The 280,322-nt window shown below is 43.1% G+C and overlaps 2 protein-coding genes across 13 annotated transcripts; one reads left to right on the top strand and one right to left on the bottom strand.

The window, feature by feature from the left end:
* The first annotated feature begins 70,695 nt into the window (after positions 1-70,695).
* On the top strand, positions 70,696-191,967 carry TSPAN18 (tetraspanin 18). 10 transcript variants are annotated; one of them, XM_071558613.1, is made up of 12 exons: positions 71,028-71,219; positions 95,301-95,403; positions 129,732-129,827; positions 131,279-131,410; positions 166,303-166,392; positions 171,986-172,077; positions 172,820-173,014; positions 178,205-178,279; positions 183,936-184,034; positions 185,281-185,460; positions 187,459-187,542; positions 188,511-191,967. In XM_071558613.1, exons 6-12 carry the CDS (start codon positions 172,015-172,017, stop codon positions 188,556-188,558), a joined length of 744 nt encoding a protein of 247 aa, XP_071414714.1. In that variant the 5' UTR covers positions 71,028-71,219; positions 95,301-95,403; positions 129,732-129,827; positions 131,279-131,410; positions 166,303-166,392; positions 171,986-172,014; the 3' UTR covers positions 188,559-191,967. The 10 variants fall into 10 exon arrangements, with proteins under 10 accessions (XP_071414718.1, XP_071414714.1, XP_071414715.1 ...); XM_071558614.1 differs by lacking the exon at positions 95,301-95,403; XM_071558612.1 differs by lacking the exon at positions 129,732-129,827.
* A 59-nt stretch (positions 191,968-192,026) lies between these two features.
* Positions 192,027-216,729, bottom strand: TP53I11 (tumor protein p53 inducible protein 11). 3 transcript variants are annotated; one of them, XM_071558622.1, is made up of 7 exons: positions 216,592-216,729; positions 199,514-199,884; positions 198,362-198,420; positions 197,751-197,799; positions 197,213-197,309; positions 196,555-196,656; positions 192,027-195,700 (listed from the first exon to the last, which is right to left on the bottom strand). In XM_071558622.1, the coding sequence occupies exons 2-7, from the start codon at positions 199,640-199,642 to the stop codon at positions 195,567-195,569; spliced, it is 570 nt and encodes a 189-aa protein (XP_071414723.1). In that variant the 5' UTR covers positions 199,643-199,884; positions 216,592-216,729; the 3' UTR covers positions 192,027-195,566. The 3 variants fall into 3 exon arrangements, with proteins under 3 accessions (XP_071414723.1, XP_071414724.1, XP_071414725.1); XM_071558623.1 differs by lacking the exon at positions 216,592-216,729 and adding an exon at positions 216,072-216,143; XM_071558624.1 differs by lacking the exon at positions 216,592-216,729 and adding an exon at positions 214,857-214,874.
* Positions 216,730-280,322: the final 63,593 nt, after the last annotated feature.

The raw sequence follows: 280,322 nt of genomic DNA, 5'->3' as shown, positions 1-280,322 counted from the left end.
TAGTCACACTACTAAGGCTATAAATTTCTAAATCCAGTTGCCAAAACTAATGCATCATTTTAACATAGGCGTCAACTCTGATAAGATATGGACCTGCAGCATTCAGCCAATTCCACAAATTTTTATTTAGTTACTGCACTTATTCCACTGGGAAAAAATTTCTACTTGAGCTGAAAATTGATGGGTCATTTCCCAGATAACAATTCCATAGTGATATCAGATGTGGTACCTACCAGGCCCCCATGTGACAGAGCTGTGGCTGTTTGGGAACACTGTTCTGTTGCTCTGTGTTTAGTTCAAGTCTCAGTACTGGGTATATAAAATTTAAAAGTGTTTCTCCTTTCTGTTCCCTTTTCATTTATAGCTCTATAAAAATCCACAGCCTTTATCCTAGGTCCCAGTAAATATTTAGCTGTCTTTTAAATCTAGTACACAAACATCTGCAATAAATAACACAACATATTTATATAAACAATCTCATTCCCTTAATAGGTGCTCCCTAAATTAACTTTTATTACTGAAGTGTCATGTGAAAGGTGGGAGTTTAGATTTTTGCCTGTCTGTGCACCCAGGAAAGTAGAGACCCTGGTGTCCAACAGTCTGTCAGCGTCTGTAATGAGACCCTTCACCGACAGATTCACACGATCAGAGGGTACTTCAGCTAGCCTTGTTAGAGAGGATTTGACAGAGTGAAGACCCCTCAGTGGCCCCTGCCTAGATGTTTTTCACTGCCAGCAACCGGAAGGACTCACTTTAACAGTTCACCAAATGACACTATTTATTAATACAAATTGTGACAGATTAATAAGGTTCAAAGGTCATTGATGATAGTGTCCACTGCAAAAAAATGTTTTAAAGTAATCTACTGGTATATTAAGCAAGCACAAGCTCTAATATAAAGCAGCCTACTGCTATATAGAGGGCAAGCAGAAGCACAAGTTCTAATCCTAAAAGCAGCATTTAGCACACGTAGAGTATGATTCATACCCAAGGTGTCCATGTGGGGAGAGAAGATAGGCTCAGCCCATTGACTGAACCCAGCAGTTTTGGTGGAGTCTTCTCCAACTATCCCTCTATCTCCAATTTACTTTTATACTATTTAGCTGGAGCTTGAGTGGCTTTAGTCATAAATACCTTTTATTTCTGATTGGTGTAGAATTCTCTCAGCATACCTGATGGGAGTGGGGTGGTCATGGCTTGTCACCTGTGGAGGGGATTTTGACATGGTTGCTGGCTGGGCAGTGGAAAACCTTGACTCTCCCTTGGCTGATAGGTTCTGTATAGTCTCACAATCTTCACAGTACCACATTTTTCCCCCTTTCTGCTGGGATTTGAGTGGAGAGAGGCCATGTATTTTCCACTTGGTTCCATTCTCCATTCCATTCCTCTGAACATATGATTATTGTTGAATGGGGAGCATGTCAACCGCATTCCACCCATGGAGATACAGCTACTTTCTTACCCTGGAATCATCCCACACCAGATTAATACATATATTTGTATTCCTGATTTTCTGTAATATCTTTTCAGGATATTTAGAGGAAATATAAGTGTCCAAGTCTATCAAATTTACAAAATTATTTTTGCCCAATCTCTACATTAAATATACATAATAAGGTAAATTTTTAGAAGAATTTTATTAGTATGAACATTCTGTGTAGTATGAACATTCTGTGGTAACCCTCTTGCTGTATTTAATTTCATTTTTTGCTAGTAACATTTAACTTCCTTACTTCTGTTCTGACATGGCCTTATGTGGTGGTCACTCTTCAGCAACTGTTTGTCCTGGCATACTTTGGATTTAGCTAAGTGAAGAGGCATTTTCTTTTATGCTCAGGAAGCTTCTGTGAAAATTGGTAAACTAATTCAGTGGTAGCGGGGAGAGAGGTGGAGGTAGATGCAAGAAAGGAATGAGCCATAAAATTCAAAGAACCTATTTTCAAAAGTCAAGAGCTCCCCACAGCGAGCTTCATCTCTCAAACTTTGGGAACACCTCTGAGTTGCCTCAACTGATAGCCTAGTCACAGTTGAAAACCTAATTTGAACTAGGAGGTGAGCCCTTTAGTAGCTGCAGAAGAAAGTCTCGGACTACAGATTAGAGGAACTGCTACGGGGCCATTCGTATCTCTCTGCCCCTTTGCTTGTGGAATCTAAGCATAGGCGACTCAGTACTCACAATGACCCTGCCCTTCGATTAATCTCAAACTTGGCTGATTCTTTCAAGTTTCAACTCTTGAGTAAGATTTGGAATATCTCTTGGGCTACACTCATTGCAAACATATGTTGGGGTGTAGACTACATCTGTGGTGGTAATGGGGGAGAAAAAAATCCTGTGTGGAAACTACTCTCTCCTCTCCACCCTCTTTGTCACCAATCCATCTCCATGGTTTAACATATATGATCTAAAGAATCTGTTCCACAGGCTGTGTTTCTGTCTCACTCTGCAAGTTACTCCTTTTAACAAGCCTTGCCAAAAATGGTTGATGATAGCATGAGGGAGAAGTCTAATGGCTTTTGGCTGCAGTATTCACATTAAACCCCTGCTATAGAGCTGGCATTAAGTGAAATTACTGCTGAACTTGAGTGTTCTCATCTCAATCAGTAGAACCTGCTCTTACTGAGGTGTCACATTGTTCCCAGGGTGGCAATGCATGCCATGAAAATTGTAGAAGACCTCCAGATCTTCCCTGTATACAAGATTATTTGGAAAATGTTTTTGATTTGCCATCTATTCTTGAGTTGTGCTCTTTCCACTTCACTCAGACTAGTGGATCTCAGACTACTAAATTGGGGATTTTGTTTTTTGGTCTGTTTTATTGAGCACTATATGTGGTTTGGATCTAGGAACCTCAGGTGAAATACCACTCATGTTGTCTGTAATGCCCGACATCAGGCAGGAAAGGCTATTTCCAGCACTGTGAAGAAATGGTTGTTAGGAGACTGCAGAATTTCTTGCTAAAACACATTGTTGGTAGTGTTGGTTAAAACTGGATGAATCTGTTAGAAGATCATGAGAATTCATTGCTGGGAAGTGGAGAGATAAGGATGGGGATGAAATCACAGCTCCCTAATTCCTTAAGGTTTAGGCAGTTATAGTGGAACTTCAAGGGCCAGTTTTAGAGATAATACATGAGATGGGAGTGGTGGGTGGTTCTGCCATGCCACTGCTTTTGCACTACAGCGAGCACAGAGTCAGCATGTGATGAGGAAAGAGGGGTGGATATTACATCCAGTTTTGTAGGTTCTATAAATATAACTAGTTCATGAATACTTCATAAGCACATGGCTAGTTCTTACCTAAATCATCAATTAATCCCATTTGTTCAGCTCCTTCCCCACTATGCATTGCAGTAGCTTTCTGAGCATATGAGTTCTGGAAACTACACTTTTCCTGGCAACCCTGTAAACAAGAAAAGCAATACTGCTGCTCTGGTAGGGTCTAGATCTTATCTCCTAGATGTTGGTCCATGAAAGGGCAGAAAACTCAAAATTTCTTTCTTAGATCCTTAGCTGACTACAATTCTGATTAGTTGTGGCTGGACAAGAATGCCAGGCTTCATTAGAAATTTCATCCTTTTGAAATTCCCCAGGAGTTAAGCAAGGATAAAAAGAGCATCTACCAAACAGGGACAATAATCAACATGTAGGCTACTGGCAACAACATGCAGAATGAGGTACATCCTGGTTCTGCTCCCTCATATTCTCCATTAACAGCCCACAGGCATCCTGGGGAAGGAAATACAGCAGACCAAAGGCTGGGGAACAGACAAAACAGGAAAGGTACAAGCATTCAAGACCCCTTGCAAATGAATCTGATTTATTAAAATGTATCCCACCTTCAGTCAGAAACTTTATCAGGTGCTCTCCTGACCCTTTGTCCCTCTGCCTCTCTGCTTTAAGCCTGTTTGCCCTGTATGTTGTCTAGCTGTAAGTGCTGCTTCAGCATTTGTAAACATCCTATTCTATCAAAATTGCTTGTTCTTCAACTAGATGTTTTTCTCATGCCCTTCAGTTGAGACGGCTGAATTTTGCTTGGTCTCCTACAATTACTTCCTTTTCTGCTTGCAGTGAGTTAGGGAATGAGGAGCTTGGCTTCTTTTTGTCATTTCTGTAACTCCTTCCAAGCAGCTGGAATTTGTTTTAATAAAGTTCATTTCAGTGGAGCCTGGAGCCATAATACATGAGGCTGTGATCTCAGACAAGCTCATAAATTAAGTAGGGTCAGCTCTGGTCGATGCATGCATAGGAAACCTCCAAGGACACCCTGTGTGCTGATCAGCCTGTGCCAAGTATGCAGCAACTGCCAGACTGTGTCTGCCCAGTAAGCTGTCTCATTTGGTATGCTACCTTCAGCCACTGCCAAGTGCTTCAGAGGAAGACACATGATCCCTCCATTGGGCAAGTTATTCTTAACTGATTTTAAGATCCTCCTAGACCTTTGTGGCATGAAACTGCTGATCTGCTGTCTCACACGTACAAGGGTAGTTGGGGCACTGAACCACGGCAGCTTACACAATCCCTTAACCACTCACTGGTAGTTGTACCAAAGGCTCTCTTGCCATCAGCCCCATTTCAAACTTCACTGTCTGTCCTGAAAGATGAATGTGCCACAGAGGTATCTTGACTTCACAAGGGAAGTAGACAGCTTGAACACACCCTTTGCAATTTTTCCTCTGCAGCTAGATAGTAAGTATGAAATCTTAAAAGATACACAATCTTGTCATAAAGACTCCAAAAGATGGCTACCTTCACTGTTAGGCTGTTATAGTTCTAACTGCTCAGAAATTGCATCTTGTTTAAATACGAAAGAATTTTTCTTGTTGAATTTCCAACTATTGGTTCACATTACTTCTCCGGGGACACCCCCTTGTCGCGGGGGAGAAGCTTGCGTGCCCTCATGAGGTTGAGAGCTATGCTGGAGGTGGTTTGTGCTGCCGGTAGAGTCTCCCATGCCAGACAGGTCTCAGCTGAAGGGTCAGACAAAGTGTGTCCACGGGCAGGATGGGCTCACTAGCCATCTGGCAGCCATCCTAGGAGAAGGACAACTCCAACCCCAAACCCGGGCAGATGGAGCTCGCTTAGCCCTGTAAGGCCATCCATCTAAGAGAAGGATACTCTAACCAAACCTACGTCCTGAGGTATTCGCTGTCACCGTCCAAGCTCGCTCAGCCGTGGCAGATGAACCTTAGGAGTAAAGGGTGGGGCCAGTTCTGCGCACGCTGTGCCTCACCTAAAAAATCCACTGCGCAGGCTTGAAGGGTTCACCCACATTGCAAAGCCCTTTAGCAACAGGCAAGGGTCGAAAGGGGATGGGAAGCAGCTGGAAGCCGCAGACCCAACCCTGCATGCAGACGGTTCAGAATATGGATCATTAGAGACTTGACCCCAGAGATGACAGTCTCTTGCGGCAGCATCCTGAATGACCAAGCAGCCTTTTCTAGGGACAGCACTGCTTGCTCCACACGGAGAGGAGCCTAGCAAAGGTGGCCTAAACAAAGCTCATCTCCACACCCGGTTGGATAACCGCGGTCAACCAGCATCTTCCATGTGGTCAAACAAAAACAAAGAGATTTCAAAGGCATACACCTGCCTGCAAAGGTGTGCTCAAACTAACACTCGCATGTTGGAACATCAGAACCATGCTTGATACTGGGGATAGTGGATGTCCTAAGCATCGTTCTGCTCTAATTGCCCACGAACTGTCACGGCTCAACATTGACATTGCTGCTCTCACTGAAGTTCGTCTTCATGAGGAAGGCAACCTTAAAGAACATGGTGCTGGCTACACACTCTACTGGTCAGGCAAACCCAAAACCAAAAGACACCTTTCAGGAGTTGGCTTCATGATTAAAAACTCCATTGCCTCCAAACTCGAAAATCTGCCCACAGGTCATTCCGGTCGCATTATGTCCTTACGCCTCCCTCTACACAACAAGCAACATGTTGTTCTTTTTAGCGGATATGCCCCAACTCTCCAAGCTGACCCAGCGGATAAAGACAAATTCTACACAGACCTGCGCTGCCTCACCCAAAATGTTCCTGCAGATGATAAGATCATATTCCTTGGTGACTTCAACGCCAGAGTAGGTAAGAATTCTGAAGCCTGGAAAGGAGTCCTGGGCAAGCATGGCGTTGGAAACTGCAACGACAATGGACACCTCCTGCTAGAGTTTTGTGCAGAACAGCAGCTCACCATCACCAACACTGTCTTTCAACAGAAAGACAGCCTGAAGACAACCTGGATGCATCCTCGATCCAAGCACTGGCACCTCATTGACTATATCTTAGTGCAACAGAGAAATGTCAGTGATGTCCATCATACTCGAGTGATGCCGAGTGCAGAATGTCAAACAGACCACCGCCTTGTGCGCTGCAAACTTAACCTCCACTTCAAGCCCAAACCTAAGAGAGGCAGCATTCCAAGGAGGAGGCTCCAAGTCAGCAATCTTCAAACAGCCACAGTGAGAGACAGCTTCCAGGGAAACCTTCAAACTAGACTTAAAGATAATCCCATAGATCCGTCTCCTGAAGCGCTTTGGCAACATATTAAAAGTTGCATCCTGCAGTCCTCTGAAGAGTCCCTAGGGTTCTCCTCCAAGAAAAACAAAGACTGGTTTGATGAAAACAATCAAGAGATCCAGGAATTGTTGAAGAAGAAGAGAACTGCTCACCAAGCACACCTTGCTCAGCCATCTTGCCATATAAAAAAAGCAGCCTTTCGTCTTGCATGCAGCAAGCTCCAACAGAAACTTCGAGAGGTCCAGAACAAATGGTGGCTCGACCTAGCAGAAAAGACACAACTATGCACAGATTTGGGTGACCAAAGAGGATTCTATGAAGCCCTGAAAGCAATGTACGGACCCACACACCAGGTTCAAAGCCCCTTACTCAGTGCAGATGGTCAACTGCTTCTAACAGATAAAACCTCCATCCTGAACCAATGGTCTGAGCACTTTCAGACTCTCTTCAGTGTCAACTGTGTAGTCCAAGGCTCAGCAATTCAGCACATTACACAACAACCGGTGAAACATGAATTGGATGCAGCCCCTACTATGAGAGAGATACTCAAGGCCATACAACAGGTGAAAACTGGCAAGGCAGCTGGGGTTGATGGAATTCGACCTAAAATCTGGAAGCATGGAGGTCAAGCACTCCATGCCAAATTCCACGAGCTCGCTGTTCGTTGCTGGGAACAAGGGGAACTACCACCAGATCTCCGTGGTGCAGTCATCATCACCCTGTACAAGAAGAAAGGAGAAAAATCAGACTGCTCAAATTACCGAGGTATTACTTTGCTCTCCATTGCTGGTAAAATCCTTGCAAGAATACTTCTGAACAGATTAGTACCCACTATTGCAGAAGATCTTCTACCTGAAAGCCAGTGTGGTTTCAGAGCCAATAGGAGCACCACAGACATGGTGTTTGTTCTCAGACAACTGCAAGAGAAATGTAGGGAACAGAACAAAGGTCTCTATGTAACCTTCGTTGACCTCACCAAAGCTTTCGACACTGTGAGCAGAAAAGGCATGTGGCAGATCTTGGAACGTTTAGGATGTCCCCCGAAGTTCCTCAAAATGATCATCCTGCTACATGAGGATCAGCATGGACAAGTCAGATATGGCGATGCACTCTCTGAGCCCTTTCCAATAACCAATGGTGTGAAACAAGGTTGCGTTCTTGCACCAACTCTATTCACAGTCTTCTTCAGCATGATGCTCCAAAGAGCCACAGCAGACCTTGATGAAGAAAACGGCATCTACATCCGATATCGTACCAATGGAAGCCTCTTCAACTTAAGGCGACTGAAGGCCCTCACTAAGACCCTGAATCACCTTGTCCGTGAGCTGCTTTTTGCTGATGATGCCGCCCTCGTTGCTCACACAGAAGCAGCTCTGCAGCGCTTCACATCCTGCTTTGCAGAGGCTGCTGAGCTTTTTGGGCTGGAAGTCAGCCTGAAGAAGACGGAAGTTCTCTACCAACCTGCACCTCAAGGAGTCTTCCATCATCCTCACATCACCATAGGCAGTTCAGAGCTTAAGTCAGTCCAGCAGTTCACCTATCTGGGAAGTATCATTTCCTCAGACGGTAAGATCGACAAAGAGATAGACAACAGGCTAGCAAAGGCATACAGAGCCTTCGGAAAACTCCATAAAAGAGTCTGGTCCAATAAACACCTGAAGAAAAGTACAAAGATTAGTGTCTACAGAGCCATTGTACTGTCTACTCTTTTATATGGGTCTGAATCCTGGGTCATCTACCGCCACCACCTGCGGCTTCTCGAACGCTTCCATCAGCGCTGCCTCCGTTCAATCCTAAACATCCACTGGTCTGATTACGTGACCAATGTGTCTGTTCTTGAACAGGCAGGGGTCAGTAGTATCGAGGCCATGCTGATGAGAATGCAGCTGCGCTGGGCAGGGTGCATCTCCAGGATGGAGGATCACCGCCTTCCGAAGATTGTGCTCTATGGTGAACTTGCCACCGGCTGCCGCAAGAGAGGAGCCCTGAAGAAGAGATACAAGGACTCCCTGAAACAACACCTCAGCCTTGGCCATATTGACTGCCACCAATGGTCCACTCTGGCCTCCAATCGGGATTCATGGAGACACACCATTCACGACACTGCTGCTTCCTTTGAGAATGCACGGAGAGTCAGTCTTGAGGAGAAAAGACAATGCAGAAAGAACCATTCCTTGCCAATGTCACCTAGGGAAACGTTCCGCTGTGCCTTTTGTGACCGGACCTGCCTATCCCGTATCGGCCTTTTTAGCCACCAGCACGCTTGCAGCAAGCGTGGGTAGTGCCCTTCTCAAATCTTCGTTCGCGAAGCCTAGCCATGACATGACAGGTTCACATTATGACTTTGACAAAAAGACTGAAATGCCTTTCTGGGTGCCTCCTTCTTCTATTAAATGCTTTTCTATGTGTAAATCCCTATATTCAGCAATTATGTAACCTCTAAGACTTCTCTTCTGTAAGCTGAATTAATTGAATAGAATAAGCCTTACATTCAAAGTCTTGTTTTCCAGTTCCTGTGGTCCTAATACAGACAGCCCCACTCAGCAATAAAGTCTATGTGCTTTGATATCCAGAAATGTGTTTTTAATTCTGATTACAATAAAATCCACTGATTAGCAGTAAAAAATCCTTTAGGCTATGTTTTCTTTATCAGTGAACCTACTAATTTAACCTTCTCTCTCCCGTGTCAGGGAAACTCCTGAAAATGCTGAGCATTTTTTCCTAGTAATTGTTAACTGCTTTCCTAATACCTTGACCTTGACTTAGTGTTTGAAGTCAACTATGAGACACTATGAAAACTCTGTTTTCTGGAATAACACTATGTGGGAAGAGAGGCCCTCAGAGAGCAGGAAGGCCTTCAGGTCAGGAACTTTCAAAAGCTGTCCTGTGACCTTCCCACTGTAGAGGGATGTACCAAGCTCAGGAGAACCCTCTTCCCTTCTTTTATAGTCCCTGGTGGTGAGTGAGATAGAACTATTTGTTTTCCTTCTCTTGTTTTTCTAGTCCCTTTTCCTCTTGTCATAGTTTGCTACTTCACCAGCCATGGAAACAGATTTTATACAGAGTTTATTCACCAAAAGATTGGTCTGCTTCCCATTTCTCTTCTTGATGCCTTATAGTTTCAAGATTATCTCAGTGATTCAGAAGCAACAAACTAGAGTCAACTGTTGTTAGAACACAGGCAGTAATTGGGCTTTTTCTGTCAGAAAACTGCTAACATTTCTTATTTCTGATCCAGAAGCTCTTTTTGTGACTCCCTTTGGTTTTTTTTCTCAGCCTAGGGTGAAAAATCCACTATGTGGCTGGAGTGCTGAGTGTTTCAGTTTTTATTAGTTTGAATGTGAAACACATCAAAAGCAGCTTCTACATAACAAACAGGCAGATGCTAATCTTCAAGTCTCGATTGGCTTTGAGTTTGTTGTATATTTGAATCTGAGTCTGCAAAAGGACTGTGACAAAACACAGCATTAACTGGTGCTGCTGATTAGCTTCCTCATCTCAGTGTCTGTACCATCACCTGAGTAATACCACTTGCACAGTGTCATAGGAGTGGCAAATATTCTGGGTGTGGATACCAGTGCTGATGTAGGCTTCTGAAGTTTTGTCTGGGCAATGACAGTGATTCAGTCCATTGATTTGGCTTGCAGCTGACTGGATTAACTCTATAAGGCTGTTTTTTATTTTCTTCCTGAAGCAAAGAAGTTACTCTTCAGCATACAGCCTGTGTTTCAGTTATAATTTTTCCCAGGTTCAGTTTCCCAGGTTCAGTGCAGGGTGTACTGCACATTCCTGTATATCCATTATCTCCTTTATTTTGTGCTGTTGGTATCAAAAGGCTGTCCCTTAGATTTCCAAGGGAGCCTTATCCGATTTCAGGAATGCTACGATAGCCTTCTTAGTAACTATTAGGTGCCATGGATGACTGGGCTGAAGTGTCAGAGACTGTTATGCTACTTAAATGGTTGATATAGGAAAAAGGTGTACTGAGTTGAGTCAAATCAAATGGAGAGTGGGAGAAAATTGAATCAGAGGTTCTAAACATGTTTCAAGAAAGAAACATCAAACATTGTTTTATTTCTCTTTTGCAGAAACAAACAGAATTCTATAATGACCTCTTACGTGTTGTGTGAATGGATGCGGATGTGGGTGTCTATGTTTCTGAGTGTGTCTCCATAACATGCTACAGATGTTTTTCTATTTGGTTTCTTGTTCTGGACATTTTGTTCAGTTCTTCTGCTGTGTATGGTTTTCCAAACCATGATAAAATAGCTCATACTCCAGGACACTGCTTGATGGAGGCATAGCATGCATTTCAGATTTACCACCTTTCAGGATTAGGAGGAGCTGAAAAAGCAAGAACAAATATGGGATCAATGCTAATACATGTATAATAGAGCCATTGGCATGAACTAGATTTGGGGACCTTCCCTGTGCCATAGCCAGAGGGCACCAACAGGCTCTGCAACATTCCCCCACTCCCTGGCAAGGGCTTTGGCTGACTGTTCCCATGACCAGGTTTGCCATGAGCAGCTATAACCTGGGATAAGTCACTGTGAAACAAGATGTATGAGACCTGTGTAAAGCCCAGTCAGAGTCTTCCCTGCAAAGAAACCTGGGAGAGTGCTTGGGAGCTACTTTTTAAGCTCAGGCCCTTTGTCCTTAGTGGACCTATAATGCATATATGTCTGACCATGTATGTACTCTCTGGTCCCTGACCCAGTGACTGGAATTCATAGCCTGACTTCAGAGTTGTCTTGCCTTTGTGGACTTGTCTGGCAACCGCTGGACTGAGTCCAGCTGTGATTAAAGTCACTGAACTTTCTCTGCTTCCTTGCTCATGCACTATGGGCCTGCACTTTTGTTAGTGGGAGCATACTTAAGGGATGTGGGGAGACATTTAAAAGACAAGATAGGCTTTTCATACATAATATCACAACTTCAAAGTCCACTAGCTAGCATGACTAGCACATGATTTATTCCAAAATAGTTCTATGTGATAATGTATTCTGAGAGGTCATATGTGCCTTAAGTGGAATTGTTTAAATATATTTGGTTTATGGAAAATTAGTTAACAGCAGTCCCAGGCTCAGTGGATTAATGAAGAATAGAGTGCACTTATACCAATCCAAACTGTACGATAGGTACAGTGTCTCACAATGCTCTGCACTTGTATCATAGAGTTCTGCACTACAGAGTATTTTAAAATAGGATCTCTTTACAGTTTTTATTTCCAAATGACACTGACAACACTTTAAAGGTCTTACAGTTCATGTGAGAGAAGTCTTCCAGCAAGAAATAGGAATTACTCTGGTCCTCTTTCATGTGTCCTGGGCTAAGCTTATTTTACCACAGCCCTTAGGAAAGTATTTTCCAGCTGCTCCCTTTTTTGTCTCACCAAAGAGTCTGAAAACAGAGGCTGAAATAAGAGCCTCTTATAGGTCACTGATACAGATAGTGTGAGGCCATGAGGGGAGGGATTTTCTGACTGTGATTTCCTTTCTTGCTTCCAAAGCCCTTGCCACATTCTACATTTTGCCTAATCCTCCAGATTCAGATGATAGCACCACTGTGGCATCTGTGGGTCCTTTTCCAATCAACAAATAGAGTAGCTTGCAAGTTGGGGATTACTGACTCCTCGTTGCCCAGAGATTCTCTTGACTGCCAAGAGTTCCTACCACACTGACTGAACAAACTTTGCTTAGATGAACAGTTCCTGACTTTTAAGATGAAGCAGATAAGGGAGGAAGACTATACCTGCTGAACTTTCCAACACCATAGTTTTCCTAAACTGTGGGAAATACTCATCCATGCTTCTTGAAGTTTATACAATCTCTTCTTTGTGTCCTATTCCAGGGCAGAACTGACAGGAACTAAATGAGACAACAATCAGCCTGTATACTTAATTAGTGCAATTGCCCTTGAGTGACCTGTTGCTTTTAGGCATATATGTAATCTGCTCTGCATGATATACATACCACAGATATTAGGAACAAAGGGTGGGAAAATATCTCCTGTTCCTGTATGTTATCTCATCTATTCCTCTTTAGTCATTGGGGGTGTCCTGTCCAGTCAAAACTGGACTGGGGATAAGTTCTAATGGGATCTCAAAGGAACATCCTAATATATCTTGCCAAAATAAAGGAGGGTTTAAATACCCAGAATGTGAGTTTCAAAGAAGCTTTATGTTCCATACAGAAGCAGCAAAACTAGCAACTCAAAAAGCAGTTAGAAATGCATCATTGAAGTAAGTTTACTTGCAGTGTGTATTGAACTAGTCCAACTTTACAACCAGAGCCACAATATGACATCTGGGCACTTAAGATACTTCCCAGTTCATCAAACTCACTTGTCTTATTGTATGTGCACTGCTACAGGACCTCAGCTGTTCCTCTGGGCAGCAGTAGAACTCATCAGAGCATGAACATGTATGTTTCCTATGTGGTGCCTCCTTGCTCTGGCCTTGTAACATAGGCCTACATGGCAAAGGTCTTTGTTTTCCCCGTTCCTCTTGAAAAGCTGGCACCCACTGAACTTTGCCCAATGCCTGCAGTAGGTACACAGCTAAAATTTAGCTTGTTTTCTGATAATCTCCCTCATAGCCATTGGGAACATTTAAGAGTGGAGTCCACTATTCCACATGTCTTAAAAAAACCTTGTATCATCAAAATTATTCTACCATGCCCTATTCTGGTCCCCATGTGGACAATCACACCAAGCTTTTTTGTCTTCAAGTCTAATGATCTGGGATCAAAGCAGCTCAGATTGATTCTGCTCCTATACATGCTCAGGAGAGACTAGTTCATACAGTCAAACTGCATTTGGACATGGGGAGGTAGTGTCACACACCCTGGCCCAAATATAACTATACTCTATTATGGTTTACATATTCAGCTACTACTATCAGCAATGGCTAATCCTATAATACAGTATAAATTGCTCCTCTTCTTATCTAGTTCCTTTGTTCCTAGTCACATTACAAAAACAAGGTTTCTTCAACTCTGATCTCACTTCTCAATTATTGCCATTCCTGTTTCAGGGAGTGAGTAACCTGCATTTTCATAAAGAGTTGTTGAAAACTCCAGGGGAAGCTTAATCAGAACTTTAATCAGAATCCAGTAAATTATGAGTGATAAACTTGCTTCCCTGGGGAATGAGGAAGAGTTAACAATTTGAAGACAGCAAAGCACTGCTTCTAAACGAGACTGCAGTCCTTTCAAATTTTGTCTTGATAGGTATTTGTATGGAGGGACTTAAAGAGGATTCTAAGAAGCAATTTGAAAGGTAAGTATTAGATAGTGGTTAATACTTTATTACAGTGCTAGAGGGCACTGTACCGTTGAAGGTACTGTTTATGGATGAAACATAATGGCTAGGAGCTAGACAGTTTAATGGCTTGACATTCCTTTGCACGTTTTTTAAAGAGACATGTTAATCCTGACAGTGTTGTAACTCATAATAATTGCACTCTCCCTGTCTCAGACATGCTGTGTTTAATTCTTTGTTGTCCTGACCCTTTGGACTCCTATCTTCTGAAGATGTGCAAGAAAATGTAAACTGCTGCCATTCTGGATAGAAAAACATTTTTCCTGCAGTTTGTGCTAGTACAAATGTCTGTATGTGGTTCAGGCCACATCAAGTCTGTAGTGTCTGGAAGACCATTAGCATTTGCTTGTCCAACTACAACTGTGAGCAGCAGTGCTTCATATAAAAGGTCTTCTATCCAGTTAGATCAGCTTTACAGTTGATAGATAAGGATGAAATGTGCTTCTAGCTGCTGTCAGTTCAGATAAACAGAACTTAAAGCCCTTTTCACAGAATGCCACCAGTTGTCTCATAACACTATCACAAAGCTGATGTCCATCACTGTGACTTTCAACAGATCTCACCTTGTGCACTTCAGTGTAACATGTTTCTCTGTGAAAAATTGCTTGTTTTATCTCTGCTGCTAGACTTTTAAATTGAAAATAAGGAATAGTGACAATATCTGAAAAAAATTGTACCTTTTCTACAAAGTTCTTTTTGAATGCTTTGTTCACAGGGTTTTTTCACTAAAATATTGTTTCATAAAAAACATTCATACATTTGCCTAAAATATTAAGACAGTTTTGTTTTTGAATCAGTATTCATTTTCAAGGTTAAACATGAATATTCATTTTTTAAAGTTTGTGTCCTAGTTCAGCAGGAGGGACCAGCTAACCCTGTGTGTGGGTGATCAAAGCTGTGTATTCTACCCCCTCTATTCATTCCCCAAGGTCAATGGGCCATTAGCAGCAGCTGCCCAGGGAGCCATTATCACTTCACACCCAGCCTGAGGGGGGCGGAGCTGCTAATGGGCCATCAACAGCTCAACACCCCCTGGCTCCCAGAGTTAATCACCCATTGTGTGAGTCCCCGCCCAGGGGGAGGGACTGGGTGCTCCCTGAGGGTACATAAGTGGTGGGTAAGAAGACCTCGGGAACCTCTCGTCGGATCCAGAGCAGCAGCAGGACCTTGACAGGAGGAGATCCCCGCTCTCGCCCAGACCACAGCCCTCGCCTGCACCAACAGGTTTTTCTTTTCCTTTTGCTCTGGACTTGGGGGAACCACAGGGGTCTCAGCACAAGGGCAAACAAACCCCCTTGGGTTTGTGCCCCAGGACACTGGGTTATACCGCTGGGGTTTTGTGAGTTGAAAGCAATTTCCCTTGTGTGTCAGTGTTGCTATTGTAATATTATTATTAAATTTTAGGTCTGACTTATAATCTCTCTCATGGTGAGTTCATTTCCCCTGCTGGTTCACCTTTAAACCAGCACAGTTTGTCAGGGGTTTCTTATTCTCACTTCAATTTTTTTCTTAAAAGAAAGGGGGGAAAAGGAAGTTGAGGACTTTACCTGCTTTTAAGAAATATTTTTAAATATCAAATTTCCTACAAGTATTTCTTATCTTCTTAAAGTTTTGAAAACCTGTGGTTTTGCTTAGAATTTACATTTAAATAACTTGACTAGTTCTCTTTCTGAACTTCAATCAGTGTTACCATGTAAGTTCTTCCTGTATATTCAAAACATGAGGAAAAGTAAGTTATTGCTGTTTCTGGACATCACTTAAAATGTCTGTCCCAGACAGATATTATGACATGATATCATGACAGCAAGCAAGTCTTGAATGATGAACACTGTGTTTTAACATGGTCCTAATTAGAAACCTACACAGTTAACAGCTCTATGAAATCTACTGTCCAGAAGATCTATTGCAATCAGTGAAAACATCTTGGGAAAGTGTTTTCTGGCAGTAAGTATGTTGTGGATTTGGACTTGGGTCACTACCTCTCTGAAGGTACAGCATGCAACTGAAGGACAGGGAAACTTGAAACTGTGAGGGTAGACACCAACAGAGTAGATGCTACTATAAAAACAATAAATTTTATTGCGATTTTCTTGGTTTTTTTCTTTTTTAAGTTGTGGAAATTAACTCTGAAGAGAGATCATACTGGACAACAGAATATGACTTTTTTGTCCACCTTGCATGGCCCTGCCTGCAAATCCCATCTTGCATGTTCCCAGGCGCCTGTTTGCAATGCAATTTCTGTTTGGCAGTGAACTGCTGTTTTTCCTGTTTCCCCTACCATCCCCCAGCTCACACTCTAAGCAGCTGTGAGGTGGGCTCATCCTTCATGGAAAAAAATCTGTTGGTCTATCATAGGAAGAGAATTATCTCTCTACACTGCTCTGCATCCCATCCTCCTTTCTTCTTCCTTTTCGTTCACTTTTCATCTCAGCTTCCCTCTTTATTTCCCTGCTGCTACCCTATAAAATATGGTTCTCTCTCATTTGAATCTCATTTGAACCTCCCCCCCGCTATCTTAATGGATTGAAGACATCAGAATCATGAAGAAAATTTTTCAAAGTCCTAAGAATTCTTTTGAGAAATGTCTGGTTATTTCCAGGGAGATATTTTACAAGTATGCTGGATTTGATTAAAATGACATTTCATATCAGGAAAGCAAGAAAGACACCAGAATTGTCTGACAGTCACCTGTAAGGCAGAAAATCCAAACTTAAGGCTGGATTTGCAGCATTTCAGGACCTTTCTTCCATGTGGTATATATCTCCCTGTCCAAAAAATAAGAAATTTCAAAGATTTCCACATACTAGAAAATTGTTTCCTTATTAGCTGTTGCACATCTGTGATTAGGTTAAAGGGTTTATTTTTTATCTTTGCTCCTTATCCTACAGCACGCTGAAGTATTTGACTTAGGTTTTTTGTTTTGTGACACTGCCAGGGGCTATGATCTTCATGCACAAAATCTTTTTTGTAGGAGTTCTCATCATTGTTTTGCAGTGGATGGCACAGTGTTGGGTGCTACAAAACTATTGGATTAAGACAACAAAGATTGCTGCACATAAGAAAGCCTCAGGTAGCAGTGACTGCAAATGCTCCTTGTTAAGGGATATGTGCTCCTGCTTTTCAGGCTTACTCTGCGCCCTTACAGCACAGTTCCGTGCTCCTGAGGGCCAGTTCAGGCCTATGCTTCACCCTTTTCTCAACATGTAGATTAATCATGGGATGCTGGCCAGCACACAAGGTGAGAGAGGGAAATAGCCAATCAAAAGTTCAAAGTCAGGGAAATTAAGCCTTGAGAGGAAAGGGTACAAATAGGGTGGGGTTGGGAAGGGCAGGGTAATAGCAGCCCTCGGGGGAGACACCGAAGTAGGAAATGGAACCAGAATCAAAGCAGCTGAGGGCAAAACGCAACCGCTATCCCTTGCCAGAATTGTCTAAGAAGGGAGAAAAGCAGCACAGGAAGACAGAAAATGAAAAACTTTGTGATATATACACTGATTTTGAAAGTTGTTTAGCTACTGCAGTCTTATGAGGGCCTGCCTGTGAGCTGGGCTGTGCAAACAGAACTTCCTGCTCATTTCAGCAGCTGCATTAGCTGCCAAAGAGCTCCAACTCTGCTTCTCGGCAGCTTCCTTGCACCACTGCACTGCCACTCGCTCTCCTTTCCTGCTGCCAGTGCCTGGGTCCCTCCTACCCACAGTTCTTCCCAAGTCCCTATCATATCACCTCTACTCTGAAGTAATGTTACTAATATTCCCTGACAGGTTAGATCCTTGGTTTTAATGCCTTGAGTATATGTAATTTGTGACTCCACTTATTTAAGTGTCCTTCCTGCTTGGGCTTTACTGAACCCTTTTTTTTCTTTTTTGGAGGAATGTGCTCATATTGTGCATAGACTAAAGTTGCCCAAGAGACACTTCTGTTGTGAAAGGTTTTTCACAGAAAATTAGATGTTTACAAAACAGATAATAATGAAATATTTGTTTGGGTTTATTTCCCCCCCTGAATAATTTTAAATGGCAATATGCAAAGCAAAGGAATTTTTCTTGTATGTCACACTGTTTCATTAAGGCACTAACAGAAGACACTTGATCTAGAAATTAAGATAAATTGCTTCAATCAGTACTGAGTAGCAGGTGCCCTTAGTGATTAAATGTAATAGAGTATTTCCATTATTCTATTAAGCTTTATGTCAGCAGTTGTCATAGTTCCTCTCATTTTCCGAAATACAGTGAAAACATCCTCAAAACAATGTTTCAGCATGTTGGAATGAATGCCCTTTGAAAGTGTGGACTATAACGATTTTCACTTCCTAGAATATTTGTAAAATTTGTGTTTGGTCTGTAACAGATTAAAAAACAGGAATTGAAATATTTTCTTTTCTTGATGCAGTATTAGGTTTGATAATACAGTATATTTCTGACACAGTCAAGGTGCTATTCTGCTTCTTTATTTACTATATTATTTGTGAAGAGCACAGGAGTACCTTTCTCCTCAGTACTGTGCTCTTCTCCTGCCATTTGGTGATACTCACATGTATTGGGGTTTTGGGGATAAAACTTAATACCGTAAATCTGTTAAATCATTTAGGTTGAAAAAGACATTTCAGATAATCAAGTCCAACTGTTAATCCAGCACTGCCAAGTCCACTACTAAACCATGTCCCTAAGTGCCACATCTTTTAAATACCTCCAGGGATGGAGACTCAACCCATTCCCTGCACAGCCTAGCCTATTCCAAGGCTTGATAACCCATCAGGGAGGAAATTTGTCCTATTATCCAATGTAATCCTCCTCTGGCACAACTCGAGGCCATTTCCTGTTGTCCTGTCACTTATTACATGGGAGAAGAGACTGACCCCCTGTGCTTGTTTAAAAATGAACCAGTGGAAGGAATTAACCCAACTCAAGAGAGGTTACAAGTCAGAGTTGCAATATACTAAAAAGATTGCAATAAATACAATGATACAGAGAAAAATTTGTTTTAACCCACAAGAAACAGAGGTATAAACCAGCACCCTGGGACTCAAACAGAATGGTGTTCATTAGCCCCCGTGCTGAGCACCACGTGGTCTCCATGCATACAAAGTAAAAGGAAAGGAAAACCTGTTGGTGAGGATGATGGTCACAGTCTGATCGAGTGGGAATCCTGCTGAGGTCATCCTCTGGATCCAACAGGTGGTACCAGAAGTCCCCAAAGACCAAGATATATATGCTCAGGTTCAGGTGGAAATGCCCAGTACCTTCCCCAGGGCGAGGAGTTTCACAATGGGTGATTTAACTCTGTGAGTCACAGGATGTTTTTGGAATCTTTGATGGTCTAGGTAATTGCAGCTGCCTATTATGCCAGTCCCTAATGGCCCATTAGTAGACATGACCCCTCAAGCTGGGTGTGAAGGTACTAATGCCTTCCTGGAGAGAAGTCACTGGTGTGAAGACAGAAACACTCCACTGCCTCTCAGGGTTCTTTAACACGCAGCTTGTAGCCTGAGGTGTCAGGTGTGCCCTATGCAGCGGCTACAAACAATCCATTATTAACAGTTCATGAGAAATGATGCAAAGGGTGTAGAATACACAGTTCTGGTTACACCCACATAGTGATAAACTGGCCCTAGATGCTGTAATTAGGACACCCCCACCCCACTGCATGCTGCTGGCTCATGTTCAGTCTGCTGTGGACCAGCACCCCCAGGTCCTTTTCCACCAAGGGGCTTTTCAGCCACTCGTCCCTCAGCCTATAGTGCTGCCTGCGGTTGTTGTAATCTAAGTGCAGGACCTGGCACTTTGCCTTGTTGAGCCTCATACAAATGGCCTCAGCCCATGGATCTAACCTGTCCAGGTCCCTGTGCAGAACCTTCTTACCCTCCAGCTGAGCAATATTCCCACCCAGCCTCGTGTCATCTGTGAACTGACTAAGTGTGCACTCAATCTCCTGGTCCCAAACATAAATAAAGTTATTAAACAAGACTGGCCTCAAAACTGAGCCCCAGGGAACACCATTTGTAACCAGCCACCAGCTGGATGTAACCCCATTCACCACCACTCTCTGGGCCTAGCCATCCAGACTGATTTTTATCCAGTGAACAATACACTGATCCAAGTCATGCACAGCCAGTTTCGCCATGAGAATGTTGCGGGAAATGGTGTCAAAGGCTTTACTGAAGTCCAGGTGGACAACGTCCACAGCCCTTGCCTCTCCCCTAAGCAGGTCATCTTAGAAAACCAAGATCTGCCTTAGAGCAGCAAATAAAGAAAAAGACTGGAAAAAATAATTGAATAATGATTAGTCACTACCCTGGGCTTTTAGGTGCCATTTAAATTTAAATATGCACTCATGAGGTAAATAGGCCAAATGAGTCTACAGAGTGCCCTGGTGATGTGCAGTCTGACACATTCATTGCAACGCATCTTTGCAAATGACTGTGGTCTGGCTTCTTGTGGTCAGCTACTGAGAGTGACAAGCCTGTATCACACTCTTGTATAATGCATTTTGTGTGACTAAATAAAACTGCAGAGTCTGATAAAACTGTAAACATTACCTTGAGGCAGGTTGTTGAGGCAACATCAAGGGACCTCATACTTTGTGTACTGAGCTCTCTCAGCTGTCTTATTCACATCATGTCTACATTTAGTTTGACAATATCTTTTGCATTCTAGAACCTGACAACTGTAGAATTCCAAGTCTGACAATCTTGTAAGTTAACAACAGAGTTTTTTTCTCAAAGTAACCAGGATGGAAGCATAGACAGTGACTTATCTACTTAATTGAAATCTGAGGAGTTAAGTTCTGGTTTTATTTCTGTCAGCACAATCCCAGGGAAGTAAATCATATGGAACCAAGTGTGCAATTTAATTCTAAATTGTTTATTATAATCAAGATGCCTGTTTCCACATGGGGTGGGATCCTACCAATTCAAATTGAAACAATTTAATTTCTTTCTCAGCTGAACTTCCACTGATTTAAAAAAAGACCCATGTATTTTTCCTGACAACTGGTGCAAGACAGGTGAGGTAGCAATTGTGTTGGAAACAGAAGTGGGACATGTACACTCTGACATAACCTAGGCTCTTGCAAAGTGGGAGAGAAATCAGGAAGGCTTGCGATAAGACATGGAACTCCTTTTGATACATCTGCTATCAAAGTAGTAATGTGATTCTGTTAATTTAGATAAAGGTCTAAGGTTCTACTCTGGCTTACATCAACTGTTTATTGTTCTAATGTGTAATATGTATATGTTGCCAATTCTCAGATAACAGCTGTAGTTTAGTGTCCATTCTGGATACACTACTCTTTAGAGATACATACTATTTTCACAGAAATGTTACTGAAAGAAAGAAACCCACAGGAAAGGAAAAATGGGATTTTTTGAAAAGGTTTCTCTTATCGTCTCAGAGAAACACAGGACTTTTGTAAATAAATCTTAACCCCTGCTCTTCCAAGCTATTCTAGAGAGCAGGTCTTATGCATTCCAAGGTTTATCTCTGAGTCCTTTCCTCTGACTCCCTAGCCTTCTCAGTTAGGACTCAATACCATGAATCTCCATGCTATACATACCATAATTGTCCGCTGGTCTCAGGAGAAATTGATACTGAAAATCTCCAGTTCCCAGCCTTTGGCATGCCAAATTTTCTTCCATTACCTGCAGAAGAATGACTTCTCTTGATCTTGCAAGTACCTTTTTCTTCCCTTCCAAAATTTAAATTACTATATTCTACCAAAATTTCCTTCAAGAAAAATTGAAAATGTTCCTGGCACAATGTGATTAATCACTAGTACTTTTGCTAAGGTGCGCACTCTGGACATCTTTCTGTTTTCCCCGCAGAATCACCCTGGATGGGGCAATAAATGCAGCCTGCATTCAGCCACTGAATCAGTGCCTGTGAAATCCTGAGTAAGGGGAGTTGGAGTGTTGATGCTGTATGTTTACTCCAAGTTGTGGGTTTGGCTTCTGTAGAACGTGAAGGTGGACCCTGGCTGGAGAAAACACAACCCAAGAACATGCCTCTGGTGCTACCACAACCCTAAGGGGCAGGGGAAAAAAAGCAAACAGGAGCCTGGGCTGGCCTTGAAGTGCTGAGTGGGGCTTTTGGAAGGAAAGGAGAGGATGAGGTGCTTGGATTGTTTAAACAGCTGCAATAAATCAGCAGCTCTCTTCTCCCTGCCTTCCCTTTGCTGCACAGCAGCCCCCACTATGCCAAGGAAAACAAAGTAATCCCAAAAAGTGCAATCTACCACAGTGCAGCCGAAACACACTGCAGGACAGAACCAGCCCACAAACTCAAGAGTAAGGAAAGAGCTGTTTTCAGATGAGGCATAACAAGAACTGCAAAGATGTGTACCAGCAGCAAAGCAGAGCAGGAGGAAAACAGTGAAAAGGGAGAGGCCAAACTTAATTTTGCTGTGAGCTGAGCCAGATGGGCTGACCACAGTGAAAGTTCCTTTCAGTTGCATCAAGATGGGATGTGCTACTGCTGTCACCTGTAACCTCTGGTTCCTACATTAGCTGGTTAGCCCAATCAGCTAATGAAGCTGCTGCTAACCAACGTGGTAGCTTCTTTAGCCAGAGTCAGTACAGCTCTCTGGGAACTTACAGCCTATGGAACTGTACACAGGCTATAGTTGAAAAGTTTGGAAGCTTTTAAGAATTGCATAGGTTGTAGAGGGAGCTTGGGGGTTGCTGTTACATGAGGATCAAAGCAGTGTTTTGAGGACAACCCCAGATATGAGGATCCATAGGAAATCAGCACAAGAAATAGATGAGTGAAAATTGCTAACACTTAATATACAGTAGAACTTAGTTTATTGCTACAAGTCATCTAATTTTCACCCTGCCCCCCTTCCCAACCACTCAGCTCAGCTTTTTGCCTGGCTGCTGTGCAATCTGTTTGGCCAGTGCCCACTTAAGGATAGTTATTGCAGGGAGTGCAGTTAGAGACTTTGTAATTGCTCAGCTAATGGTGTAATGATCTTTCTGAGGATTCAGCCCAGCAACAGTAGTGATACAGCTAGCCTGCCTTGCCTGATGGGATCATTTCCACTTTATTATAACTGTGTTTTTCAGCTCAGTAATTCTGGAGTATTTTTAGACCTTTGAGATGAAAAAATGCGCTGAATTTGCAGTGTTGGCTATTTTGTTTTGGTTTTGTTTCCTCTTAACTGGTGACCAAGAGAAAAATAAATTTCCAAGGAAAGACAGGGATCCCCCAGTGCAGTTTTTTTTCCTGCACCCTTTCAAGAAGAAAAGGAAACTCTCAGAAAGCTGTGGAAAGAGGTCAGTATGTTTCTGGGGATGAACTGGGAGCCCAGGCATAAAATAAAGTGAAGAGGAATTTCAGCTGAGACCACTTTCCATTCTGACATCTTATGGTAAAAATCTTCCACAGAGAGGTGGGAGGTGAACTTCACTTGCCTGTTTAAAACCAGATCATAAAAAAGCCTGACCACAAAACCACAGGACATAAGAGTCCTAATTGTCACCACCATCCTTGTCAGCCTCCAGTTGCTAGAATCACCTCAATAGCTGTGTCCTTCCTCCAGGCCATTTTTCTCCCAAAAGAGAAATGATTTTATGAAAACCATAAAACAGGATTTTATAAACCACTTCTTTGTGTGCTCTGGGGCTGGCCTGAGGACCAAACAGCTCAGTGGATCTCTTCCTGATAGATGACTCCTCTGGTAATCAGGGAACCTCCCAGATGTTGTCTCTTGGCATCTCCCAGGCGACATCTCTTCCTTTTTCTGGTACATATTAGAGAACCACAGCTCTAAATTGTTTCTCGTGCACCTGCTTGACACAGGATAAAACCATGCCTTGTTACATCTCAGGGAGGGGAATGTAACTGTGAAAGCTACTTCTCTTTTGCTATGTATAGATCATCAAGGGATATCCTGTCAATTGTAATTTCTGTCTATGTTTTCTGGTATGAAAGCCCAGAGCCTCAGGTATCTATTGGATTTTGTTCAAATGCTTTATTGGATTTTATGAACCTCAGATACACCAGACAGACCATAGGAGACATGTCGTGGTGATATCCACAATAACCAATTAAAATCCCAGCCATGTTTCAACTTCATTTTCAATGAACTATGGAGACACAGCTCTCTTTGCTATAGGGTGAACAGAGATCTCATTAACTACATTTAATTGAGAGTGGCAGCTAGTGGATTTTATACATTAGGGAGCACTTCTGTAGACATTGCATCTTTCAAATGGATGCACTGAAAAATTATAATGAATCCCATGATCGATACAGAATCATTTTTCTTGTTTCCAGTGTTGTTTCTGTTACAATGTTACTTGAATATGATGAGTTTCAGTTAATAAAATTCACATTTTCTTCACCTTACAATAAATTTTACAAACTGACTCTTATTCCTTTCTTTTGGCATCATCTTTATCTATTGGCCTTTCAACATGACTGAGGAAAAAATTTCCTTTTTCCTCTGCTTAATTTTGAGGATTTCAAAGCTCTCATGAGCAGCAGACAAGACTCTTTTAGGTGTTTGATATTGTTTCTATTTGAGGGAAAGAGATTAAGGGAAAGTGAGGTTAGGTGTTTCTCACATGGTGTGGCACTAACAGAGGCAGTGATTAAGCTGTAAACTGAGCTTTGAAGCCGCAGGACACGGAGTATAGCACTAATAGCAAAGCATCTTTCCTTTACCATTCATTAGAGATTCCAGAGAAAGTGTGTGAAGTCCTTCATATTATGGAGAAAGAGGACACACAAAAATGTCATTTGAGATAAATAATCCACTGAATGCAATGAAAAGGTAGCGACAAGAGCAGCCATATGGCATGTGAGCTCATATGCATACACATACACAAACCCACATGCATACCCATATATGCTTTCCCATGCCTTCCTCCTATTCAGTCACAGTAATTCCTTATATCACCTTCCCTTCTAAACTATATGAATGGGAAAGTATGTAAGAAGGAGTATATTAGAGACTATTTAAGATGGTGGCAGCCTTTCTTCAATGAACTGTGCTAACCCAGTTAATTTTATGAGAGTCAATCATTGCATTGGTCAATTTGTACAGTCTTTAGAGAATCATATTCATCATAGTAGGTCAGCTTCACCCTGTGGATTATCTCTTCTTTCTGGATGTTAATTCCCTTTTGAGTGCTTTGTAAGGTAGTTACACACTTCCTTCAGGACTTTCTAAGCCCCATTTTGATATATGTGTAGAGCTCTTTAAACATCTGCTTTTTGAGAGAAATGCTTCAGACTTGGTCTTTGTTTGAAGTTTAATTGTTTTGGAAAGTTTGAAGAATTTCCTTTCTTCTGGTGTTTGTTTTTTTTTTTTTATTTTGATTTGTTTTGGTTTGTTTGTTTGTTGGTTTTGTGTGTGTGTGGCGTGGGGTGTGTGGGTGTGTCTCTTTTTTTGGTCATAAGAAAGTGGGTGTCTGCTTCAGAGTCTAGTAATAGTAATAACAGTACCCTACTGGGCATGTACAGGTAGCAGATTCCCCTGGCAGCAGAAGACTGTGAACAGGAGTGCCAAGTTGCCTCTTCTGCCTCTTGCCCTGGTCCTCTGTGTCCTCAGTGACTTGTTGCCTGGGAGTAGTGAGAGGAGGTGCAGTTCGTGTCTTGGAAAGCTGGCGACAGGGTGGCTCCCTGCCAGGAGAGAGGTGTAAGGTAGCTGGCAGGATTTCATGCCATCAGCTCCGTGGTTAATTGTTTGCATAGCTTTGCTTTTCCTAGTGATCTTCCCCTGTGTTCTGTGTTCCTCATGTGGCTTCCATTAAGGTCAGGATGGGGGAAGGGAAGCATGTGAATAAATGCAGTATTTACTCTCACTGACAATGCCAAAGCTCAGAGTGCTCTGTGGTACAGAGGCTGCAGGAAGCTACAAGCCATGCACAAAGGTGGTGTTTGGGTGTTGTTAACTACACTGATTGAAAGGCAGGAATATCTCACTCCCATCCCTTCACAAGACCCTGACCACCTCCTTTTCTTACTGCCATCTGCACAATAAGGAACACAGTGTTGACTCAGAAGTTCATGAGAACTAGAACCTCCATGGAGCAGAAAACAAAGTGATAATCCTTTAAGAATTGCTACTGTTTCCAGGTGGGTGGGATTGGGACTGCCAGCAGAACCAGCACGAGCTCATCTACCACAGGGCAAGGGATTGACCTCTCTGTCTTCATTTCTTTATATGTACTCTGGGGCTGGCCTAAGGACCAAACTGCTCAGTGGATCTCTTCCTGATAGATGACATCTCTGGGAGACAGGAAACCTCCCAGAGTATCTCAGTTGTCATTTCTCCCCTTCTTTTGCATAATCTTGGCAAGGTCTTTCAACCCTTCACATGTGAAATTATTTTCAGCTAGTCCAAGTAGATTTTCTTTCCCCTCATTTTCCTTTTCTCCTTTCTGTGAGTAAATATTCCTTGCCATTAATGCCAGTGGCATGAATAACTGGCAAAGCAAGTTGACTCTTGGCACTCTGGGCCTGCTGATTGGTCACTGCCTTTTTACTGGAGATGCTGTAATTGCTGGAGATGGGAGGATAGTCCTCTCAGAATGGGGTCTGACCCTTCCAAGTGTGCACCTCTCTGGATGTTTTGAATACTCTTTAGCTATGTAGAGCTCAGATTAGAAAGAATACTGGATACAGGTCAGAGACACAGAGCAGGTTGATGTTGATAGATGTTAAGAACACAGAAGTTGAAAGGAAAATGGTTTATGTGACAACTCCTGTCTGGGTTTCCCCATACAAACTTCCCATCCTTCTCATGTTTAGCCTTTCCATTGATGGATGAAAGGGCAGCATTACCTGTATGGAGTAATTTTCTTTCTGTAATGTGGGTAAACTTCTGTTGGGGGGAGGTTCAACAACTTGTATGGAAGAAAGAGCTGCCCAGAGTAAAGATGGAAAGATAGACCAAGTGAAAGCTCTTTCCTTTGACAAGGACACCTGAAGAAGTAGTCCTGCACAGTGTTTGTCTGTTTTACAAAGCCCTGTAATACAGGGGTTGTTCCTAAGAGGAGACAGCCTTCTTGGATGATCGTTTACAAGGTGGCCATACATAAAGTGTCCTATCTCTGCACAGGACAGGAAGAAGAGGGAAGGAAAATCAAGGAGTGGAAGGCAGAAAGTTCACTTCTACTATCTGTACAGACCAGAAATGAATCATGAGGCAGACACAGCTCCAGCAGTAGCTTTTGTATTGACTATACAGAATCATAAAATCATAGAATATGCTGAACTGGAAGGGACCCATCAGGATTATTAAGTCTAACCCCTGGCCCTGAGTAGAAAACTCAAAGAATCACACCATGTGCCTGAGACTGTTGCCCAAATGCTTCTTGAAGTCAGACAGGCTTCTTGCTGTGACCCTTTCCCTGTGACAAAGCTTCTTGCTGGGAGCCCTTCAGGGAAAAGATTTCTGGATGAAAAGATTTTTTCTGATGTCTGACCTAAACCTCCCCCAACTCAGTTTCATGTCATTTCTTTGGGTCCTCTCACCAGAGCAAAGAGACCAGTGCCTGCCCCTCTGCTTCCCCTCATGAGGATGTTGAAGACCATAATGATATATCACAAACTTCTTGTGGTGACAAGCATATTGTGACATTTACTTTGGAGGCTGAGCAGTTATGCAAGTCTTCAGGTTCTAAAACTAGAGCAATGCAGTGCTTTCTACAGAGATTAACATAGAAGGTACTCACAAAAACGGCAGCAAGCCCAGAGCAAATTGATGCTATAGGTCTGGAGTGCCTCTGGGACTTGGCACATCAGTGCTTGTATCTGTGCAAGGGTATGAGTACAGGTGGGGCACACATGGGTGAACTGTTGGGCTAGATTTTATACCTCCAGGTGTTAAAGACAGCTGGAGCTGAAACTAAGTATCAGCACTTTCAGCCTATTTATGGTGTTGGTTTCCAGATGGACTGATTTCACTTTCTTAACATTCTCCCCAGAACTATGACCCTCAAAGCAATAGCACCCTTATGCCCTTTTATGCTCTGTGAAAATTATTGTGCATGTAAAAAACATGTAAACAGCTTTGCCTGTAAAGGAGTGCAAGTGGGACAGAAGGCAGAAGGGACAGTACAGAGCTATAGAAGCCAGGGTGCCTAGGTCCCAGTCTCAGATCTGATTGTGTGATAGTGCTCTGTTTTTTAAAATAAAGATGCCTACCTGCTTTCCTAATCATCATCATGGCCAGGCTTCGCGAACGAAGATTTGAGAAGGGCACTACCCACGCTTGCTGCAAGCGTGCTGGTGGCTAAAAAGGCCGATACGGGATAGGCAGGTCCGGTCACAAAAGGCACAGCGGAACGTTTCCCTAGGTGATATTGGCAAGGAACGGTCTTTCTGCATTGTCTTTTCTCCTCAAGACTGACTCTCCGTGCATTCTCAAAGGAAGCAGCAGCGTCGTGAGTGGTGTGTCTCCATGAATCCCGATTGGAGGCCAGAGTGGACCATTGGTGGCAGTCAATATGGCCAAGGCTGAGGTGTTGTTTCAGGGAGTCCTTGTATCTCTTCTTCGGGGCTCCTCTCTTGCGGCAGCCGGTGGCAAGTTCACCATAGAGCACAATCTTCGGAAGGCGGTGATCCTCCATCCTGGAGATGTGCCCTGCCCAGCGCAGCTGCATTCTCATCAGCATGGCCTCAATACTGCTGACCCCTGCCTGTTCAAGAACAGACACATTGGTCACGTAATCAGACCAGTGGATGTTTAGGATTGAACGGAGGCAGCGCTGATGGAAGCGTTCGAGAAGCCGCAGGTGGTGGCGGTAGATGACCCAGGATTCAGACCCATATAAAAGAGTAGACAGTACAATGGCTCTGTAGACACTAATCTTTGTACTTTTCTTCAGGTGTTTATTGGACCAGACTCTTTTATGGAGTTTTCCGAAGGCTCTGTATGCCTTTGCTAGCCTGTTGTCTATCTCTTTGTCGATCTTACCGTCTGAGGAAATGATACTTCCCAGATAGGTGAACTGCTGGACAGACTTAAGCTCTGAATTGCCTATGGTGATGTGAGGATGATGGAAGACTTCTTGAGGTGCAGGTTGGTAGAGAACTTCCGTCTTCTTCAGGCTGACTTCCAGCCCAAAAAGCTCAGCAGCCTCTGCAAAGCAGGATGTGAAGCGCTGCAGAGCTGCTTCTGTGTGAGCAACGAGGGCGGCATCATCAGCAAAAAGCAGTTCACAGGCAAGGTGATTCAGGGTCTTGGTGTGGGCCTTCAGTTGCCTTAGGTTGAATAGGCTTCCATTGGTACGATATCGGATATAGATGCCGTTTTCTTCATCGAGGTCTGCTGTGGCTCTTTGGAGCATCACGCTGAAGAAGATTGTGAATAGAGTTGGTGCAAGAACGCAACCTTGTTTCACACCACTGGTTATTGGAAAGGGCACAGAGAGTGCATCGCCATATCTGACTCGTCCACGCTGATCCTCATGTAGCAGGATGATCATTTTGAGGAACTTCGGGGGACATCCTAAACGTTCCAAGATCTGCCACAGGCCTTTTCTGCTCACAGTGTCGAAAGCTTTGGTGAGGTCAACGAAGGTTACATAGAGACCTTTGTTCTGTTCCCTACATTTCTCTTGCAGTTGTCTGAGAACAAACACCATGTCTGTGGTGCTCCTATTGGCTCTGAAACCACACTGGCTTTCAGGTAGAAGATCTTCTGCAATAGTGGGTACTAATCTGTTCAGAAGTATTCTTGCAAGGATTTTACCAGCAGTGGAGAGCAAAGTAATACCTCGGTAATTTGAGCAGTCTGATTTTTCTCCTTTCTTCTTGTACAGGGTGATGATGACTGCATCACGGAGATCTGGTGGTAGTTCCCCTTGTTCCCAGCAATGCACAACAAGCTTGTGGAATTTGGCATGGAGTGCTTGACCTCCATGCTTCCAGATTTCAGGTGGAATTCCATCAACCCCAGCTGCCTTGCCAGTTTTCACCTGTTGTATGGCCTTGAGTATCTCTCCCATAGTAGGGGCTGCATCCAATTCATGTTTCACTGGTTGTTGTGTAATGTGCTGAATTGCTGAGCCTTGGACTACACGGTTGACACTGAAGAGAGTCTGAAAGTGCTCAGACCATTGGTTCAGGATGGAGGTTTTATCTGTTAGAAGCAGTTGACCATCTGCACTGAGTAGGGGGCTTTGAACCTGGTGTGTACATTGTTTCAGGGCCTCATAGAATCCTCTTTGGTCACCCAAATCTGTGCATAGTTGTGTCTTTTCTGCTAGGTCGAGCCACCATTTGTTCTGGATGTCTCGAAGTTTCTGTTGGAGCTTGCTGCATGCAAGACGAAAGGCGGCTTTTTTTATATGGCAAGATGGCTGAGCAAGGTGTGCTTGGTGAGCAGTTCTCTTCTTCTTCAACAATTCCTGGATCTCTTGATTGTTTTCATCAAACCAGTCTTTGTTTTTCTTGGAGGAGAACCCTAGGGACTCTTCAGAGGACTGCAGGATGCAACTTTTAATATGTTGCCAAAGAGCTTTAGGAGACGGATCTATTGGATTATCTTTAAGTCTAGTTTGAAGGTTTCCCTGGAAGCTGTCTCTCACTGTGACTGTTTGAAGATTGCTGATTTGGAGCCTTCTCCTTGGAATGCCGCCTCGCTTAGGTTTGGGCTTGAAGTGGAGGTTAAGTTTGCAGCGCACAAGGCGGTGGTCTGTTTGACATTCTGCACTCGGCATCACTTGAGTATGACGGACATCACTGACATTTCTCTGTTGTACTAAGATATAGTCAATGAGGTGCCAGTGCTTGGATCGAGGATGCATCCAGGTTGTCTTCAGGCTGTCTTTCTGTTGAAAGACAGTGTTGGTGATGGTGAGCTGCCGTTCTGCGCAAAACTCTAGCAGGAGGCGTCCATTGTCGTTGCAGTTTCCAGCGCCATGCTTGCCCAGGACTCCTTTCCAGGCTTCAGAATTCTTACCTACTCTGGCGTTGAAGTCACCAAGGATTATGATCTTATCATCTGCAGGAACATTTTGGGTGAGGCAGCGCAGGTCTGTGTAGAATTTGTCTTTATCCGCTGGGTCAGCTTGGAGAGTTGGGGCATATCCGCTAAAAAGAACAACATGTTGCTTGTTGTGTAGAGGGAGGCGTAAGGACATAATGCAATCGGAATGACCTGTGGGCAGATTTTCAAGTTTGGAGGCAATGGAGTTTTTAATCATGAAGCCAACTCCTGAAAGGTGTCTTTTGGTTTTGGGTTTGCCTGACCAGTAGAGTGTGTAGCCAGCACCATGTTCTTTAACCATGTTCTCCTTCCTCATGAAGACGAACTTCACTGAGAGCAGCAATGTCAATGTTGAGCCGTGACAGTTCGTGGGCAATTAGAACAGAACGACGCTTAGGACGTCCACTATCCCCAGTATCAAGCATGGTTCTGATGTTCCAACATGCGAGTGTTAGTTTGAGCACACCTTTGCAGGCAGGTGTGTTCCTTTGAAATCTCTTTGTTTTTGTTTGACCCCATGGAAGATGCCGGTTGACCGCAGTTATCCAACCGGGTGTGGAGATGAGCTTTGTTTAGGCCACCTTTGGTAGGCCCCTCTCTGTGTGGAGCAAGCAGTGCTGTCCCTAGAAAAGGCTGCTTGGTCATTCAGGATGCTGCCGCAAGAGACTGTCATCTCCGGGGTCAAGTCTCTAATGACCCATAGCCTGAACCGCCTGCATGCAGGGTTGGGTCTGCGGCTTCCAGCTGCTTCCTATCACCTTTCGACCCTCACCTGTCGCTACAGGGCTTTGCAATGTGGGTGAACCCTTCAAGCCTGCGCAATGGATTTTTTAGGTGAGGCACAGCGTGCGCAGAACTGGCCCCACCCTTTACTCCTGAGGTTCATCTGCCACGGCCTAGCGAGCTTGGACGGTGACAGCGAATACCTCAGGACGTAGGTTTGGTTAGAGTATCCTTCTCTTAGATGGATGGCCTTACAGGGCTAAGCGAGCTCCATCTGCCCGGGTTTGGGGTTGGAGTTGTCCTTCTCCTAGGATGGTTGCCAGACGGCTAGCGAGCCCATCCTGCCCATGGACACACTTTGTCTGACCCTTCAGCTGAGACCTGTCTGGCATGGGAGACTCTACCGGCGGCACAAACCACCTCCAGCATAGCTCTCAACCTCATGAGGGCACGCAGGCTTCTCTCCCGCGACAAGGGGGTGTCCCCGGAGAAGACCTGCTTTCCTAATAGCCTAATAACATCAGTCATGCAACATAAAAAAAAAAATTACTAAAAATACATAGTTCTGTGAAAATCTGTTTTTAAATAACATTACAGCTCTGAAAAACTAATAGTCCCACTTAGCTGCTGACCCTGGCTTTCTGCAGTTTTGTTAAGATTGACAGAGTTCTCTGAGCTGTGATAAGATGTAAGTAGCTTTCAAAAATGTTCTCACGGTGGGAGCACTTATAACAATGTCCTCTCCTGTAGAGTCTCTGGTATCTGCTAAGTCCCAAGCTCACACTGCAGTTTTAATTCAACACAGGATGGATGCACTTGGCAGGGTTTCTCTCCTATACCCACCCACTGAGTTTTCTTCTAACTTTTACAAGCTGCATAGTTTGGGGCCAAAACCTCTGCTTCAATTTGGTTTAATCTGGCCAGCAGAATCACAGTTCTGCTGGGATGGTAAATGGACAAAAGGAGAACTGTGTTTCTTAGTTCTTTTTTCCCTAGTAAATCAGACTAAAACCAACTCTGAATGAATAATTCCAACCAGCTCCAGTCACTATATGGCATACCTTCACAAATTGCTCCCCTGGTGTAGAGAAACAGGACTTCAAGGCTTCATGAAGCTTTAAGAATAGGCTGTAGCCACTACTGTTGCATAGCCTATGTTGTCTCAGATTTATATTTGTCAGAGTCACCAACAGTAGAGTAAAAGGGCAATAGCTGAAAATAGGATTTTCTGGAAATATTTTTGGGTCTGTATGAATGTTCTAAGGTGAATTGGATAGAGTATGCAGGGTTCGACTTTATGGATTTTAATCTTCCCAGATACACAGAAAAACACCTGCAGTTAGCAAGTCAGTAAAGGTAGACTAGAAGTTTTGACATTTCCAGGAAGGTTAGGAATGAAACCCATAAGTAACCACAGTTTGTGGGGAGGATGTGGTGGTGGTTTGTCATGGAATTGGCCTGTGCCTTTCAGTATGAGATTCTGCAGCAACCCCAAGTTCCAGCAGCAAAGCCCTGCATGTGTCTCACACATGATGCATTTTTCTCTCACATCTTCTGATGAAGATTTGCTTGGTAAAGGAGAAACATAGAGATGAAACATTAGCTTGCAGGTTCAAGCTTTCATACAAAAGAACTGTCTGCATGTCATTAGTTTGCTGTGAGCTGAGTGAGCTAAGCCTGATGGTATCCCAATCCTTTTTCCACTAACCACTTGATACATAGATGGGATCATTTTGTCATTCACCAAAGTTTTTTATATGTCTTCTTGCAAGTGGAAGCAGACTTGGTGTGTTTTAAGGGGAGTCTGACACTCTCGCAAGAACAGGCGCCTTGATCAAATACTGATTCTACCAGGAGGGACCCTGGTGCAGAGGTGGCTGTTCTTGAGAGCACATTGCAGCCTCTTCCCAGTACCTTCAAGGAGCACCAGACAGGCAGAGTGCAGGTGGATAGGGGATGTAACAAGGGCTGGCTTGCTGTGAATCAATGACACGTATTTAGAGCTACTATTTGTAGGTGGTAGGCATGCTTGGAGAGATACTACATTATACTACTGAAGAAGAATAAAAAGGCTTTATAATTAGATGAGAGGGGTTTGATTCAGTGATAAAGCATTAATTTCTGAGGAACACATTTCAATTGTTTCTCACTAAATCTTCTGCCCTTTGTGGGTTTTGGAATTTTCAAGGATAGTGAGACTTTCAGTGAATTTAGAGATCATCATTATAAAGCATAGATATGTATAGCATATTTTGCCCAAGCAGATGTAAGGCAAATTTCTCACATCTGGACCTTCAACACTACATGCTGCACAGGATTTTGTGTGTCTCCTGCTTGAAAGTTGAATCAGCTATTCTGGGTCACTCAAAGTTTGTGAGATTGTCAGTAATTTTAGTGGGATTTTTTTAAGCTTTAAGGTTTTTTAAAGTTTTTTTTAAAGAATTAAGAAATCTATCCACATTTTTGTTTAAGGGACTCCTCCCCCTTTGTTTCATCCAGTAGGACTCAGATTCCCATTACCCTCAGGAAAGGCTGACTGTTTATTCTTCCCTTTTGGAGCAATGCACTCTCACCAGAATTCAGTCTATATGCAATTTCTCTCAGTCATGATTTAGGAATTTTCATCTTCAAGGTTCCTGTATTATAAGTTGTTTTCAAAAAGAAATGTTAAATAAATATTAAAACAAAAATTATTTAAACATCTTATAGCCAGGAAGAATTAAAATAGTTTGGACAGAAAAAAATATTATCTTTCTCCGAATCTCCAAAGCCTTCCTGAAAGCATTTCAAGCCATTCAAATGCCACTTTAATCTGTCAGTCCTGGAGAAATACAGTAATTTAGCACACAAGCTGTCTTATAAATTGTTCAAAGCAAAGGAGACTGTGTCTTTCTCTGTGGTTTAGAGACCTTGGTGTCACCTCTCTTGTTACAGCTGCATATGGGCTGAAGCAGAGTTTGTGAATTTACCAAGCATCAGAAACAGAAGTTTTAAGCCTTCTGCAGCCAAACCAAAGATGTCATGGAAATTCAGCTACCAGGGAGGCAGTGGAAGTGCAAAATAACATTTCACCTCTGCAGCTTTGGAATTAGGCTTTGACAAGGTTGTGGCAAGAGAATTTTTTTTATCTGATCCTCTCAAAATATCCTGCTGGTGTAGACTTCTCCACAGACATATTCACACTATTTGCTGCAGTCAGTAGCTTTTACTCCACTGAGGTTTGGGACCAGGACAGAAACAAAAGAGTTCAGGACTGAATCTCAAAGATGACAACTCAGGCCTGGAGTAGCAGGAAGACCAGTCCAAGAACAGGGTCAGTCTGTGTGCATTAGCTGAGCTGAGCCACTGGACTAGACCAGTGAAAGTTGTAAGGACCTTAAATCCTAAATTGAGCTGCTGAACAGAATCAGTCTCTGATTCAGCTGGACACCACATTGAAACCATCCTTCTCTTTCATTAATTTGCAGTAATGAAATGTTATAAATGAGAAGGCAGGATGTCCCAGCTCCTGGATTGACTTACAGCAGACACTGGCTCAACCTCTGCATGAAATTTACAGGATACTGGACCAAGAAACACATCTATTTTGATGTTTGGATGCTAATTTGATGTCTTGGCCATTCAAGTGCTTCATGGGCAGTCACCTGCATGGCTTACAGTTTTTAATCTATGAGTGCAACCTGTGCAGCCACTGCCATCTTTCCTTGGTTCAGTTCCCTGCTGCTTCCTTCAAGGCTTCCTCAGCAACCCTATGGTGGATATCACAGGCAATCTCCTTGCTCCCAACCTGTTTTATTCCATTAAAATAAATGTACTTCTAAAGGCATTTCCTTCAGAGGACTCTTCTCCTCTCCAGTTGCCCTCAGCACTTGCAGTCTCCTTACCTCACACATACTCACAGGACTTCCTTTTCATTCATTTCCTTTATTTGGAGAACCAGCTGGACAACTCCAGCTGTTTCCCCCCATGAACACTTTCAGAAACAAGGTGATAACCTTAGCCCTTCTTGAGTGGCCAAACTGGGGGAGAGTTGCAGATTAAATTAACAGTCTGCAAGATATTTGAGGTTAAGGGCAGAGAAGTTGAGAACCAGAGGAATTTTCCATTTTGCCTGGGCTGTATCCCTTTCACCCTGTGCTGCTTGTCAAGCCTCAAGGGTGCACAGCTTGCCTACTTTTTTCCAATTATTTGAATCCTTTGGTAGTGTTAAAATGGGAAGCTTCTAATTAAAACTGAAGCCTTGCACATGAATTATCCTTTAGTGGCTAGCAGGATGCACTATCAGAGTTGCAGCACATTTCGGGGTGGAAAACATTACCAAGATTCTACTCAAGTACAACCAGCCTGAAATTCTCTCACAGCACCTGTACTAAGGAAACGATTTGCAGGGCTACTTGCACAGGAGGATATGCAGGCTAAAAGAAGTTTCTTTCCCTGTGCATGTCCAAAGGGGAAATACAACTCGCAGATAGTTGGAGATAGCCAACCTGCATCTGATCCACGCTCAAAAAAGATAGAGCACTGAGCAGCCCATATTAAAGCACTGGACTGTTGTTTGGACTCTTCTTTTGTATGTTAAGAGGTGGTGATTAACAAAGTTCAAAGAAAACCATGAAGGTGAAATAAATAGATTAGGAAGACATCTTTTATATTTATGTCACTCAAAACAGAGGAAGAAGGTAGTTTCTGTGTTTTATGCTTTCTGTCAATGGTCACAAAAGTATTTCATCTTCCAGAAGTGTAAGAACATCATCTGTTAGGTGACACCCTGCAGCTCTTCAATATGAACTGTTATTTCTGCAGCATGTGAGGTCTGAAAATGGTTTTGTATGACATAATGCTCTCCCCCATGTCAAGGCTATGACACTACCGTTGCTGTCAGAGGTCAGACACAGAGACAGCAGTTTATTTTCCTTGATGCCTTCAGCAGAAGCCACTCCATCTGTTCAGGCCTTTGGGAGCCAGCTTTCAGATGACTAGTAATGACAAGAATCTGCCTGGAGCAACTTCAGACAGGCTGGAAGTAGCCTGCTTTTTCCATGACTTGGGAGATGTATGAGGAAGAACTACTTTGGTTGTCAAAGAAGGTGTAACAGGTGGCAGCATCAAGTGTCCTTCATGAGAGTGAATGACAAGACAGTGGATTTTTTGCAGTCTGTCCATCACTGGACTGTTACTTTTAAGTGCTCAGTGAAAGGTAACTGAGAAAGCAAACCCCATTACTTTTGCTACTGAGGGAAATTAGATAGCAGGCTGCAAATTAAAATATCATTTTCTTAGGCTTTCTGGAATGTTCCTCTATAAACATTGTGGCAAACAGGTCTGTTTGTCATGTCATCCCTGTTATTTCATTTTTGGAGAATTTGGGAAAAGTATTTGTATTCGTACAACAGGAGAGTGGAGTTCAGGAGTGGTGTCTGTTAAATGCCCTCAAAGAGAGTTTGAGACAGCATATTGAGAGAATGAGTTGTTAAATGCCCTGTGATTAGGAACCTGACTTTGAGCTCAAGCACCAGTTGTTTATTTTCAGCTGGAAGTTGTGAAGGTGTTGACTGCCACAGTTGTGGGAGAAGAAAGACACAGGCCAATGAATCCAGACCCACAAAGAAAGAGGGGGGAAGGTTTGCCAAGTCACTGAGAAAGATCCTGTATTAATTGATGACTGTGTATTTTGGGCTAGTGTTATCATTACGTAAGTGCAGTCTGATTTATATTTTTGCCACTGATATAAGAATTTATTAATGAGGGTGATCAGCAGGAGACAGGACAGCAAAGTAGATTAGGAAGGTTTTATCTGTAATTTGCTGTTTCAAATCCAGTTCAGCTAAACAGTGACTAGTGGTTATTAATGTCTGATATTTCTTGGTAGGCCCTGGATGAAATAAAGTAGCAAATCTTTAGCTCAGTTCCCCCTCAGAAAAACCTGAACCATACCTGACATTCATTAGATGACTTATTGGCAGTACTGCAGGGAGAGGAAAAACTTCTCTCATTTTCACCTGAGTCATCAACACATTCAGAGATAGGGTCCTTACAGGTCCTACAGAGCAGGTGTAGAATGGTGACCTAAGCAGTAGACTGGAAGAGCTTATCCTGATATAGATTTAAATGTGATTTTGATATCCTGTACTCCAGGGAGACTAGTGTTACTTGTAATACACCATAGGTTTTGTTTGGCTGGAGAGCTGGCAAGATACCCCTACTCCTGGTGCCAACTCTCTGGGAGTCTGGAGTGTTATTCCTAAAGTGTATTAATGGTGAGCATCTGTTTCTTCTGCAGGAATGCAGCTGGCTCACAGTCTCAACCAGATCAAGGGACCACTGAGTACTTGTTCCATGGATGACAGTCATGATGTTTCCAAATTAGATGAGGATTTCCTATCAGGGAACATGAGTACAGACCCAGAGGCTGATAAGAATGTTGCTGGGTTTTGGTTCTTGAAGTGATTACTGGATGAAGTATTGGGAGAGTTCTTCACCTCATAGTTGAAAACATGGAAGTTTAGAATTAGCTACCTGCAAGTGAAGACCACACTTTTTTTAACTTAACGGCACATTACCGCTTCCACACCAACATGGTGGTTTGCTTATTCTTTAGCACCTTTTTAGTGCAACTGTAGGATCCCTTGGAAAGCATCCCACTTACACACCTTTTCCCTAGGACATGAGTCCCTGGGGGAGGCTTCTTGTAGACTCTTTGCTTAGCCACCTGTGCACTGTAATGTATGTCTAACTGAAATTGCATTAATGGTATGATTCCATTACAGGCAAGCAAGATGCTTGTTGCAAGAACACTCCCAGTGGGCCTTGAATCAGCTGCAATAGATAATTTATAAAGTGCTGTGGATCTGCTCAAAGCTCCAATGTTAAGTACAGGAGACACAGGGCTATTCATTATTAACATGGCATTATGCTTTTTGCTCAGCAAATAGTGTGAGTCTGGGATGAGCTAAGCTCTATTAAAGGAGAGATTTGAGAATGTCAGTTTGACTGAGCTATTCCTCAGACACTGCCTCGAAGTCTGTACCAGATTTTGAAATGTCTTTGAAAGATAAACTTCACATATTTGTACTGTCATGGTATTCCAAGAGTTTGACGGTGGTCTTTAGATTTTCTTGCTTTGCATTGTACTTTTTATGAGCAGACCCGGGTGAAAATCACTAACAGCTGCTTTGAGGTAGGGCTGCTGCAAGGCAGCAAGTGAGGCTGTTCCAGGCCCAGTCTTCAGTCATCACAAATCCGACTTTGTCTTCTCACTTCCACATTTCTGCGTGTATTTCCTAGTCTGCACATTCAAGAAGCTTTTGCTGTTTCAAACATGGACTAGCATTGTTCTGACAGCAAGGAAAAGGAATGTTGTTTTGGTATGACGGTAGGGTAGTCAAAGGGTGTTTGTCTTAGAACTGGCTATCAAGACTAAATTACAGTTCCACACCATCAAAGGGCCCGAGTGAGAGAAGGGGGGAAAGAAGAAGTGAAAGAAAGAGGGTTCCATCTCCTTCTGAATCTTTTTGTTTCCCTTGCTGTCATTGTCTCTCCCCGAAGCCTATTGTCATACCTGCCTGGAAAGCACTGCTCTCTTTGGCAGCTCTCCTCTCTGAAGCAAAGCCCCAGCTTCTACCTTTGGGTTGCACTTACTGAGAAATCAAAGGGCATGAAATTAAGACATATGCAAGGAAAAAACAGAGGCAAATTTGTTTTCTCTGAGTCTTGTATCTCTTCTCTCCAGAACTCTGCAAGTACCTGTTACCCTGCATTTTCTATTATTATTTGTGCTAGTGTCCTGTTCTCCTGCAAGACAGCACTGGCAGGAGCTCCTGCCACCAGCTCCACCTCACACGAGTGTATTTTACTGAAATATAAAAAGGTATAATAGCATCCAGAACTGGTTTAATTTGGAAATTAAAGCAAAAATTTGTGAAAGGTGAAGGCTATCCAGAAAAACTTTGCATGCCTTTGTGAAGATGTTCCACGTTAGTTATACTCTTCTTGATAGACTGTAGGAAACATTACCTGTTTTAATCTTCTAAAGAGAGAGAATATTCTTTGCAAAATTCCCACCCTCTTGACCTCTTTGTAATCAGCTCTATTAGCAAGTCATTAACGACTGTTATTACCACAAAATTTTAAGTCAGAAGTGAAGAATTAGTAGACCTTATTCTTCACTCATCTCCCTCCACTTCAATACATGTGTAGTCAGAGCTACAACCAATGATTTTAGTAATACTAATTTTAACTGTGCTTTTATGAGAAAAGGAGGGGAGATTCTTTTGGCACAGAATCTTCCAAATCTGTGCAGGGCTTTGGACATCTTGGCAGGAAGATGTGCATTTTAAGGGGTCACACACTGAAATTGTCAGTAGGCAATTTGCCCTCTAAATAAAGAAACTTAAAAAAGTTTTGAGGGTTTTTAAATGTTTTTTTTCTTTATAAATAGAAGGAAAGTCCAGGATTCAGAGCTTGAGAACTGAGGTCAGACACACACCAGGAAACATGGCCTTTTCAGTTATTTATTGAGTCACATTTTTAATTCGTAGTGCTTGACAGTTGATCTTTATGAACTCCTTCCTCTCCTTCCACTGCCTTTTCTTCATCTGTCCTTTACACATCTTGAATACTTGTGGGAGCAGCTGGATTAACAGCTCTGGAGACTTGTAGGGAGAAATAAACATGTACATTTGATGGTTTCAGCAGTTGAGAGTCTGATGAAACTCCACTGAAAGTCATGGAAGAGAAGAAAGAATCAAAGTAAGAACATAGGATGTGCCATTGAGCAGAGGGCATATCAGGTCTATCAGGACATACAGCTGCACCTGCAGAAACCTCTCTTCTGGCCTCCTGACTCCCTAGAGAGATCACTGGGGAATGTGGTGCTATTATATTGTCTGTCTAATGTATGCTGCTCAGCTGGCCAGTTGGCTGCTTATAATTCTGGATGTTTTTTAAGTAATTGGTGACTTTGGACTTTCTCCTTTTGTTCTTCACATAATCTATCAACACTAGCAGACTGAACAATGGAAAATCTCACAAAAACATGTTCAGAGTCACTTTCTCTCTCCTCCTGCTGAATTGATCTTGTTTCCTCTCTCCCCTTCATGTGTGAACAGAACAAACAGGGAAAGACTGTAAGCTTGACTGCAGGTCTGCCTGCAGCCTAGAATCCCACCCTGGCAAAAAGTCAAACAGCAAAACAGTCTTGCATGAAACTCAAAGCTGTAACATCCAGTGGTTCCATTTGAAAAATGTAATCTGAATGCCTTTTTTTGAGTTTGTGTTTGGTTTCAGTTTGTTTGGTTTTTTTTAATGAAGTAGGCTTGCCCAAGATGCTTAAAATTGCCGTCACTTTCCTTTCAGGCTTGCTGCCAAATAGCCAGGACTCTAGCAATCCTGGTTACCCTAGCTCAAACAGGGGTCCTTGGCTTCCAGGCTTCCTGCCTGGAAAATCTGTAGTAATATCCCAGCTGGAGCTAGGTTTGCAAGGCTCTCAGTTCTGCCCACTAATCAGGTACACAGGAGAACCTATGAAGAAATGGGCAGATTTCTGCCAGAAAATTCAATTAAATTAGTACATTCCCATGAAATAGTTTGATTCTGTTAAACTGGCATTTTTCAAATGGAAAACTGTTCTATCAGAAAGCTTACATCCAGCTTTGCTCATTAGTGCATCCATCCATGAACAAAAGGTAAGTTGTGCTGGAGACCAGTAACTGAAATACTTAAATCCCTTCCATCAAGAGCAGAATAGAATAACACTTCAGTGACTGGTTCCATTTTACTGCCTTAATTTTTTTCTGCAGATATTAAATCATACAAGACCCCACTAGATAGGGATTACTGTTGCCATTAACAGACAGAGACCAGGCTGAGATAGGGCAGGAAATAACTTGGTGTTGCACCAAGTCAGTGGAAACTCCAGAAGCATCCATTTCTGACTGAGCTTTCTGCATCAGCTATGCCAGTTTATAGGTGCTCTTTTAAAAGCCAAAAGAATCACTATTATACAGGTTTTGTGCTACAGGATATAGATCAGGTTCAATTATAACACTTCTAGAACAAATTTGTGCCCTAATTTTAACCTCAAAATAGCAGCATCAGAAGACCACAGGGTAGCAGACAGCCCTACAAAACTATGTTTACACCAACAACTTGAGCTATGTGCCGTCATTTTGCAGATTAGCCAACAAAAAGTGCTAGAACGTAGCTTGGGAGGTGCTCAGCACCATATGTATTGGGTAGAAGTACCTATAGGCCTGTGCTGCACAGACAGTAACACACACTAACGATTTAATGATTGCTTTCTACTTGCAGCCTGCTTTTCTTTGGGGGAAAAAAAAATAATAATAAAAGGTTTATATATAATTTGGTTTGATATCATTTGAACCAATTTCAGTGAAACTTCTCAGAAGCATCAGTCTGAGACATTAGACACTAGCAACTATGGATTTTCTGCCTTGGAAGTGAAACAGTTAGGAGGATGTAAATGTCTTTTCAAGGAGAACAGTAATATGAGTTCACCTGCTACTAAACATCAGAGAATCCATATGAAGGAAGAGAGGCAAAGGAATAAAACCCCTTAATTAAAACTCTAACTATGGGACAAGCTTCAACTGTATTTTGAACCTTAGACATGAAAGCAAACCAACCCCAAGTCACCACAACTTGCCATGCATCTTCATTTCTGGTGCCTGTGAGGAAGCCTTCAGCGAGCTGAAAGTGCTGGCATGAAATAGTGGATGCGAATACTCTGAAAAACACAGGCCCTTTTATTAATAACAAGCATCTCTAGAACAAGAGGCCCTTTCCTTTAAAGGTTCTTCAGGAAGATGTGTCATGGCACAAGGATGTTTGGAGTTTTTTTGGACAGTGGTATTCAGAAACAGTCTTACTTCATCCCCTTTACTGAGGGCTGAAATTGTTTGTCACACACTTTCCATGTGAATCATATTTCCGTATTGACTCTCCTGCCTGATTCTCTTAACTGCCACTGTCATTGTTTGCTGCCTTTACACCCCCAGTGCAACTGGATCACACTGTCTGTTGTGATGAGTCCAGGACAAGAATCTGAATGGGAAACAGGAAAGACTGAGCATGTAGCTCCTGCTAACACCCCACTCAGCATTTGTATCACTGGATGTTTTAAGGGTTTCTTTTCAGTAAACCACTGATTTACACATTACAGCTTTGAGAGATTTCTTAACCTATTCTCCCATTTCATCCTGATTGATGGAACCTGAAGCAGATGCAAGACATGGAATGAAGGGTTTATGAAAAGGTCCTAAATTGCATGTGTAATGAAACTGGGTTTATTCTTCTATTCAGATTTTTTGCTGCATCAGTTAAAAATGACATATTGATTCCTCACTGGTGCAGAGAGTTGAGAGGCTTTGGTGTTAAAAGCATCAGGACCCAACAATGCCAAAGATACAATTTAACAGGCTCAAAGGCAAAAGGCAAATTCTTAGCTGGGATTGCAAGCAGAGATAAAGAGTGGGACAACTTCCTTATATAACACCTCATGATTTTTATATTGATACAAGCTGCCTCCATTCTTACTTAGTATTATCTTACAGTCAGTTTGCAACTGATGTAAATGACTGCTGACAACTGATAGTTACACCAACCATCCAAGTATGAGGGTAGTAAGAGTGTGTAGACAAGTAACAAAGAATTCCCTTCATTTTCTTGTATCTGGAGGGAAGTAGAAAAAGGACACAGACACTTGAGCTGCAAAAAAATCAGCCCAGTGAATGTTCAGTATTCTTCTTTGAGGACAAAAATGAAAATGGGATTTCGTTAGCATGATGTTGATTATTTCTAATTAAGATTTATTAGCTGGTTACAAACATACTGCTAGAAATCAGGACTTCTGCAGAGAAGGGATAACCTTCCTTCCTGGTCACTGCTGTTTTGATACAAAAAGCTGGACAGAAATGTTTTGCCACTTCTTTTCCTTTTTCCTTTTCCTGCTTACCTTTTAGGGCACTCACTTTATAAACAATAATATAATAGGGCTGTGAGGCCTTCCACATGCAGAGATTGGTCCCAGTGAAGACTGTCTTGTCCATATGGCAGCATATGTTTCTGTGCATTTCCTGATAGAGCAGCCATGTCCCTGTGGCATTTAAGCACGATATAATTAGCTGTGTACAGAAGTAGAGTGTTGATAACGTTTTGCTGGAAGAGTGCCAGCAGCATAACTGTTCTTGGTATTGGTTGCCGTAAGTAACACTGTCTTTAGAGAACAGTCATTGGAAATCTGTGGGCTGTTCTTGCACACCCCGAGCTCTTTCATGATTTTATAATTAGTGGTAACTAGAGAGTAATGCTTTGAGTTTTGAATGTTTAATAGGAGAGACATTCTGGCCTGTTTGTTTAGCTATGCATCTTCTTGATTGTAGTTTTGTAGGATTAAGTCCAACTGTAGATTGGCATCATAACTGGGCTACTTCCTCTTCTGACATACTTGTCCCCTGTTTTTCCCAGCTTTTGTTGGCAGTACAAAAGAAGAAAAAAAGAAAAAAAAGTGGAAAAAAACCCCCAGGAATATTTCTTCTTTAAAACCTCGGTTCTTTTCAGGGTCTTCTCCCTGATTTCCCTTTAATCAAATCTTCCTCTCTTTTTACCATTCCAGGCACACAGAATCCAGGCATTGCAGAAGACCATGCAAGAACTACCCAGAGAAATATATGGAAGTAAGATATACATATGTGGAAATAAGTCTGTCTCAGAGAGTACCCAATAGCAGAGATTCAGAGAAGAATGTGGAAAATGTAGGGTCACCACTGAGGAGCAGGGCAGGGCAATTTCCATCTTCCTGTAGGCAATTAAAGACTGTTTTATAGGATTATAATTTCTGTATCCATTTTACACTGTTTACATTAACTTTGCAAGTTCCATTATTCATGCAAGTATCCTGTAATCTTCTGAGTACTTTTGATGTGTTGACTTCTGTGATAATTGTAGAAGTGAATTCCAACAGTTAATACTAAGATAATTTTGACCATAGATGTACTGCTTTTGTCTTCCTTTCCTCTATTTGTAAAATTTCCTTCTGTGCTTACACATCGCTCACTTTTCAGCAAAGCTGCTGAGGTGTGTCTATGACATCTGCAGGGAAAGAGGCAAAGGGTCAGTCCTGAGTTCTGAACCCATAGTTCTGTGCAACTCAGAACAACTCTGTGATGGCTTTCCTGTTTATTTCTCACCAATAGCACAGAGTGATGTGGCTATGATCTTCCTGAAACCAAGCTAATTCATAGCTTCGATGCCTCAGCATGTTACACTCTAGCCCTTTCAACTCCAACAACATCATGCAAGGTGCAGGCTTGGCATCACAATGCCCACAGTAAATTTATGTCCTGCTGATGGCTGCTGTGGGGCTATGACAGATGGCCAAACACAGCTCCAGCTCCTCTAGCTGAACATTCTTTAGCAACAGAAGTAATATCAGTTCTTCTGTTCTGCAGACAGTAGGGCTATATGATCTCACACAGTGCCACAGCAGGCACCCTGCCCAACAGACATTCTAGTGTACTACATTGTCCTTGAATAATGCAAATGGTTTTCTAAAAGTAACCAGAAGAGCCAACGCTTTAGACTGAGAAAGGAGCTCTCTCTATTTCCCTGCCCTCACTCAAAATATGTCAGGGTCTCCAGAAGAAAGCTAAGACTCAACCTGGATGCTTCAGCTCAGAAGGACTGACCGAGGTTTGAGAAAGGATGGCTGAGTCATTGAGGACTGTGTAAAATCCATGCAGAATCTGTATCACTATGCAGACTGATACAGATTTTAGAGCAGAGTCCTGAAATGTATTTTGCTGAGGTATTAGTGGCAAAGACAACAGTAGCTCTTGCTTCTGCACATGTACTGGGAGAGGCATTTTTTGTGTTCAGTAGGTCTTTATCTGCCAGGTTAAAACAACCTATGTATCATACCAGAGCTTGAGAGCCCAGATAGTCCAGGTTATGTATGGAAAGAAGGAGTGGCAGGGAGTATATGCCTACTTCTCTGTATTCATCTGAATTCTAATCCTTGGGGCAGCATTTATTTTGCCACCTTGGTAGTTTTGCATTTGGAGAAGCTATCAAGTCAAATGGGTGCAGTATTTCAGTTTCATCTCTGTTTATTAACACCTTCTGACTGGATCAGCACCCAGAAAAGCAAATTTTATCAATTTTTTTTTCAACAGATGTATGTAAATTTGACCTGTCCCTTTATGGTTTCGCAGTCTTATTAATGATTTCTTCTTTTCTGTATGTGCAAGTCTGAGTTTGGCTACCTTTGTGTTCTGTGTGGTATGTGTCGGTGTTGTGTGTTAATCCCAGAGTTTGTGTAATATTTTTCACTGTATTCCCCAGCCCTCTTGTAACTCTAGAAGCTGAGCAAATTAGTTTTTGGAGAAAGTATGGCTGCAATCTCAGTAAAAACAGAACAGAAAAAAAAAAGATTGAAAAGAGTAAAATACTTCATTTCCTTGGAGGTTGTCAGTTCCTCAAAAAACCCCAGGGGTGCATAAAATTCTCCTTTTTCCTAGAAAAATTACTAGAGAGATGCCTGGGATTTGTGAAGCCTGAATAGAAAAAACAATGTTTTGGGGTTGTCTGCTGGGACATTGACTGGAAATCTCAGGAAAAGCAAGGTCAAGTCCTCTATGTGTCCTGTGGCTGTGAAGCAGGAATGCTGGCTTATTTGAAGTAATTGGAAAAGCAGTCTGTACCCAAGCTCCCCTCCTCTCTTGTGTTAGTCTGAACTACTGGTGATGCATAGCCATGAGTGCCCAGCCACATTTATATTCTCTTTCCCACACAGTTATACACGAGAGTGCAGGGGCTGTTTGGGCTCTGTCTGAGGTACATTTCTTGATCACAATTTGGCAGTCACAGAGGTACAAAGAGATTTCCGGCTTTTCTGACCTGCAGTCTTGACAGGAAATACAGTGGAGGGAAAGATAAAAATACAAAGGGAGCAAATGAGGTTTTCTCAAGCCAGGGCTTCTATGCCTTGAATTGGTGCAGATAGAAGAATGGGAGGAAGCAGCCTTTGAGGACTGCTGGAGAGGCAGGCTTCTATTAATAACCAAGCTTATGTGATCCCAAGGCATTGTTAGAGGAATTTCTGCAGACTGCAAGTTTCTTCTCTCGTTCCTTGGGATTTACCTACCTCGATTCTTTTATTTTGCTCCAGAGAATTTTCAGAGAACACTTTTTTGGAAGAGACTGTCTTTACCCCTCCTTTCCCCACAACCTTTGGTGTTCTCTAAATAGGCATGAAAATCCTCACTTCACATCAGATTTAGACCTGAAAGAGCCTCCCTTTTCAGCCACTGTTCCAGTTGAGAAGATTCCCTCCTTTTTGCTGCAGAAAGAATGTTGGCTTGTAATTGCAAAAGCCTTTCCAAGTTCTTCCCTCACCTGTGCTATTTGCAATTAGTGTTTCCTTTAAGCTCTCCTTATTTTCTCCCACCAGAGGAAACATTCAGAAAGGAATTGTGGTTGTTTGTTCCACATCCTTGAAAACTACCATTGTTTGAAGCAGCAGTGGACAAAGGCTTGGAGAGTTAAGAAAAGAACATTCAACAGTAATCTTTAGCAATACAGTAGAGCTGGAAAGTGTGCTTTCAGGTAGTGATGCTTACTGTTTAGTAGGATATATTGAAAAATAATGAGTTGGGGACCTCTCAAAACAAGGCATCTGTGACAAATTATCCTGCTATCCCTTTATTTCCCTTTTCCTGCTCTTTCCCATTCTCAGAACAGTGCTATCTTCTGATATTTTCTGCTGATTACTCTATATGTAAAAAATCCTTCACTGATACAAGAGGACCTTCTAAGCAAGTGAGAGAGTGTCTCCTGATCACAATTCCTGAGGAGCCGGTTAGAGTCCTTTATATCTACTGCTATCAGACCAATCTCTTCACCAAAACAAAAGGAGTTTTAACCCTTCCCAGTGAGAGCCTGAGGGGATAGAGAAATGCACAGCAGTTCTTCAAAATGAGCATCTCAGCTTGGTAATAGGACTGCAATCTTCAAGCTACTGCTGAAGAACTTTGAACACAGCTCAACTAGGTGGAAAAGAGGTTTCTTTTGGTACTGATAGGAAGGTAGAGCTTTTCTGCAAGGTGTTTGGTTTTTTTTTACTCTTTGCTTTATATTTTATTGAGGTACTTTCTGTGTTAAATTAAATGAGCAACTGCATTAATTCAGGCATGAAACTTCAGTAGCAGTCCCATAATCACAGGAGTTTCTTCTGCAGGAACACATCTATGTTTAAAGCTAGGCCATCTCAGCAACTTATAGAACAATGTACTGTATAATTTAATAGAGAACAGAAATAGCACAAACAAGGAAATGTGGTATGTGAGAGAAGGGAATGAAAGCACACAAAGAAAAATCTTTAAAATATTACCTTTCTCTCAAAATCTGTCAGAAGAAAAACCCTACAATATACTCACATCCCACCAACACCCAACAACTATGTAAATTTGTGCCACTTTGAGGCCTACTGGAAGTAGCTTCTCTTCAGTTTCGAAAAATTCAGAAATCCAAAAGGCTGATCCAGCTGTCTGAGAACTGATGCAGGAGCATGCTTATAAAGACAAACATGTTTTATAAAGTGCATCTGTGTTGTCTGGTGACCAGGCTTGTCACCTGTCATTTGATATAGTATGAAAGGCGATGTCCATGCAATGTGAACTGAAACAAGACCTACAAAGTTAAAATCAACTGGTAAAGCAATTTTTTTCACCAGGTGCCTCCAGCTGAAGCCACTACAAAAGACTTTCAAAGGAAAATAAATATGTCTGAGTACTACCCTTGTCTCAGTATAGTAGGTGTGTGGTAGATATCTCAGGAATTCTTCCATGGTTATATTTAGGATTATTTTAGAGTTCACCTGTAAAGATCTGGGATGTTGGAAGTCTCAGGAGTGTCCTCCTGTGTGCCTCCTAGGAATCCCCTACATCCTAAAGGAATTGGTTGTCTGAAATATTTACAAAAGACCCTGTTCCGTACAGCCTCTGCAGTCCTCAGCCAGAGCAACTGTTCTGCTGGCATCTTCTGTGCTTGGGCCCACTGGGAACCTTTAGGAAAATCCTGCCTTCCCTGCTAGTAATGAGTAAGTGCTGGAGGCACTTTCCTTTATGTATTGACTCTATATCCTTTGAAGCTGAAGTTCCCACAGTGAGTAAAGTCTGTATCCCTCCCTTTGATGCCAAATGAAGGCTAGGGTCACTGTATTTGACCTCAGTAACTCAAGGTTTGAAATGGAACAAAAAGAGTCAGTAACCACTAGAAGTAGCCCATGAGGTTTGATCTTGTGTAATATAATACTCCATGACAAGAGTTTCCACTGTTGCCAGAGCAAAGACAGTGTGACATACAACACAGGCAATCTCAGTTCTTCACAACAGAGAATCAGGGCAATCATATCTGTAGAGAGACTCAGTGATAAATCTGTCCTCTTAAACCATCTGTAAATCTCTTCAGTGTGATGAAATTGCTACTACTGGTCTAGAAACAGAATGTTTAAAGCCACCTGGCCAATTTGAAATAAGTGGGATTTTCTCCTTTGTGCACAGAAAATGCCCAAGCACAAAACTCTTCAGTGTTTTCAAACTGTTTTACGCAGGAGAAGCCTGCAAAGGGCTCCCTTCTCCAGCTGCTGGTCTAATAACTAGCAGTGCTGACTTTCATTTCTTGAAGCGATCATTCTCATCTGGGTGATGATGCTCCCCCAGACTGTGGCATTATGCCATCTCATTTTCCATAAGCCAGCCTGCAAACACAGAGAGTCTAGATTGTTGGCCAAGTGTTGAACAAGGAGAAAATCAGCAGGTCTAATATTGAAATTATTGATGTTATTTTAAACTGGTCTAGTAAATACAATGAAATTAGCCCTGTCATCTCAGGCAGAGCAATCACAAGAGTCATTAAAACTTAATAAAGTTAAGTGATTCATCTTTTGCCGTAATATTTTCAATCCTACTTAAAATTTAAGATTCCTGAGAGTGCAAATGTTGACAGAAGAGAGAAGGGCTGAGTAAGTCTGCAATCAGTGCGACCTTCTGATACCTACTGTCTCCTAAACTTTGTACCTTTTGTTCCTACCAAAAATGCTCTGCAATACTGAGTTTCAAGCTCATTCTTGGTGAACATGTTCAAGCAGTTGCAAACCCCAGATAGATTCTTGGGATGAATAGTCTAGGAACTCATCTTCAACAACCCCCCCATCTAAGGATGCAACCTTGTACCCTGCTGGCAGCAAAGGTCCAATACCCAGTGCTTTTGGGGAATATGGCAGTGCCATCACACACATACACAGTGATGCAAGGCACAATGCTGCCCAGAGCCATTCAGATGTGGAAGCTACCCAACTGCCACCAACAGTGTAGACCAATGTAGATCTAATTTATTCTGTCTGGTAGGTGTTTTCCCCCAAATGTTGATTAAAACCTGGAACAGCTTTCTGCCGAGAAGAGGATATAGCTGTACATCTCAACTCTCTGGTGCAGCAGATGGTAACAGCGATTGTTGTGCTGTGTTCAATGGCTGGATGTTTCCAGAGCCTCAAATTGTTGCTTTGCCTGGCTGAATTCCTTTTGGTGAATGTTTACTTTTGAAAGACATTTATTTAGAAGGTGGAAAATATGGCACAGAAGAAAGGAGCTTAAAGGCAGGTCCTAATTTCTATCAACGATAAAAAGACTCAGCAGATTAGCTATTATATCTGTGTATTAAATAAAGGCATTCACTGTGAGCAGAGTGTGCACAGTTACCTCAGTTTAGCTGATATACACTCATTAAGCTGTATTAACTAATTTATTTGCAATTCTTTCTCCAAGCCCTAAATCAGAGGCTTACAAACTGTGCTAATGCCATATCTTCCTTTCACTGGCATAGAAGGAAGGGCTAAGACATCAATTTATCAGAGGCATGTAAAACTGTTTTGGCTAAAACCTGAGTAGTTAAAAAGTGCATCTTAGATCCCAACTAGGCATCTCAGCTTTTTCTCAACTCAAACAGTAATCGAGTTCCTAAGAAATTTTGGTCATGGTGTCAAAATGTACTTTCCTAATATTTCTTGCTGTGTTATACAGAATCCTTGGTAATGGATCACTGGGCAATGTCCCTACATGTGTCTCGCTCTGATGGAGACTTCCACCAGAAGGAAGTCTATGTGCTTTCTTTGTGCTGAAGATGAAAGTATATTTTTTGTAGGAATCTGTAGATAAGATGAGCCTTTTAACAGTGAAACTCTTCACTGTGTTTACCAAGCAGTGGGACCGGGCATCTTGCTAAAACTTATCTTGCTCCACAACACCCCAGAGCGGCCAAGAGACACGTGTATGGCCAGACCCTGGAGTATGAATCGGTATTGCAGTAATGAGTCCAGTTACTGTGATAATACTTGTAACACACAAAGGCCAAGAAATGACTGAAGAGCATGTGAAGTGGCTCCTTCAGACCCCATCTCAGCCATTCTGCTGTCACTGAGGCACCAACCTGACTGGGTATGATTAACCACTTTAAAGCTCTTTCTTCGCATTGATGGGAAGTGATTAAGAACTGCATTTCTCCCCTATGAGTGAAGTAGAGAAAATGTGTGGAGAAAACAGGCACAGCCTTTTTTTATTTCCTGATGGCTCTACAAAAATTGAACTGCCTGTGAAAATGTTCTACTGAGAATGGGAGAGGATTTGGTTTTAAACCACCCTGGTAAGGTGCTTTAAATCCCTAAACTAGATGGTCAGATGTATCTGCCTAAACCCTGGCAGTCAGAGACTCAAATACAAGGTGCCTTTCTTTGAAAGCTGTGCATCCATTCTGCCATTCCATTAGTATTTCATTTTTGTGATATTGAACTCATAATGCAGGAAAAACACATTCTCTCATGCAGGGAGCATGTACTCCTTGACCCTTAGGTTAGAGAACTTAGCTTTTCATCAGGGAGATGGCATCTTTACAGGTAGAATGGAAAATCCCTGTCTGACAAAAACTGGTGCCTGAAATTTCAGACCTTTGTGTTAAGACAGAACTAAAATATATTAATTTAGTTCATACAGGAAATTAAGCAACATGAAATTGCAGTTATCTAGCTTTCCAGTGATGAGTTATGTTTGGTTTTGGAATGTACTGCATTCAGTGAAAATGAAAGTCTGTCAAGCAACTTCTGGACATATCCATTTCTGCATTTGCAGTGCCTAAGTATTCGCCATTTCCCACATGGGGATGCTGACATGGCATTAACTTTCTGCAAACGTTCCCCGAAACGACAGTCTGGGGACATTCAGCAAAAGGCTTAGTCTGGGATATAGAACTGAGTGTGCCTGTTTTCTGATGCTTGAATCAGCAAGAGAAAGGTTTAGGTCCATTGTCCCCACACAATTTCTTTATTTTTACTTTGTATAACATGTGACTAACAACTAGATGCAGATTAAAAGCTTTCTAGAGCAGTTTTAGGGTTTGTTCTTCCCTTTTAAATGTAGGAAAAGACAGCAAAAAGCAGCTGAAGATAGTAGCCCGATTAAAACTTGGGATCAGCTTCTCAATTCATATTCAGTGAGGGGATTTGCTGGGTAGTTTGTATCCTTGTACCTTGATTTTCTCCATATGATGGGAGAACCTCCTCGCAGCTCCCATAGCTGTGACTTGGATGCTGTCCCAGGACTTTTTAGTTTCTTTTCTCTCACTAGGAGGCAGAACATTTTGTCAAATGGAGTTAGTTATTTTGGTTGTTTATCTCCATTGGGTGGTGGGTAGAAAATTCAGAGGTGGAAGATTCAGCAGGAACAGCAGACACCAAGCCTTTCCCTCCTTGATAATCACAATGGAAAGGAAATAGTATTTACCCCATAGATGAGTGACTGCATCACACAAAGTGCCTGGAAGTCCTTTGCCAAGCAGTAGCAGAAAGGTGGCACAGAAGTATTCCTTCTGTTCACCCAGAACTGCCCCCCATGAGTTGTTTTTTTCCAAGAAGCAGAGATAGCTGTTTGTGATCCTTGAGAATTTACCCAGGTAATTCCACAAAAACAGGGACAATTGTACTAGGAAATGCATGCCAAATATTTATATTCCAGGAAGAGATGAGAAGAGAGAATGCTTAGCAGTGCTCCCCATCCCTGCTTCTTCCTGTATTCTGAGATTTATAGTGGTGTCTGTTTATTTGACACAAACCAGCAAATGTAAACAGTTTGTTTAAAATTATATAGAAAATCTCTAAGGGAAGGATGAAGTAGAAACATTGTAGATGGCTGTGCTTATGAGGTATGTTCACTTAGTAAAGAGAAACAGAGATGAATGCAGTGGCTTGTTTACCACGCACTAAGTGAATGTGAACAACCTGATGATGTGCCACTTGCTAGAAGTGTGCAGAGACTGCACATTTCAATATACCATGAAACCAGTTATATTCATACAAAGAGCACGTTGCACCCTGCACGTGGCACCCTGCACGTGGCCTAAAAAAGCTATACTTTTGTATCATTGTTACTTGACCTCAGCTAACAGCTGAACTCCCACCCAGCTACCTGCTTGCTCCCACCTCCAGCAGGAAAAGGGGAGAAAAAAGGCAGAAAAGGAATAAGAAAGGTCATGGGGTGGGATACAGAGAGGGAGATTGTTTACCAGTTACTGTCACAGTCAAAACATACTTGAGATGAAACCCCATCTAGAGGAATGTATCCAGTTCTGGGGCCCTCAAAACAAGAAGAACATGGACCTGCTGGAACAAGCCCAAAAGAGGGACACAAAGATGGTCAGAGGGCTGCAGCACCTCTCCTGTGAAGTCACACCGAGAGTGTTGGGGTTTTTCAGCCTGGAGAGGAAAAAGCTTAGGGGAGACCTTACAGCAACCTTCCAGTACCTAAAGAGGGTCTTCAAGTGAGCTCGACAGAGACTGCTTACAAGGGCCCATAGCAAAAGGACAAGGAGGTATGGCCTTAAACCGAAAGAGGATAGGTTTAGATTAGGCATTAGAAAGTAATTCTTTACTTGAGGGTGGAGAGACATTGGCAAAGGCTTCCCAGAATAGTGGATGTCCCATCCCTGCAAGTATTTAAGGACAGGTAGGATGGGACTCTGAGAAACCAGGTCTAGTGGAAGGTGTCCCTGCCCATGCAGTGGAGATTGGAAGATGATCTTCTTTAAGGTCATGTCCAAGCCAAACTGTCCTATGATTCTATGACTTAGGGAAATTAATTTATTGGCAATTAAAATTTAAATGTAATTGCTACTTTGAGTAGTGGGAAACAAAAAATGCTGAACATTTAAACAACCCCTTTCATCCACTTTTTCTCAGGCTCAACTTCATTCCAGGCTCCTTTACCCTACCCAGGCAACACAGGGGGTACTGGGCTTACAATCAGTATGTAGTGGTTTCTCTCTGATGCTCATTTTTGTCTGATACTTTTTCCTCTGCTTTTGTGTGAGTTCTCCATGTGCTACAGTTCCTGTCAGGAAAATCTAGTTCTGTATGACTTTTGTGTGGGATACCACATCATCTGCGGGGAATATATACTCTGGTGCCATGGAGTACCTCCTCCTTATTCTCTTCCTCTGATCTTGGTGTTCCTCTGCTGTTTCTCACTCTTTGCTTCCTTCTCTCTCTCTCTCTCTCTCTCTCTCTCTCTGGTGTTTTCTGCCTTTTCTTAAGTACATGTCCACAGTGGTGCCACCAGCTTGCCTTCTGGGCTCAGCTGTGTCCTGCAGTGGGTCTGTGGTCTGTGTCCAGCACAGGGCAGTCCCAAATCTCTTTCCACAGGTGCCTTCCCTGCAGCCTCCTTCTGCCCCACTGCCAAAGCCTTGCCATCTACACCCTGTACAAGTATACTGGGTATTTTAGATCTCCAGACACCTGAAGTATGAGGGTTGGTTTCTTGTAGCCTTGTTATGCTGTGTGCTGAAGGAATCTGTAACGATATGGAGTCTCCTGGTCCTGGATTATCAGTCCATTAACCTAGGAGAAGTGTGTGCTCTCTGCTTACCCTGACCATGTGGTCTCTGAGAGCCCTCAGAAAGGACACACAGGGACCACTGGCGAAGGCAGAAACAAAGAGGAAGTTTAATCAGGGGTACAGGTTTATATGGACTTTGGAGAGATACAAATTCACCAATAAGGGACAAGAGCGAAGTCTGGATTTGTGCCAATAGGAGTAAGGGGATTTACATTCAATGGGAGGGGGTTACAGGAAATATGAGGTCACTGTTCTTCTCCCAGCCCCCTGGCCTGGCAGGGGTTTATGGGAAGAAGAAGCAATGACTATGCAGTTTTTACATTTAGTAAATTTAAACCACATTAAAAACATCAGTTGTTAAAGCATTCTCAGTGGCTGGCGTATTTTCTTCATCCATCCATTTCTGGCATGACATCCTCCAAGCCATGTATTGAGAATGCATTGCCACACTGAAGGCCACTGAAAGGCTACACAGACCCCAAGAAAAATGAGCTGTATTTGCCCAGGTCCTCCCCTGGTTGCTTGTGAAAAATTCCATCCTGCTTTTAAGTTCTGTCTCACAGTAGTGCATGGAAAATGATGACTCCAGAGCTGAGAAGCTGGCCCTGGGACTGAGGTGAAGTCTTGGTCATGATGTTTGTCTGTTGGTTTTTTGTCTCCATTAACAATACCAGACCAACCCTCACTGGTTTCTAGGTAATATTTTCATTATGTGGAGTCATAACTTTGCATGAGAAGTGGCCTGAGTAGTGAAACTTTGACAGAAAAAGCACAGGAAGCTGTGTGCAAGAGATGCCAAATCCAGTGAAGCAAAGTAGGGTAGAGACAAGAGGAATATGCCAGTATAAAGGGAATGATAACTGGCAAACTTTTCCCAAGTTGCCTGGTAGGAAATGTGGCAGGGTGAATACAAGTGTTTGGACCTGCTGGGGGAGAAGACTGAAGACTAACTGGCATCTGAACCTTGGACTCCTGGTGGGTACATTTATTCCTCTTACCCTTCTTCTTAAATCCCATTTCCTTTCAGACTTTTTTCAACCCACCCCTCCAAAGTTATATACCTGTAACCATCATGATTTCCATGTCATGCTGTACCATGCTCAACTCTTGGCTGCTGCTTCAACTCTAAGGTCTTTGGAGTAAGCAGACATCGTTCTTATCAGTGTAATACAGGGAAGGGTGGCACAGTCCACAACTTACGACTTCTAGAGGATGCAACATTATAAGGAAGAGACAACTCCCTGTCACTGTGTATCTCCATATCCACTCTCTAGGATCTACCACACTGGTCCCAAAACCTTGTCATCTTCAACTGAAAACTCATAAAAAGAACAGCCAAAATATAATTTATAAATTGAATGTACATGGAAGAGCAACACTGGCAAGAGAAAGCAGCCTGTCAGGCTGTGACTGTGCAAATAATGAGGGACGTGAACCTGGCCCCATTGGAACTCCTTGGTGCTCTTCTCTCCATCCAAACCCCAAAAACGTAATAGCATGTCTGTGGTAAGGAAACAGTAAATTACTTTTTTCCATCCTGAGCTACAAGCTGCGGCAAATCAGACCTCTGGGAATTCAGACTTCTCCAACTCAGCTGGAAGGATTAATGCAGCAGATTTGAGGGGGTTTTGCTTTAAATGCTGGTTCCCTTGCCTCACTAATTACTTCCATGTGTATTTGTGCAAGGTTGCATGTTGTCTGGGGTCTGCAGGTGGCATAGTGACCTTTGGGCTATAGGTGGGTTTTCCATGTTTCACCATATGTCACATGAATGAGTCAAGCAGTTAGAAAGCAATTGTAAGCATCAGTGGCCTAGCAATCCCTCTCCATACAGTGACTGATGGATTCTGTTTCTCTACCCTCACTTCTCCCTTTATGCTTTCTCCAGCTGTGAAAGAAAAAGAAATTTCTGGCCTTAGTTTATAATGTTTAATTAAAAAGAAACTTTATGCAAAGATAGCTTATTTCCACAGCTTTGATGTTGCTGCCTGTGGGAAATAGATGAGTTGGAAGTGCATTCTGGGTAACAAAATGTAAATGAGCAACTTCAAGCATTCTTGTGAGTTTTTCAAATCTCAGAATCAGAGGAGTCAGATCAATATATTTTCTCAGTGAATTCTGTTGGGCTGGTGCACTTGTACTACTGATTGTGTTGCTTTCTTCAGCTCTCTTAGAAGGCCTTTCTAAGAAGTCTCAGATGTATTTTAGTTTGTTCTCAGTGAGGCAGCTGCACTATTCTGTGAGTGTTCTGTAGGGAGTGTTGTGTTTGCAGGGAAAAGAAGCAACAGTGAGTGCAAAAATTCCCCATAAGTGTCCCTAGGGAGCATCCTGCCATTTGGGTAGCATCTAGCTTTTGCAACAACTTCCAGCAGTTTCTTAACTTCTGATGTGATTTGTGCCCTTTGTCTTCTTGGAGGATTTTGACAGGAAAAAAAAAGAAGGAAAAAATTATTATATATCAATATTTTAGAGAATATGGAAAACATGTCAAGGGCTTTTGAGGCAAAGGAAGTGGTTCAAAAGAATGGCTCATCTCAGAAGTTTGGAGTGTTGGCTACTGGTTCCAGTGGAGTAATTCACATCTACTACCCATGGATATGTATGTCATGCCTTTCAGGCAGCCTAGAATAGAAAATGTGATAACTTCTAATTTATGTTTTTTCAGCAGTTTTTTTCAAATACATTCTGCTAAGATCTCTGGTCTAGCTTCACAGGATTTTTCTTTTCACAGTTTTGTTAAACTCACCTAAGGCATGTGTTATACAATGAAAACAGATGTATAAAGAGAACAGGTTAACTGTCTCTTCCTGGAATTAACACTTGCCCCTGGCTCATTTCCTTCCTGCTCATTTCCTTCCTCCAAGAGGGATAAAGCTGAATGAAAAGGACTGCCCACTGGACCAGGAAAGACTGGCCTCACTGGCCATTGCCACAGGAGATGGCTCAAGTGCCCTGCTGTCTGAATGACCACATGGAGAAAGTCTTTTTTGGATGGGCTATGCTAAGGACTGATTTTTTATCAGTGTCTTTGCAGTCCTGATGACTACCCAGTTGCATGGTCCTGACGTGAAATTCCTATGTGTGTCCCTGGTCCTTCAGTGGATCTCTGGAACATATCCTCACTGTACTACATAAGAACTGCCTTCAGGCAAGTCACCATCACTCTGGACCTGGTGGCAATGTGGTTTGAGCCCTTTCACACTTGCACTGTCTCTGATACTCTTCTACCAGGTTTTCCCTGTGAACCACCTAAGGAAGTCTACCTAAGATGTGCTGCCTGACTTATGCTGTTCTCCATCTGTGCCCCAAAGCAAAAGGGCATCTCTGCTGGAGACTGCTGGGTAGGGACACCTCCCTTGGCTTCCCTCTGTCTCTATGTCCTGTATGCTAGCAGGGGTTGTGCCCTGTCTCTTCTGGAGAAGAGAAGATGGGGCATGAGAGATTTGTCTGAATGGGTGTCAGGACATCTGACAACCTTGAATCAATGCTTGGTGCACTGTGTTAGAGGAGGGCTCCCAAACAAGTCTGTGCTGTCTATGATGGCAGTAATAGGTGCAGCGTCTATGTCTGTGCCAATTTGCTAGCAAAGACACCTCCCTTCTCATTGTAGCTGGACTTTTCCTTTGGACAAGTCAAGTGAGGAATTGTCTTTTGAAGTAGGATTTCTTCTTGCTGGCATGCATCCTAGGACAAATGTAGCTGATCGGGGGCCCCATAAATGGGAACACTGACAAATTCCCCATGGTATAAAGGAAAAATCTTCACACATGGAGCGGCTGAAGTGATTCAGAGTCTTCCAGGCAAGGTGCTGTGGTTTCTGCTCTGGTGGCTTACAGAAGTGCTTTAAGTAGTGGGGTTTATCCAGACTGCATATGATGATAGCACACTGCATCATCACTGTGGTATGAATCAAGGTCACACAAGCTTTCCTCCTTGGACTCCAACTGAGGCACTCCACCACTTTCTTTAATGGCTCAGCAGTGGAAACAATCAGAAAACTGGCCCAAAAACCACTGTAGAGGCACTGTAATGGTCCATTTGATACAGGCCCAAATCACTGTACTCTGTGTTCTGCAGGGTGTCAGGCTCCCCACTCCTGTTGCAGACCAGACAAGATCCTGATGATGCCCTGATTGTATTTGTGGGTAGGCTGAACTGGAGGGAACATATGCAGAGGACAGCATCTGAGTAGATTAGGACCATTTCAATCCATTTGTTTTCAAATACACCATGTTTGGTTTGGGCCATGTGGGGTTTGTTTGATAAAGGAAGAACCATGCTAATTGAATTCGCTGGGTCAATGGCAGTTCACCCGAGGGGAGGGCAAGGACTCTGCTGGAGGGATCTGCTATTAAACAGAAAACTGCAAGAGCTTGGCTTTTCATCCTAGCAAAATTCATGGGTCTCCTCAGTGAGCCTCATGTAACAGTGGAAGTCCAAGGCCTCAGGAATTTTCTGCATCATAAAGGCCTTTGCCTGATGCTTGAGGATAAAATAAGCTCAGGTTGTCTCAGAACCACTAGTTCAACTTGTTGGTGGTGAGGAAAGGACCAAAATATGGAAAGAACCAAAGCTAGCTGAAGAAAACTGCTTCGGCATTTCAGAGCCAGTCCCTGACCCTTGGAAACTGTAACAAAAGGAGTCTGGTGAGCAGCAGCAACTCCCCTTCCACAATCCCTTAACACAAAGGCTCTGTATTCCTGTTCTAGTTGTGGCAAGTGTGAGACAGTGAATGGAAAAAATCAGCAAATAGGGAAGAAAAGAGAAATTTGTGTCTACCACAGACGGGAAATGGGATCACTATAACTAGAAGCAGCAAGTGATGCAAATCATTATTGAAAAAAACCCAATGAGAATAGCATATTTTGTTTATCTGCTGGAAGTTGCCAAAGGCTATGTTCTAAGGCAAAATCTATAGCTCTGTGTGTGCATTCTAGTAGGGAATATTCCATCTGCCCCAGTAACCTCTCTTAATAGTCCCTACTGACTTCAGGGGAGGCTGGCAGTGTTCACTGAGCACATCTCTAGTTTGACGTGATTGCCCTACAAATGGGAGGCGAGTGGAAAAGCAACGGGGAGTCCCTAATTACTTCCACAGAATATAAATCCATGATGGTTTTGACAGCTTCTGGAGCTGAGGGCAGTATTGCACTGCCTGGCACAGCTCATGTCAGAGAACAGCTGGCTGTAGTCTCACCTCCATCAACAGCACCATCAGTGCTCCAGGAGGAAAGGGCAAAGCTGGAACATGGGAACAGTGTGACATGTGATGCAGAAATTTCCCATTAGCTATAGCAGTTCTGACCTTACACATCCTGAGGCTCTGACACTACCTGAATTGCAATGAATAGCTATGTCTTTCCTACTTGGCCTGTGATTTGTGCTCAGTACCTAATGCACCTGTGAAAGGCATGGCCTTACACATGTTGAGAGGATGTCTTGTTATTGTACAATCACACCAGAATGTGAAGATGTTGGTTATCCATTTGATGAGGACTCAGCCTCATTAAAGGAGTGGATAAAATTAATCTTCAGAACAAATCCTGGAAGACGGTGTGTCATAAGTCTGTACTCCTTTTCCTCCACCACAATTGCCCTTTATAGTCATCCTGCTAAAGGAAGCAAACTTTAATGAACATGCCTGATTGATGAGGAAACCCATTGTGAACAGAAAAGTAACATTTCCTCCTGTCTGCTTTTGGAGCTGTTACGTCTTCCTCAGGTACACTGACATATTCTGGTGCAAATATACAGGTAGGAATAAATTGCTTTGCTGTAGTTTTATCTTTTGTTCAAGCAGTTTGTTATGATAAAGGATAGGTATCATCTAATGGTATCTGCAAAGCATTGTTGAGGCAGAACTGCAATATTATGGATTCATAGAATGATTTAGGTTGGAAGGGACCTTGAAGATCATCTGGTTCCAACCCTACCACCACAGGCAGGGATGCCACCTACTAGACCAGGTTGCTCAAAGCCCCATCCAATCTGGCCTTGAACACTTCAATGTGTGCAGCAAATGTTGCTGCAGATAATGGCCCAGTAGCTGTCACAGAATTGTTTAAATTGGAAAAGAACTCTAAGATCATTAAGTCCAACCAAGACAGTGGAAACTGGCTGGAACCTGCTGTTTGGAGGGCACTACAGTGCAGTTTCTAGGAGCAGCAGTTGTTTCCAGGTGATAGGATTGGTGATTGCTGGAATCTGAGATCTGGGTGCTACAGGCAGAGGGTCTTGTAACTGTTCTGAGAAAATTATTTTAGTGACATGTACTCTCCAGATAGAAACACATAATTAATGAATGTAACTCATTCGTTTTAGTTTTTTTTCGTATAATAAAGGATTGTTGCTAAACTCACTGACCAAAATTAAACTAAACTACTGAATCCATGCAGCTTCTTGAATATGTGTATAAATCTCATTCTCAATCAGCTTGGATGCATCTCTGATGTAGTCAAGTTACTTCAGTCTTCACTCACATGCAGCTTCCTTTGAGCAAATCACAGTAGACTGGCAAAGCACTGTTAAATGACACTCTGGCAGGAAGTAAAGAGGATAATATTTCACTGAAGGAAAATCACAGGAAGTCAGTAGAATGTCTGTTATCTTAGCTGGAGCTGGCATTTGGCCTGGTTACTAAAGATAACACCTTTTTTTCCTTCAAGACTTGTCACTTGCTGCTTTATGACCATGTATCTTGATTTGCATCTTACTCAGAACACCTTCAGCTGCAGAGCATCACCAGTGCCTGGGGGGTGATTCCAGGCTTCTCCATGGCATAGACAAAGGTGAATTTTTGAGCCCCCAAGATGAGGGACTGGTATGTGTCTGCTGTTTCCACAGGCAAAGAGAAGGGTAGCAGGAAGGGGTGCAACTGTAACTGCAGGCTGAAGAGGAGTGCAATGAGGAAGTTTGATTGCTACAACTGCTGCTTGACACCTGAGAAATATCAGGTAAATGACTGCTGCATCTGTTGTGAATAACCCTGACTTTGGTCTGAGCAGCCACAGAAACAGCCTGCCTGCCTTTCCAGAGCTCCCACAGGGACTAAGCAGGTTTTGCGCTGTCCCTGCATGGGGCTATCCTGAGCACCTCTCTGTTTTCTTATTTCCATGAGTGGCATCACACTGAAGTTGTGACATAAAATAGGAAAATCACACCTGACTCATAGCAGTTGTTGAGATCTGGATTAATTTTCCAAGGCCTAGTCAGTGCTAGAAGCTCCTTAATTTCTACGACATAATGAGACTGCTTTTCCCAAAAGATAAGAGCCAAATGTGCACAATGATTGATTGGATGCTTCTGATAATTTTTATCAAGAATAGGAAAAAGTTAATTTTATTAATTGTTGATTACGGGGTATTTTGTGAACTGCACACCGCCTGTCATGCAGGCATACCACTCTTGCTTTATAAATAGTTGATGGGGTTACCAGGGAAAGTTACTTGTCAAGGGACATACATTTACTCTACAGCTTGAAAAGTAAAACGATTATATCTCCAACTGATGTTCTTGTAAATCAATTTATGACAAGGTCTCTGCTGACTTTGACAGGCTGTGATGTGAGCTTCCAGCTTCTCTTGGTGGCTAAGGGAAGTTGCCTCATTTCTACCACAAAAATCTCTTGTGACCTTGACAGCAACTCATCATGGATGACTGATAACAAAGAGTTGATAACAAACAGTTTAGAACTATATGTTTTGCTGTTTTGGTATTTTTGTTCACACTCCTCTTCTGAACTCTTTCCTAATTTCCTTGAACTTTTGTCTCTCTGTTTTGCCAAAACATCATGTGTGCATCTGGGATGCTTTCCAACTTCCAATTGCAGAAGTGGGTCACTCCTCATACACACACATTTACAGTATTTTGCAGATCCCCGGGCTCTCAGCATAGCACTAGGAGAAATTAAGCAGTGCGGTCAGAGGTTCGCAATATTGCCAATCGGCATTAACTCTTAAATTTATTCTCTTTGACTGTCTGTCTGCAGAAAGAGATCTTGTAATGATCACCCAGCTAAGGATGAATTATTAATTTGAGATACTGAAGGAGATTTGTGTCAGAGCCCAGCTTTGGATGGGTGACTTGCACAGACCTTAAAAGCATCTCTAGCTCATCCCCTTGCCTCATTCTGCATTCTGTGCCATTTCTCTCACTGCCTCAGGGCAGAATGTTTCAGAAAGTTGGAGTGGGAATATTTTTATTCATCCTGTTACATGAAGTTAATCTTGTGTAGCAAAGCAGCTGTGTAATGTTTTGTATTAAATCTCATGTCTTCCCTTGGGTATTATTAAAATTCAGGTGAAGGGTTTTTTTAATTTTATTTTATTTTCTCCCTCCCAGGGCTCTCAAGGGGCCATTAGACTTCATTCGTAATAGCTTGCCATCCCCTTGCCTCTGCTGGTCCTGCTGAACACACACAACTGCACTTGTCTGACTGATGAAGGGTGAATGCTCTTTAGTGACTCATGCACATGCTGCACATTAGTGAAGACATTTCTAGCTGAGATGCAGGGACGGCTGCTCCCTGGCACATTCAGTAAAGCCTTGGTTGGCAAATTCTCTATTTACTTGATTATAGCCCTGGAACACAGAAAATCCCAGCTGGAAGGAGACCAGCTGCTCTACCAATACCCTGGACTTCACAACACTATTGCTTTATTTCAGTGCCATTTCCAAGAAAGCTAGAGTTTCCATTTGCATTCTTTCTGACATGTTATTGCTTTTGCTTGCAACAGAGGGATTTGCCCCCATTTATTAGTTTAAAGATAAAAGCCTCTTCTGACTGTCTCTGACCCACCCTTTCCCTAATCACTCTCTGCTTTGTGTCATTATCTGTAGAACCAAAATGAGAAAACAACATAGAGACCTGACAGTGAGAGAGCAACGAAGGAATTATCACAGGGATACATAAGGGAAGGTGAAGAATTAATGTCCTGCAGAGAACACAACAGGGCTGGAGACAGTGTGAGAAAATGAGCCTAGAGAAAAGAAGAGGAAATGAAAGCAGGAGAGAGGCTGTGAGACATATACTGAGAAGGAGGAACATGGAAATACACAGACTGGACTGTAGACCACACAGAAAGGCTAACCTGAGCACTTGCTTTGCTTCTTTCCCTCTGCACCTCTACTAGAACAACGGTAACTCTCTTAATAGCAGCACTGCAGAAGTGGTTTGGGCAAATCCCCATTTGCCTCTAAACTCCTCAGTCTTGACATAGTCATATGTTTCAGAAAAATTCAGGTAATACTTTCTTCTTAAATTCTTTCATTTTCACAGCCCCTTTGCAAGCTGTTATCACAGCCTGGAGGATCACAAGTGCCAACCAAAACATGGCATGAAGGGTTGCATAAAGGGGCTGGTTCCAAGAAGACAGAAGAGCAGGAAGCTTCAGAGCCTTTGCCAGGCTTTCCATACTGCTCAGGCTTCAGGGGTTTGATGGATTCAACTTTCTAGTAGACTGCAGGTCTGTGAGACTAGTCTTGGGAACTAGTCTCAAACATAATCTAGGTTCTGGATCCTTCACTGAGGGCAGCTCAGAAGTACAGGAATCAAGAAGATGCTTCTTTCCTCTTGCTTTGTAAGCTTTTGTGATGTAAGTTAGTCGCAGTAAGTGTCTAAGGACTACTCTGCTAAGAGAATGTGTCCTTGGCATTGTTTCACTGAAAGTAAAACCAGGAGTGAAGTTGGCTCCAACCCTTAATAAATCAACAGTTTATCTCTTCCTCATAGGAAACAGCAGCTAGTAACTCACAATATTGTTTAAAATATCCAAAGCAGGAATCAGTCAGATAAGGGACTCACATAGTTCCAACCTATGTTCCAAAGTGGCCTACAAGAATCTGTATTTTTAACCTGTAAAATAACATTGTTTGTATAGCAGTTGTCCTGACAAATGTGTGTTCAGACAGTGAAAGGATTTTCATCTTCAGATAAAGAAACCTCACATCTGAGTAGTAGCTGACAGAGGTGTAATCATGTGGTTTGATCACAGGTTAGGAGCCCCACATTCTAATAATTCTAATCCTGCTGCTCACTTGGGGAAGTGACTGCATATTCCTGGTATTCATTTCCTCTCACTTCTGAAAATGGGAGGCTGATTAAACAGTGTCCAGTGAAAGGTTTACAAGGACCATTCATTTTATTGCTACATTTTAAAAAATAACTAATCTTACCCTACTATGAAGTCTGCCTCAATCCCACTGTACAGCATTCAGCAATATCACAGTTCCTATACCTAGCATGGCTACTCTATTCACTTATAAGTTCCCTTTTGTTGACAGAAGAGCAGGGCTTGCCTTATGCACAGATGCACATAAGGACTCTTGAGACCAAGGAAAAAGAAGAAAAACCTGTGTAGTTTTGTTTCTGCCCTGGTTGTGTGTATGTTTGGAAGGGTGGAGGAAAGATAAGCAAGAAGAGGTCTGCAGAGAAGTGTGACCTTTGATTAAAGAAAGTAGCATAACGGAAAAAACACAGAAGCTTCAGAAAATAAAAGAAAGCTGTGTACTTTTCAACAGCTATCCCAATGAGGTTATAGTAGCATCACCATCCAATCATTGCTTTGTGGACTTGCTGGGATATGTTATCTCCATCAGTCACTGGAGATTGGTCCAGACCATAAAAGCTATACCCCACTTAGAGCACTGAATCTGATCACAAAAAAATTCTAGGGTCATGTGTGATGCCTGGTAAATTTCACACCATGAAAATTGAGTGCCAGTGCTCTGAGTTACTGACACTGTGGTTGCATTTTACATCCTTCCTGCAATCATTTTATTCAGCCAGTACTGTTCATGTCAGTGTTTAGGCAGAGGACAGTTCAATTTTTTGGATTTAGTGACATTCTGTTTCGCATGATACCAATAGGTCCTTCCATGCCAAAGGTCATTATTTCAGCAGTCTCCCAGCTAATCTGGTAGTGTCCATGTAAACCAGCTTCTGCAGAACAAGGATTAGTTTTGATGTAGGACCCCATGCTACCTCCTTTGACCTAAGCAGGGGCATCACTGATTTGGAGTTCTGATGATGTGCTGGTTTGTTTTACTCCTCAACCATGTTACATGTACTTCACAAGAATTCATTTAAATAAGACCTTCTCACAGGTTCAAGGGGAGCTATCGCCACTCTTTTTGGCTAGGAATCCTCTTCTATATATAGACATTGGAATACTTTTCTTCAGTTGGCTCTCTGGAGGGAACTCATCTGGGGAGAAGGGAAGCAGTGAAATAGTTTGATGAATGGCATCAACTTACATCCCCCAGGAGGATTCCATATGTTTTTAGCAGATGTTTAACACGTTATGGCAACACAACTGGCAGTGTTGAAACAAATCACAGGGTGACCATCTAACTGTTTTCAGAAGTGAAGTTTTCAACACTTCCATCTCACCCCAGGCAGTTACTGCTGTTCTCTGTAGATACCTGTGAACTATACTATATATCATGTTTTTGTCAGAAAAATAGTGAAGAATTTTAACTGTCCAATAAAGTGTTATTTAATTGGAACATCTCTTGGAACAATAAACCCTGACGCTACATTTGTTAAGGTGTTGGTGTTGTTGTTGTTGGTTGGTTGGTTGGTTGGTTGGTTGGTTGGTTGGTTGGTTAAGGAGAAAGGTGCTTTGTAAAATCTTATAAGAATAAAAATAGCTTCAGGATTTTAGTGTCATCTGGAGTTTAAAAAGTGCATTTGAGTCTCCTCCCTTTGTGTTATAAGAGAAATGCAAATGCCAAGAAGAGTTGAAGCATTTGAAGATAGATGTTTGATGAGTAAGGCACTTGTCTATGATCCAGGATCTCCTATCTCATGTCCTGGATCTGCCACCAACCTCTAGTACTTCTTCAGCATTCATTCTTCTTGCCTCAATTCCCTGTTTCTAAATGGGGATAACTGTTCCTCTATATTTGTCTCATCATATTTAAATATTTAGAGGAAATGGAATGAGCGGTTCCTCCATTTTGCTTGTCCTTCCTTAGTGAAAATTACTAAAAGACTATGGGAAACAAAGTTAGTTTCCATACAGGGTTCAAGAAGTACAGAAAAATCTCAGCTGCAAATTTCAGAGGAAATATGAAAGTTGAGAATTTTCTCAAAAGATATGCAGTTGGAAATCATGTTCTTTTGGCTTTATCTCCATTTTAAGAAACTGCAGGGGGCAAAAAGCAAACAGTGGACAGGATATTTTCCGGTCCTTTTTTCTGTTTTTTTTTGTTGTTGTTGTTGTTGTTGTTTTTCAGTAATACACAGCTTTACCTACTGTTAGCTGTGCAAAGGGCTGACATCTTAAATATGTTCATTTTGCTTTAAAAGTATCCCTTCAATGCTAAATATTAAAATAATTACTTAGAATTCTCTTAAATGAGATTTTTTCTGGGCAGAGACCAAGGGTTTGTTCAATCATTGCTGCTGCAGTTTGGGTAGGCACTGCTGCCAGTTCCTTTGTGTAATCTTGCAGCTTCAAAGACAAGGAAAGAGGGAGGTGGGCAGGAAAGCGTTTAGGAAAATTATATCTACCTATTCGAGTATCTCAGTGAGCATAAACTGTTGTCATGGTTTGAATAATCATAAGAAAAGCAAGTTTATTGCCCTGGAAGCCTGCGTTCCATCTTGTGGTCTGTGGGTCTGAAAGGCATGAGAAGGTAATATATGAAATGAAGACAAAAAACATGCTTTTTCACTTCTGTAAAACATACATGTATGTTACCATGTAATACAGTGAATATGAAAACAAACCTGGAAAAATAAAACTGTAAATGAATATTCAAAATTCTGCTTAGTTCTTGATTAAAAAAACCAAAAACAAAAACAAATCAAAAAACATGGCAAAGCTGCATGAAGGAGGGCCTACGATATTTTTTCTCCAAAATGTTAGCCGTTGCTTGGATGGAAATAATTGGAAAATGCTAATATTGACAAAGAAACCAACTCATAAACAATTTAATTTCAGTTCTCCCAGCTGAGCCTGGGAAAGCAAAACCGGGTTGAAAAATACACCGGCAAGGTTGCAATTATGATTTTAATAATGAAGCTTGAACAAACCTCTTGCTACCAGTATATCAACTACCCCTTCATGCTGTTTTCCCAGACCTGATGGAGGGGCCCTGGGAAAGCAGTCTGATAGCAGATGAGAGAGCATAGTGATCAGTGTAACTTCAGTTAGCACTACAAGTCCATGACATTTCAGAAAAACAAGACTTTTTACTTTGTTGTCTTTATCTGGGAGCAGGTGATCAGGTTCAGACAGTGGTTTGTCATCTTAAGCTCTTTGTGGTTGAGACCTTGTTTGTTTTGCACTCTCAGAAATGCCACTCAGTTTCACGGCAGAGTTAAACTGTGAGATTTCTACTGAGCACAGATTGCTCCTGGAATGTGCTATGGTTATCTGGAAACAGACTAGTACTTGGGTTCCAGCATGCAGACGCCAGAGAGTTTCCTTCTGCCCATCACCTAGGCAATGAGCTGGCCTGCTGTCAGTCCAGCTCTTGGAATCACAGCCAAGCTGTATCAGGGTTGGATTCCTGCTTTATCTGCCTTCACAGCAAATTGGAAAAGGTGTTAGTAGAAATACTGGAAGAAAATAATAGGAAAAGAAAGGGAGCAGTCTGAAGCCAAAGGAAGTGGGTGGAAAGGTGGGGAGTCCAGGGAAGGAAGCAACAGGTAAACCGTGAAGTTGAGAACTAAGATGTGTAGCACAGACAAGAAAAGGTTCATAAGTAATGGGTTAGCTCTTTGGAGTGAATTTCAATTCTCTCAAAGTCCATACAGTTACACCTGTGAGGAACCTGCCCTGAATCGTTGATGGCTTCTCAGCATTGAAGTTTCTGCTTCTGAAAATTCAAGGCTATGAAAAGTGTAACAGAAAGGCTTTTCGTATTGTGATACATATGATGTAATATTCAAGAGACAGACCCTCCAGACAGTGGGAGTGCTGCAGCTCTAGGCACTTCTGAAACAGGAGAAAGTGGCTTTAGTGTTTGGAGCTAAAACATGGAACTCCTTCCTTGTTCTGATTTCAATTCAGTAATGTATTTATCAGAAAACAAGTAAAACAGCCCTCTCTCACATTTATCTATCTTAAAATTGGCTTTACCCAAGTTTGCTGTTATACTTTAAGTTCACAGAGGATACACTACATCCTTTACATATAACAAAGAATGTAAACCCCATCTATAAATGCAAAACTCAATTCAGTGCTTGCGGGGATTCACAAAGCAATTCCTTCATGATAGTGAAAGCACTATAAACTCAGGCAGCTAATTTTCAATAGTGGCTCCTTAAATTGCACAGTTGAGCATGTAAGAGCACTATTGTATCTATGTGAGCATGTGGAGGATTTGAAAGCTGGGGTCACATATAGTTGACTTTTGTTCATTTACAAAACAGTTTCATAAAATCAGGATGGAAAACAGAAAACACATACAAGTCTTTGGATACATCACCCTGCACTTTTTTTTCCCCAAATATTAGAGTAATGATGTCACTTGGAGAGCATGGGGGGTAGTTACTGGAGAAATGCCAAGATTATCCCTGACGAGGAAGGGATCTTGTCTATAGAATCTGGACCTGCTTAAAACGGTGGTGTTTTGGGCAGGACCAAGCCCAGTCAGTTTACTAGAAACCCTCTGCATGAGATCTGTGCATAAGGTCCCAAACCAGGGGGGATAGGTCCCAGTCGGGCAGATAGACAGATACACATACATTTTCATGGTTTATTCACTGGTGGACAGCAATATTGCCTGGCATGTGGGGTCCTGAACAGTCCTTGGTAGTGCAGGGGGACATGTGTGAGACTGTTATGGGGGGTGCAGGGGGAGGACCAATGGAGCCTGGTTCAACAGTTCTGTAGAGCACAAGTGCAATCTCTGCCCGAAAGAGCTATGAACTGCTGTTTAAGGGTTATGCCAAGCCAGCCTCCTGGAAAATAGCACTCTGAATCCTTTACAAAGCAATCAAATGAGGAACAAGGCTATTACTTCGTGTCAAACTGTGTCTAATAAAGAAATGGAAATCCCCTACTCTGCCACAAAGACCAAGGAGAGCTAGGATCATGCTGTGTGACACAAATAAATGAATAGTGAAACAGAAATGGAAAAACATGGGCCAAAACATTACAAGAAAATATCAGGCCCTGAAATGATTGCCTGACTTAAACAATAGACTATAACAAAACATAAATTACAAATACGTTCTGATTGTGTAATCTAGTTTTGCTATTTCACAGAAATATATTTGGGACCATAACTGTTAAATTCCAAGTGTATCACCCTATTTTTATATCACATTAGGCAAAAACCAGAAAGCCAATGGCAACAAATATCTGCACCTGAGGAGCCTTGTAACTGTCATTTCCAAATATATGAGTCATTAGCAGAGATATTAGTAAAGAGATGCTGGCACATCTATTTTTCCTTTGCACTTTACTGTTAGACATTCCTGTTGTCTGTTGTTCTTCTACTAAGCTTTAAGAGTCCAGACCTGCATCCCACGATCTTGAAAAAAGCATCATGAAATAAACAGGACTTCTTATCAGTACAAGGACACATATTCATACTTGCAGGATCTGGCACTTGGAGGATTGTTCTCTCTTTTCTTATGTGAGAGTGCTATGTCCAATTTACTGGTGCCCATTCTCCAGAGCTGTTGATTGTTCCTGAGAGTAACATATTGCTTCTGCACACCTTTTACTCTCTCAATTTCTTTCCCTCCAACTCACCAAGGCCTTTTGCGAATATTGGGACCAGCGAAGTCGAGTTTCCCTAGAGGATAGCAGAATTGAATCCCACTGTGGATTTCCTGGTCAGATGTTGTTGGACTTGAGATACAGTCATCCTACATGCAAAAGCAGCAAAAGAGATGACCTCTCCTACACAGTTACCTATTTTTCTGAAATTTGTAGCTGTCAAGTGCGATTGAAATTGTTTAACTGGCTCAGAAGTTAATGACACACACACAGAGCACAACTGCACAAGCCATATTTCCTTAGGAAACCAGGCTTAAGAGTGTTGGATTTTTCCATGCTGGGCTCTTCGTCGATTTTGGTCTTTCCAGTCCCACACTGTCGTCCTTTGAGGTTTCTCTGGCACATCTTCTAAGGCATTTTGGCAGCTCTCACTGAGGTTCCAGTCAACGAGTGACCTTCCTCCCACCTCCCTGGTCTCCTTTTTCGTCCCAGGGATCCCTCCGGTGCATCAGAAGCCCATTGTGCGTTACCAGGGTCACCCTGCAGCACTCCTTCCTCCGGTGCCTCCTGAGAGCTCGGCAGGCTCAGGGTTCATCTCCAGCAGAAGATCTCAGCCTAGCTGCCCCTGGGCCGCCGTTCCCGGGCTGCCGCTCCCGCACCTCTGAACGGTGGAGACGCCGGCGGGGCACGGTACGAGAGGGACGAGTTATCCCAAGCTGCCCTTGGCGGCTTCGGCCGAGGGCACCCGGAAAGTTTTCTGACGACGGAGGAGGCAGACGAGGGGATCAGGCGGCGAGGCGGGCGCGGCGGAGCGCAGGCAGAGGCGCGACCAGCCGGCGGGGCAGGGGGGCCGGGGCCGGGGCCGGGCCGGGCGGGGGCGGAGGAGGGAGCATGGCTGGGAGGTGGAGCCGGCCTCGCTGGCTGCTCCGGAGCTCCGCGGCCGCCGGGCACGGGGCACGCACTGCAGCGGCAGTGGGAGCCCAGCGCCTCCGGGAGCCGCGTGCTGCTCAGGCGGTCGGTCCGTCCGTCCGCTCAGTCCGTCCCCGGGAGTCCACGCCTCAGGAGCTGCTGCAGGCGCCGGCAGGTAACGGAGCGGGGTTCGCCTCTCGGTGCCCGCTGGTGGCGCAGCCTTTCTGCGGCCAGCGGTGCCGGCTCCGGCTTGGAACCTACCGCCCTCCCGCTGCTCCGGGACGCTCGGGGGTGCCTACTGGGGGGCACCCACGAGGGGCGGCTCTCATCTCCTCCCGCCGCCGAATTTTTTCCTCGGGGGACGGGGGGATGTGCGGGAGCGCCGTGACCCCCCGGGTGCTGGGCGTGTAAGTTTCCGGGGCTTAGATACCAACTACCCCACCAGCACGGGAGGTCGGGGATGACGCCTCGGCTGCCCGAGCCAGCTGAACTCGCGCCACTGGTAACACCTCTCCAGGGTCGGGCTCCGGGAGCGTCGTCGGGAGCCTCAGAGCCTACCCTCGGTATTTCTGTATTCTGTTGCCCCCTCCACAACCCCTACCCCTCCGGGATCCCTCTTCCCGTAAAGGCAAGCCGAGGAGCCGCTGGCGCCCGGAGGTTGTGGCCGGAGTGCCCTGTTCTGCGTCTGTCGCATGTTGGGGTGTGCTGCCACCCTTGAAGTTTGGATGAGGAAGGTGGGAGAGTTAACCGGGTTCCCGACTCAGCCCGAGTCGGTAGGAATTTTTCTTTCACACTTTGCTGATCTGCAATCCCACCACCGTGGGTCGGTGCCCACTAATAGAGATTTATAGCTGCAGCAACATGTTAGTGAGGTACCACAGGGGGGTTTTGTAAGCTGAACAACAGGGCACTTAAAGTTTTATCATAACTTTTTTTATTTAAATATTACAGTGAGTGAGTAAATAGCATTTTCAGATGTGTTGTACTTGGGTGATTTTCTCAGAAGTCTCGTTGATAATTTTTTTTCCTAGTACTTCTCTCAGCAATTAGTAAGCTCGGCCTAACTACTGCTTGCATTTCTATAATAAGAGAAAATTTGAACACAATTAATAGACTCTGGACACATAACTCACCAGATAGCCAGTAGCTACCAAGGCTGCTTAGGCAGAGGTGTGCTGGAGATGGTTGTGTGCCTGGCTGGGTATATGCAAATTGTGAACATGTGGTCGGCCCTGGATTTTTGCTAGTGGGTAAAAAGTGTGTGGAGATGTTAAAGAGTTGTCTTAGTTCAACAGTATGTAGCCAAGTGTTTGATGGATTCTACCAGTAAAATGCTTATTTTGCTATTTAGTGCCTTTGGAAAGATAAGTAATTGTTCTGTTACAAAAGTAAACAAACTGAGAGCAAATGATAGGGATGTCATTTGGAGAAATAGGTACTTCATTCTTTACGTTTCATTATTTGGGGGGAATCTTTCAAATCCAAATATGTAGCATAATGTACAGCTGTGCTTCTTTATCATCTGCTTTCACTGAAGTATTTGTATAGTATGTTAAAATGATTCGAATGTTTGACCCTCCCTGGAAAGCAGTTAACGTTTCTGTATTTGTTGTGGCCGAGGTACAGCTTTTGTTGGCGTAAGCTAAAACACCATGTGATGCAGTTGCCACGAATTTAGACCTAGCAGGGTGAGAAGGAGAAGGGAAGAGCTTTAAATTCTCTGAGATGCTGCAAACTACCAGCAAAATCCAGATAAAATTTCTACCCTTCCTGCAAGGCACTGCAAGGTAATACAAATTGCTCAGCAACCCGCACTGTGTGTTTAACCCCGTGAGATATGCAGGTGAACGGGTAGTTTCCTCCCGGGGAAAGGGACAGATGGAGGCGGACCGTCAGTCGGCTTCCCAGAGTGTGATTGGGAGCGCCGCTGGAAGCCAGGGAGACCCCCGGCTCCAAGGGGACGGCTCGGGTGGGTGATGCTGGCAGATTCCACGAGAGGGCTTACTCGCTGTGCGGTGCCAGCGCGACCCTTCGGCAGGGCCCTCGGGGCGCTGCCCGCGCCTCCGCTTGGTACGAAGCAGCAGAATGAGTTTGGGAGTGGCTTGCGCTCACAGGGTATTTCGGGTTTCCGTTGTAAATTACGGGGAAATCCCTTTATTACCCCTGAGGCGTTAGGATAAGATATCCTGGGAAGAACACCAGTCTTCAGTTTCCAGGCTTCCTTAAAACTTAGAACGGATCCCAACAACTTAATTTCCCCAAAGTTGAAACCAAGAAGAGGCTGAGTGCTTTTCACAGAAGGGGAGGGGGGTGTCAGTGTTTGCATCCTCGTCTCAGATGATGGCAACAAATTACTCAATCCTGGCGTGATCTCATTTTTGGCTGCTTTAACATGTATTGTACTTTTTAGGGTGGGGCTGAACGAAAGGGAAACAGGAATCATTGTGCGAGTTCGAAAATGCTGAGTTATCTTTAAGTCCTTTGCCAAGTTGTCTGTGTGTTGTGTAGTTCAAATAATTTCACACACACTGCATTGCAGGTCTGCTTTAAAAGGCAGAAACTGTATCTGCAACTAGTAATAATGTTGTAGTTCATAAAAACATGAGAAACATCTGTTACTGGGACTTCAGTTTGTTTCTCTCTCCTTGAAATAACCAAGTTGACAGCTCAGTCAGGTTTAATGTCCTGTGCTAAACCTTTGGTCGTGTGTCCCATGGCTAATTGTCACTCACAGAATCAATAAACCCCACTCCTGCTTTGTGACTCAAAGGGGGACTGGGAAGGCCTTCAAACCAGCTCACTGCATGGAGCTAGTCCCCAACAGCAGATGATGGGGGACAAATTTGGGTTTGTGCAAAACTAGGTCTCTCATTTGCCATTCCCACTTTCAGTGTGGCAGAGCTGGCTGGGATCTCAGTATGAGGGAAGAAAGAGGGTCTGCACTGCTGTAGAGGTATTATTTTCCCTCCTAGCACCTTTTCTATTGCCTAATCTATCCCAGGTTGAATACTGTAGGCAGTTGAAGCAGAGCCATCTCCTGCTTTGATGTGTGTTTATTGGCTTTAGCATCTCATTGCCTTGCCTTTTTTTTCCTTTTTTCAAGTTGGGTTGCTCTTCTCACCCCACCTCCCCAAATAAAAAAGAATTACAGCAGAAGCAAAATGTGAATTAAGCGACTCTATTTTTTGTGAATGGGTTTTCTTGCTTTGCCCCTGCCTTCCTTGCTGCCTTCTGAAAGATCTCTTCATAATTAAAATATTATGACTATGCTTATGCTAGCCCTTCACTTGTGGCAAAGATCCTAATTTGACGTCAGTGAAAAAATACTAGTTTCTGGCATAGGGCAGATGACATTTCATCAGCTAGTGCATGCCCATTTTTTTTTTTAAACCACAGTGCTAAGACCATATGGACAGATAATGAGTTTAAGCTGATAAACAGCTTACAGATTTGCCCAACTAAAGGACTTTCTTCCTAGAAAACACATTTTCTTTAAAGTAAATAATGAAGTTCCTGTGTTTTTATTTAATTATCTTGAGTCTTGCCTGTTCTCACCAGGCTGCAGGAAAACAGGCACAACTGCTCTGAGGATAGAAGCTACCGGATTTATGGGGCTGTAGGTCTTAGAGGAGGAAGGACTTGGAAAAAAAAAGTTCAGATGCTACAAAATTGAGGCCTAAGGCATCTAAATAAGCAGATGGTGGTCCAAGTTGTATTTTGAGAGTTTTCTGAAGTACTGCATAGTTCTTGACATCTTGAAGATGAGTCATTGCACGAGGTGGTAGTAGGTCCAAGAGGTCTGTTTGGGAGTTATAATTAAAACAGATGGATATCTACACTCCTTGCTAATTCTGTGAGGCTGCTGAAGTTCTTGTCTGGTAACAGTGTTGCAAGACAATCCTTCTTTTGCTTTTTCAAGGATCTGTGACTAATTTCAGTATGATTTGTTTGTTTAATTTAAACTAACTTATCAATATAAATGTGAGGGAAAGATTATGGATCCATTTTCTTGGTTTTAGAGAGGGAAAAAAATCCCACAAGTAGTACTGTGAGGCTTTGAAAGTAACTTGTTTTGGGAAGCGGTGGTCTCTAGTTTTCACTGTAAAATAATGACTCATAGCAAAGTAGTGTATTTGCATGAGAGGACAAATCTGTGTATTTCTTCCCCAACATGCACAGAAATGAGCTGTTTGGGATCTGAAAATGCTCATTCCATTTTAAGCTATTTCTTATGAATTCTCTTTTTTTTTTCTCGAAACAATTATTAATCTTAATTGGAAGTAGTAAATGAAGGAAGAAAAATGGTTATACAGAAATATAAGTACAGGCAACTCCATTCTTTATCATGCTGCTTATTCCTTCTAAAATGTAAATGTTTTGTGTTGCCTCTTCCCTTTATACTGTCCACTTCTTAGCACTGGGAAGATTATTGGACTTTAATTGTATTTCATATGAGGATATATTCCAGATGGCTATAGCTTAGTTTTCTGATGGTTGCTGCTGTTTCATTTGTAACTGGTATGACAGCAGAGTTGCATTTGGTCCTACTTTTGTTCATGACTGTACAGTTCAGCATTTCTCTTGTGTCCTGTTCTTCGCCTACACCAACACTTCTTATGTTCTTTTCACTGTTCTTTCATTCCTGAGTTTCCAGACTGGTGAATGAGTTATCCTATTGCACAGTTGCAAAGGATTTGGGGGAATTCAGTGCCCACCAAAACTGTTGATGGGTCTCCACACCACCCAGCCTCTTGTCTTGGAGCATTTAGCAGCTGTTTTGCTGTTTATAATTTCTGCACTGGTAAAGATCTGCCTTGGACTAATTCAGTATAAATTGTCTGAGACTGAAAAAAGTGGCTATAGGAAGGCAGTGCATTGATCTTTTTCTGTTAACCACACCAACTGCTAAACCAGTTTGTCAGCATGTTTTTATTTATTTTTCCATAGATAAAATTTAAAAACAAAACAAAACAAAAACCAAAACCCCAAAAAACTATGATAAAGATGTTTTACTCTTACAATGGGATTTGCTTCTGCACCTCTGCCACCTTCTGTTCTCTAGCAATGGGCTATCCTTCATTAGTCTTCCCCAGAGCTAGAGTCAGAGAGGCTCACCATCCTGGTGAGTTATACAGGTTTTTTTTCAATCTGATTTGCCTGTGCAGATGTCTTGACATAGAAAGACTTGGATGACTAGATGACTAATGGGAATGCTTCATTCCTGGTGGACTAATATGCAGCAACTATTGCATGACAACTGAGAGTAGTCATGTGGTGTCAATTTATCCTCACCAAATTCAGTTAAAAGTAAACCAAAACCAGTATCTTGTCATTGTCTTCAGAGATGTTGGAAGTGGGTTTTTGACTGTCACGGGTTTTTAGTAAGGATCTTGTTCATGCACAGAATTCCTCCTGACTGTGTAGTCCCTTCAAAAACAATTCCAATGATTGATAAGTCTCTGGTGGTTCTTATGTTTTGGGCATTGGTTTATTTTTGGTTTTGGGGTTCTTTTGCCATCATGATCTTCCCTTTGCTATGTATTTACTAGATAAACCTGGTCTAACATGGAGCTTTCTTGAGAAATGAATTGAAAGGAGTTCATTCTTAAAGCCAAATAAGGTTCATAATTTTTAGACCATTCTATCACTTCAAGCAGAAACAGAGGATGCTTTTGATGAAATAAACAGTGCTGAAACTGAATCTTATCCATGTACTTGGTTTTTAAAGGGTCTGCTGTGTTTAGCTCATCTCTATTCCCGTGCTTCTGTCTCCCTCATTTAGTTGGTGCATAATCATGTTAGAGAGGGACTTTGTTGGAACGTTTGTGGTGTCTAGTGAGATCTGGAGTTTACCCTAATTAGTTTTCTGGAAACAGTATAACCAGTATCCTCTTTACTCCTATTGTCTGTGATGTCACTGTCAGAAAAAAATCTTACCATGGTTGTTGATCCTGGGGAAGTAGAACTAAATCAAACCGCTAATGTGAAAAGTCATGTAGGATAGCAGAGATAATAATAGCTCTTATATTCTTTCAGACTTCTCACTTGAGTCATAAACAACTTTAAGTACCTCTTATGCCATCCCAGATGTCTGACAAGCCCACAAGACAGATGAGGGGAATGGGGCAAGGGACCATATGGTGTCTTGTTGGCTGTGGGTCAGTGGCACAGCCTGTCAGGGGCTCAGGAGCTTAGAGGCCCTGGCTGCATCTTGGGTCATGTATACTGTGCATGATTCCAGTACTGAATGTTTCTGCAGCTCTGTGCTTCTCATAAGGCTCAGCACTGAAATTGTAATGCTAGCAGCTTTCTTTTCATGGCACAATGCCCAGTTTGAAGAAGGGTGATTTTGGTCATGTTGCTAGACGTACGTATTTATGGCCCTGCTTCATCTGTTGAATTTAATCTGTTGGGGTATTTTTAACATTATTATGGAAACAGTTACTATATTTACTCCTTACAGAAATCTCAGTGTATGACAGTCTATGAGGAGAGAGTTTTAAAGTAATAAAGATTGCGCTATGATTGTGTCTACACTTCTTCAGGAAAAATGGTCTAAATGAACTGACTGGCAGTTTGCCTGTTTTTGAGACATGGACCTCACAGGACACTGAACGGGACACTGCTGGAAAAGCAACAATGGGGTTTGTCTTTGCTCACTTGGTGGCACATCTCATTTTCTTGGGGTGTGAAAAAAACCCAGATCTTCTTGTACAGAGAGAGCTTATGCGTATACTGGGCTAGTTTCTCATACCTCCTGAGAACTTGTTTCTCATGGAAGTCTTTGGGACCTGTGGGTACCTTTCAAATGAGCTCCTCAAAACCTTCTGCCAGTGTAAATGAGATAGCAGTGAGATTTCCACTGACTGGGAATTCAGGGGATTTTGGAATGAGAGTCACTGTCACTGTTTATGTGCTCATATCTGTAGCAATTTCAAAACAAAATGGGTTTTAATGTCAGTCTTGCTGATAAAAATAGATGGAGCTTAATGGTGATAATAATGTGCTGGGTACACCATGGACATGTATGAGAAATAATTAAAAACAAAGGAAATAATGTCTCAGAATGTTATTAAGAGAGGAGGACTTCGGATCTGATGTATTTTTTAACTGCTGACTCCCCTTTGTTCCTCTTAAGGTCAGAGGGGATTCTCAGAACCTCTTAGGATGAGGCATTTATTTTGTGTTGATCAACAAAACTTTTCACTCTGATGACAATGTGGCATGTAATAGGAATCTTCTAGAGTTATACCAAGCTGGTTTTCAGAATAAGATATAGGAAAAACTGGGAGCTAGTTCTGGAAATGCTTGAGGCAAAACGCTAAAATCACCAATAGATCTCTTTGGTTTGGCAGCCTGAGAATTGACAATGTAATACCTTGCTGATATGATGAATGACTCTGGGTTCATAGTATTGTAAAATACCTGCAAAACTGCTAAGAATTTCAGTTTGCAGTGATGCTGTGTTAATAAAAAACTTTTCTTCTTTTAAATATTAAGGGAAACATCAGTCAGGAACAGCAGTCTGATAAGATTAAGAATGAATAGGGCTTCCTAGAGGCTGGCTGGATTAAGTGGGGGTATTGTGTTGGATTTTTTTCTTTTGTGTTGTGTCTTTTCTGTTTTTGCTTTCTCTTCACTGTTCTGAAAGGAGCAGAAAGTTTCATGCTATGCATTTTGTGTGTTCATATTTTGATACCACAGTGGGGAAGGCTTGGCAGGAAAAGGGTTGGAATTAGTTTAAAAACACTAATTTTCTTTGTTAATGTTGCTGCAGCTAATTCTAAGTTTCAGTTTGTAATGGATTTCTTACAGTATTTCTGTAATGTTATACTCTTTGAGAAATGTTTTGAAACTCTGCACTAGCCTTGGGTTGGAGGGGGCATCTGAGCGGGGGGTTGGACTCCCAGGTCCTAGCACTGATTTCACTGCTCAGAACTGAGGTGGGTGAATGCCAGAATAACATCAGCCTGCTGTAGAAACTCTTTGGCTCTGGGAAAGTTGCACTGCTTTTTTGAGCATCTGTTTCACCAGCTGTGAAAATGAAGACAGTACCCTCACCATGTGGGTACGATGAACATTCTTGCTAGCTAATCTTGGTAAAGTGCGTTGGAACTGTGGAGTGTTGTGGGTTGTTACAAAGTGTGAAGGTTTAAAATGGCATAAGTCACAAGCTTGCAACTTGTTAGGGAAGAGAAGTATGAACTGGGAGTCCTTATGGGGCAACAGGGCCATGGGTTTGTGGGAAAAAGGAGAAATTTGCTTATAGTGAAGGACCCAAATGAGAATTATGCCTTATTCTAACCTTTTATGCAAGGTCTAAATGGGTTTACTTGGAGCTTTGTAAGGCATCTCTCCAAGGCTCTATTTTGCTCTCATACCAGTTGCATTTCCTTTTGTTGTTTTTCCAGTCTCCACTCCACACACTTGCTTTTTATGATCAAAGCTTCATTCTTTAAAGATATGCCAATGCCTTGTAAAAATGCTTAGAAGATCCCCTATAGGGAACAGTTCTGATTAGACACTGAAGAAATCTTTAATTCTCTTCATAATTTTTACTGTTAGGAACATCTTTTTGATACAAGGTGGGGGCTTTTATTCCCTTGCTGTTACTACTTCTTCCTTGGCTCTCCTCCTCCCCAGATACTGTACTCATTCTTCAAGCTCTCCAGTTGTCTTGTCTTATATAAACTTGGTTCCTGCTTTCAATTCATTCTTTTATCTTCTACAGCGCTCAATGAATGCTTAAAAATAATAAATATTAATAATAGGGGTCTTTGAACCAGCAGGTTCTTTGCTGCTTAAACTCTCTTTTTCCTGCTGCTTATCTCCTATTAGAAGCTGCTATAATCTGCAGATTGTAGCTGTAATAACTTCTGTAGCAGTGGCTGGGTTTGTGACAAGCATAGGATTATAGCTCCAGGTGGGGAATTGGCAGCAGGAACAGAAAACCTCAAAGGCACAAATATGTTGTTCCAGTTGAAATATTCTTAGCAATAAAGGAAGAGAAGCCAACAAAATTTAGTGTTGGAATAGAGCTATTTATCTAGGTTTCCATGGAGTGTCAGTGACCTATATAGGGTAATCCTGTACTGCAGATAAAATGCTGTGTTTAGAAGTAAAAAAACATTCCTTCCGGAGAACATAGTTTAAGAAGGCTGTATGTTTGGAGATGCTTTTGAGCCAATTCATAGGAAGTGTCTTAAATCACCAAGACAAATTCTGTGATACATCTGTGGTATTACTGTGTGTTTTCTTTGAATTCCTTGTGGAGACAGGTTTACCGCTTCTTAGAGCTATAGAAGAAAAAGATGCTGTCTACCCCAGTGCATAAAGTTGACCACATAGTCTGCAGCCCAGTCAACTTTTGCCCCACACACATACATTCTTTTGGACATCAACAGCATTTTTACTGTCCCACACTAAGGAACAAATAAAGGAAATATGATTGCAGCGTGTGAGGTTTTCCCACCACATCTCTTTTCCTTTAACAATACAAGCTACTGGATTAGGAGAAGAGAGAATCCTTAGGTGTCAGGCCAAACTCCATGAAACCTTATTTGTTTCTTCTATGCCCTGGCCCTACATAGGAAGCTGAGATGTTCCTAAGCAGGACCTCTGTTGGGTGGGTTGCTTCCAGACTTATATCGTCAGAGGAAACCACACTTGAGGATAAGACCAGAAAATGCTGATTTACTGAAACCATTGAGGGAAAGGAGTAGTTTCCATTTGATTCTGCTTGGGTGCATTTGTTGCATTTAGGTTAGAATTTTTTAGTCAAAACAGAGATGCTGGTTAGGAGCCAAGTGTTTCAGGTTTTTCATCTATGCTGTCACAAATCCAAAACAAGGTCCTGAAAGCAGATTTCCTACATGCCAGAAATTCATGTGCCAACCACAGAACTGTTGTTCTAGAGCACATGGCTTTTTGTACAAAGGATTCCAAGGTGGATTCCAAACTTTCATTCCTCTATGAAATGAAAACAATATTTTAAGTCTCAAAAAATGTGGTTCCTGTAAACCCATCCAGGTGTCTTTGTGTCTTCCTCAGTGGCCTTGCTGTCTTTCCTCACTGGTTCTGCAAGTTTGTGTCTCTCCTGGATATATATGCTCTTCATGGAGTGGAGCAAAGAATCTCTGAAGACCTTGGTGAAAACATCAGCATGTCAGTCACAGGAGAAGAACGACTGACTCTGAAGTACTTCTGGTGTATTTTGGCAGGGTCAAGGCTGTACAAGGCCATATGACTCCTAAACCCCTGCTTCCTCTGAGGAATATTATTAGAAAAGCACCTTAAGCAGCCAAGGAAAACATAGCTGAACACTGCTGATATCTTTGTGCCCGGGCCATTGTTGTTGGACAGGGTAGGAAAAGCAATGCTTAGGGCAAGAGAGGTGCTGCTTGGAACAGGATGAAACACTCTCTTGCTAGTTTGACTGCAGCAAGCTCAGCAAAGGCAGGGCGAACACACAGTTTCAGTAATAGGCCTCTCTTCCAATTTCTTCTTTCCCTCCATTTTATGGAGAGGAAAGTTGTCCTCTATCCTTTCTTAATTCTCCTTGGAGAGTAGAGAGATAACAAGAAGAAAGTCATGAGAGGATCTCAGCTAAGCTAGGTGCGTGCTTAGGAGGGCCTTTGTTCTCTGTGGTTGTCCTCCACATCAGTGAAGACCCTGAATCTGGTTATTCCAGTGCAGCCCAGCCACCTGACTCTTGATATCTCTGTGCTGCTAGGCTGCCAAGGAGAGCTTTCAGGGTCTCCCTCTGTTGTAAAAGGTGGGATTGCAAAATTGAGGTGAATGCTCCAGTTCTGATTATATGAGAATGTCACTCTGCCTATAATTTGTATTTTGCTCTTGCTTCTTTTGAAAAAGCTGGGGGAAAAAAAGGCTGGGGGTTGAGGCTTCATCATTGCACAGGCAGAGACAAAGCACTCCTCTTAAAGGTAAAACATTCCAGGCACTTGCTGTGTATTTGAGGTTTAAATAATGGGAATTTCCTGTTTCAGAGAAGCCAAGTGCATCCTCAGATGGTCTCCACTAACCTGTGTTAAGACTTGTGTTCAGTTTGTGGTAGATGAGAAGTCTGAGCTTGCCTTTTTGGTTTCACCTCTCCTTCAGGTTAAAGTAGGAGGCATAATGTGTGTTTAAAGCACACAGAAGCAGCAGCAGCAGCAAAAGGCCTGACCTAGTGGAAACCGGAACCAGAATCACCATACAGCTTTTTTGGATGCAGTATAGAAGAATCCACAACACACAGTCAAAGTACTCCTGAATGTGAGATGAGCTCCAATATGTCTGTCTGCAGGCAGAGATGCAGACCCCAGATACGGAGTGTTTGAAAGAACAAATAAAAAGACCCTAAACCTTGCTTTTATGTTTTTGTTGTTTTGGTTTGGGTTTGGTTTTGGTTTTTTTAAACAAAAAGGCAATATTTACTTTCAAATATTAGATGACAATAATATCTCAGTATATTTTCACAAAAAATTATCGAAGAAAAGAAAATATTTCTCTTAAATTAATCAAGTCCAAAACATCTATCTGTGACTGAAATATCAGTCGATTGCTGTGTCTTGCTTGTTCTGGTTACGGTCATTAAAGGAACCTTCAATAGTTGTCATTTGGGAGTTACATGAGACCTTTTTAAGGACTAGATCTTTTGCCCATGAAAGTCAGCTTACATCTTGTAATCACTGAATGACCAAACTACTTTGCACCCCTTTCATATCCATATTCTGCCCGTTTGTTAAGTATAATTAAATTATTGGGAAAAGCAAGTTTCTAAGATTTCACTCTTTTCTTCTGAATCAGGGATGGTGACATAAAAAAAAAAAAAGTCTGGTTACTCTGAAAATAGTTCCAGTAAGCTGAGAACTTAGATGGTTGAGCTGCACTGCAAATTCATCGTATAGAAGTCAAACTGCACTAGGATAGGGTTGTGAAGGGTCTGCCATCAAAGCAGAGCTGCATGCCCCAGCTATTTCCCAAGACTGGCTTGCAAAATCCTTTTTATGGCTGGAGCTGTATTCTTGGGGACTTCAGTGTCACTATCTAGGACTTCCACAAAGCTGAAGGAGCCCAAAAGAAGCTGTGTAGTGGATCTGTTTTCTTAGTATCCTACAACATCACACCTGTAGACTGTCCTTTAACATGAAGCTACTATCTTCAGCTGTAATCCTTGATTCTTTATGAAGTGTAACATATGGAGTAAGACCAAACACTGATTTTTCTTTTAAATGGAATATGATTAAATTTAAGACTCCCTGTCTTGCAGCTTTGTAGGTAACTCTGCATGAACAATATTTATGTCTTCCTTTCCCTTTCCTTCTACTGTCCCTGAGCTTTTTTCCTTGTGATGAATTCTGTCTAGTAAAGCAAGGATTGGTCCAGGTATGTTATTGTTTAGCAAGGAGGTGGTGAAACAGATGCAGTTGTTGGAACTGATGATAAGGTAATTTTCTCACCCTTCCGATGACTGCAAATGTGTTTGAAAGAGGATTTGCATTGCTAGTAGCATTTGTTATTGCGTGCATGGCCCTAGTATAAATCAGAGACTGACTGGTGGATAACAGTGCAGTGTGCCTGAGTGAACAGATTGGGCAGGTATCTGAACTACCTGTGTACTAGCCCACCAGAATGACTCAGTTGCTCAGAATTTTTCTGGCAGATGTAGCCTCTCTGTTTCATGTCACAGTGATTATCTAGTAAGTGTTTATCGAGTTTCTGGGTGGTCCACATTATCTGAACATCTCACAGTTACAAATGTATCTTTGCAGCAGCACCTTTTGAGGCAGAGAATTCCCATTTTATGGATGTAAGTGAAATACAAATTACTTGCTGAGGTTATCATGGGAAACTTGTAACAGACTAGAAAATAAGAGAATAGCACCCATCCATATTTTGCTCCTAGAAAATGTATCTCAGATTTTAAAAATGGGAAGGAAGACTTCTACCGGCCAAATAAATGGCTTGCTTTGCTGTGGTCTTGAAGCCAAATATTCCAAGTAATTCAGTGGTATGTTGGTAAGGCCTTTTCTTCTTTTGACTATGTTGTGCATTTAATAAATTTGGATAGAACACCTTTTTCTCTGTAAATGAAGCTCTATTTGTGGGTTGTTTGGATTTCTTTGCGGAGTGGAAGAGAAGGGTTGTTGTTTCTCATAGGAAACAAAGATCTTGTGAAGTTTTAGAAGGCTTGGGTTGAGGTGGGGAAGTTCTTACCTCAGTCAAATAAGTCACTGTCTTGTGGTTGGGATATACATTAGACACTGGTACTCTTGCTTTCTTTTTAAATGTCAACTTGTGACCTGTTAAACTTCCTTAGAAATGTGCACAGGTTTATAAAAAGTATTTTCCTTTGAACAGACTGGCTTTTTCAGGCTGTTTACCCCACAAAATAGTGTTTGTGGAGAGGGCCTAATAATCCTTAACAAGTTAGTGACTCTTGGAGTCCTACCATTTAGTGGTATCTGAGGAGTGATGTGGTGCTGAAGCATTGCCTGTTTTCAGTGCAGCAACCTAATCAAAACCATGAAGTGAGATTGCTGCTTTCTCTGCCCTAAGGCACTCCTGGGTGCTTCCTTGAGAAACTGATTTGCTTTGGAGTTATTAAAGCAGCACATGCTGTAAAAAAGGGGGGGAGGGGGGAACCCCAAACCCCAAACCAAACACTTCCCAGGAACAGGTGTGGAACTACTGTGTATTAGTGCCAATTGTGCAGTTTAAAATCACAGCTTTGTTCTCAAGATTGTAATAGTGTTAAAAAATTCAGCCTTGATCTTGATTAGAGCTCAGGTCCCTGAGCGTGTGTGGAATCAGGGTCAAAGTTTTTAATTTGTTCATTCTTCAGAGATGCTGAGCACCTTCCATGGTAGCTGAAATTAGTGGGGGCTGTGTTTGCTCAGCATTTTGGAAGGAAAACAGTGTGTGCATCTGTTGTGAGCTGTGATGTACAGAAGCCAGGATCTCTAGGGGCTTGCAGTATCTAAGATGATGCCCCTATAGTTGTTTCTTAATTAAACCCCAGACACTTTACATGGCTTCTCCTGAACTTCAGGACTCTGCTTTTCTATTTGAGACTTCTAGCTTGGCAACTCCATGGAGCTTTCTATTAAGGTATTAAGGGGAGGAAAACCAGTTGGTAGCCTCAAGCTGAGGAGGAAATGCTAGACTTGAAGGATTATCTCAGTGCAATGAATTTTAAAGACTTTTTGCTGTACATGTGTGGAAAGCTGTCAAAATGTTAATGATTCAGCTGTCTTTTTTAACTCTTTCAACATACTGAGCTGATGGAGGGGAAGTGAAAATGATGCTATTCAACTGCAAAAGGACAGTTCAGTCAGAAATGAAGTTTTGAGTAGCATTTTATTTATTAGCCACAACTTCTCCCAGTGATAAAGACGAGCGATGCACCCATCATTTGGACAGACCAATTCTGTATGCACAGTTGAGCCTATCTGCAGGTGTGGTATAGGTCAGGTACTCCCTGCAACCAGCATCCTACAGGAAAGGCTGGCACAGGGCTGAGGAGCGCCCCTGTGCCCTCTACCCCCTCCAACAAACAAACAAACAAACAAAAACCCCAACAAACAACAAAAAAAGAGTGAAGCCAGAACCAGATTGCTGTGGCTGGATGACTCCCGCAACCTCTTGTAAGGATAATACAAGTAGCAGCATGGAGGTGCTTCCCCACCTAATTTTTGCAGTATGCACCCTGCCTGCAGTGTCATTGACATCTCTGTAGTGGGAGAGGTCTGTGTGGCTGCCAGGACATGGGGAGGCCTAAGACTGCCAGAGCAACTCACCCAGTCCAGTACATTCTTGGGGGGCCCTGGGACAGGGTGGACCATACAACCTGCACAGATTGAACACAAGTGTCCTACAGTAAGCAGAAGCATGTCCCCAGCTTACACAGGTTTTCACCAAGGAGACTGATTCTGCTGGGTATCTTGCCTCACCATCCTAAGCAAGACAAGACATGGGCTCTGGGTGGAGACACAGGTCAGAGCATTGGGAATGTTTCCTACACAGCTGCTGTGACCGGGGCAGCAAGGCTAGTCTAAGGTGCTGACTAGAAACTGTTTGCAGTAGCTCTGTGCTGCTGTGGCTGCTCTGCTGTCACTACCCAAGGCAGCTGGGCTGGTTAAGTCTGTGCAGGAGGCAACCAGGCATCTTCCTCAGGGGATACCATCTATATCTGTGAGGAACTGCTGTTCCATTTATTTAGGTTTTTGGCTGAAGTTTTTGATGTGTTAGGAATATATCATTCAACTCTACAGAAATTTTGTTAGTGTTCTGCTTTGGAGCCAGGTAAATACTTGGGTAACTGATGATATAAATACCTGAAATTGTGAGTGTTATTAAACCCATGAGACTTAATCATTCCTTTAGCTGTCTCTGAAATACGTTAGAGCAATGGGTCTGTCTGTGCTTATCTTTTTAATCAGGACTACCCAGGCAATTTTATCCCTCAGGGGAGCCTGAATCACTGAGCTACAGGGCTATCTTTGCCATTAAGCTTGTGGCTTTCAGGTTTCAGTGAACTTGTAATGTTATTTATTTATTATTTTTAAGGCATATTTACTGTTAAATATGAGCTGCCACCTTACTTTGTCTCCTCAGAGCATCAGTGTTTTCCATTTTGCAGATGAAGGGTATAGTTGCCAACACGTACCAGCTGAAGGGTATAGTTGCCAACACGTACCACATGGGGGCAGGAGCAAGGGCAAGCAATATGGAAAGGACTGCTACAGGGATTTTTGGGGGTTTGGGACTAGGAAGACACAGAGTAAGGTATGGAAACCGTGGAATAGGCTTTTCCTTTCTCATTTGGTGTGAGTATGTTGACGTATTGTATTGCTTGGGGTATCCTAAGCTAGATTGGATAGGACACTGGGGAAATCAGTTTTAACTTGGATTGTTCTAAATGGTAGGAAAAAATGGCTGGTGCATAGTTCACTAATAATTGTGTTGACCATGATATCCTGTGTGGCTTTTAAAAAAATGTATTATTTTGAGTCAGTGTGTGAGTGTATTTATAACTTTGGGAGATGAAATAGATATTCACCATGCCCCCTTGTATTTTTCCCAGCATAGACAGTGACAAAACGTTTGCCAATCTCATGTATATTTTAAGGCTGTTTTCTACGGACTCTTCCCCTTCTGATTCTTACATTTCTCAATGAGTTGCTTTAGGTACTGCAAACAATACTTTTTAAATAAGAAATTATTCCCCCTGAAATGTGTGTGATCACTGGAAAAAAAAATCTCATTACCTTTTTCTAACTTAGTTCCTTCTTTCTCACAGAAAGTATGTTTTGCTTAATCTTGAAAATTTAAGATTGCATGCATAAATAGGTGGTTCATATTGTGTCCATAGTTGTTTTGCAGACATAAATCTTAAACTATGCAACTGCTTTGCATTTTCCACTTGGGTTTTCTTATCTGCAAAGAGAAGGGAGCCTGAGCTGCATTCTTCCAACACAGCCCCTCCTTCCATGCTAGAAGATGGTGTTAGCAGTGGGAAAAGTAGGATTTACAGTGGGATGTATATACATGACACGTCAATGTCACTTCTGTGATTAAGTATACAGTTAATCTCCGTAGATTAAACACAAACGCAAAACTATTTCTGAAGAAACATGCCATGTAGAGTCAGGTCTTTGGATGAGCCCGTGAAGCAGGTTTCTGGGCTAGCCAAAGGGGTGGTAGGATATGCAGTCATTGTCTGTAAAAGCTGTTTATTGGAAGGGAATGGGTCACCCTCTTTTGCAGAAAGCAGTTTAGGTGCTTGTTTTATTTTTAAATAGAATAGGAACTTCTGGCTTCTTTCTTTTATTTTTCAAAGGCCTGCATAATTTTAAAGCTGTAATTCTCCTTTATTTTGTCTGGATAAGGAAAGGAGTGTCAAAATGGTGATTAACAGAAACCACACAGCAGGTGCCTATGGATTCTTTGTACATACTAGTCTATGTTTCTGAGGTGAGAAGAGTTGTAGGAGAGGGATGCAGCCCATGACAGTAAACAGGGGAAGTTCCCCATTTGCTCAGACTGGACATATCTGTGTTCTCCTTTCAGAGAAATGGAGGTTTAGAATATTGGAGTTGTTGAGCTCTGAAACATTTCGGTCTTCAGTGTAGCAGTAATTACTTCCACCAAGAATCTTTGTGTTTCCATATTCCCAGGATTGAAGACAACTTGTCCCAGGACATGCAACAGCATGATGGGTAGGACATCTTCTGGGAAACAGAAAGTGCTTGGAGCAAATATTTGCTTAAACTTTAGGCTACAAGTCTATATGAACCAGTCTGCATTATTCCAGAAGCCAGGCACTCAGTCAAATTATCTGTTGTTGGAGGAGCTGTGATTGTTGTCCATGTGTGTGGTCTTAGCCTGTGGCAAATCAAAGGTAATGCAATTCAGCTGAACTCTATCATGGTTAAATTAAATTACGTCACATCAGCTGCAGGGGATGAGCATGCACATGGAGAGCTACCACAACTCAGCTGATGCTTAGCCTACCGTTACTGCAGTGTACCATAACTTTATTGGGACCTTCACTTGAGTGTACCAGTGACCAAGCAGTATTTAAAAAGAAGGAAATATACTTGTGCCTCCAATTAGAGTATGTAGTCCCTAAATCTCATCACGTTTTTAGTTTGGGAAGTTCAGGTGACTGAATTTGAGACTGATAGAAATAGAGGTTTTCAGCAATTATTGTACCTACTAAAAAAAAAAAAAGATTGCCTCTTCCAGCAGGTGTTGACTACCTTGCCAGCAGGGAGGGCCTCTTGCCTATACAGGCAGTGGTGCCAAACAATTTTTTGTTCTCTTGGGAATGTGTTTCCTGAAAGGTTCCTTTCATCTGCAACAAATTCTTGTGCTTTAAACACAGGAAACATTAATGTTTTTCTGTTTTCCAAATATCTATAAAAACTTCTTTTTTAAATGAATTAAAATTGTCCCATTTGATAGCAGACCAAGCAGCAGTCTGTCCTCACTTTTAGTTGTTTGCCTCTGGGATCAGTATTCCTTGTCTAGGAATATGAGATGGTACTGAATGATCTGATCTTGGCATGGATGATTCAGTAAGCTTGGCAGCTTAGAGCCATGCCAAATTTGGCTGCCATAATGGGATTTGAAAGGGCATTGGTGTAAAATGATGTTGGAAAGTACTTAAGGCAACACTTTTGCTCCTTGGCCATTACACTAGGAAGAGCTAACTCTAGAAAAGCTTTTGTAGCAAGTCTGTGTTAGCTCAACCAGAGGAGATTACGACCTGCAGGAGATGGGAAGTGGGAAGGCCTCAGCTTGGTCTGTCCTTATCCCCTCGAGTTCACAGTCTGAGTGTGGCAACATGGGCCAGGCAAGCTTCAGAACTTCTAGGAGGACAGGAGAACAAGGGCTTGCTCAGGGGAAATGTTGAGTCTCTTACCCCAAAACTGACAGAGTGACCACAGTCATTGTGATGGGTAGTGCTTTCTGCAGTCTTAGTAGTTTGATTCTGGTGGGGTGATGCTAGCAACACCACTGCAGCGTGATCATGAAATCAGGGTCACAGGTCTTTCTCTGTCCTTGTGATTTTGTTGTGCATCCTGTGTTCTTCCAAGCCAGGGCTGAAATCTCCTGTTACTAATTGATAAAAGATTTTAGACTGAAAATTGTCCCATTCACATCACCTCCCAGAAACCATTCCAGCATGGCAAACGCTTTTTCCAGCTCTAGTCTTTCTCTTTTGCTGGGATTTTCTGGAAACCGTGGTTGGAATGTGTATCTTAAACATACACAAGGTTTAGCATCTGTTGTTTGTGACATCTATCATTGCATATGGAAGAATTGCATGTGCAAGTTCATGCACAGCCAGCTTTCACTTCACAATGAATATGTGGCTAAATGGGAATTAGGATTAGTACTGGATTTAAGATTTTCGTAGTTGGCTGGTAATAACCTAATCTCCTCAAAGGCTGCAGGCAGGCTGGCAGCATTCAGCTCAAGGCCATTATTGTTTGCAAAACCTGAAAGAAATTGAATTTTGATAGTTAGAGTGCTTTAATCAGAGTCTTTCAAGATAGTATATGCTCTTCCCATCCCCATCTCAAATGCAGCTTTTAATTTCTTTAATATATGACAGTCACCTAGGCTTCTAGGTCTGATGGGCATTTGACAGTAATATTTTCAATTTCATTTTGTTACAGCTTAGGAATTCAGATTGATTTTAGAAATGTATAAATTACATTCTGAAAGTTGATACACCAAAATGTGTGTATAGGCAGAGTGAGTCAAATCCAAGTCAGGTAGCAAGTACTTCCCAGTTTCAAGTATTGAGAGTGCTCAGTGTCCTTCAGGCAAGAAGACTCAAGAGGCCACAGAAGTGTGGAGCTCATGGGATTCAGTCTAACCTGGTTCATTTGTTGCTGTGGTAGAGATGACTGGTGACAAATGCATTGGTGAGTCTGTGCAGATCGTAATATGAATCACTGCATTTGACATTAAGGCCCATGTTGAAAAATAGCATGTTTTAACATGAATTGTTGATACTTCTCCTGTTTATTGTGTCTGCAACATGATTTTCTGTGTACCTAGTCTCAAGTGGAAGTTAGACATTTAGTTATCTAAATAACTTTTATCTTCAGTTAAATCAATTAAAGTAGTCTTTATGCAGGCTTAGCCCTATGTTGTCAAACAGGATAGATGTGTAAAGTTTCCCTATGTAATTCTTTTTGATTCCGTGCTTCTTCCAGCTTTCTTTTAGATAGCAGTTTTGGTTTGGTCTGTCCAAACATTGAGAGTTGTCATTTGCAAAATGCTTTTCTATCTGCATCACTGCTAGTGATAGCCTGGCAAATTGTGTCTGTTTTTCCTTTGTTTTAAATCAACAGCCCACCTTATGGATAGGTCCCATTTATGGAGGGTATCAAAGGCCTCTATAGTATGATGATGTATGCCACTGTCAGTCAAAGTCTATCTGAGCCACTGAGGCTGGAAGGAGCAGAGACATATTGACTAGATTTGAGTAGAAAGTTTGTGGAATGCTGCTGATGCAATTCAATATCCATGTTGCTAAAACGAATGACTTTTCTATGGAGGTGGTGATGAATTGCCTTTAACTAGACCTGAATCCACCTTTATCAATTTGTTTTTTCTCAACCCTACTTATTTAGCCCTCACTTCAATAGATTTTTTGCATTGTTTCTGTGCTCCTTCTGTGTTGGTCCTCCTTGCTAAGGTTGTCTTTCCTCTCGCTGTTGCCTTGTGTAGAACTTGTTATCAAATAATCCTATTAATCTTCTTAGATAATCTTTAAAACACCATCAAGCAGGACATTTTTTTTTGAGGCATGAAGTTTCCTTACATACCTTAAGTCAACTGGCTCTCAGCATATGAAATTGAGAAAGGCACTGAAGCTTTGCATTCCCAAGGGTCAGGGCCCACATGATGACTTGATTAGGATTTGAAAGATAGTGACTTTAATATTGCAGTGTCTCTGCCTCCGTTATTCTCAGAGTATATGAAAGGATCACAAACATTCAGGTCTCAGCTGGGGCTCACAAGTCCCTTAAAGCACAAGTTTGTTGAAGGCAGGTTGGTTGGAAAGTTTCTGTTCTGTTTTTAAAAGCCATAAACCAGGCAGATTTTTGGACTTTCAGCTCCGTTCCTCCTTCTCTTCACAGAGATTAGTGGTAAGAACAGTGGATAGAGGGGGGGTGCAGGCAAGTCTGGCACCCAGCAGCAAAGGTTAGTACAGACGCATGAAGTGTATCAGAACAAGAAAGTTTGTTTTTGTTGGTTGAAAGCATCCAACTTTCTCTTACTCTTAAGAGACCTTATCCCTCTGCGGGAGTCAAACAGCTTGGTTTAAAGCATGCAACAATTCCTGGAAGTTCTTTGTGAGCAACTTAAAACTGTTGTTTTGGTCAGTATTGTGATGGGTTGGAAGATTCGGTCTGTTGTTTTTCTGGTCTGTCATGGGAGGTGACGAAGACTGCTTAGAAACAGCAGTGTGTAATGAGAGTGCCATACTGCGTAAGGCCTGTGGGGGTGAAGCTCTGAGATTTCTAAGCCTGTAAAAATCCAGAGAACATGCATTAATGCTATTGCTCGCTGTTCTAGCCTCTAGCAAGCAGATAGAAAGTTATTAAACCCGTTTGAACAGAATTAGGGGTGAGGGGAATTATCTGCTAACGTCAGCTAGCTTCAGTTGTACAAATTACTTGAAGAAGAGCAAACATAGGCACAGTGTTTTAAAAAAAAGAAACAACCAAACCAAAAAAATCAATAGCAACAACAATACCCTTTCGCACATCATCAGGATGTACCTACCAAGAGGACTCAGGTTTTCATGCTGGCTGAACTGTGTGAGGGGAAGAAAGTGCCACACTGACCTGGGCATTAGCCAGTAGGTACATCCTGCCACATAGGTTAAGCACTCCTTGAAAGTCAAGGAATTTTGATTGATGTGTTGGCCAAAGCCTTGCTTTTATTAAAAAAATCATTTGTGGTGGTAGAGTTGTATGGGTATGAGTAAACTGCTGTTTTGCTCTTAGAGAGCCCAGTGTGATAGAAATGCATTTTATGAATGCACAGTGGCAAGTTCTTATTCCTTCAACTGAGTCCACTCTGTGCTCAGCAGTGAGACTGACAAAGGCCCTTCACCAGTGCTTGAAGCTGCATCCCAAAGCTAACAAAGCAGATCTCACTGATGATGCTGTACTTTCTAAAGGATTTGCAGCCTTGCCTTTGGATGGCCAGCCAACATCACCACAGCTACTACAGCTACACCAAGACTTTTTTTTTTTTCAAATTCCCCAGCTATATCCAGGAATGCAGAGCTCTTGCACTCTGCTTGCTGTGGCCAGCCCGGTGTTGTATTGCAGATGAATGCAGTGGGTTGATCTGTAAATATTACTGTGTGTTCTGATGGTGAACATATGCAAGCTGCTTGCACGGCGTTACTCATTTATCCCCCTCGGCCTCTCCAAGTTCAGCTGCTGCTTTATCACTCCTGATAAGCTGGTGTGTGATCTGAGGCAGAGCCATCAGCCAGAACTGAAGGCGGGCAGGAGTCCCACGTGCACGGTTTGGGGGCAGCTCGGTTTCTTTTCTGATAAGCCTGTGCCTCTTGTGGCAGTACAGTGCACACTCCTTTTAAACTGTAATCATAATCCTCTTTTCAGCCAGCTCTGCTATCCCCACAGGAAGCATTAGCAATATCACAAAGTGCGGAGACTTCATTGTTTTCCCCTAATCTGCAAAGAGAACTGAGACGAGACAGTGGAAACTTTAACCTATTCTGTGCCTCAGTGGTAAATAATTAGTTTTTTACTGAGTGGGAAAACGAGGGAAGCCTCTTAGTTAAGATAAAGTAAGCACAAGGCTCACAGGATTATCTTGTTCTGTGGAATTCGGGAAAGGTTGTGTCCTTGAATTCGCCTGTCTGGCGTGTCTTGATTTTGTGTTTGGGAGAAATGAGTCTATTAGAGCTGCCCTAAGTGATGGCTGGGTGTAAGTCACCTCTTGCCAGGAAATGCGGTAGCCATGCTTTTGTTTAAGGACGTGAACAAAAGGCTCTGGATGCTTAATAATGTGCAAATTTGGGTGGGTGGGATATGGAGAAGGTTAATAGGGCAGGCTAACAGAGGAGGAGCTGAGCTTGAGAGAGGAGGAGAGAAGCACTCGAGATATACCAGAAGAGAGAAGCAAAACAGGAAAAGCAGTCTCTTTCTGCCATGTTAAAATTAATTTAGTCCCCACTGACAATTTTGGGGTAAGTGAAAGCTGCGTCTGATGAAATAATGGTATTTTCAGCCGTAGCCGTGTGAGATGTTAGTGTGGCTCCGAAGGCTGTCGTTGTGCGAGTGTATGTGCTCTGTAAGTGCTGCCCAGACCCCGACCTATCACAAGGCGGGACTGGCTGTGGGAATTCACCTTGGGTCAATGCTTTACCTTTGCAAAACTTCTCTTTTTAAGCTGCCTGTCGTAAAATCTTTCTTGTCATGCTTGGTTCTGAGGCTGGGCTGTGCTTTTCCTGAAAAGGAAAAGCTGAAATGGGAGGAGTTGCCCCGGCCTGGCATGGAGAGCACAAATCTGGGAGGGTGAATGGTCCACTTGTACGTGTGCCCTGCCTGTGAGAGTCCTTTAATCCAAAATATGACAAAAGCAAAGGAACAAAAGTAAAACCTCTCAAAAATAGCACAAGATAAGGATCTGGAGAATTTGCTTTTTATTTTGAGCAAGAGTTCCCTGGAGACTTCTTTTAAGGGAAAAAATGTAGCTTTCAAGGTCGAGGGATTTTTTGCTTCTCCCCCCTCCTGCCACCCGCCCCTTTTCTTCAGACTTCAAAGGCAGTCAGCTGAGAGCTTCTTAGGAATATTACTTCTGTTCAGAGTAAATGTGGATTGGAGGAAAGGCACGTTTTCTTCTGCCAAAGTGTCTGAAATTTGTTGGCAAATTTTCTTGAGTGTGGTAAACAAAACACAACCTCAGTCGGGCTGGGTGGTGCTCAGTAGTGAAGGGTGGCAGGCCAGCAAGTGGGAATAGTTTTCTGCAGCCAACGGGTTTTTTCCTGATGCCTTAATAGAAAACAGTTTAATGTATGTTCCTTTAAATAAATTTTTTTCAGAAATTGAAACTGAACAAATGGACAGAAATGTGAGTTAATGCCTGCCTGCCACTCCTCAGCCTTTTAGCTTCTGCTAGCTGTGTACCTGTTGGCATACCTGGCTTTTCCTTTTGCTTTCGAATTTAATCTACACGTATCAAAGAGTGAAATTAAAGTTTTGCTGTCTGACTCTAATGCTTAACTACTGGTCCTCCACCAACTGATCCAAAACCTATTGGTGGTGGAGAGGCTTTAAATCAGGTTATTTCACATGCCACAGCAAAATGTGACTGCAAGCTTGGAGGATACAGCAGGTGGGCTTAGGAATTGGACCTAGTTTAAAACCGTTCTGCCCATAATGGAGGGGAATTTATTGCTGGTTTTGATGAAAGATGATGTGTGGCGTAGCTGAGCGCGTTTGGAAATCCTCTCCACAGTAGGATTTACTGACGTGATCAGGTCTCAGGCAGCCTTGTGCATAACTGCCTCTTCACATCTCAAAAGTGTAACTGAACTGCAAATGGTTTTCACACCAATTATTTCCCTCTTGTTTTTGAATAGAACCGGGGAGGGGGGTTGTTTATCCCATTTCCCTGGTGCAGCTGAAACTCGAGCAGCAAGCTTGTGCTGAAGCTGTTGTTTCCTCTGCATGTTTTCCATAAGGAGGCCAAGGAGTGTGAGATTTGTGATTCACTGTGTGGCTTTGTCACATGCATACCCAGGCTGAAGATGATAGAAATCTTGATGCTGTCTCACTTCAGGTTGGGTAAGTATGTTTTGTTTATTGCTTTTGTGGGTTTTTCTATTAAACTAGGCTTCTTAAATGAAGGGTAGCAATATTTAAGCTTCTGTATAAACAACCAGAGAACTCTGGCTTCATCTTGACTAATCTGTTTAACCTTCATCAGCCCAAATATTTACTCTAGGCATTGAATATCCAGGCGGTGTAATTCTGATGCTAAAATTCATGCACTGAGAATGCTGTAGATTGACTAATCCTGCAGAATTCCAGAAATCCTTTTCTATATAAATAAACTTCCTATATGAAGGATTATAACTAAATAAATGCTGCAGTTCAGATCAGCAAAGCAGAAGTATAACAGTTGGCCCATTTCTTCTGCTGCTTACTTATGTATATCTATAAGGTTATTCATCTTAGTCTAAGTAGATGTGTGAAGAAAACTGCAAATACTGAAGCACGATGCTGTCACATACTTCAGGAAGAGAATTTACCCCTCTGCCTTTCTGCTAGCACTTTTATCAGTTTTCAAATTGCCATCAGCTTGATTTATCCAGACTGTTGAAACTGTTATTCCTTTAGGGCAAATCATTTCTGGTGAGTCTGTGATTTTTAGGTCTTTGTCCTCTTACTGCAATTGGACAATGCAAAGAGTTCATGAAACAGTGTTGGAGATACAAAATGTGTAGCTCAGTTGCTGAAGTTGCTCCTTCCTCCTACACCCACACATTCCCCCAGCTGTAGAGCAGCACCTACAGCATCTGGATTTATCAGGAACAAAATTGGCATCTCAAGACTGGTCTGAGGTGTCCATTGCAGGGAATACTTACAAGACCCCTGCGTAAACCTGTTGACGTAGGTATGGTGTAAGCAACCTTCTGAGCAGTTTGGCTTCTGTCCTGTTACTATATTAATTATCCTGTCTTTATGAGATTAAAGTGCAGATTTATTTGGGATCCTGATCTTGGAGAAGTTCTTTTAATATCCCCTCATGTTGCCCTGTCTGTTACTGGACATCATTCTAGAGATATGAAGGCTGTAAACACTCGGGGAGAGGATGTAGTTTGACTATTGTAAAGGGAATAACTAAAAAGAATGGGATAAAATTAGAGAGGTAAAATTAAAACTGTTTAAGGAGGACTTCATAATAACACTGGCCGTTAAGTTCACGGAAAGCTAATGTGTTCTCTGTCATCTGAGAATTTTGAAAGCAGACTTGCAAAATGAAATAATACGAGGGCAAGCAGGCTGGAGCTGTTCCCTATTGACAGGAAAGGATCCCAGCCCATCTTTCTCACTGCTTTTTGCTTATAAGATTCTGTGTAACAGTAGAAAACTAGAAGGAAGAATTTGCCCTACTGCTCCACTATCAGGAAGACATCTAAGCTGTAACCTGTGCTGCTCATGGCCACTTGGCCACTTTTCTTTGCTGGAAAGGGACCGGGGAAGAATTGCACCTCACTTTACTTGTCCACAGGTTCCATAGGGAAATTCCTACTCTGTCCTATGCTGGGTTAGTCAGTCCTTTTAACAGTGTATCTGGGGAAGAATCACTGCAGTTAGGCTGCTAATCTCATTTCTGTCTTCAGACAAGATTGTTATCAGAGTAATTGTCTGTGTGTTCCCCCTTCTGAGTCTAATCAGAGTGGATTGTGCCAGTACCTCCTGGGGCAGAGGAACTCAGATGTTGATTACCCCAAAAGAAAGAGAAAATCTTCAATGTATATTTAATTTAAACTTCAGTTTTGTTAGATGTTCACAGGAAAATCATCTGGAAATAACTTGCTCAAACGTGTCTGGTGCACTTCACTGTAAAATATTTGTTCTGGTTTAAAGTCTTAAGTTTACCCAGGCAAGTTTGTATCATGCATGCTGTTGTGAGACTTTTGAAAGATAGTGCTTTGCACCAGTGAAACTGGTACTTTCCCAAGCCGTGGGACAGAGCAAGTTCATGTCTGCAGAGAATGTGTACTCTTAGGTGTTCCAGCCAGCAAATAATTCTGAACAATTAGTGCTTTTCCCCTTATTTCAAAGCAAATTACAGGGGCGGGCGGATTTTGCTGGTGGGTATAAAGGAAGCTCAAAGATATTAATTATTCATATATCCTTCAAGTTGGGACTTGAATTTGTCTCTTGATGTGCTTACCTGCAGAAATGTACTATTTGGTCTCCTAGTAGCAGCAGGCAAACCATAGGGAATGCAGCACTCCAGTGAGATACAGAAATGATGTGTGCCTCCCCTGTTATATAGGTGAGAAAGCCGAGACACAGAGGTACCATGGGCTGCCATGGGAGTTTGCCAGAGCAGAATTGCATAGATAAGGAGGTCTGTGCCAGAGGCAGTATTGCTGGTGGCTGCTCCCGACTTCTGATCTGGGTGACCAGATCTTATCCCAACCTCAGTATGAAAACCCAAATGTGATCCTTCCCTTAGTGGTGTTGCTCTGTAGAGATGTTGTCTGGGTTGATCAGACCTGTATTCCTGGATAGCTGAATGAAGCTCTATAGCTTTTGAGTGTGATACCTAAAGCAAGCTTAAAGGGCAAGGGCATACCACTGAAAGAGTGCTTATAGCTGGTGAACTTGCATGCCTCGTATGTGAGAACCACTGAGACTGATTCCATCAGGCTTAAAAGGGACTGAATGAAACAGGTTATTTCAGGCATATGCAAAAGTCATCTTGGGGACATTGAATTTGGTACGGCCACAGCTTCTTCTAGCCCAATGTGTGCTTGGTGTGCTTTGTGTGGATATTCTCTAAAACTTCTATGGTGTAGTTTGCTGTTTCCTGCTCCACTGGACTTCAAATCACTAATTGTTGTGGTAGCTTCATGGCTGTAGTGTGTCTTTTAGCTGGAACCACAACCACTTTCCATTTACCGGGTGACTTAACTGATGTTGCTCTCTATTTTACAAAGAGGGGTACTGACTTGCAGAAAGAGAGGAACAGAAATAGAAAGACATAGAAAAGCTATTTAAAAGTATTTACCTATACTGCAATGAAGAAATGTCAGAGACAGTGTTTAGAAAAGTGCTTTTGAAACTGGAAGTAAGACAACTACATCAGGGCAACTAGTAAACAGAGCCTTAGATATGTAGGATGGTGTGGCCGCCCTACTGCTAGAATTTGATTTTGCATCTCCATACAGCACTGCAATATCACCTTACTTGGACCTAGCTATGGTGCATTTGATTTGGCCCTGCTGTACATGCCACAGATGTGAATGTCCAGCAGTAGAGCTTGTGGTCCTGAAGGTCCCCTTATGTGGTTTGTTGCCTCGTGCACAGGAGTTTATTTTTTTACCCCTTCTCCATTACATGTGTGGGTTCTTGTGTTTTTCGTTGTGGTTATGTTTTGTTTTTTCACTTGAAGAATATTTTTGGCACCCTTTACCTTTAATGGGCTCTCATGCTATCAGATATCACAGCAATACATACAGTAAATGTGCTTTGTTATACAGATTAGTATATAGTGTTCACTTTCTTTGTGAGCTATTCATATTCCAGAGTCTTGTCTCCAGCAGTCTTCTGTAATGGTATTGAGGAGAGTGTTGTAATTTACCAGGCTACTTCTGCTGGTGTAGCACTTCAGAGCCATCCCTGATTGGATCATTCACTCCCCATATCGCAGTGTTGATGGTGAAGTTGTACATTAAGGAGCTGTTGGCTGATTTATGAAAAGCACACCTTTGGAGGTTGGGAGCAGATTCTTCTGGAGCAGCTAAGTAAGCCGTAGTCCCTGCCTGCTCCCTTTCTGCAGTATTAGCCCTGTGCAGTGCCTGCAGTACATGATACAACCATGTATTTGTTGCTTCACCTCCCTCAGCTCATGGCTTCATCTGCCCTGTTTAATGCTCCACTCCCATTTGTCACCCATGGTAATGCTTATTCGGTGCATAATAACAATTTTGAAGCCATAATTCTAAATATCTGTCTATTAATCCCCTCATGCTGTACTTCGGAGTGGCCTACCAGTTTGCCGAGTAGTTAGTCAGTTACTCTTTAGCAAAACTACCAGGTAGGTTTTTGAGTCATTAAAGGTACCTGTCCCTGTCTAATTGGAGCATTTTCTGGTGAGTGGGGTCTACCTTGAAAATTTATTGCAGTACTCCATTAAACCAAACACTAGCAAAGTAAGTGTAGCATGATCTTATCTCAAGTTACTGTTACGGCTTCTGCCAGCTACCATAAAAAATTTTTCTATACTCTATTAGCAAGTGAACATAAGGGATGTCACAGAGCTGTCAGGCCCAGACTGTCAGCCTAGTCCTGCCATGCTCAGGAGTGTGTGATGTGACCGAGGTGTTTCAGTATCAGAGTTGATCTAAGGACAAGTCTCTTGACGCCTCCAACTGCCATGCTGCCTTTCCGTAGCAGTTGGAGATCTTGAGGTAATTGAGTGTTCACCATAAACTATTTCTACTCAGCTATAAGAATGGCCATGTTTGGTGTGAACAGAGGTAATGAGTCTTGCCAAATAGTAATTTTAAGAGAGACTGCATAGAGATATTTATTATTGAGGCCAACAGCTAATACCCAGGGGAATCATAGCTTCAAATAGCAGAAAATAAAAGAATAGGAAGAAATATTTTACTTGTAAACTTTTCGACGTTGCAAGGAAATTTGTCTCATTTTTTATGGATCTTCAATTATCTGTGATAGCAGTCTTTATTTGGTTGGATTACTCCTGAGAGGATCTGTGAAAACTATGGACAAACTTTATGCATATACACACTATTTCAGCTAAGACTGCTCCAGCTTGGTAGAAGAAATACTGCTGATTTCAGCGAGAGCTGAGGAAGCCATCAGCCTGATTTTGAAAGAAAACTTCCGGAAAAATTATTTTGTGTAAATGGGCACTTGAGTCCTACAAGACACTTCCATCAGAGAAGTTGTGTCTTACCTGTAAGGCATAAAAGGAGAAAGGAAATAAGTTTTTAACTAATTGCAAGGAGGCATCAATAGCACTTGGGAAAGCACAGGGAGCAGAAAGCTCTTCAGCTGATCTGGGAAGTCAGGATCCCTTTGATGTGAAGCTAAATGTGATCACAGTGAACTTCCTGGTTACAACATGTCATGGCCTTTCCAAAGCGGTTTCTAGCCTTGTTTTCTATTAAGCACATTGTGTTGTATATATTTAAGGCTGCCTTGTGCCTTTGGGTGTTTCTCAGATGATGGATCATAAACAATCCTCCTTTCTTCTGTTGAATATTAGGAAGAAGCCCAGTTTATCTTGTTTTTCCAGATTATTTCTCTTCCCTTGCTTGCAGTGATTAGGTCTGTTAGTGGTATCACACTGGTAGTGAATTACAGCAATGGCAACTTTAAGCCCCACAGCTCACAGTTTGTTCCTGGTGAATGTCCTGTCCACTTGCACTCTGTTTCAAGAGACTTGTGGCAGGGAAAGTCTAGATGGACACCTGTCCTCCTACCTCTAACTTTTTGTAAGTGGAAGCATGATGGCTGCCATTACAATTAGTACTGGAGTCTCCATGGATTAAATGCTATATGTCTCCAGTTAAGATTTAGCTGGGGTCGGGACAGTCCCCACTGATGGTTTGAAATTGCTGGAAGTGCTCTCATATCTCTGGGCAGTGTCACAGGAGATGAGGAGTAGCCTTGCCTTGTGGGTTAGGAAGTGCTGCTTGTGCTGTAGTTATGTACATTCCCAGGGATATTAGTGCCAGTAAAATGTTGCTCTGGCTCCCAAAAGCATTTATCTTTGCCTTGGACACAACTTCTAGGAGAATTCTTTGGTAGCAAGGAGGAAGGAAGAAGACTTACACTCTTCCAGCCTTCTGAATTAGACACACTGGACTAGAAGTTCCATGAGAACCTTTCAATAAGTACCCTGATCAGCATATTATTGCTCTAGTTATTTTTGTGGTCTGTCTTCAGTTCTCACTGCCTCTGAGATTTGTACCTGAAAAAGACTTTGGTCACCCCATTCAATAATAAAAATTGACAGCTGGTTTCCTGATGGCTTTTTGCTTCCTATTTGCTGCTTCTTCCCATCATCAAGAGCAGTAAAGTGGCATGGGGTGAAAATCAGGACTAATTTGGGAGTTTGATTGCTTGTGTAATAAGCTTCTCTCTTATTCTTTGGCAGGAGCAACAGCTACTATAAATTTTTTGCTGTCACTTCTGCATGGGCCATGTACCAGTGTCAAAGTTAATCCCTCAAAATTATGTTCCATTATAAATATCTCTTCACTGATGAAGTGGGTGCAATTAGGCAGAGAGGTGCAGAACCATTACCAAAAAATTAAGCTCTGAAGGACAAAAGCAATCTGCCTGTGCATCACAAAATAGTATATCACCTTGCCAGTCACCTTCAGAGAAGAGAAGCTCAGAGAAGAGAAGCTCCTCGGCCACAATGTTCTTGGGGTTTGTTTGGCAGTGACAATATGTTCTGAGTTAACCAGGCTGAAGTTCCACCTTTTTCATAAGTATAAGGTCCAGGGTCTTAAGAGGAATTTGAAGCAAATTGTGTCAGTTCTGCCTCCTTTCTTTTCTTCCAAGTACACACAAAATGTTTAATGTCTTTATTCCTGCCTGAGCCCTGGGAAATCACAGAAGATCATCAAGACCTTGGTAATAGGCTGACAAAATCCCCAGCATATTTAATTAGAGATTATTCTTTTGATGTTTGAGTTGATTTTGAGGCTTGTTTTTTCATCAGGTTACTCTTGGGTAACCCACTGTATACAGAACAACTTTCCTGCTTTCATGAATATCAGAGACCCTAGAGGTTTAAATGCACTAGGGTGGTTAAATTACTTTAATTTTTAAGTTTTGTATTAAATTCTTTTTGGATAGGGAAAATGAAAGTACTGCCTCTGCTGTAGCATTCTGACTACTCTGGGCATGGCTGTACAATAATTGACTTCCTACACCCAATTTAGAAATCCAGCTTAAAACTGGTGCCTGCTGAAAGTTACTTCTTGTCCATTTCTGGAAGGGTATGATGGCAAGTGGTTTAGTTCCTGAGGATGAGGTTTGCTTTTTCTTTTTTTTTTTTTTCATCTTTTCTGGAGTAAAACTTAAGCATATTAAATTAAGATGCATTTCTGTTCTTAGGGAACACAATATCTCTTTTTATTCCTGATGTTTCTTTGGAATGCTGAGAAAATGCTATCAAGTCTACATTGAGAATGGAATGGGAGATGCAGAGAAGTGAAAAGTTTGTTGCAACTCAATGAACAGTTGGGAGAATCTGCTGTTAAAAACATATGTGTGTGGCTGAATGTATTGAGTTTTATAGACCTGTTTCTAAGCATAAAACACAAATCCAGTCTAAAGTCATTTAACTTAACTTTCCTTAGGTCAGTAAATCAAAGATGATGTGGTAGGATTTTGCTTTACTTTCTGTTCACTTTACTCAAATATTCTGAAAGGCTTTACTTTCAGCAATATTTAGTATTTCAATTTGAATTTGATAGAGTTTATTTCAGAAAATCTGCAAATATGTCTTTATGCTTACATGACAGTCAAACATGAGTTACAATCACCAGGACAAGGAAGAGATGAACATGAGAAGCAACATCCAGTTTTTTACATAAATAGCTCAACACAGCAATATGGTTTGCCATAGAAAGCCACTTAATTTTGTTCAGATTTGGCCTGTTAGGCAAAGGGGGGGATAAGTTTTTAAATGAGAATGGGGAAAATAAATTTATAAATGAGAACAACCTGCACATGAAGTACTTGGAAGTCTGCATATCAATCATTCATCATCTTGTTAAATTCAACTGTCCTAAAGGTCTACTTGATATGCCATTGGGTCTGTTCTATCATCTTCTTTCCTGGCAAGAGGATATGTGTATTCTCCTTTAACTTACATAACCTTCTTTGGGCTTTGGTGTCCTTCAAGCTGATGTGTTCTCTGAACTGTGCAAGCTGTCATCACTTGTTGCTGGTGGACCCAACATATTTGATTCTTCTTGAGAATCCAGTGGCTCCTGATCCCAAAGGAGCCTCCCTGATTCCTCCTGTGGTATTTTTCCAAGTACCAGGGAGAGCTTACAGTGCATGATTACAGACTGCACATAGTTCTTCTCCATTTTTCCCATAAGTTTCCTCAAAGTGTTTTCTCCAAGTATGCTAAAATGTTGAAGGAAGGGGTTGAAGTTCTTTATATGTTAAACAGGGCTGAGGCCACCACCCCTTCTTACAGTTATCAGTTATGACTTTTATTGCATCATTTGTCAGCTACATGTGAGAAAAGTGTAGGGAAACTGAGGCTTTTGTAGGTGACAGAATCTCTAACTATGGCACTGAACCACAGAGTAAAATGCAGACTAACAATGCACTGATGTCAGGCTGCCTGGATGTGACTGAGAGTTTTGTCTGCAAATACAAATACTGGAATAAGTCACTAACTGTGTTTTAACAATTGTTGTGGTTTTGGCCTGGTTTCTGAACTTGGAGATAGACAAAGAATTGAAACACAGCATCTCGTTCTCAAATGTTTGACCCATCAGTAATGGGGTCCTACGTGTTCTGGAGTCTACCAAGACAGAATCTTGATAAGCTCCAAAACAGTTAATTACAGATGAAAGCTGATGCTGGAATATGAGCTACATCAATCACAGGAATGGTTTCATCCTGATGATGTACCAAAACAACTTTAGGCTGCTGTTTTGGGGTAGAAGAGAGTTCAGGTGCTTTCTACACTAGACAGCTTGAGTGGTGAATAGCTATTGTGCACAGAATCCATCGTCTCTCATGAGGGACTGTGAAGTACCTGACTTTTGAAAACAAGCTTTCCGCAGATACTTTTTTTCTACCCAACAACAAAGGTCTTGTTTGGGAACACGTTTTGGCTGCAGTGCTTGTGACCCCCCCGGGAAATGCACTGTGCATTTCACTTGCACTCACCAATGGAAAAAGTGAAAGTAACACAGCTGTAGTGATTTACTATGAAGTTTTGAGGCTAATTGCCTCATATGTTTAATTAATAACTGACACGTTCTGTCCCTCAAAAATCTTGGAGATCTTCCATCTGGACCCCCAGTGATTACAGCCTGGAAGCCATCTCTGTAATTAAGCAGCAGGCTATAGGAGGCCCGATTCCCATTATGGGCAATTATTGTGCTTGCTACTTTTCTCCTCCTTTTATAAAAAAGGACTGAGAAAATAGGGCTCAAAGATTAATCTGACATAAAACCCTGACTAAAGAGGTGCTTTGTGCTATCCCATGATGGAATGATGGGGTTATGTTTTGGTGCCAGCACCCTTTCTTTGAACAGGCTGTTGGGAGACAGATTTTCCAAAGAGCAAAATGTGTCTTACAGCAAACTGAAGTACTTGTTGGTCAATATTAATTACCAGTGCAATAAGAGGATTTTTGCAGAGAACTGAGCAACTGAATATTTCTCCTGTTACTTCTCTATCTCTCCCTCCCAACTTAAGACTTTGTCTAGGTTTGTTAGCTGCTCATCTGCAGACTTTGGCTGGCTCAGGAGACCTCAAAGCAGAGGATGCTGTGTCTTTAAGCCTTCCATACAGTGCTGAAATGTTATGACAGAGCTTCTCACAGGGGGATGCTGTTTCCATGGCAACCCCACACTGTAAGATAAGCAAACTGGATTATATTTTTTTTCTGAAAGGTTCAAGAGTAAGGAAGGAATGAGGCGATCTGTCAGCAGGCAAGACTTGAAAAGAGGAAACCATGTCCATTAATCCTGTAGCCCTGGCTGCTTTGTGTTTTAATTAGCGAATGTTATTATGGCAGAGAGCATGGGTGCCTCACCCTGTTATGGGTTTTTGAGGACTTTTTTGTTTGCTTCTCTTTTTATATCTCCAATTAATAAAAAAAAGAAAGCGGGGGGGGGGAGGGAAGGGGGGGGGCACAGAGCAGGGAAGAAGCTTTACTAGGGCATTAAATGAAAGTCTGAAATAAAAAGCCTCAGGATCTTTGTTCCAGAGCTTGTATCCCAAGCCAGAGACAGGATGTGTAGCTTGCTTGGTGAGAATGAATCTGCCATTCTCAAATTGAGAGTGCGTCTTAGATTCTTTTTTTCTGTCTTGCCACTGATGTTACAAAAAATGGAAATTCCCCTTATCCTTGCAACGTTCACATGTAACCATGTCAGTGTGGAGTAAAGCAGGAAAGTTGTAACTTGCTGTTGTCATCCCCAGCCTGCCCAGTGGCAGTACGTGAGTCTATATTACAGAGCTATGCTGCCTTCGCGCCTGCCTTTGTTTTGGGATAGTTTATACTTTTGGGATCAGTATTTACCCTTACATGAGAAATCCTCTGCTTCCCAAATGCCACCATTTGTGAGAATGCAGAACACTGTGCTTGCTAAGAGAGTCAACAATGTAGGGACAAGGAGGGGGAATGCTTCAGCCCATAGTGAGAAGGCAAGCTCCCACACAAGCTGTGATAGCATCTTAGTAATCAGATAATATCCTGGTAGCAGTTAGTGCACCAGCTGGGTAGGAAACTGTGCTGGTCTTGTAAATGTGCTGTGTGTAGGAGTTTATTATGGAAAATATTTTGACAACCTTTATTATTTTCAAACACTTGTATGTGTCACCAGAAAATTAGAGTTAAAGTAAATGTTAACCCAACAACTGTCTTGTCTGCGTAGTTTCCATGTCCATACTTAGGGAGTACTCTCTGCTCCTTTGCAGTGAATTAAATCTTCATGTGGAATGAAAAGAAAATTATTCTAATTCTTTGAGAAAGGAATACACCAAAGGTGTTAATCTCTGCTTTCCTATAAGCAGCAGTATCCCAGCCTCTTTTTCAGGGGCTGGTGTTACAAGGAATTCTCATAAATGTAGTTCTTACTTTCCTGTCAATGTCTTCTTCAAAGCCCTTGAAGAGTTCAGCAAAAGAAGTTGCAGATTGGAGAAGGTCAAAGAGCCCCAGAATCACTTTTCTGAATTTGAGTACTTCCTCCCCAAAATAGCTTTCTCCTGCAGGTGCAATCCATGTGGCAGAAATAGCTGTTGACAAAGGTTGAAGTCGGGGCCAAATAAATGTTACACTTTGTGTGGGAATTTAAGGCTAGGGCAGAATGGTATTTAGTCCTTTCCTGAGTGATCCATCAAATGCTGCAATTGACAACAAGCAGAGTTAGAGACAGTTTAATTTCTTTGGAGACTGCTCTCTTTATTCCTTCTTCTGGCTACATGGACAAATTCAATACTTGGATATCAACTTTTTTTGATGTTTGGAGCTAAGCTGCCCAGAGATGATTTTTTGCTTGTACCAATAAAGAGTCTGCTTTTGACAGCTTAAATCGGCTGTACTTTACTGCCTACCAGTGCCAACTGCACGTGTGGCAGGCTGGGTTTGTGATCCTGATGGCTGGGGAAGAGTTGGCCAACACAGCTTTCACTGCCATCATCCCTCCTCTCAGGACCTGCTGCTGCCTGCCTTTGCCCTAGCAGGAGAGCCCCTTACACATCTGCTGCCTAATGCAGACTTCTTGATTCATGCTATTCTATGGTCTTCATAATTTGCCTTGGACTGAGTGTTGTTAAACATTTGCACATTGCTTGCAAAATTGAGCACTTGTTGTCCCTCGCGGTACTGCCAGATCTGAATCATTGCTGAATAAAATTAGTCCACCCTGCTTCTTGGCCCTAAGCATCTGATCACCCAAGCCCAGCATAGCTTTGTTTAAAGAGCAGAAATAATTGCAGTGCTTCAGTGGTTCCCAGGAAGTGGTAGTGATGTTCATGTCATTGGGTGAATTGGGGAATGAAGGAGTAGCTCCATGCCTTGTTTGGCTTGTTTCTCCTAGGAATCTTTCTAGGACTTTCATGAGATTTTCCTTTGTCTGCTCCAGCCTATTTGGTCAAAGTTGGTGCCCCTGAGTTTATGGCAGAAGGGAGCAGCTGCAGAATATTAGGCTCTGCTCCAAGTATGATTTCCAGAAGACCAGTGCCTCACAGCTAAAGCTGGATGTTTTAACCAATTATTTGCTGACTCATCACTTCACATGGTTTCTTTCCCACACCATTTTCAATTCCCACCCCTCTTTCTGGAGGTAATACATCACTTGTGCATCTGCATAGTTTATTCTTAAATAATTCTTCTAGCTAGTGCTGTTTCACACTCATTTCTTTTCCCAGTCTTCCAGTTATGCCCAGCAGTGCTTAGGAGTTGGACTCAATGATCCTGACAGATCCCTTCCAACTCAGTATATTCTGTGATTCTATAGCAGGTAAATTTCTGACCATGACTGAAATAGAAAAACCTTCTAAATTAGCTAATGTCGTCCTTCCAAAGTTCTCCTTCCCTCACTTGCTTGCCAGCCAAAATTTCTTATTTTTTTAATTCAGGAAAAAATGCAGGTCATTAGGTTCTTAAGCTCTGCTTATCTCTTGGTGGTGGTCCTGAACTGAGTCTGTGTATCTGCACAGTCCAGAAAGCTTAGTGCTTGCTTAGGGTCTATCACAGCTGACTTAGAGGAATTTTGCTTGCTACTGGTTTCATGTCGGTTTAGACTGGAAGTCATTTAGACTTAAAAATATGGAGTTGTGCTGCTACTAATAAAGAACTGCCTCCAAGAGGCTCGTTAGTGGGGCTGCTGGCACACACTACCCTGGGTACACAGGGACCAGGCATGTTAGAGCTTGGTTTCTGAGCAGAGGAATGCCTCTGAGCTCTGTTCAGATGCTCTCTATACTGTCTAGACTTTCCCTGGCTTGTAAAAGCATTTCAGAGGGGGGATACTTATGAGATACGATGATCCTGGAGTAGTGAGGAAGTCCAGTCTTGAAGCAAAATTCTTTTCCTTGTATTTTGTGTTTAATTTCAACACATACTGTGCTGGTGCATTCTGTTTACATTCAGGTCTGTTTTAGGCATAATTCGGAACTACTATAGCTCTGAATGAATGCAACAAAAATATTTTCATACTCTTTTCTACAAAATAACCCTTGGGTCTGGAGTTTGCTGGTTTGTGGTACTACAAGGTTTTTCCCAGTGTACAGAATTTTTTGAGAAGGGAAAAATGTCTGATAGCTGTATTTATGTTGTATCAGTCCTAATAATAAAATAGCATTAGTTACTTTTAAACCTCTCCAAGCCATTTTGCCAAAAGCTTCCCTGTGCAAAATAGTTTGAAGCACCTGTGAATGTATCTATTATCTTTAACAAAATAGTGAAGAAATATTTTGGTGCTAGGACAAGCCAGAACTATAAATTAAATTAGATGAAAAAAAATTGGTTGATATGTTTCATGATATAAATAAAAGATGCTTTGGAAAAAAACAGTATTCCTTCTGGATAAGGCCTCAGCATGAAAACATGAACAAAGTGAGTTTATTAGTGAAGCCATGAACATCAAAGCCAACTTGACTGAGAAGCTCTCTGGCCTAACCTGCAGTTGTTGTCTTTTCTGTTATTAAATGTCATGCAGTGGGGAGCAGCTAAAAGACCAGGGTATTTTTCCCATCTCTAGTTTTCTAAATGTAAGGAAAATGGTCTTGGTTTCAAAAACCCCTTGATCTTTGCATTTCGCCTGTACGAATTAAGTGAGCCACAGACGTCTTACAGAGAGACGATGCAGAGCCACAGATAGCAGGGAGGCACTAGCTGAAGTAGAAAATGACCTTAGGGTCTTTGGATTGTAGGTTAGAGAAAAAGAAATGGAGCATTTCTCTAAGACAAATATTTTTTGACTATCCCAGATGATGACATTTTTAGGTGGAAAAGTCTTTCTTCAGTCAGAGCTGAGACCAAGCATACATCTCTATTTAATTTCTAAATTGTATAAGGCTATGAAAGTCTGAGAAAAATTTATTTTATGAAACTAAAAAAAAAAAAAAAAGAGGAAGCTGATCTTCATTTCCCTAAAGGTTTGCTGCTAAAACCTGTCTAGGACCAAAACAAAGTTTTTAGATTTAGAAAAATTCAGAGACTTTTTTTTCCCAAAACTGTTTAGTTTGAATTTCTATTTCTTTGGGAGGAAACTGAGAGTCTGCCCAGTTTCATGCACGTTCATTGATTGCAATGCTGTAGCACTCAACTCAGTTCGTCCCAGACACATCTAAAATCATTGTGAGTAATTGGGTTAAAGTCAGCATTTATCATACTTAGTTAGCCTAGATCTAATCGTTCTTTTCAGAATTGTTTGCTGAATTGCTTGGCATGTCTAACCTTATCGGCCCTGTTAACTTCTTATCCCCATTTGACAAATCTAATCTATCTTTACTTCTGCAAGGAGTGAGACAAGCATCCTTTGAGGCTTCTGTGGCTTTCTGTGCAGCCAGCCAATAGGCCTCCTAGAAACTTTCAGAAGGATGCTTGCAGCTGCTGGAGAAGGTTGGAAATGGTTTCATATTTAATGGGCATGGAAATTAGGGTTTCTTGTCAGAATGGTTTGCTCATTTACTCATTTTTAGCTGTTTTAAAAACAGAATTAGAAAGTCTGCTAAAGTTAACAGATGTCAGCAGTCAGAGATTACTACATCAAGCCTCAGGCGAAGGGTATAGATGGTGTTTTGTGCCTTTCACAACCCACACCATTGTGTCTTGCTTGAGACACTTTCCTCTAAGCTTATAAAATTACTCTTGGCTCTAGTTATTTTCTGAAGAGTATGACTGAACCACTTTACAGGAAAACACTTAGTGTTGTGCCTGAGTTTCACACTGGGGACCTGATTTTTCCATCCCTCATAAACCAGGAGTGACACCACCAAAGCAAATGGAGACATGGGGTTGTGAAACTGAAGTCAACAAGCAGAAAATCCAGTCTGTATTCAGTATTGTTTGCTCCTTTTTGGCCACCTTTGCTATGAGAAATATACATGAAAAGGAGAGGGGGAGATAGTCTCTCTGGCATTGCATGTTCCTTCCTTTGGAGATGTTCAGGAGTTTGCAGGACTATGCTGAAGAGCTAATGTCTGCCACAACTGGGAGAAGCTGGATGTCTGCCGCCTCTGTGTGTTTGCATGCATAAGTTTACATAAATCATGTTCTAATGCATAATGCTGTCATTTGCCACCCTGATTTCTGGTATGCTCAGTGAGTTGGAGGATTTTTTGTTACCCTCAGATGGAAAGGATGCTTGTCCTCTGTGCACAGTCAGTGCAAATACCTTTCATTGGGCATGACGATCAATAACTGGCAGTTGGAGCTCTAACTTTTTATGTGCTTCAGTCTGTTCAGAAGGGCAAGGGCTTATTTATTAATTGGTTTGGATTTTCAAAAGGGATGTTTGCCTGGATGTGAGAATTTCCCCTGAGATCACTCATTCACAATGGAGCTGTACATCAGAGCTGGGGCTTGAAGCCCCAGGGATGGAGCCTGGCCAGCAGTGCTTGGCCTGTCCCCCCATCGCTTCCGTGTAGTACTTGGCAGTCCAGAGACTTGTATGTGTATGCTGTCCAGAGAGCATGTACCCAAATGTAGACCTGAAATCACAATTTGACTCTGAATGTCACATTTTGGACCTCATCTTTTAAAACCTCTGGGCCTTAAATTCAACTCTGTTCTGGGTTGATGACTCTGCTGCCCTGTCTCACTGGGCTGTATATAGGCTCAGGCAGTGCCACTGGTGTTTCCCCTGAAGAGGTATGCAAGGAGCAGAGGCCCAGAAGTTTCTTCTTTTGCTACCTTGAGGAAGATAGAAATAGGGAATCCAGTGTGTGTGCCTGCCCAACTACTGCCTATCTCACTGCCCCTGTGGAGCGTGACAGGGCTGAGCTATGTCTCCTTTTTCCTTTTAAATTGACAACTTCAGATTGATGCTATGTCACACTGATGTGGCTGCCCACTTCAGTCAGCTGCCCAGAGGCTCCAAAGAGCAGACTCCACTCCAACATTCAGAAGATGGTGATGGGGATAACATCCACTCTCCATAGCCTCTCCAAAGTGCCTGACAGCACCCATGATGCTTGTCCTAGGAGAGAAGGCACCAAACTTAAGTCAGTTCTACCTAAGCTGGCTAGGGTTAAGTGGCATAAAGCTAGAGGAGGGGTTAGGCAGTCTTTTAAACTCAGGGGCAATATATGGGACAAAAGAAATGAGAGAAAGGATGAACTGCTCATGGAGTAAGTCCAGTGTTTTGTGAGAGAGTAAAAACTTCCAGCTTTCTGGTGGGCTTCATTCAGACCTATGTCTCTCCCTTTTCTTTGATCTGAACTCTCCCTCATACTAGGTATCTTAACAAAGACCAAAGAGTAATAGAAATCTCCTTGCTTTGCAAGATGCTTTCCTTTTAGTTACCCTGCTATCTCTTTCTGCTCTCAGTGAAATAAAGTCATTAGATATCATGCCTTAGAAACTGAGGAATATGTGGGGTTTAAAGCCACATTTATTTAGCATAACTGTTAGCAACACCTGAATGATTCCCAGAGGATGGGAAAAAGAGCTGGAGAAAAGGGACTTTGTGTTCAGGGGCAACAGGAGGTTGTTTGCATTCTGCCAGCACCTATTGATGGATATTTGTGGCCTAGGCATCCAAAAATTACATCTGCAAAGGGCAGATCTTACTGTTAGAACCAGGGAAGCTTTGGAGAAAATTGTAGCAACGTTATGTGCTGCTGTGGTTGCATACATGGATGGATCTCTGATTCCTCCGGCTCCATTCAGTGGGTATTAAGGCAGATTTCCTTTCAGTAACATTTAGAGCACTTCTCTGGATATAAATTCCTTCTCTATTTTCATTCTGGTGTGCACATTATTACAGATTTAACAGCTTGGAAAATACTCACCTGGTCTGTTTACTCCTATCTGAAGGTTTTACCTCATCTTTTTCTATGGCCAAGAAGCACAAAGTTTCTTTTGCAGCATGGCTTGGCACCAGCATGGCCAACAAAATGGAGCAAGTCACTGCAATTGCTGGCTACCATGAGGGACTGATCTAGCAGGTGGATATTGACTGCATATGAAGTTGCTGTACTGCATGATACAGGCTTGGCACACTGAAGTCACTACCCTGTCTATGTCAGTGCAAAGTTTCTTTCCATTTACCTAATCTTATCCCAGCCAATTAAGATACATTTGCAACTAGATCTACCAAATTTGGAGTGCTTGGTGACAGCCCTGCAGAGTGGTTCCTGTCTCTGCTTTTGGAGCAATTACATTAAAACCAGCACCTTCATACTAAGCAAGAATTAGATTGCTTCAAGCCCTGCTGGGTCCTCATAAACTGTGCTCTGCTAGCTCCAAATATTCTTTGAACACTACCTGCTTCAAAGCTGCTTTTCAAGTAGAGTGATTTGAAAACCAGGAGCGATTACCATGGAGTGGTCTTTTTCTTCTCTCATTTTGATTGAGAAGGTTTCAATTCAAAATGTTTTGACCAGCTTTGTTTTCATAAAAGAGTCACCAAATATAGCTGTGTTCTCTTAGTGTAAGAAAGGTAAAAAGGATGCATTGCTTTGACAGTGATCCATCTGCTGATTGCCATGTGTACCGAGTGTCACGATGAGATTGACGGCCTCAGAATATAAATCCACTGAGGCAGGAAGAGTATCTTCCTTTGCTTTTTTACAGTGCAAAAATGTGTGTATTGTCTGTGCTGAGTCAGTGGTGAATAATAATGAGTGCCTATAGTTAGTGTCTGAGATAGGAGAAGCCAAGCCTCCAGCCAGCCTGGGGTTAGGAGCTCTGCTAATTATTTGGCTTAGTTTGAGTCAGCAATACACATTTTGCCTAAATGCATTAGTCTTTTCTTCTCAATTATTTTGAGGTCTATGACGATACAGTCTCTTCTATGGAATTTCCAAGAAGTCAGTATTTTTAAATCTGGAACCTGTAAGATCAGAGCTTTAATGTTTTCGGTGTGTTTGTTTTAATTTGAGAAGAACTTTCAGCTAGAAAATATCAGTTAGGCTTGTGACTGGAGGGGAAAAAAAAGTAATCACTCAAACAAGCAAATAGCCTCTCCTTCCAACTTGCTTTGTTTTGAAGGGGTTGAAGTGTGACAAGATTTTGGGCCTGTTCAACATCTAAAAATCAGAAAATGAAGGCTTCTTGCAAAGCCTTCTTCCCTCCTTAAGTAGTCTTAGTTTCTCCCAGCCCATCTGAGTCCTGCTTTTGTGCCTGTGTCTGACAACAATGCTCATCTAGTCCACCTAGGGGTTGACAGTGAGGAGGAGTCATCTGAGTAGGCTACTAGGGTGAGGAAGTTCTAATTCCACCTCTCAGATCTCATTTTAGACTTTCTTGAAAATATATCTGCGGCAGTTCAGGACCTGTCTGGAGTATATGAAGGAAGAGGATTAGGGATTCTGCCTAATCCAGCTCAAAACTGACAGCACCCAATAAAAATGATTCTCTGGCTGCTTTTGCAGTCTCTTTCCTACTCAAAGCAATGATTTGCCCTTGGTGGTCACTGCCAACTAGAGAGTTGGAAGTCTGACTTTGTATCACTGAATAGCTTTGTGTTCCTTGGGTACTTGGGGTTTTGTTTATTACCAGCCATGTTTCACTTTGGAAACAGGACTGAGTCCCTGAAATACAAGGCTCCCATTTCCTTTGGGGAGAAGTGATTGGTAGCTATACATGTGGTGGCAGGTGGTTTCTAGCAGCAAATATTCCATTCAGATGTTTATGATCTTGAGCAGGTTCATAGCTGCTATTTGTAAAATCCTCTTCTCATTAGGTCAAAGCACTTCAGAATTTTAGGACCTGATGCCTTCTTCTCTTTTCCTTAATTTCTTCTCCCCAACCACCTCCTGCTGTTTTTCATTATGCTGAATGAGCCCATTTGCTCCTATCCTCACTGGATGTCACACATGTTACCAACACAAAAGCCTCTCTGTTGAACAGCCCTGTAGGAGGAGAGCAAGCTGGAGCAAAGGCGTAATGGGAATGTTTTACCTGTCAACACACCTGGGTCGCTTCTCTTAGCCTTGCCTGGGAGATCAAGGTGGCTGCTTCTGCTCCCTGTCTTGCCAATGCCTAAAGACCGTTTTTGTTGCTTTGGTTCAAAGGGGAGACTGCTCTGAGGGTTTGCTGACTTGGATAGAACAAGTTGTGCTGGCAGATGTGCTGGGTGCTGTTTCAGGATGGAAACACAGGAGGGAGAAAACATCTACCTTTTGTTAGGTATACAAGTAATATTTAGAGCTTACTCTTCCATCTTGTATTGAGGATTTTATTAGTTTAGAGGAGTTTGGGTGCCTGTTGAATTTTGAAAATAGGATATTATGTTCTGAAGACATGGTATTTTGTTCTAACGGTAGTGTGGATAAAACAGAAAACTCAGAAATTTTTGAGAGTTGAATTTCTTATGGGAGAGGAATTATTCTCGCTTGCTTGCTTGCTTGCTTGCTGTTTCTGCTGAACAAGGAAGGCAGATTAAAGTGAGACTAGACCACTAGAGTTACAGTGGGAGGAAATGAGAAAACCGTCTTTGATCCCAAATGCTCAATCAAGAAGCATTTGCCAGCAATGCCAAATGAGATTTATTTGTCCAGTGTTAGAGAGAGGCCAGCAGGACCTAGAAACAAACATGAGGAGAAGGTACCGTACTATAAATTTGGATTCAACATATTCACAATCTTCTTTCACCTACATAATATGGAGGTTATTAACCTGACTGCAAAAGGACTTGCTGGGGAGTTAAGTGTCACGTGGAGTGAATTACTACGTTTTGAAAAGAATTTGTGCTGGTGACTATAACATAATAAATGTATTAGATGTCTCTTTAGATCTTCTATAAGTGGTAAAGAATCATTGATCACCCAGTTGGATGGGGGTTGGGAAGCTTGTTTTTGATGTTTTAATATCAAGTCAGAAATGAGAGCTCAGAGTTATTAATGAAAAGAGCACATACATTTATTATTATTATTCATTTTTCTGTCTTAAAAGAGACCAAGAGGGAGTTGGTACAGAGGGGTGAGAAATAAATCATTAGCATCTTCACATTTGCACTGCAGATTATTCTGGGGACAGGCTGGTAGTTTTTAAGCATCTTGCATATTTGCCTGGTGAACTTTTTAACTTGATCTCTCCTTTTTATTTTTTTTCAACCAGAAAGTTTTCCACATATGGCTTTAAAAGGTCACAAGGTTAAGCAGAAATCAAAAGCTGATTTATTGCATAAGTACCCTTAGCAGAGATTTTGGCCAATGCTGTATGAAAGTTTGTTTAAAATTACACTGTTTTTTTTCCTTCTGGTGAAGAGATGTGATTTGTGTTTTTTATATGCCTACTCCACTTGTCTCCTGCTCACTTTGCTGAACTGTACAAGGTTCTCAGTGCAAGAATGATTTTCTGATTGTTTCCAAGTAGATGTCCAACTTGTGGGCCTTGTGGGGTCAATTCTGATGTTATTTTATGCTGACCTCAGTATTCACACTTTGTTTCTTCTGCTGGTCAGTATGTAATAGGTAAATCTTATGGTTGTCAGGAGTGGATGGTGGGTCTGAGCAAGGCTGTGTTGTATGAGGGAAAGGCTGTTGGCAATATAAAATTGAGTGAGGGTTCTGGCTGAGGGAGATGTGTTGGATATTTAGAAATGCATCTAAAGTGGAGATCATAAGCAGTCAGGGTCTCTGTTTTGTAACATTAGAGATCCTCTAATGTGTTCCAACAGCAAGAGCCTTAGAAAGAGTATCAGAGGTAATTAGTTGGTCTGCCTGCATTCCTTCTGCAGCCTCAATTAATTACGAGAGTCTCTAGCTTCTGGATAAAATCGTTCTGTAGTGGTGTTATCTGATGTTAACCAGCTGCCACCTGCACCTTCCATCGATACTTTATAAATACTGTACAAAGAACCTGAAAGCAAGGTCTCTTGCTTGCAGGCGCAAGGTCTGCTCCTGTTGATCTCTTCCTCCCGGAGCACTTGGCCTCAGTAGAGGATGACATGATCCTGCCTGTACAGGTAGCAAATACAAATGCTACAGCATGATAGGCTTGGTAGCCTTCGTATGCTTCAAGGGGAAAGCTGTTGCTTTTAGTGTTTCCTCATTTATTTACTGAAATATGAACAGAGGCCAATAGACACATATAAACAGATTCAGTGTAGCGAAACGCATCTATTGATGGCAGCTTCTTGGATAAGGTTGACAGGGGAAGTAGGTTGGATCTTTTATTAAGCCTATTGGTACTGTTGGGGGAGGTAACCTTTTAACCACGTAAATGTGATTTCTCATATCTGAAATAGGAGCATCAGTCTTTGAAACTAAATAAATACATGTTGAGAACACTTTCCCTAAGCTTAGTAAAGTGATGTTAATCACTTAGACCATCTGTTGGAGGAAATGTAGTTGTGAAGCTGGGGTAGGTTAGGGGCATGATAGTGGGAGAAGAATGAAGTTGTTTGTCTCTCTGTGGAAGAGTCAAGTGAAAGCTTTTGGGAATTGCTTGCTTTTCCTTGGGATACTACAGTTTCTTTTTAGAAGTAAAATAAGATGTTTTATTCTTTTTTAGAAGATAAATTTTCTGTGAGGCACAAAAATTGTGATGTATTGGCTTGGTGTCCTCATGATGGCAAAGTTCCTCAGTTCAGCAGGAGGATGCAGTTGGGAGCTTCCTCCCCTGAAGCCCCACCTGGGCTGGGAGAGCTCCAAGGATTCCTTGGGAAACTCTGCCCAGCCTCTGTAGCTGGGGGATGTGAGACAGCTACACTGCAACTTTATTCTGAGGGGAAACAGGGCAAGAAATATATAAAAAAGAGTTAAAGTCAGTCACCTCAGGAAGTGTGGCTGGTTCCTAATGGCCTGCTGCCTAAGCTTTTTAGCCTGCCAGCGTCTCTCCTCCTTAAACATATTGTGAAATGTTGAAAAATTGTTTGGATGTCATTATGACAGTGGCATTTGTTCAGAAGGAGCTGTCTGTTTGTTTAAATAAAGCCCCGAGGAGGTGCTTGTTGTCCTAGGATTTCCTAAAACTGGTGCCTCAAACAGGAGAAGAGTGTCCAGAGAAGGGACATCACAGAAGCCTGGCTGAGTGCTGGCAGAAATGTGATTAATCTCAACTAGACAACCATGCCAGAGTCATTTCCAAACTGTTGGACTCCACACTAAAGGCATAATATATTTGTGACCACTCTCCTGTCCTTTTCAATTACCATGACTCTCAATTCCAAATACATTAGTCTTGTTTGAGTGCTTCCTTATACTACAATGATGTGCTAATGCAAGTTGTGACCTGCCCTTGTTAAAACATTTACTGCAAGTGAAGCTCATGTGGACCAGGAGAGGTACAATTGCAGGGATATGGCAGTATTTAGCAAAAGGTAATAGTCTGCTTAGGTTGCCCTCCTGTTTTTTGGGGGATATCAAGATAGACCTGAGAGCAAGCTCTTCATCTGAAGGAAACAGTGTAATTGTTTGAGACCACTTGTAAAACATACAGGAAGTGTGTCGAGTCTCGTGGTTGTTAACATTTCCCCAAATATGTAATTCATGCAAGGCTGCGGAAAGGAGATGTTGAGCTGCTGAGGTGTAACAAGCAGGGCCCTAAACATTTTAGGAGAGACAGGAGATAGAACCCCAAATGAATGAAGATACGTGACTCAATGCACAACACCCTCAAACTGTTTGGGAGGGAGGTTGCTCCCACCCTGCTCCTTCTCTGGTTTCTGTGATTTAGCAGACTTGGTTGTTTAGTCAGTGTGATTTGTGCCTCTTGGACCATCTACTGCAATGTTCTTAATTTCAGGTCAAGAGGAAGGAAATAAAGGCTTCTGTGTGAAACAAAGGATGTCACGTACTGATCTCCATTGTTAAAACAGTAGAAGAGGTAAAAAGCAAATGAAAAGCAAATGAAACTCAAATTTGATAAGAGGAGTAGAATCATAAAATCATTTTTGAATGTTGCAAAATCTTTGCAACAACATTGGCTCCTGCCATGTTATTCCTGAGGTCAAAGAAACCTAATGCTTTACAAGATCTGTGGCTCTGAGAATTTTTCTTCAAAGTAAGACCCTGCTAAAAATGTGTTTCCTCTTGCTCCTGGAGTACATTTTATCACCGTTGAACAGGGCCAGCTTTCCTTGTATTCCATAACCTGCTGTTTTCCTCATGAACTGGGAGGCTTGTGAAATTTCCATCCAGAACTGCTGCCATGAACCTGGGGATTCATGGTGACTGCTTCTTGCCTCTCCATGCCTGCTGTGGTAAATCCAACAAATAGTTGACTGACTGGCGCAGGAAGGTTACCAATCTTCTTTTTCTAGCTGTCACGTCCAGCTTGAGATCCCCATCCTGTAACTCGTAGTTCTTGGAAAATCCAGCACTAGGAAGGGTTTTGGTCTTTTTTTCCCTAACTGTACACTAATATTAAATAAGTTGTTTTAAATTTTTTAAGGATTAATGAGGGCTGCACTGTGTGTTAAATTGTAGGTCACTGCTCTTCTGCAAATCAAGAGAATGAATTTAATATCAGATATGACCACCTGCAGGACTGAAATTGAATAATGACATTAATACATTCAAGTACAGATTCATTGATGTCAGATTTTGTTCAAACTTGGTGAGAGCGAATCAGATGACTTAGCCATCAAGTTTTATCATCATGTCTCCATCACTCACTCATGGCTTATACCTTGGGCATCCGCAGAATTAGAACTAAAATTAATATCCTAGTACACCTGATCGGTTTCAGAATATAATACAAGAAAGAAAATGCCTTTTCAACCCTTGGTATAATTACTTACATCTATTTATGTTGAATCATAAATGGTCTTTTGAGATCTATGTGATAATTTATAGACATTTTAAAATACATTTTTATGTAAGTTCTACTACTGACAAATTGTCTACAAATAACTGACTTCTCAATTGCATGAGTTATTTGAAATTATTCAGAGATTGCTTCTTGGTTTGCTGGTTGTTTACAAGCAATTCCTTTTTAGTATTCAGTGGCTGGTATTCAACTGTTCAGCTTCCAGCTGCAGAATTCTGTTTGTATTTTTACATATAGGTCACACAATGGTATTTCTGGTCCCTTACTAAATGCATATAATTTATAGGATCTAGATTCTTGCACGAATATTTGCATTGAACTACAAAATTCTTATTCTGCAGCCATTCTTTAACACTTGATTATCAGCAGAAACTGAAACAATCCTTTTTAATCTTATTTACACAGAATTTATGGAAATGCTAATACACAGTAGACATTATCATAAATGAACAAATTTGCTGTAAAGCTTTAACTATGCACTCAGCTGCATTTTTATTGCTTTAACTGTGTTTGCCCATCTTCTTTCTATGATCTCAAAATATTAATATTTATAATACTTATATTTTGGCCTATGTGAAACTAAGTAATTTTATTAAAAAGATCTACATATGTATAGTTAAGTTATAAGCATTTCCTGTTGAAACTGCATATAGCAACCTCCATTCTCAGTGCTGGCTGCAGAGTGCCTTATGTGTGTCCTTCCATCTGATTTGTGAAAGATTTTTCCTGTTATATGTTCCTGGAACGTCACAGATCTGTTTAAAACCACAACACTATGAATATAAAACCAATAGACAAATAAAAGACAACACTCTAACTGGACAAGCCAAACCTGTTAAATGAGCAAGCCACTCTCACGAGTCCCAGTCTTTGGTCTCACTGGTCCCTTTCTCCCTTGCCTTCCCCAGCTACCCCTTGCTCCATAGAGATAAGATAAAAAGATTGCAAGTATGGAGACATTTCAGTCTGAGGATTGCATTGCAAAGCAGAGAGCTTATTTGACATTCTTGTATACATTTCTAAAATAACAACGAGAAGCATGCTCTCATGCTGTTTAGAGATAAGGGAAAAGTGCCCTTGAAGAACTGAAGTGTCCAAAATATAAAATATTATTTCTGTTTCTTAGCATATGAACCGTTTTGAAAACACTTCTATTTTTTTTCTTTGCATCTTTAAATAACCACAGTGCAAGGCATTGTGAGCCTGGCCTCTCTGGATTCTGTTTGCTGTGTTTCCCTACACCTCTCATTGGTCCCTGGGGCTCAGGAGAGTGTTTATTACAAATGAATGTTTAATGTCTGCCTTGAAAAGCTACTTGTCTGGCTTGGAATTTCTGGTTGTATTGCTCTCGAAACAGCTGCATGTAGAGAAGGGTCCTGTGGAGCATTATCTGGGCACTAAGACTCTCTTGCATCTTGAGACTGTTTTTAGTGAGGGCTTTCTTGTCTTCCTGGTTTGCAGCCTATTTGGCAGAGCTGATACTGCTTATTTTATTGACCTTCTCCATTTCCAGTTAATCCCTGATACAGGAGACCACTGTCTTGAGTGTGAGCTCCAGGGACAGGACAGTCAGTAGATCTCTGACTCACCTGGCCATGGGTATGAACAGGACAGTGTGGCAGCTGCTCGAAGGAGGCACTGAGAAAGAAAAGCTCAATGTGAGCCAAATGCTTCCTCCACCTGTCTTGCTCCTGAAAGGAGGTCTAAGAGGGAATGAAGCCTCCTATTCTAGACATTTACTGTGACATGGCTCTGACTGCTTGTACCTGGGATGGCAGCTAGTGTCTGAACCTTAGTTTTCCTTCACACCTGCCTTTCAGTTAAATGCAGCAGGTTTCTGTTTGTAACTAGGAGATAGAGGTGGGCTGGATGCTTTAGCAGCACAAATCTTAGAAACTCTGGCAAACTCACTCTGGGGCATGTGAATATGCATGCTACCTCTCTCCTTACTGTCATGAGACTGGCTTGCTTGTGCCTTAGAAGAGGTGCCATACGCTTTGCCTGAATGGGCTGGAACTGTGTGGGTGTGACAAACCTTTCAAAGCCTGTAAGGCTCGATTGTGTCACCAGTGTGAAGGAGCAAGGTTTCACAGCCTCCTAAGGCTTCATCCTTTCTCGCAGTTGCTGGGCTCACTTTCCACGTGGAAAAAGCATTTCTTAGCTGATAGAAATTATTTATTCATGGTCCTGGCTTGAACTGTTTGCATACTGCTATATCTTGCCAACTGGTAGTCAGACATTAGAGCTGATTTAAGTAGTTATGGATTATAAGCAGCAACTTTCCCCATGTGAGTCAAAGGGAAGAAGTTTCCACTTGGAGTAGCTCTGGCTGGCTTCTTGCAGCTAGGAGCTGCTTTCTGAGGGTCTTTAAATGCCTGACTCCACCCAAAATTAAACACAGCTGTCCAGAGCAACTGTCGTAGGAGCTATGCCATAGCTGAGCTGGGAGCTGTTTGGTGTGCTTGTGTGGCCCAAGAGACCAAATCAAATAATGCAGCAGAGAGTTTTTGTGCAGTTGTTTCCTTGTCATGCTTTCCTGATGGCAATGCCTGCTTAATTAGTTGGTATGCTGCCTCCTCTAGACTCTTGTGGAATGCTGCAGTCAAAAGCTAAGTGCTAGTAAACACTCTTGTTACTGATTAAAAGGCCAATATGATTATTTTCAGTTCACGCTCTGTCCTCCTTGAACTGTTTTACAATTAGTGTTGGTCTTTCCTTTTCCCTGTCTCTGAGTTTCACTGTTTCTAGTCTTACGCAAAATGCTGAAGTGCAGATGTGCCATTTATTGAAATGCTAAAAAAAAAAGGCCACGCAAAAGATAAGGCAGTTTTCATTTTCAAGACATAGATTTGCAGGCACCTCCTTTGTTGGAAGGAATAGTCCCTGCAATGGGACCCCTTGGATGCCATTGTCAAGAGGAAACCTGAGAGTCAGAATTCATGTTTATTGTTAAAAGGCTGATAATAACTTGCATTTTGGCTTCCACAGACTGTTACATGACCAGGTTCCAAAAGACAGTAACATCAGCATGTGCAGTGTTATGGAAACAGTTTAAAAATCATGTGCTAGTGAGCAAGGCAGAAGTCCCACTATTTATTTCAATGACATCTAAAAGTTTTGAGAATGGAACAGGGTCTTATTTTGTTTCCCTTGAAACACTTCCAAAGGGCCAGATTTTTCAGAAATGGCTAAGTATTTCTTGCCTGAGGAGTGTTGACTATGCAGCTTAAGACATTTGTACAGATGCACCCCCAAACCACTGACCACTTCTGAAAACTTTGTGGAGCTGCTCTTTATCCATCTGTTGGGTCTCTGGTTGCGCTCCTATTGCACACATGGAATTTTGCTCTTGGTTTCAATAGAATTGTAGTTTATCTTGGCATCCCTTCTCCTCTTGTGTTCAAGGCTCAGAAGTGCTCCTTCACTAATTGCCTAACAAAGTCCTCCAAAAGGATATTCTCTGACAATACAGTGTTTTTACAACAGAAAACATTATCTCACATTTTAATAACTGTATTAATAACTGGGAAAGCTAGATGTTTCTTTGCTGACACACTGTGACAGTGAACCAAAGAGCTTGTTTCTGCAGTTTTCAGGAGGGTGGCATCCCATTTCTCCAGTTCTGGGAGATCCTTTGGGAGTGAAAAGCTGGGTTCATCCAGCGTTGTTGCAGAACTTCAGCATATTTTCTTCTGTCTGTGCCACGTAATAACAACAATTGTCCTGGATCAAAACTGCCTGACCCACTCTATACTTGCAACTTCCATTATGCTGCCCTGTTTTTGATTACTAGGTCTTTAAAACTGTTGAATGAGAGGACACAAGAGAAATCCAGTGGGAAGAATTGGGGGAAAAGCAGCTGATGGAAAACATTTGCAAATGGGGCACATGCCCTAGTAATGAAAGCTGGTATGAGCCCTCAGAAGCACCATCACCAGAAAATATCAACAAGATATAAATACCTGCCTTCTCCCTGGTCAGTCCATTCTGAGGTATATTTCTACTGAATGCCACACAGCACAAAATAGCTTTAAGGTGCTTGTACAATTGAGCCTTAGCTAAGGAAACAATTACTTCATCTCTGTATTTCTTACATGTGCTGGAATGGCTAACACATTTACTGGTAATCATGTTTCCCTTGGACCATTGAAAAGTTTTAACCACTTTTAACATCACATTCCAGAATAAAAAGGTCTGTTAGATTTGTTCTTTCCTGAAATACTGGTGGTCAGAAGTCTTGGGGTGGAGGGTGTTAACATACAGAGTAGAAGGGAAAAAGGAAAACATAGCTCTTTTAATATGACAAATTTTTATTTTTCTTTTCTGAGAGAAGAATAAAGAGATGGATGTATCTCTTTGCTTGGTGTTAACTTGAAGTTCTTCCTTACCTTCTGCTGCTGTTTGTTTGGCTGACTGTTCTTCAACCCTTTCAGTCACTGCTTTCTGCAATTAATAGGTGCTTTTCTGTTGTGCAAAAAGAGCAAACCTTTTTGAGGCCTTTAAGATTTATGTTGTTAATAGCATTTACATTTTGGCATCTTATTCTTCATACTTGAAAATCTGGTAGCTATTTCTGTAGGGGTCAGCTCTACCTTTACTAAAGTTTCCTGTCATGAGCAGCCTTACTACTCAATGACAGTATGATTTCCAGCCAAGTTAATTAAACTATACTTCCATGTGTGGTGTGTGTCATTGCTAGCTTGCATGATTCAATGGACTTTCTAACTGTTAATCTTTAAAATTGCCCTAAGTTGACTTAGACGGAAGTTGTATTTGCACTGTACCCTTCTGTGGCAACCTTTATTCAGTTTTAGTTCAGTAATTTGCAAAAATCAAATCTTCATTGTGTTTTATTTGCACTTATGCGCTGCTGGAGCCACCACAAGCTCTATGAAGAAGCAGGTAAGAACAACTGAAGGTTGGACACTGAGTGACAGAGGGGATGATGTAGCATGTGGGCAAGGAGATCTGACCCACTCAGTGGGTAATATTAAGAAGGATATGAAGGAAAAAGGGTGGGTTTCTCCATTTCTTGGAAAATCAACTTCCTTTTCTCTTTGCACTTAGCAATCTAATTTCATGTGCTTATCACAAGATTCATTAATTTGAAGGACCAAACCCTTTGAGCCATGTGCTAGATATTTGAAACATGATGAAAATGCTGAGATGTGTGGTATGTAATGGCTGTGGTCAGGAGGATTTAGGCAGAGTTGTGGACACTGGAATGGAATTTTGCAAGATTTTGCTTTTCATTTCAAGAGGATAATGGAACAGCATTTCATGTCTTTTTCCATAGCTGGCTGTGGCTTTCTCTTTGGTCTTTATCATTTGATTATTGGGTTTTGTGTGCTTTTTCCTCTTGAAATACTCCTGCTAAACCCTTTAAAGTTATTGTGACTTTCAAGAAAAACAATCAGGTCTTAAGAGGCATTTTTGGGGGAGTGAGGGAATCTGGAGTTTGTTTAAAGAAGGGGATTTGAAGAAGATAAAACAGAGGTATCAGTTATGCAGAACTAATGATGCATTCCAAAGGAGAGTTGAAGAGCTATACAACTCCATGAAGTGCTCCATTCTGTATTAGCTTTTTCACTGAGAAATCTTTAGAAGGACTAGAATCACACACATGTATTATACATAAAACTCTGTAATATATAAAAATGTATTTGGATCTAGCACTGCACGAGGGAGCCCATGACATTCTCACGGAGCGAGCAAATTACACTAATTTCCCTAGGCAGGAATCAAAGCCTTTCCAAACTAACCTCACTACCAGCAGATGTTTGAATTTGTTATAACAGACATACACCCTTGCTGTACATACAGTGTGTGTTGCCTTGAATGTCTTTTCTTTCCACACTTTTATGCTCCTATAATTCTGGGAACATCCTGCCCAAAGGTGTCAGCATCTCTGCTCAGGTGAATCTGAGGAAAGAGATACGAGAAGTAAATGAGAGCTTCTAAAAAGTTTGATAGAAGACAGCCAGATTGTCAGAGCTAATAGAGTAACAGCTTGCATGTGAAAACCCAAATGCTGTACTACAGTATTTCAAGGGTCAGGCAGTCCTTTATTCAAGGAAAGAGGAGAGAGCATCAACAGCAAATCTAAGTTAGCAGCTCAGGCTGACAGGAAACATTGTTTCTGAGTCAAACAAGAAAGAAAAACTTGAAAAACAGACTGACCATTGTATATGCACTACAGATATTTTAAGCTCAGGAAAAACTTAGAAAGTAGTGATGCCTGTTAAATGATGACTTAAAATTATTTGAAGTAGCTATTAATAACGCAAATGCTTTAGTTAGGCAACTTGGTTCCTCCAGGCGGGTAATTTAATCCTATTGCTCAGGAAGTGCCATTGGTGGTTTCTTCCAATATGCTTAGGGCACAGAGGCCATTTGGATTAATAAGAGGCAGACATAGTGGGGAAATACTACATTATCCTTAGTCTTTGGTAAATCTGAGTAATTAGTGAGACATTTACAAGAGGTATCTTTCGTTTCATTGCAATTTCAAGGTAATTGTCTCATCTGGTAGGGATGTCATCTGTATTGACTGATAACATACAGGGAATATCTGAAACATCTGTTTCAGAAGCACTTGCACTAGTGTGGTTCTGAGTTGGTTGTGTTGAAGACCCCATTATTAGGTATATTAAAAAGCTACATGAAACAGCACATGCCAGTATTTGCTGTTCATTTAAAGGTGGGCATTTGGCAGATTTCAGGGAAAGATAGAGGACAGAGGAAGGAAGAAACAATGATCTCCATACTGAAGGAATAGACTTGAGACTGAAAATGTTCTCTTACAAGGTCTGTCACAGGCTTCCTGTCTGATCTTTACCACTAGTATCTCTCTGGATTTCTGCTTCCCATCTGTAACAAGGGAAGTACTATTTACTTTATTCCTGTTTTTGTCTGTTTAGGCAGCAAGTTTTTTTTGGTCGGGGGCTCTTTTGTGCTCCACACACTAAAAAGCTTGGTTCTGTATGGCCTCGAGGGAGTTGTGATATAAACAGTAAGAGGGGCAGGAAGATGTCCAGAGGCGTGTCTTGAGAAAGATGGTCAGTAGCTATGTCTTTTTTTCCTTCTTTCTGTTCTGAGGTAGAGGAAAAATTCCTTTGCCTTAGTAGCCAGGGAAGTTAGAGTATTTCAAAATGTAGCTTTGAATAGCTTGGCACAGTTCAGTGTGGTGCTCAGTAGGCTCCAAGGTAGTGAGCTCCTATTGCAGTGGTTGCCATGAATGCGTCATGCTTGCTATTCTTGACCCCAAATCAGGTAGCTTTTCCATATCAGGAAATGGGAAATTGTATTATTTTATTAGTTTTGAGTAGTACTTTTGAGTGTTAACAGTTAAGCAGCCAAGCAGTGTTGGTAAAGAGATCAGTAGAGTAAAGGTGGTGGCTTTGGTAAGTGTCTGATCATGACATTTGATGTACACCTAGATGTGTGCTGGAAGTTCCCCACAGCATGTTGAATAAATGTCTCTCTCTCTTCCCCAGCCCCCCTCTCTCTCTTCCTCCCCCCCTCTCCCCCCTTCCCCCCCTCTCTCTCTTCCCCCCCCTCCCCCCCCCCTCCCCCCTCCCTCCCTCCCCCCCTCCCCCCTCCCCCCTCCCCCCCCCTCCCCCCTCCCCCCCTCCCCCCCCTCCCCCCCTCCCCCTCTCTCCCCCCCTCTCTCTCCCCCCCCTCTCTCCCCCCCCCTCTCTCCCCCCCTCTCTCTCCCCCCCTCTCTCTCCCCCCCTCTCTCTCCCCCCCTCTCTCTCCCCCCCTCTCTCTCCCCCCCTCTCTCTCCCCCCCTCTCTCCCCCCCTCTCTCTCCCCCCCTCTCTCCCCCCCTCTCTCCCCCCCTCTCTCCCCCCTCTCTCCCCCCTCTCTCCCCCCTCTCTCCCCCCTCTCTCCCCCCCCTCTCCCCCCCTCTCCCCCCCCCTCTCCCCCCCCCTCTCCCCCCCTCTCTCCCCCCCCTCTCCCCCCCCTCTCCCCCCCCTAACCCCCCCCTCTCCCCCCCTCTCTCCCCCCCTCTCTCCCCCCCTCTCTCCCCCCCTCTCTCCCCCCTCTCTCTCCCCCCCCTCTCTCCCCCCCCCTCTCTCCCCCCCCTCTCTCCCCCCCCCTCTCTCCCCCCCCCTCTCCCCCCCTCTCTCTCCCCCCCTCTCTCTCCCCCCCTCTCTCTCCCCCCCTCTCTCTCCCCCCCTCTCTCTCCCCCTCTCTCCCCCTCTCTCCCCCCCCTCTCTCCCCCCCCTCTCTCCCCCCCCTCTCTCCCCCCCCTCTCTCCCCCCCCTCTCTCCCCCCCCCTCTCCCCCCCCTCTCTCCCCCCCCCCCCCTCCCCCCCCCCCCCCCCCCCCCCCACACTCTTGTATATCTAAACACGGGTTTCAGTGATGTGTTGGAACAACCTGGAGCATTGGATGTTGTGCCCTACATTCTCCCTGGGCTTAATTTCTGTGGGAATAAGTTATTCTGTAGATATGTATGTACCTTTAATTTTCAGACATCATGGCAATACTGTTTTCAGCAGGGCAAAATGTGGTTTACTCATAGTCTGGTCTGTAACTGGAGCTGCATCTGGTGCTCCTGGGAATGCTATGCCTCACATGTGATCTGGAATGCAATTGAGCCCACATGAAACTGTTAATATCTGTGTGGGGTTTTTCAGTCCTCATTACCAACTTGATCGAAAGATAGTTCCTCAGCTGCTGTTACAACCTGTGGGATTTTACCCAGTTAATTAATTTTCTTTCTTGCTAAAAAAGACCTCTTATTATGCAGAAAGAGCTGTGCTTGACTTGCTTTTCAGTGACTCTTCTCATGTCTGTATGAGAGGCACAGAGGCCTCAGAACTTGGAAGGTAAGCCCTGGGGGGCAGCATGCCTGTGGAGGCTGAACATGGAAATGCTGCCCTGTGTGCTGAGGGCAAGCTCTTGGGGTGTGTGTGTGGGTCAAATCTGCACAGTGGAGGGACCCTGGTTCCCTTCCCTGCTCCCGTCTTTTGTCACCACTCAGCAACAAAATGGAAGCTTGTGAGATGACCAAAGGATAACGACCTGCATGCTGAATGCCAGCTGAGGGTTTAAAATGCCAGCTGAGGGTTTAAAATGCCAGCCAACACCACTCTCCATAACCTTTCAGCAAGTCAGTAAGCTGTCTATGTAAATAAATACACATATCAAACAATAAGCAGATGCCCTTTTAACGTGCACTGTTTCAGGCTGAGATACTCAGTTCTGGTGCAGTTTATCTCAACATCTATCAAGATAATGCCAATGCCACATCTCCCTTTCAGTTGTATTTAATGCGCAAAGATTTGCGTAATGAGGAGTTGGCTTGTTTTACATTTGTTTTGGTGTTACTTGTAATGTATAAAATGTTAGATGGGAGTTCTTTGTGTTCCTCCTGATCTCTGTGTCAGATACAGTGCAAACTCTTGTTCCTTATGCTTGATTAAGTGGCTTTATACAAGCATGTGTGTGATTGTACAAGCCCCAAAGCATACAAACATTGAGGTGGGGAGAAAGCTGTGATGGGGGTTGCCTTAAAGTCTATTTTAAAAGCTAAATCCCAGTGGAGTCACTTGTACCCCGTAAATGAAACTGAGGAGCCACAGAGCCTAAAGCCCCAAGTGCGTATCTCAATGCAGTGTAGTAGGAGGGACATCCATGACCTGCTAGGCTGGGTCAGATCGTGTCTAATTCAGAGTCTTGTCGTTGATAGCAGCCAGCAGAGATTAGAGAAAATGTAAGACCAGGGCAAGAGCCAGAGAAAATTCCACATTGGGATTTGTTTATTTTTGTTTTCATATTAAGAATGTATTAAGCCCATAGTCTGCTGGGCCTACTCTTTTAAAAATTTGCTTGCAGGCTAAAGGAGTGTTGGATCCCCCCGTGCTGCTGTCAGTGTCTGTCTCCCTATATTAGCCTCAGAGAAGGTGTCTGTTTTTATTGTCCTCATTCACATTTCTTACATGCTACTAGTTTTGCTCTAGCAAGATACAAAGGAATCACATTTAAAATAAAAAGCAAATGAGACACTCTTTATGCATGCAACAAGTCTTTAAGACAGCTCTCTGTCAGACTTTTCTGAAGTCTGCTGTAAGAAAGGAGAATATTTCTGCTACTTGAGACACTCTCAATTGGATTACATATAAGCAAAGCTGGGGGAAGAGGAGAGGAATGACCCTCCCTTGGAGAGGAGGATTTAGATGACCTGATACATCTTCTGTTTCTTAATGTTCCTTGAAGATTGAAAGCTCTCATTTGAACAAGCATGCACAGAAGACAAAACACATTATTAGTGACCCTAAATATATTAGAGCCCTCTGGTTCTGATCACAGTGGTGCATCAGCTGGAATAGTAATAGGGGATGAATGGAGTTTGCCTACAGGGATAGTACTGTTCTTCCATATTAGAAAGAAAAAATTGCTCTTAAAGATGCCATTGAATCAAATTTTTGATGACTCTCTGTTCATGTGCCTATGACACTTTCCATCTCGTGGTTTCAGGTAGCTTTACAAACCTGAATAATTTTGTTTCCTTCATTGTTTTCAAAGGCTGGGAGTGGCTATCCAATACTTCATGTTTGAAGGAACTAGGACTGCATTCAGTAGGATATGTTTCTACGAGGAAGCAGACACTTTTTCTTGTTTAGAAGTGTATAGACATGCATTTTCTACATACAAGCACTTGCACCTCTCAAATACTTGCCCTACCCCTTTAAAGAAATCAGAATGTGGTTGATATGTGTGTATTTGAAATGCCAGGTTGTGTAAAGAAACACCTCAGGAGGATGAACTGCAGCGGAAAGTGTCCTGAAACAGTCCACTAGAGAGATGGGCATGGAGAACATCTGCCTGAGTGTGAGTTTGGTGGTCCCCTGCTCAGCATGCTGTGTTCCTGTGTCCTACTGAACCCTTTCCCTTGTCCTGGGGAGGTGTGAAATAACACCTCTGTGGTGGGGAGCAGGGAGCAGCTGACAGGGGGCTGATACCCTGCACATGGGAAGAATTTCCTTTCATGTGGTCTTGGTGTGACATTAGCACTTCCCAGATGGCTTGTATGTTTCTTTGTAATCTGTTGGATGCTAGTTCAGCTCAGTATGCCTGTCGTCTCCAGACAGCATAACAGAGGAGGGGAGTTTGAGATGTTTGGCTGCATCCCCATCTCAGTGTCTTACAGGGCTCTGGGTGGGGTTACTGTGGAAGGACCTTCTCTCCCAGCTTTTCATCCTGGAGGAGTTATTAAGCATTGTGATACTCCCTGATGTTGCATGTGGACAATTGCCTTTGGCTTTGGGATGCTGGAGGGGGGGCTGGACAGGACAGAAAGTTTTGGCTTCAAAAGTGAGCAGAACAGCAAGGTAGACTAGAGAGGAGAGAAGAGAATTAATATTATGAAATGGATTTACATGGCGCCATCTTCATATCTGAACTGGAGCTGTCAGGGAGAATGAGATCCAGACTCACTGCTGTTATCCAGAGAGAAGCTGTTATGGAGCAATCACTCTATTAAAGTGATGGCTTCACCTCTGTGCCCAGTGTCTGGCTGATTTTTGCAAGTAGAAAACACAAGATCTGCCACTGGTCTTTTGTGCCTTTCTGCAGAATCTGATTTACCTTCTTTTGCTTGCCTTACTGCTTTCAGCCCTTGAGCATCTGTTAGTATACTCCTTCCACCCCTACCTGCCTCTCAGCTCCATCACTTTGCCCTCTTTTTCATGCTCAATCATCTCCAGCTCCCTCCATTCAACATACAGCTGTACTCTAACATCTATCCAGTAAGTGAACGTGTGTGTGCATATTTGTTGCATACAGTACAGAAAGGGGGTGGTGTGGAAAACATTTAACTGCCTTTGTTTTATCACAAACTACTCCATCCTGTGTTCTGGGACTCGCCTTTTGGGGGCTCACAGCATCCTCTTCCTGATGGTTTGGTCCTCTCCTGTTTCTGTGGTGACTCTCCTCTGATGTGCAGGGGAGCAGGAGGGGAAGAGGCAGAGCAACTCTGTTGCTTCCTTCATATGCTTCTGAAAATAGTCATGTCTTGCTTCTGCCTTCTGATCAAAGCCTTTCTCTGGCCAGTTTATTGAACTGGAAAGTAAGGAAGGAGATTTTGCCTTTAGTCCAGACCATGGCAGGGGTCTTCAGTGTCACTGCTAGATGCTTCTCCTCACCTCCTTCAGGTGTGCAAGAAAGAGTTGATCTTTACCAAAGCAGGATGAAGTGTGTCGAACAAAGTCATGGTCTTCTCCTCAGGCCCAGTATGGAGGTATGTGCCTTACGTTTTTGGGTTTTTTTGCCATTCCTTACAGGTAGACCAGCCTGCATCACAGTGTTAGAGACCTGAAGCAAGGAATCCTGACCAATGCATGTTCAGTACAACCTGACTTCTTGAGGAGAACAAGTATTTCTTTGAAAGTCTGTCCCCTCAAAGCAGCACACAGGTAAGGCAGACAGTGCTCCTGAAGCTCCAGCTCAGCTGCTGCTGCGTCCAGGCATGCTGCATTGGATTCAGCAGAGGACTTTTGCTGTGGATTTGGCTCAAGAGAGGCTTGTCACCTCTGCCTGCCATGTCTGTAGGGGTGAAACCTTATATTGTATTTACAGCACAGGGAATGTTTTTCAGAAAAAAATGGGAGTTTCAGAGGGTGAAGAGTGCTTATATGGTTGAGATAAATAGAGGTTAAAAGTATTGGAGGAGTATGCTGAAAAAAGAAAATATTGTATATGAAATATTAATAAAACAATACTTAGACTTTTTGTTCTCAAATAATTTTGTGTTAAAAATTAGCTTAATTTAAACAGAAAGCTTTTTAAGAAAAAGGAATAAGGAAGGGTATGTTGTGGGGAAGAGGTTAAGTAAGAAATTGATTTAATAATTTAGTTTTCAACTAGGCAAGACATTTCAGATCATTCCTAAGTGGAAAAAAATCCAAAACCAAACCAAAACATGCAAAAAAACCCAAACAGAAAAGCCTTGCAGTTCTAATTGCTATGACTCATGGAAACCAGATCTAGAAAAAATGAGGCCCATTAATCCAAACTCTTAATCCCCTACTAGAATGTAACATCATTCCCAGCAGTGTCTACCAGTCCTGATTTAAATGATGGGATTTTCCCTTGGCCCCTTGGGATACGATTGCACAGTCTAATGGAATTAATCTGCTTACTTTGCTTTCAACCCCTGACCACTGCAGATGCAATTAGTAGTAGGCGATGGGAGGATTCTGTTTCCTATGCTGTATTATGAAGGCTTAGGGGCTGTATTTTGTTAAACCAGACATCACTTGCAAGCCTGTTTGCATGAGTGTGGCTTATCTGTCAGTACTCATTACAGCCCCATAAATGTCCCTGAACTATTTTTCTCAGACTTAGGAGCTTTTCTACAATGGTAATTCAGGATCTGATAAGACACAGACTAATGTATGCCTTTGAGAAAGATGGTATGATTGGAAACTAAAGTGAAACGAAAAGTCATATGCTGCCAGTGCTAGAGACTCTCAGAGGTAATTTGCTTTTCTTCAGCATTCTCTGGCCTCATTTTTGACTTCTCTCTTGGACAATTTGGTAGGAATTATATGAAATAGCTTTTTGCTGCATGTGGTGCTGCTGGAGATACTACCTCACCTTTCCATCTATGAATTTCAGCATTGTCTTAGATGAATATTGTGGGTTTCTCTAATGCTTACTGAAACTCTCCAGTCAAATAGCTAGATGAATATAAAGTCAAATAAATCAAGCTGGAAAATCATAGCTGGCCTTATTCAACTAGTGTCCACTTACTACAAAGTCAAGCTTCCTTCTATGACATTTCACTTGTTTTTCTTTTCAAATTTGGAAAAGTTTTATTAGTGAGAACTGTTAGATTCTAAAGCATATGAATGGAATTTCAACTGGTTTACACCTGGAGACTACAGCATCAGCTGAACTGTAGAAACTCTGTGCGTGGACACTTGGATTCATTCACTTCCAAGCTAAAAACTACAACCTAATACAGAAAGCAACTGCAATATAATTGCTATTGATGTTTGAATGAGGCTGCAATGTGAAGTGGAGCCTGGGGTCCTGAAAAACTGGGCATGTGCCAGATTTTCACATGGGCTTGCATCCCCTTGCACTAAAGGAGAAAGTTACAGTCCTGTTCCTCCTCCCTCCCAATAAATCCTGGCTCTAGTGTGCTTGAGCTTTTCTAGAGTACTTTCTCAAACAGAAAGCCTAAATATAAATTAGCCACTAGTTCAGTCTTTTATTATCAAGATAAATTAATTAAGCCTATTAAAATTTGACTAGATTGCCTGTCTTAGATCCAGAATTCTTAAACACTGAAGACTGAGTTGCAAAGCTTTGATGTGTTCAGTGTTCAGTGATAATTTGCCCATTGTTTTTAATCCCTTGAAATTCTTTTCCAGCTTGGTGCTTGGCTGCTTCATGTGGTTTTGTAATGTACTTTAAAGGAGAAGGAGGTGGTGACTGAAACAAGGTGTAATGATCCATAGGGCTTTAGATCATCTGCAGTTTATGTTCCCCGTCCTTGCTTTGCCAGTCAAGCTTTATTCCAGTGAAAATGTCTGTAAATCCAAGGCAGATAAGTAATGTTTCTCCTCTGCTGTTGGCTTTTCCTTTTCCCTAAAGTTTATCTTGCTGCTTCCTTTTTAAAAGCTCTGCATTAGCTGGGGGTGCGGTGAAGTAAAAGGCGTGCTTTAAATACAGATGCTGATGATAGTCCTTTGAAAAGCTGCACTTCCCAATCTGGGAGCTATTGACCCCAAGTCCTCTTTTTACTCCACCCCCTGCCAGGCTGGCAATTGTTTGAGCCTCCACATGGGATACCAGTTGCCATATAAGGAAAATGGCATCATGCTACATTCTTTCTAAAAATTGATTTTTTACAGTTGATTTTTTCCCCCTTGCTGAAAGTTGTTCTATTTTTGTGGAACCTCTAGCCAAAAAGAAAGTGGTAGGCTACAGTATGCATATGTACAGACCTGGGCTGTGCAAAAGATTTACTTTGTCTCTGTTATCTCAGTTCAGGTGATTAGGCAAAGCAGCAGTAGAAAACAATGACATTCAGCTACTATGATAGGAGCCAAGGATATTGCATTTTGCTGCATCTTGAACTCAGTAATAATGAGTAATAAATGTAAATAATATTTTTTCTTTCTTGAAAGGATGTTCAGGAAATGGCATAGTGGCACAGAGTGCCCCTCTGTGTCCCTTTTTATTCACAATCTACCTTTTATTCATGTATGTTTGCAGCCCTGATGCAAGGACACATGAACCTTACAAGGGGATCCTGCCTTTTGCTCCTAGGGTGTTCTCTACAGAATTGCCTGTATTTTAGTCTTTGAAAGTTTAAGATGTGAAACTCTCTTTCCACCAGAATGTTATGATTTGTGATCAAGAGCTGGGACAAAACAGTTCTGCTGAACTGGGGCATCTGTTCCTCCCCATTTCCTGAAATGTGGTTTGTGAAATTGTGCTAATCCTTATCGTATGGTGCTTGATGAGGTTATGGTGCTGAACCTGCTGCTGTAGTGCATGCTTTGTTCATCCCTGCTGAAGTGCTGAGTGAGTGATGTGCACTAGTTTGAGCCACCAGCTTCCTCTGCTCCATTCGATGACCAAGACCACTTCTGGGGATGACCACAGTCCAGTTATCTCCACAGACAGCTGAAATATTTGAGCCTGCAGAAAGCAAGGCTGCAAGCAGCAAGATTTTAGATATTCAGGTTCTTTGGTGGGTAGCAGGGGTCAATCAAAACATGCACAAGCTCAGGAAAAGGACTCCTGAGGTCTGGGATTATTTTTTCCTGGTGCAACTGCCACCTGTTGATGAACAGAAACTGCCTGCCTTTTTGAAATAAGTCTAAACTTCAAACAAATCCACCTAGCAACTTGTTCAAAGGAACAGCTGGAGCAACATGAGCACAAAGAAGGTTGAATCCTCTGATTACAGAAGGCAGAGCCTGGAGAGGGAAAAGCATAGAGCTGGGAGCTGGGAAGAAGCCAGCTCTTGGAGAGGAATGAGTATATGCTTGTGCATGTGAGCAAAAGAGCTGGGCACTCTTCCTCTTGTACCCTGTTGTATCCATAACTGAGATAGAGTCTTCAGTCATTCTTCCTATGGTTGCCACCACTTTTTACTCCCTGTGATGTCCTGTTGATTCTTCCTATGAAAATCTGTTCAGCAGTTAATAATGTTGCAAACTTGTTATAAGTAAAAACAGGAAAGATCCCATTCCCTCTTAGAAACAGCAGCAACAAATTTTGAGGTTCATTTACCACAATCATCACAATACTCAATCTGCATTATGCTGAGGTGTGATTACAGAAGTGGAAAAAAGGAAAAGTACTTTCTCTAAACACTTTTTTTAGCAGAAAATTAATAGTTCAGTATTAGCATTATTATTATCTGTGTATGCATTAATAATATAAACTTTTTTCTCTGTAAAATGTTGAACGATGTGACAGGTTTCAAGGAAACTGAAATTTTGTGACTCTAGAGAAAGGACTTTTTAAAGGTTCAGTGTTTCATATAAATGCCTGTAAATGATGCCATTGACCAAAGAAATCAGATATCATGCTGACAAAGTTGTAATTTTCTTTAATATTTCTTTTGACTGTGAATTAAATTGTTTGGAGAATCTGTACTACTCTCAAATATCTGAAGAATTAGTCTCCCAGAGAATCTTGCCTTATGATAAATTGTGCTTCTACTAGAGATGCTGTTGTGCAAGCCTTCTGGGCTTTACTCTGGGCTTTTTTTGTACCAGTATAGCAGGGGAATGTGCTCACGCAGCTTTTTCTTCACAAAAGGTAATTTGGTGTCTCCTAGATGCTGTCCACTAAGGTATCAAGAAAGGATATCACTCACAGCGAGTGGTGTGGAACGATGCGTTACCCCATGTGCTCGGTTCTCAAATTACTAGTGAAGCAGCTAACAACTTTTGACATGTACATGGCTGGCATTGGACATCTGAGTTAACATTGCACAGATAAATGAGATGCTCCTTGCCCAACAGCCATTGTTTCAAGCTCCCTACAAACTCCAAGGCCACGTGTTTTAGTTACAGTCTGCTCACATTATGAGTGTCCCAGTAACTGCCATGGCCAGCAATGATAGGTTTATTATGTGTGCACTCATAAGTGAAAGAGGAGCATAAAGGGTGAGTGTCGGGTCAGCGATGCATCCAGAGTGCAGGCAGAGTGTGTGCAGCCAGCACTGTTTCAGCCTTGCTCCAAATGTTCTCAGCAATGTCTGGCAGCCACCAATGAGCTCCTATCTCTGAGAGGCAGCGCTTGGGATCTCAGCTGGGGTAATAGGAGGTTTCAGCTCTTCTGCTGGAGAAGGTGCCGTACTCTGGTTCATCAGGCTGTAAGTGGCTGCTGACAATGTGGGATATGTTTGCCACTTCGGTCTCTTATGGGTCTAGAGGTGACACAAAGAGTCACAGAACTCAAATGTCATTAGAGCTGATTCTGCAAGCAGTGGATTGACCTTTCTGGAGGTGTTGCCCCAGAGACTCGGAGCTGATCCTTCGGATGTTAACCATGGTGCATGTGGGGACTGGTTTTGGCCGTGCCTGTTTCCTGTGAAGGTGGAAGCTTGTGTAACATGGAAATCATAATGAAGGAGGAGAGAAATTGTCATTAGAAATATGTCTCTAACAGTTTCTGTCATGTAGTTCTAATGCTACAAAGTAATTTAAAACTTTTTCTGACTGACTGTATGATGAGTGAAGTGCTTTATTAATCAAAAGTGGAGTTTACCCAATCTGACAGGAAGGGAAAGCAAAGCTGCCTTTCATTGCCATGTCATGGCTGGAGTGTCTGAGATATGGTGTCACTGAAATAGCAGTGAAGGCTTTGCATCACTTACTTTGAGACCTACAAAAGTACATTTGCTTTTGATTTGTGCATTTTGAAGACTATTGAGTGAAGCTAAGGACTTAGTTTAAGAGCCGCGAGAACTATTATCTTGCTGTAGAGATTTATCAGGAAACAGATATGTAAGAGAGGTATCTGTGCATGTATTTGAAGCTTTTATTCTTGGGCTTATGAGTAAGACCTGGGATCAGTGAAAGGTGATAACTATTAAAATCAGTAATAAGGATAGTATTACTCTATAAGTAGTGAAGTGGGTTTGGGGAGTTTTGCATTCAATTACTAGCTCTGTGCCTAGCCTACATACTGACAGAGGAAAGTAGCTTGATTCTTGTCTGCCTTCCTTCTCTGTCTATGTAAGGATGGTAATACAGCTGGGAAGCTTTTTCTTGTAGAAAAAGTATTTTATTTTGTGTAGAAACCAGCTTTGTGAAACTTTGCATTCCTTTTCAGAGAAACTTGAAGATGAAAAAGTGTTCATTCTGGAGTGTTTATCTTCATGTTTTTCCCAGTTGTTCCTCCTTTCTGGGACAAAGCAGGGACAGGGAAGGAAAGAAAAAAAGGAAAGGTAATCCAGAAATTCCCTTTCCTCACGTGAAAAACTGCACATCAAAAAATATCTATGCATCTTGTGTTAAAAAAAAAATTGATAACTAGTTGATTTTTAAACTTGCAGAGTATGAAAGAGGTTATTACTCTCTAATGCCCTGACCCATATTAAAGCTGAGGTTTCTTACTTGTGCTGCTGTGACTATTTAGTGCCAAATCTTGAGAGCTCTTTTGAGAGAGGAGTCTACCCACAGGCCAGCTGCTGGACAGGCTATGCACAGTAAAGATAATCATAATCTAATGGCTGAGTTGTCCTTTGTAAAATGACTCATCCCCCTGTTGGATCCTCATCAGATGGATGGGAGTTACATCCTTGACAGACGTTACAGTTGTTGGCAGATAAGAACAGCCCTGGACTTGCTTGTACTGGACGTTTGGGGCTATTCTCCTTGGCAGCATTTGGCAGAAGCACCAAGGTAGAGAGGACATTCAGGAATTTTGTGGCCAGATGACATGCAGGGGGATATAATTACGGTGCTCTGCCTGTATTTTAGCTTCCAGTGCCCAGCATGGAGAGGTTTTGAGCTGAACAGGGGACTGATTGTAGCTGTTCCTTTTCTGAAAAAGTAGAGCACAGCACATGTATGAGTGGACCAACCCCCCAGGCAGCACATGCTATAAATAAATAAATTTCAAAGAAATATGATTAAGCAACATAAACTTCTTTTTTTAATCATTTCTGAAAGGTTTATTTTCAAATGCCCCAAACACTAACCAGGTGCTAATTTTCAGATAGGATGTAGCGCTGTCTTGACCTTTTAAAGTATCTTTAAGGCTAGTCCCTCCCTGCCGCATGGCATGAGGCAGCGGCAGCGCCCAGAAGGGTAGGAGAACCTTTTCCTGTGAACTGGCTTTCTGTAATTGCCACCTCGAACTGTTTCTGCTACCTTTCCCCGACAACTGTTAATGGCAGGATATTAGAGAATTTGTGGCTATCTAATGCCCTGGTTTCTTCATGTTCTGCAGCAGTTATCAGGCTTGGGCTTTCCTGCCTGCTGTCTGGGTAGTCCTTGCTGATGCTAGAGAGAGACAGATGGACACTCAGTCAGTACAGAGGACATGTGTGGTGAGGCAGAATTTGTCAGATTCCTCATACTGACCTGGACCATTTATAACCTCTCTGGCTGTAAAGTACATCCAAGAGTACATTCCTAGGAATCTAAAAATAATAAGCTCAACTTTATTTCTCCCATGAGTATTCAGTCAATAAAAAGGAAAGAAATCAGTTTTTTCTTTTATCCCCATGCTTGTGTTCAGCTCTCAGAGTAGAGCTATAAGTTTATCACAAGTTATTAGCCCGTACATTAAGTTGGTTGAATGTATGGATCACATTACTGGAAAGTGTAATCACTTGCCAGAATTGCCTTTGCTTTTCCATTTCCGTTTCCATCTCCCAGCTTTGTATGTTATCTGGTAGCAGCACTGAAGGCCAAAGTCTAGCTGAACTGATTGGAACCAGGACTTGGCATTCCACTATTCTGTCTCCTTCTGCCAAAAACCAGTGTTCAAAATAAAGACTGTAAGAACAGACTACTTACAGGAGCACAATTTATGATAATGTAAAATATCTGAAGATCAGAACAGCAAAGCTGCAATTCACCCAGTGACTTAGTATGACCACATGGTGGGTACAGTTGTGTATATTTGACAAGTCATCTCAGGACATGAAGATAACTGTTGGTGACTTTTAAAAAGCAGTGATGAAATGTTTTCTGGGGTTTATTTCAGGATTAGTTGGAAATTAGTCTTTTTGGAAAACTTCAGATTCTCTAGATGTAAGCATAAATCCAGATGTTTAGGACTAGCAATGTTAAGTCCCAAGGGATACTCAATAGTCTTGACTACTAAATGTACAAAGCTAATCCCAAGCGGCTGCCTTAGCTGCTTGGGATGTTGGTCTCTTGCTATGTGTTTCTTCCATTGATCAAGAGTAATTATAATTGATGAAAAGTGTTCTGATAGTTCTTCTCCTGTGAATAGAAAATCAGCTATGTATGTCAAGTCTGTGAATCACATCTCTGTACTAGATAATTTTATGAAAGACAGAAATTACACAAAATTTTATATTCAGTATCTTCAGAGACCATAAACCTTCATAAAATCAAGTGGAAATAAAACATAGTTTCAATCAAAAATAGGGCTATTGTATTTGTGAACATCAAAAATATTTACTTTCAGATTTTTTTAATGCAACATATTTTTATTTTAGAAATGCTAAAACCGATCCTTTCAACATTTAAAATAAACCCTACATTTTCCTATTAAAATTAGATCAAAAATTTTATAAAAAGAGGGTTTGAGTTGTATGGTGTTTTGTTTTGATTGGAGACAATGCTTTTTTTAAGTTGGGAGGTGTTAAAATATAAAGTTTCATTTTAGATTAAACAAAACTTTTGGGAATTGATGTGAAGAAATAACTCTGAATTGTTTTGTTTTAGAAGAAAAGTCTTCCAGTTTCAAACTGAGGCAGCTCTTCCCATCTGTTGGGGTTTTTGATCTTTTTGCCATCTGAACAACATTTTTTTATTATCTGGCTATGTTCTTTCTGGGCATACTGAGGCAGATCAGTTTGTCTTTTTGGTTTTTGTTGGTTTTTTGGTTTTGGGGTTTTTTGTTGTTGGGTTTGGTTTTTTTTTTGGGGGGGGAGGGGGTGTGATCGTTTTATGAGAGAGTTTGGGTTTTGTCTGGCAGGAGAGTGACCATTAGGACATTACTCTTCCTTCTGCTGATGACTCGCTTTTGCTACTCTTAGTGGCAGGTAGCCCATCTGCTGCAGTGTTTCTTGTCCTATATTCCCATCCACCTCTGAATTACTGAATACTCTCAGCTGCAAGTCGAGGAATAAGGCATGAATGCTCATTGTTATAATTAAATGTTTTCTTGGCTAGTTCTCTTTTATTGTGTCCCAGTGACTTGCAGCTGAGGATTAAAATAACTGCCTTCTGCAAAAGTAGTAAGCTCTCTTTGAAACATTCAAAGGGTATTGTTTATCTTCTCTATATCCCTTGTACTGTGCCCTCCCCCAGTGCATAGCACTCTCCTTCTTATCCCAAGTGATGCTATTACTGAGGAATGTTGGACACATACCATTATACATACAGTAGAGGTGCTCCCAAATTTGGGGGTTTGAGCTTAATTTAAAAGGGAGGAGAATGGAAGGGAATGGTTTTTTTAGTAGGAACCCAGGCTGTAGTGCTTTGCTGAACTGTTCTAAACATGCTCATCAGGCAAGGAGGTCTGTGGGTGCAGGGGAGGGCTCACAAGCTTTTCAAATGTTTCCATGCACTGCTCAGGGCTTCTGTCTCAGACACGTACTTCATTATTGCTTCTGGGAAAGGCATTCTGGGAGTAATCAATCAGCATGCACTGGGTTTCTTCTCAATCAGAGCTCCTCTGATGTGTCATTCAGTACTACTCATTTTGTTTTTAATTTCTGAGTGAGGGATCAATTTGTACAAACTAGCACCAGGCAGAAGAGTTAGGTTTGCAATGGGTGAAATCATCTGGCCTATTTTCTCCAAAGCACGTAAATGGGTACTTGATGTTGCAAGTCCTGAAGAAGACAACCGTGGTAGGGCTTTCCTGAAGTGTGATTTGAAGGTCTCCGTGTTTTCCTAGATCAAGATTAAGTTGTCCCCTTGGATCTTTGCTGTTACTTCTGATTTGGTGCACATCCTCTCTCAGAAAGGACACCCGTGCTTCAGCTTTGCAGGGTTGCCATGTCACTGACTTGTCCCTTTCTCCATCCTTCTTCTGCCTTTCACTTACTTGTGCCTCCAGATTCTTTGGTGCAACTCTTCTTGCTTATGCTGAGGCAATGTTGCAAAATGGACATGTAGAGGAGGAAAAAGCTGTAAAAAAGATTTATGTGATTCAAGACAGTCATTCTGTGTGTAAGAATTTGGGGGAAAAACTGGTTTGATGTAAAAGATGGGAAGCTTTGCCCTCTCTCTGATTATATTAATGGGTGAACTGAGATTGAAATCCAGAACAGAACAGCTGGTACCCAGGTCTCACCTCACACTTCTGACTTAAACAAATTGTTGTAAATTTTGTGTAGCTGGCTGGGGAGGACACACCCTGTATTGCAAAGGATACAGCCCTCTGGCACTAGAGCTGTCCTTAACAGCAGTAGTGGGAATTACATACTGTGGATTAATCTCCTTGAGGATACCTGTATAATGAACGCTTAGGCCAGTACCTTCTGATGTTCCATATCATTGCTCACAAAGGAGAAAAGAAGGTCTGTACTTACTCTTCCCCAGAGTTCAACTGGAGGTGAATACCATATTCCAGGGAGGTAGTTCTTTACCTCCCTTAATAAGTAACTTTATACTTTGCTGTCTCCTGCAATAACAGCTGTCACTGCTAGAAGGAAAAGAAGCTATTTTCCAAGGCAGTGAGTTTGTATAAATTGTTAAGAGAGGAGTAGAGGTAAGGGCAAAGAGCTGAGATTACAGAGTTTGTATAAATTGTTAAGAGAGGAGTAGAGGTAAGGGCAAGGAGCTGAGATTACAGACAGAGCCATGAGAATTCCCAAGCTCTGAAGAGTGCTCCTGATTTTATAATTTCATGCACTTCTAGGTAGTGTTTGTTTAATGTTTCTAGTCATGCTGAATGAAGTAAAAATCCTGACTGGTTAGTATATTAGTATTGTGATGACAGGACGGGTTAGGCTATCTATCATGTCTGCTGTGCAGTGTTGTACCATGGATTATGTTTATGGCCAAGAACCTCAAATACTGACATAGTATCAAGTAAGGTAGAAAAGGGTCACTGTGACCTCTCTTTCGTACTAGACACAGGATTTCTCTGAATTAAGTCTGATTTGGATCAGAGCATCTTAATGCAGCAATTTGTCATATTTTTTTTTCATTTATGACCGTTCTTCCCTGTACATCTTGCAATTATCTAATTCCTATGTGTCAGCTCCAACAATTGTTTGGAGGGTAGCTGAACACTACAGAAGCTCTTTGAATGTATTTCCAGTTCTTTGTCAAATAACTTCATCCTCTGCAATATGTGTTCTGAATGTCAGAGGCCTGTAGATCATCTGAAAATTTAAGATGCTCAGAGACCAGGTTTGTGTGGGTTTTAGCTCTTGTCTATAATTTTCTTAGCTCATGGTGTTCTTGGTCTTTCCTCAAATACTGAATCTCCATCAAAGTTAAGACCATCCCAGTCTCTTTCAACATCAGCTGTACATGGAAACTGAGTAGAACAGGCCACTGTGTATGAAATCTGGATGTCACTGAAGTTAGTGTAAATACTCCCACTCACTTCCTTGGCTCTAGAATTTTATTCCTTTACTGATGAAGAACATTTTCCCTTTGTGAATATAAGGATTAATGGATCATCTGTTCTCAGATGACTTTTTCTCTGATAGACCATCTTTGAACCCTGATGATGTGGGTGCATGTCCATTAATGATGACCTTGGTAGATTTTGTCTGGCCAAAACATGGGTCCAGGAACTGAGACTACTGCCTATAGGTGGCTAGTAAGTTTGAAAAGTTCCTGCTGTAGGAGGAGGTGGACCTAGGCCAGAGCATACACAGCACTGAGAAAGAAAAGGTCACAATAAGTTTTGCGGACTGTCCCTGGCACCTTCCAAGTGAGAAGTGTTGGGAAAGCAGGCAGCCCCAGGGAACTTTCATTGTCAGAAAGTAGTTAGACATCTTGCTTTACTGTCTGCCTTTATTCTTTAAAATTGAAGAAGCTTTTTCTGTCCCACACTCTGTGAAGTCTAGGGAGTACCTGCCCCAGCTGCTCCTCCTGTGCATTGCAGAGGTTTGGAGAGCCTCAGGGTTGCCTGTTGCCTGGATACAGGCCAGCCCTCCAAAAGTGGAGGGCTGTGGGAGCAAAGGTGGGTGAATCAACCCCTGTGCACCTGGAGGCAGGAGCATTAAGCCCACCTGATGAAGCTTGTAAGTTCAGAGTTCCTTTTACTTTGCAATTGATGTTATTATTTGTCATTATTATTGATTGGAGAAAAGTGCAACCCAGCTGCTCAGTACAGAAATCTGAGGGCTCCTGCCGAGTGAGACGCTTTGTGTGACATAGAAAAACAGCCATTTTACTGTCTCTCGAGTATGCATTTTATTTTACATGCTTGTTCTGAGCCTCCTGCTGTTGCTCACACCACAGCAGCTGACAAGTAGCCTTCCTGGAAACATGGAATCAGAGCCTGTGAGTTGAGACCCTGGGAGAACAATATGATGAAGGCACTGACTGTTGAATATTTAAAATAAATTATTTAATCTTAAACATGAAAATGCTCTTTATACTTCATACACATCACTGCTTTGTGACAGCGATTGGCCAAGTCATGCATTATTCCTCTGTTCAGGTGGGACCGTGCTAACTGCACAGCAACTTTCTCCTCTCTCCTTTGCTGAGCACATGAAAGCTTGTCAGTAGCAGGATGCCGTGTTGTATGGCACATGTGTAAATGTCTATGAACTTCACTAACCAGGAGCAGTCAAAAATAATTTTTAAATTCTGTTAATTTATGGGCTAGCTCATATTGCAATGCTATGAGTTTTGCTGTATACATCTGTAGAGCACTGTGCTGTTTCAAACAGCACTTTGGAACAGTGTCAGTGTGCAAGGTCTCAATTAACAAATAAAGGTCCTCTTGCCCAAAGCACAATTAATTTGTGTGACAAATACTCCCTGATCTAAGAATATGTACATTCAATTTTAATATGAGAAAACAAATTAGTATAATGGAGTGTGCATGAGGGGAAATGAACACCCAAGCAAAGTCACGTTGAAGATTGGCTCATCCTCATTGCTGAAGGAGGACAACAGCTAGCTTTGAACTAATGTTAGAAACAAAACTGTTAGAAGTCTGAAAACATGGAGGGTTTCAAGACAAAGAGTGGGAAAAAACAGAGCAACTTTTCATAGGTCTTTAGAAAATATTATTTATGAGGTTACTTGCATTTCTGCAAAATGAGTGCAACTGATTGTTGACACAAGCCTATTATTCTGATGTTGCAGTCCACACTTTGTATTTCTATTTACACATGTATGAAGAATGTCAAAGCATGAAAGATGAGACTCACTGAGACTACTTGTGAGGTGACTGTTGAAAGGCTGGGCTGAGGTTAGAATCTGCTTTGTCTTGGCTCTGTGTATATATGTATATTTATATACACACACATACATATGTATGTATGAAAATATGCACACAAAGCCACTGATTGTCAGTAAATAACACTACTCACAGAAACTTAGTATCTGCTGTAAGCAAAATTGACAAGCCCTTCTCTTTCCTACTGAAGGTGAAGTTAGACATAAAATTGCTGTACATTGGTACATGGGTTTTGCCATAGAAATTGTTTATTGCTTGCTCCCTCCTGTTTTCATAAATAAATTTGTTATATATTTTTACCTGATTATTTATGTAAACCAAATATATGCTAACCAGGGGTATCAATAAAATGTCATCTCTTAATCAGATTTTAGTATTAATATCCCCCCGACCTGTTGGATTAAGCACTTTACACCATGTAAATTTTCCTGTTTAAAAGTCCAAACACACTCCTTTCTCTTCCCTGTTTTGTTTTGGGGTTTTTTCCTAACAAAGACAATATGCAAAAGGGCTGTGTAATTTCTGGAGTGAAAGATTGGATGGGAGGAGTGAGTGTGCACTCTGGTTCCTGCTGAAATGGAATATTTTTGGGAACCATATTAGCATGAATGAACTTTGAAAGACACTGACCAGAATGGAGACTAAGATTCTTACCTCTGTAGACAGATCTGTGTGAATGACAAGTTTGGGCTGAACATCAGTTTAGCTGAGTGCAGGGGATTATCACTACTTAACTACCTCTTAAATGAGAAAAAAACCCCATACCTCATGACATACAGGAGGACAAATAGTTATGGGACTGCAACAAATTCTGATTGATAAACCATTTGAAAGAGTTCTAAACCACACTTAGCTTTGCCACACTACCCGACTCATAGTAATAACTGCTATAGAAAGGAATTAAATTGAACATGTGCAGTTTCGAAACATTGGGTTAAAAAAAAACCAAATCAAAACAAAAAACCCCAACACCTGATTGCAAGTTTTGTTTCAGATAAATGTTGGGAGGGGTTTTTTTCCACAGTACATACAATGTGTAGACCCAACATCTGTAAAAAGCCTGAAGTCTAGTCTCAGATTTTTGTTGAGTGAATCCACAGCTACAGTCTTCACTAAACTGTTTACCAATATGTTGATCTTCAAATCCTTTGGGAAACTAAAAATATGAAGCAGGCCAAAAGGCAGTGCCAAAAGAGGCATAATTATTTTTGTAAGGTTAAACAATTAACCCCTTTCTAAATTTACCACCATCCAAAATTCAAAACTTAAACTAATGAAAGGGAAATGGTACAGGATTAGGGGACTACTATTTTTCCCTCCAGCTGCAGGATATCAAAGATGTATAAGCCTTCATGTTCTGTGGCTTTATTGAAAATGTTCTCTTATCCTTCTGAGTGATGTGGAAGGGATGGGATGTTACAGCTGTGTTTCTGCAGAGCCTCAGTGTATTTTGCTGATCTTTCATGACATTGCAGAAGTTTTTTACCACTTATTGGTTTTTATTTCGTTTTTTTTTTGAGACAATTTTCCTGAAAAACAGAAGGTCTTGGCTGCCTTCAGTGTGATTCATGTGATGATGATGAGTTTATGCAGTGAAGATATCATACACATACGTTTCTAATTGGGTTAACTGAATTAATGTTTTTAATGAGAATGACACTGTATCAGCCTATCAGAACCAAATCCACCCTCAAATCACTGATTAGAAGAAAATATTTAAGATTGAAAACTAAATTTAGATTCAACTGCAATTTACAGGAGTGTTTGTTTAAAGGAGAGCCAACAAAAGGAATCTCAGCTCTGAGGATCACCAGGAAAATCCTCTTTATATATTACGGCCATTCCTGGAACTGATGTGTCTGATTTATTGCCCACTGCAGCTTGAGAGTGTTTGCAAACTGAAGTAAGTGTTATGGTTAGGATGATTATAATGGGGTTTTATTTTATTTTAGAGAGTAAAAAAAAATATATTTTTGTGGCTTCTGGACCTAGATTACTTGTGTGGTTACTCTTGATTCTTGAGCCAGCCTGGCTGCTCAGTGTTGTGTTCCCTGCAAAGGGAACTGAGGCTGTTCAGTGGGGAGGACACTGAGTGCAGCACCCCAGCACTTACCCCATTGCAGCTGGGCAGCTGAGGGGCAGCATCTCAGTGGGGCTTTGAGAGACAGATAGATCTGGCAGAGAAAAAAAATATGCTGTTGTCCTGGTGGGAAATTCTGGGTGGATAATTGGGATCTGTGCTGCCTGCAGAAATTTTCTGCTGGTTCTAGTATATCAGTAGGTCTCCTGCTGGTTCTGGTTGTGTCTCTTAAAAACACAAATTTGTCAGTTGGAGAGTATCTCTGAATGTCCACCTGTGGAAGATGCTAAGATCTAACTAGTTAGTTGTTTGATATAGTATTCACTGTATTACTGTCATTCATTCTAAGTTCCCCAAATGCTTCCTAACCTGTTGTGCTGGTTTGAAGGTGAACCAGCAAGGGAAAATGAACTCACCACGAGAGAGATTATAAGTCAGAGCTAAAATTTAATAATAATATTACTATAACAACACTGACACACAAGGGAAATTGCTTTCAACTCACAATACCCCAGCTGTATAACCCAGTGTCCTGGGGCACAAACCCAAGGGGGTTTGTTTGCCCTTGTGCTGAGACCCCTGTGGCTCCCCCAAGTCCAGAGCAAAAGGAAAAGAAAAACCTGTTGGTGCAGGCGAGGGCTGTGGTCTGGGCGAGAGCGGTGATCTCCTGCTGTCGAGGTCCTGCTGCTGCTCTGGATCCGACGAGAAGGTTCCCAAGGTCTTCTTACCCACCACTTATGTACCCTCAGGGAGCACTCAGTCCCTCCCCCTGGGCGGGGACTCACACAATGGGTGATAACTCTGGGAGCCAGGGGGTGTTGAGCTGTTGATGGCCCATTAGCAGCTCCGCCCCCTCAGGCTGGGTGTGAAGGAGATAATGGCTCCCTGGGCAGCTGCTGCTAATGGCCCATTGTCCTTGGGGAATGAATAGAGGGGGTGGAATACACAGGTTTGATCACCACCACACAGGGTTAGCTGGTCCCTCCAGCTGAACTAGGACACCTGTACACAATGGAATTGCAAGTGGCCTTTTCAATAGGGGCATTTCCAGAATTGAAAGACTGGGAACTTTAATTTGTGTAACTCATTGCATCATCTTTAAGTTACAGTCACTCAAAAAATGTGTGTTCTGTTTCATCTCTCTAGTGAGGCAGATGTCAGGTTCTCTTCTCTTGTGGTCCAAAAATATGAACCCTGATACAGTTTTAATTAAAGAAAAAAAAAAAACAAGCAAAACCATATAAATCTCTGTACAAGGTGCCTTCTCCAAGAACCACCTTGCTTTGGCCAGGAGAAATTTTTAGGTCAATAGCCTAGCAAGCAGGTTGCTTGCATTGCCTGGTGAGAACTGAGATGACCTGGAATGTGAGCCTGAATCTTCAGTGTCCCAGGTTAATGCCCCATCAGATACATCTCTGGCTAATTAAAACAGTCTATCTTGTGTTGATTTAGAGCTCCATCCTAGATTAACAGAAATATCACAAAATGCCTGGGTTTGAGTTTTAAAACAAGTAGAAGCAACAAGTGACTCTCCCCAAATGGAAAGAAGTTCTTAGCTGACAGATTCAGGCTTCATCTGGAAGATGCAACAAACTCTCAGGAAGTCCATGATACTCCATCATGCAGAATGATAGGAAATAGGTGAGTAGTTCTCCTAAACTCAACACTACTAGAAATGCTGTCCAGACAGTTGCATTGGCAGAAGTTCCATTTTTTGTAGTATCAGAAGCTAACCAGCTCTTTGAAATCGGTAGTTCATATAACAGCCCCAGATAATCATAAGATTTCACTTTGTAAAGTTGCATTTGCACACAGTTTGCACTAGAAGGCAGCCTCTTTTTAGCCATGGAGTAAAGTAAAGCTGTGAAGGTGAGTTAAGCAGTAGAATATAAAAAGACAAGGAGATTTCAAGAAGTTATAAAATATATCTCACAGTTCATGTTTTCATCTTCTGGCTAAGCTGTCTTACAGAAAATTTTCTGTTCAAATTTTGTTCTGTTGTTTCAGTTTGTGCTCAGGAAAATAAAAATAAAAATTCCAGTGAAAGCAAATGCCTTCATCTATTATCCATCTCTTTGTACTACCTGTATTGCCAGTATAGGTTTGTGCTATGCACAGCCCCAGGTAAAATTATCTGGATATCCAGCATAATCAGAGAACATCCTCTTTGGGTTGAGTAATAATGAAGAGATGAGCTATCCTTCTATCACTGTTCTTGGCTGATCCTTTCCTGCTCCTTCTTCTAATATCCTTGTCATCCTGCTGTCAGGATGCTGAAGCAGCACCGGCCAACCCGTTAAAATACAGAGTAGTCAGAAGTTTCAACCAATTCCTTGAACACTTACTGCACATCCATTGCAAATCCTATAAAAATATCTAGGCAACCCATTGCTTAGGGGTTTGTTTCATTTTGTAGCTACTACTTTACAACATCCTGATTTTAAAATGTAATTTTACAAGTTTTACTGACTGTATTTTCCTTTTCATTGTGCATTTCTAAATGCCAGAAGTAGGAGCAGGCTGGAGAGGGGATCAATGTTGTAACAGGTAATACAGAACTCTGGCCGTTCTTGGTTCTGTTGTTGTTAAATATATTTCCACTGCTTTGAGTGATTGTGAAAAATAGGATTTTTTGAATATTCAAAATATATTCAAAAGGCAACACATAATTTGGGAGGATTTGATCTATATTTGATCAGATTAACTGTAGCTAAAATGAAGATGTTTTCTGGTCCTATAGCTCTGGAAAAGAATATTTTCCTTTTCTGAGAAAAGCTGTGGGGATACAGAAAAGTACCTCTGGTAAATCAAACCTGACCAAGAAAATGAGAAGGTTTTTGCCCTACAGCCGCTTTCATCTTTCATGAAGTTCTGGGCTCCTAGGATCCAGCAGAGAGGTGTGGGCTTCAGTGCAAGATGTATTGTCAGAAGAGTCTGGGTGGAATATGGAAGCTGAAGAGGAGGGATGTGGTAGGGGATTGACTGCTGCAAAAAGAGCAATACGATGAGGGTGGCCAGAGCAGGACTCATCCTGGGAGCCATGTGAGATTCTCCCTCTGGATAAAAGGGGCTGATAAAAGAATGGCAAAGGGAGGTTGCATCAGAAGGGTAGCTGGCTTTGTCCTTGTTGCAGACAGACAGTACACCTCAGTGCCTTCTGTGGTTCATATCCCTTGCTTTCCTGAACAGTAACTTCCTCACTCTTCTCTCATAAACTTATGAAGAAAATTGGAGGTACAAAATGATTTATTGAAAGTCTAATACTGAGTGAAGCTGCATTAATAAGCCTGCATGCCTGGTAGGAAAAAACTACCTTCAACATGATGAAAAATAAATCCCCCTGAGTCTTCAGCATCCTGCCTGAGTCACTTATTCCCCAGGGCAGAAAACGAAGTAAGTAAAAAAAAAGTTTGTTTTCACATAGCAAAGCCAAAACATGTCCAGTTCTGATTTAAGACTATCCTGGGAGACATCTTTTCTTTAACTTAGCATGGGGCCAATATAGGTGAGTTGATAAAAATACAAATTGATTTATTTTTCCTCTTCGTATGGAGAAAGCACTTATTAATTTCTGTGGGACTTGTGTCTGCATGTGTTTCGTGACTGTAGTTGCCCCAAAGCGTAAGGGGACCAGGGCACAGGGAGGGTTTAGATGCATGAGTCAGATTTTCCATGAGTGCAGCTCCTTGTCTGGCTCCAACAGCCAGCACCAGTGGGATTTTGTTGTGCTCCTTCCTCTCTGTCCAGCTGCCTGCACAGGCTCTCCCATCATTCCTCTTCTGGTGCTTTTTGCCTCTTTGAGACATCCCTGGCAGAGGCTTCAACATCCTATGATTTCTACAAGTAGTATCTGCAGTTCCTGAGGGAAACAGCAGAATACTCCTTAGTTCCTCGAGGTTTTATAAATACATTCCCAACTAAAGACAGTTTATAAATCTACTTAGCCACAGAATTGTACAAGTTTGATGAAAATTCTCCACTCATGATGGGTAAGAGAGCAGAGGATGAGACTTTGTGCTAGCAAATGACCCCTGTCTGGAAGCAGTCTGCTAATGCTTTTTTCATGAACTACTGCTTGGGGCTCAACCCAGAAGCACAATAGAAGGTGCGTTATTATTGCTGTTCTGATTATGGCTAATAATTGTGCTGTTCTAATTTACAAATTTAATGGTTTGTTAATAATGTCTGAGTTGGGAATATAGTATAGTCTATCAACTAAGGGTGGCATAATGGCATTAATAAGAGTAATTGAGGTTGTTGCTATGATCTTGTTTGCTCTTTCATTTGTTAATTGAAAATGACTTATCTTAATATATGATAGAAACAATGCTGTCCCCTTGTGAAGCCTAAGTATCTTGAAGGAAAAAGAGATGTGTCAGTCTGCACTGTTAATACATTGTTGGGATATCTCTACAGCAGTGAGCATGGGGTCATGAACCAGTCTTATACGTGTCAGGTATTGTGTGTCTGTGTTTATGTTTTGTATAAATAACACCATGTACTGTTACTTATGGCTGCATGTGTCTCTTGTTGCAAGAATCAGTGTGTAAGGCTGTCTAGGACATGTGTGATTGATTAGAGAGCCTTTACAGGAGAAAATGGAAATGAGAGACAGACAGGCTGCTGAGTATTTAACCCTGGAGAAGAAACTTGGCATTTCATCTTCTATCAATGCTTGCCTGTAATTACTATTAACATTAATTATGGAGATACTTAGTGAACACCCTGTTAGCCCTAATTAGAGTTAATGGAAGATACGTGTGGATGTTAACAGGAGAAGAGACAACCAAGCTTCCATTTCTAAGGTTAAATATTCAGTAGCTCCCTCTTAGACGTCCCTAACATCCTCTAATCATGCAGTCAGACTTGTCCAAAAGCAGAACAATTTCTCCTGCTTTTTTTTTTTCCTCTCCTCAATTATGGCCACCTTACACTATTTTTGCTTAAAGAGCAAACAATGATGTGGCAGTGACCTCACTTACCTTTACTAATGTAATTATGCTACCTCTCCTCTATTTATAGTGCACCTCAGAATCAGACTTTATCAGCAAACCATTTTCTGTCCCTTTTACTGTCCTTTTAATGAATGCTAATAGAGTCACTTAAGAGGAGCTGAAAAAGCTTGGCTTTGTTCTGAACAGAGACTTTGTGACAAAGAACTTGGGGCCTGAATGCTTGATTAGGTCACGTAATATAGAATCATAGAATCGATTGGGTTGGAAAAGACCTCCAAGATCGAGTCCAACCCTTGGTCCAACTCTAGTCCATTTACTAGATCATGGCACTCAGCGCCACGTCCAATCTGCGTTTAAAAATCTCCAGAGATGGTGAATCCACCACCTCTCTGGGCAGCCCATTCCAATGCCTGATTACTCTCTCTGTAAAGAATTTTTTTCTGATATCCAACTTAAATTTCCCCTGGCAGAGCTTAAGCCCATGCCCCCTTGTCCTATTGCAGAGTGCCTGGGAGAAGAGACCAGCTCCCACCTGGCTAGAACTTCCCTTCAGGTAGTTCTAGACAGTGCTGAGGTCACCTCTGAGCCTCCTCTTCTCCAGGCTAAACAACCCCAGCTCCCTCAGCCTCTCCCCACAGGGCTTGTGCTCCAGTCCCTTCACCAGCCTTGTTGCTCTTCTCTGGACTCGCTCCAGCACCTCAATATCCTTTCTGAACTGAGGGGCCCAGAACTGAACACAGTACTCAAGGTGTGGCCTCACCAACGCAGAGTACAGGGGAAGGATCACTTCCCTGGTCCTGCTGGCCACGCTATTTTTGATACAGGACAGGATCCCATTGGCCTTCTTGGCCACCTGGGCACACTGTTGGCTCATGTTGAGCTTCCTGTCAATTAGTACCCCAAGGTCCCTTTCCACCTGGCTGCTCTCCAGCCACTCTGTGCCCAGCCTGTAGCGCTGCAGGGGGTTGTTGTGGCCAAAGTGCAGGACCCGGCACTTGGCCTTATTGAACTTCATCCCATTAGAATCAGCCCATCTCTCAAGTCTATCCAGATTCCTCTGCAGAGCCCTCCTGCCTTCCAGCAGGTTGAGACTCCCTCCCAACTTGGTGTCAGCAGCAAATTTGCTGATGATGGACTCAATCCCCTCATCTAAATCATCAATAAAGATGTTAAACAGGACTGGACCGAACACAGACCCCTGGGGAACACCACTAGTGACCAGCTGCCAGCTGGATGCTGCTCCATTCACCACCATATCCGAGGTCTGTAAAGTTCTTGTCACTCTGCTATTGTTTTAAGCTGTAAAGACAAAATAAGACCTTCTTCTTGTGCCCATTAGCTATCATTGGTATGTGGAAGACCAGTGTCGCTGAAGAATTAAGGCTGCAAAATATAGAGGTTGTTTTATTACCCTGCTGTTGTGTCAGATGGCACATCCCTGCCCCAACCTCTGCCCAGCAGGTCAGTGCCCTCATGAAAACTGCCTTTTGAGAACTGGCTTGGAAGATCGTAACCCTCCCTCAGAGCCCTGAGGCCGCCTTAGGTGGTGTCACACACTCCATAGAGTGTGCTCCTTTGAGATCCATTTCCTTTGCCACAGACATACGTGATGGTCTCAGGTGGTGTATTGGGCAAAAAGTGCATTTTTTTTCCCAGATGATCTATTACATAGTTATGGGGCTGCCAATGCACTGCCTCTCTGAATTCTGTTCAGTTGCAACCTTACTACTTACAACTTGTAGCTGCCAGGTGCTTGTTGGCTAGAGCCATCTGCAAAGGAGTCCCTATCATCAGCCTGACTGAACATGCTATCAACTGGTGCAGAACATAATGTTTCATTTTGATGACTTGTGGTGTGTCCTTGACAAACAAATACCATCCTTCCTTGGCATATTTCATAATATTAGAAACAAGCATAAAAGTGTGCACATACCTCTGTCTGAATTACAGTCACTACATTTCTCATTTTACAGGATGGTAACCTCTCAAAAGTATATTGGATAGATGCCAATGTAAGGCATCCTGAACATACTTTGGAAATGTCTTTGTTCATTCTTTACAGTGTCACCCAGATTTCAGTAGAGCTTCATGTTCTAAGGAAACATATCACAGGTGTTAATAGGTGCAGTGTGTTCTTAGAAGAAAATGTACAAAGCTGTGTTACCCCAGCTTTCCAGCTGAGACTATCTCCTTTTTCCTGAAGCAGCTCCAAGCATAAGAACATCTGTGCTCAGCCCAGCTCTTGCATGTACCCATTTGTAGAAACTGTTCATTGCTGTCTGAAGATCCTGGGACTCACATCTTGGGGGCAACTGGCTGGCAAGAGCACCTGGGGATGGGACAAGGCATTCGACCTCTGGGGCTGACTGGGAAGTCAGCCTCTGCTCATGTTTACCTGGAGGATGAGCTGGGGAAAGATTTTGATTTTAGCCATTTGTTAGCATATTTTCTCAACATTTCTATCTGATTTTCCAATTGTGCCGTTAAAAGTGCCTGTTTTATTTTGTGGTGGTCACAGAATCTATTCAGCTTTGTAATTAATACTGCTTTCTTGATTTAATATGTAAAGTAATGCATTCATAGGTCAGATCTACATGGACCTTTTTTTAATGGCCATGTGAAGTCTAAAGTGCCCATATTTAAAAAGGTGAGACCAAAAGGCTTTTGATAGTTTTTTTCTCTGGGTTTTAGAGTAAGTTTATTGATTTGAGAGCTCTTGCTGCATATTGTATGCAGTGGACAGATGCTAAGTAACATTATTTTATGCCATGCAGAGTTCCTAATTTAGCTCTTTTTCTGCATAGTTAAAGTACCAAAATCCCCTACTGCAATATGACTTACTCCAGTTTATAGAAAAGAACAAATTTTTTTGATGTACTTCCATTTAGATCTGTTAACAAAAAGGATGGATACATCATCTTTAACAAGGAAAAAACCCACATGCATTGTAAAGTTTCTACTAAATTGCTCACTAAGCCTTCAGGTACAGTAGGAAAGAAACTGATGCTGTAAAGGAAACACAGTCATGACATTTCATTTTATTTCAGCTAGAAAAATGTGGCCTTGCTTGAAGCAGAAACTGCCTCTCTGATGAGGCCATGGTCTGATTGTGTAGCAGGAAAAATGAAGCAGTCTGACTGAAGATATTGTCAAAACCATCCAGGTTAAGCACCCTTTGCCATTGCCAAATTCCCTTGTTTTTATAAGTCACTACAGCTAGGCTGTAAATTGCAGGTCTACAAGCAAAGCCAGGAGCATAACTACAGGTGGTAGCTTAAGGCTGCCTTTATAAACTAAATGCTGCATTTTCAGTCCTTAAAAAATGGATGTGTGAAATAAATTCTTCCCTATCTTGCCTATGACTCATATAAATGTATCATACATATTTGAAATCTTCAGCCAAACCCTTGCACATCAATGCCTTGATTAAATAAAATCAATTTATTTTGTAGGTTAATAGCTTATACCATATCCATCAGTGTGGTCATTTTTTTCTGTTAAATAGCTGAATGAGAGCTGGCATTAAAAAAATATCCTATCCTAAAATGGATTTTTTTAAATCTCTAGACCAAACGATGGCCCTAATTTCAGAATCCCTGAGCCAACCGCAAAGATTTAAGTAGTGAGAAAATCATTATTCTGGGGTTTTGGTATAGGTTTAGCAGTATTACATTGATTTACAGAAATTAATTCCCTGGGTCATTACTGTTAGCCTCTGTAGTTATCGGGTTACCTCTGACTAGGCTTTTTTACTAGAAGGGTATCCTGGCTATTACCCCAACATGCTTTGGGGTCACCTAATTAATTTGTAATCTTCCCAGGATGGCAGGGAAAGCAGCACATAAGTATTAGCTGAGAGACCTGAGCAGTATCACCCTGGGATAATGGAAAGATAATGTATTACATGAGGAGATGTCATCTCACCAAAAAATTAATTTCAGCAGGTGGTATTTCATACAGGATATGCAAAGTGCTTAAATGGGAACTTGCTTAGTGTTTTATCCTATCATTCATTCTCTCTTTCATTCTTTCTGAAGCACAAATTTGTTTGGTTGCTTCTCAGCAAAATCAGATTTTCTAAATGACAACTCCTATGAAAAAAATCAGATGACAAAAAAGATTAATATGGTATGCAATATATGGTGCAGATATGTAAGGCTCAGCTTCGCTGAAGGAAGATTTGGGAAGGGCTGTCCCCACGTGGGTGGGGCCTTCCAGCCTGCGCAGTGGATTTTAAGGTGGGTCTCAGTGTGCGCAGAACTGGCCCCACCGTTTAAGTCCTGAGGTTCATCTGCCACGGCCGAGCGAGCTTGGACAGTGCCAGTGAAGTCCTCGGGACTAGAACCTACAGCACCCGGCATTTCCCAGGAGGTCTCCCATCCAAGTACTAATCCGGGGCTGACCCTGCTTAGCTTCCGAGATCTGACGGGATCGGATGTCAGGGAGGCATTTAACTGCTATGGTGCAGATAATGGTGTCAAGATTATGCATTGCAGAAGAGAGAGCAACCTAGGAAATAAAAGATAAAATAGAGCCTCTCAATCAAAATTTAAAGCAGTGAAATCAATGAGGAAGCAAAATACCAACAGACCCTGCCTGGAACAGGTGGGGGAGGCAGTTTGGTCAGTCAGGGCAAGGTGAGCCCATCCTTTTTCAGCAGCTGCAAAACTTTGTGGAGACCCTGCAGGTCTCATGCTCACCCTTTTGTAGCTCAAGGGGCTACTAGTGGGGAACTTGGCTCTGCTGATGAGGTGTGCTCAGCTCCAGTGAGTCACAGCATTTAAATAGCAAAACTGCTGAAGGGCAAACCATGTCAAAGCTATTCTGCAGGGTTTTCCATAGTGGACTAACAGTATCACCTGCTTTCTCCTTGACCCTTAGCGAGCATGCAGGCTCAGAAAAGGAGTACAGCCTATTGAAATGATAGATCCCAAAGTACATCTCCTGCCTCTCATATTCCTCTGTGCATTTCTGGTAATTCATCTTCCATCTCATCAGAGTCATGCTTGCCTCTAGGGCACCTGGGTGCAGAGCTTGAAAAGATGGAGGTTAAATATGTGCCCTGGGTGGGAGGAGGCTCATGCAAATAAGCAGAAACAGAAGTATTAGAAGGCAAATTTACATGGGTGCATTCTTTGTCCAGATTAATGTGCTTCATTCAAAAGATAAAAGAATAAACCTATTTTTACAAGGGCTGCAAGTAGATGTTCCCTTACTGGGGGAAGTTCTGCACTGTAGATTTTCTGCTGAGTGTCAGATTATTGGAAGCACCTGCCCCAAACCCCTGTGCTGACTGGAAAACTTTTGTTCTTGAGCTATGTCTGAGGGAGCAGATGTAAATCCAACATTTTCTAAAAACTTCCCACATCCACCTCCAGAATTTATTGGCAACTGGCATATCCAGGATACTGATCCTTGATCCCAAATGCCGTGAAGACTCTCATGTCTTTGCTGGCCTCCTGGAAGAGCTGGTTCACACCAGTGTCAATGGAAAACAGCAGGCAGGGTGGTATGTGGGATGCTGTGCTGAAGGTGAAGTTTCAAAATCCATTGAGTTGGCAGCAGTTCTCAGATTCTAACCAGAATGACCTTTCCCTCCAATACACAATGCCTGTAGCGCAACCTCTGGCTGTCTGCGAGTCCCAGGGCACTGGTAAGGCTAGTCAATGTGGAATGTCAGTTGTGCTGTGGACAGTGTCTACTTTCAAGATGAAAAAGTTTGCTGTCTCTCTTCATCAGCAAATCATTGACTTGGGATTCTCCTAGTGAGAAGCTGTTAGTGTGAACCTGAAGAGGAAACAGGTGGAGTACATGGCATCTGGATGTTTTTGGTCCAGTTGCCATGAGCTCAGAACTGTGTGGTCCATGTGAAGGACTCCATCTGCATTTTTGTATCTGAGCAGTTTTAGAAAATACTGGCAGTCACTCAAAATGTTCATTTTCATCTAAAAATTACAATATTTTGGATACTATCTTCTTGGTACTTTGTTTCTCAACTGCTTTCGGTACAGGCAGCCTGGTACTCTCATAGGGTACTGAACCAAATCTTTCAGACTCCATGGGAGGCTGATAAGTGTTGTTGTTAATTGTATTAAATACAGAGGATAGGAGATGAAAATAATACACTAGTTTGAAATAATTGCTAATGTCTGTGACTTTCTGTGATAGATATCAGCAGAACTAGAACTATTAAGTGTCTGAGCACTAGACAGGGGACCACAGAAGCTGCCTGGGACATTTGCTGGGTATCCTGGAGAAAAACTCTGTCACCTTTATAAAGGACACAGCTTCATAAAGGGCTTCCAGACTGTCATGTGGAAAGCAATCTAGGGCTTAAATGGTACTAATGTTCTTATGCAAGGTGCTTTGTGCTTCATCAGACATGCAGAATGGTGACCACAAATCTTGTTATGAAATTTGTCATGAAGTTTATCGTCAAGTGCATTTTCACAGCAAGACTTCACAATATTTTCAGAAAGGTTCTTCTCCCTGTGCTGACACCAGTGATGGGAGAAGAAGCTGTTAAATGCCATGTCTGTTGGGGCAACTTCTCTTGTCCTTGATGCAGAGCTCAGAGCAACTCTGCAGCCTAACTGAAAGAATCTCCTGAAAGAGTTGTCTCTCCATGCTCAGAATAGCTTGAACATCCTGTTGTTCCCTATGTTATTTCGGCCTAAACCTGGGCGAGATGATGGCGCTTCAGGTTTTACCCCAGGGTATACCCAGTCCACTTGCAAGTGATGCTGGTAGTAAAGTTTCCACTGCTGCTGTTATGTGTTATGTAGATAACAATAGAGCTAAAAACCTGGACCACTTCACAATCAGAGGTACAATCCTTTCTCTACAGCTCACGAACCTTAAAACAAAGACTACCTGAGGGAGAGTCTTTGGCACTGTATTAAATAGTCTTGCTAAAAAAAGGTTTATTACAATTGCAGCCTTCCTAATAGGCACTACTGTGGGGTAGTATCAACACAAAGATATCTGTATTACATGGTTTGACCCACTTTAACCTCAGCCAGTCTCCTGGAGATGTAGAAAATATCTGTTCCACTCAAAGGTCATGCCTTTCAGGAAAAGAAGCAGCTTGTCTAATGTCCTTGCTCTCAAAGAGGAGGCGTTATACTTTTTATGGGTGAAAGTGACCCCACTGACACCATCTGAAAGCCTGTGGATCCCTGTCATCATCAGCACGTAAGCTGCTGTCTTTGTGTGCAGAAATGAATGGCTTCCCAAGTATCTCCACTTAAGACCACTGCAGATGTACTGTGCTTAGGGAATAAGGATATTTTGGGAAAGCAGATATATTGTTCATGATGTTCTCTTTCTTTAGGGGGAAAAAGATATGCTCCTTTAGCTATAGTGGAATATGTGATCAAATCTTAATGAAAATGAGATCCCAAATTTTGCAGGTTTTACATCCTTAAAATTTCTTCTTCTGTCAGTAACATAAGTGAGATTTAGATCTACCTCTGTGCAGCTAAGTAGTAAGGAGATTTCCATAAGGTTTCTCAGTTCCCCCAGTTCCCCCAGCCACATGTGGAAGAATAAGGTTATTGGATTAGAAACATTTTATGTGGCAATGGAAGTGAGTTCCCCCATATTTGCTCCTCAGCAAAGTAAAGCTCTTGCCTCCTCAAGTCTCTCCAGCATACTTACCCCTTCTTGCCCAGTTTTCCTGCAGTGTGAAGTAAGTGCCTCCAAACCCCTGAGACCCCAGAGAAGGGTGAGGGAACATGTCCAGCAGCTGTGTGACCCTATGCTGTGCTCTTGGCAGGACTGTGGCTAGTGCAGCAGGGCTCACTCATGTGTTACTGTCCATGTTGCTTCATAAACATGGTTGAAGCATCAGCAGAGGAAGTTTAATTAGGCACCTTTTATTTCCTAATTCCTGGAAGAACTGAAGCCACTCACCTGGTCTCAAGGCTGCCAGGCTTTCTGCCCCTGATGCTGGGGGAGGTGGATGTGTTGCTATGACACTGAAGGTGTGTCCAAACCCCACCGGTCTGGCTGCTGAGCTGGCTCCCAGCAGCATGTCCTAATTGTGGCTATGCAGTAACAAAACAAATATTCAGAGTTTTCCATAAAGGCTGTAATCAAAAGAGCATCCCTTGCTTTTTAATATGTGCGGAAATGGGTTCATTTGTAAGCTTATTACGACTTCAGGGAGAGAAGCTGTTAGAGTGATCATTAGCTGCCTGTACAAATAGCAAAGAAAACTGTGGCATGTTCCAGAATAATCCCCTTTTAAAGGTCTGCACTTTCAGATGCATTAACAATAACCAGCCATTCTGTCTTTCATGTTTCCCATGCCATGAGTAAAGACAAAAGAGAAAAAATAAGGGGACAGTGAACTGTAGGCTTTCAAAGTAAGTTCAGATGGAGAGAAAAATGAGGTGTTATGAGAGCAGCACATTCACTAGCATGGCATTGTGTGTCTTGATGCAGTATCTGTTATCCATTGGGAAAGCCAAAGCAGCTGGGAGCCAGCCTTCGAGTCTTGGCTCATATCTCACTAGTCCCTCTACTCCTGTCATCTATGTATGAATTGTGCTTAGGGTCTTTTGTCTGCTTGGAACCTGATCTTTGCTGGAGTGTTTATATTATACATCTCATGAAGGAAGAGAGAACATTTAGAAACACATATGCCAAGATTATGGAATTTATTAACTCTCATTTATTTTCCTGCAGAACATCTGAAGCTTTCTTGTGAGCTGTGGCCATGGTTCTCTTTCTGTTCCTCCTTACCCTTTCTTAATCAGAAATCAGAAATATCTGTAGCAAAAGGCATTGAATGCTTAGGTGTTCGTACCTTAATTGGGGCAGGTGTGGTTGAGATCAGTCAAATTTACCTTTCAAACCACATTAGCTGCAATTTTATGTTAGAGTAAGTTAAAGGTGCTGATTACAGTGAAAGTTAGTTTAGATTTGCATGTGGAATATTTATAAAATGTGTATCAGTTTGGCTACAAGCAGGGTAGCTTAGACTTCATGTCTGCCTCTTTTCCATAGGTCATTTCACATGGCCTTTGCTGCATTCAAGTTTTCCTGCACATATCACACGTACTGCTTGTGAAATGTATGTATTCCTAAATAAATAAATCACCCCAAGTTATGAGCTCAGTGGGATAAGGAATATCCTATTATCTTTAGAATTCGTGACACTTTGGGATGCATCATTATTATTCTTATTAAAACATCTAAAAGATGACCAGAAGCAGAGAAATAATGCTACTTCTTAGATTTCCAGAAAACTATTTTCTGGTTTATTTAGTGTTACTGAGATCCCTCATTTAAGATCTGCTTTTTTTACAGACTGTTTTTCCTAACTTTCACTTTTCTAGGCTGACTAAACTGACTGTTTTGTTTTTACATCTGGGTATGCAGAGAGTTTTGTTGGTTTTCTAGGGGTTTTGAGGTTTTTGTTCATTTTTGGTTTGATTATTTGGGGGTTTTGTACAATAGTTAATGCATTCAGAGTTCTGTTTGGTATTTCCTTCTTGAAAGCAATTAAGGTTATTACTTCCCTAGTTAAATGATGTTAAACAGTGGGTTACTTTTCCCACATGTCTGTCTAACAAAAAAGCATTGAGAATAACCACAAATACAAAGAAGGTAAGCTATTGATCTGCTTCTCCATTCTGTGTTAAAACAGATGATACAAGCAGGGGTTTTAAATTCCCTTGCCCATAGGCCCTTGCCTTGTGTCTCTGCTCAAACAGTCTGGGGCTTCTTTTTCTTGCTAAGGACATCATCATCATGTTTTTGATAGGACAAGGCCCTGTGGCTCACAGTAATCCATTCTAGCAACATCCTTACTTTAAAATAATTTTTCTCCTCTGCCTTGTTTCCCTGAAGCCTGCAAAGTATCAAGGCCTTCTTAAAATATTGGAAGTCATGATCTGAGAAGGAAGATGTTGCCACAGCAACTGTCCAGTATTTTGGAGATTTATTCCTACATCTTTGAAAACCATCATGAATGCCACAAACTGCTGAGACATATGCTGCAAACAAAGCAAGGCTATAGAAAAAGAGAACAGAAAAGAGCACCAAGTAGTCAGTTGTTGTAAAGGTGAGATGTGTCAGGTTCAGGGAAAAATTGGCAGGAATTTACACTTCATGTTAAATACCCTCAGCGTCTGGAATGATGTGCAAGCGTATGGGGTGTTTCAACACTTGACAGTATCTGACATGACAGTGGATAACGTTGCTTGGCTTGTGATGCAACTCCACAATCCTCTCAGAATGGTGACATTTATTCCATCCGGAAAGGAAATATTTTCAGAAATAGGAGGACAAAGTTAGCTGCCTCAATTTTGGTGTGCTAAATAACTGTTTTCTGGGACAGAAGATGCCTGGCAAAGAGTGTAACTTATCAGACAGAAATGATGAGCTTTTTCACAGGTTTCAGATTGGTCTCAGTATGGACGGGCGAACAGAGGGCTATATTGGGGGTCAGGACGTTTAGCACATCCATTCCTCTTTTAGCCTTGTTTTTTTATCTGATAAACAAAATTAATGTTGTTATATTATCAGTGCATATAATCTTCAGGTCATCTGTTTAGAAAGGCAGACAATCAGCACTGTATGGTTCCATTGTACTGCAGTTAATACGAGGGAAAATACACCTGTGAGCTATCTGAGGACTTTTTTAAAGGAACATAACTTGAAAGAGTTGCAGACTATTAGATGTGTTGGTTCTGTATGCAGCACTTTCTTTGAGATAGCTGGTGCCTGTATGTGAAAAGCTGTATGAAAGAGCCAGATGTGATTATCCATCAAACTTTGCTTGGGAAGGGGCCCAAGTGAGCAGTTCATGTTTCCAGCGGTGTGGTATGCGCGTTTGCAGTGGTTGAAAAGGAGTAGTCTGTGGCCTGAAGCCATACTGGCACTTCAGACACATACCCTAGCACTTTTCAAAACGTTACAACATTTAGGACAATTGGTTCTGCTCTGGGACTTCTGAATTTCCATTTTGAATGTCTATGTCCACATGGGAGGTTTTACCTCCACACGATCTCATGTATTCTATGCACACCTTGTGCAAAGTTGCAAATACAAAACATAGATGGTAACTGTTGTATTATTGGTTTTGTTGCAAAGCTGGTGTTATTTATATGAAGCTTTAAGGGATTCAGTCCATCTCTCTTTTTCCTTCTGTGTAAGGGTGATGTGTTCTTATCGTGCAGCTGTTTGGTGGCAGAAATGTGTCTTCGTAAAAGCAGTCAGGATGAGATGGAATCCAGTTGGTCTGCTTGGGTAGGAAACTTGGGGTAGTTTTAGCAGCAGCTCTGATTCATTTAAACACTGTCCCAAGCCTCGTATGCTTTTAGCGTTATAAAAGCCAATCGGGTTATTGTTTTAAGGTATAAGATGCCCCTAAGGGCTTCGCTCACTCAACTCTACTGAGGAATTAAATGCTCTGAGGTAGTGCAACAGCCTCATTCACTCCAGTATTGCAAGGCAAGGCAGCCATTGCTGGTAAATGGACCCATGCTACAGTGACATTAGCATTTTAATGCAACTAAAGAGGAGGTAGATTGACTGTAATTTAGTATCTAGTTGCATGGTCTTGTGCAGGTCCTCTCATTGCTGCTCCACAGGGGCCGATTACAGTTACACAGTGCACTTTGGAATCTAATTGGATTTACATGCAGTAATGTAGTTATGTCATAGTAGTGATTCTGCTGTGGAAGTGCCATGAAATTCCAGTAGAATTAGTAGGATAATGCTCACAGCTTGTGCCAAGGTCCAGTTCAGGACCAGCAAATGTTTTACTTTTTTCAGAAGCCATTGCAAGGGAATGAAATTATTCTAATCCTGCTTCCCACAGAGATGATCTTCCTCACCTTTCACCATAAGAGCACTGACCTGTTGCAGAGATCCAGCAGGCCATGACTTCTGTCTTTGACTTCTCCATTGGTTGAATGTGTGGGTTGACATGTTTTAGTTTCTCTAGATCCTGCAAATGTGGTGAGCACAGGGGGCTGGCAGTAGCTAGAAGCTCTTGTGAAACAGTACACGGCTTAGCAATTCATCTGGTGGACTTTCCTGCTCTAGTCAACATGCAGGAGGCTAAAGTTCTCACAAAGACAGGCCTTGCTTCTCCATCCTGCATCGTCCTTTCATTTCTTGTTTCACTTGCTACTTGTTGACTGTATGAGCCTCTCTCTGCCCTGTTCCTCTTTGCTCTGGAGCTGCAATTGTCTTTCTTGCAGCATGAGACAATCAGGAGGCATGTGTTTAGCTGCTTTTCCTTCATCAAAGCCTGCTCCTCACAAAGAGCTCCAATGTGAATGTGAAGAGAAGCCGGTGCTCGGCAAGGAGGGCTGATGTGGTGGCTTTGGGATAAGCACAGAGGCAGGACAACATGGCAGCCACAGCAGCTCGGCTGGCTGAGGCAATGTGGCTGCACTGTACAGCCCCAAAGATGCAGCTTGGCCTCAGCCATTGGTCCGGCTTCCACTGTGTTTCCCCAGCGACTGTAATTGAAGGCACCAGCTTACTCAAGTCACACTTAAGCACAGTGATTTTGCACTTTCTGCAATTCTCCCTAAAGACCAAATTGTAGCTATTAACCAAAGCAAGTCTGTTTGGCAAGGACTTCCTCCCCTTTAGGGTCACAGAGTAAGATGGAACATTGCTGCTGTTTGGCACCAAATGCAGCCTTTCATCCTTTCTGACACAGCACCTGCTGGTACCTACTGAAGCATTTAAGCTCTTTCTCTCTGTGGTGCTGTAATTTCATTAAATTATAGTGACTTATGGGGAATAAAAAATAAAATTCCTCTCCCACGCAGACCTTTGAGGGCTTGTAGGAATGTAATTGTATGCATACACAGTAGGAACAGGAATCCTATCACTCTGGTTATTTTCCTAATGATAGGTTTATATAGCACAACATTTTATCTACTTTAAAGTTAAAGCCATCTTCTCCTGACAGCAGCTATCCCAGGACAGTGGCATCTCAGGACAGAACAACTGAAGGAATTGTCTCTTAATCGCACATGCAAAACACAGGATGAAGTGTTCCCACACACCAAAGAAATAAATAAAAATGGCAGGGTGGGCACTGGGCTCTGAGTGTCAAAAAGGGGCTTTGTGTTGTGAGGCAGTGACATTGTCCCTTGTCCTAGCTGTAGACTCTCCAAAGCCCTCTTCAGATGGGCCTGAACCTGCTGCAGCTGTCTCCCAGCCAGTCACATAGCACCCTCTAAACTTTCACAGTGGTGGAAAAGCTGTACTGATCCAGGACAGCCTTCATACCCCGCATTGTAAAGTGGGGTAGTTCAATCACAGCTCAGCATGTGCCCTCAGCACTTCACAGCAGAGACAGGTCAATTGACAATAGGTGTTTGTACCCTCCAGATTTCAAAAGGGAAGCCATCCTTGCTCTGCATCTAGAGATGGAGGTTTGCAGTGACAGAGGAAGGACATTAAATATGAGGGATTAATACAAAACAAAAGATCTATGAATATTCATTAAATGTTTTATATTGTAATAATTTCAGCCACCTTGAAACTCCTTGTTTGCTTCCTGCCAACAACAAACGATACACTTTTGCTCACAGAAGTCTTAATGGGAGGCAATTTTCAAAGGCACATTTACAAATGTTTGTGGGAAACAGATGTTAAATGCACCCGCTCCAGAAATCATGATGAAATGCTGGCAGTGAGAGTGTAAGGATAGACCCAGGTGACTTATCTAATGCCTCACAGGGAAGCAGTGCCTTCAGCAAAGCTGTGAGTATGCCAAAACCATTTGTGAAGGATGAGTGAGTGAGTTACAGTGCTGAGCAGCCCTATTGTGAATATTGGACTCTTACAACATTGGGTGCTGTTTGAAGAGTTAATGACTGCCCCTTCCCCACAGACCCTGCAGTGTGGACTGTGTCAAATGGATGGAAAAAACAGTCTAGGAGAGTGTGCCCTGAGAAACCAATAGTCACACATGCATGCCTTGCACATTAGTCTGTAGTCTCACCTCACCTTTGCCTAGTCAAAGGCTGTCATTATCATTGTGCAGGCAGAAATTAAAATTTACCGAGAACATTGTAATAGTTAGCTCAAAGGCGGTGGCAGTCTGCACCTAAGAGACCCTCTGTCTGTAGCTGTACATCTAATGCCTTTGGGAGGACAGAGTGGTGGCGGCAGTAGCTTTGCAGTTCCTCACTGTTGTGTCTTCCCAGGCAGTGACAGTGATGCAGAGAGAGAGGAAATAGTTTGTTCAACTTGGCATGAGAGCTGACTGGAAGAACAAGAGATAGCACCCTATGTCTCAGGCTGCTGTTCCTAATGGCTGGACTTCCCAAAGGTGCATTCCATCTCCCTTCCTCTGCCTTTTCCATTTTCCCAGTAAATGGGCTGTAAAGTCACAGCAGATTAAAGTTTGTCTAAGCCTCCTATAAAATATTGAAGGTGCAGCTGGTATTAATCTAGTCCTGTTGCGGTATGAGGTGCATGTGTAATGGGACTATAGATTTATGTGTGGTCTGTGGACATTCAAAACACCCCAAAGATTGTTAGAGATTCTGAGAAATTGAATCCCTCACTGCATATTAAAAGCTCTTCATTAGTGTTAATGTACAGTAAATTAAGGTGGCAATTAGACTGAGCATATTCATCAGGGTGATATGTTTTAATAAATTGTGTATTTAACATGATTGTGTTTTATTGACTTCTTCAGTAATTGCATATTTTTCTCTTACAGAACAAGCTTGGATAGAAAGACATACATGGGACACACAGACAACTAAAGACTAGAATATTCACTGTGCTTCCAGTCCCAAGAGTTGTAAAGGTGAGTGTTGTTTATGGCTTGGTCTCTGCATGCCAAATGCTTTCTCTGTATCTCTATCAGGGCCAGTTAAGAGTAGCTATGGTGTGCAGGAGGAGGGTGAGAAATACACAGCTCACCTGCCATCGTATCACCTACAAGGTACTGGATAAAGTCATCCCTCTTCAGCCTCTAATCTCTGTTGTATCTAGAGGAGCTGACTATGTGGAAATAAGACTCTGAAAGGATTTTCTGGAAGGCCCTTCTGTTTAGCTTTGTTCTCTTAGGAGATCCCACCGCTTTGGTTTATAGAAGTTGGATACTCCTTGCAGACAGTGTCTTGTGAGAGACATACTTGTGAAGGAAAGCAAGCATGTTGAGCCAAGTCTGAACACCTGCAAGCCAAAGGGTGGGCTGCCACATTGCTGTGGAGAGGACACAACAGAGCAATGCCAGGTGGTGGTGGTCCTTTGTCACTGCTACAGCTTAGAGCTTCAGGGTTGTTTCCAGTGACATATCATCTGGGACACCCTCTAGAAATTGATATATTTACTTGGAAGAGAAACTAGTCCATATTTTCTAATGCCTTTAAAGGCTGCCTGGTTCTGGAGAGCTTCAAACATTCTTCTGCTTTTACTTGGTTGCATTGTGTATGAACAGAAAGGAGGTGTGAGTTAGCACCATTTGCTCCTCAAGCCACTGGCTAATATTTTGTAGGAAGTACTGCAGAACTGGTTCTTAGGTTTTAAGAGAAGCAGCAGATCAGTTCAGTGGACAAGGTCTTCATGCATTTTGACAACAAAGAGATACTTTTGACAACAAAGAGATGTTAAAAGAAGATATATGTGGATGATGTAATAGAAGTGACTGAAAAAGTGATTTGCACGAGGGTGGGGCAAGATTACCTCTAGATGTCTCTTTCAGTCTCAGTTATTCTGTTTTCTGTTAAGTATTCAAGATGGGAAGACTGTTATGAGCCATCAGTCAAGTGCACAATGTATGAATTTTATGTACTGAAACACAAATTGTTTGCAGAGGTATGTTAGGGGTGGACAAGGAAAATGGCTCCTACACTTGTTTTCAAGGGGAGGGTAGGAAAGTGATAAGGAAGATGCAAAGAGTGAGACTGGTGAAGATGAGGTGCTTCTGAGAGTTCTGATAGACTGGCATATTGGTGAGATGCTCTTGTTCTATTTGCCACCTTGGAAAACAGTTTCTGAAAGTCTTCTCACAAGGTGGGTCATTAAACACTGGAAGACGTGTCCAAGGAGACTGGGAATCTCAGTCCTTGGAGATACTCAAATCTTAACTCTGAGCAGTCTGCTCTAACTATGAAGTTGGATCAGACTTTGGACTGGCCCAGGTTGGAGGCAGTGTGTGTTTCAATCTAGTGTGAAAAGCATACGAGGGTTGAGGGAAATGTCAGTGGTAGCAAAGAGAAATGTGGTAGCATTTTGAGGGGGTATGGTTGAGCAGCTGCCTTTTGAAATGTGAAGTTCCAGATAGGTGCAAAGCATGCAAAAGCAAATGATAGAAGAAAGGAAGTAAATAGTGTTTGGAGAACAAAAAAATACATTGCCGTGTTTGGAGAACAAAAAAATACATTGCCTTAAAAACTAGACTATTCCTAACTGATTACAGCAGCTAGAGGTTTTCCTGGCTACATTGCTGAGGATTTTTAGCCTCCCCATCACTTTGCAAGATAAAATTCATGAATGATGGAGGTTGATGTGTGGAGAAGAAATGTAAAATAATCTGCCAAAGAAAAAGCTGGTCATTTGTAGCTACAATTCAGACAAAACCATATACATCTCATGTGTCTCACAGGTCTGAGATGGGACAGGCCAGAAAGAGTATCTGTCAATGCTGGCTTCTGCAGTTCTGACTGTTAATGTTTTCTTAGCATTAAATGTCTCCTGCAGAGGAGAACTTAATCTGTCACAAATCTGGGGCCTGGAGGAGGGAAGAGGAGGTATTTTTAAAAAGGAGATTAAGACATTTGTTTTCAGTTTTTACCTCACTTCTATCATTGTGTAGTAGAAGAAACTCAAAAAATTTGCCTTTTGTGTGTATGACTTAAAAAAGAAAAGTAGAAGGAAAAAGCAGCTCTTTGGGTCAGGACTGTCCTTTAATGTCAGTTATTTTCTTCATATAGCTTGTTGTCAGGGTCTTCAGGTACCTTTAGTTAATTAGCAAGGCAGCAGTTGGCACAAATGCATTCATAATTACCTTATTTGTAAGTAATATTGTTTGCATTTTTCTCGCATTGTTTGTAAATAGCATTAGTTGCATACTCTTCAAAGTCGAGCTATGTTGGACTCCTTTAGCTCTGACATCAGAGAGTTTTTGGTGCCTTGTAAGAGATCTGATCATGCTCTTCATTGATTTGTCCTGTTTTAATTAGTGCAATTACAGGATCCAAATGATGACCTTGCATGTGCTGTTGGGAATCTGAGTATGCAACAGAAACTGGAAAGGGTGTGTTCTGCTGGTACATGTGGGTCTCTCCAAGCTCTAAGTTCTGCCACTGAAACAGTTGCTCAGAACTTCTGTTTCTCAGATCAGGTCAGTGGGCTGGCATTTTTTAGAAGTTTGCATTGAATGTTTCTGATGTGGAAACTCTGATATGCCTTGCTCTTGGCTTTGCCTGCCCGAACCTTACACTATTGCCTCTGATTCCCATTTGCACATTCTGAGTGGAAGAATTTTGGAATTTGCAAGCCCCAGTGGGCATGTTCCTGATTTGAAGCACAGCATAATGAAGAGGGTTGCACTTTGTTGTTGCTTTACTGTGTGAAGTGTGGTGGGTTTAGAAATTACAAATCTGATCCCCATTGCTGCCGCTGGGGACCATTTATTGCCAAGGCAATGAAGTCTGTCTTTGTCAAAGCTGAGTGTGCATGTGTTTATGCTGCTCCCAGGTTATTGTGACTGCTTGACCCTTACAGTGAAGGTTCCAGGATCTGATTGCTTAATGGATTTACTTCCTCGCTTATGCCTAGAAAACATTTTAACATACTGAGTGGATAAGCAGCCAAGAGCAGTGCGAAGAATTGTAGCTTAGGTTTGTCTTTGGAAATAAAAGTAGGCCTGTACTCAGCTTATCAGAGTTTACTGCTCAGTGAATCAGAGCAGTTCCAAGGGAGCTTGCTTGTTGTACAGAGGAAGTAGACCCAGACATGGAAAGGAAAGTAAGGTGGGGATGTGATTTATCAATGCTACAAAGCAGCAAGACAGTGTTTGCTAGACTTCTTTGACCACAGGCAATGTTTTTGATATGTGTGACTGCAGTGAGATGAATGTGCATGATGTCTAGTGACACAATAAGGCTAAACTGTTTTATTTGTTTTCCTGACTAAGGCTACTATTATATGAATCATGCAGATGGGCACTCAAGGCAGCAGGATTTTGAAATTTCTCTGTTAACTTTAAGACTCTGGTTAATATACTAAGATTTAGCCATCCTTTGTTTCATTGGAGCATGACCTTTTTTGTGGTGATAGGTGACACTAATTGTGGGGCTCTTGAAGTTCACTGATTAGTCTGTATTTTCATATCCCTCTCTACTATAGTGTCCAAGCTTATGTGTTAGTGCAGCTAACTGAAACCGAACAATTCCCTCCCCAGCTCCTTACCTTTCTAGACTTCAAGATCTGTAGAGCACAGTGCTAATAATACCAAGGTTGTGGGTTCGATCCCCGTATGGGCCATTCACTTAAGAGTTGGCCCTGATGATCCTTGTGGATCCCTTCCAACTCAGAATATCCTGTGAAATCTGTGAAATATCTTTTCTCTGTGAGAGTCGCAGACATGGCTTTAAACACTGTCAGGAAGTTGTGGGCATTTCCACACCCACATCAGAGCTCTGTGCCCTACACTATCTCCTGCAGTTATAGTCTCGTCTTTGAGTGTCTTTGGGCAGAACAGTTATGTGTCAGAAGTATAAGAAAATAATCTTGGTAAAGAAGAATATTGCCCTTGTTCTCAGGTTCGGATCCAAGTCTGTGTTTCTTCAGAAGCAAGTTGGATCTTCTTGGGATCCCTCTAGCAAAGAGGGTTCCCTGGGCAGTACCCACACTGCTGTTCTGCCCAGGGCACATGTAGATGCAGAGGGAAAGCAATTGCATGTCCACATGAACTTCTGTGTCACACCATTTGTGTCTCTACTTGTTTTGTTACTAAAAAGAAGCTGATTTGTTTTTAAACCAAGTAAAAGGAGTGCAGCAAACACTGTGTAAGAAAAATCTGGCTCTTACCTCAGGCAGCCTCATGCTGGGAGCTTTGCCTGCCATGGGTTTTCTCAGCTCTTTGGCTAAAGCAGAGCAGTTCCTATGGTCACGGAAGAAAGCATCTCACGAGGCTCTACAGCACTCACAAATTTTGTGGATTAACTAAAACAATGAAGGAATGAGAGTTTTATTTCCAGCCTGGTGAAAACCTTGGATAATTTCTTTTTTTTTTCTTTTAAGTGAATTAAGTGTACTTTACTAACATAGCATATCATTAGATGCAGGTCTCTTTAGGGAATGGTATTCACAGTGGAGAAAGGGAATGAAATGCATTAAGAGTCATGAGGGCTTTGGGAAGGCTTCTTTAGGGAGCTGAGCAAGCCTGTGCCTCTGTGTTTGCATATGCACAGATCTATCTGTGCACAGCACCACAACTGTATTGTTTTCTATTTCAGTGGAAGTTTTACTATTTCATGTATTTATTTGTCTGTCTCTCTGGGGTACTTGGTAATATAATGGCATATTAGGAGACATAGTCACTTCATTAAACAGCAAGCAGTAACTTTTTTCCAATGTATCCTTACCTGGTCAGGATTTACTGTTAATCTTCCAATAGAAGCCCTGTTCAAGCAGTTTGTTATCTAAATTAGGCATCGAGTTTCAAAACTGGTTAAGATTCCATAGTATTTTTCCTGGCCTTAAAAGCATTCCAAGATAGATCCATGGGTTTTTCTTGAAAAAGACCTGTGCAGAGTGGAGCATAGAGCACCAAGACTTCACTAGGACAGAAAATCTCACTGCATGACAAGCAAGTGGTGTGCCCCAGACTGAGTAACCCTGTGTACATAGCCTCCTTGGGCCCTCCCACATCAACACGGTGCAGTCATTCCCAGCTCAAGTAGACAAGTTTCCCTAAAACCATTGTCCGTGTTTGTGCAACATTTGTTCTGTAGAGGAAGCTTGTATTGACTTAACTGTCCCAAGTGATGGTCACATATCTTTTAACTGAGCACAGCTTGTTCTGGCTCCTTTTTTGATGCAAAATAGGCAGGAATGCTTCTTAGACCTGACAGGCTTTAAGGAGGGAGTGGGAAATGTTCATGTGCAGAGGGATATTTTTCTTCCAGTACCTTACTCTGCAAGTAAAGTTAGGCCTTTCTTTTCCTGCGACTTTCTTCTTCACATCTGTGTTTGCCAGACCTTAAAGAATGCAAAGGGACTTAAGCAGTGAGGATTATCTGTTACTAGCTATGTTTCTTTGTTCAGGTAAGAAAAGAGCTCTTCTGTATAATGAACTCCACAGGATCTTGGGGGAAATACAAATGGAGATAGGATTGTGTCATTCCAATAAAAAATGAGTGTGCTAGAAAAGTGTTGTTGTTTTGCAGAAGAAATTGGACCAAGGAGCCTGAAGACCATGGAGGGAGACTGTCTGAGCTGCATGAAGTACCTAATGTTTCTTTTCAATTTCTTTATATTTGTAAGTATTTAGAATTCACTTTCTTTCCTGAATCCTTCTGTTTCCAGCAACCTGCTGCTCCCCAGCAGGATAAGCCATAATTTGGTAAGGTTGCCATGATACAGAATATCTCCTCTGCTTTGCACTAGCAATCACTGAGTGTTTTGCAGCATCCAAAGATGCTCAGACATTCAGCAAGGCAGTGCAGTGGTCACTGTTGTCTGAGTTATTGCTGTCCTTGAAAGGGGAGACCACGGGGAAAGCTGTAACTAGTGATGTATGTCGTTTGTCGTTGAACGGCAGAAGAAATTGTTTTCTAGTCCTTGGTGCCCTGCTGAGGTTTTCACTTGGAAACAATCATTCTCGGTGGTTCTTGTTTTTTAAAGGAAGGGTGGGAGTGCCAGCCACCCTGGTCTCTGTGGCAGAGATGGTTTAAGCATGCCCCTTCATTAGGCTGTCCTCTATCTGTATGCTCTGTCTGTATGCTCTGTTTTTCAGCATTAGGGAGGGAGTAAATAGTTGGTAGAGCAGTATGTCTAGGAAGAAAGGCACCTTTTCTGCAGGTGATTCATTTAGTGAGCAAGAGACACTAAGAGTAGCATGTCAGAAGTCACCTGTACGTTGGAGAATGTATGCAATTGAGAAAGAGAAATTCTCCAAATTAACACCTTTTATCAAAAGATAGCAATTAATCCAGTTTTTCGTCAGCAGTTGTTTCATGTTGACCTATCTCCCTGTCTCTCTTCTTCTTATGTTGTGACAGCTAGGAGGAGCATGCCTGCTGGGACTTGGAATCTGGGTCATTGTGGATCCCACAGGTTTTCGAGAGATAGTGGCTGCCAACCCTCTGCTCTTCACGGGAGCGTACATCATGCTGGCTATGGGAGCAATGCTCTTTCTGCTGGGTTTCCTTGGCTGCTGTGGTGCCATCCGTGAGAACAAATGCCTCCTGCTTTTTGTAAGTGTCCTTGCATTTTCTGTTGGCCTCTTGGTGCTTCCCAACAGTGGAGATGACTGAACAGATGATGCTGTGATAAGTGCATGAATGGGTGTCTGTTACTGTAGCCATTATTCCTTTAGATAATAAATAGGCTTAGGATACTTTTACACACAGCTAGAAATACAGAGAATTTGCCTTTTCTGTATGTAGTTTTGAGCCCAGTCTCTGAGTTTATTTTGACCTTTTTAAGCTTTCTTTCAAAATTTTGTTAGTTGGACCTTTTTTACATTTATAAATTGACCAAAAGTGATCCTTTCTTGACCTCTCAAAACGCACTGCTCCACTTTTAGATTCAATCCTTGGGGCTCACAACAGAGCAGAGGGAACACGTAGAGCACAGTGCCTGTGTAAGGGAGCAACCCCAAGCCAGCACAAATGCCCAGCTCAGAGCTGCATGGTGTCCTGACCTTTGTAGCTGGTCACTCTCTTACACAGTCAACTCTGGTCCTAAAATGAAAAATGTATTACCTTTGGGCAAATTTTCCTGAATGACAGGGCCATGTGGCCATCAGTAATTACAGAGAGCTAAAACAAGTCAATTCTCTCCCTGCCTCTCCCCCCTTAAGTTCTACATTGCGGAGGTTCCAGCCATTATCTCCTCCAAGAATGCATTGCCAGTTATGTATTGAAAGACAAAGATTAAAAGTTTTCTTTTATTTTTGTCAAATATTACTTTTTTCCTTCGGCTGGGTCTGTTGGCACTTCAGGGTTGTTGTCATTTTTGTTTGGATTTTTTTTAAGATCTTGATCTTACTGTATTTTGTTATGATTGTGTCTTGCACAGCTGCTTCATGGTGCAAAAAAGGCTTGTCTCTAGCTTTAAACAGAGCAGGAAAGTCCTTTTTCTTGCATGCAAACCGATCTTATGAGTGTGACTTCATTCAGATGTATTCTCTCTAGCCCTTGGCTCACACATGCCTTGAGTTCATAGCCTGCAAACGAGGCCCCTTTCCTGGAAGCCGCTGGGCGTTTGATTTCTAGTGACTCTGAAGTAAGTCAGAAAACCAAATGTATTGCCTGTGAAGTTTGTGGAGATCTGCCCAGAGGAACGTAATAAAATGCACAGGATCAGCCCAGTGAAGCTGAGGTTATGTTTGATGAACATATTGATTGTAAGTTAATGGGAGAGTAATATTTTCAGTTTGGACCATGTCTGCTGCATATGGATTGGTAACCTGGTTTGAGGAAGGTAGCTCTGGACCATACGCTTTCCTGATTTAATGTCAGTTACAAGTTTGAATGTTCCTCCATGTGTTCTAGTTATACTCAAATGCACTTGAATTTGTGGTTATTACTTTTCTGGCTCTTAGAGATAGTTCTGAGCCCTACTGCTTTATTTATTTACCTTTATGATTATTTTATTTTGAAAGAAATATGAGAAAAATATGCACTGGAAGTAATGCCCTAGACTAGGAGAAACTTTAGAAGTAATTACTGGGTGAGGAATTATTGTTCCACTTCAACCAGGTCTTTGATGGCTTCTGGTATCAAAGCCAACTCTGTTAAACAACTTGCCATCCCATATTCAGCAGTGTGAAGCGCTTGGGATGAGGACCTGTGCTGATACCAAGGGAGAAGAAATATATTGCTAATTTCTTTTTTTTAGGCCACATTGGCCGATGTTAAAACACCTGTGAAACCTGGAGTCTGATAGGAGTTTTAGGCATTGAAGAGACAAAATGCCTAAAATGTCTTTTCCAACCCAATTGATTCTATGATTCTATGAAAACGTTCATGACTATATTCCAAAGAGACTGAGAACATTTACATAAGAGAGAGTGTAAGTCTTTGGCAGGGATGGTACTTGGGGAGAAGTTGTTGGATCTTCTCCAACAACTTTGTAAGTAAATAAAGTCCACTTACAAAGTTGAAGAATTGATGAGCCAGAGAGCTGCTTGAGTGAGATTTCACAGTGATGTATAATGTATATCTGAAGCTTTTAGTCCAAATGTAAACCAAAAATAGAAGGGACAAGACAGATCCATAAATGCATGGTCTCTGGGTTCTGGCTTCTATGTTTCCAAGGACTTTTATTTTTCATTAAGCTGCTTGTCTTTTGCTAAAAAACCTCCATCCCTGTGGAACCGAACATGTTTCATTAAGCACAAGGCTGTGAAGATTCTTTCCCAGCACTTGGACTTGGCTCACAAAACTGGCCTGCAAATCAGATGGTTCTAGATTGTCCTTAAGACCCTGTGACTGCAAAACACCACCATAAAAATCAGAATCCAAAATACTGTTGAGCATACAACATTTCACCATGGGACTGAATTCAGCTTTGGAATAAGAACAGCTTTTGTTAGCTTCATTTGGCTTAGTTTTGAGTGCATACATCCTGTTTTGCACTCCTGCAAAATGGATGTAGTAGCCACTGAGCCTTCTCAGCATAAAAATGCAGGTCCTTTGAGTTAAAGGCAGTTGCTGCTCTTTTTGAACAGCAGTTCTGAAACCGGAATGGTGGATGAGTTGTCAAAAATAAACATGAAGCATTGATTTGTGGAAATGTCTGATAAACCTGTAACCAGCACCAGGAGTTTAGGCAAGATTTTTGACCAGAATGAGAGACCCTGCTTCTCAGGATATTCACCTTGGATGTGGGAGGTACCTGTGTCCCATACATTAACTCGCTGGCTGCTTCATGCTCTTATATATGAGTAATCAATTTAATTCTTGGAAGCAAAACATAATAAGCGGGTTTTGGCTTTCCTTAAAATGCAGAATGGGAGCAGGTTCTGAAACACTGATGATCCATATTCTTTTTCTCATCAGCCCTAATGGCTGCTTGTGTTTTTTTCTACAGTAGCTGTTATAAATTTGTAATGCAGAGTGCACAACATAAGTGTAAACCAGTTTGGGAATGATAATGAAGCTTATCATGGATAATCTGGGAATGACTACTTCCACTTCTGCACAGACCTGTGCTGGAGCTTGAGTGAACGTGTGTCTCCCAGTAATCAGTAAATGAAATGCAATTAAAAGCGTGATGGGATTAATCACTTGATCACCACCTTAGACCTTAGTGACTATGCTGAGATCCCTTGATGGATGATGATGTGAATTTGCAAAGCATAGTTCATTCTCATCACTTGTTCTTTGCCCTCCTGTGGTGAAATTAAAACAGTCTCTAAGCAGGGAAAAAAGAAGCCACACAGAAAACTCCAGCAGTAAGAATAAATTAAAGAGCTAACTAGTTCAGCAAAATCAAGCAACAGTTTTGTTGGAAACCAAAGTCTCTGCTCATCTGATTTACTTGTTTTGTCATTTGAGCCCAGGCTCCTTTCCTTTTGTTTCCACTGCAGAAGCAGGAAGACAAACAGGACAGGGTGGTGGCGTATGTTTTTTGCAGTGGGGAATAATCACTTACAGCTTTGATAATTGAAAACAAAACAACATTTTAGCCATTTCAAGCAGGTAGTTTGAATTCTCTTTCCATCACTGAAGTGCACAATGCACAGCCTTTCAGACACTGTTCATAAATTACTGCTTGGGGATCACAATAGTACTTCTGGCCATGTCTGCTTGCTTTCTGTTTCAGAAAGACCTTCTATAACCATCCAGACTTATCTTCCTATTTTTACTTGTTGCTTCATCCACCCTCACTGGCTACATATACCACATCTATTATCCTCCATGTGATGTGGTCTTACAGGGTTCTCTGTTCACTTCCGTTTTTCTCAGACAGTACCAAAATCTGAATGAATTTCTTAACATTCACTCAGTTTTATAAAATCATCTTTGAGTCTATGGGCTAATTCTTGGGATGTTTGAATTGTAGACAGGCTGACTCTCAAATGGTAAATTCTCTTTATGGCTATAAGAACATAAAAACTGTCCATCTACTTCAGACTTACTGTTCCTCAAGCCCACTATTTGCTCTACAAGAATGAAAATAAATGCCATTTTGGGAGAGAACATGAGCCCTAGCCACTTTCTTTATTTTCATAGCTATTCCTTGGCACCAACATTTGTTATTGTGAGAATGTTAGCCCGTGGGAGTCCCAGCACTCATCCTGGGCAGGAAACACTCCACAGCACCTGAGTGCTCTGGGTAGACAAGGGAACAGCACCCTCACAGCAAGATGTCAGTCTCTCTGGGGATGAGACCTCTTTAGTGCATCTAATTTAATTCTGTGGGCTGGGTGCTGCAGGCATGGTGAATCACTTAGGCTTGGAAACATCACTGAAACAAGGTGCCTTTAGTTAGACTGAAAACCAGACTTTTAGATCGAAGCAGCAGAAGGCTGCAGGAGCAATAGGATGAAATACAGTTTAAATTGAATAGCCACGTGCCTCTCTGTTTTGCTTTCCTTTCTTTTTCCTAAATTATGATGACATAAGTGAAATGATTTTACTTCAAACTGGGTGTCTGTTTCTCTTTTACTACCACCTTAATCTTCTGGCTGTGCTTTCTGTCAAGTCTGCAGTGTGCCTTTAATTTAAAGATATGAATACGCATGTTTTAGATACTATACAAAACATGGATGATACTTGCATAATCAAATATAATTATTATGGTGTATTTTCAACTTTTTGTAGAGGTTCTGTGAGGTTAATACTTAACTCAGTGCAACCCTATTATGTGGAGGAAGATATTAAGCAAGGCTAATTTTGTCCTGAAGTGCAGAGTACTCTAAAAACAGTCCGGTTTTGGTCACAGATATGAACATTTGAGTCCCTATTCCACTGCCTTCTTCCATACAAAATAAGCCATGATAATATGTAAAATTGTGTTGTTTATCTTGTGATGAGTGTGTCTGCATATGCATGGGATTCATACACTTGTGTCAGGATGGTTTAACTCTGCATGTGCATGTCTACAATTACATAACTTTTTTCATTGAAGTAGCCCTTACTGTTTTAAGCTGGTGCTGATTTATCAGTGGATGCTATGGGTTCTGTAGCCTTATCTGCTTTTACCCATTAGAAGCAGGCAAAAGGGTCACAGGATCCCACATGCTGTGATGAGGTCAGAGAGGGACTGTGTGTGCTCCTGGTGACTCTCTCACATGGGGTTTTTAATTATAAGGCAAAAAAAAGGTTTCTTCAGTTATTTTTTCCATCTCTTTGGTGATTAGCAAAACCCTGTGTTCCTACTACCTATTGCACCCACTTAATGCTATATCTGTGTTTTCTGTTTATCTTTTCCAGTTCTTCATGTTTATTTTGTTAATCTTCCTGGCAGAGCTTTCAGCTGCAATCCTGGCTTTTATCTTCAGAGAAAATGTAAGTATCTGGTGGTAGGCAAACTGAACCCCCAGTGGGATTGTACACAGCTGGATCTGGTATTAAATGGTGGTTGAGTTGTTTGTAGCGTGACTGTTTGTTTCAAATATCAGCAAACCTGCTTCATTATTACCACGAGTCTGCAGAACTGCCAGCAAGTTAGGGAGTGCCAAATAACCTGGAATGTGCAGAATGGATAGTTTACATACACAAGGGCGCTACTTATTCCTGAAGTTTTTCAAGTCTTTTAGAGTCTTCCTGACTCTCTTGCAGCCAAACCAGTCACACATTCTGTCAGAAAGAAGCTTATAATAAAGTCACACTAAGCTTAAAGGCCGCCATTTTCTTTTTTTTTTCCATACAGCATGCCTTCTATATTAATATTAGTGAAAACTCCTGTTTTCCCAGGAGAGTAAATGCTTGCAGCACAGTGCAAAAGCTCTCTTGTGAATCTTCTAATCATATTCTTTCTTGAATTTCCATGTTGTAGTGTTCACCAGACTCCTATCAATGCTGCTTGTAGGGTATCCTTCCTGATTTTCCCTAAGCAAGTCTCCCCACGTCCACTTTGCAGTCTTATCAATGGCTCCCTTGCATATTGCCCTGATTAGAGTTTAGTCTTTCTCTCCAAAGCTTCACATGATGTAGCCTTTTTCTATTCTGATGCTATGCATATTATTATATGGTCATGCATTATATGGCTATGCATATAAGACTATGCATATTATATGGCCATCATCCCTCCCCTGTAGACTTTTACTGCATTAGTAGTAATGACAGTTTCATTTCTCTCTCTAGACAGCAAAGGTTTGTGGGGTTTTTTTTCTTTTCATGTTCACATGTGCTAAAGAAGAGCCTGACTGAACTAGGTCCCTCCTTCTCTGAGTGATTGGTGTGAAAGTAGATTGGCCAGTAGTGGTGGTCACTAGTGACTGTTAGTATTTATTTTGTTTATTTGGCCTCTACAGGTAGTATGAGAACAATACAACACATTTCCTGTACTGAACGTGAGAGAAATATAGTATGAGCCTATAAGGGCCATCTGTAATGTTGCTTTTCTTGAACTAGGATATACTTTTTATTTTAGTCATATAAAAAGCTTTTGGTACAAAAGAATCAAGATTTAGGAAGCTCACAGCAAGACAGTGTGGTGTTTGTGCAGTATGGTGGGTTAGTGGAGGTAGTGAGAGGATGTTTTTTCGCCTTTTTTTTTCTGGTGGGTTTTTGTCTCTGCCTCAGATCTGAAGGCAATGGGGAAGGGATGGCACTCGGCACAGAGTGGGTGCCCCATTCCAGCTTAGGTTTTGAGACCATGTCCTCATGGGAACAGCTATTGCTTCATAAATAAGTTGCAGCATGGGAGGTCTGTTGTGTTCTGGTCATTACAGCTCTGCTGTTAGTTTTTAGAGAATTCCTTTGGTTCAGCTCAAATAGCAGACCACACACATAGAAACTACCCTGCAGACCCAGGTATAGGCTTTATGACAGAGGCAACACTGTCAGGATCAGCGGCCAGGTGAGCAGCTGGCAACTAATGGCTCCCACCTCCCACCTTCTCTGTAGGAAACTGGTAAAAGAAACTGCCAGGCGTGCTGCAAGTCCTGAGTGCAGGGTGGCTGTGTTCTCTTCTCTTACAGATTGCTTCTGGGCAAAGCATGGATAGCTTCCACTCCCATGGGAGCCATGTAAGGACATGTTATCTTGCAAGATAAGGTCACAGTGGTTATTCTAGACTTCTGTGGCATCTGGCAGTGTTTTGTGAGATAAGAGATGAAGGGGAACAAACCTCTATCTTTCTTGAGTTTGTCTCCTTGTTTGTATCATCAGCTTCCCACTCTGTAAGAATGACTGACAGGAAGGGCTTAAATGGGAAGGAATGAAGAATGTCAGATCCCATTATGCTAGAGGTGGCTTTATGAAGAAGTCAAACATTTTTCTGCAGATTCTTGTGGTTTGTTCTCTCCTCGCGGTTCTTCTGAAAAAAATACGTCTTGTTTTGGTGGTGATACATATTTTGGTGGTAGCTTCTCTGGCTTTGTAACTACTGGTGGCCAATTTTACTATCACCTTTGGATTAGAGTGAGGCTAGATGGCTGGGCAGCATGTCTGTGAGGACAGAGGTGGTCTTTCAGTGACCCCATGTCAGGAAGAATTCTTCACAGCAGCAATTTAAGGTCAAGTTCAGATGTGCTTTTCTCTTTCTTGGGAAACAAATTGCTTTCAAGGCATGTGGTCGTAAGTGCACACTTGGGCAACCTAAATTTCTTGGAAGCTTACCAAGCAGGATTCTGGGATGCTCATTGCACCAGTCAGTATAGCTGTGATCTCACTGGGTATGTAAAAATGAGACAAAAGATACACTTTATCTGTTTGCTTTACAGATAATGTTGAGTGCAGCTTTCCCTTGTATAGTGTTTTACATACAAACCAGCTGCCAAACACTCAATAGGGTTAAATTATTAATAGGTGAGGGAGTGAGAGAAATTGAGAAAAAATTATGGAAAAATAAGAAATATTTTCTGCTCAGATTTGACATGAGAGGAAAAGTAGTTAGTAAAGCAGAGTGAGGTGGTGGGGTGAGTGAAAAGTGGTGTTCACAACAGTCAGCTATTGTGATCTGCAAGTGCAGCTGCACTTCCAAAGAACTGTTTAAAAGCAGTCTCTGAAGAGGTGGGCTGTTGTTAATCAGCTATGGGATTACCAGAGTTTCTCTTCCTTTGAAAAGGAGGTTTTTGGAGGGATAATTGACTCTTGGTGAATCGTTTTAGCAAGCAAGAAAGTGGTATGGTAGAAACAGGAGTGCAATGGCAGGGCTTTGGATGGAGAGAGCATGTTTTGATTTTTAGCCCCAGTTCTAATGCTGAATAAGTAAGTCACTTTGGTTCCTGATACCTCTATTTTCTCAGACATAAGACAAAAGCTAAAGGATATGAACCTTCCTCAGCTGAGTGGATGGAGGTCTCTCTGATGCAAGGCACTGCAGAAGTGAGAAGTGAAGCACTCGTGACTGTACCTACAAAGTCCTATACTGTGTCAGAAACATTAGAATGCTCCAGGCCAATGTAGATAGAAGCATGTCCAGTTTTCCCAGCAGGCACTATAAAAGGCAGCTCTTGTGCAGCATTCAGAATTCTTGAATACAGCACTGCATGAGAAGGCTGTGACCCTACATGCATGCCTGTGTTGTGCAGAAATTGCCTCCTTTTTCTAAGCCCCCTTCATCTAGCTGTACTAATCCCAGACAAGCTATTTTTTGAACCAGTGCGACAAAGCAGCCACATTTCATTCACTGGCATGTAAATGTATGCATGTATGTGTTGTATTGGAGACGTCACCCCCAGAACAGCTAGAGAAAAACACAGCTGAACAGCTCTTTATTCTTCATGGCTGTGGCTGGTACAACTGTGATGTCCAAAGTGTGTGCAAAGATCTAGTTTTATTAGCAGGTCTGTTGCTCCCTTCTGAAAGGTTCTTGCTGTAGCACTCCAATGTGCACAGACCTTGTCAGGGCTGATACAGTTTCAATGAGAGAGTGGCCATGGGCATGCTGGTAGGGCTGTCTTATTTTATCATCTTTTTTTTTCTGTCACATTTTTCTGAACTTCAGATGCTGAGGACAAGCAGTTTAAGAGAAACAAAATGGAATCAGTTATTTTCCTGGTAAACTTACCCTTGCAGCATTCGGCTTTGTTTTAGACCAAGTGTCATAAAAATCACACACAAACTCTGAACAATTTCCTCTGGGATTGCTGCTGTCAAAATAAAAGTTTCACTTTATATTTAAATTACTCTTTTGTTTTAGACCCCGACAAAGGGAGCCAACTGGGATTATTACTAATGGCAATACCAGTTTCAAAGTCTGTGCTTCATGAACAGATGAGCTTAAAAAAAATGTGCTGCTGTCTGCAGGGTTGGATTCTGCATGGATAAAGTACACAGAGAAAGAGAAAGAAAGGAGAACACTGAGGATATATTTTAGCATTTTCTAACCTGACCTTCCCTCAGTGCACCAAATTCCCGAAGGAAAAATGCTGTATTCTCTGGTATTTTAATATTCAAAAGCCAAAAAATTAGTTAATATCTGTCCCAAAAAAGTCACTTAGGAATTTAGCAGCATATCTAATTAAAAGGTAGTGAGACTAAGCTACCTGCATGATTCAAGTATTTGTGACAGAGTGTGACCCAATATTGGCATAGTAATTAAATTTGGCTTTCATTCATATTTGTAAAAGAGAAGTCAATATTAAGTGGTATTCAGAGTCTTTTAAAAAGTCACCACAGTCTTCTCTTTTTTCCTTTGATTTTGTCATACAGTTACAACAGAAACAAATGATTTGTGCTTAATGCTTTTGTTCCCAGCCATAGGCTTCATACATATGTATGTGTATGTGCGATATTTCACTTGCATATCAAGAACCTAAAACCAGCTTGTAGCAGTATATGTTACTGCGTCAGCAGTGCTCTATGAACAACAGAGGGGAGTAAAAAGGGTATTTTTCAGGCAGCTAAATTCCTGATCCTGCAAATATGCAACATTACAGCAGTGCTGTAGCCAGCCAAGTCCAGCCCACTTCACTGCAGCTTTGCAATGGCAGATTTTGCCTGTATGGATCACAAATCACAAGGTATTTGGGGGAAGGGACCACACAAGTCAAGACCTGTTTGGAACCTGAAAAGGGGATTTCTTGAAGTTTTCATCCTGAACTGACAGAAGGGCAACAAGATTGAACTGTGGTGTTCAGTTTAACAAGACTACTAGGATTGTATATTTACTATTGCTCCAGAAAGTGATCCCAAGTAACTGTAATTTCAGGGTGTCTAACTTTTCAAGAAGACTCTGAGTCAAATTGTTTGTGCATTTTATCTATTGTAATCTAAATAGATGAAATGGAGTAAATGAAATTCTACTCATTTATATTCTTGACTTTAGGAAAAATGTTTAAATTATATAAACACTGTGAATATAAAGAGGGTTTTTTTTCACGTCTGTGGTTTAGTTTAGATAATCTACAGCATTGTCAGGGAAATGGTGCTTTTTTCTGATTCATAAGCTGACTTCAACATTTCCTATTTGTTATATGTTTTTTATTCCCTTGTCATTCCCAGAAAGTTTCATATTAGGGCTTCATTCTGCTCTCTCACACATGGAAGTTAACTGGTTTGAATGAAAAGTGGGGGGAAAATTGTGCTTTGGTTGCAGACCTCATGAAGCACAGTAAGTGAAACTACTATTTGGGTGTGGATTTAAAGATCTTTCTAAAATCTGTTTTAAGCCTGTTTCAATTAATGAAATACCTTCAAATAGGGCGGAAAACTAAAAAAAAAAAAAAAAAAAAAACAAAACAAAAAAACCAAACCAAAACAAAAACTCAAAAACAACCCAAAATCAACCAACCTGTAAGTGTTAACATTATCTTAGAAGTACAGATACAACTCAATCCCTGATTTTAATGAGTGACAGTTTTGTTCGACAGGTACCCTTCTCCCTGGATATAGTTATGGTGACTTTCCACATTTCTTCTCTGAGGATTGCAAAAAAAAAACAAAAAACAAAACAACCAAAGAACTCCCAAGCTTCACAGAAGGAAGCTCTGGGAAGTGTTGGGGAAAAGTGTTGGCAATAGCCTTTACATTTCCACCTGTCTGTGCATTTCAGCTGACCAGAGAGTTTTTCACCAAGGAGCTGAAGAAGCATTACCAGAGGAACAATGACACAGATGTCTTCTCTTCCACCTGGAACTCTGTTATGATCACAGTAAGTCAGACCATGCCAGTTCCATGGTGCCCAGGATCAGTGGCCACCAATGTGGTGCTCACCCCACACTGTCAGCTCATCCAGGGTCAGCCTGCTTCCACCATCCTGCCATGTCAAGCCTAGCACCAGGGCTTGTGGTTGTGGTTGGAAGGAGGTGAAAATTTGGCTGGCAGCCAGTCTTTCTGAAATGGAGCTGCTGCCAGTCCCAAGAGAAACACTCCCAGTGACTGCATCAGCCGTTGTGGTTTGCCAGCTTTCAAGCAGTGGGCACAGAAAGAAGTGGAGGTGTCTGCAGCTGAACATCACTGCATTTACCCTGGGCCTTTCACCTTGCAGACTACTTCAGAACTGTTGCAGACAACAGCAGACAAAAAGTGGTGGTAACTAACGCATTTTTGTTAGCTCTTGTGAAACGAGTTGGTAGGTGATAGCTTAGACAGGAGTGTTCCTAATAATATATTTTCCTATAGAAATATTAGCCATCAAAATTGTCTTTGTTATTACCATCCTAATTGGGCAGGTTACAGGTCAACTGTCATTGGAATTGGAGTTGTCATTACCTGCCACAAGAAGTTCTATGTATATGTGTACACATGTGAGCTTAGTGCTCAGCACACCCCATGGTGTATCTCTTCAGGAGTGAAAAGCAGGATGTCAGGCTCTGCAGATGAAAAGTCTTTTAATCTTAAAAGGAAAAGATGATTGCTGCCCTTCATGCTGATTCAGGACTATAATAAAGACATTTCCTTTTGCTGACTGAAAGAAGACAGAGTCAGAGTATGACTTGAATTCTTAAAAAGGACCTGACTGGAATCCTAAAGAGGGACCTTACTTGAATCACCTAGCAGTGCCTTTGAGCAGCAACAATCCTGGCCATTAGCTATGGGGGAACAGGCAGTTGGGAGCCTGGATGCTACTGCTGGCTCCCTTACAGACTTGCTGGGTGATCTCAGGCAAGTCATTCTGGATACGCTCCAAAGCCTTGTGTAGTTTGTGGCAATATTCCCAGTGGTACCTCAGAATCTACTGTATGACATGGGAACAGTGTAACTTTATAAAAAGGCTTTGATGAAGCAGAAGCTCCGAGGTACAAGCACAACCCACTTCTTTGGAAACAACCATTGTTTTGTCTGCTTTGACCAAAGCTTTGATCCCTACAAGAATAGGTCTTTGACTGACTTCTTGTATCTACTTTCAGGGCAAAGTATCAATTCTGTCTTACTTTCTTCTCTGTGCCTCTCCCTAGTTTGCCTGCTGTGGAGTGAATGGACCTGAAGATTTTGAAACTATCCCTCATCTTCCATACTCATCCCTGGAAAAGACACCACCAGAGGCTTGTTGTCAGCGAGAGCTCCAGAGCCGGGAAGGGATGTTTGTCAACAAGGAAGCTTGCCTCACAGGCATTGAGAGGTTTCAGAACCGACAGGTAAAGGAGGCTGAACTCTAGGAAAAGGACTTTCACAGTGGGCAGAGTGGCTGCAGTGGTCATGGGTAGCGAGTGAATCTGACATGTCCTGACTACCTCACATTGTAACTACACTTCTGCTGGCAAATCTTGAAGTGATGGCACATGTCTGATTTTGAAAATCCACTTCCGTTACATACACTGCTAAGTTCATGTTGCGCTGTACCATCAGAAATAGGAAGATTTTCTTAAGGGATTGAGAGGTGAAGTGGCATTAATAAGCCAGCTGAGCTCTGTACTGACCCTATGTACAGCCTTCTTTCTCTCTCCAGACTAAGTAGTCCTCTTTTCAGTACTTGAGAGCAGATTGTGAAAGAGAGTATAGGAGTTTGGAAGCAGTGTATGAACTGTTCCTTGACTGGCAGCTGGAAATAGTTGGCAAAGGCACTCTGGGTGAGAGATCATAGCAGACTGCACTGCACTGTTTCTGCCGGGTTTAACTGCTGTTAGTAAATAAGGAGAGAGATGACAGACAGTGAGGAGGGAAGAAGAAATGCATTTTGAGAAAGAGGGCTAAAGTCTTCCCCAAGTGGTGATGCTGAGGCTTACCACTCTCATGGAAAGGGAAGGTTTCGTGTGGACTCATGCTGCCAGAGTGTTGGTGGGAGAAGCCATGTGCACAGTGTGTGTCACCAATCACACACAGTAGTGCATTTCTGTAAAATAGAAGAGACAATTCCAAGCAACTGATGAATAAATTGAGGCATTCCTGGAGCAAAGTCAAGCTCTTGGGCCACCATGCTAGTAGGACAATGCTGTCTGCACTTGTGCTGCTCCCTGTGTGTAGCCAGCTGAGCAGAGTGTGGTGGATGGCTTAAGGTTGGAGTTCTGGCAAGCACACAAACATTTGTTGCTGGGCTGGATGTTTTTCTTTACAAATTTATCTGAAACATGGCTGGAAGAGGGCTGATGCTGACTGGTCTCATGTTGACAAGAGCATGGCTTTAACAGCTTGGTTACTGCCCCAGCGCTCTGGGATCCCTAGCTCAGCCTCATGAGTGGATTCTCTCTGTGCTTCTCTTGACTCTCTGCTGGTTGTACCTCACTCACAATGAGCAGGATCTGGAATGGATGCCAGTACATAACTATTGTGCTGGCTTTGCAGTTCACTTTCATTACAGGTGGAAATAAAAATCAGGTGACTGAAACATCCCAGCAGTATAGATGGGATTAAAATGAATGTGTGAAGAATATTCCCAGTGGAGAGGAAGCTACTTTTCACATTGGACAAAATTCAATCTACTTTTCTCTTTATGTGTGACCTGTTTGCAGAAATTTCCCAGTGGGTTGAAATTTGAAGCTGGGAAAACAGAGGCTAGGATAAGCTGGTGATTTCCAGAAACATTCTGAAATGTTTGCAGGAAGATCTACCTGCTGTTAATTGTGTGAACAATAATAAATTACATTAAAGATGATGGTGGCTATGCTTCGTAAGTGGAAGAATTGCCATAGTGCATGGCCCTGAGTTCTTAATGAAATTCCTGTATAGCTAGATCAGCGGTTTTTCAGCCATCCTCTTTTGGGGGAAGGAACAGAGAAAAGGTCTTGGGCTGCTAAGGGGCTGGTGGCTGTTAGAGACAATTCGAGAATCTCCTCCTTGGCTTTATATAAGTCATCCTTTCCTCTAGCCAGCCTGAGATGTCTGTCATGTGCCCTGAGTGTCCTTCCCTCTGTGCAGATGGAATTCTTGTCTGTGCTGCCCTGCAAGAAGTCAGTTCCTCATGATCAGTGAGGGACTGTGAATGTAAACCACCCCCATCACACTATAGCAAAACCTTTCCCTCCCCAACACTGTCCTGTGGGCCTCTGCCTCCTGTGCTGTGGGGCTGGGTGAGGTGGTGAGAGGGAGCTGTGCTTGTGGTGCCTGGGTCTGAGACCACCTCATGTTCGGAGGGTTATGCTGTGAGAGCAATGCAATGTGCTGCTCAGGTGTGTTTCACCATGTTTTGTCTTTTCTAGGGCTGCTACACTGTGATCCTGAATTCCTTTGAGACCTACGTGTACCTTGCAGGAGCCCTCGCCATCGGAGTGTTGGCTATTGAGGTACTTACTGTTGTCTGACTAGAAGGAAAGCATTGTCAGTAGATGTCCAGCAGCAAGGCAGACAGGCAGGTGCACCCCCTTGCCAGGGGAAGGTGCTCTGACAAAGTGCGAGCAGGTCATCAGCTTGTGGTTTAAATTGCCTGGAGAGATCGGTCTTTTTATCTTTGACATGAAAAGGCAGAGAAATAACCGATGCCACATGTCTGCAGTGCCACCTTGTGCTATGCCTGCCACAGAACTTGTGTCCTTCCGTGCTGGCCACAGGGACTTTGGGGACCCAATGCTTGCCCCACTGCCCTGCAGAGTTGCTGCCCTCATTATGGCAGCACCCCAGAGCTGACTGTCACTTGGTTAACGTGTTCACTCTGCCTTAACTTTAAAAGCTTCCATTTAGAGCCTGATACTGTATTGGCTCCAGAGCACCTTCACTGTCTTGCATTAGTACCTGGCTCTTTGGGGATGTTTCTGAGGAACACAATTCCACCAGACATGGCATTATCCCAGAAGTGATGTCCCTGTGGCATTGCAGAGGCAAGGCTGGGTACTTTTTCAGTCCCCTGTCTTGTGCAGAGGGACCTGGGCACAGAGTCCTAGCACCCTCCCCAAGCCATGCCTGTCCCACGTACTGTCAACAATGTGCAGAGCAGGTATTGAGGAGCCTGCTCCCCTGTGACACCAAGGGCAGTCTGGAAATTAAACCTGGCTGCTGCTGTAGCCACTAAAAGTTTGGAGGGCAGGAAAGGGAGCAGGGGGCATGGGAAGTGTATGGGGAGCAGGGGAAAGAAGGGAGGGATCACCTTTAGGAAGAAAAGTTTTGCCAGTGTCCTCTGGGTGGTAAGGGTCACTGCATCACTGACTACTGGGCAGGAGGAAGCAATGTGGGTGGTTCCAGGGCCAGGTGGGGGATCTTATGGAAGATGCAGCTGACTCTCATGGTTTTTGCCTGCTTTCTCCCCATCTATTCCCAGCTGTTCGCCATGGTCTTTGCTATGTGTCTCTTTCGAGGGATCCAGTAAGAAGTGGCCCGTGGACCACAATGTTCTTCACATACTCAGAAGAAGGAAAATCAGAAGAAACAAAATCTGGAAACACCCAAAAAACTTTATTTTTTGTAACAAAATGGGATAGGGGGTAAAAAAAAAAAAAGAGGGTTGTAATATATGAATGACCAAAAGGATTGTACTTCAGGGGCTGGAACTTTGAGGTGATGTGCACTACACTGTACACCGGACCCTTGCCCAGAGCCACCCACAACAGGTGTGGAGCAGGAGCCCAGCACAGCCGATTGCACTAGAGATTGATGGAGCCAGCGGAGGGGTGCAGGAGGATGAGCACAGCTGCCTCTCCCACAAGGCTGAGCCTACCATGCATGACTTTATCATGCTTTAGATAGCAAAGGACTGAAAAATAGGCACACACAGTCTGGATAAGGCAACAGGTTGGCCTCGATTGTCCATGTGGGTTTGAAACAAGCGGTGGTGGCTCATCTAAGTAGGTAGTCATTGTTTGCGTGATCCTGGCTTTAATTTCCAGCCACAGAGTGAAAACACAGATTCTTCAGTAGTGAAACTTGTCTGAGAAGTCGAGCACTTCAGTGAGGCTGGGTTTTCGACGGAGCCCCATGCAGGGACAGCATGATCTAACTTGCCAATGCAACTCAGCTAAGGCTGGCCGAGGATCAAGAGTTTGGTGCCTACCTGTTTTTACTAAGATTTATTGTTCATTGTTGTGAGAGACCAAATGGTTCCCTGCTGTGTTACCATCTCCTGGGAAAAATAATGTCTCTGGTCAAGAGTCATTGATACTGTTGCCTTCCTGAGAAAGGGAGGATATAATCTAAATCTTGTCGGCCTTTGCCTTTCCTTTGATACTTGCAAAGAAATGGTTTGTGGTGCTCTTTGGCATAAATATTTGCAGTGGTTCCTACATGCTTTCCAGCCCTAAAGGGAGGTCCAGGCATCATGCTGGATGAAAGAGGTTGAGGTTTGTCAACCACTCCCATGCTGTTTGCCTGGAACAGTCTGTTGGCATCATTTCTGCCCAGAGAATTGCCCCGCTCTTTATGAAAGTAATCATCAAGTCAGAATTGTTTTAGTTGAGAGTGTTTCCTCCCTTGAGACAAGTTTGTTATTTAACTAACATGTCATCTACTCATTCATTTGGAAATGAACTTGAGAAAGACACCTGAGACTGGACCTTGGTCAAAGATTAAGCTGGAGCTGTTGAGGCCCCAGGCAGGCTCTGAAAGCACCCAGTGTGCAGCCCAAACTGCTCCAGCTGCTGCTCCAGTGGTCATAGATACTGACTCTGGCAGGTCCCTGGTTTCTGTCCTCTGGAATCATCAGCTCCTGTTGCCTTAATTGTTCATCTGCTCACTCCCTGGGAGAGGATAGAAGGGGTTGTGGTTTCTGTTTTAGCTTAGGTCTCATTTTACCTGGGGGAGGATAAAAGGGGCTGTGGTTTCTCATTTAGCTTAAGTCTTTTTACAGACTTTATAGAGTCAGATTATTTGAACACTTTTTATGGGCTCGAATCAGCTCCTCTGAAAGCTGTAAACTCTGGCAAGGAAGGAGCTGAGCAGTAACCTCATGCCCTGGCTTTGCAGCAGCAGCAGGTACGTCCCCTGGCTGTTCACTTACACCCGTAGGGCTGTGTCCCTTGAGCTCTCCCAGTGGCACTGCAGACTACAGGCAAGGAAGGAAAGCCGCAGAAAGCCTGAGCCATAACTGACAAAGATCCTGGCTAAATATCCAGGTTGGGGAATCAAGATACTAAGGAACAGGAAGGAGGCATTAGGTTTTCCAAGCTTTATTTGAGAACAACAACTTACTCATCAGTAGGTGGAGGGTCGGGCAGGTAGAGCTGCAGCCCACCCATGCTGCAATCAGCATATTCCAGGCCAGGGCTGCTGAGTGGCCCCAGATGTTGCAATAAACTTCGTGGAAAGCTGTGCTCAACTATTTTGCTCCAGACTTTCTTGTAATGAGGCATTTTAGCATTAAACAATTTGGTTAGAGCCAAAACCCAGCAGTATTTGTACTGGAGAGCAGGTGCTGCACTTAACAAATATCTGTTGCATCTACTAGTCTTGTAAGGAATAGGCCAAACAGAAGGTGAGCTTATCTGTTCTCCTTCTGCCTCATGAGTTGGTCAGTGACTGTTTTGGGAGAGCAATTCCCAGGAAAGAAAAAAACTGTCAGAAGAGATGGCGGCAATTTGCAAAGCTGGAAGTGATTGAAAGAACCAGGACTGACTCCCTCCATCTCCAGTTTTTTTCTTTCCCCTTGGTTTATTATGCTGAGAGTTCTCAGGTCAGAGCCTGGAGGGCGAATACCCTCATCTGAGCACGGAGGGTGGCTGAAAGGTAAAATAAGCCTCCAAGCCTTTTTCTGCCACCAGTGGCAAGGGGAAAAAAAACTGTCAGTTAGGGGAACCAGACCAAAGCAGCCAGAGCACTAATATACACGCCTGAAGTAGGATCATCTGCTGGCATGTTTCTCCTTGGCTTTCCTAATACTGTACTCATTGCTTTGTCTGTTTTTAGCTTTCTCTGTTTTCCTCTCTCCCTAATGGTAGTCCCTGTATCTTCAGAAGACCTCTTCATCTGGGCTATGCACAGCTGTTTCTCGTCTCTTAAGTTATCTGAGCCCTCACTGCTCTTTGCTGGGTAAAGACTTCAAATCCTCTCTGCAGACTGTCTCATATGCCACTTGGAACATAGATTAAAACCCCAGCAAAGGCCAGGCAGCACGTTCTAAACAAGAACGGGAGACAGCTGTAAAGATACATGCAAGTCTGAGAGGACCTGTGGCAGTTGGTAACAGGCAGAAAGAATTTTCATCAGGGGAATTTAATGAACTAGCAGCCCCAGAAAGCAGACTCCCACTATATGGCAAAGCATGTAAATTTGGTAGTTTGTCCCTTGGTTATGTGGCTGGCCCCTCTGTTGTACAGTAGTTTTCAGAACTGTAGGCAGGAAAAGCAAGTGTATTTTTGTATTTGTTTTTAACAGCTCTGGTGAATATTTTGCAGTCAGGAGCTCAAGCTAGAGTCACTGCTCACTGGAGAGCTCTGTGCAAGCTGGAGACCAGACAGAGCTGCTGCGCTACCGCCTTCTTGGCTGCAGCGCTGTGACCATGGCCCAAGCACCTTGGATGGAGCAGGAGAGAGGAGCCTGTGAGCCTACAGCCCTTCTCAGCATCCCTGCATCCTGGCTGTTATTTCATGCTCAAATGACTGTCACAAATGCCTGGGAAAAGGGCTGTGTGTGAAATATTGTTTGAAATCTATTTTAAAAAACTGTAAATGTACTTTTTATTAGATAGTGGAGCTAATTTATCCTGTATTCCCTACTGTAATGCTTTTTTATATTGAAAGAAATTTTTTTTGGTAATATAAACGAGAACACAAGCCTGAAGCACTCTCTGCACGGTTTTTGTGTGCATTTCTTAAAAAAAAATTTAAAAAAAATAAAAGAAAGATTGTGACAGTGAAGTGAAACAGCTTTAATTTTTGCTATTTGCTTGGTGTTAAGTACAGTTACTTTTTAACGAGAAGAAAAATAAACTCAAGTACAGCAGCTAAAATGAGGTATAAATTCAAGTGTCCCACTCTCCCCTCCAACACCCCTCCACCCTCCCCGTCTCCCCACCCCCCAAGTAAAAACTCTTGACCAGAAAGGACAGGCCAGCTTAGGACAGACAGAGCTTCTCCTCTGTCACCAGCTCCAGTTTGCCAGTTATCAGATAGCCATAGATAAGGTGATGGAGGGAGTTATGTGAATGATGAGCTTTCTTCACCCTCCAAAGTGAGGGCTCTGCAAATGTAAGGGTTTAGGTTCATCCCTGGCAGAGAAAGGGGTGAGCCTTAAGTCCTGGCCTGTGCCTGCTTATAGCACAACCCTCTGGGGAACAGACTCCCACTCCTGCACAGCACTGTATAAATGCAGGTAGTTCCTTGCAGTCTCCCTTGAGAGATGACATCACTCCAAGGCCTCTCTCACAGCATAACAGATAAGGAAATTGAGTGGAAATGGAGTTTTTTCTCAGATCAGTGGCAGAGCCTGAGGTGATGCCTCAGGCTTTTGATCCCATATTATGTGCTCAACTGCCATATGCAGCTGTGATGCCAGCACTTCTGTCCTCAGGGATGCAGTTCTGTACAAAATGTTTCGCATCCTCCTCCCTTTCCCCTCATTCACAACAGAGTGAAGACAACCAGGTGCTCTGCCTGGGCTTCATCCTCAAGCCACCCTGAGAAACACCCTCCCCTACACCTCACCTGCTACCCATTCACCACCTCCAACAGGCCCGGTTATGTTCTTCCTGCAGTACCTTGCTGATGGGAAGGGACATGCCAGGGACCACAGCTTAGTTGTACAAGACATGTAGAGCCCCAGTCCACTTCCATAATTTCTACATGGTCCATTTATAGCAAGATGGAGCAAGAGGCATCAAAACAATCTCTCCACTTTAAGGACTAGGTAGCAAATAGTGTGAAATCTTTTAAGTGGCCACTCCCCCCAGTCTTTCCTCTATGTTGGAGCAGAAGAAGCCATTCACTGGCAAATCTAGAAATGGCTGACTGTTTCAAGTTTTGCAGAGGCAGCTACTAAGCAGGGGACCAGAGGAATCTGATCTCTACTCTGGAAAGCTTCCCCCACCCTCCCACCTGATTTAATCATCAAGAAGTCTTTGGAGAACTGCTCTCATATAATGCAGTAACTCATTTCCTTCACCTATGAGATGACATTTTAAGGTATGCCAATCAGACCAGAGTCATAACTAAGTTCATAGGGCCTGTGGCCAACATGGATGGGAGGCAGCATTAAGACCCTCAGTTTCCTTCTTCGGCAAGATTGCTTTTGCTGTGGTAGGTTTTACTTGTCTGTCCCAGAAACATAATTTCCCACCCCCCTTCACAAAACCAACCATCAAACTGTGTATACATTCATGTGTTGCCCCAAAACACAAATAATCAACCTTCACATACCTATACCAACAACTACATCCAAAGTGCACACTGAGGCCATTCCAGCTGCCCATGCAGGTGATGCATGGGGTGAGAGCAACAGCCACAACTGGCCATGCTCCAGCTCCCACACATGGCACCACTTGGTCTGATTTCTGATACTCTCCAGTCTGCATTTGATCATTACCTGCCTCACAAGGAAAAGGTTTCCTTCTTAGAGCCCACTTCTTCCACCTGAACAGGAACACCTCTGTTCATTAAAAGTTTTAGCTGCTCAGTGTAATTTCTGGACATGCTGAAAGCAGCTTGACAAGCATGTGTTGTTGGGAGGCTGCAGAATCTAGCCTGCTCTTGGATCTTGCCTCTCCGTTTGATTTACTTCTTAGGCAAGAAACGCAGTTACATTTATGATGTTTACAATATTCTTACCTGACATTTTGCATGGCCACTAAGTACAATGCACACAGTGTTCCAATCTTATGCAGCTGCTTCTAAATGCCAAAAGCACTAACACAACATACAATAACTACCCACTACCTTCTTCTAACTCTACTAAGATATTAAATAGCAATAGCCATAGATCCCAGTCTCACCAGTGGCTTGAGGGCTGTTGTTCACACAAGCAGTTCTGTTTGTGTAGGCAACTTCCTACTGGGATTTTGAAACATCAGCTCTATCACAGGGCATGCTCTGATCCAGTCAATAGTAGTGCATGAGTAAGAAGTCCATAGCCTGTACACAGACCTTCTGGCTTTAGTCCTATGGAGAATAAACTGCCACCTCGAACTGTGGACAAGGATAATCCACAAGGAAGGTGCTAGGAAGTAGGGCAGTCAATGCTGTTAAGCCTAAGAGGTGATGGAGAAGTGAGTACTAAAGCATATTTAGTCTGGCCTTGACAGAACCAGAAAATGCAATGATGCCTTCATATGCTCTGCTTCTTGCTGTTCTTCATCCCAGTTAAGTATCTTAGTGCTACAAACTTTGGTCCTCTCTTCTCAGGGTCAAAAGAGATGTGATACCTGCACAATAGCAGAGCTAGAACATCATCTCCCTGCTGCCATCTCTAGAGGCTACTCACTGACCCAAGCATCTGTACTGATGCTCGCTCTGCTCTTACTAGTGCTAACCTTAACAGCACTCCAGCCCCTGCTTAAGTAAAACATCAGATGCTACCTCACACCTACCTCTGCTACTACCATCAGTAAAGCTGCAACTGAAGGAAGTGTTTTGGGGTCAAAGGGTCAGGACCCCAGCCTATAAACTTCATGAAACACTCCAAACAAGGGGATGTCTTTGTGCTCAAAGGGCTATTTCCAATAACTTCCTTCACTTCTCCCATCTTGTAGTTCAAGCTGCTCCACTGTCCTCAGTGCTGTCCCTGCAGTGGGAACAAGCAAGGATTCTCCCTCATCTTTGGCTGTATCTTCTGCCAAGCTCTGTACAGCATTCAGTGTAAAACAATCAACTACACAGAAATGCACCTCTGGCAGCAAGAAAAGGAGAGCTGTTTGCAAAGCACTGAACTTGATCCCATCCAGCTCCCAGCTACCTACACAGTGAGTACTTGCTAAAAGGGGAATGGACCGTACATGAGGGCATACACTCCATCAGGCAGGTGCAACGCTTACCAAGTAGAGTAGTCTAGTCCTTTGCTGGTAATCTTACTGCCCTGTCTCCCCAGGGATTTGGTTTCAACATGCTGGCCTTATTTTGTGCTTTGTTCCAACAGGTTCAGAGCCTGTGATCCCATCAGCCAGTTTCCCCTTGGGAAACTGGCTTTTTTCCCTGAGCCTGCCAGGCCTACACACTTCCCTGAGCCTTCCTCCTGCTGCTCCTCACCTCCTGCAGAGAGGCTGGGGGGTCCCACCCGATGCTGCTCTCCCCCCTCATTTCAGCCTGGCAACGCCACCAGCACCGGGCTGCACACTGATTCATGCCGGTAAAGAAGGAAACTACTTTAAAACTGAAAGAGACTAACTAAAAAAAAAAGTTATAATGCAAAATTACCGACACAAACTCCCCCCTCCCACCCTTCCCATAATGCCCAGGAATTAGACTTTCTTGGGGCGACGTCCAACTTGGTAATAATAATAAATGCTGACAAGGATGAAGAGGGCGCGGCTGGTCAGGAGGAGCACAGCACCTGTGGCTATTCGGCTACTGTCAACGAGGGAGACAGTGGTAACTGGAGGAGAGAGAGAGAGACAAGGCAGAGGTTGGTGATGCAAAACAAAAGAGACAAATAGCACAAAGCTACTTTCTGCTGCCCTCTAACGCAGTGTCTCAGTAAGAGCTGCTGAGTCTTGTGAGTGCAGGAGCTTTCAGCATAGGCTCACTCGCATGCACAGTGAATTCACAGCAGAGGCTCTTCACTCGCTTGCAGCCAGCCAACAACCCCAAAGCTCTCAGTTATCAAAATCCTGCTTTAAAGGCAGCCTCACATTCAGGCACCCACAGCCTGAAATGGTCACTCAAGCAAATGTGAGTTTCCGTTGTGCGAGCTGCATCTTCCCCAGTTTGCTTTTTGGCTAAACACTTCAGTGCTGATAAACATTTCTCAACTTTAGGAGCAACTACAAAACATGTACAGTCCACACACACTGCCCCTATCAAACATCTCTCTTTTTTGGCTACCAACATCCATACCTAAACCAGTATCACTCCCTTCTTTGTTAAACACAGGTAAGCTCCCTATATACAAGCTAAACTGTTATTCTCTGCTTTGGTAAGACTGCACATGCCCTTGCTAGTCTTTTCTTGTTAGACCCTGTATCTAGGCAGCCCAGTCCAGTAAAGAACTGTGCTGGCTGTGAAGGCAAAGACGAGAAAAATAAATGAATTGTCAGAGGGTAACATTTCATCCTTCAGTGAGCAGCTTAGAGCAGAGGCTAGTCCATGCCAGAAGGGAGAGCAGCTGCCTGGGAAGGGGCTCCAACACTGCTCATGCCACTGCCCCGCTCCCTGCTCCCCACCCGGGGGAGTACAGCCTTCGCACCCTCCTCCTCCTCATCATCCAACCCGGAGCCTACAGGCACTCACCCACGAACTGCACGGCGAAGTAGCAGGCCTCGGCCAGCAGGCTCCAGCGGATGATGGCCTTCTCGGTGGTATACAGGGCGTTCCATAGGATGAGCGCGATGCCTGCGAGAAGTAGGCATCGCGCTGCGCCAGGGCCGGCAGCGGGAGGGGCAGCACCGCCCCCGCTCGGAGCGCCCCCGCCCACCGCGGCGCTTCTCGACCGCCCCGCGCGGTGCCGCTGCAGGACGAGGGTTGGGCCCTTTTCTTTCCCAAACCATTTCTCCAACCTTCCCTCACCGTCTTGTCCTTTGCCCGACACCTTCTGGGCTCCTCCCGAGATGCCGCCGCCTGCCCCATCTCCCATACCGCTCCCACAGGTGGGTCTGGCCCCACTGCAGGCTCCTTCAGCTGGGGTGTTTGGGATGCTTCCCTAAGTATTCAGAGCATGCAGACCTTCCTACCCTACCTGCAGCAAGCCTGAATCTCTGCTAGGAAAAAGAAGCAGTAGACAAGCTTTTCAAAATACACCTCCAACAATTTCTTTGCAAACAGCAGACATTCTGCTCTCCAGCCGCAGCTGACTGGCTGGGGATGGACTTTGTCCCCTCCTGCCGTTTTGGCCTCCCGTCCTCTTACTCTAAGGCAGCAGCACGTCCCAGGATAGTAGCATGGCACTCACTGAGGAGGGCTCCTCCATAGAGCCGGATGGGAGTCTTGCTGCTCACTGATTCCTCCTCATAGATGGCATCAAAGAGCTGGTCTGGGAAAGCGAGGGCCTGGCAGAGGCAAGAGAGTGACTCAGCAGCCCGCACTGGCCAGGGTCACCAAAATGTGTCCTCCTAGATGGCAGTGCTCCAACATCACACCTTCCTGGGATTGGAGCCACTTGGTCAGGAAACTGGAAATTATGGATGTGCAAGAAATATCACCATGTCAGCTAGGAGCTGCATGGCTGGTTTCTATGGCCAAGGCTGCCATGCCATGTGTGGTTTATGACCCTGACAATGAAAAAAGACTCTGGTGATGGGAACAAACTGCCAAGGACACTGCTGGCAAAACCCATTACTGAGACACAGGGAGGGCAAAGGCCTCACAGGGAAAGTGGTAGCTACTAGAGTCAGAGGAGAAAGACAAATGCCAAGGACCAAAGAGCCATGCTGGCGCGAACCTTTGGCAATCAGGAGCTGGCAGTACCCAGGACCACGTCCCTCACTTACCATGATGGCGACCCCAGAAAACATGACAGCGGAAACCAGTTGCCAGACCCTGTATGAGAGGGAAGACAGAGCATGAGCTGGGAGGTGACCCCATCACTCATGCTTCACGAAGCATTTCTGTCTGCTTTCCCGTTCATCATCGGCCTTCATCTTTCCCCATTGCACAGAAGCGTCCCATGGAAAGACTCAACTTTCCACATCCTGCTAGCTCCAGCCTCAGCATGCAGACCAGCTTTGCTGGTGAGACTGAACCAAACTCCCCCTCACTGAAGAAAAGGAGGGAAGTAACCCTGCCAAGAGGAAGGTGCAGAGCAGGGTCTGCACAGGGCACATCACCCATTACACAGGAGAAGAGGCGCTCCTCCAGCCCCACACAGTCCTTGTAGTTCCCAGCACGTGCTGTGAGACAAGAACTTGCAGGCCTTGGACTGATTTATGGGGGAGTAAGGCAGAGCTGGTCTGGTCCTACAGACTCCAAGAAGCTTCTGCAGGGAGCAGTGATGCTGGTGCAGCAGCAGAGCTGGTGTCAGAAGCCAGAGCTGTCAGGGACGCTGCGGCCAAGTTTCATATGACCTCAGATGACCCAGCTTCAAAGTGATCCAGTATCTTACCTGAGGCCCAGTGGTTCTCGAAGAGCGAACTTAATTTCATTTCCTAGTACTTGGCTAATCTGAAATTCAAATGAAAGCCACAAAGTGACTGAGCAGATCCTTCCCGGTTTTAGGCAGTATTTGCAGCCCAAAACGACATACCCAACCCCATGTGCGAGTTTAGGAGTGGAAGGAGGAGTAGGACAAGGGATTCATTTGGGACCTCTTGGTCCCAATACCTGACAAAGGTTGCCTTGATTTCCACCAGGAGCTGCAGCCTCTACTTCTTCCTTACTGGGATCAGTCACCTGCACTATGGGGCTGGGGCAGAGTCAGCATTAACTCATCTCCTCTTACCTACATAAGAAGGGAACTGACTCCTTGCACACACCACCTGCATGTCACATCGTGATGGAGCACAGGCTCCAGCAAAGCCCTTGGGGTGTCACAGCATCTGTCCTGCTCTCATGTTCCCACTGCCCAGAGCAATGCCCAGCTGTGACTACACCACACCACGAGGATGGGCAAACCACATGGATAGGAAGACAACACAGACCAGCAACAAAGAAAGGTACTGGGGCACCTTTCAGTTGCAGAGCTCTGTGCTGCTCTCCACCCACAGGCAGGAGCCAGGCAATTCCCTGCCAGCAAGTTCTCCAGAGAGCATTCGGGACAGGACTCCTGTGGGACACACCCTCATCCTCCAGCTATGGTGTTTCAGTTAAGCAGGTTGTTTATTTGCAATTCAAGCCTCTTTTGAGAGGCATGGCTTAAATTGCTTCTCCAATGTCCAGGCCACTGGCTGGTGGACACTGGTGGTGCCATGGTCCTATAGCACTAGCTCCAGGTTAGCTCATGTGTGTCTCAATGTCAGGAATGAATTAAAGGAAGCTTAAGGGCAGAGCTCACCCTATTATCACAAAAAAAGCAATTCTGGACAGCTTCTGTACATCCAGCAGGCTCCATAGCCCGTCACTGCTCAAAGGCAGCATTGCTTGTGCCACCACAGCCTTCACCTTTCCTTTTACAGAAACCTTACGGAGCTGGGAGCCTTTTTTTGCTGAAGTGGATAGAGAAACTAGATGCTAAAAACACTCCAGACCACCTTGGTTTGCCCAGCAGGTCTCTTTTCCATCATTACTGTACATGTGCTTCCCTCTCCTCTGCCCTCACCTTTGAGCGATGGACCTCGCCTTCGTCATCCTCCCCGCCGACCCCCAGGATCTTGCGTGTCTTCAGCCTGCTCACCAGGTCTGTCTGGCTGTGCTTTTTCATCAGCGGTGGGGGCTGCTTCGCCGCCATGGTGGTTGCCCTCCACCACTGAGTCCAGGCTCTGAGGTGGCACAAAGGAGGGTGCAGGAAGTGGCTCTGCCGTCACATGAAATTTCACGAGGTTTGAAAGAAAAAAACCCAACCACCACCACAAAATTTTTCTGTTAGGCTGGCAGACGGGTCCTCATCATTGCGGGCCCCGGAGTCCTGGCAACAAGGCCGGCCCCAGCTATGGATGGCTCATCTCAGGCTGATTGTGCCATCACAGGGATCTGTCATGGGGAAAAAGAAAAAAATCAGAGCTCTGTGTGGCTTTAGTGTGTGAATTTAGTTATAAATGCTTTTGACCTACAAACCATAATCTGGTCTATCCCAGCATAAGGCAATGCCCAACAGTACCTCTCTGCTGTTTCCCAGATTAGGGGAATTAAGTGCTTCTCAGACTAGGGGAATTGAAGTCATTAAGTGATGCTTTGCCTTTTTTTCTTTTCCCATGCAATACATCGCATCCTTCAGCTGCCGTTTTAGGCCAAAACCCAAACAAGTCTCGGGTATTTATGTGTGGTCCCCCCCCGCCCTCAGATGTTGCAGCCCTCACATTATGCCAGAAAACATCAGTCCCCGAACAGCAAGAAGCCAGAAGCATGATTTCCCTTGAAGATATGTTGCTTTCTGGGAAACAGAAGATGATCGCAACTAGAAACTACAATACTATCTGGGATAAGTAAAGACATAAGCAACTGACAGAAGCTACGACAGAAAAGGTAACTTCTGCCTTGGCATGGTGGTATAAAGGGAGAGGTGTTGAGTCCCATGAAATCACTCTATCATTCTGCAATCATAAAACCCTGGAAACAGTCAGTTTGGAAAGCCTTTTCTTCCAATTTGTCTTCATTTTATCTTGGTTCAGCTGAATACAAACACCTTTTTTCCATTTGCTGCTTCATCCTCCCAGAGAAACACAGACAAATCCCTGCAGGCACCAGGCACAGCTAATCCAGCCCAAGCAAGCATCGAGCTCAAGCACCTGCAGCCCCATGCGCCAGCCAAGCCTTCCCACAGCTGCCCCAGGAGGAGATGCTTTGTGCTCATGTCTAAGTGTTTCACAAGTCCTCAGGGAGTAATGAAGTGAGGTGGCAGTTATTTTGGCATTGTGCATGTAAATGTTGTCCTGCTGCCCTGCAAGGGATTTCCCTCTCAAAGGAAAACTCTTCTCTGTGGTGGTTCAGACAAGAATGGCCAGTCAAGTCTGCAAGTGCCCAACATAACTCTTTCTGTAAGGCAAAGTTAAGAGGTCTCACTGGGATGGTGCAAAAGCTGAATCCCGTGATGAAGGGTTTAATTAGACTCTTTCAGCAGACCATGGGCAAAATGCTTTTCAGTGAGCCAGTTCAGCTACTCAGTGCTTTGGAGGCACCTCTTTCAGATTGTAAGGGGGGTTTGTCTGGATGTGTTTTTTTTTTCTCTCTTTCCACTGAATAACTAAGCCCAGGTTTCTGAAAAGGCAGAAAAGAGCCAGGTGAAGCAGTCAGGGTCTAGAAATATCTCAGAAGTGGGACAATGGAAAACAACCACTCAAGAGGAAGGTAGAAGCTATACATTAATGCCTACCCTCGAGCACAAGGCTGGAAGATCCAATGACAGCTGACAGTAGAAAAGTTTGAAAGATTTATCATGTCTAGAATTTGCCGACTCAAACTGTCACAATAAATTGTGTGTATTCAAATCTAGATAATATGCACACAAAATCCACCCCAAAGCCAGGCAGTATGTAAAAAAAGAAAAGCTTGGCCTCTTTAATTTCCTTTAATACAGTTTTTTGCAGTTTTCCCTGCTCCTGTCTGACCCAGACTCAAGGTAGGATGCTGAGTGGTTTCCCACCAGAACTGCTGAAACCAGAAAAGACATGTTGCTGTGGTATTTGTAGTTCAGCATTTTCTGATCAAAGCTATCCATACCAATCCTGAAGGAACACACATGCGGTGAATGCTCCTCTCACTCTGAGCCTCAGGGACCACTCTGAGGGCCCTACAGCCCTCAAACAGTCCAAAGCAGCTTCTGGAACATGGGGAAGACTGTCCCAAACAAAGAACTGACACATGATCTTCCAGGTACGTCAGGCTGTCAGAAAGGACTCTCACACACCTGTAAAAGTGCTGGGTACCTATTTGGCCGCTCTATCTCCCCTGCATGCTTTGGTGGGGAACAAAAGTCTGGTAGAGGGCCTGAGCAGCAGCATCCTACTGGCTCTCCTCCGGGATAAGAGGCCTTGAGGCTTGCTGGTCTTGAGAGGATATGGGTGCTGATTATGCTGGCCAGGCCAGCCTGGCGCTTCTGGATCCTTCTTGGTTTCTTGCCAGGGTTGCCATCCACATCTCCTGCTCTGGCCTCATGGTCAAAAACGGCAGAGAAAGGGAAGGTGGGATGGGGGGAAAAGGATGAAAGAAAAAGCAGAAAAGGGAAAAAGCAAAGAAAAAAAAGGATAAAAAGACAAAAAGGAAGAGACACTTTCTCCTGAGGGTGCAACGCAGACGAAGGTGGTAGGGGTTGAAGGAGGATCTCCATGACTCACCACGGAAGACTGCATTAAACAGCTCTGATTACAGAGCCAGTTTTGCAAGTGACCCGAGGCCAAAAGATCAAAATTTGCCTTCATCAGTTTTCCCAACGGTTGCTTTCAGGGCAGGAGTTGCTGGAAATTTATCCACATTATCATTAGCACTGCTGTCTCCCAATAAGAGTTTCCACTAATTTGTGGTAAACCACTGGCCAAGAGCCAGGACAACACAGGCCAGACACAAATGCCAATGAAACAACCACCACAGGTCATTCTGTTACATAAACCCACACTCCGACAGGGCTAAGCAGCACAGCTATGGCACAGCCCCGCAGCCAGTTCCATGTCTCACTACCTGCACAGCCCAGAGACAGAGCCAGCCTCGCCAATACTGAGTATTAATGAGCCAGTGAGTGCATTAGCATCAATTCAGGGACATTCAGATAGAAGACAGTGAGGATTTGAAAACATTACACTTACATCAACGTATCCTGACTTAGAATTAGGATTTTGCTGAAGCTAAAGGCACTGTAGGAGAATGGGGGATGGGGTAGTTCAGTTTCCAACCGTTTTTCGCGCCTTTGGAGGGGGGGAATCTCGGGCAGGCAGCGAACCGGGACTGTGAGCCCCAATTCCAGCCAATAGGAAGAAGGAGCAGGGACCTTTCGGCCGGGAAAGGGTATAAAAAGTTCTGTTTCTGTCTCATCTGCGCCTGTCTCCCAGGCCAGAGGGACACTCCCGATTCAGGTGAATTTGTTAAATTTAGTTTTGCTTTAATTACTTTGTCCCCTCTAAATTTTATTGGTAAAGTGCGAGCATTTCTCACACTGAGACACTGACAATTCAGAGGATGGTTTCTATTAGCCTGTGAGTTTTCAAAGGGAAACTTCCACCTCCTCCTGCGAATCCCTCCTTCTTAATCCTTTTTCCAAGCATCCCAGGGGCTGCACAGATCAGTCACCACAAACAGGCAGTTCCTACTCCTTGCTACAGCTCTCTGTGATGGGCAGTGCCTATGTGCATCTGAAAGAGGGTTTTTTCCTCCAAAATTCCTTTTCTTCGAAGACTCCTTTCAGTCTCTGCTCCTTTTCTCAGCTATTCAGCATAATGCGCTCAATTTTGACAGCTACTGCTTAATGGTGCAAAGAAACCTCACTGGTGTCATGCTAATGATAGCTCAATCTCTCCTCACCTCCACAGCTCTTCCCCCAACACCTCCGCTTCCCTCCCAGTGTCTGGAGAGGAGAGCTCTGCAGTGTGGGAGAGAGGAGACTCTTCTGCATACACAGTGGTGCTGCTGCAGCAGCCGGAGGCTGCACACCCATCGGTGGAGGTGCCTGGTGCTGAGACAAGAGAACCAAACCCTGTTCCTGCAGGCACCTGAAGCTGATTGCCTACAGCCTTGGCAAGCCTTCCTACCCAGGAGGACATGGCTTCCCAGGGCCTTGAAGACAGGAATGCTGTCTACTGCTAAGCTGAATGTTGTTTCTTTCAGTGGCCCTGCCGTTCACACTGCAGCCTTTTACATGACAAAGCAGTGCTGCTTGAATTAAAGAGCTGGCACTACAGAACCTCTTGCTACAGGGGTTGGAGGACACTTCCAATCTGCAAGCAGAGGAAGAAAGAATGAACCAGAGTCAAGCCAGGACAATGAGTGAAAGGTGTATAACTTTATTGAAGCTGGACACCAGTTTCTTCAGCTCTACCATGTTCCAGCCAGGGAGAGAATTCTTGCTGTCCTGTTTTAGAACTCCCAAGTAATACACCTGAGACAACTCACATCTTGAGCCTGCTTTGATTTGCTATGCCTAAGAGTTAACCAAGAAGGTGCAGTGGATGCATCTCCCTTGTTACAACCTAACAGAGCACTTGCCATGCCTAAGCATCTTCCATCGACCAAAGGCCGAGAACCTAGAGTAAGTATGAAGCACTGGCAGTGTCCCTTTACAATACTTGGAGCTCTCTTGGGATCACCCTGGCAGAGCCCAGGGGAGTTCTCCAGCACTGCAGCAACACCAGGGGGGTGTGCACAGGAGAGGGGCACCCACCATGGCCGCTGGGCTGTACCAGGTCCTCACAGACGGGCTGATGTCCACAGCATTTCTCTTGCATGGGCCCAGCAGCTGTAATAGACTTGTCCAGCTGTTCTGGTGTTTCTCCAGGTTGTGGCATTTCTGTCTCTTTGGTGGTGAGGACAGTACCAGGTCCACAGCAGCTGCTCTGGACGCCATACATACTCAGCCACAGAGCCAGCATGGAAGCCTGGGCTCAAATACATGGGCAGGACAAAGAGGAGAGGCAGTGGAAACTCAAGTAGATTAAGGACAGGATCCACAGACCTACCAAGCACCTTGGCTCATGCAAACAGGCTGTTGCCTGATCGACTAAAATCCAAGACTCCTTTTTTCCACCCCACATATGAAGATTCAGTCTGCTTGCCCTTTACATGCATAAAATCTCTTGGTAAACAACCTCAGACACTCCAGGATTCTGAAATCTTGAGGGATGAGACAAATCCTCCACATCTAACCCAACAATACACCTGAGAATCACAAAATATATTTCTACATCCTATCTAAATGGCCTAACAAAAGTTTCCCTAGGAAGCCCTTGGTGGAGCAGACCCTGAGGCAGAACTTCCCATGTCCCATATAACTATCAAGTTACAGCTATATTCATGTTGTATTTCTGCTGTTGCACATTCCAAATCCATGGTGACCGAACCAGCTCCCTGCGTAGATTTCTGTCAGGCGTGGAGATTTAGACGATTACGACCTCTCTGCCAGCAGCCAGCTGGGAATAAAACTTGATCAAGGCAAAAATAGCCTGATGCTCAGGCAGTAAAAACAATTAGCACTCAGTCATCACAGTAGCAGAATGTGGCTGCTGCTTCTGCTCAGTCTGGCACAGTCTGTACATCTAAGCAACAGGGATACTTCAGATTTCTCACCTGTAACAAGCCAGGTACACAGGACTCCATTCCCACATAAACACCAGCCCTTTCAGCACAGATGGCTCTTTGCAACACCAGCAGGAAACATCTCTTGCCCAGAGGCTCATCCCAACTCTGCCACAGCCCTGCTACCTCCTTAAGCACTTCTAACAGGCACTGTCCTCAGTGAACACCTACAGACCTAGGCAGTAGATTTCCTGCTCCTACACACACTGAAAATGCAAAGCAAGATCCTTAGGTTAGAAGACATCTTCACTGGGTGCCTCCAGATCATCTCCCACAGATAAAACCCAAACGATCTGCGATGCACCAAGAGCCTCAGGCACATCTAAAGCTCACCCTTCAGGCTGGACACGCCCCATGGCCAGACACAGCCAGATACCCTCCAAAGAAAGCTGTTTGTGAGCAGTGCAGAGCTGCCCACGGCCACAGAGCCGCTACTCTCTCGGCGGCAGCACCCAGTGCCTACAGCAGCTGCGGCAATCCCAAAACACAGTGGGCACAGCCAGCATCACCCCTCAGCAGGGAACAATGAGGTCTCTGCAGTCTGCTGGAGAGGAAAGAGTTAACTCGTGTTGCCTACTCTGTCACCACTTCATGCAGAAAGGGACAAGCAAAGTCCATTGCATGATCAGCCCTTTCCATGCGTCCTTCCCTCCAGCCACTTTAGGGTTGCATCTCCCGAGCAGGCTCAGCACCTGTACCCTCCTCATTGCTCTTCTGCAGCCCCTGGGCATGGCAGCTCATGACCCCAAGCTTCCTGTGGCCATAAGAACATCCTTCCCCAAGAAGCACTACCATCAGGGACCAAGTCATAGCATCTGGGAAGTATGGCCCAGCTCCAGAATTTTATTGCCCATAGGTTTCAAATTTCCTTCTGCAGGGACCACGGGAAAGCTTCTTTCTGTGTCACAGGATGTGTTATATAGCAATCAAAACCTGTAAAGTGCTCAGTTTCCCCAGAGCATGATAAAACAGCTCTGTTGCTCTACGAGTTTCTCAAACAGGAGCTATAATTAAACACAGCAACCACACTCCTGCCGGCCTGCTAACCACCACCTGCAGCAAAGCGCCAACCCCTCCATGTGAGCCCTGGCAGCACCTCAGGGGAGAAATGCTTGTTCACCTCTCGCAGCAGCTGGCAGGGCAGCAGCTGGCAGGGTAGCCTCTGACATGCAGAATGGGCTCAGTCAGGCACCCTGCACAGCTGTGGTGACTGGCACAGTACACAGGACACCCCACAGGTGCCCAGCTGGATACCTGGTCCCACCATAGCCCTGCTGCACAGGCTCAGCAGGCTGTCAGCACGGGAGACAATGTGCATGCACACAAGCCCCAAGTGCAAGCCCAGCCTCGACACCCTGCCTTCTCAAGTAGCCCACCCCTCACTGCTGAGGCATGTTTTGGCTGCAAATACAAAGGCTGCAAGGTACGATCAGCAAAGTACGATGAGCTACTTCAGCGGCTGCCATCTGTGTTATTAATGTAGAAGTTCACCCCCTCCACCGTCCTCCCTCTCAGCCCAGCCAACCACAGCAATCCATCACCCCAAAGCTGTCCTTGCTCTCCCCAAAGGCTCAGGCAGCCGCCTCCCAGCCTCAGCCCACAGCCTGCACCCAGCCCCTCGCTGTCTCAACAGATGGCCACAACCAAGTAGTTAAGTTTCCCAGGGAGCTGGAAGGATGGAGAGAGAGGGAAACAGGACATACTAGGATCAGGTGCTGTTTTTCTTTAAGGGCATTAACAGAGAATTCCTCTTTGATTCCCAGCTGCCTTAGACAGGTGTTTGAAAGAGACAGTCCCAGCAGCTTAGCGGGCCATCTGTCCTGCAGATGATTTCTACAGGGAAACATTAGAAGGAAAAATAAAACCCATATGCACACACACAAAAAAGCCAAAACACAAACCACCCCCACCCCTCAAAAAAAAAAAAGGCAGACCAAAAAACACCGAACCAAGTAAATCAACTCTTGCTACTGAAAAAGAACAGCTTAAAAAGCTAAGAAAGCCCTTCAACCAAACAGAGCAATACAGGTCGGTTTTACAGAAAATCTGAAGCAAATCAGCATTTTATCTCCTCTGCCTCACACCTGTGGCATGATACAGGCTTAAAGAATCTCTATGGAAAGTAACCCTGGGACCGCAGACAAACAAGCCCTTATACATGTTGCTTACTCACAACACTGCTGAATACTGGATCTTCACAGTAAAATGGGGCTTCTTGGCACTTCTTCTCCTGACGACTTCAAACCTCCCCAGATTTTCTTTCCCATTGTGCCCCGAAGCACCTGACAAGAGCCCTTCATAAAAGCTCCAGGAAGCCGATGCTCTTTATTCCCAACAATTCCTTCTACCTCTGTCCCTTTCCAGAACTCAAAAGAAAATTGTAAGAACTAGTAAATTGGAAGATTAGGTCCTCTGAGCCACACACAGGCACAATATCTCTGTATACTGTCACTGAAACAGTGATTTCAAAGCCAATCTCGACGGAGTCTCTTCCCAAAGAAGACCAATCCACACCTCCAGCAACATTAGTTCTCTATCTGCAGTCCTGGAACTTACCCATCACAATGCAACTACTGCGATTTATACACTACCTACATGACTAGAACCATGAAATGGAAGATGAAATCAGTCTATGCCACTTCAGCATCCAAAAAGCAGATTCCCAACCTGTTTCATGGGTGACTTTGCAGCCCCAGCCTAAGAACAACTCCTGCACGCCACACCAGCAGCAGCAGATTATTTTCTTCCATTTATGTAGAAAACAAAGGGTTTCTCATCTCCATAGTCTGTCATGATATGACCAGATGTGCAGTCTAGGCACACACACAATGAGGAGAAAAAGGGCAGATGAATAAATTTGCATTAAGTAGGGAGATTGCTTCTTGGTCTAGCCAGGCTATTTCCTGAGTTCCAGGCATATAGGCACTCACAGGACTCACACCTCTGCTTCTGTGACACAGAACTCCTGTAAATGAGGCCTGATATGAAATGGCCCAAGTGACTATCAGTCAACAGCTGAGTTTGTCAACAACCCTATGTTATTAAGTATTTCCCATAGTACATGTTTACATCCACATCCTGCAAGAGCATATTATTCATATATTTAATTTACAAATAATAACAAGTTATAGATAAGCAAATTAAGCACATGTAAATAAAAGATAGGGGTTCATTTCTGTGGACTTACTTTGGGACCTACTGCCCAGTGAGGATTGCTTGAGTGGTTAGCAAAGAGAATTCAGACTGCCAGACCAGCCAAGTATGCTGGCATTCACCCATGTTTTGGTCTCAGGGGCAAGAGAAGCAGCTTGTCCCAAACTCCTTGCTGGAAGATGTGACTGAAAGCCCTGACTCCTGCTTCGAGGTTGAGACTGATACCACCTGCCATCTCTCAACCCTGGACTACCACCCTACACTCCACTTGGACCCATTACTGCAGCTTGGGAATGCATTCTTTTATCTTCCCTAAGCAATTTGCCAATATTAAGCCCTGCTCATTCACATACCATTACAACTCCGGGTTTATCACTGCTTCATGGCTCCTTAGACACAAAAATAAGCCCAGAAATGCAGACAGGCTCAGAAAGTTGCTTAGCAAAAACATGACAGAGAAGTCCTCCCAACAAAACACATACTTAACTACTTGGTAGCCTATCCCAAAGTGGCAAAAATCTCCCTCTGACATCTTAACAGTTTCTATAGCAACAGGTTGCTGCTAAAAATGTTACATGCAAAATTCCCCATGTTGGGCAAACAGGAACTAGAAGGACAGATTTAAAAGAAGAAAACTTCTAAATAGCTGCTGCCAGAGCTAGCACAGGCTCTACTAATTTACAGGTCAGTGGTGAAAAAGGAAACTCCTAGCAAGCCGCTAGTTGGGCGGTGCATGGTGCATAGGGACATGTCTATGGAGCACGTCCTGCAGCGTCCCTCAGAGCTGCAGCATCCCTCAAAAAGAGGTGGAGCCACAAGTATTCCTTTCTCCTGCAAGGAAGCACTTGGAAGTGAAACTAGCTGGTTTTAGGAACAGAACTCCAGCACAGCATACTGAGTAAGAAGCCTGAAAGCCAAAATATTAGATTAGGTTTGACAGTGCTGTTGCTCCTTCATGACATCAAGACCAGGTCATTCAACCTCTGAGACCTCAGTCTTCCCAGTTGTATATGGAAAGTAGTTCATATGGTTCACACGCAGCAGGTAAAACATTTCAAGGCAGTGGCCCAGGCACTGTAGTGGCGCCAAGTGCCTGCCCATGATACCTCCTTGTGCTGCTCTACGGATTCCCATGCAGCACTCGGTTCGTTACACACCATGTGTCAGAGGCAGAAATGCCCTTCCTGGCCTGAGTAACAACCAGCTTATCATGACACCAGTTTTTTCTGTCTCTCTTGACTCCCCTCTGGTGGGAGAAAGCACTGTCGATACCTTGCAGTGAACTTCACTCCTTTCTTGGAACATTCTCCTGGTCAGATTAAACCCAAATGCGTAAAATCAAAGCAGCCACAGCTCAACATCCTTCACGGAGAAGGGAGGCAGAAGGAAGCCCACCACAGTACCAAGAAGCAACTGCATTTGTGTGGTTAAGTCAGACAGTCCTGAAGAACCCACAGGCTTTCCTCACAAATATCACACCCACCCCCCAGAAACTCACACCAACCTGACTGCTTTATGTGCTGCTGAGTCAGGGGAAAATACTCAGCACACACAAGTGTATGTGTATGTGCACATGTTTGTTTATGCATGAGCTGTCAATCAACAAGGCTCTTTGAATTCCCTGGCTGTGAAGTGCATGATATTTAATCTCAACCTTTCTTTTGGATTTCATAATGTGCATTATCAGCAATGGCTATTCAGCACACAAGTACCCTTTAGAAAGCTTTCATCAGAAAAAGGAACTAATATAAAGGAGATCGAAAGAGACAATGTCTCTGATGCGTGACAGGTTCTCCAGCTTCCACAAAAGGCCAGTGTATGTGTACTGTGAGGATCATGCACAGAGACAGTCTGCCCCCAGCCCAGAATAAAAGAATTTCATGGGAAGAAAGAGTGGGGTTTGAAAGCATGAACTATAACATGAACCTGTACATCTCCTCACCTCCCTCTTTTTGGCTCCCTGAGAAAGAGGCAGGGTGAGTCACTCTCCAGAGGTGTCTATTGTAGGACAAGATGCATCATCTCCTGTAATGGTTTACCTCTTTCTGTACACCACACATCCTCTAGGCAGGAGCCTAGAGGAGTGAGACTAGGTTTTTGATTGCTTTTATATAGATTGACAAGATTCTTGATCTTTGCAGTCAGCTTTTTCCTACCTTATCCTAGGCAAACACTATCCCTTTTACCCATCTCACAGCACTGAGTCACACTTTAAGATTATAAAAACACTAGACAACCACATGCAAGGAAAGGGGTTCCTTCTCTTCTGCTGGGTATGGAAATGCTATGTCCTATGCAACTCTTATTACTCACAGCCATACAGGACCCACATTTGCCTGAGGAACTAAAGCAAGATTTCTCTTTTTATAGCAGAGAGGAGGCAAGGGGATGGACACCAGGATGTGGCACAAATAACCTTGGTGTCAGGAGACATCGGAGAACTGAGATGTCCCACAGTCAAGAACCTCTCTCCCTGTCTTGCCTGGCACATGCAAAAGAAGTTTTAGGAAAGAAAGGGTAAAGATAGTACTAACTAGTCCTTCTCCCTGTCTTGTTTCACTCCTCTACCCAGGGACCAGGGGGTAACAGGAACATTCAAAAAGCCAAGTGTTATCAGCACCAATGCTGACAAATTGACAAATCAAGGTCTCAAGACCCCATGGAAAATGCAGTGTTGCCAGACGTCTCATCTCTAATACCAAGGGTTGTTTAAGGACCTTCCCTTCTTTCCATAACTTTAAGTCTCAGACACTTGGATACAAGTTCCAGTAATACCAGGATCATTCATCAGCATTGTCTGTATATGCAGACATGATGCTTTGCTATTGCTATGTGTGTATATATATGTCTCTGTCAGCAAGTGTGTAGCACAATCTCTTGTTTAGAAAAGCTCATGACATAGGAGTATCCCCATTACCTTACCTGTAATGTCATTCCCATGTAGTAGTGGCTGTGGGAGTTGCAGGCTGGACCCTTCTCCCCCATGCTCTTTGCAAACACCAACAGGAACTCAGTTTGCATGGTGATGTGATGAAGGGAATAAATTGGCTAGAGGGGATAAGCTCATCTGCTTTATTATTCCTCCATCCGTCAACCCTCAATGCATCCTAATTGTCCATAAACAGTGGACGACAGAGTTCATGGAAACAACTGGCTGAACTATTGATGTACAGCAGCTGGGTTTTGCCAGCCAAGGAGCAAAGAGGTGCACTGGGTAGGACAATAGAGCAGGAGGGTGGAAGAATGCACTATAGGTGCCTTCTGTTCAGAAGCATGCCAGATCTGTGACTAGCACTTACAGAGACTACACCAGCAATGCTGATATTAAAGACACTAAATTTTACTCTCAGGTACCATGAAAACAACCCGGGAATGCGCAGACAGATAATCTAAATTCTTCAGTCCTGTTCAGTGTAACCCTTGACTCCCAGCAGATTGCCACTTTCTGTGGAGCAATATTTAGGTTTTCTTTTTCCTAGGCCAGCAAGAAAAGGTTGGTGAAAAGCCAATACCACCTAGCTCTCCTGGACTCAGTATTGTGGTTTTTGAATTTTTCTCTCCTCTCTGCAAGGAGGCAGCTCACATTTCTACCTACCAGGAATACACCAAACACTTAACATGAATGGCATGCCAGACAGCTAAAATTAAATGTCCAACAAAAAGACTTAGAGGCACCTAAAACCATGGACCTTTAAGTTACCTTGTTTCTTCAGAAAACAGCCTGCTTCCTGGAGCTCCTGTTAAGACTGGTAATACAGCTCCCCATTTCCATGACACAGTCCTTCCTGAGGGCTCTGTACAACGTGGCAGTGTCTGCACCCAAGCTGTGCTCAAGCCATTTCTTATGTATCTCTCACAGCTTTGCAGCAACACTGTCCAGGGAACCAGTGAGACCGCTGCCTAGCTGGCTGCATGTCACGCATAGCAAGGCAGGGCCAGACAGCCAGGAAGGCTGAATTAGACACCTTCTTGGCCATCTGGAAGGTTAGAAAGCATGGCTGATCTCAGGAAACTGCCCGCTCTTTGTCACAGCCATCTCCGTCTACAGCGGCTGTAGCTGTACGCCCAGAAACAAACTGCAGTGCCCAACAAGGGCTGGAGTGATTTTAGGGCTCAGCAATTGGATTCCTGGACTAACCTCTGTCGGCTGGAAGAGTTTCTCAGGTCCAACACCAGAGGCTTGTGTTTCACTCATAAGGTGGCACCAACAAAGTGCTTCTGCTGCCATCATGGGTTACTGAATGAACCTCGTACTCAGACAAAAACACCGTCTGAGTCACCCAGGGAGTTTCCTGAAGACTTGTGGGTTTGTTCTCCGTAGGTCTCTTGTTTGGCTGCTGACACAGCCCCAAACTGTTTACTTTCTCAACCCAAGCAGGATATAGCTAAAAACATGAGGGCTGCAAGCCTTTGTGTGCTGCTCTGCTTGCACCTGCCCCGCTGGGCAGTTGAAGTGCTGCTGCCTGATTTTAATAAGAAAAGGAGGAATTTCCTCTCTGGTTTGCAGCGGCAGACAGCTGAAAAGGGGACTACACACTAATCTCCCTCTAAAACACAGAATCTCTTCAAACAAATAAATAATTAGGTTGGCAGTGGCCGCTATTGTCTGACGCCTGCTACATCAACTCGTACTACTAATACCACTCCCCAGGAGACTGGACTGTAGAACTACCGATTTATTTTTGACTGCTTTTCTCCCTGTGCTCTCATGGGTGCTTTTGACTTAAATTATGTTAATTCAAATCCCTAACAAAAATTTGTAAGAAACTGCAGCAATGGAGCCAGCTATTAGTACCTCTGCTCAGGCTTCTGAGTTTGGCCGCCTAGGTTCAGAAAGTGAGTATACAGTTTCCGACCATCAACATCGGCAGAAAGTGCTCACCTTTAGGACTAAACCCAGCTACAATTGTTTCGATCATTTCCCTGTTTTGGTGACACATCTCCCCTCCCCACAACCACAGCAGCAGTCAGTATAAATCTGTACTAGAGCTTTCTTACAGACTCTGGGTCCTTGACTTTGCCCTGTAAAATGAGCTGGCTAAGGGTCAAACCAAGGTCCGGTATAGATGAGTGAGATGAAGCCTGGGCAAGGATTTCCCCGTCAAAACCAAAGCACAAAGATGTTCAGTAAGTCGCTATTTTGCAAACAGAGGCATAGAAAGACACACACAGATTTAGCTAACTGAAACACACACCCAACTGTACAGAATCAGGATAAGAGACTTGAGCACATCGTGAAACCCAGAAGGAAAGTTTGCTGCTGGGAGACAGGGCTGTGGCACCAGCACTGTGTGCTAAGACCATCCTGTAAGACCCTGAGCATCTCCAAGCCTCATCCTCTCAATCTGTCATTCATGGGCAGTAGCACTGATCAGCACCCCATAGGGACACTGAAACACACTGAGACGCATTAAGCCTTGCAGATGACAAAGCTCACAAACAGAAGAAACCCATGGCCAGAGATTAAATTATCATTTCCCTTCATGTCTAAACCATCAAAAGTGTCTTTGGTTATAGCCAGATTTCTTTGCAAAAATCTTTTAGCATCTTGAGCAAGAACTCTTTAAACATGGAGTGAACTCATGCTAACCCGCGATCTCCAGAGCAAAACCAAACCCGTATTTTCCAAGGAAGGCAGAAAGCAATGTGAACTGGGAACACCTGGTCAACCTCTTAAGTGTTGTTTTTCCTGGTCTGGAAAAGGTCTCAATATATTTGGGGGCCAGCATTGGGTCTTTTCCTGATGAGACTTGTTTTCACATTCCTACATCAAAAATACAAAACCCAGAAGATCTACTTTCTATAAATAATGTCCCAATAGTGCCAAGGTCACCAAGCTGTTCTCTCTGGCACTAGGCCAGAAGCAGAACATAAACAATCTCAACATCTTTCTGGTTCACGTGTGCTTTTTTCCTCTGCCAAGGGAAAACTTGAAACCAAAAACAGAGCACTAAGATGACAGACACCCCCCCTTCATGCACAGATGAGCCTCCAGCTCCACCCAGGTCAACATGCAGCCCCTTGGGCAGCCTGCTGGGAAGGCAGTCCATCCTGCCTGCGTCAGAGGGAGATATTCTTTGTGTTCCAAGAGCATTTAGCAGTTCCCATTAGAAATTTGGGTACCTATTGGATCAGGACCAAATACACACATAGCAAAGGGCATTTCATGATCCAAACAGCTCAAACTGATGCTTGCAACCAGCATGTGGTACCATCCCTCCCAGCCCCTACTATTTAACATGTTGACCTTCAGAGAGCTGCAGGACAAGTGAACACCAGCTGCAGATGTACTCCAGGCATTCTGCATGCTTCAGCACTTGATGCTCATTGAGAACAATAGAAAAACATTTCCCTTTGGATCAGGCCCCAGCCTCCAAGCAGCTCCAAATGGACAGAAAACCTCAGGGTAGGGCATCTCTGTGGTTTACTCTCCCACAGATCAATGGCCACCTCAAGCCTTGCCTTGATGTACCTCTCTGGAGGTGCTCTGTGCTCATATCTCTACAATAAAACTTCACTGTAGGCCCACAAGCAGAAAAGGTCAACTTTTCTGAAGAGTATATGGCAGACTTCACCTTCTCAGCCTTCTGGTCGGGACAACCACCTGTCCAGAGAAGAGCTCCCTTGGCCTTGCTCTGCACTGCAGTCAAAGAACAAGAACACACAGACACATTGTAAAAAGCAACCAAGTCATACTTTTCCCAGCTGTCATCAGTATCCAGCCCTTCTCTGCTGCGAGCACCAGGACACCACAGGTTCATGGTGTCCCTCGCACACCACTGTGCATGCATGTATATTTATGCAACCTAGCTGAGACAGGGTTAGTTGAGGCGCCTTCATGCTGAGTCTTGAGACCTTGCTTATTTTTGGTTTTTGGAAAAACCTTTCTAAGAAAACTTCCTGCCCGGGGCAATTTCTCTGTTTGAAGCACAACTGCTATTTATTTGCTTAAAAAAATCACCTTTCTCATCCACTGGCCCTGAATGTCATTACTCAGCAGACTCCACTATAGTGTAGATATAGTTACTGAACAAGTTATTTACGTCAAATCCAGAAGAGCCAGTACTCTTGCATGCTCTGTAGTTTCTCATGGCTCAGCTGTGCTGGTGGTAGCCCTAATGTCAACAAGGCTTTGGTTGCTGCTGGCATTTATAACCCCCAGTCTTCACAGACAGATTAAATGGTACCCATTTAATCATTTGCAGCCCTGGCTTTGCTGGCCCAGACTCTCCAACAGCTGCAAGAGAGATGGGGATATTGGTCCAGTAAGGACTCTAACTCCAAGCGGCACTGATGAAGGGCAAGGAGCAGGCACTGAATAAGGTGCTGCTTCTTGCTCAGCCTGGTCTGCTCAGTTGAAGCTGTACTCAACTGGAAAGCCGAAGAGCTGCTGCTGCTCTAGACAGAGCGGTGCACCTGCTCAGGTGGGACAGCTAGACCCTGCAAGTGGCAGGGCAGGCATCTCAGCACACTGGAATATGCAGGCTCGGGCAGGGACACAGAGCCTGCTGAGAGCAGGCTTATCTCACCTTCCCCTCTGTGACGGCAGGGTGTCTGTTCATCGCAGCTCTCACCCTGCCCCTCTCCGTCCAACCCCAGCCCAAGTACCACCCCGTATACTATGGCCAAGTCCTCCTTGAAGCCAGGGCTCCCAGCACACCTACAGGGCTGCATCCCATGGGAGTACAGTTGTGCCAGCTCCCTCATCCCAACCCGAGGCACTGCTCAGCCAATGAGGCGGACCTCCTAGCCTGTGCAGTAGTCAGGACACAGCCTTCCCTTTCAGGTACCTGAGATACTCCTTTTGGGACCGTGGCCCTCCTGTGACTCTTCGCGAGCATGTATAAAAGGATGAGGCACTTTCAGGGAAAAAGCGACATCGGACCCTTTAGAGTCGAGTGACAGCCAGGAGAAAGCCCTCGCCGCAAAGCCAAGTGATTGCCTGCGCCTCACCTCGCCGGACGGCACGGCTACTGTCCCCTCAGAGTCTCGGGGTAACCTGCCACTCTCCTACCAAGATGCAGCGCTCCACTACCTCCACCCATCTCTCCGGACTAGGCACGGCCAGGACGTAGACTGCCCCATCGCAGCCATGCGCAGCCAGCACAAGGGTTGATCCCTCTCCTGCCGCCCCTGTCCGCCTGTCCATCCGTCCGTCAGCTCATTCCATCCCTCCCCCGTGCGCGCTGACTCCGAGGGTACGCCCCGGATCGGGGACCAGTAGCGGCTCCCGCGGGGCGCATAGCCGGAGCGGGGTCCGCGCCCCCGGTTCCCGGGAAAAGCTAGCGGCGCGGAGGGACGCGCACTCACCGCCCTAGCGCAGGTCCCGGCGGCGACGCGGGGCGGTCCCGAGGGCTCGGCGCGGCTGCCCCATAGGCAGAACAGGCCGGGGGCGGCCGGCGGCGCCCGCAGCCCGCAGGCAGCCAGACTGAGCCCGGCCCCGCGCGGCGCCGCCTTTACCGCGCCCGCCCGCCCCGCCCGCGCCGGCCCACGGCGGGCGGGACCGGCCGCCACCGCCCGACGGGGCGGCCTCGGCTCCGCCGACCGCGGGCTGGCTGCGTGGCGACACAGTGGCCGCCTGCCCGGGCAGGGCGGTGCGTGGGTTACCTGCGGGCTACGCCGGGGCTCCGTGTCTCTTATGTGCAGGTTACGCGTGGGCTGCGCACGGGCCACGTGTGACCGCGGCTCGGCGCGTGGGAACAAAGGCCAGCGTCCAGGGGCCGGGTTCCTGGAAGGGAAGGAGGGGCGGGGGCACCCATGGAAATAAGCCCACAGCTGGGAGTAACAAAAGGCTCCTGTCCCATTCCTCCTCTGCCATACAAATGGGGCCTCCATCGTGCTGGTTACGGGCGCGTGGTTTCGAGGACTGCTTTACAATTCCCTATGAAAGGTAAAAGGGAATAAATGTGGACGCAGGCGAACACGCATATTTTTTCCAAGTGAGTTGGTGCCGGGGAAGAGCCTGGCTCTCAGCCTGGACGGAGAGCTGCAGGGCCAGCGATCACCACCAGACTTGCCAGAGCATGTCTTGGAGTAGCGAGTCTCTCACATCACCAGGTCTCTGGAGGGATGCTCGGAGATTAGATCGGGCGTGCCGACATTTTGATGTTGCAGTTGGCTTAGACCAGACGAGATTGTAGTAAAAGAGAATGACAGCAAGGTAAACAGCAAGCATCAGGAACAATTAGCACAAGAAGCTGTGGAGCTAGCGGCAGCCCTGTACCTGTCCTGATGAAGCTCCTTGGTTTTCCAAGGGAGGTTTCTGATGTGTTTACTTGACGCAGCTCGTGTCACTGATCCAGTTTGAAGGTATAGAGGAAGATGCATGAGGGAAAGAGAAGTACAGAGAGGCGGGATCTGGTGGGAACCTTTGAACTCAATTTAACCCCGTGGACAAACCCTAATGGGGAGCCACATCCTGAGACGTGCAGTGTGATGAGGTCATTGAAAATACTTCCACAAAGGGTGTCCTTTGAGAAACTGAAGGCTCATCCATTGGGAACTGGGCAGAAATGTCTCATTTCACAGAGGCCAAGTAATAGATCTTTGGGAAACAGAATATTTCTTCAGAAGAAATATCTGACATTTCAATGTCTGGTTTTGCTGCGTAACAGGGGAGAAAAAAGCTGAATATTAAATTTTAGTTTTCTTTTTAAATTCAAGTTCCAAAACAAATTCAGTCCTGCCTTGGAGCTAGTAAAAATTTTTGCCATGATAAAAGTTAAAAATTTTAGTGTTCTTGTGCCAGAACAAGTACAAGAGATGAAATATATGTACTCCATCTGGGCTTTGTGGCATTGAAATATGATAATGAAATACAAAAGCACACAGAGCAAATTGAGCAGGCAAAGCCGAAACAATGATGTTTTACATTATTGAGATGAAATAACTATGATATTGTCAAACAAGGAAAGTCAAAATATGTCATGCTGCTTTTTTTAAAGAGAAATTTGTATTCAAAGAGATCTCTTAAAATTGTTTCAAAGAAGTAATGAGCAGTTTTCCAAGGATAGCTCTCAGGCTGCTGCATCAGGGTAAGAGTTTCAGAAGTAGTAAACGTTTGTTTTCGAGGTTTATCATTCAAACATTTGTGTCATCTCATGTCACAAGGAACTCTGGGGTTATTTCTGACACATTATAAATGTGCTTTTGAAAATACTACCCTAAGCTTTGAATTCATAAGTGAGAGCTGGAGGCCTTCTATAGTAGCTGCTTTGTTTATGACTACGCTGATCTCCCACCCACCCACCTTTTTTTCATTCAGAAGCCTGGGTCAAGCCCTTGTCCTCCTGCTGAGTTTCAATGGCAGAACAACTGCCACAGGACGTTGTCTCAGCTCTGCCCCTCTCCCTTTGATGCTGTATCATTAGAGCAGATCATCACAGCATTAATACTGGTCTCTGCAACCGCATTTGATAAGTAACCTCGAGATTACTTGTGCGTTTTTTTCTGGCTCCCCCAGCAACAGGCAGATGGATAGGCGCAAGCAGATCTCTCCTGAGACTCCTTGCAGGCAGGCGTGGGGTGCAACACAGCTCACAGGAGGGATCAGCAGCTTTCTGCAGCAAGAGGCACTTGTGAGAAGATGCACAAAAGGCAGCAGCCAGTCTGGGGGAGGCTTTCACCTGCGCCGTGCTGCAACATTACATGGATCCAAACAGTCTTTAGTTTCCTTCACAGCAGCTTTAGTACCTGCACAATCAAACCTTCACTGAGCATCTCTAGCAGGCACCAGCGGCTTGGGGCTGACGTTGACATGCTGTGTTGTACTGCAGGGCTGAGAAAATCAAGTGGCTCAGAGTCACCAGCTCATTGTGCTACAGGAGCTTCAGCTGGGACACTTAATCAGGTGGGAGAGAAGGAAGGATGGAAAGCAAACTCCAAACTGTGAGCATGGGGGAAGACCAGGATGGAGGTGTTGCAAACCAGAGCAGGGAGGAGGGGAGCAGGGAAAGGGTTGCACTTGCAACCTGATGCTTGGATGAAAGGGAAAAAAGAAACAAAAAATTTGTGAACTGTCCCTAGGAATGTCCTGCACATGATGAGAGTCCGTGGAAAGAGAGTGACTCACAGAGAGTCAACACAGAGGGTTGAGGGCTCAGCGGTCTCCAAGCAGCAGCAGGGAAAGGAGAGGTTGGTCCAATGTCTCTCCCAAGCAGTGCTCATGAATATCTGGCAGAGGAGCATTTGCAAAGGAGAAGGGTCTAGCAGCCTTTTCCCTTGTGAGGGAGAAAGCCTTTTGTGTCAATCAAAGGCACAGCAGAGCCCTTGTTTTTGCAGTCCTGGGCTGGAGAAACAGCAACCTGCTTTCTGATCTCCAAATAGGACACTGTTAAACATGATGCCTCTGAAATGTGCTAAGGCAGATACATCAGTAGGATTTGTTATATGCAGTGTTGAATACATTAAAATACATGCTGAGAAGATGAAAGGCAGGAGGCTAGAGCGCAGAACTCAGTTCTACTAGACTGTGTGTGGAGCAAGCCGCCACGATGCTGACAAGGAGGATTTGGTTTTTATCCCAGGGAATGCTGAGTCATCATTTCTCTCCCAGGTCAGCTGGAAACATAGAAAGGACAGGTAAAGCCAGTGGGTGGAACTGCCTCCTTCTCTTCCCTGACCTCTTCTGTCATCTTCTCACAGAGACCCAAGTCTGGTAATACCCATGAGGGGTATGAGTGGTTACCTCCTGTATGTGAGAAACCAGGAACAACGTACTGAGAGGCAATAGAGAGAGAGCAGGCTGCCATGAGGGGCCAGAGCTGGCAGTGAGATGTGCTGCTTCCTCAGATGTCCCCTCCTGGTCTCCAGCAGATGAAGGTGGTTCCTTCACAAGGGGTTGGAGACTGCAGCCATCATCAAACAAGCCCTTTGCCTACACATCACCCAGTGGGTGCAGAGCTGCTTTATTTAGTTACGTTAGCAAAGCATCAGGTGGAAGGATCAAATTGTTTTCTGGAAGGGGCTTGGGGAGGACAACACATCCTTCTCAGCCTGGAGAAGGGAAACAGCAACCTGGCATACAGCAGGCAGCTGCCTGCAACTGTGAAACAGCCAAAATAATCAATACTCTGTAGATGAGACTGTTATTTTATTAGCACCTCTTACAACTCTGGCCATCTGTCCCTTGCTGTCCACCGGCTGTGACCCCAGCTGAACAGACCAAGCAACCTCAACCGTTCCTCATATTGCCTTCCCCTTCAGTCACTTCACCATCTTCATTGCCCTCCTTTGGACACTCTCAGATAGCTTAATATCTTTCTTATATTGCTGTGACCAAAACTGCACACAATATTCCAAGTAAGGCTGCACCAGTGCAGAGTAGAGTGGGACAATCACTTCCCTTGATCAGCTTGTGATGCTTTGCCTGATGCACCCAGGACACAGTATATGAGGAGCAGTTGGTTGTGTTGAACAGGGTATAATTTGAAGCTCTTGCACCATGAAGTTTCTCCACATTTTCTTCCGCATGGACATCTTTTTTTTTTAGGCAGCAGGCAAGTCTCTTCTTTAAACCCAGGAGCAGCAGCTTTGTGGCTTCTGTATCTAAAGGTCCTACATTCAGTTTTCACAGTGAGCTGCTCTGAGAGCATATGTATTTTGCATCTCCTATTAATAAATGAGACACCACAGAGTCACCTCCAGGATTAACATTCTGTATTTGTCTGAAGCCTCCCATCCTGGGTGACTTGCTTCCTAAACCCTCTTTGGTGCTCAGCAAACACAAAGCAATGTGATCCCTGCAAGAAAAACCAATATACCATGTGTAGGGTATCAGAGAAGTGTGAATCTTGAATGGAGGGAGTTGAGTTGACTGTCAAAATGTGGCAATGTTAAGAGTCAGCAGATACCACCTCAGCAGGGTTTGCTGCCTGCTGGCAATCCCAGGTGCTGCATCAGTGACAGCAGCACAGTGATTATACCTGGAATTAGATTTCCACACTACTGTAACTTGTAAATGGTCCATGACTGTACCTTGTGCTGCGGTTCTGCTTCCTTGTGATGGTGAGCAGGATGGGCATTGGGCTATGTTGTGGGGGATGCCCCTGCTGTTTCCCACATTTCCAGGGCTCTGCAGTGATTTCTGGATCTCTCTCTTGCTGCTACTGGCCTGGCTCCTCACCCGCTGTCTCCTCACCCACAGCTGGAAATCACAGTGGCTTTAACCCCGGGATTGTGGGTGGAAAACAGGAGAGAAGGCATGTCATCCTCTCTCCCCAACAGGAAACGACAGCAGGGAGGGATGTGAGACAGACTCAGGGGAGGCTACTGCAGGCCCTCTGATGTCTTTGGTGTCTGAGGTGGCATTTCCTTGGGGAAAGCAAAGCTGATGGAGAGCTGCCCACAGGAAAAGGGCTACCTATGCTTTGTTTTGTAGGTACAGAGGCAGGTGATACAGGCAAACATCTTGTCCAGTGGTACCTGAGAGGAACCTGCCTCGTGCCCTAGTGAGGCAGTGTCCCAACCAAAAAATAGGAGAAACAGAGCACTGGGAAAGGTGGAAAGCAGTGTTGTGAAAGTGTCAGAAATAATGGGTCAAAGTGGGATTTCTCCTAAACCCAAGCACCATGCTGTCATCTGGTAATGATCTTGCCCATCTGGGAGGCTGTGAATGATGCTGAGAGGCTGCAACAATAGAAGATATAGAAGCAAATGAGAAACATATAGAGCTCCCTCCCAACCCTGTCATCTTTGCTTTGAGCTGGAAAATTAATGAACAAACCTAGTTTGGAGTCCTTATTTCCAAGGGCAGCTGTGCTGAGCACTCCAGTTGCAGCCACTGTATTCTCCCACTGCAGAGTGGCCATGCTGCCACACAAGGGAAACCAGGAATAAGGAGCTTCTCTCCCTGCCCCAGTGCCCCCAGCCACCTCTGAGCCATTTGCTGCTGAGGGTTTCTGGATGGCAGGGAGGCTCAGGTGCCAGCTCAGTGAAGATGTTTTCAAACTGCAGTGGTAGGAAGGGGCTGCTGGGCTGCCAGTAGTCATGTGCCTGAGCTGCACCCTATGCCAGTCCTAGTGCTCCCTGCACTGGTGCCCTGTGCCTGCCAGTGACCTGTTCTCTTGATATATAGATATCCCACTTCCTTTTCTATGTTAAGGTAAGCCAATTTAGGTGATGATTACAAAATACAGTGAGAAAGACAGGTAGGTGATCAATGCCTGATGTGATAGGCACTGCAGTGCTTTTTGCCAAAAAATATAAGGCTGCATGGGCTTTTCCCTTCTAACTCCTTGCTTTTGGTTGTTTCTTCCTTTGTTTTTTTCTAATGCTGTGGGCCAAGATTTCATTGGCTTAATTTCTGAAAGATTGTGAGATGCTTCTCCTTTGTGTTAATTTATTTCCTCTGCCAAAGTCTCAGGTCAGAAGGGTGGGAGAAAAGGGGAGAAAGAGAGTAGGTGACTTTTCCATTCTGAAAGGGATGCTTCCTGTCTCTTTTTGTAAAGCAGGCAGGCAAGGTGCCACCAAGGCCCCTCATAAGCCAGGTTTTGGGGCTGGCATGTCCCCAGTACATATGCATGGTACAGCTCAAATGTCCCCAAAGCCCATCAACTTCTAAGTGGCAATTTACTTTTTAATATGCAAGGTAAAGACTTCATAGATTGGTACGAGGCTGAGAACAATGTCCCAAGAAAACTGAATCAAGTGCTACCATCACGCACAGGATCTTAAGATGTCTCTCATTTTCCCAGGGTACTTTGCCCAAAGTGCATGCAGCATGCACCAGCCCAGGACCTGATGATCCACTCTCCAATGAGTAACCCCATTACAGCCTCCCTGCAATTCTGGATGGCCTCTTCCTGGAACAGCTCCCAGATATACTAGTTTTCATCTTTTTGTTCATGAGCAAGTGTATCCCCAGCATCCAAACCAAGAGCATGTCTCATCTCTGAATCATCTTGGGGTGCTCGTGACTGAGGGAGGGGCTCTGTGCCTCTTGCTGGGGTTGACAAGGATGGAGGGAGAAACCCATGTCCTCTAACCACAGCTCACCAGTCAGAGAAGCTGGAATCCCCAGTTGGGATCCCCCAGGGTGTTCTTGCAAAGAGGGGGCATGCAAATTACTTTGGCAGAGCCTCACAGCAGGATTTCCCCCTACGATCTTAAATGACTGCATGCAGCGTTTATAGTGCTGCCCGCTGTTCTCTGCATGTGTGACGAGGTCTTTGTAATTAATTTATATGAGATGCACAGCCAACTGTACTTGCACAGCATACTACAGATTAAATTTAACATCAAAGAGCAGTTGTGAATGTTTCTTGGCATATATAGGCCACCTAGTTTATCATTTCAGCTATTTTTGTAGTTAACTGCTTCAGCCCCTGGACAAAGCCAGGCAGCTGCCAACAGCTGGAAGGCTCCAGCAGGACAGGCAGAGTATCCACCAGAGACCTTTTTGCCTGTGTGGCACTTTCAGAGGCACAGGTGTGATGGACAACACTCAGTGCATGACCATGAAGGTGAATATTCAAAATGGTACTCTAGCTAGAGCCGGGGCTGGTAGTTTGCTGCACGTGTCGCTTCCCTGGTCAACAGCTGTGCCCTTCTCACAGGTACTTATGTCACTGGTTGTGATCTATGCCACAGCAGGGCTGCTGCGAAGCAAGCTCCTGCTCTCTGGTGAGTTTTTGGTTAGTCACACACAGTAAAGCATCTCTGTCTGCCTCTTATTTCTCCTGGCCTGGGTATCAGTGCAGCCAAAGTGGAGCCCACATTGCCTCATCTTGAATACTCAAATTCAGGGCTTTCTGCTGGTAACACTAAAGTTTTCAATATGATTGTCTTCCAGGATGGTCACTGCTCCACCACTGCTACTGCAGCAGCATCTCAGTGGAGCAGTCTCTGACAGAGGTGGCTATCCCCTCCTCACCCATTGCTGCTGGTGTGCATCTCCTGGAGGCCATGAGTGGAGCTGCTCCTGGCCTGTGGCCATTTCCTCCGGGCTGCCTAGCTCCCTTCTCCCAGGCCTTCGCTACCACCAAACCCACAAGATACCAGTTGCCCTTCAGGATGAAACCAGGATGTGTTCATACACCAGTGACAGATTTTCTCCTGGTAACGGTTTATTTGACAGGAACATAGAAAAAAATTCATAAACACTGAACCAAACCCAATGTTTCTTCAGTAATTGCACTGTAGGAAGGGGAGCATTTTTGCTCACTGGAAGCCAAGATTTACATAAAGATTTAAATACTCTTCAGTATCTCTTGGTAGCTGTGACGCACTAGAACACCGTCCTGCAAGCAAAATGGTGCTTGTGAGGGTCAGGTTGCAACAGGCTGCCCTGCACCAGACTGTACTATCTGCAGGAAAGATGCTTTTAGGGAAAACACTACAAGTTATGGGAAATGCCCTGTCCATGCTCTCCTGCCCTTGTCCCTGCACCCTGTTATATTCTACTGAGTCAATGCGAATTGGGCAGTGAGGAGCCACAGGCACCTGCAGAACTCTGCCCACAAGGAGTCTGATCCTGGAGGAACCAAAAGAAGGAAAAATCACATTATAAGGAAAGTGGGAGTTATTGGGAGCTGCTCAGAGTCAGCAGGATCCAGGGCTGGTCTTGTGCAGCACCAACCTGACAGCCTGCTGTCAGTGGGGTGCTTAATGGGGACATATCAGGAGAGCTTTCAAGCAGCCCCTTGTAAGGGAGAGGTGTAACCTGCTGCCCACAGCCAGATGTCAGGATTTGCATGGTCCCACATCTCTGCTTTGCATCAGGCTGAGGTCAGGCAGTGCTGGTTGTGGCTTGCCAGCTCCCTCTTTCTCTGCTGACTAGGTGTGTTCAACAGTATGGCAGCGCATATTGTATCTGTGGTCCTTGCCTAGGACATGGTGGTCACCACAATAAGAGTGAGTAAATGGTATGAGCTCAGTCAGTGTAAATAAGGAGAAGTGGAAGAGAGACAAAACATTTATGCAGATTTGTCCTGGTGACAGAGCAGGGATAAAGCCAAATTCCTCAATTCTTGTTTGATGGGGTTGGCACTGGATGAGAGACTGGATCTGATATCCACACGAAAGGGACAGAGCACTTGCTTCTTCAGTCATTTCTGCCTCTTTCACCATGAACCTGGAGGGCCACTTTTTTTTTTTCTGTCACCAGGAGGTAGCTGCTGGCCTGCTATCTGCCCTGGCCATGGGGCATCCTGCCTGACCTGTTGGACATTGATGAGAGCACTTGGCAGCTGATGGCAGGATTCTGAGGACATCTTTCCCTTGGAGAGCAAGGCCTTTGTGACCATCTATCAGGATGGAAATGTTCCACTGCCTGCTAGTTATGTAAATATAATGCTTGGCATCTTTGCATATATACTTTTAATGCCATGAATGCCTCTGCCAACTCCTGTATTTTCCACTATGCTGAGTTCTGTTCTCAGTGTATTTTGCCAATTTACTAAACATATTTTCAGTCCCACTAGGGTAAATAGAAAACTTCCTGCATCTGGCCTCTTCATGTCTCTGGGTGCTTTGACAGCTGCCCACATGCCAAAAGTGGGGCCAATTCCCAAAGCAGCTGTTGCTGGAGCCTGTTCTCCTCTCAGGGAGCAAGAAGAAATAGCAGCACTTCAGAAGTATGGCTGAAGGGAAATGCACCCCTTAAACGTGGGATTCAAAGTCATGGTTGGGCTTGGAGAGAAGAAATTGGGAGGAAGGAAAAAGCACTAATGAGGGTTCTTTATTTTTAAGTGACACAGACTTTGTCCTGTCCCTGCTTGTCCCTGCATCCCCAGCTTCAGGGATGTGCAAACACCTCTGAAGCAGCAGGTGTTAACAGTAAGTGAAACTGTCCATCATAACTCTGGACCAAAATTGCCCCTCTGTGGCAAGAGCCAGTTGAAAGCCTATGAACCACTTTCATTTTAACTAGGAACATATCAGGATACTGTCTGTAGGGAGTGCTTCTGCCCAATATGTTTTAAGCCTAAGTGATATAAGAAGTTAATACGCAGCACAAATGGTGAGAAGCTGCCTTGCTTTCAAATAATCATAATTAAGTTTTAAATGCAAATTAGTAGTAACAAAAGTGGGCAGGCTTGAAATAAGGCTTTAGACCTGGCCTTGTTTCCCATCACCCTCTTCCTGAAATTTCTATCCATAGACAGAAAGGGTCAGTTGGTACCTCACCACAAGAGGCTGAGTCTCTGATGATGTCTGTTGTTCGGGATGAGCTCCAGCCCTCACTCCTAGCCTTGACTTAGTACAGACCTGGCCTGAGTTTTAAACACTGTACTTCTATTCCCCACATAAAGAGCCAGGAGAAGTTAAATCCTGTATCAGCTGGAAACGAAAACACAGCAAATAGCATTTCTTTTCAGATCTGGGTCAGCCCCTAGGTCAGGCACAGCTTGTACATAGCCAGGGAGTGATCAGATCTTCAGGGGTCCAGGCAGAGCAAGGCCCTGGCTTTACACACTTTTCCATCCTGCTGATGTATCATTGTCATCAGAGGTGCCTCATCCTTGCTGAGATGCCAACTGACCTCTGCGCACAGTTTCTAGTGAAAGTATAATGATATTTTTCCAAAGAAGTGTAAAGTATAATTTCCCTAGGGTACTGGGAGGTGAGTATGGTCAGGTAGCCAAGGAGACAAATGGCATGACATTTTAAAAAACCTCAGCACTATCAGAGAGGTAAGAGCCTGCTTTATAGGAAATACTGGGAACTATTTTGAGGGAGTGCAATTAGCAGTTTGGAGCTCTTACCTTTGTGGGAAGGACATATGGGAAAAAATGAGATGTTCATAATTTAAATCCAACCTTGCTTATTACAAGTGTGAGTTCCAGCTTGTGTTTGGGAGAGGATTTACCAAGGCTGTGCACTCCCATATAATTTTTAAAGTAATTAGAAGCAGTTAATGCTTAGTAGATTTTCTATGGCCACCTCTGACAAATCTCACTCATTTTATTAAAAAAAAAATTTATGGGGAAATAAAAAAGCCCACACTGTTCATATTCTTTACTCCTGAAGCCTGAAGTTATTTGCTCTGGTAACTTCAGCACAGACTACTCAAAGCACTTTAGCTTGGTGTCCAAGAACCCAAGCCCCATACAAGGTGCCTCCATATATTTTAACCCTTGTATTGTCTAAGGAGATTTTCTGAGAGCTTCTTTACCTACTTTGTGCATTCAGACAGAGTTCTTTTTGATTATACAAAACCATTACCTAAAATGTGCTTTATTACAGTGAGGCAGCCTTGCACTTTCTTATTCTGCAGAAACAGCTCTTGCAAACAGCCCAAACACCTTCACTTGGCAAAACACCACATCTGCATCATTCTTACTAATCAACAGATTTCCATTGCCCTTTTTGGGTAACAGTATGTCAACAGACATTCAATCTTCCTCTCCACTGCAATGGCACCAACTCTGCAGTGTCATTGCTGTTGTATGGTCAGACCCAAAGCCATGTCCATTACTGGGTGTAGGGAGAGTGCCGCAGAGCATTGCCCTCCCACAGAAAGGCTGTTGCAGATGCACATGGTTAAAGATTGTTATAAAAAAGTGTTATAAAAAGAACCCACAACAAAAGCCCCTATCAGGAGATCCCAGCTATTTCCAGTCAATCCTGAGCAGGACAGGGTTTGGGATAATTGTACAAACTCTTCATTCTCTTGGTGAATTAACACAAGTGAGTAAAAGTTTTGGAGGCAGGAGCCCAGCAATAGCACTAACATTGAGTCTGCTGCTCAGGGCAACTCCTGCAAGACATTCCTGCTCTTGCTGAAGGATGATTTGAGAAGGAGAGTACAAGCGCATACAGAGGGTACAGAAAGGCACTTGCCCCTCCGAGGTCTCTACGTTCAATTTTGCAGTTTTGTTTTCCTCTCCTCTTTTGCTGGGTTTTAATATTACTTGTATATGAGCCATTCGATGGACTTGTACCAGAGAAATGATCCCTCTGATTACAAAAGATCTTTTCTTAACTGGTGGAAAGAGCCTCAAGAGTGCCTTTGCCTGCGTTATAACAAACAGCAGTCACCATGGCATTTTAAGCTGCCTAAGGAAATGTGTACCTTAAGGTAAAAAACGAGTGTTTGAATTGGCTTTGTGAGCATTTGCTAAGTCTCACATACTTCAATGTGCCCAGCATAAACAGTGGGTTCATACTTTACAGACATGTGAGCTCACTAGGGCTGATCTAAGCCTCCTGGTTCAAGTGACTGCCAGGTTCCCAATGGGGACAGCCAGGAGAATGACTATAAGTTAGCAAAAGTTTACCTGCTTTAATCCTATAAAAGGAGTTTGAGAGGAGTTTATGAGTTCTAAGCTCACACATGTTGTTTTCGATGGTGTGTTGCTTTTCGTGGTGTGGTATCCCAGCATGACAGGCCCACATTGCTGCCACACTGATAGGACAGGCTGTAGGGCTGTTCCCTAGACCAAATGAAAAGAGCCTTTTGTTCCAACTAAACCATTGTATGGACTGGATAACTCCAGCACCCCAGCAGCTGACCTTACCCCTTGGGGTCAAACCAAGCAAGGAAGTGGGCAGAACTACATCTCTGGAGCCAGGGCAGAAAGGAGTGGAACAGGGAGATGGAAGGGGAGTGAGTGGGGCCTTTCTTGTCAGGCTGGGGAACAGCTAGATTTTATCTGTTGCACTTGAAACTATCACTTGAGAAACCAGGGCTTGTGGCAAACCCCAGCAAATGGTGGTGTAGCTGGGCTTGGGTATGCTTTGGGGGAAAAGAAGACAGTTTTTTCCCAAAGAAACAGAGAGTGGGAGATAGGAAGAACAATATGCAACAGCTTGAATTCAAATGGGTCCTTGACTTTTAGAAATAACGTAGGTTGCATCTGGGGTTTTTCCCATAATGCAAGAGAGAAAACCAATTTCATTTCACTTGTAGTGAGGCATAAGATTAGATGGGACTAAATATGTGTAGGCTGTTTATTAGCAAGTGGAAGCAAGCAGTGAAGGAAAACAAACAAGCTTGTTTTGTGGAGACTTTGTCACTGTATCACTGGTCACAGGCTCCCCAGGGAAAGCAGGCAAGCTTCTAATTGGACTTACATACAAATGAGCAGCTGGCAAAGATTCCTGCTTAAGTGTAGGAGAATTGTGAAACTTGGCTTTGTTGATAAAGCATGCCATATTTCCTGGTGATGCCAACATCTAAGTGGCTTGCAAGTATTCATTGTTTTGAGAATCGATTACCTCAAGGCCAGTGTCACTGCTAGCACAGCTGGGTGGGTGGCTGGGTACAGAGGGTTCAGAGAACAGAGATCATCAAAATTCTACCCCTATAAAGTGAAAAAAGTGTGGGTTCATTTCCAGCAAGTTCAGCTGCTGGCAAGAGAAGCAGGAAGCACTAACTTTTGCAAGGCTGGTCCTTCAGTCACTTGTGCTACACCATCACCCAAGGACATCACACAGGGAGGTGTCCCACCAAGTGGAAGTGAGAAGGATGGAGAAAGGCAGCCCTGATTTTACTGAGTTTAGGTTGCTGAGGAGGTTTATTTTCAGGATGTTTTCAGGCATTTAGCCACTAGTCAAAGTGCTCTGACTGGGAGAATGACTGCCCTCAGCCATCTCCCACTCCACTTGTCTGCAGACCTACTCTGGTGACAGTGACACCCATGTGGCTCATAAACCACCTCTGAGCACCAGTGCCTTGCTCCAATAAAATACACTCACTGTCTTTGCCTTACAAAATGTATTCATACATCCCAATATGATTTTGATTTTTTCCATCAAAATATAACTGTGGTCTAAATTCTGCACAAGTGCAGACTTTCTAAGGGCTTTATAAGCCCTTTTCTTACAGCAGAACCATCACACATCCTGCCTTCTCCATTTTCCATTTAAGTATTTGATTATTCCTTCCTAAGGATACTGCTTTGTACTTGTCTCTATTAAAATGTCTCCTGTTATATTCAGGCTATTTCTTAAATTTATCAAGACCACTCTGAATTCTAATCTTATCAAATGTGCCTGCAGTCCCACTCAGATTAATGTCACCTGCAAATTTAATAAGTATGTTCTCATTCCATCATCTGAGCCATTAATGAAAACATTGAATAACATCTGCTATGGGAATGAACACTGCAAAATCTGAGCTGATGAATCATTCCAAATTGACAATTAAATATGAGCAGTTTTAAGCTACCCTTATACTCAGTCTATAGAAACTGGTTTGGGGCCCTGCTTTCTTAAATTGTTTATGAGTGTGTCATATAAGCCGAATATCATAAACCTTACTGAAGTGAAGACACATGACATTGACTGCTCCTGCCTCATCCACAAACCCTACTACCCTGTCAAGAAAGAAATTGGATGGTGTTGACACAACTTATTCTTGACATATTCCTATTAACTTAAACTTTTCTCAGCCTTATCATCTAGGTTCTACTAAAATTTTTTTCAATTATTTGTTTTAGTTTTTTTTCCAGAAATAGTTCAGCTCTTGGCTTTATCATTTTCTGACTTTAGTCACTCCCTCCCTTTATTCAAATGAAACGTTTTTTCTCTGCCTGAGGGCAGAATTTGCAAAAGCTCTCCACTGTGGCCATTTTCTTCAGAGAATTGCCTTAGGTCAATGTTTGCTTTGGGCTTTTGAAAAATCTCTTCTCCATCTGCACAAAAGCCTATGAAAACCAAGGAAGATGTTGTCCCTGCACTGCCTTTCTTTAATGCTACTCATTTTTGTGGTATGCAAAACAGGAGGACTTTTTGCCTTCTCTCTGAGCACCAGGTAATGCTTATTCTGCAAACGTACCAAGCCTACTCATTCACCCGCTGCTGTGTTAGGAATGTGTGTAGCACATCGGCAGGCTTACCAGCTGCGCTCAGGTTCGGCAGAAGCCCGTTAGGCTGATTTTAGAATTACTTGTTTATCGCTTAGCTTCTTCTAAAGAGAACTGTGGTGCTGAGTATTAGTAATGGGTGAACCATTCACATCTTTCACTAGGACAATGAGAGAGGAATTAACATGACTTCGATACCGCCAGGTATTATAATGCTAATTTTTCATATAAAGGGTCAGAGGGTTTCAGGCCATTGTGAAAGGGAGTCTCTCTGTTCTCCCTCGACCTCCTGCTCCCCACTGCATTTTAATTGGCAGTGAAAGGAGGGTACATGTCGGTGCTGGGAACACTGGGAAGAAGCCAGTGTCTTCACAGCCCTTCTCTGCCTTCCCTGCATATTATGGGCATGAGTTTTACAATGTGGCCACCAAACCGTACTCACACCTATTAATTTTGGTGGTGGCAGATATGGTCAGAGCTACTATGTCACACTGATACCTGTGCTCAGTTGTGCCCAGAAACAGCCGCACAAAGGCAGAGGACTGTGTCTGTCCCTGCTCCTCCCTGGGACAGCTGCCCATGAAATACTGGGGCAAACTTAAGCATGATGCTAGTAACCCTGAAATAAGGATTTAACCTTCGGTGGTGGTTACTATTAACTGATAGTCTTCAAATACAGCCCAATGAGCAAATTGGTATGGCAGTGGGGCAGAGACTAACCTTAGGACATCAAGTCTACTCATCAGGCATTACATATATCAGGAGTCTAAAATAAATGTTTGGTGGGAAGAGAAGAGCAGCATGAAGGGAAGACAGATGTCCACAGTGGAGAAGTCAGCCTGCTGTGTGCATATGTCCATCCAAAACCTTTTAATGACAGATGTGCCTTGAGGAAAATCAGTTTGTGTGAGGAGCTTCAGTAGGCACAGTCAATGGCATATGTGAACAATAGTCCAGATGCCTGGCTGAAATGAAAGCCATTATCAGTCGGCACTGCTAAGACACAGCAGCTGAGCAGCTCTGGATTTAGACACTGAAAAGCCCCTGGCATATGGGGAGGCCAGTCTCTTCTTTTAACCCCTCCCCAGCCTGACAGATTGGGGCATGAAAGGGAGTCACTGCTGTGGACTGAACTGTGAGAGCAGACAGTGGCTGCTGGCAGCCTTGGGAAGGGATAATGCCTCAGGAGACTTTGCTCCTTTTTTCCTTGGTGCTGGTGGCACATCAGGTAATATGGTAGGATGAAGGTACCAGCTCAGTGCTGAGCATTCCTGCTGCTGTGCCCACCCTCAAGACTATGGTGCTGCCTAAGGGCACGACTCAGGGCTTTTCCAACCGTCACAGAGAAAAAGTGGCTCTCAGAGCCTTGGAATATGCTGGTGAGATCATTGCAAATCCTTTATGCAAGTAGGTAAGAGAAGGAACCATTATTTAAAAGCACTTTGTAGCACAGTTCTCCCCACTTCCCTAAATTCCTGGTGGCAGCAAGGACAGCAGTGGGCACAAGAGTGTAGTGAATATGGGACATTTACTTTGCATGGTAGAGCGTGATACCCACTTTTCACCAGGTAGATAGGGTATCTCCCCCTCAGTGCTGGAATACATAAAACTGGTTATTTGGGAGGGCTGAATACAAGTTGGGAAAGGGCTATGCAGGCAGGGAAGTGGGAAAGAAAGACTGGTTTTGAAGAGGCAGGATGGGTGCGGAGAAAGGTCTGACAAGGTGCAAGACTGGGCAAAGCTGCAGGGTCACATATGGTGCTACACAGGAGCTGGAGGAAAAGCCCACTGAGAAGTGGTCAACAGAGGTCAGCAGGATGTGGGGAGGGGGGAAAGTTGGTGAACAGGCATTGTGCCATTTGGAATTATGTCTTTGTGATGCCTTTGAGTTATCCCTTCTAAATTTCAGTGATGTCTGTGAAAGCCTTACCCTCTGGGTAAACATCGTGAGCCTCATCAGTGTATGCTGGAAAGGGTCACCTCCTAAAAACACTTGCAATTACTGCTGGTGAAAAATGGATTTTCTGCACTCAACTAAATTCTTATTAAGTTGATATGAATCAGATTCAATAAATTATTCCAAATTAAGTTGGGCAACAGCCTCTGAATGAAAAGTCCAGTTAATGAGAGAGCATTGTATCCAGGGGGTGATGGGTGGGTGGAGGAGAGGGCTGTGCTGTGCACAACAGTCTCTCAGTGTCATATTCTGCACAGAGGGGATTTTTATTTATTTGTCTCCTTTTCATTCTGGGATGACACAAAGGAGGAGAAAATAACTCCTTTTCTACCCCAAAGTGGAAATCAATGTTGCAGCTGTGCAAGCAGCACCCACTCCGATTTGCCTGAGAGAAAAGCCCCAGTTAAATGAGAGGAGGCTCCCAGCAGCCAACAAATTATATTACAGAGGAAGAAATATTCAAGCCTCTCTTGTTGGATGCCAGTTCTTTTATTGAGCAGTATTAACCCTTTCATCTGCTGCTTGAAGATATCCCCAAACAGGCTCCCAGGGTGAGCTCATAGTGACCCAGTTCCTGGGTGCAACTTCCCCTCATGGGCTGGAGGGTCATCCGTAACCTCCGAATAACCCCGGCATCTGCTACACTGCCTCATTAGGGTCTGAGAGTTAATGGTGTATGGGCAGCTCCCACGTGCCCTACATTGGTAATTAGCTTTCCAAGGAGAGGACTGGGACCAGCTGAAAGGGAAAGAAGGAAGAGGAGAGGGAAAGGGTTTCTTTCCATTGCTAATCATGCTGGCTTCCCATGAGATCCACATTTAAGATCTTTTTGATTTTCTTTTGGTAAGCAGTAAGCTGAGCTATATGGATAATTCATCCCCTGATGCTTTCAGCTCTGCCTGTGCCATACAGTGGGGTGTGCAATGCTGAAGGATTCACTGGATGAAACAGTGGCCCCTGGTATTTCTGCAGGGGTAAGTGTAAGCAAGGTGAATGTTTCTGATGGGTAGATAGCAGCTCCAAGATGAGGATACAGAGAGAAGTGGTCTTCTGGGCTAGAAAAGAATCTGTCGACCTCCTCCATCTCAGAAAAAGAGCCAAGAACTGGACAAGAAGGAAAAAAAAGAGTTAAAAAGTGAACTAAAAATAGGAACAACTGAAGTGCTTACAAATCAAAATAAATGAGGATATTCTGCGGTTTGAAAAAATGAATGAGGATATTGAGAAGTAAAGCACAGAGAGGAACACATTATGGAAATAAACAAAGTGAGTCAGAGTTAAAAATAGGTAAATATTGAAAGCATGCAAGGTTTAATATTTACTGACTGTCAGAGCAGGAGGAATTCAGACACAAGGAGTAATGAAATAAGAGCATTTTGGGAAGAGCACCCTCCCACCCCCACTCCCAGATTAAGCAGCTTTAGTGGCAGAATGAGACAGTCAGTGACCTGTAAACATGCAAAAAAGAGGAAATGAAAGCAGCTAAATGAGATGAAGGATCAAATGCATTTGGACTTGAACCTGAATGTTATTTGAATTAATAAGATGCATCAAATTTTTAGGTCAGACCCTAACACTTTGTTTTCCATTTTATTCCTCTTGGAGAGTAGTTTCACAAGTCAGTGTAAGGGAAATGGCTTACAAGTCTGAAGCAGACATGCACAGTCCTCCAGTGGCTGAGATACCATGTTGCTCCCTACTTCCCTTCAGCCTGTGTCTAATGTGGTTGTGTCCCAAGAGGTTCTTCTGGACTATGACTTGTTCAGAGCTCCTCATGTTTGTATGTGTAGTCTCCAAACTGCAACTGGAAGAGCAAATCATAAGAATTACTGGAACAAGCAAACTTGTTCTCTGTGAGAGTTAAAATGTCCTCTTGGATTTGGGAATCCAATTACATAGCTGCATAAAATGAGAAGGATTAATGCTCATACTGGAAATAGAGAAAACCACACTAATAGGACTGAATTCAAGAACATTGCTCTGATTTTTGATTTATGAAATAAAGAATAGCATTTCTCATCTGCCACTCACTTCAGGGAACCTAAGCCTTTTATTGTGTACTGTCTGTGAGGAATTATAAAGCTTTTCCACTATATTGAAGATTATTTTCCTTCTTTGAATAGAATTGAAAGAGAACTAAAATCTAGCTGCACATTCTCTTACAAGAACGGAGTGGGACACATTGAGATAGTCTCTGCTGTGATTTATATGCACCAATTGTATCTGAGGAGGAGTATGAGTAACACTTGCCATTAAAAGACTGTGGCACATCCGCCTCTCTTATCATTGTTTATCCCATGGGAAGAGGGGTTTTGTCATTAGCCTCCTTAGTATCATAGTCTCCGGCTCAGGGACTGGCTTCAGGCAGGGACAGCACAAGGTAGGGTTATGATCCCCTAAGGAGGGACCTCCATGATCACTCCAGGCTACTAATTCAGCTGAGTCCTCTCAGTGCATCACAAGCTGCAAAACACCCTGTGGCAGAGTAAGATCTTCCTTGCACACAACCAATTTCCTTGGTTTGTGTGTGACAGACAGATTATTTTATTGATAGTAAGCACATAAAGGACCCCAAAAACAGAGCCCCTTATCACCAGTGGACATTATAATACACTACAGGACATTGTTTGCTCGTTCTGATCACCACCAGCTTAAGCAGTGTGTGAAACAGTGAATCAAAGAAAAACTTAGTGTCTTTCTGTGTCCTAAACCTTATAAAAACATGGAAGCAATGGCTCAGATGAAAACTAGAGTTTGTTCCTGACTGTCATGGTTAGGGAATCCAACAGCCCAGCAAGAATTGGAGGATCTTGGCTAGATCAGCTGCTTTACAAGCCCACAGTATGCAGCACCTTATAGCAATTGCCTACTATGCTATCAAACCTGGCATACGCCCTCAAAATAATGCTAACACCACAGGAAGGTGCATGAGTGTTCTAGAAATGCCAAAAGAAGTGCATCTAGAAAGCCAGTACCTCTTGTTTCTACCCATCCAACCTTTTATAGCAACACTTTCCCCACAAAACTAGAGTGAGGAGAATTAGGTGTTCAGGTAAGGCTCCTCTTATTTTCCCCCATCCTCCTGCACTGAAGTAGGACACATTTTTTGTTTTAAGAGCTCCAGATTATTCTGATCATGACAAGTGGGTCTTGGAGGAGCACTGGGCAAAGTCAGACCCTTTTAGTCTCCATGTCATAAAAATCATCACTGAGAGACTAAGTAGTTCTCCAGCACAAAAAGATGAGATTGATTATCTGACAGGAATATTATTTGAATTTTCCTAAAATGACAGAAGAATCTCCATTTTTAACTCATATGGTTACAGGCTATCAAATATTTTCATCTGAGTCCAGGCCATGATGCCAGGCCGGGTGCCAGCTATCCTTGCTGTATCCACCAGGGTGATTACTGAGCAATGCCCTGAGCTGCCTAGTCCTACTCATAGTAATAAGCCTCTAGTGGTACAGAACACTTTGGTAGATACAGTCCTTCAAGGCCAATGTGTGCTTCCAAGGTATCTGTTAAAAAGATTAAAATCCTGCAAATCTGACTGCACAGTTTCCTCCCAAAGAAACTTTTGTTGCACAAAGTCATTATTCTCATTTCATCTCATGTTGTTGCTCATTTTTAAACCTAAGGGAATTTACACAGCAAAGTAGTCGTGGTCCCAATCCTGTGTTTGTAACATCACAGCTGGAAGCCATGGGGATGGCTGTTTTGTCACAAAACAGAGAAGGGCAATACCAGTGTGAAGAGTAAATGAAAAGAGAAGCTGAATGCTGTAGAAACGTGGGTCCAGTTTGGAGATGCATGCTGCCCTACATAAAAGCAACACATTGTGGAGTGTACTGGGGTGATGTGTTTTGCACAAATTGCTGTACTGCTCTGACTTCTGCATTTGGGGTCATCCAGGAAACCCTGCTAGAGACAACAAACCAAAAGGCTCACAGGAGACAAAAATGGTTAGACAAGATTGTGTGACCTCATTAAGATGTGTGGTTCCCTTCTTCCCAGACTGTAGATCATTCCAGCTCAACTCTCATACAGTGTGAGAAAGCAGCTTGTTCCTAGGCCTCTAGAGAATGTAGAGTTAGAAGGAAAACAAAGTGTAAGTAAGGGAGTCTTTGCATAGCCTGGTTAGGATTCAAAAGCTGAGGTCACTGTTTGTCTTTAATTTGGTTCCATCTCCAAGACTGCTAGAGTGTTGTCCTGCACAATCTCTGCCTTGACAGAAAGTGTTTAGAGGGAAGGAGATACGTGCTTTTGTTTCCACAGAGATGTGGTTCAGGCTGCCTGGCTCAGCCACTCTGAGACTTTTTTGCACCTGGAATTAAACATCCAGAGACTGTCTCATGCCAAGCATGTGGCTCCACCATCCAGCCCCAACACTCCTGCAATCCCTGCTGGGTGTACAATCCTGTTTAGCAGGCAGTGCCAGACTAAAAACAGTGCTTGTGTTAGGAGAAGGAATAGAGAACATGGTAAGACACTTGGATAAGGCAGAGGATATGGACGCAGTAGTTTTGGGTTCTGGCATCACTTTAGTCAAAAATTTGCAATGCAACATGGCAGTTGTATAATTGGTGGGTAGAAGGTTCAAACGGTGCACAGCATAATGTGTATTCAGCTGAGCTGGCAAAATGCCAACTGCCCATACAGAGTCAAAGCTTCCCTCCCCCACTGGGAAAAGGGAGGAAAAAAAAATCTAAAACTTAAAACTGGTTGTATATATTTATACTGAAAAGAGAAAATTAAAAGAAAACTATAATATAACACACACTTACACAAGTTAGATATAACAACAATCCTCTACCTCCCACCGAAAACGTATCCCATCGCTCCATATCCATAAAGCACCCCAAAAGACACCCAACAAGGCAAAAGAGAGAGCATAACAATAAAATGTTTACTTTCCTGAACTAAAACAAAAAGTGACATAGCGGAGGCAGCAGCCAAGGCCCACTTCAGCGGGATGGCAGCAGCGTGTCTTGTCTCTACCTCGGTCATGATGGGAACTGAGACTAAACACCTCCTGCACTTACTTTTATACTTGATTTGATGTCAAAATGATATGAAATATCTCTTTGGTTGCTTAAGTCAGGTGATGCTTGTCCCCTCTAATCTACGTCAGACTGTCTGGGCCTGCTAAACTGAGGCCTAGCTAAACTAAAGCCAAAACTACCACACAAGCTTCCAGGGCCATGGAAAGGGGTACTTTGCCCATCTTCCCTCCTGAGCCAAGGGATGCACTGTACAGCTGGCTTGTGCTTGATTGCTTGAGACAGTTTGATAGTTCAGCTCCCCTCCTTACCACAGTATAATGTTGTTGCTGTGCCTCTATATCTGTGTTTGTTTTCGTGGAGCCACTGCCTTCATTGCCAGTTTCTGTATACAAATCTGCTCTGTTGGCTGCCAGATCCAGTTTTGGTCCCCACACAAATGTTAGGAAACCACTCTGTGCAGCTGCTGACCATGTGGATTCACCTTTTACACCCTAGAGACAGGGACACACAGGGAATGAATGCCAGGCAGCATCTGCCCAGGCATGGCACCTGCCATGCGTATTGGGGAACCCTTCTCCCTGTCCCTTCATCCATCAACACCTGCAGAAGAGCTTAAAAAACCTCAGCTACATTCAGAGCCAGAGATAAAGATGATTCAGCCTTTTGCAAGCATCTACAGTGTGAAATTGGAATGATCTTTTACCATGTGTGGAGCAATGAGCAAGAGCATTTGAGGAGGGAGAGGTAGTACGTGTCAAGAGCATCACTCCTACAGCTCGGAGAAAACAGCAGTCCTTTCCAGGGAGTTTTTAAATTTTGAACCCAGATCAAAGGCATGTTCATGTGTATCTATTTCTATTATTAATGAAGATTTCAGGGAATGACAATTAATTTTGGTGGGTTAGACTGTTTTTCTGGGGCGGGGGGAGGTAAAGACTGGGAAACTATTATAACCTGCTCTTTCTGGTGTCATTTAATATGCCAAACCACATTATGTCTGGGTAGCTCCACATAAACACCGCTGAGTCAAAACAGAGATCATATTTGGACTCTTAACAGTCTGTCTCATTTTCTAATTTTGTGACATAAGCTACAGTGGTGCATAACTGGAAAGCAAATATGATGAGTAATGAGTCAGGTTCAGCATTGAAGTCACTAAAAACATGCCACTTACTCTCAAGACTGTGATTTATGGTTGAGGAAGTTTTGGTCGGTCCTGTGATGGGGATATGGCTTGTAGAGAAGAACACCTGGAAACCTGCATGTTGGTCAAAAGAGCAGTGGTCTCAGGCCAGTGCAATGACTTGAAGGCTTTGCCCTCCATCTGTTTGTTCATACTGAACGAAAAGGACAAGAAATTTGTCACCTTTTCAAAATCTAATGCTGGCTTTTTTTTTCTCCTCCCACAAAATGCTCTTTGTGGAACATGCAGTCACGAGCCTCACTAATTGGCTTTATCTCAAGCGTAAAGGTTTCCTTTCTAGAATCAGTTGGCAAATATACTCCAGGATTTAATTCTCTAATTTGGACAAGCGACCCTTCTCTGTTCTCAAATTGTTGAGGATGTAAGTTCTCCTACCTAGTCTTGAGGTTTTAACAGCTTTCAAAGGCTCTTTCTTCTTCTGAAGAAATAATGTTATAGGGCATTTTAATTAAGAGGAGATAATAATCCAGTAAGAACTAAGGCCAGATTGCACTCTTGTCTTCAGTCCAGCTAATGACCAACCACGCTCTTTCATTCGTGCCTGCAGGAAGAAAGTCCCAGTGTCTGGAAACTGGCAGACCAGGAGCTCGTGAATGCACAGTAGTGAGAGCATCTTTGGCAAATTAATTGCGTTTTTCTTGACTTCCTACTGAAAATTCCAATCAAAACTTTTGAATATTGAAGAACTCATTAAGAACTTGGTTGGTTCTCCCTTACACTTCACTGTCCTTTTCATCTTATAGCAATCCTTGGTTGTTTGATTTGGTTTTTTTTCCCCGCCCAGGAAAAATTCTCTCTTGGAAGCAGTTACTATCGCAAGAAGTGCTCACTAATAATTTTTTTATGTAGAGAACTGATTAAGGCAGGTTAACTGATGCTGTTTGTGTAGGCCTCCATAAAAAATGCTTGCTATGCCATGGCCCTTTTGAATGATTGCAGCTAGAGGTATAAATGTTTTTCTTTAACAACTGCATTCAAATTCAAATTAGATTAGATAAAACTGATTCCAGGCATTTTTCCCTTCTTCAGATATTGATGTCACTCCTGTAATTTGTTCAAGAAATGGAACAATTTTCTACTAATTTGCTGGTTCTTAATGATACAAAGCCAAAGTCTGCTATCAGGTATAGATAGAGCACAAGGCTGAGTAAGACAAAACCATGTCTATTGATTGCGCAGGGAAACAGCATATGTAACATGCTGTAGATAAGTAACTGGAACATCCAAACCCCAATGCAACTATCAAACATTTGTCACCTGATTGATTTGAATAATATAAAAAGGCATTAGAATGAGCTTCCAGCCCATCCCAAAGCCAAGGGCTGCCCTCTGGTTGTCTTGGGTTCAGGACAGCAAATCTCATTCAGTGTCTGGAGTGGAGAAAGCAAAGTGAGTATTGACTATCATTTCATTGCCTTTGTGCTTTGTAGCCTCATCATCATAAAGCCCATTTAAAGAATCACGTGGGGATCTCTTGCCTGTCACTGCCACCCTTGAGGTATTGTTGACCTTTATTGCAGAAGAGTCTAAGCAGACACGGAGCGCATCAGGTGCTTCCACTGGCTCAGTGTACAGTTCTTTCATACTGTTCTGTTAGTTTGTGAATGTTCCTGTCTCTCCACTGAACAGTGCCTCCTTGGTATGAAGTTGCTATCAGCACTGACAATTATAATTACCATCCTCTCTTATTTTGATTATTTGCATTACTCCACTATTTATTCACCTGTCGTGATTTACTGATAGAGTATTCACCTCAGTTTTCAGTTGTCTGCCTATTTCAGTCCTTTTCCAGAATCATCATAATCTATCTTAAACTAGACTTCAAATGTGTAATGTAACTTGAAATATTTATTTCAAAAACTTTTTATTGTGAAGGTCTGATTCGACAGGAAAAAAAATTAGAAATATAAAACCCCACACCAAACCCCAGAGCTAATGCAATTCCTCTAGAATTTGAAAACTAAGCAATTAGAATAACTAAACAGATGTCTCTGACAAAAGTCAGATTTACTTTATCTAGTGTAGTACTACAATGCAAATAGTTAAAAGCATGTGTTCTTGAGTTCAGTGCGAGGGGTTCTAGTTAGAGACATTAGCCAGTCCTCTGGAGACACCGTAGAGCCCATGCCATTATGCTGCACAGGAATATGGAGACTATCACAGCAACTCAAGGATGAAGGTTATGAACACGGTGGAGCTGTTGCAGACAAGGATGCTCCATGATCTTGTTCTTCTCTTTCTCTTCACAAAAATGTGCCAAAAGATTAGGTAAGAAGTGCTAAGAAAGGCAAAGAGAAAATCACCTAGGCAGCAAAGAATGAAAAGCAACCTGAGGAGGAGGAGAAAAAGAAAAAGCTATACCCACAAAAACTGAATTGTGCACTGTAGAGTGATTTCATGGGGTGAGGAGAGAGAAAGACTTGGTAGGAGATTACAAACACTTCACAACAGCAGCAGTTGAAGGAGGGAATTAGTCACACCCACAGAAGACAGTAAAACAAAATGAAAGAATTGATGCTAAAGAAGGATTGATTTTGCAGCTCTCTACTACCAGGCAGAGACTCTCCAGGAGCAGGACAGCACAACAGAGTACTTCTCATTAGCCTGTCAGAAGTACAAAGTGCCAAGGGCTGGCCTAGCCCTGCAAAGCTCCTGGCAGCTCTGCTTGGTGGCAGCATGTGTGGCTCCGTTACTGACTGGGAGTCGTTGGAGGCACAGGGACAATCTCGCAGTAGTTTAACTCTGCATCACAGGGAAAGCCGCTTTCCTCGCAATAAACCTGTGTGCAGCTGAGGATAAACAGAGATAAAGGACATTATCTGCCTCCAATTTAAGGAATACAAAGTTAACAGACTTCTCATATATACTCAGCAGGTCGATTTATCCAGATTTTATTTATTACTACACCATTTAAAACAGAGTAGTGGTGCTCCCTAGAACTTGTCTTGGCACTCTGCCCCAGAGAGACCAATCCGTCCATCATTTATCTGCAACACTACATGAGGATTGTGCCTTGTCATGACTAGGTGCATCAGCCACAAACAAATCCAGCAGAAGCCCAAGCAATTCTTGTCTTCCCCTTCTCTTTGTCAAATGAATATGCCACAACATCCACATGGCAAATAAACTCCAAGCCCTGAAGATTGTATCAGCACCATCTTCTGCACCAGAGAGCAGCCTTATTTGTAAATTAGTTTGACAATTCTATTAAACTCTTTCTTGCAATCAGAAGCATTTCTAGAAAAGCATGGCATCGTTGGTAACTGGGCATTGTTTGTAACCTGCTAATGCACTGAGCTGACTGCCACTGTGGGTTATGTGGGTGGAGCTCAAGGGGCAATAAAAGCAGAGCACAGAGTAGCCGTTGACACTTGCCAGGATGAACAGAGTCAAGGCAAGGGGTGAAAACCCTGAGCCATACTTGCTGCTCCACTGGAGAGCTTCCAGCTGAGCCATGTAGCAAGGAAATGCCTGTGAGTCAGGGCATGTCTCACACCACCCTTTGCCAGCCCAGAACAATGATGAAATGCTTCAATAATGTCTTAGAATCTTCTGCAAATAAGTAAGTGTCAACATGCGAGTAAGGCACTCTTGATCCCCCCCAGCATGGTTTTATTAACAAGGGCCTATTTTTACAGGACAAGGAGCAATGGTTATAAACTGAATGAGAATCGATTTAGATATAAGGCCGAAGTTTGTTACAAGAAGGGTGGTGAAACACTGGAACAGGTTGCCCAGAAAGGTGGTGGATGCTCCCTCCCTGAAAGCATTCAAGACCAGGCTGGATGGGGCTCTGAGCAATCTGATTTTCATTGATGTCCCTGCTCATTTTACAAAGGTTGGACTAGATGACATTTAAAGATACCTTCCAATCCAAAGTATTCCATGATTCTATGGTTCCCATAAACGCCAAAATCACTAATTTCTTCTGAAAATGGATCCCCTTTCTCTACACCTTTTACATTTAAAAAATGTATACCAAATTCTGTATGTTAAATGTTTCCCACATCTATATCTACTGAATGGGTACCTTTGCTCCTGGAAAATGCAGAAGCCTTTCTATTTGGCTGATTTGGGAGCAGCTCAGCCCTGCAACTGCTCACAGAAGAGCAAAGACAGGTCTGCAAGCAGAACCGTGACCCCTAGTTTTTCAGCATATGGATTAACGGCAATGCAGAGCTGCTCTTGGTAGTAAATAAAAGTTTCTGAAATTCAGAGCAAGGTTTATATCATATAATAAGTCCCAAGTGATCTTAAGTAGCAGATTTGAGGTGTTGCTGCATCAGATATGTCCTATTATCGGACAAGCATGCAGGTAAGAAAAATATTTTTCGTGCCTTTCCTTACTCTTTTTTCATCATTTCTAAGTGGTTAGTGGCAAATGTGTGCTTAAACTGTATTTAATGAGACTGGTCTTTGACTCATCTTGCTTCACTGGAAGGCTCCTTCCCCATCCCTAAAGCTCTGGGGGAGAGAGGTAACGAACTGTCTACCAGTGTGCTACTGAAAGGTGGACTGATTTCCACTAGACAGTCCTATTCATTTCCCTGATTGTATGGGGATTTTATCCTTTGAACAAGACTCTGGTCTGAAGCCACATGACAATAAGCAATAGAAAATGTTCCAAGAATACATCGCTTACTATTTCCCCTTTGTCAAACATTGCCACATGGGGGATAGAAAAGCTGAAAGTAGCAGCAAATTACGCAAAATGTTGGAACAAGAATTACAAAATGTGCCCAGATAATGATATATTTTTTGGTTGGCAGTTTTATTCAACTATAAAGCATTAAAATAAGCCTTCTGAGGTGCTTTCCATTTTAGGATGGTCCTCTCTCAGCATGCTAATGAGTCCAGCCCTGCTGTGCTCCTCCACAGGGGCCATGATCATCCTCGCCCTGATCTAACCATCTCAACTCTGGCTGAAGCCACAGGGCATAACGAAAGAGGCTGGGGATTGTTTTGGTTGGACCAAAGATGATGTGCAATGTGTTCTTTTATGATTATTATTCTTATTCTCAGTCATGTGTTGGAGATCTGACAGCCAGATCTGATGTTATCTAGTCTGAACCACTTACACAAAGCACAGATTTCTTTCCTATCCCAGTATGAGGGAATTTTAATCCTAAGGGATTTGGAATTGGCTTGAAAAAAACGAGCATTCTTGGGGAAGGTACTGTTACAATTAAGAAGATGAATATTCAGAGGGATAGAGGAAGATTACTTACTCGACAGATACAGAATGGGACAAGGACTTTCATACAAGTTTATGGCAGATAAGAAAAGTGACCTTAAATATCATAATCCCATGTTGTTGCTTTAAATAGATGTTCAGCCTGATCCCCCTCCATAAATATTTAGTATGAAAGGCAATTCATGTGGAAATTAATGTGCATGTGTGTGTGTATATTCATATGTGTACACATCTGTGTGTACATGTCTGTGTGGACACAGAGAGAAGAGTTTCAGTTCTGTTCACCTCCAGATCAGCCTCTTGATGCCTAAACCACATCCTCTGTGTTTCAAGAGCCTTGAAAGGCCTGTAATAAATGATGGAGAGTCATACAAGGGCTCTAACAGTGAAGCACTCATCTCCCAGTGAATCATCTGGTAATTATTGTTCCTTTGCTGCTCTACAAAACACCAGGTGTCAACACACTAGAGGCAAGTGCACTAATGTGCAAAAAGAGAAGAAACCCTCTCCCACGAGCTTTCATGGCCATCTGTACTGGGAAGGCAACAAGCTTTCGGGGCTTTCCAGGACAGGAAAGATGGGGTTTGGAGCTGCCTCTCATCTTCAGGAACTGTTTCACCCTGAGGTAGTGGTTATACCTCTTTCCATATTGTGCAGCACTTTTTGGTGGCTATTCTGAGCAGAAACCACACTTCTGATCCCTCCGAAAATATAGGGGGCTGGTCCTCACTGGTAACAGTGATTTCATTATTTGTTTTGTTTTCTTTTAGGGACTCATGACACTGATGGCCTTTCCCTCACTGTGCATGGCACTGCACCTGACAGGACCAGGCTCCGAACTATGAACTCTCCAACTGAGGCTTTCCACTTGTCCTTCATCCTGCCTGTCCTTGACCTGATGTTTCTTTCTGTCTACATCTTGTTCAGGAAACAGAATAGCTGTTTCCTGTGCAGGAGACCCTGATGGCAGCTCAGTAGTTCTGTGTATCTCCATTTTTTTATTATCTCTGATTTTCTGATCTGTACCTTCCAAGGCTGGGATTTCAATGCAAATATGGCTGAAAGAATGTGTTGTCAGGGTTAAACTGTACCAGATGTATTAGATAAACTGGCACAGTTCATCTAATACAAGGCATAACCCTCCCTTACAGTGCTTGCCTTGTTCTATTGATGACCTTCTTTTTGTGGATGATAGGGGAAATTGAGTGTACAAATGGTGCCAGCACGCACAGAGCAACCATGTTACATTTCACATGTATCACACAGCTTTATTTTTCTTTCACTTTTCAGCTGTTATAACAGCATTTATAGAGGAAGGGAAATGTGTGGATGATTTGTGGAGGAACAGAAAGTGCCTTGAATAGTTATGTGAGTTTCAGATCACTGGGGAGCTGTCACGACAACTATTACGCATGGCATGTGAAGTTGTGTGAGGCAGTCAGGTAAAACTGTGGCCACTTAGGTAGGGGCTAGGAGAGTTTGGTACACTGCCAAGGTGTGTTGTGTTTGTGTGCCAAGGTTTGGGTAGTGGGGGGACTTCAGAGATGTCTTCTGTGAGAAGCTGCCACAAAGCTTACCCTAGGTCCAACAGAGCTAACACCAGCTGGCTCCAAGATGGACCTGCTACTGGCCAAGGCCAAGCCCTTCAGCAATGGTGGTAGCTTGGGAAGAAAAACCTGTGCAGTTGAAACTGCAGCAGGAGAGAGGAGTGAGACTATTTGAGAGAAACAGCTCTGCATACACCAAGAGATCAGTGAAGGCGAGGCAGGAGGCGCTCCAGAAACCAAATCAGAGATTCCCCTGCAGCCCATGGTAAAGACCATGTCAGGCTGTGCCTCTGCAGCCCATGGAGGACTCCATGCCAGAGCATGTAGATGTGCCCAGAGGAGGCTGTGACCCCATGGTGAAGCCTGTGATGGAGGAAGCTCCAGAGAGGAATTGTGAACCCGTGGAGAAAGGGCAACCATGCTGAAGCAAGTTTGCTGACAGGACTGGTGACTCCACAGGGGACCCTCACTGGAGCAGCCTGTTTCTGAAGGACTACACCCTGTGGAAGGGTGCAGCTCATGAAGAACTACAGCCCATGGGAGGCACTCACATTGGAAAATTTTGTGCAAGACTGTTTCCCATGGGAGGGACCCCACACTGGAGCAGGGCTAGAGCGTGAGGAGTTCTCCTCCTGAGGAGGAAGAAGTGGCAGAGACAACATGTGATAGACTGACCACCGCCCCTATTCTCTGTCCCCCTGTGCTGCTGGTGAGAGTGGGAGGGAGGGGAGGGAGAGAATCAGCAATAAAATTAATCCTAGAAAGAAGGGAGGGGTGGGGGGAAGGTTGTTTTAATATTTGTTTTTTGCTTCTCGTAACTCTACTCTGATTTGATTGGTAATACATTAACTTTCCCCAGTTGAGTCAGTTTTGTTTTTTCTTTTAAAATTCTTTTGGGCCACTAACAATTCCCTGCAAGTCAAGTTGTTTTACTGAGACTGCTCAAAAAACCCTCCATTGCACCAGTGTGTTGTTTCTGACATCAACATTGAGTGAATAAGTTAAAAGTTTCTTGTTCACAAACAGCTGGGCACGCAACACTGACAGTCCCATTCACATCCTTCCATGCCAGAGAAACTGTGTGAGTGCTCAGAGCAAACAAATCCCATCAAGAAAAAAACAGAAGAAGGCAAGTTAATTTAAATGAATATTCAAGAGGCATTTTTTGGCAGCAACAGTCCGCCTTTATTCAAAGGTGAAAGGCTAATTGAAGATGATTACCTTCAAAAAGGCTTGCCTCACACTGGTACTGCTGCTGCCTTGCTTACCACCTCTGCACTTCTTCATGCACCATTCACTTTCATCACTTTTGTACCCACGAACAGATACACTAGTCAGAATAAAAGTCCACTTAGTGCTGTCACCCTTCCAGCAACTTATATCGGGAATTCAGAGACAGTGTGTAACACACAAAAGAAGCCCAAGTTCATGAGAGTGAGCTATCTGAGGTAGCAGCTTTTAGGTTCATATAATTTAAACTGCAGGGACTTCTACTGCTAGAGGTTGAACAAAAATGATTGCATTTAGTTGCCATTGATATTCCTGAAATAATGTGGCTTTTATCTTTAAAACCATTTTTGCTGTTTATCAGAATGATGTCCAGTGGCAATGAATTTTGAAGTTTAGTTATTGTATGGCATTCATGCATTTTACTCATCATAGTGAATGTAGAATCAGAGTAATATTTAGGTCAGAAGGGATGTGTGAAGATTGTCTAGTCCAGTTGTCCACTGAAAGTAAGGCCAGCTTGGACCAGGACACTTGGGCTGGCTGAGTCCAGACAAGCTTTGAATAGCTCTAGGGGTGAGGATTGCTTTCAGCAGTCCCCAGGGTATGGCTTACCTCTGTAAAAAAATTGTTCCTCTCTTTTGTACCCTTTATTGTTGCGTGGGCAACAGAAATGCTATTTTGTGGTTCTCAGATCACCCCATCAGTTCTGATTTTGATGAAAATGGTGCCATGAGCAGTTCTTCTGTCATCAAGACCAGTTTAAGCAGCAGGTAATAATCCAAAATCCTAGTTCAACAGTATCATATTTACAGTACTCTTAAGGTGTAGGTGAAGATGCTGGTGATTTGTTACTCTTCACTGCACTGATTTGTTCCATAAAGTTCCCCTATATTTGAATCAGACGTTTTGACTCAGGCCCTATAAAAAATAACTGCTGTAGAGACCTCCCTGAGCTCTCTGCAATAAACATTGAAAATCATTCCCTTTGTTTTCTGTGATTGTTTCTCCCCTGAAGTTTTCCTTTGACACCTTTGTCGTCTGTCAGTGATTCTCTAGCAAGCTGCCAAGCTCTGGCAGACAAAGTCTGTGAGTGCTTTGGAGGCAGAATTGGATTTTGAACATAGATCAAATCCGTATCTAGCATAAGGGATCTCAGCTCCAATTTAGGCTCCTGACAATTACTGCTGTTAGCCAGGCTCTGTTATTGGCACTCAGATTTTGGAGTTGTTTCTTTTAAAACTGTAAAGAATCCCAGTTCTAATCTCCCTGCAGATGTTATACTGACACACAGTGGGACAGCCCACCTTTTGGGGCTATGTCCCTCCAAAAAATGTTTCTCAGTGACAACTGCAGCAGGGAAATGGCTGTGTCTTGTACCACACAGGTATTGTTTTCTTTTGCATGAAAACAATTGGGAGCAATAGTTCTGCAAACACAAAGCTTTGTTCATACCTCTCTGAATGCACACCTACTTTAGAGGAATGTGATGGCAATAAATTTATTATCTGCCTATGCAGTCACAGCCTTGCCCTCCCATAGCAGAGCTCGAATCCAAGTCCCTTTGGCACAAATGACAAATGAGCCACAGATGTGGTGTCAGGTCAAGCAATGGCATGGGGTGTCTCAGGCAAAGGGATGGCATCTGCACAATGTGCACATCGATTGGCATGCTGCTCGCTGTTTTGGGAAGAGCTCCTCTTGCTTCAAATGGTGCAGAAGGGGTTTCAGGATCACTGACTCAGTTATTCCTGTCCAAAAATCACCACAGACTGCACTCAAAATGACACCATCATAGTCACAACTTCCGAGGCAACGTAATAAATTAGTGGCTGTTACTACACAGACTTGCAATACATCAGTGACTAAACTGGACAGAGTAACAGAGCAGTCTGTTAGGAAGAGAAATTGCTGCCCTCCTTCATCTAATACCTTTAAAGAAAAGAAGTTATATTTGGCAGCTTAAGAGGTAATTCAACCTTGTGCATGACCACCTAGCAATGAGGATTTAAAGAAGACAGGAAATATGTGATAACTAAGGCATTGGAATTCTGAAATGTCATAGACTTTGCAAGAACACAGAGGGATCAAAGAAATAGTTCTTCAGTAATATGACTGGAAAGTAAACAACCTTTTTCATATATTGACAAGAAAGTAAATAGATGATTTATGAAATAAAGTGTTTGGAAAAGCTGATCTAGGCCTCTGTCACACCATAATCAAGGTGTTTATCACACTATTAAAGCATACCTTCCCAGTAAACTCATTATCATTAGGTTACACTGGGTACAGCAATGTGTACATCTTTAGCATAACAAATTAGCAGAGGCATTGACAGGTTTCTGAGCCTTGAATTCCATGTGATGATGCCAGAAGATCTCCATCAATATCAGATGTGTTATAGGAATGCATGTGAGCACCAGTGAATTGAGAAAGAATCAGAAAATGGGGATAATTACTGCCTTTTTTTTGTGAGGCAGATTGCATTTCAGAAAGAGTACAGAGAAGAAAAGATCTATTTACATAAGACTAATAATACTTTTCCTGGATTTTTGGCAGAAATGTAAGCATGCACCCTGTTCCATAGATCATAACTATTTTTGTTATTAATAATACATTCCAAATTTTTTTGTAAGGACTTTACTGAGCTTGTGTGAGACTAACTAGATACCAGGAATAGATTGTCCAAGGGATGACATGTCCAACTGTGCAAAAATAATTAGTGTAGGGCATGAAACCTGGTTTCTGTCAGCTTGATGGATGTTACATGACCAGGGTGTTGGAGCTGCTCCATGCTGTTTATCAGTGCTGGGCAACACAGCAGGTTTTTACACTTCAGCTTTTGGATTATTTCCTTGTGAGCAGTGGCACTGTGGGAGTACAGAAAGACCCCTTTTGTGTTATTCTGTATGTTATGGGTTTAGGCAGGTGGGCCTAAACTTAGGTTTTAAAGTTCAGCTAGGCCTAGGATTGTCAGCTGATTTACGCTGGACTGAGCTAGCTAACAGCTGACTTCTTCCAGCCAATAATATTGTATTCCATACCATACTACATCATCTCAAAGGGTGTAAAATCCAGTGTGTGGGAGTGGCTTAGTTAGTTCCATCATGGTTGCACTAAGAGGAGGACATCTAGCAGCTCCTCTACTATGCTAGGCCCTGCTCCTGCTGCCTGTGCTTGCATTTTGTTTGCATTCAGGGAAGTAGAAATATTTTGTTGTTATACTTTCTCTTTCTTGCTGAGTGTCTTTTGGAGTGCTTATGAATTTAGAGTAATGGGCTTTGTATTAATTGGGGAGTGGGAAGTTATGCCTCGTTATATATATGTAACTTGTGTAAGTGTGTGTTATATTGTAGTTTCCTCTTAATTTTCTCCTTTCTGTATAAATACATGTAGTTAGTTCCAGCATAAACCTGCTTTTAGAAGTTTTTTTTCCCCTCTCTCCCTCTTCTTGTCCCTTGGCTGGTTGTGGGGGGGAGAAACACTTTTTCTCTGTCCTGGACAGTTGGCGTTTTGCCAGCTCAACCCAAGACACTGTAGTTGATCTGAAGACCAGAATAAATTAAGTATGCTGTAGTAGAATGGCATCATCAAAGTGTACCTCTTAACTAGATGTAGTACCTTCAAAAGACAGTCATCCCTGCATGGCTTGATTTGTCATAAGGACTCTCTAAGGACATGGCTTGGACAATTGTTCCTAAGTGCTGGAGAAAAACCTATCTCACATTTTCATGCATGAAATGTACTTTGGCAGGGCAGAAAAAAATCAGCAGACATATTAATTTCCCTGCCTCCAAAGGCAGAATGGGTGAACTAGATGGAAAGGTGAGATTATCGCTCTGGGTAAGATCAGGCAACAAGACAAGCTGTCATGGTTGATGGCCATCTCTAGCCTGCTCCTTCCAACACTTACAACACCTGCTGTTTCTTCTTCCACTTCCACATCACCAGCACTTTGGATTGCAGTCTAGAAGTGATGACTTGATAACACAGAAGCAGGTGTGGGTGCTCTGAACGCTGTAGCTGCAAAACCGTGCCAGTATGGCTCAGAGTCCAGAACTGTTTTCTCCTGAGCTGAAGTGCCCTTCCAGTGACTGAGAGTATCAGTATGAGAAAAGATATGGAAAAGCTGCCATAAAAGAGTTTGTTTCATTATTTCCAGAGGTCATATGAACCTTACATAAATGGAGTGAATCAAACTTTACTGCAAGGTATAGTGTAAGCACCCCTGAGGACAATGGCTCATTTAGAAGGTACATGACTACTGCCTCCTTTGTTGAGGAATTAATCTCAGTGAGACCCCATTGCTGCCGCTCTCACTGAGGCTGTGTTGCACTCACAGCTGGCAAAGTGCACAGTGGGCTCTGCAAAGTCATCAGTGGTTCCTAAAAGCTTTGGGTGAAGGTGGGGTAGCAAAGAGGTGCAGAACTTGCAGCAAAACACAGGGGAACTCAGAAGGTTGCAGCTGCATCTGCTCCACCTTATGCTTATGATTGCGGCTAACAAAGAACTGCATTATAAAGAACATATACACTGAAGAGATTAGGTCGGGCATCTCCCTACTCTTGGTGCTTTTAACCCAGATGCCCACAACTGCATGGCTAAGTACAAAATCATGGATGTCCCAGTGTGGTATGAAGTTGACAAGACTACAGAGGAATTGGATCACATAGATTTTTATGGAATGGGTGACCAAACCCTGTGCAGACAAGCGTGGTGTCAGGTAGAGCAGAGATTGGGCAAAGCAGACAGGGGCCACCTGACCTGTGAAAGTCTGATGTTATCAGTATTAAGTAGTGGTAGCACTTGTAGAGACCTGTCCGATAAAGTTCAACCCACAAAATGCCAAATTTCCACTGTCCTACTGGCAACTGTTGCAAAACTGATGAAAGACAAGATATTATTATCTGAATGCATTACAAAATATTCCTGTCTAGCCCCCAAGAGACAAGAAAAAAAGGTCACAAGGCCAACCTGGTTCCCCTGGTTCTATGCAAGTGAAAACTTCCATCACCATGTCTGGACTTCCTATTAGAACTCACCATTAAAATTAATTTGGAAAAGGAATTGCTGGTTGTCATCACTGACAAAGACAGAGAACCACTCAAGCTATTATTTGTACCAAATACCATCAGTGGTTAATAATGTTGTTTTCTTCTGTCTGAGACAATGAGTAGCAGACTGCAATATTTAACTAGAGTTCAGCTAATTGAATGGCACAGATTGTGCATAGACTGCATGAAGCTCAAAAGCTTTCAGACACAAGACTGAAATTATATTGGCATCTAAATTTGTATTAATTACCTTATCATTAGCTAATATTAGCCACAGTGCCTCTAATACATTAAATCCTGTATCAGTACTAAGAAATAGCATCATGTCATGACTGAGTCTGTTCTGCAACATACATATGTACGTATGTTTTCACTGAGGTGCAATGTAGATCCTGGATGAGATATATTAATGAGAGTTTTGTTCACTTACAGCAAAGAGTACTCTGGATCACAGAATTATGTAGACAAAACATAAACAACATGGGAAATTAACCATGAGCAGACAGGAGGAAAGGTTTTTTAATTCAGTTATTTAGAAGTCTGGTTGCTTTTCTGAAAACCACCTTTTACATAGGTAGAAGTTATTACCCTTACTACTTTCATAAATGAATGAAAGTCTGTGACCTTCTTATGGAATCATAGAATCATAGAATCCATTGGGTTGGAAAAGACCTCTGAGATCATCAAGTCTAACCCTTGGTCCAACTCCAGTCCATTTACTAGATCATGGCACTCAGTGCCACATCCAATCTCAAGTTAAAAGCCTCCAGGGATGGTGAATCCACCACCTCCCTGGGCAGGCCATTCCAATGCCTGATTGCTCTCTCTGTATAGAATTTTTTTTTGATATCCAACTTAAGTTGGACTTAAGTCATGCTTCATTTTAATACTGCTGGATCAGAGGTCATGACAGTGATATTGCAGTCTGTCCTGGTTTTGCACATTCCACTTGTCTCTCACCTGCCCTATGGGATGGGTTTAGGTTTGGAACTGCTGAAATCCGGCTGGTTTCTTCACTTTCAGGGCAAGGTTAGAATGGTGCTCTATGTCTGTGGTGGAGACACAAAAGCAATGAGGCAAGAGACAGGAGGACTGTCTCTCCCTCTATGAACAGTTCAGTCCCCAGTGCTGGCAGCAGGGCTGGTACATGGTCTGTGTGTGGAATGGTGCTTCACAAGTATACTACCATTCCCAGAAATGAGTGTATAGAGCTCACAGGGAACCACAGACCCTTCTACAGGCCCTGAGAGACCATAGTTACTAGTGGTCTGACACTGTAGCTCTGGCTGTCTCTGGCCCTCAGCAATGCTTCAGAAGATAGTGCAGACAATCTGCAGCAAGCTATTGTAAAATAAATGGCCGCAGGTGAATCTTTTGCCTTCACTCTGTACTAATGGGTATCTTATGTCCTGGAACATGACAGCTTATGTCCCTCCCAAATTCTTGTAGTTTTCCAGCTGCAATTTTAACCTTTGCTATAGTACTTGAGAGTATGGCAACACACACTCCCTCCCTAGATTCTGTTGAGCTTCTGCATTAAATCCTGAGTAGCACAAGCTGACTCTGTACTGCATGAAAATGACATTTTTTTTCCTAGGTTTCGTATTTACTGAGTATCAACTTCACTGAGGGTCTTCTTATTTTTCTCCTAGGAGAACACATTAAGGATTTACTGTTTCTAGCCTGTTCATATTTTATGCAGTTGCAGCATGTCCATCTTACTCATTTTCTTTGCAAACTAGATAGGTTCTCTTTTTTCAATCTGCCTTCCTATGAACGTTTCCCCATGCCTCTAACCAATGTTTTCATCCTGCTCTTATATTACTCCACAGCATGGTAGAAAACAGCTTTATCCTGATTAAGTACTCTTCTGATTTGTAACTGAATTTTTCAAGGGCTTAGAAACACACACTTTTAAGTATGCAGCCTGCAAATCTGCCATGAATCACAGAGACACGGCACAGTGCTGGAGGTCCAAATGTACAGTCATTAGAGACAGAGGTCATAAAATCTACTCCCTCTCTGAAAAAAGGGTTTCTGATTTCCTCATTAAAGACTGTTATCTCTTTTCCTCCAAAAATGTCAGGAATTCAGTATATACTGTAGGTTATCTTCCCTTGGGAGCATGTCCTGGAAGGATGCATCTTATGTTTCCAAGGTTGACAGAGACCTGGATATACTGCTGCATGGCAGGCAAAGGGGACTGCTGGGATGCTGGGTCATGTGCAGGAGGAAGGACTGTTTTATTCTGGTGTTGACTTCTTCATCTTCTTGAGCTTCACAGAGAAGTCCAGGCATAGAAGTGGCACAGGCTGGTTTCTTCTGGGGGGTGGGGAACAGAGAGCAGTAGACAACAGCAATATGCCACTGCACCCACGCAGGGCACTTGGTATCCACCAGCTGCCTGTGGAGCTGCCTGCTGCAGTGCTTCCTCTTCTTCTCCAGGTATTTTGGGCCATGGTCTGGAATAAGATGAGATCTGCTCCCACCCTCAACCTTCCTAGCACTAGAGGCTTTGGACAAGTCTGTATTGAGTGAGAACTGTACAACTCAGTGTAGCAAGACTGCAGGAACTTGATTTTAAAGCATGCATAGATCAACTCTGCCTTGGTGGGGGGATCTGTTTGCCAGTGTTCGCCTCAGCTTGGCACAGGACACAGTGTGATGCTCATTTGTGCCACGAAGTGGTTCACACCAGCCCAGAACTGATACCAGGTGCTAGGAAAGCAAGGGGTAGCAGTTTGGTTTGAGGGGCTGCATCCATCTCTCATTGTCATTATGGAGAGCAAGAGGTGGTATGCTGGCACAGCCATTCAGGTGTCAGTCTGTTGTTGCAGACTTCTTGAGGTTTTTTACCCCTCTGTGACTCAAAGCATTACAAAAAACATTTTTCACTAGCTTCACTGGAAGTGCAGAACTGGAAATTACTTAGAGCTGCCTTCAGCAGAAGCTGGTGTGAAAATGCGGGGTTTATGAGATGTCAGAGTAGGAGTGAGGGAATGCTGGGAATATCTGTGGTTTATACTAATCTCCATAAAAATGAAGTCAGTCTGGTATGTCAGAAAAGAAGATGTTGAAATCTTTGTATTTTTTTTCCTTTGTTTGAACAGATATTTTCTCCTCATTCCACTTTGAAATTATTAAAGCATTTTCTGTGAAGTGAGATTTCTGATCAAGTTCTAACAAAGGACATTCCTTAATAGCCAGCCTTTGTCACTTATGATACATACCACTTTCAGGGGAACTGTTCATTGATTTATTTAGGGATTTTTCTCAGAACAACAGGAGGAAGACTGGTGAATTTTCCTTCCCTCTCCCTGTTTTCAGCTGCATCAATGATAAACTCTTAGGTACTAGGAAACTCATCAAGGCCAACTCTGCTAACGTTTGTGTTTGTTCTCCCACTTAGAGTGAAAGGTTTCATTTAGAAATAATTTCATATTACAATACTGAATAAAGAGAACTCCTCATATCTGCCCTTTGCAGGAATGGTTTCTTTGTCCTGGGATGCTTTGCTGTATATTTTCTTGGAAAATGTTGGCATTTTTCCTCCCTGAGCAAAAGATTTTAACATTTGTTTGGGTGAGAAAGCACCCAGGGGACAATCACAGGCAGTAGCAGCTCTGGCACTTTTTAGCTGGTGGGACCTTTAACAGAGGAAGTTGTAGATGTACATGTATGTGTGTGACACAGTGGATATCTAAGAGAACAACAATGCACAAAACATAGCTATGTTGGGTCACTCATTAACGAGAGAATACTAAAAACATAAGGATACTTTCTTCTACATGTCCCTTGTCACACTCAGCACAGATTGCTACATGCTTAGATAGGAGCACAATGGATGAGAACTCAGTAATAGGAACTTGCTATCTGTTATTACAAGTTTGAAGGAGTTTTTGTAGTTACCTTGCATAAGTTGCATAAGACAAGTAGATCTCCACTGACTTACACCACTTCTGTTACTGTTGAGAAAGAATGACCAAGATGAATTTTCACAAAGTTTATACATTTCTGCTGGGTTTCTCCCCCCACCCCAAGGCAGATGCTTTCTGAGGCGTTTTTCCAATGAAGTGGGGAGTTTAGCTGCTATTTATTGTGACTAGTGTGGTGATTTTTATCAAATTGTATCAGCTGATGTGTTTCTGGGGACAAGAGCATATTCTCTGTCACGGGAGCTGCACTTCAGGGAGCCTACAGAAGGGTAACCTATTTTTGGGTTGTATGGGTTTGCACTGTGACTCCAGAGACCTGAATTCTGTGCTTAGCTGCAGTACTGCCCAGCTATGTGATGTTCACCAAATTATTTGATCTCCTATCTTCTACTTCCTGCAGTTAGACTGCAAGATATTTAGCTCAGGACCTCCCATCTCCTACGCTTGCAGAGAGTATCTTGAATACTTACAGAAAAAGTAATGATCAAGAAGAATATATACTAAATTAGAGAGTGAATACCTCCACAGTCACACAGAAGTTGGATAGTGTAGTTGTAAGAAGGAGTCTTGGATACAGTCAATTCTGTTATAGGGAGTAGCTGTCCTCACGTTACTGTTGATCTGTTTCATACCTGTGGCTTAGGAATTATTTCTCCCTTTCTGTGATCGTTACTTGTAATCTGTGCTCCTCCACATGAACAGCTGATGTGGCAACCAGCCTTGGACAGAAAGGCTGTGGACCCATGACCCTTTCCAGCTGTGTCCGTGCATGACAGGCTATTCTCTTTGCTGCAGATGACCTTTTCCATTCTTCTGCTCCAGCATCTGCTGCCTATTTTGATCAAACCAAGCCTGCCTCTTCCTTTTCCTTTAATTGTGTTGAAGAAATTAAAAGCATTTGGCTGGAAAATATTTCCTCAGAAAGTAAAAAATACACTCCATAAGCAATGGAGCTTTTGGCTTCCTTCAGAAAGATCCTGAACAAGATCTTTTCCTCTTCTTCTGTCTGTGCCTTTAGAGGTGATCTGAGGGTAAGGCACTGCAAACCATTAATCAAAAAAGGGATTTGCTTGACTATTCTCTCCCCTAGGGACTGATTCACAACAATTTGGGAAAGAATCATTTTGTATAGCACATATGTCTTAACACCATGGATCAGCACCACATTTGATAAATACTTCTCCCCTCTTCACACCTTCAAATAAATTTCATTTTAAAATTTTCTTTCAACAGCAGACTAGTGCCTAGGAAGGTAATTAGAGTTATCTCCTCCAGACATTTTTAAGTTTGTTCATTGTCACTGGAACTGTGCCATTGTGAAGATCAAGAAAGGGTGTCTTGATGTCTAGTGTTATTGTCTCTCAAGGTGTTTTTTCTAACTTGTTTAGTTTTGACATTATTTTGCTGGCAAACTTAGACCATGCTATTGATATTGGTATGCCTGAAAGAGTAATTAGAATAGAATTGGAAGACAGAGTTCTTGCCATAATAGTCACTGAGTTAACTTCAGTCCAGACTCTACATTGTGGCTTTTTGTCCCTGTGGATCTCATAGGATGTTTTTGTTGGTGGATACATTTGAAGGTCATCTGAGCTGACCTCCTTCTGAAGGTAGAGCTGTCTTCACTGTTAGATCGGATTGTCAGGGCTGTATCCAGCTGGGTTATGAGTCTCTTCAAGAATGAAAATACTGCAACTTCCCTGGACACTTTTTCCACTGCAAAAACACTTTTATAGGGTGATCAAAGGACACTTTTTGGCCTTGGGATGGTTCGTACGGGAACCTGGAGCACAGATTATTTTTCTCTCTTTCCTTCCAGTTTTGTAGGCAGTGATATTGAAAGAAGCAGGTGGACCCATTCTATTAATACATGTCTCCATGTCTGGCAATGCCATCAGAGTTTTGGGGTTTTTAATAATGGGCTGGCCTAAATAACAGCAGGTCTTCTGGCATCAGGTGGGATTCACCTTTCTCCAATGGGAAAGAGAGTCTTTGCCCACAAGCTAGTGGGGCTCATAGATAGACTTTAAACTAGATGTGAAGGGGGAGAGGGATAATATCAGGCTTGCCCATGGTAACACACCGGGACTTGAGGGATAGAGTGCTAGTGAGGGCCCTCAGCCAGTGGCTCTGAGATGTGCTGACTGCTCTGGAGAACACTTCAAGTCTTACAGAGATGAGCCAGGGGCTCCTGAGGTAATGACATCCAACAGGGAAACTGTGGTGAAATACCTCAAAGAAATTGAAGGATGTTCCTCTAGGAAGGTGGCACAGCCAACAGCCCAGCAGAAGTGTCTTTACACCAGTGCACACAGTGTGGGCAAACAATGGAGGAGCTAGAAGCCACTGTGCTGCTAGAAGTCTGTGACTCAGTTGCCATTACTGAAACTTGGTGGGATGAATCCCATGACTGGAGTGCTCCTCTTGTTGGCTACAGGCTGTCCAGTAGGGACAGGTGAGGAAGGATGGGTGGAGGGGTCACCCTCTACATCAAGAAATGGATGGAGTGTGAAATGCTCATGAAGCCTCATGAGACCCCAACTGGAGTAGTACTTTCAGGTCTGGGAACCTCAGCACAGGAAAGACATGGATCTGTTGGATTGTAGTCAGAGGAGGGTCATGAAGATGATTCAAGGGCTGAGCAGTTCTCCCGTGAAGACCTGGAGTTGTTCTTCCTGGAGAGGACAAGACTCCTGGAAGAAATACCTTATTGCAGCCTTTGAGTACCTAAAGGGGACCCATAAAAAAGATGGGAACAGACTGTTTTGCGGAGTGTGTAGTGATAAGAAAAGGGGTAATGGTTTTAAACTAAAAAAGGGTGGATTTGGACTAGTAACATTCAAGGCCAACTGGATAGGGCTCTGAGCAACCTGATGTGGTTGAAGATATCCCTGATTATTGAAGGGGGGTTAAACTAGATGACCTTTAAAGGTCCCTTCCTATCCAAACTATACTGTGATACAGAGAAGAATGTTTTTCCTTATATGCAGCCAAAATTTCCCTTTTTGCAACTTGTCTTTCTTGCTCCTTATCTTCTTCCTACCCTGAGAGGAGCCTTGGCACTGTCTTGCCTCATAAGTTAGCTAAAGTCAGCAGTGAGAAACTCCCTAGGCTTTCTTATCTGAGGCTACAGCAGCCCATCTCCCTCAGCCTTAGCTTGCATATCATGTCTGGCAGCCTGACAATGCCCCTCAGAAGGATCTGCTTCAGCTCGACCACTCAGTGTCTTCTATGATTTGGCAAGAGCTGTTCATCGATCAGGAAGCTCAGCTGCAGAAGTATCCAAGAGAAGGATGCAAATCTGCTCCTCTGAGTCTGTTTTCCTAATTTGCAGTTGTAAGAGAGTACCTGTGACCCATGAATATCTGTGCCATTATTTGAGAATTGTTGCCTGAAACATCTGAGATTTGTTCAAAGACCTGTTATTTACCTGAAAGCCAGATATTACCTACTCCTGCAAGTGTGGTGTGAGAACACTAATGAGGTAGCCCGATTTCAGAGATGATATTGGGCCATATTATTCTTGACAAATAATGATAGAAGTGGAGGACTGTTGTATGTCAGTAAAATCTACAGACAAAATGTGTGAAAATAAACTTGCAATACTTTTTCCTCGTCACTGTGCTCTTGGACTCTTTGCCTAAAGAGCTATTCTCCAGTGTTTGGATTACTGTCCAGAAAATGACTGCATCATGTGCTGTCAGCGTAGCCATACAGGCAATGGCAGCAATACCTGACAGATGGTGGGATCCACTGGAAAAATGGTTTTCCGCATGCAAAATGAATAAGCAGAAGGGTGTGACAAGACTCACTGAAATGGAAACTAGATGAAGATAAACCAGGAGGAAAGGCTAATCTGCCTGTGAACTGAGAGCTAATGGAGAAGCACCAGAGCAGGATGGCTTAGAGAAAAAGCACACAGCTGCACAGCCAGAGCATGCAAGGAACCTCTGTCTTCTCTGTCATAATAAAGTGGTTTGAGAAAGTCCAGACCGTGGGTGTTGGAGCCTTCAGGTGCTTGAGCAAGTGCAGTGGTGGGCAGGGGCAGGAGTGGGGTAGGTTGAGGGGGAGGAAGGGAGCACTCTGCCTGCCCCAGCTGAGAGCAACACTTCCAGAGGGCAGGCGGAGACCTTGCTGCCAAGAGCAAGTCAGAAGAGGAGAGGCAGATTCCCCAGGGGCTTTTCTAATCCCCTCATGATCCAATATAGTTGATAGCCATGCTAGATAAGATGTACCCTGCCCAAAAACTATAACAGGGAAAAGAATCACAGAATCATCATCAAGGATTCATAGAGTGATTTGGGTTGGAAGGGGACCTTGCAGATCATCTAGTTCCAACTCCCTTGCCATAGGCAGGAACACCTTCAACTAGACCGGGTTGCTCAGAGCTCCTGCCAGCCTGGCCTTCAAAAGGAGAAATGAAAGTGTCTCTATGGTTTATCAAACAGTCAATGTGAAAACCAAGCACATATTTTTGTTTGTGCCATCCACATCTCTTAACCCTCACTAACAGTGCTTATCAAAAGGATGTTACTTGCCTTTCCCTGTCATATGTAACCTTGGGGTTATATTTTGCCTTGAATTCAGTGACATAATGAAAGAATCATCTCACTAGCACAGCCCATTTCCTTTCATGCATGTGAGGATTTCCTGCTGGCTGGGGTTACATTTCCCTGTTTTGTTTGTTCTATGTAGATGTGCAGTTTTATGGTGCACGGTTATATCAGGCAGAACAAGACATCTCCTCTGCAGGACAGCATTTGAGAGGGCCTTTGTGAACCCTCCTTAGGGCTCATAAAGTACTCTAAACTACACAGCACTAAACACAGATTATCAGTTAATGCTGCACCTGGATCTTCCCCTCCCTTTCCCACACTGGTCCCTGTATTTTGCTCACATAGATTTTGTATAAACTGTATTTTCATCTGTTTTGTATAAACTGTATTTTCATCTGTTTGGCTTTGTGGACATGTATCAGACCCCCTTTCTGGTGCTGAGTTACATCAGCTCTCCACTTAGCGCATACACACATCCTACCTCTTTGTTCCTTATAAGCTGATGAAATAAAAGAGGTCTCTGATCCATTGACAGTCCCACATATATTTTAAAAAAATTCATTGAAGCAAATTTCTGCAATTTCCAAACATTTTCAGCAAATCCAAAAATTCCTCCACAAATTTCGCTTCATAGAAATGTTATGACAAAATCAAATAAGAATATACTTGATATTTCCCAGACCAGGAAAGTGATTGATGGCCAATTTGGCTTCTCTCTTTCCTCTGCAATTTGCAGGCAAATGAGACAGAAGGGAGAGAGGACCTGGAAATGCTGTTTGCTCATTGTGAGATGTGTTTATTCACTGTTCGTAGATAGATAATTAAGTTAGCTCTGTTTCTCTGCTTCTTCCCTGGGAACTGCCCTGGGAGGTGCTGAGAAAGCTCATATGTTCCAGTGAACCAGACAGCCCTGCTAGCAAGAAATTTATCTCCCAGCAAGACTATTCAAGTTAAACAAAAGTTACCATGCAAACTGGACAAACTCCAGATTTGTGCTGAAAGATGTATCAACAAACCATTAAACCAGAACGCTGTGCTTTGGGAGAGCAGCACCAAACCCCAGTGATGCAGAGCAGAAAGAAGCACAGTTCCATCCATGCTATGAGTCAATTTTGGTGTCAGAAGATGCACTTGGCTGTCTCCCTGTGAGTTAGGACCTGGCCTGGTAGCATAGCAACCCTTCCCAGTACATCCCACTGCCTTCCAAACAGGCACAGCGTACACTGGTGGTTATTATCTCAGAGGCACCTACTGCAACACACATGAGCTTTTCAGTCACCTTCTACTGCTCTAATGAGAGGGCTGTGAGGATGACACAGCTGTCTACCCCTTTCCTTTTCTCCCACAAATATGCTTATGTAAAGCATCTCCCACATATATGTTTATTTTAACAATTCTTGTATTAGCAATCACGTGCTTACACAACACTTCTGCTTTATTGGAACTTGAAGAATTATTAACCATTGCTTCTACCACTAGGTTGATGAGGAATGACAGTCTTAATATAGCTTTTTAAAACTTTTCTTTCCCTTGAAGAGCACCACATAGTTCTCCTCCTGTGCCCTGGGCTGTCACACAGAAACCAGACCTAGGCCAGCTGACAGTAAGTGAGAAATCTCAGCATACAGCAAAGCTGTGAGCACAAACCCCACAGAAACAGTAACCCAATGCTCTGTATAACCACTGCGATACCAGAGGAGGAGAGTGACAGATAAACTGTTGTGTGTCTCCCTTCAAAAATTCATCCAGGATTATATCACCTTCCAAAGCTGATCCAAAGAAAGCACATTGCTTATGGCAGGATATTAATTTCGTGGATATCCACATTATGAGTTGGCCATATGTGGTGTGAAACTACCTGCCATTTCTTGGTCTGGGGATGAGATCATTAAAAAAAAAGAGTGGAGGGAGAGGAAAAGTGTATTTCCTGCAAAGATAGTCTTGCCTCTCTACACATACCAGATGCATATATCCTGCAAAGAATTTACAATAGACACCTATTTAAGACTCTGAAAAGGGGATTAAAGAGCACAAAGCATAACTTTCCCCATTTTCAGGATCAAAGAGGCAGGAATGGGAGTGGGTTTCACTGCTCACTTCCTTCCAAGTAGCTTAGCATCCTGATGTCACTGGGACAGCAAACAGCAAAAGCTATGTGAGTGAAAAAACATGCTGAGCCAAAATGAGGGATGTGGTCATCACTGAGATTATCAGCTAACAAAGCCTCTGCTGTCTTTTCCCTGTCTCTTGTCTATATCCCTTCTCTGTGCTCCAGGTTGTGTTGACACTGAGCTGATATTTTAGGAGAATAAAATCAGTATTTTTTTTCTGTACTGTTTGGCATTTAAGAGTGGGTGGCAGCAGCCACCTGCCTGAGAAGTGCTGCTCTATGCTCTGCATCTGTAGCATCCTCCCAGACAGTGGTCAAGGCCCACCATGAGCACAAGGACCCCCTTGTCCCCAGCAGTGACAGCCTGTACTGGTTCCCTGCTGCCATTTCTGATATAAGTCCTATTTCAATTTTCCCTCCTATTGCTACTGGTGTTCTGAACAAACCTGGACACTTACTCCAGTCACTGGGACTGCCCATGTCCCTTCTAGCTGGTTTATTTTTTCTTTGTGGATCCCTGCCAAGAGGAAGAAGCCTGTGGCGCTTTTGAGTTGTGCCCCAATACACTGTTAAACAGCAGATACCAATCTCTTGGGGTTGCCTTGAAAAGGCATTTGCCAGGGGTGCAGGCAGCATGACTGAGGCAGGGCATTTCCAAGCACTTCACCCTGCTTTGAAGCATAGAGCCACTTGTGGCCAAGGAAACCCTCCCCAGTAGGCTCTGCAGGGGAATGCCCCAGCCTTAGCCACTCTTTATCACTGTCACTGCTCCAATGTATTTTACCCTTTACTGAAGGGCTAAAGGATGGTGTTTAGGTACCTCCTTTCTTGTTGCCAAACACCTGTCAACCTCTCAGCCTGAGGGCTGGCATCTAGCTGTGCTTGGCTGATCCCATAGAAGCAAGGTGATGATCTCTGTTCAGCTTCCAAGGCATCACACAAGTCATGAGTCTGCTCTGTCCTGCTAAATAATTTATGTCAGTGAGAGCTTCTGCATTGCCGTTCTCCTAAATCTGCAGTGTAAACCACCTTTGAGGCAGCTATAGACGTCCTCCAGGTCCTTATCATCCATACCTCTGTCCCACAAGCCAGCTCTTTCCACAGGGTCAGAAAAATGCAACAAAGAAAGGGACAGACTGGAAGCCACCAGCACAATGTTCTTCCTTTCTGAGAGCAGTTTACTTGTCACCACAGAGCAAGAGCTGAGGTTTTCCAGCCTGAATCAAGCACCAAACAGCTCATAGAGATTATCAAAGACACTACCAGGAATCTGCAAACCTGCATCTGCATGGCATGGTCTGCACCTCTAAAGGTGCCGGTCCTGCATCCCGAGGTTTCCTGCTTCCCTTGCTGGCTGTCATTGCTGCAAAACCAGGCTGGTACAAGCTGTCAGAGCTGGGGCCTATGCTGGCTTGTGCAGGAACTGGATGATGAGAAAGGATGGTGAACAAGGTGGGTTTTTCCATTGTCAACCTACGTGGAAAATATTTAAAATCAAAAAAAGAAAAACCCAAACCACAAGCCAGACTGAAAGGAAACAACATCCCCAACAGGGTGGGTTGGTGGGGGTTATTTTAGAAATTGAAACTACAAATTGGAGAAGGTTGTGCTCTACACATTTTTTCAGTGTAAACTGGCTACACTGGCTGACAAGTCCTTACAAGTGACTTGTCACATTTTCCTTCCTTTTCCTTTATGCTGAAAAATGCCACTTTCAGCTGCTGATGCCATGTGTCAGCCATGTAAAGAAATATTGCATACTTTTTTTTCAGTAGGTTTGTACCTGTTGTGTACTTGATAGATCCCAATTTCTTTTGTGTTTTAGGGAAAATTTTTTTTTAAACTTTAGCATTATGAAAAAAATCTAAGTTGCATGGTAGAAGACAATGCCTCCCAACTGCATTTAGAAACAGAGTGATCTATAATGTGTAACTGAAAGCCTCATCCTGTCATAACCTCCTTTACCAGTGATGTGGCTGTAGGTTCCAGAAATGAACATGAAGAAATGCAAATATCTGGAGGAGAATGTGGATGCAGGATCTGGGGCCAGAGGCACAGTTTTTCCCACAGGATTTCCTGCTATGTTTCCCCTATATGAGAGGAGAAAGCAATCCATCTCCAGCCACATTCACACACCCCTGGCCCAGCTGGATCCATTTACCTTCTGCGGGAAGGCTGACTCACAGGACTCCCTCTGGGAGTGGCAGCAGACCCCAAGGACAGTGGACAGCTGTACCCTTACCCCTTTTGCATTTGGGGCTGGCTCAGCTGTTGCCCTGTGGCTGCACAAGGCCCAGCCAGCCCTGAGCCCTGAACCACTTTGCAGCTGTGCAGTCCCAAACCCTTGGCATTTGCTTCCAACCCCTCAAAAAACTCAGGCTTCACCCCCTCCTCCTGCACAGCACCTGCATCTCAGTGCAAGCAGAAAAAGCCCATGAGATGGGATTTCCCCCAAGTATTGAACTTGCACAGCTGTGTTTTCTCAGTTCCTGTCCCTTAGAGAGGCCACCCCAAAGCAGCATCTTCAGAGAGCACAAGTTCTGTCCATCATAGATATACTTAGCTTCACTTGCAAGTGAAGGGGGGGTCACCAGAGGTCACTGGGGGCTGCTTTGAAAGGTAAGCAAGAGCCGCTGCAGGCTGGACTGGACACCTACCTTCTTTTCCAACTGAGACAACCTTCTCATGCCTGGGGCTCTGCCCACGCACTGCTTTTCCAGGTTTGGCCATCACCTCTCCAAAGAGCAGAGCCCTCGTCCAGGATGGTGTAAATGGCTGTACCAGCCCCAGTGGTGCCTGACAGCCTTGACAAGGAATCAGTAGTGCTGGGAGCTCTGGGGGAGGTTAATTATGCCCTTATTTATTTAGATAAATGTAGAGTAGGCTTGCAGTTGGTGATTAGCTTTTTCTCTCTTCTGGACAGACTGCTGGTGCCTACTGTACAGGCAGTGTCTCTTGCCTCTGATTTAAGGAAAGCCCTGAAGGACTGAAGGAATAAATATATTTCCTTGACCTAACTCTTTCTCCAAGAACAGTGTGACAAGTGGACTGTGATTTGGTCATGACTTACCATGGCACATTTGTGCACAGCACCTGGATACATACACCAATAAACACAGTTCTCTCATCACCATTTTTACCTTAGGGCTTTGCTGATTCTCTCATTGTTAGACATTTTGACCTATTACTGGTAGAAAACACTGTGCAGATAAGCAGCAGTGTTTTAACAAATTTCTTGTCTAATCAGACACAAATGATGTCATGGCAATAGCAGCAATCTTGGACATGGATTCAGATCTGAAATGTTAAATCCCTTTGATGCTCACGGTTCAGTGATCAGCACAGAGAATAGATGTTTGTGCCCAGAGCAATGCAATGGAAAGGGACAGGGGCTGTGATTCATCATGTCAGCATGAAAGTCTCTGGGAAGCACCATTTGGCCTGGTCTCCTCCCCACCTGAATCTTTCTGGTCTAAGCACTGATGCTGTCAACTCAATTTAAGTTCAAAATATTTCTGTGCTTCCTTCCAGTAAGGGGCCACACGTGCCACAGGCTGCCAAACAGTACATAAAAGGCAGCCTGGACAGGAAAGGGTGGAGGAGAGGAAGGGTGGCAGGCACTGTCAGTGTATCAGAGACTTCCTCGGCACTTCTGTCTCCAGCAGCAATGTCCTGGAGGAGGTGAGAGTCCAAAAGAAGTTGAAGGAAGAAAAATAGACAGGTGAGTCAGTAGGCATGTGGAGCCTTGACCATGAAGATGGCAAAAGCACAGTGCACCTAATCATGTCTTACTCCTCTTCCCTCTCAGTCTGTGTCTCTGACACATTAGGGTAACTTTAGTAGAGAGTATTTTTTTTCTATACTGTTAAACACATGCTGTGGACTGTTTGTTCTATGGATTGCTGGAAGTGGCCTGATAGTCACAGGAGCAAAAAGGCTCATGGTAGGACACTCAAACAAATTGTAGTATTGACATGCTGTTTGCCAAGGAATTGATCAGGAGCATTGGGGTAGAAACCACAAATATGACTTACTATGAAAATTCAAGGACTTTGTATGCATTTTATGCATAGTAAGATTATGTGCAGTGATGACATCACAACACAACATGTCTTCACCAGGTTAGTAGTTTAGTTGAAAGATGTCACCAGTTACTAAAACAGAGGCTTCTATGTTATGGCTAGACATCATTTTGATATTTGGGAAAGAGACTCTCAAGGAGAGTCTGAATCAGAATGCTTGATTCATCCTTCTCTTCCTTACCTCTTTTTCTTCTGGATCCTCAGATTTCACTGAGACAAATAAGTCTTGTCTGTGGGCATAGTATGACAGGCAAGTAAATAATCAGTTTTCTTATCTTTCACCACAGACTGATAGCACTGCCTGTGTGTATCAGCCTGGGAGGTGGAGATGTAGGGCACAACAGTAATTCCCTTTTATCATGTACACAAAATGATCAATAAAACTGTGAGAGTTTATCTTATATGAAAAGTTCCTCCAGAAAGGGAAATGTTGGCAGATATGTTTGTTTCTAAGCTGATAAGGTGGACATGTACAACTCTGATCTTGGGATGTGATCTGGCAGTGAATGAATATATGTCAGAGCAGGGTATGTGATGCACCAGGTTTACAGGTCATGAATTGTGCCTGCAGGGTTCACAAGCTAAATTTCCCAGGTTAGTCTTTGATTATGGATGAGACAGTCCCTGGAGTCCTTCGTGGAAAAAGTTGAAGGTGACCTTGCTGGCATGAAGGAAAAAGTGTATTGACTGCCATTCTGGGGCCTTCTCTTTTGGTACTCTCAGATTAGTTTGAAGCACAGACTGACAGAAAGCTGGCAAGAACTTTTCACATAGCATTTCCCAGAGTCAGTTTTAGACTCAGAAAAAAAGTGAAATAAAGATGATAACATCTGCTGTCTGCACTGTCAAGGATCAAAATCCAACCATGTTCCAACAAGCTCCTCTAGTTTTCATAGTTCTGTGGCATCAGAGATATTTTTCTAAACCAAACTTCTTAACTGTGCACAGTGCAACCCACTCTTCGAAGGCCAAACAAGGATGAAATAAATGCATATTATATTTCATTCTGTTTGTAATTAACATGACATTTTGTGGTGAGTGAAACTAATTTTCTCCAAAGATATTAGATATGGGAAACATAGCTGATAATTTAATGCAGTAGGATGCAAAACTGGTGCATTAGAGGCAGGCTAGAGAGGTTTTGATTAATTGATGTCCTTATCCAGTATGGCAACAGCTAGGATATGTAACTACATAAACCCCTACCCTGCTCTTATGGGCAGATGCTCCCTTCCGAGATGGTTTAGAGATACAATTTTTCACTGCATCAAGAAAATGTTATGCAACCAGGCAGAGATAATACATGCCAAGGATTTGCAGCCAAGTTATGCTACCTAGTGCTAAGTGCATGTATTTTGGCCCTTTCTCACCTGTTTCACGAACAGGTTGCAAATATAGTCATTCATTAAATAAGTTACTTTCCCTCTATGTCAGTTCAGCCTGCTCCTGATCTGATACATTGTATACTACAGTGTTGAATGTACTGAAATGGTGAATCTGAGAGTCCCACATACAATTTCTTCCATTTCAACAAGCAACACTGACAAGTTGTTTAAGATGCATCAGCCACCCCATATTTAGCTTGCCTTTTTTTTTCTTTTTAATTAAGATCTGTCATGGAAGAACAAATTGTGTCATTCACATGAAAAATCTCTCCCATAAGGAAGCACTTTGAACAACGGAGATACAAGTGCTATAATTATTTAACCGGCAAACAATCAAATCACATCACATCATTAAATAAAACACTCAGGGCTAAATGACAAAGAATTAGATACAGGTGCATATACCTCAGCAACTACTCAGTCTTTTCCAGAGCTGTTTGAAATACTGGCTTCCTGCCTCACACATATTGTACCAAATATCATGTAACATCAGCTCCAGACCTAGCCCTAAATCAACATCTACAGGGACTGTCCAGCATAAAGACAAACACAAGATAATCATGCAGATATTGACCCACCTTCTTAACTGGATTTTGATGGGTGCTGGGAACTTGGAATGAACACAGCAGTGCTGTTATTTGGACCCAGTTAGATAATTTCAGTTAAATCATGATTTCAAATGAGAGGAGGTGTACCAATGTACACCATTTTCACACCTTGAGTGTGTATTTTAATGTTATCCTCTAACTCTGGCATGCTATTTTTAGGAACTTTCTATTCCCAACAGCCCCAAACATGTTACACCATGACTCTATCAGGCATTGGGATTTTCATTGTCTTCACATATATGTTTATTTCCCAAGTAAACTAATAAATTAGAAGAAGCAAGGAACAGAAGATCCCATCCACTTAAAGATACTAAATTTGATGCTCCCCATCTGTTTGCTAGGAAAGCAGGTTTCATGGGCTATTTGCAGCCCATGAGGAGATAGGATTTGCTAAGATCTGCCTGCCTGGGACAGGTATTATCTTTCCCTGAAAATGACAGAACTGTGACAGGCAGATACCATTAGTGGAGCAGAAGGGCCAAGTGGCTCAACTATCAGGACCAGGGGTTGCAGGAAACCCCAAAGTTGGGAATATACTAAGCAGAAACCTGACAGCAAATGTTTAGGGGATATTTTATTCTCCACAACCAGCACTTTAGGAATGGGCAAATAGGGAGGAAGAAGCTTGGCATGGGAATAGGAATCAGCTTTGGGAAGCTATTGGAAGAAAATGTTTTACTCTGAAGCATTGTTTGTTGGAGTAACTAGCTACATAACTGAAGAGCAGAAGTGCCTTACAGTGAGACCACAGTCATAGGAGTCTAAATACACTGTTTCATTAGGGCTTGCATGGCAGTAACAGCATTGTAATTTTTTTTTACTTAATCCTTGCCTATTGCTAAGCGATCATATTTCCTTTCTGCTGGGAGCAATAGGCTGAAATGGGACTAATGTTCTGTTCCCACTGCTCAGAGCACTAATGCAAGAGCACAGACCTCCAGGGAACTGCAGGCTGCTTTCCCACTAAGCAGCAAGACCAATTTCTGAGGCATAAATCCCATAGCAAGGTCATCATGAAGCATCTCTAGATTGTAAAGTAACCAGTTTTCAGTATTGAGGATGATCAATTTTGCATTTATGGTCTGCTTCATAGGACCTGGGGGTACTCTCTGGGTTGGTTGTCCCTGTAGAATATCTCTGGCATTTAAATGCATGCTTCATACATATGTGCAAAGATAACAGCTGTTTTCCCCTGACTTTCTTCCTCTCTTTTGTCCATGTAAAATTATCTGTTTTCCTGAGGAACTACAACAAGAAAGAAAATGGACAATTTAGGCTTCTTTCACTTTTTTTTATCCCCAACATAAAATAACTTTCATCAATGCCTGCTGTGCAGTTTTGAATCTCCTTAGTGAGCATCCTCTGAGTCATGAGAGTTCTTTTGGGAGGAATAGAGGGGAATACAGAATTTATAGTAATGTGGCCAGGAAATCGGAGAATAATCAATTTTGTCTCTAGTTCTCAGCTTTTTGTCTTCTCTCCAAACTAGGGAAGACTACCCTTTAGACCACACACTGAGATCTGTGGGATGTGGGTGCTGTTCAGAGACAGGGGACAGGGACAGGCCAAAGGACAGGAGGACAGGCAGAGATAAGGGCAGTGAAAGGAAAGGCAGCCCAGTAATCGCCTTCTTAAGGAGTAGACTTATTTGCAGCATTATTGTAACACCTGTGGGGAAGATAACTTTCTCTGCAGTTCCCAAAGTTATTCACCTCCTGCCTTGAAAGAAACACTTCAAAGCATGAGAGTATGTCTTGCCTTCTCCCACAAGACCACTCAGAAATACCTGTTCTGGTTTGACAAGGCATTGTGTTTCCCTGCATTGCAAGCAGACCCATTAAGGGTTGAATTGCTGGCCACCAAATTGTTCCTACCTCAGTTAACAGGCAGGGCTCTGAGGCAATCATTGCCTGCTGTTATTTTTTATGGGCTAAATTTGAATGAACCATCTTTGCATAAAAACCTTTGTACTTCATCCTCTCAGCTGCTGCTTTTTAGCAGAAAGCCAGGCAAGACACTGAAGTGAGTAGAGCTCAGTCAGGCTTTAGCTTTGCATAAAGTAACAAACCTACAAGGGCCAAGTCTGGCCCCAAATCCAAGGTTTCCCAATATGTAGGTCTACTTTGCCATCTCCTGCCATCCAGAAGACTTTTTAGCCTTTGCCCTGGTTAAAGATACTCACAGATTTGTATTCTGGCTCTGAGCAAACTGTTCCCTTCTCCCAGCTCCTGGTGTAGGTGAAGGTTTCCTCAGCAGCAGCTGGCACAAGAGCCTTCTTTACAGTGAAGTTCAGCAGTCACAGTTTTGTGCAAGAAGGCATGCAGCCTGGAGCAGCTCATGTCTCTTAAATTAACTTGCCTCCTGGGTCTGCTCTTTCCTTGCCTGGTTTCTGTGCTTTGCTTTCTGTCTTTTTGTATTCCTGTCCCTAGTCCAAGATATTCTTTGTTGTCTATCTGTATGTTTTGGTTTTAATTCAACATTAGGCATGCTCTGTTTATCACTGGAGAAGCTTTTGCAGGACGGGTTGCTTCATTTAGAGCAATCTCCTGGGAGACAGAAATGAGATTCTTTTTTTTTTTATATTGAAACTATCACCTCTTGTGCTTTCATCATGTGAAAGCAAACTGGTATTGAAGAATTTGCTATTGATATCTGCTGAAGGCTGCTGACTCTGGGTAGGTTCCCATCCCAGGAAAAGAAAGCAGCTCTCCTCAAGTGAGCCCTCTCTCACCTCTCAGTGAGATCAGTGTGCAGTTGTGAGCGACATATATTATATACATATATATATATGACTGTGGAACAACAGGGAAGTCACAAAGCAAAATAATATCTAGATAAAGGTAGTCCTCATCTCATTAAAATACTGACTTGAGGAAGATAGGTTTGGGGGTTTTCTGTCTAAACACAAAACCTGTTTAAAGATTATTCCAACTTTTTAATCAATCTCCTTGACAGTGGACAGAAAGCTGCAAACAGATCCTTGAAGAGTGACTTTCTTTGCTTCTCCCTCCACAACGCCCTCAGTAGACCGCCAAGGTATGCCTAGCATTGGCCCATAGGGCACTATCAACCAGGGACTTTCAGCTAGAGGCTGCCAAAGACCAGTCCTATCCAATTCCTATCCAAATTGACATCTTTGTCTTTTTTTATTCTCCTTTTCTGCTTCACAGTGACACAAGGAAGAAGGTGATGATATAAAAGAATTAATGAGAAAAATAGATCTCCCCAAAATACCCCAAAATTCTTTAAGAACATTCTAGAGCAGGATGGGGACAACAATTACTGAAGGATTTAAATATTTTGCCTCCGAGAAGGCCCAGACTGGGCAAGGATGGCATATAGAATGTCTGCAAAAGCATCTGTAGTAGTCCTGCATTAAGCCAAGGTTAGCATGGGCTGGCAGCTGGCACCTATCGGCCTGACCCACATCACCCCTTTCTCATACATATCAAGGACTCTTTTCGGTTTTCTCAAGCATCTTGGCTTTATTTATGTAGCTGCATTTTGACTCCTGAGTGGACTTGTTTGGAGAAAATCTTGTTTTATTAATGCCCCCCAGATTGCAAATGCCTGCAGAGTGCAGTTCACTGTTTGCTCAGTACCCTCATAGCCTTCGCTGTACCTAAAGCAGTGCCCACGAGCTCACTGGCAATGCTTCATGCAGTGTGCAGGAAGATTAGACCAGTGGATGCCAAAACCACCATACTGCCTGATGGCACTGTGCAGAGTTGCCACAGCAGGAAATTATAGACCCTGTCACTTATTCAGATTTTTTAAAAGGATTAAGTGTTTGTATGGATGGGATTTGCATGTGCAATGATACTCATTAGGAAATAATTATGAGATAGGGCCATCATTGTGCTTCAGGGCAAGGCTGATTTCCATCTGCATCAGAAAGAAATCACTGTCTTCCCACTTTTGAAAACAGCTATGATGATTAAGGTCATGCTTTTGTCCCTGGTCATTGAGTCAGGGACAGAAAGTCCCAATTCAGCAAGACCCTTGACCTGTCCTTAAATAGAAGTAAGACATATATGCCAGGGACCAGTGCTTTCCTCTAGTTTGGAGATGAGTTAAGTATGGGTAATGATGCACTGTTTCCAGGTTCCCATGCCTGCAGATGGGATCAGCTGGAACTGGGCTGCTGCAATCTGGCAAGTGATGCATGCCTGGCCTGTAACTTTCCTCTCCCCAGAAGCACCTCAGCTGTGCTTGGGTGCTCTGGGTGACTCAGGGGTTTTCACCAGCTTAATCTCTTACTACTTGCATCTATCCAAGTACCTCTGGGAAAGGATTGTGTATCAGCAGTGCTTTTGCTTGAGTACAGAAATGCAGGGAGACTGTGCAGTGCTACCAGACTGTTCTGGAGGCAGGAATAAGCCCCAGACTCCCTGGCCTTGCCAGTGAAGTCCAGTCTGCTGGATCCTGGCTTTGCTCTATCCCATAAGAAAGACTGTCAGGAGTGGTTGTACAATATAAATTGTTCTTCTATTATAGAAGACCCAAGTTACCTTCTTATTTTTTTCCAGCAAGCAGAACAAAAAAGAAAGGGAAAATAAAAATAGCTCTCCTCTGTGAGTATATTTAGAGTTGGCAAAGAGCTTCTCTGTGAAAAATGGACATTGAAACATTAAGAAACCTGCTGCCAAGAACACTTTAGCATTATTACCTTGTTTGCACACTCTGCTTCGCAGGGTTTTTAGGAAAGGGCTCTAAAGACAACAAGCAAACCTCATAGTGTTTCAGCCTAATTGTAACAACAGCTTTAATAGGCCAGAGGAAATTGTTTTCATCTAGCTTCTTTCCCACAAACCCAGAAGATTTGGATACTTTTCTGAAAATAATTGTTTGGAAGCAAAGTAATATTTGTCTGAGCTTCAGGTAAGACACAGAATGAGAACACATATATGTATTTATGTACATATATATATGCATATAGGTATATATATATATGTGTGTGTATGTTTATACACACAAATATATATGTATTTATGTACATATATAGAGGAAATTGGAGAAAGTATACTAGCGTGCATGCAGGTGCACCACCTGTCCACAGTGACATGTGTATGCAAGTATGAGAAGCCCTGGGTCACTCACAGCCACCCTGGCTGGCTCTGCATCCCAAACCTGCACCTCACAGTCTGGTTGCACCAGAGAAGGTGCTCAGTCACAGCTCGTCCTGGCTATTAGGGGAGCTCATAATGGTTTTTACAAGCTGGACTTGTTTGCAAATCTCCCAGAAAGGCTCTGCATAAGCAATACTAGCTAGGAAGTTAGAAAGGAGATACTTACAACCTTCTGCAGATGAAATGGCATAAAAATATATACAAAGACAATACTACCGTAGTTCATAAATGACAGAGTGAGCTATTGATACCTGAACTGTTACAATGCTGTGATTAAGAATCACTTTGTCTCCTACAGCAGGCAAAAATATATTAGCAAAAGAAACACACAGATATTGTTATTATGCAGCAAAGTAATTAAATAACACCCTTCAAAAGTAGAGCAGTCTCAGTGCCGCCTGGCATGCAGCTTCCTGCTCCCAGTCACCATCTCCTCCAGAGTAGGAGGTACCTGAAGGCTTTACTTTCCCTTGGGAAATGCCTGGCACTTGGGAGCCTTCCTGTTCCCTCCAGAGGGGACCCAGGTGAGGCAAAATGCCCTATCCCCAGCCTCATTCTGCTGCTGCAAAGGGCAGAGGTGTTGGAATGCAGCAGACCATGCCCTCTGGATCCACTTTGGAAAGTGCTTGCACGCCTTGGCACTTTGCAGCCTCCATGCCTGGGGCAGAGCCAGCCACTTCATCTCATGCCTGTCCTTGCTAATGATGGAAATGATAGCCAGCTCAATGATTGAATCAATTAACATTCCCACACTGACCCTCATTAGGATCAGAGTCCTGGATACATTGGGCAGGCATGGCCTTTACCTGAAACTCTTGGTGATATGCCTTTCCCTTCAGGTTCCAGCATTATGCCAAAAGATCATAAAAATCCTCCCTGACAGAGGGCTATTGCCTACCTGTCTTGATTCCCAGGCTGGCAGCTACCAATGGTTCCCTCAAACAAAGATCTCCTCATATGCCTGCAGCAAGCTTTCAAACTGGGACAGATGATGGGAACATGAGACTAGAGAAATTAAATCCTCTGTGTGTTTGCAAATGACTGAAAAAACAGAATCAAAAGAATGTCCAATTCAGCAACATTTTGAATGGCATGGAATGAGCAATTCTTGGCACAGGCTGCCAATTCCAGGTCTGATTCATGAAAACTTGGATACAGGAACTGCACTGTGCAATGAGAGCTAGGGAAGGCAAGACAGCATTGCAATGGGCAGAGAGCTGAACAGCAGCACTGCTTCACTCATGTGCTTTACCTTTGCTTTACAGAAACATCAGCTCAGAAATGCTGTCTAAATGTGAGTGGTGACTGTTCTGCTTTTCTATTGCAGATGGTATCTATGCCTCTTCCACAAGATGCAGTTTAGTTATAAAATGTTTCTACCTTTCGTGCAATACCAGAAGTAAAGCAATATGGAATGTGGACCGAATAATTAATTCAGGAAAAAGAAAAATAAAAAAAGAGGATTGCCTTTCTTTTGAAGCAGTCACATGACCATGACAATGTAGTGAGAGAGGCAGAGGTGTAGCAGCAGTCTGATAATGTTAAGAGAGAGACTGTCTCTACCTGTGGGATCTCCCAGCCAGCGTTGGAGCCCTCAGATATGCAGTGAACATGAAACCTGGCTCTCACCACAGTGGTTCAGACCATGGTGTCAGCATCTCTGCTCTCCCTGCCACCTCTTTTGGATGAGCCTAAGCTGTGAGTATTGAATCCCTGATATGCCAAGGAGTGAGTGTCAGGGCCTGCACAGTCAATCTGGCAGGCATGGAGTCAGCAGTATGGTCACCGTTTTCTCCAAACATATTGTTCTTGTGCAGAGATAAACAGAACAAGGTCGGGCAAAATTTACATTCTTCTTAATGAGGGGAAAAGGCTTTGGGGAGAGCTGACTCTGAACCTTATGCCACAAAGGGAATTAACTTGCAGTACTGGGAACAAGGTGCCATATATGACTTCTTCACATATTTAAGACTTTGCTGTCAAGGGGGGTCTGTCAGCAAGCAGTCTGAAAAGAAGTAAAATGGTTAGGATATCTCTAAAAGAAGAGCAGATCACAGCTTGGCACAAAGCTACTTTTGTTGGCAGTGCATAACTGATGTGAAATAAATTGCAAGCCAAAAAACAGAGAAATCAGCCTGTTCTTTAAGGCACTGCCTTTAATGCTTTCTGTTTCTGGTTGAATTACTCTGATGCATGAAGCATGACAGATTGAACTGCTGCCCAGCGTCTTATGAGGTTTATTTACTAAAAAGCAAAAAGCACAGGAAGACAAGATAATCATAAGCAAAGTCTGCCTACCCCTCCGCACTGTCTCCCTCACCCGACAGAGCAGAGGCATTTTTTTTGCAGGTCCATGAGAAACAGGCATCAGCAACCCTTGCTATGTACTGTGGCGTTGCCAGCAGTCTCTGCAGCCGTCCCGGAGGCAGGTGGCCCTTGCACAGAGACTCAGGAAAAGCTCATACCCTGTAGCATGATTTGGGAGGCATAGCCAGGATACTGATGCTCTGCCCTGCTCAGTGACAGGGTAGCACTTGCTGTGCAGTCCCCTTTGAGGGGGGCTGAGCACACGGAGGGAGCTGGGAGTTGTCCAGCTTTTCTGGTTTTTCTCATCTTTGAGAGACAAGTCAGATTAAATCCTTTCTGTGCCAGGCTGTTCTGCTACATACGCACCCCTCCCCATCTGGAAAGTCCCCAGGCATTTCAGATTCATCCTCACAGCCACACTCTGCATAAGAAATTACATCTGTATGTGAACCCAGAGCTCCCAAAATGAGGAAATACGCTTATTAAAAATATATTTATTACTTTCAAGGAGTCCTCAAGCAGCATTGTTATTAGCCTGTAATATTGCTCTTTGCTCCCTATTGCCTGTAGTGCTTTTTCAGAAGTTCAAAATAAAATGAACATTTCTATCCCTGCCATTTTTTTTTCAGCTTCACTAAACATTTAAGAGTTAGTAATGTTTCTGTTTGTGACTGCATTATTTTTGAAGAATTCAGCACTGTGACAGGAAAGTTGCTTGTGCAAGCTCTAAAGCAATATTCTCACAGAGATTTGTTCCACGCTGTACTAAAATGAGTTCCTTAATGTGCAAAGAAGGAATCATGTTTTTTCTGCCCCACTTACTGGTGTTCTAACAGGTTCCCAAGGCAGGCCAGCCAATCTATGCTTTAAGCCACAGATAGATTTCAACAGGACATACTGTGCATGTCACCTACTCAGCTGAGATGGGAATAGAAAACAGGACTGTGCACCTGTGCAACCTGAAGCAGAGCAGGAAAAGCTCAGGCAAAAATCTGACCCAAAGGAAAATTGTAGGATGCTTTCTTGAAAATATTTTAGAATGCATTAAAATAGTTCACCTCCACTCAAGACTTGCACCCTTGTGTTGTTCTGATGCCCCATGTTACAGAGCTAATGGAATTCTGTTGGTCAGCCTATGTGGCTGTCTTGGGGAGACTAATGCATTACCAGCATGACTTAGTTTTCTTCAATTCTTCGGTTTTTTGGGCTCAGATCTATCATTTAATTCCAATGATGCCTGGTACAGGATTCAAGCAAGCATGCTTTTGGAAGAAAACTAGAGAACAAAGCTTTTTCCTCCAGCTGTCCTTCAGATCCTGATCCCTTAGCAGACATTAGATTTCAGGTTGCACTCTATCCTATGCCAAAACAAATATAATTAAAAACACTGACCACATACTGAACCAGAAAAAGTAAAGATCTTAACTCTGGCTTGCCCATACCTGAGATAGATGCTGTAGTAACTGGGTTGTTTAGATACTTCTGTAGGATTTACAATTCCTGGATGTTGGTTGTATGTTTGGGGGAGGGAGTGGTGTTATGGTTTTTATTTGTTTATTTTTTTAATCTTGAAACATCTCTACATTTGATCCTTTGCAAAAAGCCTATTGATTAAATAGGATTTCTTCACTATTCAGTTAGAACAAAACCCCAAAAGAATAATACAAAGGAAAGGCTAAGGTGACCACTAAAACATGACAATTTTTTTTTTTTTTAAAGAAGAGTCCATTTACATCAGTGGATTTGGCATTTTTTATTACAAGTCTAAAGGTTGCAAATGTAAATTTAGGTGCCTATGTTCAAACATTTTGCCCAGAATGTTGTGAATATTCACAGTTGTTTCAAAAGCCATGCCATCCCCATATGACATCAGAGTGCTAGAGGATAATTTTGGTGGAAAGTGACTTCTGAGAATCATCTGGTCCAAGTCCCTCTCTGAAGAAGGGCCAACTTAGATTGGGTTACTTGGCCTTTGTCCTGCCAAGTTGTGAATATTTCCAGGAATGGAGATTTCACAACTATTTCAACAGGCCAACCCACTCCAGTGCTATACTACTTATGGCTCTCTGAAACGCCACAACGAAAAGTTGTGTGTCTCAAAAATTCATCTTTGGTGCTCTAAATGTAAGTTCTGTGTTTAGGAACCAACCTTCTACTCCCTCCTGTAGGTTTTGGGAGGTTCACATCCCAGGGACTGCCATTTAAATATCACCACCAAGGAAATATCTGAGGTGGGTACAGAAGAGAATGTCCCAGTCCATAGGAGACATCTCAAGATGTGTATGAGGTGATTCATTGCATTTGGTTTCCTCCCTCCTCACCTACCTCAGGAGCTGATGGAGCTCATTCAGAAGCAGAACTGTGTGTGTCCCACTGGCAGTGGGGCTCTGTGTTTGGCAGCCACAGAGAGACCTTTGACTACAACCAGTTCCACCAGCAGATTTCTGATTGTTAAAATTTCCTGTCACCCTTCCTGAATTTAGACCACCCTGCTCTCTCAGCAGAGACTGGAAAGCAGCTATTGGGCACTGTTACAGATTAAGCAGAAGGAAAGTGGGGTGCTGCTGAGGGTTCAGTGCCCATCACTACAGTATGTCTAGAACAATCCAGGTCTTCAGCACAATGAAAAAGTAAACAAGCATTGCTTAAAATGCTGTGCTCTGGGTGGTTCTTGTCTGTTCAGACAGAAGGCATCCACCTAAGCAAACTAGAAAATGCCCTGTAAATTATGTTTTCCCTTGTTCTCTATTTATAGCTAAATATATGATCTGGGAGAGGAAATTCCCCAGAGATCAGCACTCACTGCAATGAGTTCAGCAAACAGCATCCCTTCTGCCTCATGCCAGTGCTGTCGTAAGCAAAGGCAGCCAATGAGCAAACCAGGATCTTGGGATTATGAGAGCTCTTCAGCTTATCTACAAGCATTTGGGCAGACAAAGACAAGATGATGCTTTGTGCCTCTAGCAGTGGACAATGTCTTTCTTCCTCACTAATTTAAACTTCTGAAAGACCTTCACAGTCTGAAGTTAGGCACAGTGTATTCATATTGCAACCCAGTGGCCTATCTCAGCATTTGTGTTGAGAAATTTATTTAGGAACAGAAAGGGACTCTTGAGGGTCATCTTCCCCACTCTGAGTTTCCACAGGATTCTAAACTCATGAAACTTGAGCTACTGTCTGAGAAACATCTCAGTGAACTCTGTTTCTGAAGAGAGAAATTAAATTGCTCTCTATGTGTAGTTATTGCCATACAGTCTTGTCGCTAAAGTTGGAGAGACAAATCTGGAATCCTTTGAATAGATTTTTCACTTAAACTTACATTTCTATTACACAGATGGTGGATGACAAGGCAATGTTGGTAGCACAATTCAGACCTGCCATCTATCTCATCATAAGTGTTTCTTAGCCCTTCTGACACGTTTTAAGAGTAGACGACATCAAATATATGCATGTATGAAGCTAAAGGCACACTGAAAAAAAGTGCAAAAAAATTATTCCACAACATTGTTGCAGTCTGAATTAGATCTGAGTGAAACTGTCATACTTGCAAGCACTTCCATTCATTAGATCTCTTGGTTGCATGTGCAAAATGGTGGGGCAGCAAAAGGAAGAAATGGGCCAGCCAATCTTGTTTGACTCTGTGAAAGCCTAAGTGGCTGTAGTTATTTGTCCGAATGTCTTTCACTTGGACAAAGCAAGAACAGGACACAAACATGACTCCTTTTATATTTGTGTGCCATCATATGGGGACCCAGCCCTTGGAGGACCACCGTGCCACTGTTTCCCAAAGTTCAGGGTCCAAGCCCTGGATTCAAGTTTTAAAGTTTTTTGTTCCATGCTGGCATATGTAGATTTAAGATTTACTTTGCCAGCATGAGAGCTGTCTGAGAGGCTGAGTAGAGATAGTCAGTGATATTTCTCCAATGAGGACCTATGCTGCATTTTCATATGCTTTTTATGAGCCTGGAGAATTTCCCTCGTCCCAGAACAGCTG

Source organism: Pithys albifrons, chromosome 6 (genome assembly GCF_047495875.1).
Source record: "Pithys albifrons albifrons isolate INPA30051 chromosome 6, PitAlb_v1, whole genome shotgun sequence".
NCBI lineage: Eukaryota > Metazoa > Chordata > Aves > Passeriformes > Thamnophilidae > Pithys > Pithys albifrons.
This window is presented reverse-complemented; position numbering and strand designations above follow the sequence as displayed.

Bases quoted from the DNA above. Each gene is read 5' to 3' on its own strand.
- TSPAN18 (XM_071558617.1), top strand. From the start codon at position 172,015: ATGGAGGGAGACTGTCTGAGCTGCATGAAGTACCTAATGTTTCTTTTC. The intron at 173,015-178,204 runs GTAAGTGTCCTT...TATCTTTTCCAG, and splicing joins ACAAATGCCTCCTGCTTTTT to TTCTTCATGTTTATTTTGTT. The intron at 185,461-187,458 runs GTAAAGGAGGCT...TGTCTTTTCTAG, and splicing joins AGAGGTTTCAGAACCGACAG to GGCTGCTACACTGTGATCCT.
- TP53I11 (XM_071558622.1), bottom strand. From the start codon at position 199,642: ATGGCGGCGAAGCAGCCCCCACCGCTGATGAAAAAGCACAGCCAGACA. The intron at 197,310-197,750 runs GTAAGTGAGGGA...TGCCTCTGCCAG, and splicing joins TTTCTGGGGTCGCCATCATG to GCCCTCGCTTTCCCAGACCA. The intron at 195,701-196,554 runs GTGAGTGCCTGT...TCTCTCCTCCAG, and splicing joins CTTCGCCGTGCAGTTCGTGG to TTACCACTGTCTCCCTCGTT.